Consider the following 261,139-nt stretch of genomic DNA (forward strand, 5'->3'; position numbering starts at 1 on the left):
GATGTAAACGAAAACTTCACCTGCTCTAACTGTTGAGCAAGCTCCCAAAATGTCAAAAATAATGCCCTTCAAGGTGACGTCAAGAGTCATATCCCCGTTAATCATATAATAATAATTTACTCTACGAGATGGATCATCATCTCATGCTACATGTAATAAAACATTGGGCTTCTTGGATGTAGGTCCAAAATGATTAGTTGTCATTGGGTTTAGTCCACTCATTTTTTGTTTGAGGAATGCTAGCAACCTTCTCTCTAACCTGAGTGCTTCTATAGTGAGTGGAAAGTTATAAGGGGTTTTTTTTAGGGGTATGTAAGAGCCGTTGGATGAAAATCCAACGGTGAGTTTTTAAAAGAGGGTGCATATAGAACCGGGTTGAAATCTGACCCGTTTGGAAACCCAACTTCAGCTGAAGATTTTTCCCTCTCTGTGAAAAACTCAAGAACACAAACCTCTTTTTTTTAATGTAATGCAAATCCACAATTAGAAAGATCCAAAGCTCCCAAACTCTATAATCGCTTCATTGTCATCAGCTCCTTGGGAGGCCTGCGATCTATGGTATCCTAGGTATGACGATTAATGGCTTTTACCTAGCTATTGCCCTGTTTTGATTCTATGATTCAAGTGAAAACCCCTTCTCTTTTTCGTTCAGCAGAAGAGATTCCAGATGAAAGCAAAGTAGCATATCTCTTTTTCGTGCTGCTGCAGTTGTTCCTCGATTTTGGTAGAGATTGAGTCTCCACTACGAAAGAATCCTCTCTAATGTCCACCACATTCTCTCAAGCTGACTGACTTCGGAGCTCCCGATTGACTTTGAGAGGTAAGTTCACTCTTGCTGGATTGATTTTGTTGGGTTTGATTTGTTTTTTGTGAGGGTGAGAAATTTTTCATTTGTGGCATCAATAATGCGTCATTTGCTCTGCTATCAATAATGCGTCATTTCCTTATGAATATTCAATATACTTAGTTGATTTTTTTTTGGAGGGGGGTTGGAAAATTATGAAATGTAGGTAAAAGATCCTAAACTTAGGCTTAATGGCATTAGGAGTAAGCATTTGGAGAGGATATTGGGTGAAGTTCTGTAATTGCTGGTTTGAATTACATTTGAGTTCTTAGTTGAACATGTTGGTTCTAATGTTATTTTTTCCAGATTATTTCACAAGAGATGATGTAACTATTATTAAATTTTGCTTGTGTTTTGTGTAATCAGAATCCAACAAGCTAGGCTATGCATGTATTGTGTCAATTTGGGCAATGTTTTGTGTAAGTGGAATGCATTGATAAGTTGTGATGCAGTAATGATTGATTAATGAATTAACATTTGCTATGCAGTAATATAAAGTAGATCAATAATATACTTGGATAAAATGTCTGGGGGCTCAGAGAGTGATGAATCTGTAACAGCTAATGGGAGGGTTTACATTCATGAAGTAAGAAATGAGGAAACACTAGCAGTTGGGATGAAGTTCGACTCGCTTGACCTCGTTTATAATTTCTATAATAGATATGCATTCTTGGCTGGCTTTGGTATTCGACTTCATTCCAGCTTTTGGGGGAAAAATAAGAAAGAGATTCTGAGAAAAGAATTTTTATGTTGCAAACAAGGTGCATACCGGAAGGATGAAACTCGGGAGAGAAAAAGACAGCGGGGAATAAGTAGATGCAATTGCAAAGCTAAGATTGTGGTTGTGAAGACACATGGGAGCAAGAAGTATACCATCTCTCTTTTTGCAGAGGGACGCAATCATAAGATGACACCCTCATGAAGAATGCATTTACTGAGATCAAACCGTCACAAAACAGTTAGGTTCGGTTAATATTCCCATTAATCAAAACGTAAGTATTTTCAAGGTGCAATCCGGAGGAATAGATAAAATCGGTTTTATGAAAAATGATATCTACAATCTTGAATGTAGTGTGAATGGGAAGCTGAGGAACCACGATGTTGAACTAGTGACCGAGTATTTTATGGCTGAACAGAAAAAAAATGAGGCTTTTTATTTCAAGATTGAGGGAGATGGCGATAACAGGTTTAGTCGATGTTTTTGGGCAGATGCAACTTCTAGACGGGCGTACGGGTTTTACGGGGATGTTGTTGTATTCGATACCACATTCAACACGAATAGATACAACTTGACATTTGCACCAATGTTGGGAGTTAATAACCATGGTCAAACAATTGTCCTAGCATGCGTATTTTTGAGCAAGGAAACGACTGAGTCGTTTATTTGGATGTTTGAGGAGTTTAAGAAAGCCATGCCAGGTGGCAAACCTAAAACGATCTTTACAGATCAAGATGCGGCAATGAGCAGAGCGATTTTAATAGCCTTCCCGACTACATTTTATCGACTTTGCATATGACACATCACATCAAAGTTCTCTGTTACGTTACCACATTCTGCTTATAAGGAGTATTGGCGTGAATTCTAGAAAGCCATATGGGGATACTGACAATAAGGATGAGTTTGATGCAAAATGGAATATTGTGGTTACAAAGGCTGGTTTGACTGACCATCCATGGCTAAGTTCAATGTTTGATTTAAGGGAATCTTGGGTTTCAGCCTACGCACGACACTTTTTTGCCGCTGGAATGTCAAGCAGCTAAAGAGCAGAATGTTCTCATGGTTTCTTCAAGCAATACATATCAAGGAGAAATTCATTGATGGATTTCATAATAAGATTTGAGAGGGCACTTTCTCATCAACGTCAAAAACAGTTAGTTGCTGATCACGTAGATGCATTTGAAACGGCTCAATGTATTCTACCGATGCCAATGAACAAACAAATGGCTACCTTGTACACAAGGACAATGTTTCAAAAGTTTGAGCAAGAACTAATACTTCCTAGAGCTGAAAACAGAGGATGCTTCTAAAGTTGTCTTTAATGTGAACGAAAGGAAAAATTGGGAAACAAGAGTGGCAGAAGTTGTATATGTCAAAGATTCTGACCACGCATCGTGTAGCTGCAAAATATTTGAATTTATTGGAATTATTTGCAAGCACATCCTAGCATTGTTCAGAAGGGACCAAATTGAATATATGCCCGATAAATACATTTTGAAGAGGTGGAAGAAAACTGCGAAATCTGGATTGGTGTCAGATGCAAATGGCAACGAAATTAAAGACTCTGCAGATCCTGGTCTTTTAATAAAGCGGAGTACAATGTCCCGACTTGCTTCAGATGTGGTTGAGGATGCATTAATGTGTGAAGAAGGATGTGAGCTACTGTCAGAGACTCTAAAAAGTTTGCGGGTGAAGTTGAAGTTGTTGAAGGATGGACCAAGTAATAACGAAGTTGGAGGGTCCAACTCTCAAACACAATATATGAAAGACCCTAAGAGAGTAAGGTGCAATGGAGGGTCGAAATGAGTAACGGGAGCAAAGGAAAAGGCAATGAAGCGAGGGATTAGACACTGTCGGGAGTGTGGACACATTGGTCATGATAGAAGACAATGCCCAAGAAATTTGAACACACAGTAAGATGTTAACACTATTTATAATAACACCTAAAATTTGAATAGGTAAAGTTCTTATGTACTTCTGTTTGATGTTTATGCAGGACATCACCGTCGAACAATGACGAATCAACTCCAATAGATCTTAGTGACCCATTATTCGACGAATTTTACTAGATGCACGGACCAACTCAATGATTTAGGTTTCTATTATACGAAGCCCGGTTATTATAAAGACTAATGATCAGGTGAAGTTTTCTAGATGCAGTTTTATTATTATTATTTTTTTGTTCATGTCCACCGATGAGCTCTTACTATGTCCATTGATAATTGAAATGAAAATTTGCTTGGTTTCATTCTTGCATGAAATTTGGACACATGTTAATTTTACATCTTCTCCCTAATTAGAAATTTTCATAGACATTAGATAAAGCATCAAATTTTGATTTATGTGAATAAGCAATGACTTTTACCTTGTAAAATGGGTAGTTTATGGTGAATTATGTTTTAACAGAGATTCATTGATTATATGACAGGCTAATGCAGCATTTCCAGCAGCCATTGTTGTTTCCATTACAGAATGATTTCCAGCAACATGTATCATTTCTAGCAGCACCCACTTTGTGAGAATGTTATGTTCTAGTGTTTTACTGGTGATTAAGATCTAAGTTCGACTGGTTATTAAGTGCACGATTTTGCAAACATTCGTAACTGAAGGTTACTTGAAGCTCTTTGTTGGAACAGAAAGATTAGAAAGCAACGTGTAAAAAAGTACATTGCAGCTAATCACATTTCGAATGGTTGGATAATATTAAAGGGTACACTAATATTTGAACTACTCATAATTCCAACACAAAAGAAAATTTGATTGCAAAGCATTTTATGTGCTCCCTCTTAGCAATACCACGATTTCCCCAATCAACTGAACAACGGTAGCCACAATCACTAGGTCGTATTGGTCAGCTTCTTCTTAGCAGGTCTCACGTGCTTATGGTCACTCATGTACCCAGTGATATAGACAAAATAAATATGCAGCAATATTTGGAATTTTATTATATATACATAAACCATAAACCATTCACTAAACAATGTATAGCACATGGTATTTTACTTATGACTCACGTGTCATGATAATGGGGCTTTACTGATTCCCAACGTGCTGTGATATTAACTGCTTATTGAATAATATTTCCATATTTGCAAAATATAATGTTAGACAGAAGGAACACATGACGACTTGCAAGACATAGTCCCAATAATTATATATGAAGCAAATGAAACTGATATTTGTATTATTTTATATTACATAATGACATTAAGGGAATATCCTTCTAATTTGTGCAATACCACGATCACCCCCAACCAACAGAACAGCTGTAGCTGCAATCACTTAGTCGTATCGGTCGGCTTCTTCCGAGCAGCTTTGACGTGCTTATGCTCATTCATGTCACCACCATCGTCTAGTATCTCTCTCACAGCATCAGGGGACACATAGTCCCAATTATAACTTGTACGAGTAGTTGCCGCGAATGCTCGGAATTTTTCGAATCCTTCGTTGAATGCCAACTCCAGTTCACTGTGGTGCTCTTCGCATCGCATATGGTTCATCAAACAACCTTTAATTTCATCATTCATTACTGTATCCAACTCCTCAGCTTTCAGCTTCCTTTTATGACTCAGCTTCAAGTACTTGTTCTTTTGGGAGAACGCTTTGTTCACTTCTAATGTTAAGATCAGCCAAAATGGCCTCGTCTTCAACACATTTCTCGTGCCATGAATTGATCAGTCTGGAATTATAATCCAGCTTGGTACTGACTGCATCTATTGCCTCTAATGGATCATCGGAGTCCCCCTCACTCCCAAATGATGTTGAAAATGGAAGGGGTCGGCGAGTACAACGTGGAAATGGAACCTGCGACTCCAATTTTTCATCTTCGATTGTGTTGTTGGCGCCTGAATAGGTTGACATGCTTGAATAATCCTATTTGTTTTAAAGGATGAGGATTGCATATGCAATTTCGTTTGAGAAATGGAACATAGCTTTATAGACCAACATACCAAAGCTTGCGTGTAGTCAACATATGTACTTTATTTCAATTTTAAAAAAAGAGGTGTTAGGTTTTGCTTTTCAAGCATGTAAACCTCACACTCTCCTTACACCACTGTTAGTGGTTGAAAGAAACTCAATGGAAGTGACATCTAGTTAGTGAACCCAACCAAACTAACCAAACTAGTTAGGATTAAACTTAGATTGTATGATACCTTTTTTAATTTATACATTGTCAACCAAATGTTTTTTTTGGCGGGAACCCTTTTTTATTGGTATTAGTATCACCCCCTTCATAGAAATTCTCCCTCCACAAAAAACTCACTCCTTCACCGAATCTGTCTCCATCTACTGAAACTCTGTCCTCCACAGAAACTCTCTCCCTCCATTGAATGGATTTACTAACGAAGTTTGATGTGAGCATAATAAACACCCCTCCAAACAAAGACCGCCTTCGAAACACAAGTGAGTCACCAGACAAGCAATGTCACATTCCTAGACAGAATGACCATTTTGTTGGATGTTTTGAGTCTGAAAGAGTTCTTGCTTTCTGGAAGGAGAGGCATCTTCAACTTGGTGATGAAATCCAAAGGGCAAGGGCACGTTTGGAATTTGTTGAAGGCCAAATTGAAGATGACAAAAGGCAGGCCAATCTGGATAGGGCGAAGTTGCAGTGCATGAAGCGTAGACACAAACGACTTCAGAGTGTAGCTGTTCAAAAACACAAAAACTCATCTAATGCAATGGAGTCAAAGAAGCGTGTAATGCAAGCTGGATTCGACTACTTCCGGTCTTATGCAAAACTCGTCATACCCGGATTTGATTGGTCATCTATTACCGTTTTCGATGTTAACAAATATACTCAGCAAGGGAAGTAACCATTTTGGTTATCGTGTTTGAGTAGAGGCAAATCAGAGGAATTGGAATTTTCGTTAAACTCTGCTTCAAACCCATTTTGATGCTTACTACTATAGAAGATTTCAACCTTAACATTTTGATGTCTTTAATTACGATAACACGATGCAAAGTGCCCATCTACTTCAGTCATATGTTGCTGCCATGTCCATTTTTTTGTGATCACGTATCAGATTTGGACATGGTTGCATCATATGCAATGTTGCCTTGATGTATTATATGTTAGGGCAAGGTTTATGGAAAAGCATGTGTGAGTGCTTTTGTGACAAGGTTATGGCATTATTTTGTACCAGTTATATATTGTTTTTGTATTATATGTTAGGGCAAAGTTTATGGAAAAGCATGTGTGAGTGCTTTTGTGACAAGGTTATGACATTATTTTGTACAAGTTATATATTGTTTTTTGTACTGGTTCATCTCCTACTATTGCTTTATTTCTTTATATTATATATTTATGGCATTGGACATGATAGAAAATATATTACTGATTCCCAATGCAGCGTCATCTTGACAACTTATTGAATACCGCCGACGTGTTCAAAACTCTAGGTGCAGGTGCATATGGACAACTTATTGAATATCTCTGACGTCTTCAAAGCTCTAGGCACATGCGCAGTTACAATGATGTCTTTGAAGTAGTGGTGCATTTATTATATATGTACATTATTATAACCAAAACAGATAATTTTACATCCTTATATATGAAAGGAAACTAATTCTTGTATTATTACAAATTATATAACGAATATTAAGGAAATATACTTGTTAAAGTGACAAACATATATACTTAGGGTTAAGAGGAAAGTGAATTATGTAAACAATTTTTGAATTTGTAATTGCGAAATGGATGATTTATGGGTTCCATAGTTTTATAACGTCACAAGGAGGCCGGAGTATTTTTCGGGGCATTTTTAGGATTTTTCTACTATTTATTGCATTTTTTCAAAGATTTTGCACTAAAAAAGCCAAAATAATTGTCAAATGGACACCTGGCGTGATCTCAGCCCCTCACCTTTCACCCCTTGACAAGTGTACGTCAGTCAACATGGCCACATCCTTACCTTTTACCCTAAATTATTATTTTATTACTTTTTCTTAGAAAATTCATAACTAAATACACAAAAATCAGAAAAATGATCCGAAAATTGCTACGAGCTCATTGACACTCCATCTCCCTTGCTGAATTCCCCGATTCGTGGTTACGCATTTTAAAAAGCAGTTCCGAACATTAACGGGAGATGCTTGTTGAAGTAGGTTGTTGAAGTTAAAGTTAACAAACATATATACTTAGGGTTAAGAGGAAAGTGAGTTATGTAAACCAATTTGAATGTTTTCATTGCGAAATGGATGATTTATGGGTTTCATAGTTTTATAACGTCACAAGGAGGCGGGGGTATTTTTCGGGGCATTTTTAGGATTTTTCTACTATTTATTACCTTTTTTCAAAGATTTTTGCACTAAAAAAACCAAAATAATTGCCAAATGGACACCTGGCGCGATCTCACCCCCTCACCTTTCACCACTTGACAAGTGTGTGTCAGTCAACATGGCCACATCCTTACCTTTTACCCTAAATTATTATTTTATTACTTTTTTTTAGAAAATTCATAACTAAATACACAAAAATCAGAAAAATGATCCGAAAATTGCTACGAGCTCATTGAGACTCCATCTCCCTTGCTGAATTCCCCGATTCGTGATTACGCATTTTAAAAAGCAGTTCCGAATATTAACGGGAGATGCTTGTTGAAGTAGGTTATTGAAGTTAAAGTTAACAAACATATATAATTAGGGTTAAGAGGAAAGTGAGTTATGTAAACCAATTTCGACGTTTTCATTGAGAAATAGATGATTTATGGATTTCATAGTTTTATAACGTCACAAGGAGGCGATGGTATTTTTCGAGGCATTTTTAGGATTTTTCTACTATTTATTACCTTTTCTCAAAGATTTTTGCACTAAAAAAGCCAAAATAATTGCCAAATGGACACCTGGCGCGATCTCACCCCCTCACCTTTCACCACTTGACAAGTGTGCCAGTCAACATGACCACATCCTTACCTTTTACCCTAAATTATTATTTTATTACTTTTTCTTAGAAAATTCATAACTAAATACACAAAAATCAGAAAAATGATCCGAAAATTACTATGAGCTCATTGAGACTCCATCTCCCTTGCTAAATTCCCCGATTCGTGGTTACGTATTTTAAAAAGCAGTTCCAAACATTAAAGGGAGATGCTTGTTGAAGTAGGTTATTTAAGTTAAAATTAACAAACATATATACTTAGGGTTAAGAGGAAAGTGACTTATGTAAACCAATTTGGATGTTTGTATTGCGAAATGGATGATTTATGGGTCCCCCTAGTTTTATAACGTCACAAGGAGGCCGGAGTATTTGTCGGGGCATTTTTAGGATTTTTCTACTATTTATTGCATTTTTTCAAAGATTTTTGCACTAAAAAAGCCAAAATAATTGCCAAATGGACACCTGGCGCGATCTCAGCCCCTCACCTTTCACCCCTTGACAAGTGTGCGTCAGTGAACATGGCCACATCCTTACCTTTTACCCTAAATTAATATTTTATGACTTTTCCTTAGAAAATTCATAACTAAATACACAAAAATCACAATAATGTTCCGAAAATTGATACGAGCTCATTGAGACTTCATCTTCCTCCTGAATTCCCTATTTCAAGGTTACGCTACATTAGTATTTTATTATTATTTATCCTAAATTATTTGTATTATTATTGTTATATTACTTTTTAGCTTGTACATTTGTTAATTATATTTACTCCAAATTTTTATTTTTATTTTTATTTTCCGTGCTAATAGACCATTTCTGGTGCTATTCAGTTTCTCTCTTCTTCAATTTGTTAATGTTTTTTCTTTTTTTAGGTTTAAGGGATGTTTTCAAACATAAAATGGAAATATACAAGCCATCCATTCTACAACATCAGGAAATAATTATTCAAAGTCTTTCACTATTCAAGTTTTGTTTAAGAAACGTGTAACCAAATCATTTGGGATGTGCTAAGTGGGAAAATGTCAATAACCAAGTGTTATATGTCTTATCTTTCCTTGGACCTTTTCAAATATATATCCAATTGTACATGAACACAATTATTATTATTTTACATAAAAAAAATTACTTATGTGTTTTGTTCAAACTTGCTCACCGCCAAGAAGCAAGACCAAGATCCAACTTGTTCTACTTTGCCTCGTTATGGTAGTAATCAGGGCATTTTTTTCTCTGGTTGTTCTTGCCCAGATTGCACGCACTATATAGTTAATGGCGAATGAGAAAGCATGGGGAGATTCCAAGGACATATTTTTATGTGGATTATGGGAATATCGCACCCTCACCATCTGCTACTCATGGACCCATGTCAACACCAACAACACCTCTATCTCAAGTCCTCCACGTGTCCTAAGCTGCCCTAAATGTGGATATCCCGATTGTCATTTATATGTGTCTTGTCCATATTGTGGCATGACTTTGATATTATTCGTAATTTAATTATTTTCTGGTTTACTATAAGTATAAATACTAAGACTTATTGCTTAATTTATATGGGTTATTCATAGCATGGATGGTACTCTTTCATCCAGGAATGATTTGGTTTAGACTCTATTTTTTCCAACATGTGGAAACGTCGGATAATATATTTGTTCTTATGTTGCTTAACGTTCTATTTTGGAAAGTTTGAGACAATTATAGTAGCCCAATAGTCTCTTTATCTATACCTATATTTTTTTTTTTCCATTTTGAGGCCTCATATAGCTGTGCAATTTTTTTAATGAATTATGTTGGTCTATAGCAACAAAGTTTGGTATATAATTATTGTATCTTAATTCATTCTATGTTGTGCACTATACTTGTTCAAAAGTGAAGCAAAAGCAAAAGAAAATGGATTCGTTCAAGTGGTTCCTTCTGCTAGCTATTGTTGCTCGCACGGTTGAAATAATCGTTGCGCCTGCACTTGTACCACCACTTACCCCTGCTATTGCTAATGTATGTATTTTCTCTTTTGTTTCAATTTTTTTGGGAAATCTCTAATTGTTGCAAGCTCTTCATTATATATTTCTTATTTGTTTCATATAATTGTTGCTCGTTCTCGCTCTCCCCAAAGTTAGACTGTACACGTGGAGCGTTTGGCATTCGGGGTGCTGTTTGGGTAGAGTTGGATCATTGAGTACCATATGGTGCGATATTCCCATACTCAAGAGAGAATGACGTCGTTAGAATCTCCTCATGCCTTATGATTTTCCTTCCATTATAGAATGTCGACGAACAACCATAGAAGTCGTTAGCCGATAGCTACTAGAACAAGGCACAAGATAAAAAGTTGGATCAAACACACATGATCAAACAATAAATTATATAATCAATAAATTAGAAACAAAACATAAAAACCATAAATTATTATGCTAGTTAATTATTGGACACTTCACTATTACAAGAAATTCATAAACTTGAAAATTTGTACATAAAATAAAAAAACTAATAACGTGCCCAACATACCCATATCTACAATTTTTTTATTAGATTTATACCTACTACTCATATCACAATTTGATAAACATACCATAACCATAAAATTATTTTAACTAATTTCACAAATTATTCTAACAACTAGACATGAAATTAAGTGCAATCAAGTGCTTGTTAAAGGTTTTTCATGTTTGTTATTACATTATATGTAGGAACAATGATTCAAAAATAAACATGACCCACTTGGATAGGGAAATGCACCAATGCTTGAATGGGAAGATGGCAAAGAGGAAGAAGGTTAAGATGACGAGCAAGAAGAAGAGGATGAGGAAGATGATGAAGAGGGATAAAAGGAAAAGGGAGAAGACAAAAATGAATAGGATGATAGGCCTTCCAAACTTGGAGAGAATAGTTATGAGGATGGGACAAACACATGGACAGTCGAAGAGCCTACTCTTAAGTAATCGAAATGCATGACAAACGATTTGATTCCTTGCTCAGGAGCTAAGAGGCAGAAGAACAAATAAAATTCATCATTTCTTGTATCTCTTCCGATTATACATTGAGTGGAATTTTTTGGAATTTTTTCTTTTCTTTTTCACATTTCGTACTCCGTTTATATTTTGTTATGGCCAAAATGAAAACTCATTCTCAATTTGGCTTAAATGCGATGTGCTTAAATTCATATATTTCATGTTGATGTTTGAAGTGAGCACAATCACACTTTTGAATTTGACTACAATGGAATTTGCTTAAATTCATCTTTCTAATGTTGATATTTGAATTGAGCACATGCACACGTTTGAATTTGGCTTTCATGATTTTACATTTACTTCATGTGGACCTTTGAATTTGCTTCCATTTTAGTGCACATACCATGTGTATTTGCATAACTTTCCATGTAATTCCATTTTTATTCTTGCAATTTCATATTAATTCATATAACTGGGTGAACAAATACTTTTGCACATAGACCGTTTGTATTTCCATAGGCCAGTCACGCAATTGCATATATGTAATACTACAAATACTTCCAAACAAGTCAATTTATATACTTCGTAGAACTGCAAATACTCATTATTTAAAAATGTTGATACAAAGTCTAAAAAAGATAGATTGTGATCTAGAATTATACACCATCAATGCATCATCTACTTCTAATGTTGATTTTTTCATGTAAACAAAGAACCATAACTTTGAATACTATAGATTGAATCACTAGACAATTGCATCAATTCATGAGTGCCAAATAAGAAACCGTCATCACTGTTGCAGCCAGAGCCACTTGGGCTTAGAGTAGATTCGACATCATTTCTGGCAAAATCACCAAAGCAGTTAGATGTTGATTGTGAAATCGTTTAACTGGTTATATCCTATGATGGCCCAATATACTTACTATACTCATAGCTTTAACTACCATAAAGCAAATTCATGACTTCATTTCCACTCAAATGGATGTTTCTTTGAGAGCAATTACACATTATGTGTCCATTTTCGCAGCACAACATGCATTTTCATTGCTTGAATGTTCTATTGGCTCGTACTTGGGTGCCTTTTGTGCCTGCTAGGGTTGGATCTTTCACAATGTTTGCAGGAAATTGCCCATGACTACTCAATTGAAAGCTCATCTCATCTTCTTTATACCATAAACCTTCTACTATTCCCTCCAATCGAATGAGTTCATTCTTCAAAGCCCATACCTATCTCTACTCTTCGATGCATAAAAATACACTTTGTTGTCCATACAAAACTTATGTATCTCGCGGTTTTTACAACCTCCTTGCTACCACTTTTTAACATAAATGCATGTCCAATGTCTATTTTGACACTCTTTGTCCATCGCTTCATTATGAGTGACGAGAGAATTTCTATAACATGATCCCACTTCATCATATAAAACAAATGGCAACATGGGATATCTTTGTTTTTATATTTGTAACAGTTGCACTCTATTCGAACATATTCTCCACCATGGTACACATAACTCCAATTACTTTGTGGTTCACCATATTTCAATAAAATATACAACCGTCTTTCAAATTATGAATTATTTTTTCATGGATGAGCGCTGCTGAAGCATTGATCTTATTACGTACCAATAAAAATCACCTATCAGTTTAAATTTAGAAAACAGTTGCTTGTTATAAGCACTTTATTTGACTATTTTGTGTTGAAATCATCATTCGCCATAGTATTCCTCATACATGTTATGGTCCTATCAATTGCCCGAATGCATTTAAACAACTTAACTCATTTCCTCAAGTAATCTTTCACAAACTTGTTCATACACTCCACGCGTTCCACCTACGCATCTCGTTTTGCATACATCATTTCTGCATACATCATTTCAAGTCATTCCTTTTGTTTATGTAGTAACTTTTTTTATTCAAAAACTCTCATTTCCTTTCAAACTCATTAAGTGCAATTGGTTCCTAAAGACATGCTTAAATGCTCATACCAATTCTTCATCCTGGAAGTTATTTTGTGCATTGCTTGCCACGTGTCATGCACACAACCTATGATTACACATGGGCAACACATACTCAATTGCTTTGCACCTCGCCTCATCCCCATCCGTTAGTATTGAATTGATATAGACTTCTTGCCTTTTATGAAAGATATGAATGACTCTAACAACCACTTGTACATTTCAAAGGTCTCGTCAAGCAATAGGACACAAGCAAATATTACACTAGCTCAGTGGTTGTTAGAACCAAAAAACAACACTAGATGTTTGTCGTACATATTGATTTTGTATGTTCTATTGAATGTGAGGACATCTCCAAAGGCAACATAATCGAAAAGTGGAGTCTTTCCAAAACAAGTTAACAAGCCTATTCTCCTCATCCACACTGAACTTACAAAAAAGTTCAGGATCCACTAATCCTTTTGCTTTCATGTAGGCTAGTGCAGTGCCAGTGTCACTGTCCAACAAGATTTCCGTATGTGATGCATCTAACTTATTATATAGATCCTTTATTTGGAAACCCACATTCAAATACCCGCCTACTTGGTCTACTATATACTCATAAATATGACATGTCACACCAAAACTCTACGCATTGTCGTTGCTTGGGCTAAATCTGACTTCGCAACATCCCAATTCAATCGAAGATAAGGCAATTCGTATGGCGTAGCTAATTCATGACTGTGATCTGGTCCAAAGTTTTTTACGATGTAAACCTAACGTTTCTTGTCATAATTCACCACTAAAAAATATGGATAATTCTCTCTTGTCAACCACCTAGGTGATTGCACCCTATTTGGTAGGTCATTGTACTTTCACACCTACCTTTGAACAACATCACCATCTCCTTGTTAATTTTCCTTCCTAATTATAAATCAATGTATCTTTCCTTACGTTGAATCCAATAGCCTTTGCATAACTTAAGTAATATTCCTCTGCTAACTCTAACGTTTTAAACTCTAACGCTATAACATCTTCTTTCCTCAATTGCTTCCAATTAAGCCCATTATACTGTCTACTTTGACTCATCGATTGTTCGGTTGACATTTTCCCACTGTCCACTACCCATGCATCGTGACTCGCCTTCATCAATGGAAGCAAGATTTGATGCCTCTAAGCCCTTCGCCGTCTTACCAGTGCATTCCATACCTACATTAAGAGTTTATGCTTAACTCATCTACTAACTACAATTATACCATATGTCCTAACATTACATAATGTAAAGAAGCAATTTCATAGCATCAACAAGCTATTGGGTAATCTAAACATGTAATTGCATTATTGCACATGGGGTGTACGATGTAATTACATAACTCATAACACGATATGCTTACAATTCGTACCTCTTACTTTCGAATGGTTCAACGCCTCCATCCTTCAAACTCCATTATGACGCCTTCATCCTTCGAAGTCAGTACTTCACTGCTTCTACCTTAGGCAAACATTCAAAAAATGTCCAAACTTGAAAGCGGTTAAATGTCTCAAAATGTCTTCTTCGTTTACGTCGTCGATAAATTTAGTTTAGGGTTTATGAGGAGACGAATGAGACCTAGACGAAGGAGGAGATCCAAATGGTGCACACCTGGTTTTTTTCTTCAATACCCTACCTCTCTCTCACATGATTAATATTTACAAGTTCATAACATCCTTACCAAGTTTCCAAGTCATTGATTCCCAACCACAAGATTAAAACATTAAAATCTAACTGTTGAAAACTTTGATGTATTGATACTTCAAAGTACATTAGAATTTTCGCTGTCTGCAGCCCATATTAGGACACACTTCTTTGGAATGAGCTTTTAGTCCTTCTGCAATCAATTCATACAATTTATGATATGCATCTATCTTCTATATATAAACAAAAAGTGGAGAATGGTAAAACATTCAAAATACCATAAAATGCCATTTGTTAATGTAAACATTAAGAATTAAAATTATTAATTAAATGAGGATAATATGGTAAATTCCACTTTTTAATATTTAATAAAAATAAAAAATTAAAAGCAAAATCAGATAATGAGTTCTATTTTTTAAATTCTAAAATAAAATAAAAAATTTAAATAAATAAAAAAAACCAATTGGTGGCTAGTATATATAAAGCAAAAGGCAGAGAATTGTGAAACATTCAAAATACCAGAAAATGACTTTGGTTAATGCAAACATTAAGAATTGAATTTATTATTTAAATGAGAATAATATGGTAAATTCTACTTTTTCATATTCAATAAAAATTAAAAAATTAAAAAATTAATCAAATAATTGGTCCTATTTTTATGAAACACAACTATCCATTACCCTTTTTAATTCTAAAGGAAAAAAAAAACCAATTGTCAACCAAAAGACTAGTACATCATATGAACCAGATAGTCTTTAAGAATTATTATTCCTGCCAGTGCTTTTTTCTCCCAAAGAGAGGTGAAGCTATATCATACGAACCATATACACCAGAGTGTCCAACACTACCTCGCCTCAATTAAGGTTCTTATAAAACTCACTGTTTAATTCCATATAGATATATATGTTTGTCTGTTGTACTTTTTTATATTATTATTATAGCATATCAATTTTCCTACAATTCTTTCTTAGAATATGGGCCTATCTGAGGAAGTTATGCCCCATGTCCTGCCTTTGTTTATTTTAATGGGCACTATGTACCTTTTCTTCAAACACCAAAATACTCATAAAGGCCACTACTATGGCGGATGTTGAGAACACAAATATGAAACATTACAAATCATTGCAAAGCAACATAGGAATCTTAAAAGTTGTTCCCAAATAATGACAATTTCAACATATACTTGAGCTCATAAGGTGTCATTATCCTAAAAAATTTGGCCAACAATTACCATCTTGTCATGATAATTATGTTGTTCTAATCTTGACGGAATCCTTATGTGCAGTGGCAGGCCTTCCCCCTCTTTTACCTCCAATTTTTTTACCTCTCTCATATATTATATTATATTATATTATATTATATTATATATAACAACTTACTAATAGACAACTTGTAATTTACATTAATGGCCCCTTTAAGAATAATTAGACATGACTAATTTTGAAGATTTTAGTTAAAACATGTGTTTTGAACACTTATATGTATTTGATATACTTGTGTTTTCTATCTCAGCCTCCCAACAATCTTACAATTCTAACACCACCCTTGCTTATGTGGTTTTGAGGTAAATATGTATGGTTATAAGGGCTTTTAAGTATTGTATACTCGAGTTGTCCTATAATTCGATATTGCTCTTCATTTATTAATGTAATCGACATCTAGTTCTTAATGATTATTTGACCAAGTGGGAGACTAAGACATTAAGAAATGTAAGAGCTCGGTGTCAATTGAGAGTCAACTGCAGCCAAACCTTGTCGTCTTTGAATAAGTGGTGTTTATCATAATTCAAGGGCTAAATACTGTTCCTTATCGTTATTTTATGTGTTTCTTGACGAGCAAGACAGTTGACAAATGCATATCTATAACTAAAGAGGTCCCTTCACTAGGTGCCACACACAACTCTAAAGCATTCATACCTGATCTAGATTAAGAGAAGAATGAGCCGAAAAATAATGAAAAAGATTTTCTCAACCTTTTCCAATACGAACTAAGAGTAAGGAAATTAAGCAAGCTCGTGAGCTACTCTAGCAATTGTATTATAGTATACTTGGACGACATTGAAACAAAATACAAGAAACTGATCAGCCAGGCGCACTCAGCAACAACAAGGCAATGACTTTGATATAACAAACAAACCACTTTAAAACCCATCACGCTCGATCGGACAACGACTTTGACATGAGCAGGAACAATATGGTATCTAATTTTAATGACCTTAAAAGAAAGCATTTCTCACATTTCTTTTTATTTCTTAGAACACTTCTTCCACCCATCTCCTTTTGTCATAGCAAAAGAGGGTCTAGGCTCCAAAAATACCTCCACAGAGGAAAAGTTGCCATGACAAGAAATGGGCCCGCAAAACCGGGCATGCCCGAAGACAAGGCTTGCCTGGGCATGCTGACATTGAGAGTGACATCATCAACTAATTTACATACCAAAAAAAATCATTTTAAAAAAAATATCTAGTCATGTTCTTCACTTCCCACATCATAATTCATACAAATTCCTCTCTCATATCTCATGTAAATAGTGGTTGCCATGGTAATGAGTGGGAATGCATCAAAAAATGGCGATGACAATCACTATTCACTTGAATAGTGTTTGCCCCTTACTTGTCTTGCTTTATAAAAAAACCAAAACCAAAATGGTAGTTAGTGGGCTACCACTCTGAGTCGGGTCGTTGTTTACGGAAAGCTCTCCCCAAGAGGATCTTTACAAGACTCAAACCCCTGACTTCCCTAAAGATGGTACTCAGAGACATTATCGATACTTTGCTCTTTACCATGGCACAATGGAGTGAAAATGCTCTTATTGAACTTTCAAGTGTTGGTTTTTCCAGCCCATTGTGAAAAAGTGTTGTGGACAGTGGACACTAACACTAACGTGTCTCCTTTTTTATCTGGTTAATATTGGAGGTGTCGAATGTCAAAAAGCATTCCAACCTGTGAAAGATATGTTTTTGTCTTTTTTTTCCGGGCGAACAACAATCATTTAATTGTTCAAACCACTAAAAAAGAAAAACAATGACCAAAGTACTATTAAGAATCATGTAATGGGTTCTTAGCCAAAAGAATCCAACTTCAATGGACCATGCCATTTACAGTTGAAGATATTGGCATATGTTACAATCTTTTAAATCTCTTCCTGTCACATTCAACCAAGAGTACTTGATTGTTGCTTTTAGATTGTGCAACCCAATTCATCCTCTATAGTGGCGGTGCCCCTACTGCCCTACGTATAGAATTAACATAAAGATAACAAGCATTATACACATCACAATCATGAAAAACTCTTCACCACGAACATAAAGTAAGGACCCATAACTGAAACGTGAGAATTCCCAATCTTAAAGTTGAATAGGACATGGAGAGAGAGAGAGAGAGAGAGAGAGAGAGAGAGAGAGAGAGAGAGAGAGAGAGTGAAAGTGAGAGTGAAAGTGAGAGTGAGGGCAAAAGCTTCGTTTGATACTTGATGGTTTCCTTCCTTCTTAATTAAATAAATAATACTGTGTGTTCTCCTAGAGAGGCAAACCTGGCTCATTTTTCTCTCTCCCCCTCGGATGCTTCCATTCTTTTTGGCTTCTTTGAGAGTTGAAGGGAAGCCATGGATGTTCAGAAGAGCAACACAGACCATGTGGTAGTTACCATAGACCAATCAAACCCCAAACTAAAACAATCACCCCAAGCAGATCCTAATACTGCAATCTCACAATCAAGAACGAAAACTTTTAGACGCCTAAACTTCTCCAAGCCCCGCTCACGGTTCGAGGAGATTAAGCAACCTTTGCCAACAAGAACGATTCTCGAATCAGAAGAACTCCAACCCTTCAACCCTTATGAAAACAACAACTCATCTACAGACGACGATGACGATGAAGACTGGTACGAAAATGAAGAAGATGACGAAGAAGAAGATGGAAAACACGGAAAGCGCCGAAAGAAAAGGAAGAGAAAGATAAACAAGCGAGCTGTTATTGAATGGACTTTGTTTCTCATAATCATGACTTGCTTGGTATGCTCCCTAACCCTAGATTTCCTCATAAACAAATTGAAGTGGGGTTTGGAGATATGGAAATGGTGTCTAATGGTCATGGTTATGTTTTGTGGGCGCCTAGTCTCTGGTTGGGTTGTTGGGTTTCTTGTATTTCTCATAGAGAGAAACTTCATGCTTAGAGAAAAGGTACTATACTTTGTGTTTGGTTTGAGGAGGAGTTTCCAAAACTGTGCTTGGTTAGGCCTAGTTTTAGCTGCTTGGATGATCATGTTCCCCAATGTTCACAAGCACAGCAAGGTCCTCAAGAAAGTGTTTCGTGCTCTAATAGCTGTGCTAATTGGAGCCACAATATGGTTGCTAAAGATCTTGTTTGTTAAAGTCTTAGCCTCCTCATTTCATGTATCTACATTCTTTGACCGCATGAAAGAGAGCGTTTTCCACCACTACATTTTGGAAGCCCTCTCCGGGCCACCTCTAGACGAGGACGAGAGGGAGGAGCTTCCACGACGCCCTTTCCAGGCGTCGAAGTCGTTGCCTGCGAGGTTGAGGGACAAGTCTCATGCCATGTCGAGGTCTAGTAGGCAAGGTTACGAATCTAGGAGGATTGACATGAAGAAGCTTAGAAGGTTGAGCATGACGAGGAGGGCAACGGCATGGAGCGTGAAGAAGCTTGTGAATTATGTGAGGTCTTCGGGGCTGTCGACGATTACAAGAACCATAGATGATTTTGGAAACGCAGAGTCGGAGATCACAAGTGAATGGGAGGCCAGGAACAGTGCTCAAAGGATATTCAAGAATGTTGCCAAGCCTGGTGCCAAGTAAGTAATTTTCTCACTTTCACTACTTTTTTTATTAATTTCTATCAATTTCACTAGATGATTTTCAAATAACGAAACCATACTGTATGCATCATCATGATGCCAACCTTCTATTAATTTATGTTAATTAAATTAGTAAGTGCGTAAGACACTTATGGTTCATCATACATTAGCATCCTAAAAGTCGGTTCCATTCTTACTTTTTCTTTTCAAAATTACTTTTTTTTTCTTTAAATTCTTACCATGAGTAGTTGTCATGATTAATATCATGGACTATATTTTCAAATTTGAACCCCCGACCCGTTTAATTTTTACTCCTACTCCATGCCTGACAGGTGTGGGTGCATCATAGTGTCATCTATCCAACGCACCCAAATAATAATATATGTTACTGTGGGCAACAAAAGAAAGAAGAAATTTTTTGTACTAAAAGCTCTCCTAGCTACCATATGATTAGCACGTTTCATTCTATACGAGTGATATTGGGTGTCTTTAACTAGTTGAGTTAGAAGGTGTTTATGTTAGATCTTCAATATGAACAAACAATTCTGTTTATATCGATAAGAAACGAGTAATATCCGAACTTAGGATCTCTTCCAATATGAGAAAGAAATTAAATGAATTCTTATTTTTGTGTCAAAACGTAAGATAGTATATATCATATATGCCAAAAACAATTACCTAAGACATGCTTAATGAGTACATTAATATTATAATAGGAGTAATGATATTGAGCAATCTAAGTGTCTCCTAATTGCGAGCTTCTTTACATATTTCATTAATCAACAATTATGGCTAAAAATCATTTATATATATATATATATAATATAAATAAAAAAGGATTGCAGGATGTAGTGGTACACATAAGAGGGCACTCACTGTATTTCATATGATTCAGTATAACTACCAATGGCTGTCCTTGCATCTGCATATATTCAATCATTCCAACGTATGCATATATGCCCATGAGCATGACCACGATGAAGATAGTGCTTCTATGAGTATGGCCATTGTATTTTGTTTGTGTCGTAATTTTTTTGGCAAGAAACCGACCCCCCTCACACCGACACTACTGGCCTGGACCACCTGCCCACCCTATAGCACTCTTTGCTTAAAACACACATGAAGATTGAGGGTAAAATGCTATTTTTCTTTCATTTCTTGAAATTTTTGTGACAAAAAACAAACATATATATCTGATAAAAATCAGCAAACTTTCTTGTATATACTAAGATTGTTATTTTAATTACCTTTTCTTTCCTTTTTGTCCTCCTGTTCAAATGATGCAATTGATAAACGTATGGTTTACTATATAAGGTTTTAAGTAAATGAAGAAAAGTATCCTCGAGCAACTTTGTTTTCAAGAGATCAAGTGACACTCTTTATCCCACTATAGATCCGCCACTGCACACATATATGTTTTGTTTCGCAACGCTTTTCATATGTGTTCACTTCCATCCTTAGGGAAAAACAATTAAATTTTGGTATGAAAACATAAATGCTATTTGAGAGGTGCTTTAAGGATGGCCCAAGGGTGGTTGGTGGCTTTGGATGGAGAAAAAGGTTTCTAAGACCACTTCCACAATGGTGTCGGGTAGGCACTATTCACATAAATAGTGATTGCCCTACCTTCTTTTATTTTGCTTTTCCACCTCTTGTCATGATAACCCAAGGGCAATTACTATTCATAAGGGACTAATTTTATTTATATGTATGAGATTAATAATAATTAAAAAATTGCTAGGTATGTATAAAAAAATATTTCAGAATTTTTTTCAATTTTTTAACATTTTTTTAAAGTTGACGTCAGCGCAATTTAGATTATATTAAAGTAATATCTTCCTCTTAACATTAATTAAATTGAATGATAAACCTACATTCAATGTTAATATCATAACTATCAACCAAGGATATATGATTCTTTTTCTTTAAAAAAAATATATTTTTTGGCTACTCTCAACTAAATAAATAAATAAAATTTGGTGTTGCAATGGTACTAGTGGTGACTTTTATTTTTAGTTTTTAGTTTTGGTTTTTCAGCATAAAACTATCGACATACATCAAATTAGAACTTGTATTCTTTTTTGGGTACATGCAATTGGAAGTTTTGTTTATATGTAGCAATCAGAGCTGGGACCTATCAGCCGTCAACAATACCATAATCAAGTTTTCTTCTGTATCCTTGTTACAGATATATAGAAGAGGAAGATTTACTACGGTTCTTGAGAAGGGATGCAATTCACACCACATTTCCTCTGTTTGAAGGAGCAATTGAAACTGGAAGAATTACAAAATCTTCCTTCAGAAACTGGGTGGTGAGTCACAATCATTTGACCCTTTAATTTGCATGTCTTAATTCATCGATCATCTTTTGACACAATGGTTTCAAAGGTGCATGCCTATATTGAGCGCAAAGCATTGGCTCACTCCTTGAATGATACCAAGACTGCAGTGCATCAACTCCACAAGTTGGCAAGTGGAATCGTGATTGTGATCATAAGTGTGGTGAGCCTTTTGGTGATGGGTTTGGCCACAACCAAGGTGATCTTTGTGGTGACCTCTCAACTGCTGCTTGTAGGCTTCATGTTCCAAAACATGTGCAAAACTGTGTTCGAGTCCATCATTTTTGTGTTCGTGATGCACCCATTTGATGTCGGTGATCGTTGTGTGGTCGAGGGTGTGCAGGTCAGATATATTATATACTCAATTATTTTCTTCACCAATGATGTGCACTATATATATAGTAACAGTCCCCATCTATTAAGAAACACCTTATAGGATATCCACTACCAATTTTATTTCAATGATGTAAACCGTCTAAGTAATGTTGGGATTATTTTCTTCACCAATATGTCTCACTATATACGTTTCATATTTTACTTTATAAACATGATAAATAAAAAAATTAGATCATTATCCTTAAATAATATGATTTTTTAAAATAAACCATGATTTTAGATTTTAAAAAAACTATTTTATCAAAAGATAAAATCTAAATGCCCCAAATAAGTGAGCCTAAATTTATTTGGATAAAGAAAAATTGTGTGTCACATTTTATTGTTTGTTACTTTCTGATGAAATTAATGTTCTTATTTATATATGTTGCAGATGATTGTAGAAGAGATGAACATTTTATCTACAGTTTTCTTACGATACGATAATGAGAAAATATACTACCCTAATTCTGTGCTACTTACAAAGCCTATCAGTAATTTCAGAAGAAGTCCAGACATGGCTGACACTGTTGATTTCACCATTGATGTTTCTACTCCGGTTGATGATGTTTCTGCACTCAAGAAGTCTATACAATCGTAAGTAACATATCTCCTCATCTACCTTCCATATTATATATAATTCACTTGTTAAATGGCTCGACATAACCTTGGAATATTTAAATAAAATTTACTACTAATAAAAGTTATTCCTAGTCTACACTAGGGCTTATTATATTGTTTTTTATTAGTCTCAACATAATCATCTATAACCCACTAAGGTCTGTTTCAAAGTGCTTCTGAAATGGCTAAAAGCTCTTACTGACAACCAAATACGCTTCTAATAGCGTTTAGGAGAAAAACTTTAAAAAAATGTTTTTGTGCTTTATGGATAAGCATTTGGATTTTTAATAAATTTTTTGACATTATTCTATTAGAAGCACTTCTAAAAAATCGTTTATGAACATAAGTGCTTCCTACAGAAACTTTCACAAACGATTAAATGTTAAATTTAAATTTTGTTAAAGATTTGTTTGTGGTGACAAGTGTTGCATGGAATGTGCGCATGCAGATACATTGAGAGTAAGTCAAAGTATTGGAACCCAAAACACTCGGTGATAGTGAAGGAGATTGAGAATGTGGACAAGATGAAAATGACGCTATGTGTTCAACACACCATGAACCATCAAAACTATGGAGAAAAGAGTGCTCGAAGATCAGAACTTGTGTTTGAATTGAAGAAGATTTTCCAAAACCTTGGCATCGAATATCATCTTCTTCCTCAAGAGGTAAATCTCACACAATTGAACGCAAGCAATGGGAGGCTGACGATACCCTCTTAGGATCATTAGATAAGGGGCTTGGGTTGATTGTACTTTTGATTGATTATTTTTCCTTCTTTTTTTCATTTACCAGTCATTAAAGTACAAGTTATGTACTGCAATTAGCGATGTGATGTGAGGTGGAGTTTTGGTCATTGCTTGAAACCAATTTAACACACCCTGGTAATCTAAAAAATTTGCTCCGATGAATGCAATTGATCGCCTTTCTCTTAAAAAAAATTTGCGTCGAAACTTATGACTATAATTACCATATATTAATAGCCATAAAATATATATGGTGTTCATTGTAGCCAAGGCTTGCACCTTAACTTAATTTTCATATAAAAATCATAGGTGTGAGATAAATAATAAATAAAAATAAATGTAAGGGTTTATAAGAGCAAGAGTACTTGAACTTGTGCTCAATTCACATTTTCGGTCTTGAACTTTAAACATGGATGTTGTAGTCCCTCAATTCTACTTTATTTAAGACAGTTGGTCCTCTGTTACTTTCGTTAAATTTAGGGGTACAATGATCATTTCAAGTTTAGCCCCAAAAGCTTTTACGAATAATGATCCCTGAATTTATTACCGACTTAAATTTTAGTCCTCCAACTCCAATATTATTCCTCAACTTCACTTTATCTCACACCATTGATCCAATGGCATAATCAATTATATTTTTTGTCAAATCTAGGGAAAAACAGTCATTTTATGTATGTCACCAACGTGATTGGGCCTACATGCCTTGCAAAGCGCGATTCGTTGTTGGTCCTATACAAGGGAAGTATCCAACGGTGTTCTCACGTAACGTTCGCACATAAGCGTTCTCACCTGATCCAAATCGCACTTGTAATTGTGTATTGATTAGAAGCATGCAACGTCGTTTGCACTCATCAACCACGTGATTGGGCTTACACACCTTACAAAGCCCAAAAGCAGAGAAAATAGATTATAAGCCCAATAAGGTTATCATCTACCAAATGCTCATAACATAAAATTTTCGTCACTAAGAATTAGTGACCCAATAAATAAGGGTCATTTATTCATATGACGATCCCCTATCCCAAGGCAAACATATAATTTAACCTTATTATTATGCTCTATTTTGTTCTAAGTTGGTAGAATTTTAATCGTAGATGTTCACTAGTAGAAAGATATCCCTTTATTATCCAACAAAGAATCCTAAATTCAACCAGTATCTCATTTGATATGAATCTCAGAACATGTGTACCCAACTAATCGTACATAAGCAGCACTAGTCTAGACAATCCTACTGAAAAATCTAGAAATCAATTGAATCGGAAACTCCAATCGAATTAGGTTTGATTTTCATTAATTTTGTTTTGACAATAGTAATATTCTAAATTACTCTAATGTACAGGGAGAGAAATCGAACTTACAAGCAGAAAGTGGACCTACTATCTTAGCCAACTAGCCGAACCAAATATACTTCAATTTTGACAGAAAGCCAGACCGAAACCATATTAACTCGGTTAAAAATGGGTTTGGTTTTAAAAGTCTTGGACCAGGTTGATAAATTTATAAATAAATAAATAAATAATTCTCGAACCAGTCCAGTGGGAAATCAAACCGGGAAGCCCTGCGACAAATTGTGTTTTAAAAAATTCAGTCTCAGTTCAGCTCTATCCCTCTCTGCCTCCTTCCTCTTCCACTCTTCCACTCTGCCAGTCGCCAATTTCACCCAATTTCGAGTTACATCTCTCTCTCACTCTCTAAATCTTTCAATCTGTCCATCTTCATCTCTTCACAACTAATGGTCGCGGCTTCGGTTTGGTGGCAGGGTTCGGCGAAATAACCGGCCGGACCGAAAGCGCGCATTAGCATTCTTCAGACTACAGCCGTTGTGTATTCCGCACATTTTCTTCTGTTTCTTTTTTGTGTTTTCGTTTTCCATCGGTCCAAACAAACCCTAGGTTTTTTTCGGAGAAACTGCGGGAAAATGCCGAGAGAGATAATCACATTGCAGGTCGGACAATGCGGGAACCAGATCGGCATGGAGTTCTGGAAGCAGCTCTGCCTCGAGCATGGAATCAGCAAAGATGGAATTCTCGAGGACTTTGCCACTCAGGTGGTTCTTCACTCACTTAAGAGCTTGTCTCTATGTTTGGTTACTGAGAAAATTCTTGTTTGGGAAAGGAAATGGAATTTGAAGTTGGGGAAATGGAGCCGAGTAGCGTGCTAGGCTTAGTTTAAGTGTGATTTTGTTCTGTTATGAATTGAAGAATTAATGAATTTAAAGTTGCCCAATTGATGAATTTTGTTCTCAGGTAGTATAATAAACAATTACAATGAATAATTTTGGGTTCAATTGAGGAAATCAATCAGGTGCTGTGCATTATTGATCTGAATTGTGGTTGTAAGGGTCATCAGGCAGTAGGCACCATAGCAATATTATCAAGTGCTGATCAGGAAATATATATTTGAAAATAGTTATTCTTCAGTCCTGCTCTTGACATATATGTATTATCTTTTGATTGATCTACAGGGTGGTGACCGGAAAGATGTGTTTTTCTATCAAGCTGATGATCAGCACTACATACCGCGAGCTTTGCTGATCGACCTGGAGCCTAGAGTAATTAACGGTATTCAAAACAGCGAATATCGAAATCTCTATAATCATGAAAACATCTTTGTTTCAGATCATGGAGGTGGAGCAGGAAATAATTGGGCCAGTGGATATGATCAGGTTTGTATGTAGTCAGGTGTTTAGAGACAATCTCTGTAGATACTGTTAATTTTATGATATCAAAGCTTTGTGCTTAGTTTCCTTGTAAGTGAAATGGGGTTGTTGTAAATTCTGTTCAGGGAAAGGGTGTTGAAGAGGCTATAATGGACATGATTGATAGAGAAGCTGATGGGAGTGATAGTCTAGAAGGATTTGTTCTGTGCCATTCTATTGCTGGAGGAACAGGCTCAGGTTTCTTTTCTTCTGTTTAGTGTTTATATTTTTATATTTTCCAATCATCTTGTAAATAACGAATTTGGTCCAAATACTTCTCTTTTTTATCGGTTGGATTGGTCAAAATACTTCCTTTTGACTACAATGCTGGGTTAAACAAGTAAAATATAACCATTCAATCATTTTAACTTTAGATAGCATATAATTTACGCCAGTGCTATATAAAGCCACCTTCATTTGGAAGTGTGATCATTCATATAGGGAATTAGCTACTACATATGATGTGATGTGCTTCAATGGCAAAATTTGGTCAAATTTGAGGCAAAATCTAGCTTTGATGGCTGCGGTGTGCTTTGTAGTATAATACAAGTTCCCTTCTTTATGATTTCTTAAGTACTTTAAGGACTTTATTGCTTGAATATATTTTGAGTATATTCACAACATATGATGCAGGCATGGGTTCCTATCTGTTGGAGACTTTGAATGATCGATACAGCAAAAAACTGGTTCAGACATACAGTGTATTTCCTAACCAGATGGAAACAAGTGATGTGGTGGTCCAGCCCTATAACTCACTTTTGACGCTTAAACGACTAACGCTTAATGCTGATTGTGTTGTGGTCCTTGATAACACCGCCTTGAATAGAATTGCTGTTGAGCGTCTTCATTTAACAAATCCAACCTTTGCTCAAACAAATTCTTTGGTTTCTACTGTAATGTCTGCCAGCACAACCACTCTGAGATATCCAGGGTACATGAACAATGATTTGGTTGGTCTTCTTGCATCTTTGATTCCAACACCAAGATGCCATTTTCTAATGACAGGGTATACACCCCTCACAGTTGAGCGCCAGGTATGATTCACTCATGTGTGTCAGTTGATAACCTTATATTGTCTATTTGTGTGTTTATTGATACATCCAAGTACTTATGTGTGTGAAGGCACATGCCTTGAGTAAGTGTCTAAATAGAGGGGAATTGATTTGGCATCTAATATTGTTGCAAACATTACATGTTCATTTTATGCTTCTAAACTATAATTTTAGCTTTTTGATTCATGTATATCTCCTCTTGGCAGGCCAATGTGATTCGCAAAACCACTGTACTTGATGTTATGAGAAGACTTCTGCAGGTAAGAAGTTTTGATTAACTTTTTTTTTTATCTTCGACAAAGCAAAATTAAACAATTCCTTGACATTATTCTCATTTTGCAGACAAAAAATATAATGGTTTCCTCATATGCTCGAACAAAAGAAGCTAGTCAAGCGAAGTACATCTCAATATTAAACATCATTCAAGGAGAAGTTGACCCTACTCAGGTTGTAATAATAATATTATTGTAATTTGTAAATCAACAAAATCTATATTGATGAAAATATTGAAATGAAATTGTGTCAATTATCCTATATAGCTGCTAAATGTTGGCTAGATTCTCTTATTATAATAGTAATGTCTTGAATTTTTGTGGAAATGTGACCCAGAATTTCCTTGTTGCAGAATGTTAAGCACCTTAGTTCCTCTTCTACTATTTTCTTTTGTCTTGACAATGGTTTATTGTGCCTTTTTCTATGCAATCAGGTTCATGAAAGTTTGCAGAGGATACGTGAAAGAAAGCTCGTTAACTTTATTGAATGGGGCCCTGCAAGCATTCAGGTGTTTTAACACAATACAAGAAAGTAAATTTGTGATCAATCTAATTTTTTGGACGTTATCTGGATATTTGATCTTTTGCTTTCTGCTTGTTTGCGTAGGTTGCTTTGTCTAGAAAGTCTCCATATGTGCAAACGGCCCATAGGGTAGGGATCCAATTCTTATCTGAGATTCTCTCCTTTGTCAGATTTTTATTTTGATAATCAAGTGTAGAAAGTCTGCACTGTAAACTCTCTTTCATTGTTATACTTGCACTTGAAAGTTAATTTGAGCAAAATTTTGCAGATTTATGTTTTTAGTTAAAATAACACCCTATTTTATAATAATGAATTGTGTATGTTGCTTCTTTTCAGGTCAGTGGTCTTATGCTGGCAAGCCATACTAGTATTCGCCACCTTTTCAGTAAGTGTTTGAGCCAGTATATGATGTTAAGAAAGAAGCAAGCCTTTCTTGACAACTATCGGAAGTTCCCAATGTTTGCTGTAAGTTACCATCCCTACAACTGTTAGTATTTCTTGAGATATGGTTTCTCAATTTCTTGATGCCACTATGCAGTCTTGGAATTTTTTTTAAATAAAAAATAACAATTAAAATGCTGGCGAAATTTTTTTGACTTAATGAGTGCAAATTGATGTGCTTCAGTTGTCATATGCATATTCCATGTAGTTAACTATTTAGCGAAGAAGCATGCCTTTCTTTTTGCCTCCTGTTTTTTCTTTCTTTTCGTTTTAATCAGTTAGCATCTTGGTGATGGATGAGAAATCTTTTAGAGTGTTCCAACTTTATGGGATGTTTGTAATTTTTGTGTCTCATATAAGTATGACATAAAACGTGGACAGGAGAATGACCTTTCGGAATTTGACGAATCAAGAGAGATACTTGAGAGTTTGGTTGAGGAATATAAGGCCTGTGAGTCCCCAGATTACATCAAATGGGGAATGGAGGTAATTTTCACACTTGCCTAATTTTACCCCTCTTTTGCTTTTTGGTTTAACCAGTAAGTGAATTTCTTTTCCAGGATCCAGACCACGTTCTTACAGGAGAAGGCAATGCAGCAGGGACAGTGGACCCAAAATTGGCAGTATGAAGAAATCAGGTAAAGCTACAATTAAGGGCTCCTGTATAAGTTTATATGATTATTTAAGACGTGTTTATCAACTCTCTCCTCTATCCATCGTCGTCGTCTTCCTTGATTTTAAGCCAACTAAAAGCTGTCTCTAATGCTCTCATTTCTTTTCGCGTTCACACAGGATTGGAACAGACTGTTGCAGGTTAAGTGCTGGTGCCAAGAAGTACATTGGCGGAGCATTGTAAAATATGGATTAAACGTTGTGTTTGACGTCTTCCGGAGTGAAACAGTTTGTAATGTAAATTTTTTTATGGGTGTTTTGATTTAGTTAATTATTCGTTTGTTGAAGCAATTTTCATTTTGAGTGGATATCTTTGTGGTTCCAGTTCAGATAGGTTGGTTCATGGATCCTTTAGCAGCTGATATGTCATTTAGTTTGAGTTATGAAAGATCATTGATGATCTTTGAAGTTAGTATAAAACTAAAACGATAAATTAAAGCGTCAAGGTAATCCTCCGAAAAGTTTTTATGTTTGAACCCGGCATTCGTTTGAGTTACCTTGCACCCCACGTTTTAACTTAAGTCATTATTCCTAAGAAAATCTCGAATGTGTTTCAAAATTGTCTATGTAACCACACTAGCAAAAACCCAAAAGCTACCCTAAAAGACCAACGCTGAATCTGTCACAATTTTTCGTTAGTTATCATCACGTGCAAAATACTTGACTAAATTTAGAGGCATTGACCCCAATTTTGGGTTTTGGTGATAGTCGAATGACCCCAAATTAAATGGATGCAAACGACACTCAATTTGACAAAATAATTGGCATAACTAACCATCAAGAGAGCAACAGCATGAACGTGAAAACGTTTTTGAAGACGAGTAATTGATTGGGTGTTTCTAATCTTCAATGTAAAAACGAGTAAGTTGAAAAAGATGAAAATAATGAGGGTGAGAATGGAAAAGACAAACATACCCATGATAATAGTGAAGTAATTATACTATCCGATCCAATAAAATTAAACAAAATAGATTTAAGACTAAGTTTATTTTGAGGGGAAAAAAAGGGCTAAAGAATAAACACACTTAAAAACTCTATTTTTTTTTAGTTAATCTCTCAATTTTTAATTGTCACAACAACGGTATGGAGGAATTGGTTGAAAGGAAAAATTGTTAACTATTCTTCTTTTAAATTGTTTAAGATCATTAAGTAACGGTAGAAATTAAACTAATAGCAAATGCACATATTGAAATATCTTTTCTCTTTTTTTTTTTTTTATCTTTCAATGAACATTAATTAAGTTAAAATGTTACACTCTCATACATAATTTATGATACAGCACGGAAGCATGGGTTTACGGATCGACAAACGTCTGAACCCGAAAAGATAAACTGAAATCCACTAGAAAATAGAGAAAATCTATAAATTTGATTAATAATATGATAAAATTTATTAATACAATGCCATGAGTTGGCTTAAAAAGAAAACCAAAAAAATCCTAAAACCGTAGGAAATCTTAGGTTCTAGAATATTCCTAAAATTTAACTAATAAGAAAACTAATTAAAATAATATCTTGATTGATAAATTATTCTAAAAAATATAAATATAATATAAATCTTCTCAAGAAATCAAGCAACCCGAAAATCCCAACAATACACATTACTTCTTTTCCAAGCGCCATAATTGATGCTTAACCAGAATTTTCCTTTCTTGCATGATTTACTTCCAACTTTGAGCCACTTTATTTTAATTAATATTTCCCACCATAAATGACCCATTTCTCGTCCTACATCAATTTATGATCAATTTTGTTCTCCAATTAAGTGACAGAAGAGTTAGGGGAAACTGTAATTGCAAGTTGCAACACATCGACTCCAAACTTGTGCACTCTTTACCAAAGCGCTAAATTTGGCAACATTGGGTTTAGACGCAAGAACATAGTTGAAGAATCGATCATGACATGTTTTGCCTATAGACACAAGATCATGGCAACAAGCATTAGTTACACTAGTCCCGCCTTCAAAAATACTTGCACCAACTTCCCGAGCGCACCTAATGGAGATATGTTTTATACATTCATACAAGATCTTCAAATTTAATACCTCTGAGGTTGGAATTGTGATAGAATATGTAGGAGAAACTGTAATTGTAACACATGGACTCCAAACTTTTTCGCTCTTTGCCAAGGCTCTAAATTTGTCGACATTGGGTTTAGGCGCAAGAGCAAAGTTGAAGAATAGATCATGGCAAGTTTTGCCTGCAAATGCAAGATCATGACAACAAGCATTAGTTATGCTAGCCTTGCCTTCAAAAATACTTGCACCGACTTCCCGAACACACTTAATGGAGATATGTTTTTTATATTCATCCAAGGTCTTCGAATTTAATGCCTCTAAGGTTGGAATTCCAAAACATGAAAAAATCATTCCGGATGGACTCACCAAAAGCAAAGTGACCAATAATGCATACATATTGAGTGCGGCCACAGTGCTTTGTAGTATCAAATCAGTTTTTATTTTCTATGGGAAATGGAAAGAACTCTTCGATGGAGAAAGTTTTAAGCATTTGTTTATTTTTAAGGTTTCTGTCAAGGGTCCATGTGATTTTGAATATGAAAACGTCATAGCACCTCATAAATACACAACCGATTTAATTCACCTCGATATTAAAGACTTTCTTCAACTTAGTTAAGTTACAAAACATTGCCTACCTAGAATCATTTATGAATGAACCTACTAATTGTACGACATCAATACAGTCTAATGGTTTATACGCAAGTTAAAAACATTTGTTATGAATAACGTTTTTGTACCACAATAAGAAAGGCACTAGTTTAATTAAGTAATTCATTTTTTATTGGACAAACTACAAAAGACCAACCCCCAAATTATAGGGTCATTTTCTAGTTCATGCCTATTTTAGGAGAATTAACACGTATATACAAAGTGCAGAAAACCTACAATTTACCCACTTCATTAGCGAGATCGTCAGGAAAGTCGTTATCTGCCTATGTGTACAATTTTTAGAGGGCATTTTTGGCATCTCATTGGAGGCTCATGTTTGGAGAATTGTCCCTCCTACTATATTACATGTGGCTCTTAATTATTCACCCTAATCGGAAACTAATCCCCAAATCGAAGTTTTATTCCCAAATTGCAAACCAAACAAATGAAACAAAATCGAAAACCTAATCCCCAAATCGAAACATGTTCTCCACATCACATCCATCAAAGACCACAAAGGAGGAAATCGAGTGTGGATTGTCCGTTGAGATGGCTTTGGGTGTTCATCGTTGTGGGAGTCATGGTACTCATTAAAGTAATTTCTTTAGCTTTACACTACAACCCTGTTTATTTTCTAAATAAACTTGGGATTTTGACAAAATTCAGAATTTTTAAATTGACATGAACCGATTCCCGTGTTTGGATAAAAAAAACATAGAAATTTAGAAATTCTGCGTGGGAAAAAACATAGAATTTGGAGATCATAAATCCCAACTTTAAATTCTATCTAAAAGTCGTTATTTTTAAAATCCAAAGAGAGATTGAGTTTTTAAAAAAGATAACTTTACAAATAAAGGTTAAATTCCGTGTTTTAAATCTGTCACCCAAACAAAAAACTTTACAAATTCTAGAACATTAATTTTCATCATTTTAAATTCCATCATTTATGAAATCCTTTGTACTTTTAAATTTCCTCATCCAAACGCACTATTAAGGTTTAGTTGTTGTAACTTTTTATTTGCTCTGAACTGGAGTTGAGCTTATATATTGAAGTTGTTTGTCATTGGGTTTGTGAGAACGTGATATTGATGGTCCATTTGTATCGGTGTGTGAGAGGTGTATGTCCATTTAATATAAAAAATAGGCTAATCTGTGTTTGGTTTTTTTAGGTGTATGTCCATTAAGATATTGTGGAAATGGATTTATGTCTTGTGAGCTACATATATTTGGAAATGGATGAGTATGTATACAACTTGAGACACAAATACAAAATCAGCCTACGCATTTGGAAATTGGCTAACATTTCATACATAAACCACTTTCATATAAGTTGACAGTTCAGATTACACAAATCACTTTCATATAAATAGTCAGACTATATAAACCAATTTGATTCTCCAAAGGACTCCATCAATGCCACTAAAAACATCACCCAAACCTCCTAAAATTCAATCCCTAAAATTAAAGTGCTAGTTTCACGTTCTTGGATGATCCAATCTCTCTCTATTCCAATACTTGCATTCCCAAAAATACAATCACAATAATCTGACTCCTTTGTGCTTTCGAGGCAGCTCTTATCTCCATTTTCAATTTTTAATTTTCCTCTTCCTCTTTGTTTAATCTTTTGAACAGTCCACGTATCACAATCTTCGACCTTTCATATACACGTGGATCATACCAATCAAAGAATGAGCAACATCTTATTATCTCATAATCGATGCAGCCCCAAAATCTTGGCCCAGGGTCATCGTTAGTCCACAACTTTGTCAGATGACATTGATTGCCACATCGACAAATAGGCGGGCCCACTTCGAATTTGCAGACATCATCGTCTTTGCTTTTTGCAATTTGAAACATAGGGCGCGAATTTTGTCGATTTAGGGCTTAAGGTATGAGAATATGTTGATTTGGGATTTGGGAATTAGGAATTATGGTTGGTTTTGGGTGCCACATGTAATGTTATGGGCGTGAAAATTCTAAAAACATGAGCCTGCACTGAGATGCCGAAAATGTCCTCTAAAAATTGTAAACGTAGGTGCCACGTGGGCAAATAACGACTTTCTTGACAATCTCGCTAACAAAGTTGGTAAATTGTAAGTTTTCCACGATTTTGAGTATGTACTTGTAAATGTCTAGCATGGATGAAGCGAAAGTTTATTTATATTGAGTTAAGATTTGAATTTGATTATCTATTTACAATATGTTCATTTATCGTATATGAACAAAATTATGCAAATATAGTCCAACTTTCTTTTGTTCATGATGTATTGGTTGGATGTTTATGATCTTCAATATGAAAACGAGTAAGATGAAAAAGATAAAAATAATGAGAGTGATAACGAAAAAGACAAAAATAGACGTGATAATAGTTGTAGTCATTATACTATATGATCCAATAAAATTAAACAAAAAAAGATTTCCAACAAAAAAAAAGTTCATTTTCAGGGGAAAAAAGGGCTAAGGAATAGACACACTTAATGAGATACGATGTTTTTTTTTACGCGAAAAACAACGGTAGTTGACGTGCAAAAATTTTAACTATTCTTCTTTAAATTGTTCAAGATCATTAAAATGGTAGAAATTATATTAGTAGCAAATGCACATATTGATATATATATTTTTTTTCCGTTTAATGAACAAATTATAATGAAACAAGTCCTTCACCCTAGGGTTGTTGCTCCCTCTTTGGTGAGCCCTTATGTTTTTTTTTTTTTTTTTTTGGCTTTTCGTTTTTTCTTTTGCCCTAGTTCCCCCTCCCCCAATTTCCTCCAACTTCCCCATTTTCTTTCCTTTTCTTTCTCTTCCACATTTTGGGGTGCTGCTCTGTTTTAGAAGAGTCGGTTTCTAAATTTTTTTTTTCTGTTAACTTGGTTGTTTCTTTTTTAGGGGAAATTATTAGTTTTTTCTTCGGTGGTGTGTTTACAAGTATTGGTTATGCTTTTTCTCTCCTCATCGCCGAAGACTGCATGTTATCATTGGGTCTCAACCACTATCATCGTCTCTTTGAATCCATAGATGTCTCTCACGTCGGTTTCCCTCGATGGCACTTACGGAGTTTGAGATGCCCTTAAAGTGCAAATAGCACTTATTGCTTGGATTATGGTAGCATTGCTCGTTGTACTTGTTATAGTCGGGTGCCTTGCCCACCACCATTTTTCTTTGGTTACCGGTTCCTCTTTGGTTGTTGTTGGCTTAGTTTGGTGGTGACTTGTGGCTGCTGGATTGTGTGGGACATATTTATTAAAGATTTTCTATTTAAACCCCACACTTCTCTTAGCTCACCCGATGTTCTAAGTTCACCCCAACTTTAATTTAAATTTTCACAATTTCTAAGAAAACTCCACTATCTTCCAAACTACCCTTAAATACACCCCAAACTGAAAAAAATAAGAACTAAAAGAGATTTTCTATTTAAACCCCACAATTTTCTTTGTTCATAGCAAAAAAAAAAACACAAAAGAATGAAACCCCAAATCCGAAATTTAATACTTTCTAGAGAAAGAGAACAATTTTACCTCTCTCCAAGAACTGTAACTGGAATTCTAACACTTGGGTATTGTTGAGAGAGAGAGAGAGAGAGAGTTTGTAAACAAGAAGTTGGAAGGAGGTTTCTAAAACTTAATATGAAGAGTGGTGGGGTGTGTGGGGTGTGTGTATAAATGTACTATGGTTAATTATTAAGTTGGATGACCTTTGTTGTCTTTTTACACAATAATAAAACTTACAACTTAATGATTTAAGTATTGGGGTGAACAAAGAAAAGTGCGGAGTTTAAATAGAAAATCTCTATTTATTATTGTTCTTGGGGTTTCTTAAGGCAGTGTTGTGTTTTGTGGGCTTTTGTCTATTATGGGCATTTGCTGTTTGGAAGCTTTTTGCCTTTATGTGGACTTTATGTTCTAGGTTAATTACAATTTTGATCACTGAAGTTTGGCTTGAAATCAAAATCAATTTTAGTTACCGTGATTTCAATTTTCCCGATTTCGTCACTGTAGTTGCAGTTGTTAACAAATTAGGTTATATCTCTCAATCCTGTCAGTTTAATTGCATGTACTAAATGTGTGCAAGGGCAAATGTATTTCCACCATTTAAATAATTAATAAAAAAAAGGAAAAAAAATAATAATAACCACCTAGCCGTTTCTCCCACCTCATCCACCATCCCTATCCCCAAATCCTTCCTCCTTCCTCCTTTCTCCTTTCTCCTCTCTCCGCCACTAACCACCCCACCATCATCCATAACCACCCAAACTCACCACCAGTCATACCCACCCACACACACCCTATCCACCATCCAAATCTAAAGCCATCACGGCACCTGCGTTGGAAGGGGCTGATCGACTTGAGAGAGGAGAGAGGAGATCGGAGGAGTGTTGGGGCAGAAGGGAGAGAAGGGCAGAGAGAGCCATCTCGGTGTCTTGGGAGGCATTCTCCGCGTCAATCCCATTACTGCTTCCATTTTTGTTCCTTGGTGTTCTTTGTTTTCGTTTCTCAGGTGAGGGCTGGCTGGCTCTAAAACTCTCTTTGATAATTTTTATTAGGAGTAGTCAAGATTCAAGAAAGGCGTTTTATTATTGTTGACCCATCTTTTTTTCCTGATTTGTTATTGCGTATCATTAGCTTTCTATTAATGAAACTTGATTCGCACGAGAAAATGAATTTGCTTTTTCAAGATATTAACACGACCAATTGAGAGTTGGCATTGCTACATTTTCCACAATATATTTTTCTTTTCCGGGTGATAAAATAGAAGCGTCGAGTTATTTTTTAGGACTAACCAGTGACGGTGAAGACTGAATAAAACCGAAAGAGACTGAAAGATGGCCGGCCTTCCTACGTCGTCGTTTAGGGCAAACACCGGTAGTGCCGCAGCAGAAGACCCCAAACTCGGTCTCACGAAGCAGATACGGAGCCACGAGGTTGCAATTGCAGAGCTCAATGCTCTTTCACCGTCTCGGGTATATTTTATTTATGTCAAAACAAAAACCAAAAAGTTATATTTCATTTTGTTGCAATCAATTGAGTTGAAGAGTACTTGAATCGTGTTCGTGTAGAATTTTCTGAATTGGGTTCTTCGTTTTGAAACAAAAAGTGAAGTTGGTTGTGGTAATTTGGTTGTTTGGGTTCTTCCCATAAGCCTAGATGATTTAGGTTTACATGGTTCAGTTGAGAAATTCATGTTTTTCTTAGCATCCAGTCTTTTAGGGCCCGTTTGATAACTATTTCTATCTTAGTTTTTAGTTTTCATTTTTTGTGCTAGATTATAGAGGAAAATGAGAGTGAGAATGGGTGAGTGTGAGATTGAGAGAGAAGATGAGAGGGGAGGATGGGAGGGAGGCGTAACAAAAATGAAAACAAAAACTAAAAACTGATATCTATTTGAAATCTATTTCAGTTTTTAGTTGTTTGTTTGTGCATTGGAGTAATAAGATGAACATTTGTTGTATCTCTAGCATTGCGTATGTAATTGTTGCAAATTTGATATGGAATACACTTTTGTTAACCTCTTTGCCCTGCCTATCATCAATGCTAAGAATTTATTTTCTTTGAGAGTAAATGTTTGTTAGTTCCACAAATTTTGTTTTACACATTTCAAAGTTGTATGATTCTGTTCGTGGAAAATTCTAGGTAGATATGACAATAATAGTAATAGTCATTAAACTAATACTTTTCGCCTACAGTGTTGTCATTATATTTCAAATTGTAACTCTAAATTCTAGAAAGCCAGCAAGCTCAAATTGTTTTCATTTCATCGTTTCAATGTTCCGAGTATTAGTTTTCTTCCAGGGTCTTTTTATTTTTTTTCATCTTTTTCTTTACAAGTAGAAGCCCAATTACCCTTCTCATCAGCTTATTTGGTTGGAGTGCTTTGTTAGTTTACACAGATGTAAATACAGCTCTTTCTTGATCACAGGCTGTCTATCAGAAGAATGGGAACTTGTTTTTCCTTACAACAATCCAGAAAGCAATGACATCTGAACAAAGTAACAAGTTTTGCATTGAATCTATGGTATTTGTCTCTGGGTTTAAATAGCTGAATTGATGCAATTTTCCTTGTTCACTGTTTATATTGTGCAGAACAAATTGATTTGGCTAAAGCAAGCCTAGGAAAGCTGAATTCTTCTTGATATGACTTGGCTTACGATGATGGTAGTCCTACAGCCTTTTAAGGTAAAAACCCTTGTATTAATAGGCATATACATCCACTAGAGATAAGTCTTATCCAAGTGATGTATTTTAATGGCAAAGATTTGTGATACTTTTACCATCATTATATTTCAACTGGCATCAGATACTCTTGAGTGCTTACTGTGATCCTGCCAACAAAGCAGACTTTCTTTTCTGTTACCTTTCATTGACTTCTGCGTCTGTTTGCCATATGCATGTTGATGCTTTTTATTTTCTTTTATCCATTACTTACATCCAATTACCTTTCACTGACTAAGGGATCTAGGGAGTTATATTGGAGAAAATGCTAAATTATTTTTCATTGTATTGTGTTACAAAGTAGTTTGTATCTTTTTAATAAAGCAGCATTAACTCTCAACTCGTCTTTTTATTTTTTATAGATTTATTAAAAACACAATACAGTACACCCTTTGTAGTGAAGACTAAACAACAAAGCTGATAATACTCTACCTTATAATTAATGTAAACCAATACACATATTAGACTGTCAGAAAACAGCTGCATTAATAGAAGAAAACTGAATGTTCCAAAATTCATAAGACACAGAAACCCAAAGTGAGAACCAAATTTTGACTCTTCCCCCTGAACTTTCATCCCTCCCTACTCAGTTTGACTTCCCTAAACAACCTCAACAACTGTGATACTATAGAGTAATAAATAGATAATTGACCCACACCTTCACCCCCTTTACATATTATGCACCACTACGGAGCAAGATTTCCTAAGAATCAACTTAGTGAAATCCCATACTTCATATATCTGAAAAGGGAATGATCCGTTAAGCTTTGGATCAGATGACACACATGGCCTTACTATGAGCAACTATTCAAGTAAGAATTGTTACTTTAGGAGATGCCTTAGCCTTCTAAGTCACAGAAAAAAGTTGGAAAATTGGAAGAGATGGATAGCCAGATAGGACTACAATATTTGGTTTACATGAAACAAACCCCAGAAGAGTAAAAAATCCACCTCCAAAACAACCAGGACCTAGAAGGAGATTATTGAAGAATCTCTAACAAAGACAGAAGTGACCTCCACAATTTCAGGGTCAGTTAAGTTTCTTTGGAAGCCAACATATCTATCAACTCAAAGAACGAAAAGAATTGACTTAAAATCTAGCAATGGGAACATTATGAAAATTGGACAATCTGCACAACTGAGGAAATGAGCAAAACAAAGGCAATTTTTTCCAACCCAACACTCATCCAAAATCTAATCCTTTCTCCACTTCTCCACTACCCACTGCAAGCTCACACCAAGGAGAAAAGTACCATAACCTTGGAAAGATTTCCAAGGACAGTAACTCAAAACCCTCACTAGAATTCCATCCATTTTCATGTAACCCATGCTTCCTATAACAGCTAATGGAAAGCTCTATAACAACTTCCCCATTAAGGCCTTATGGGAAAGACATACTGGTTAACTACCAATCAAATGATATCTGAGTTCTTCAAACTACTTGGTTATTCTCATCTTCGCTATGGTTCTTGTTTTCCAAATTAAGTAAACATGATCCTAAACTAGCCATTTTGTATATAGCTGATATGACTTGAGGTCGATTCACGAGTAACTGTTTTCATTTGTTTGATTCCATATTAAAGCAGTGTTTTATTACATAAAACTTGAAAGAATGCATGAGGCTGTTGTGCTTACCAATAAGAAATAAATAAAATTGCCGGATACCATAGTTAATATATAAAAAAATAAAAGAGGGAAATTTCAGTTTTTCTTTGCATCTTCAGGCTTTTGGGTGTCTTAAATGATCAAAATATATGGGTGAATCCTCAGACTATTTTGTGATAAGAGTGAAGAGAATAAACTGCTTTGAGCTTTACAAATCAGATTTACCATGAAGATTTGTTGTGCCAAGGTTTTTGTCAGATTGGCCTTTTTGGCATGGACAGCCTGTTTAAGACTTTTTTTGGTAATGTTTTTGGGACAATTATTGATAATGGATGATTTGATACTTTAATTGGTGTTGTGAAACAGGATCTCAGTGAATGAACCGCTTATTGTTGCAGATTCCTGTTGGTTGGGAGGTCGTGGGGATTCTTGTCTCACCCATTTTCTTATTTCTAAAATGGGCTTCTACCGTGGACATAATTTTGTGAACAATACATGTAGAGACTTTTAGACTGAAGCATTATGTTTCAGAATTTTGTACAAATACCTTTTGAAGTATAGGGGTTATGAGGTTATTAATATACGTCTCTCCCTCCTGCCCTCCTTGGTTGTCTCCCTACGCGTACCCTCCCCGATCGCCCCAAAAATTGGTACATTATTATGATTATACACGAAGGTACATACATCATACATGTACATGCAATGCACGTATGAACGTACATTAAATGTACCCAAGTTTCCAACAAGGGACCAAATTGATATTTAATCTAAACATGGAAGTTTAATAAACTATCTTCTTCAAGGGTAATAGTGTAATTATCTTGATATATGTTCCTACAGATTTCATCCATGTAATTGGTTAAATTAATAAACGAACAAATATTGGAGAACCATGACTTATATATAAATTATTTTGATCCTAAATTCATGATTTTATAGAGTTTTTGTCACAAATGATCCTAAATTCATTATTTTGATCCAAATTTTTTTGGCCTTTTTTGCGCGTGATTTTCCTGCTGTCTTGAAGGTGTTTGATGTTCAGCGGCTGATAGTCTTCGTTCTATTTTTTCGATGTCAAAAGCTCGCCTACCAGCTGTTTGATAAAATGACTGTTACTAGGCCCTTATAAAATTGTTCAAGTTCAAACTTTTTCAGATGCTCACAAGGCAAGATAGCATCTGGGTTTATATGCAATGCAATTCAATAACAGTTTTGCTTGGTTCAAAGTGTTGATAGGCTCCATTCAACTTTGTTTCTTTTAGTTCAATAAAACCAACATACATATTCTCCGCTATCTAGTTTTCATCTTCCATATTCATCGCCTTGATTAATGAGAGTATGTATGGCCTTGGCAATGGTATGTCACCATGTTAATATGCCAGTTTTTTAAACAGGAAAGGAGGAGGAAAACAAATGCAGCAGCAGCAATCTAGGAAGTCTATGAAACTTTTCGTACATTGCGAAGAATCAACTATCGTTTGTTTCCCTAGTTGCAGAAGATTATAGATCAGTTCAGTAGCTGATATTGCAACTGGTTTTGACATTAAAATCATTAACTTGTGGAGCTTTTACACATTTTCTGTATGATTTTTTATCATCTACAAGACTACAACCCATGTTTTACATAATATCCTATACTTCGAAACCGTGTTATGATCACGAATATGATGCCTCAAATACTGACACATTACATGGGACTACATCTGTACAATACCTTGAAAAAAATTCTCCAAATCTCAGATCAATGTTAATCAAGAAATCTTAAGATGTTTGGAATGAAAAATTGTGAACCTTTTTACTCATGAATCAATTAAGTGGGGTTATAATTCAATCCACAAAGAAAGGCATAATAATTAAAGAACGTGACCGTGTGTTGGAGATTGGGCTAGGGATCCGATAACAAAAGGTGGGGAAGCAGCTTCGCTATTGAAAAGATAGCACGAGTCCCACATTGCAAAAACCTTCTATGCATCAAAGCTTTATATATGGTCGTTTAACAACAAAGCTTGTCCCTTCGAGGACATCCGATAAAATTGGAACGATACAGAGAAGATTAGCATGGCCCCTGCACAAGGATGACACGCATAAATCGAGAAATTGTCCAATTTTTTTTGCACTTTTTGTGTGATTTTTGATTTTTTTTTGCTCCCCCTTTTTTTTTTTTTTTCCCCGGTTTTCAAGGTCTGAGTGAATCTTTTAGACAGAAGCATTATGTTTCAGAATTTTGTACAAATACCATTTGAATTATAGGGGTTATGAGGTTATTAATATACGTCTCTTCCTCCTGCCTTCCTTGGTTGTCTCCCTAAGCATTCCGTACCCTCCCCGATCGCCCCAACTATCCTCGATCCTCATCTCTGAGCCACACCCCAACCACATCCACCCAAATCCACACCATTTCATGGAATTCAAAAATCAAATCTTGCAGTGTGAAAAACAAAACAAAAAGAACACAGCAGTGGGAGAATCTCATGTTTTCCACCATGTATATAGCCTACATTTGATGATCTAAACACACCCGGGTTAATTTTCATCACATTGTGAACAACTTAAGCACGACCCAATTCAAAATTCTAGAAAAGAAGCCCTACATTGGATGCAAGCGGTCTCTTCGTCACGATCCATGGCGTCCCCTTGAAGACTCTGTTGGGAAAAGGGTGACTTGTCCCCCAACAAGCTGCAATTACACCAAGAACCAGGGCAGTCAAAAATGGGGCATGGACGGAGAATCAGAAAAGTCAAAGAAGTAAACGGCATGTCGTGTACCGGAAGAACAGCCATTCGAGAAGAGCATAGTGTTCCATGCCGGCAAAGAGGAGAGACTTGGCTCTCGATCAATTCAGCATCACCAGCTTCCTCTGTATCTCTTCCATTTGTCTCGCTGCCATTTCTAACTCTAACACTAAACCAAACACAATGTTATTAATACACAATAAACACAATGTTATTATGATAATTGAATGAGACAATGAAGGGTGTTTCTTAAGACTTTTTTTAATTCAATTTCTTTGTATGATTTGAAACTTTCCAAGTCTATAAGAAATGCAGATAAATCTCTTGGAAATTTTACTAATTTTGGCGTTGAAATTTCTTTACAGTGTGTTTGTACAAGGGAGTTTAATTTTTTATAGAATTTGTAAATGACGGAACTTGGAAACCTTAATAATAAAAGTACAAATATGATTTAAAGGAGATGCTAATGATATTTCTCTTTTCAAAGTTGGAAGAGATCCAAGTATTATTTTCTACTTTTTGAATAATCATATGAATAGCTGGAATAATTATATAGCACAAAGAGAACTACGTGAAGCTGATCAAATAGTAGAACAGTTCCAGGATACAAATCTTAAGAAAACTAAGCAATTATTGTCAAATGCAAGAAGATCTAAGTTGAGGAACAGAAACAAACCTTTGATGCCAAATCGTCAACCTTCTGTTGAAGACTTAAGAGTATCTTTGATTGTTCAGAAAGTTTTTTTTCCAATTCAGAAACATCAGGCCTGCAAGTGACCTTTGATTAAACGTACAGAATGTTATTGTATCGAATGAAATTAGTAGTTCAAACATAACTTATGCAATCAACCCGTCTAAGCATTTTATCTAAACTGATTGGGATTCGATTTTATCAGAGGTGGTTTTTTTTCCAAAAGGATAAAAGGTTTGACAATAAACTTTCAATGAAGCAATTATTCTTTTTACTTCAGCAGAGTTGAAACACAAATCGAAAATAGATACTCTTACACTGCATCTATGAGGTCTCTTTTTAGTGGAATAATAAACTTTCAATGAAGCAATTGTTCTTTTACTACAGGGGAGGAACGGAAATTGAACTGGGAAATAGATATTCTTACAATGGATATACGGACTGAATTTATATATCATCAGGGAAAAATTTGCACTCCTCGGAGAATATTTGAGCTTGTCTCTCAGCAATGGAATCAATTAGTTGTATGTCCCTTGCTCCCTGCTCATTGATACTGCAGAAATCACAGTTCATACCAGATCTCAGGCCAACATGGGTGTTTGAAATAAGAAAACAAATCACGTGCATAATATAGAATGAAATTTGAAATGATAGAAGTGCTAGGAGTTCCTTTATTAAAAAATTAAAAAATTCCCAACACAAATGTAATACTTAGTATCATCCTTAACCTCCATTCTTGATTATCAGCATAAATGCTCACCTCCACAAGATCTACAATTAGACGAGATCTTCATAGCTTCCTCGTCCCTGCAACAAAAAGGTATCACATTCAGTAAGAGTGTTGGAAACTCACAGAATAAAGAGTTGCTAGATTTCACGTCGAGTGCAGAAGAATGCATGTGGTCCAATAAAACATTTTTATTCCTAAATATGTTAATCTTGTCTAGAGTGCCAACTAGATGCATAATGTGCATCTTGCAAACAAATCTTTACGTCATCTTTGATTATATTCTGTCTAGTCTACCTTCTATTGCATAAAAAGTTTTTGATGATCTGCCAGTACAACTTTGTTTCAAATTGACTATTTCCATGGAGGTACATCAAGGGAGAATCATATTTGACTACTCTGATCGTATCTGGGGGACTAATCTAGAATTTTTGGATGTAAAGGAAGCTCCAACAAGTGGATAAGATTAAACTTTATCATATAACCAAAAGGATTCAGATAATACAGCAATTTTAAATAGCTTGGCATCCTTTAAGAAAAGAGTACCAGTTACCAAAATTTACTAGATCAACTCATGATACTATCATATCCCAAAAAATTAGTTGCCCAACAGATACGAAAGGTTAATTGAAAACCAATAAACAATAAATTCAAATGTGATAAGTAAAAATGCACTTAATTTGTACAGCTAAACTAGAGGAAAAACCATTTTTCACCCATATCAGCCAGCATAAATACTCCTAAATCAACATAAATCCACAACTAACTTGGATGGCTTCTGCGTCTATAATAGTAGTAATACCCAAAAACTTTGCAATCTCTGCCAAATCTGCAAAACAGAAGGTCATCATTTGTTATAGTAACAATAAAGAGAAACATGGTCAGATTGTCCCATCAAGTGACTAAAACAGTGCAAAATAGCAAGTTCATCATATATAACCGACATACTAAGAACTTTAGAAATTTGGAAATTTAAACAGTCAACGGATATATCAGCTGGGTTTAGAAGAAGAAAAGGTAAACAAAAAGGTAGCAGAATGGAAGGATGCTCCACAAAAGTATCTCGAAAAGTCCATCAAGGATATAACATTTGGGTGCTTATGGTACCAACATAATATATTAAGTTATTCCAAGTACAAGCAATATCATAACTGCGCTTGCTTTCTTTGAAGTAATACTGAGTTAAGATTGTGCACTAATAGCTGTAGCATGCCTCTATCTTTTTTACATTAGGATATGGATATGCAAGTTTTCTTCGTCAAAATTTAATGTTATCAGTTTGTCATCATAAACTGAAGAAATTCTTTACTTTTGCAAGTCTTCACAACAGTTTGTCATCTTAATTATCATCAGGAAAATATCAAGAGTTTGCAAGACTAGTTGAGCTAAAAAATTGCAGCCCACATTTTCATTTAAAATAATATTAGAACAGGAAAAGTATAATTTGGATCCACCATTTCATGGAATTCAAAAATCAGATCTTGCAGTGTCAGTGTGAAAATATCATGTTTTCCACCATGTATCATTTGATTGATCTAAACACACTCAGGTTAATTTTCATCACATTCTGAACAACTTCAGCACGAACGAATTCAACATTCTACAAAAGAAGCCTCACATTGGATGCGAGCAGTCGCGTCACGATCCATGGCGTCCCCTTGAAGACTCTGTTGAGATAAGGGCGACTTGTCCCCCAACAACCTGCAATTACACCAAGAACAGGGCAGTCAAAAGTGGGGCACGGTGGAAAAATCAGAAAAGTCAAAGTAGAAGTAAACGGCATGTCGTGTACCGGAAGAACAGCCATTCGAGAAGAGCATAGCGTTCCATTCCGGCGAAGAGAAAAGACCGAGCAGGCGCATTGGCTTTGGAGTAATTCAGCATCGCCAGCTTCCTCTGTATCTCTTCCATTTGTCTCGCTGCCATTTCCAACTCAAACACTAAACCAAACACTTCAGCTGAGATCCGAAATCATCATAAATTCCCAACACTGCTTTTGGTGAATGGGATGGTGGGTTAGATTTTGGGGTTTTAGTTGGGGTGATGAAGCAATCGACAAATGGAACTGAAAATTTTAATCTTTTTATTTTGAATAGTTTAAACTTTTTCTTTGTCCAAAGTAGCAGACAGCATAACAAAAAAAATCGTGGTGTGTTTGAGATTACTTTTGGAAATGTTAAAAATGCTTCTATAGTGCTTGGGAGGAAAACTTTTTCAAGTGAGCATATTTCCACATAAAAGTACTTTTTATAGAAGCATTTAGGGCCAGTTTGGGATTGCTGTTATTTTTACAAAAAGTTGTAAAGTAAAACAGCTCAATGTTCGGTAAACAATACTTTTAAAGTGCGGTTAGTACAAAAAGCAATGTCAATCGTTTGGTAAAATCACCCTAAATCAAGCTTTAAAGTATCATTATATGCCCTAGATAATCCATCAATAAATAAAATCAAAGTTGAAGAATTGAGAAGTGAAATTTTTGTAACACATTAATTTTTTAAGAAATATTGAACGTCTTTAAAAAATATATATATATAACTAAAAACACAAACAAGAGAGCTCGAAGTCGAATCTACTAAAGTCCCAAAAGACTTGTAGCTTAAGTGGTTAGGAATACTTACCATGCACCGAAGGTCCTGTATTTGAATCTTCTTCCTCCAATATCATTTTTGGAGTAAATTCAAAAGAAATACTTGTTTCATATTAAATAACATAATTATTGCCTATTAACTTTAGGTCAAGTGGGGTGAAATCACGGGCGGATCGCTCGAGCCTAGTTCTGAATTTTTAGAATATACAACCTAGGCTAAGTTGTCCAAGCCCAAATTAGGTCAATCAAATATTTAGCCTACCCATCTATGTAGAAATATGCTCACCTTTGTATAAATCTCAGTCGTTGGATTGATTGGAATCCATGTGATGTAACTTTGAAGACCGTGCGATGCATTTTTATAATAAAGATAAATACTTTTTTTTATATATTAAATGTTGTTGACATGTGGTCATGATGGTCTCACCACCTTCAAAAGTAAAACCCCACGAGCTTTATAATAAAATAAATTTTTTATTATAAAGGTAAATGATAATTTCCTCTATCTTGCTCCATTTTGTGTGTTGCAACTCATTGTTTTCCTTTAAATTGTTTATTGGAGATTAAAGATACAAATATAAGCATGAGGTTTTGGTTTTTTCTCTATAATTCTTTTTATGCTGCAATCTTTCTTCTACTTAATTCATATTGTTATGATGGTATCAAAGTTCATCTCGATACTTCTATAATTTCTCATATATTTCTTTCAATTTCTACTTTCTGAAGCTCTGTTCTGCTTTTTGGGCACGAAAGCCCTTACTAAATTTTTGAACTTTCAATTTCTCTGAGATTATTCTGTGTTCTTTTCATTTATGGTTGTATCAAGTTACTTTTGCTTCCTAAAGCTTGGCTTATTTGATGATGTTATGATGGTTAACCATAACCACCGTTATAATTGATATGACAACCAAAAAAAAAAAAAAAAGCCGACCCCCATAAAAATTCATGGGTCCGTCATTGGAAGAGATCAAAATGATGAGCGTATCCTAAAACCTTCATGCAATAACAATTATAACAATTAAATAACTCTTGATAGTAGTGATACTTTCATATTCTTAATAGAGTTATTCACACAAACACTCCCTAAGGTTTTCAGTGTTTTCACAAACCTAAGGTTTCAAAAATTATATAAACACCCCTAAGATTTTAAATTGTTTTCACAAAACCCCTTTCCGTTGATTTTTTGTCCAAAGATTGATGATTTTATATGAAAATTTTATCCAAATGACAAAGTTAGCCTTTGAGATTAGCTTGCACATACACTTATTGAGGTTAATTTTGCCATTTGCATAAGTTCTTTTTATGTGAAATCATCAATTTTTGGATAAATAATCAATAAAAAAAAGGTTTTGTGAAAACAACCTAAAATCTCAAGGGGTTTTTGTGTAATTTTTGAAACCTCAGAGGATTTTGTGTAAACACCGAAAATCTCGGGAAGTATTGGTGTAAATAACTCTTCTCAATGTTGCACAAAGATTTTAAATTTTAATCCACTAGTCAATCCAAAAAAAAAAAAAATCCCAGTTAATGCAAATATTGTATATACAAATTTTAATTATTTGACATTTTCATAATTCATTAATCGATCAAGAAGCCAAACTCGGCCAATTGAAGGGGTTGATTTCCCGCTAAAGATAAAGAAAAGGGAGTGGCTTTGTAGCCGTAGCCTTAAGTTTTGGCTTGGGTGGGTTGGGGAAAGGTTCAGGGATTTAGGCAAGAACAGAAAAATATCTAAGCAAGTTTTGGCTTGGGTGGGTTGGAGAAAGGTTCAGGGATTTAGGCAAGAATAGAAAAATATCTAAGCAAGTACCTGAAGCTGAAAGGGACGAAAAGGGCACTTTAAACCAGTGGAAAAAAAAAAATATGAAAATGCTCTACCCCAGGTTGTTTGACTAATAATTTCATACCATTCAATTGACTTGTTACTCAAAATGCATCGAATAACCTGAGGAATGATTTATGAATGTCTCATAATCTACTAAAGTAATTGTGCTGTCTGTTTCCTGATGAGTGGGAACGTTTTATGTGGCCGTCACGGTTCATTGCTTGAAAGACTGCATTTTCCCGAATTAAATTCTGATGTAACTGAAAGAGAATGGCACCCATATATTAAAAAGTTAAAACTCTAGGCTCTCTATTTTAGTCTATGCTAAATCTAATTCAGTTGTCTCCCAGCCAACTTTAGACAAGAATGTCTATGTTTTTTTAACATTAGTTAGATGTAATGAGTAGGAGCTCATAGAGAACAAAAAAAAAAAACTCAGTTTGTTTGAACTCTTGTTCATTGTAATAGTTTACATAGTAAAAGTTGAACTGGTTCATAAGGTTTGGGGCTAGCCCAAGTAGTAAGGGAATATGGAAAAGGGTTAGGGTTAGGATTAGGGTAGATGATGAACTAGATCACATGCCAATGTACCAAGAAAAAAAAAAAAGCATGGTTCTTGCATTCCTGTTTCCATTGTTCACATATTTCTGTAAATTTACATTGAAGTATCTATTCTTGTAACCACTTAACTACTTGTACTATTGATTCCATGATGGTCTTGGATACGATAGTAGTCAACATTATTCAGTTTTAGTACGTTGATGGAAAGCAAGCAGAGCTATTTGCTACGCTTGGGTTAGAGTGAGATTGTTGAGAGATCTTGGGTAATTAGGGTTTTATTTTTTTTCCTTTTGTACATATATTGTGTAATTAGGATTTTATCTTGTTTTCTTGTATAACCCTATTAGGATTTACAGCTTTGTATTATAAATACATTTTTTTGTAGAATAAAATATAATATATAAATGATCTACCCCATGTTGTTTGACTAATCTTTTGGTCCATCGTTTCTAATAAAACAAAACTGATTCTAGCATTGATATAATTCTCGAGAAAATAATATAATTAAGTGGCTCTAAATTGTTGCAAATGCCATCAATTTTCAAAGACACTATTTACATCACAAATTTAGTTTGCTTTCTCCTTCTTCTAAAACAAGTAACACCCTACGACATGGAAAAAATCCATTCTTTTGACAAGAGAAAATAATAATTTGGGGTAAACGAAAAAAAAAAATATTTAAGTTGATGTTGAACATTATAGTATAAAAAGAATAGGCACAACCGAAGCCAACTAAGATTTGAAACAATAGATCTTCCAAAAGAAGAGTAGATCGATATAGGTCTACCTAAAGCCAGAGACACCGAAGATCCAACAGGATCCGAGGAAAAAAAACCCTTGAATATGAAGTTTTCTCTCTCTTTTTCTTTCTCCCTCTCTTAGCGGCTAGGGTTTTTCTTTCTCAATTATTTTGTTGTTTGGGGTTACATCCTAGATAATTTGTTTATGTTCTTTTATGGTTTGAAATTTTTTTTCTTAAGAAACTGGTAGATTGAATGATGGATGTGTTTGTTTCACTTGCCATTTGCTAACTGTCTCTTTCTATAGTTGAACTTGTTAGGAGACTAAGGAAACCAATTATTTGCTCGCACAGGTCACAATACAAAAATCAATTTAAATATTCTTGCAATTTTGCAAACCCAATTCTAATTAGTTAAAGCATATGTATACCATTGTAAATGAAAAAAAGCATGTGAATACAATAATTACACATTAATGAGGGGAATTTATGAATACAATAATTAAAATAAATTAACTATAATAAAACAGATAACTAAGGGTATTTGGTCTTTATGCCCAATTATTGAATACAGACAGCAAAAAGTATAGCCCTTCATATGAAACGCAGCAATTAAAAGGTGCACCAAAAACATACATCATGGCCCGGTTATTTGGAAAGTGCATAAAAAAGTGGGAGTTTGAAAACATGGGGTTGCTGCATTTAGGGAAGAGGGTGGATCCTGCCTCTCTCTACAACAAATTAAGCACTGAAGCATGGTGTGAGATCCAATTTCAAACCACGACCTAGCAAATTTAGAGAGTATCATATCCACCAAGTTTGATATCAGCATATGCAGGAATATTGCAATCGGGCCCAATGTAGGTATTTATAATTTACTCTCTTTTCAAATTCAAGATTGAATCAAGAAGCATTTAGTTATGAGTTTTTCTATTTAAACCATACACGTCTCTTTGTTCACCCCATGTTCTAAGTTCACCCCAACTTCTAATTCAAATTTTCACATTTTCTAAGAAACCCCACTATCTTCCCAAACTACCCTCAGATTAAGTATTAATTTACACACACCCCACTTAACCCTCAATTTTCAGTATGCCCAATTCAATTGCAAAAGAACACACCTTTACAAACCCCACAATTTTTGGGAAATTTGGTAAAAGGAATTGGAACCCACTAAACGCTAAACCCCTAAACAGCAAGCTTTCAAGAGTTTCAATTTGACGTTCTTCTTCGAAATCATTTCGAAGAAGAACACAAAACGCCCCGAGCCCGTTGTGGCATCATAGCATTGTTTCTTTATTTGTTGCAGTTGATTATGTGTTTCAATGGTCATTGGCGAATTTGCAGGGAGATTTGAAAGTAAAAGTGAGAAATGGCTTCGAGAGCAATGTTGAGAAGGAAGAGAATCGTCAAGGATGGCATCATCTCGCACAACCCCTGGGTTCTAGTGGCTTGGGCAGCGGCGGACCTAGAAATTTTTCAACGGAGGTGCAATTTTTAAAAGCTAAGTAGGCAGATTATTTGAAGGATGATTTGAACTAGCCAGATTATTTGAAGGAGGGTTGGAACTAGACGGATTATTTGAAGGAGGATTTGAACTACCTGGATTATTTGAAGGAGGATTTAAACTCTTTCTCTGAAAGTACCATTCCATAACTGTACAATTAAAACAAAATAAGGGTTTTATATCTATTACTATGACTAATTGACTATAATTTATCAATTAAATAAATAAATCAATATCAAATTATCAATTAAATAAATGAATAAAAATTAATTATACCTCGAAGTGTCATGTAGTCTCTTCCTCCTCGAGTTTGCTATTGATCTTACTAATACATAGAGAGCTAAATAAGAAAAAAAAATTATTAAAAAAAGAATAAACAAAATTGGCATTTGCTCAAGAAAAAAAAAATGCATTCGACTTACTTTGGATTGGCGTACTCAAGAAGGAAAAAAAAACGCAGGATTCTTGTGATGCCCACACACTTTGATGAAATTGGGTGATGTTAAATTGGTCTTTTATAAAGAGAATTCTCAGTCCTACTTAATTAAGGAATTCCCAAAACCCAATTGAATAATGAGAACTCGCAATTAAAACCCAATTAAGTAATGAATTATAGAAGCCCCTTGAAAAGCCCACGAATTACAGCAGTTTCGTTTTTAAAATTAAAAACCCGGACCAAAACGACGTCGTTTTAGCCAGGTTTATATATATAAACAATGCCTTTTAAAAAGCCTGGTCCAAAACAACGTCATTTTGGCCAGCTTCATTAAAATAAATAAATAAATAAATAAAACGCGCACCAACAAAGCGCATCACCCAGTGGTTTGCACATTTCATCGAACATGTGGTGTGTGTCACTGGTTTGAAGCAGAGGTGCAACTCCAGCAGCTCTAATGGAGTTTTCGGCCGGAGGTGCAGTGCACCTCCTTGCGCCGCAGTCTTCCAGTGGGCTTGGGCACTACCATGGTTCTAAAAATTGGAGTCCAAGGGTTTCAATCGTGCATATGCATAGGGGTAACAATGATGATGACGATGATAAAGTTTCAGTAGCTAAAGACGAATTTAGGCAATTAGAGGGGGTGGTGGTGGTGTGGTACGCGGTGGGATATTGAGCCATGCACTTGAACTTGTTTCTGGAGGGGGGTGTATATAGATGTACTAGAGTTAAATATTACGTTGGTTGATTTTTTTTTATCTTTTTACACAATAATAAAACTTAATATCTTAATGATTTAAGTATTGGGGTGAATAAAGAGAAGTGTGGGGTTTAAATAAAAAAAACTCTTTAGTTATTGAGTTAGTTAGACTTAATAATAGGGTTAAGAAGCATTTAGTTAAGTTGTAATATTATTTATCATTTTTTTAATAGGACATTATTTTGAGATTAGCTTGCACATAATAGGGTGAAAATTTTATCCAAATGACAAAGTTAGCCTTTGAGATTAGCTTGCACATACACTTACTGAGGTTAATTTTGCCATTTGCATAAGTTCTTTTTTTGTGAAATCATCAATTTTTGAATAAATAATCAATAAAAAAAAAAAAGGTTTTGTGAAAACAATCTGAAATCTCAAGGGGTTTTTTTTTTGTAATTTTTGAAACCTCAAAGGATTTTGTGTAAACACTGAAAACCTCTGGAAGTATTGGTGTAAATAACTCTTCTCAATGTTGCACAGAGATTTTAAATTCAAATCCACCAGTCAATCCAAAAAAAAAAAATCCCAGTTAATGCAAATATTGTATATACAAATTTTAATTATTTGTCAAGGAGCCAAACTCGGCCAATCCGGAAGGAGGAGAAAGTGAAGCTGCAGTTTCAAAGCCCAACCCAAGGCCACAACCGCCCAGCTTGCACTTATTTTTGGGCTCTGGTACTTCCAGAACATTGTCTTTAACATTTACAACAAGAAGATATTAAATATTTTCCCATTTCCATGGCTTCTTGCTTCTTTTCAGCCCTTTGCTGGGTCTGTTTGGATGTTGGTTCTCTGGTCTTTGAAGCTCCAACCATGCCCCAAAATATCAAAACCATTCATAGTTGCACTCCTTGGACCTGCATTGTTCCACACAATAGGCCACATCTCAGCATGTGTCTCATTCTCTAAGGTGGCCTGTTTTCTCGGTTGTCTTTTCGTCGTTCCTAGGCGATTCCAACCCTTTACAGGTCTGGCTTTCAATCCTCCCTATTGTCTTGGGTTGTTCTCTAGCTGCAATTACTGAGGTGTCATTCAATTTCCAAGGCCTGTGGGGTGCGTTGATTAGCAATGTTGGGTTTGTGTTGAGGAATATTTACTCAAAACGCAGTTTACAGAACTTCAAGGAGGTAGATGGGTTGAATTTGTATGGTTGGATCACTATACTTTCACTCCTCTATCTGTTTCCTGTGGCTATTTTTGTTGAAGGGTCTCAATGGGTTCAAGGGTATCACAGAGCTATTGCAACTGTAGGAAAACCATCCACATTTTATATATGGGTGTTGTTATCTGGAGTGTTTTACCATCTCTATAACCAGTCATCTTATCAGGCTCTTGATGAAATTAGCCCCTTGACATTTTCAGTTGGAAACACAATGAAGAGAGTGGTGGTAATTGTATCTACTGTGTTGGTGTTCAGAAATCCAGTTAGACCTCTTAATGCCCTTGGATCCGCCCTTGCGATATTTGGGACTTTCCTGTATTCACAGGCAACAGCATCTAAAAAGCAAAAGGGCGGTGAAAAGAAGAATTGAACATAGTTTTTACTTGGTCTGCTTCAAGTGTATTATTCTTTGATCTGGTAAAATTTGTGATTTGCTCTGGTTTATTCCACAGCTAATAGCTATCAAGTTTTACTAATGTCCAAGGTTTTATTTCATGAGATCTTCTCTTTGATATTTATCTTCATTTCTCTGTGTATTAACGGTAAATTTCATTAGGATTGATTAGGCCTTTCTTCTCCCTATTTCACTTGTTATATGCTTGTTGCTTGCTAAGTTTTGTTTGAATTGTTTAGTTTGTGTGTTTATTTGTGCCTACATACCTAAGAAGCTAAGTGCAAAGTTCTTTTTGGTTACACACAAGGTCTTAAATATCGAAAGTTTCGTTAATATCGGTGGTTCGAAAAGACGGAAATATCAGTGGTTCAAAAATATGGAAATATTGAGAAATATCGATATCAATAAAAATTGGATAAAAATCACAAAAATTGTGATAAATACATGGAAATTTGTAATGAAACTTTAGAAGAAGTTTATTTAGTCAATCATCTATTATTTTGACACAAAAAATTGGTAAGAAATGCATTGCATAGTGGGTTTGAGTGATTTAAGTTGATTAAATAGGAAAGAAATAAATTATATTAAGTAATTAAGTAACTGATCAACAATATAAAACAATAAGTAATTATGTTAATTTCTATTTTGAAAAACAGCTCGCAACAGTTATAAATTTGAGATTTCATAAGTAAGAATGACAAGTTGATGACTAGTGTGGTGGTTAAGGGGCAACGTATATTTGGATGGAGAGGAGTTCGAACCCACCCTTGTGCGCGTGACTTTTAAGTGAACTCTTTCATTTTTTATAAATTCAGTTTGTCTTTTTCAATAAATGCAATTGAAAATACTTTAAAAAAATGCATGTTGTCTTGCTTTACTATATTAAAGAGGATTCTTTTTCAACCACCATATTAGCTCATCAGTTACCTATTCTTTTTGCGTGCTTGTTATTTCTTGGTATACGAATTTGGGTACTCTTATCAGATTTTTTATTTATTAGTTAAAGAGTGTGCCACATCTTTAATGACCCTCACAATTCATAAATTCATATTTTTCTTTAACTTGGGGAAAGGTCATCATAGATGTGGCACTATTGGAATTTTTTGATGAATTAAACAAGGAGAGTGGAAGCAAGAGACATGCAGCTCAAGTAGCGAATAGCAGTTTTTCCTACACCAAAGGTCCTGTGTTCGAATTTCACCTTTCCAATATCACTTGTGCCAAACACCAAATAAACAAGAAGAATGAAAAACTAGAAATTGATATCTATATTATAGAACTATAGATATCATAATCCACATGGGATTAGTTTGTCAGACCAGCGGTTACAAAATATGCAAATTAACAACACAGGTCAATAAAGAAAGAAACGAAGACTTCTCAGCAAAAAGGAAGCAAAATTGCCAGAAAGATTTGGAGGCAAAATTAGACTATGCTATTTCAATTTTCAATTTTCAATTTTCAAATTTTAGGAAATACATATATAAATTAGGAATATATGACCCTATTGTCTTACCAAAAACAAATTAGCAAAGTTCTTAAACCGAGCTTAGATTCTTTTTTTTTTCTTTTTTTTCTGGTTGGCTCTCTTCTTCTCACAAATTATACAAATTAGCATAATTCTGAAGTTTTGTGAAATTCTTTGCAACTTTCCATAACCTTTAAAATTCATGATCTCTTCTTCATCATAAGATGTTTTTTGTGTTTTGTTTGTATTGTTGGGTATCTTTTCATCAATATTATAATAGTTTTTGTATATAATTTCTTTATTAATTTCCGGTTGATGAAATGGGAGAACCTCAAATGGGAGACCTACCCACATCAAATCCTGTGATTGAACTGGAAGGGGATGAATTTTGGCCACTTTCTGGGAACCCTTTTTTGATATGGTTCTCACGAAAACAACTATCAAACCCATGTACCAACTGGTAATTATCCTGTAATTTCCAATGTTCAAGCGAAAAATAATATGCCTACTGCTAAAACTTTCTTTTTCTTTGCAATCGTAGGCAATAATGTGCATTGCTAATTCTCTAATTTGGGTTATCATTTTCTTCTCTTTAATTAGTCTAATTCTTTGAAACAATAATTTGTTCGAGCATGTGGTCCCAGGCAAATGTAGGGCAACACTACCTTCCTGTTCAATCCCTACGGTTCTCACATTTCGAGGCAAGAACTGAGAGATGATATATCATGGACCATCCAGTCATAAAAGGCTTGATAACTTGAGAGCATTTGCCATTGACAACAATTTGAAGGTTGGAGATGCAAGTGTGTTTGAGAAACTAGAGTGCAGCAGTACTAGGCTAGTATTCAGGGTCCAAATTCTTAGAGGTGACATCCCATATGAATTTGTAGACAAGCTCGATGGTGATAATATAGATGCACCAATTGTTCTCGAATAGTATATGTCGTATTATCTTTTACTGGATGTCAAATTCCCAAATGAGATTACTTTCGGGAGCTAATATGATTTGAATTTGATAGAACTCTAGCAGAGCCTATTAAGGATGCAATAATTGTATGATTTTGAGTCCATATGTTCCAGTCTAGGAGTTATGGTGTCATTTGACACAATACTTAGTAACATGAGTATCTATTATTGTTTGGATACCTTTAAATAACATAATCAAGTAGCGTACTTTCTAACAATCCTCTTTAATAATTTCATACCATTCAACTGACGTGCTACTCAAAATGCATCGAATAACCTAATGAATGATTTATGAAGGTCTCATAATCTACTAAAGTAATTGTACTGTTTGCTTTCTGATGAGTGGGAACGTTTTATGTAGCCATCATGGTTCATTGTTTGAAGGACTGCATTTTCCCGAATTAAATTCTGATGTAACTGAAAGAGGATGGCACCCATATATTAAAAAGTTAAAACTCTAGGCTCTCTATTTAGTCTATGCTAAATCTAATTCAGTTGTCTCCTAGCCAACTTTAGATAAGAATGTCTATGTTTTTTTAACATTATTTGTTAGATGTAATGAGTAGGAGCTCATAGAGAACCAAAAAAAAAAGCTCAGTTTGTTTGAACTCCTGTTCATTGCAATAGTTTACATAGTAAAAGTTGAACCGGTTCATAAGGTTTGGGGCTAGCCCAGTTAGTAAGGGAATATGGAAAAGGGTTAGGGTTAGGATTAGGCTAGATGATGAACTAGATCACATGCCAATGTTCCAAAAAAAAAAGAAGCCTGGTTCTTGCATTCCTTTTTTCGTTGTTCACATATTTCTGTAAATTTACGTTGAAGTATCTATTCTTGTAACCACTTAACTACTTGTACTATTGACTCCTTGAACCAAACGGGCCCCAATTTCTGATGGTCTTTGATACGATAGTAGTCAAGATTATTCAGTTTTAGTATGTTGATGGAAAGCTGTGCAAGCAGAGCTATTTGCTACGCTTGGATTAGAGGGAGATTGTTGAGAGATCTTGGATAATTAGGATTTTATTTCTTTCCTTTTGTACAGATATTGTGTAATTAAAATTTTATCTTATTTCCTTGTATAACCCTATTAGGATTTACAACCTTGTATTATAAATAAATTCTTTTGCAGAATAAAATATAATAGGGGTGGGCATTATAACCGAAAACCTGACCGAACCGGACCGCTTTTGGTGGTTTGGTTCATTTTATAATAAAAATCCATGAACCAAAAAAACCCGACCGAACCGGCCATGAACCGGTTTAATTTTTGAAAAACCGGTGAAAACCGGACCGGACCGAACATTTTAAATTATATTATTTAAAAATAAATTTTAACATGTGGCTGATTCGTCCATTTTAAGCCAGTGTACGCCTTGACACTCGATCGCTTCGCTCATGAAACCCTAACATTTCATTTCAGCCGCTCCAAATTTTTTTCGCTTTCTCTCGATCGATCTGCCTCTCTCACTCAACCTCCTCTCCCCAAACCAAACCGTCGACTTCTTCTTTCAAGCTCTCATCACTGTTCTCTCTCTCTCTCGGTGACTCTCGCAGCGTGGCTCTCTCTCACATCGCTGCGTTTTCTCCCGGTCAATCTCGCTATCTCTTTCTCAGCCATTCTCTCTGTCACTCTTGCTCTCTCTCACGGTCACTCTCGCTCTCTCTCACGGTCACTCTTGCTCTCTCTCAGCCATTCTCTCTCAGTTTTCCTCACTCGATTTTTCTGTCAATTTGAGCCGCAAATTCTCATGAACGAGTTAGGGCTTTAAGGTACTAATATCTGTAATTTTTCTCTCTTAGTTCTCATGAACGAGTCTGACTATGTTGTGATTTTTTATTTTATATTTATATTTATTTTAGGGTTGGAAATTTATATTTATTTTGGGCATGATTTGTAGGTATTCGTATAAATTCCTTCGTTTATATTTGTATTACCCCAGGTCTGAAGGAAGACAGACTTCTTCTCTGTAAGTCCTCTTTATTTCTTGCGTTTTTATGGATCTTGTTAATAATGACTTAGTTGCTTGGCTAAACGCTTATGTTTGTTATTTCAGCACACTGGATCTTGTGTTTTTATGGATCTTGGTCTTTTGTTGAGTGTCCTGGTCATTACTTGTAGCAGCTTTTGTTATTGCTCGGCTGGTGGGTGAAATATTTGCTTTTTTGCTTGCATCATCTGGTTACTGAGTGTGGGAAATTGTTTTCCCTACTAATGTTATATGCATGTAGTTTCTACTTGCGCTTTCAATTTATTGATTGTTCGCTTGTATCAGGATTAGAGTACTTTTTATTTGTCGATCCTCATCAAGAAGTTTCTATCTACACCAGGCGGCAGGTATAGATCTCTCTCTCTCTCTCTCTCTCTCTCTCGCGTGTTAAACAAGAGATTTGGAATATGTTATGTTAAACATTTTGTCTCTGCATGATATGTAAGAGATGCTTTTATCATAGGCGTTCTTAAATGGTCATTTATTAATTATCAGCATATTTATATATTTATGTATTCTAAATTTGGCGGTGAAGCAAACTTCTACCTTCACTACAACTATCATTTCATGATTTATTGGACATCATAGTTTCATTTTCTCCTGTTGTATGCTTGTATACAACATCATACTTTGATTATTCATATGAATTGTAGTTATTTTTATTGGATGACTCTCTGTGGATTAGTTCTAAGAACACTAGAAGTTGTGCATGTGAGATAAGCCCATTTTCTCTTCTTTATGCCGCGCTTCCTTCCCTAGCAGCAGAAGTTTTAAGTCATACTTTGAGTAATAATTTAAGTTTTATGATTATTTGTATTTTGGTTAATTCTATTTATCTAATCTGACTGTTGTGATTTTTGGTGGACAGAATTGATTTTGGGATCATAGGAAACGATGGTTTTCTTTCTTTTCTATATTAATCATAATTTGTAGTTTCTTTGTGTTATTAATTCATATGTTTACTAACTGTTTTTCTTTCTTTATGCAGAGGTGCAAATCTGATTTGAATATGAAACAACTCATGGAATTGTATGTGTATATGTAATGGAAGTTTATTTGTTTTTATTTGGATTTTCTTTTGAACTTTGCAAATATGCAAATTGTGATTGAGATTACTCTCGCAATTTGCTACGGACTGTAATTATTAATTTCTGTATTTTGAGATGTGTGGTGGATGATGATTTGCTATGGTTTTATGGTTTTTTTAAGTATTCGAATGATGAAAACTTTAGATATGCGGAGAAACTGGAAAAACTCGAAAAACTGTACAGTTTCTGTCAAAACTTGAATTGTTGAAATATGTCCAAAAAACAGAATGGGCCTGGAAAATATAAATAAAAAAAGCCTTCAATTGTTGCTTTTGTTGGGCCTCGGCAAATACCCGAACCGAACCAACCCGGCCCGCCTAACTCGGGTTTCTACTTAATTCGAAAATGGGCCTAAAAGAGAGGTCCACGGTTTAGCATTTGGGCCTACCGACAAGGCCCGGTTCGGCGTGTGGTTTGGGCCCAGAACCGGCCCGACCCGACCCGTGAACAGCCCTAAAATATAATATGAAAATGCTCGACCCCATGTTGTTTGACTAATCTTTTGGTCCATCGTTTCTAATAAAACAAAACTGATTCTAGTATTGATATAATTCTCGAGAAAATAATAGGACTAGCTTGACTCTAACGTTGTCTTTTTGTATATTTTGGATCCTAATATAATATAATTAAGTGACTCTAAATTGTTGCAAATGCCATCAATTTTCAGAGACACTATTTACATCACAAATTTAGCATGTTTTTTCTTTCTTTTAAAACAAATAACACCCTTACAACATTGAAAAAATCCATTCTTTTGACAAGAGAAAATAATACTTTGGGGTAAACAAGAAAGAAAAAAAGAAAATATAAGTTGACGTTGAACATTATAGTATAAAAAGAATAGGCACAACCGAAGCCAACCAGGATTTGAGACAATAAATCTTCCAGAAGAAGAGTAGATCGGTATAGGTCTACCTAAAGCTAGAGACACCGAAGATCCAACGGGATCTGAGGAAAAAAAACCCTTGAATATGAAGTTTTTTCTCTCTTTTTCTTTCTCCCTCTCTTAGGGGCTAGGGTTTTTCTTTCTCAATTATTTTGTTGTTTGGGGTTACATCCTCGATAATTTGTTTCTGTTCTTTTATGGTTTGAAATTTTTTTTCTTAACAAACTGGTAGATTGAATGATGGATGTGTTTGTTTCACTTGCCATTTGCTAATTGTCTCTTTCTATAGTTGAACTTGTTAGGAGACTAAGTAAACCAATTATTTGCTCGCACGGTCATAATGCAAAAATCAATTTAAATCTTCTTGCAATTTTTCAAACCCAATTCTAATTAGTTAAAGCATGTCTATACCATTTGTAAATGAAAAAGGTGTGAGATCCAATTTAAAACCACGACCTAGCAAATATAGAGAGTATATCATATCCACCAAGCTTGATATCAGCATATGCAGGAATATTGCAATCGGGCCCAATGTAGGTATTTATAATTTACTCTCTTTTCAAATTCAAGATTGAATCAAGAAGCATTTAGTTATGAATTTTTCTATTTAAACCCCACACTTCTCTTTGTTCACCTTATGTTCTAAGTTCACTCAAACTTCTAATTCAAATTTTCACATTTTCTAAGAAACCCCACTATCTTCCCAAACTACCCTCAGATTAAGTATTAATTTACACACACCCCACTTAACCCTCAATTTTCAGTTTGCCCAATTCAATTGCAAAAGAACCCACCTTTACAAACCCCACAATTTTTGGGAAATTTGGCAAAAGGAATTGGAACCCACTAAACGCTAAACCCCTAAACAGCAAGCTTTCAAGAGTTTCAATTAGTTAAAGCATGTCTATACCATTGTAAATGAAAAAAAGCATGTGGATTATTAATGAGGGGAAAATATGGAATCACGTGATAAAAACAATTAACTGAATTTAATATGTCTTCAATTAGGAGATAGCCATGCCGTATGATAAGTTTGGTTTTCTTGGGTCCCACGCGGATCATGGAGACTCTCTCTCTCTCTCTCTCTCTCGGCAGCGTGAACGAAAGGATGCAAACCCATGTATGCTGAAACATATTCTAATTAGTTAAAGCATGTCTATACCATTGTAAATGACAAAAAGCATGTGGATTATTAATGAGGGGAAAATATGGAATTACGTGATAAAAACAATTAACTGAATTTAATATGTCTTCAATTAGGAGATAGCCATGCCGTATGATAAGTTTGGTTTTATTATAAGCGTGTGCATGTCTCCAAAAAAGTTAACTACATATAAGGTGCAAACTCTAGTACAATAAATACAATAAGTTAACTATAATAAAACGGGTAACTACGGATATTTGATCTTTATGCCCAATTATTGAATACAATTATCATTAATTGTTTTTAAAATGGGTAACTACATGTATTTGATCTTTATGCCCAATTATTGAATACTATTATCTTTAATTTTCAAAAAAAAGGGTAACTACAGGAATCCTTCTAGGAGTAAGGAATCAATCATATTAAATAGGAATCCTTCTAGGAGTAAGGAATCAATCATATTAAACATATCGCAACAATATAAATTGTGTCTATATAAGCAAATAAAATCCCAGGAGAGACTGCTAAAACATATTGAGTGTGATCAAAAACTTGTAAACCCTATACTTTTCTTTTGTGCTTATTATTTGTAGCTTAGCTTTGGTGCTACATATATTAGTTTTTGAGGTTGATGGGAAATACTGGCTCTTCTCGCGTTCCCAACAAGCCCTCGCCAAGGTTTTTGGGTTATCACAGTGCGCCAAATTTCGAAATATGCCATGTTTGCAATCGAAATATTGAAAGATGGGTATGCAACCCAAATTTTAACTCCATTCTACCTAAATATATTTCTTCAATTCTTTCATACTCTGTTCTGATTTTTTTTCTTTTTCTTTTTCCCATAGGATAATTTGAGGCAACTGACATTCTGGGGTTTAAAATTCTGTAAGATGCATGAAGTTGATGGGACTCCGAGGTGCAGTGGTTGTAACAGATTCCAGGTTGGTAGAAAGACTTTTATTCGGAATGGCAATGGAGAGGAGCTGGGTTCACCATCTCCATGTTGCCTCTAGCTAGGCAGAGTCATAATATATTGTTCGGTTAGCCTTTTGCTTTCTAAGAAGGGTGTCTAATTTCCAAATAATTTTCTTTTTAAATTTTATGATTTTATATTATATTGTGATGATGTGTGTTTACCTATTTTGTGTGTGCTGTGATAGTATATTTTTGTGTATATAGGGTCCACTTTTATTAGAGAGGTGGATAACAACGTGTTTAATAAATGTGGTATAATTAGAGATACTCTTATAGGATACGTGTGTATGTATATCTTATCCAATATGCTAGTTTTCGTTTAACAAATTTGTAGAGAGAGTAATTTAACATGTTTACTTTTGGTTTGGTGTTTTTTTTAATATACCTATTCATGTTTTAGGCATTAAATTTTATTTTATTTTTGTAATGAAGCTAATGACGAAAATTTTCATTTGGTCAGACAGAAGGACAAATGGAATATGTGAACCTTGGAGATGGCCGGAAGCTTTGCTCGGATTGCTATTCTATTGCTATCTTTGATCCAAGTAAATGTAACCGTCTTATTGAAAAGATGCGTGAATTTTATAAAGAGTTAAATCTCGAAGTGGATAAGGACATTCCTATTCTATTGGTCGACAAAAACTACATGGACAAAAGACAAGTAAGTAACATAACTAATAAAATCATATTTGTTCCGAATAGTGTTGTAAATAGATTTTTACGCTTGCTCATATCTATAACATATGATTATAGTTAATGCTTTTGAATTCATTATGCACACACTCAAAACTGGGAGTGAGCATCAATCCAACTGAATTGACCAAATTACTGGTTTGGTTTGTTTTTTATCAGAAAAAGTCAAACATTTTGAAAACCGAACTGGACAATCTCATTTTCATCTCCCATGAATGAGCATGTGAGTTTCATTCTTCAAGAAGTTTATTTAAACAACGAACCAAAGTATCAAATCACAAGATATGTTTAGATTACAATCATAAAGACATAAATTATTATTTTTACTTATATTTGAGTTGTAAACAAAATGCATGATAGCTATTAGTTTAATTGTAGTTTTCTTTCTAATATTAAAAACATCTCATGTTTGATTCCTCTCACTCTCGTTTATAAAAATAAAATGCAGTATATGATGCTAATATACCGAAGGATTTATTTTGTTTTTATTTTTTATTGATAAATTCTTAATGGTATTTCTTTTGGATATATGCAGGGTGCGGTTGGATTGACCACATTCGATCACAGAAAAGTTTGGACGGTAAGAGATATTAAGGCCTAAAATAGTCTATGTTGTTTTGAAAAATCTTATTAAAAAAATTACTATAGGATTCTTTACAATTTAATTATTAACGCCCTAAATAAAAGATTAGCTACCATGTTGCGTTCCTTGTAAATGTCATTGATTGAGACGTGTTAGAGCTTTTCCTAAAGTTGCCAGTTTTAGATTGTAATTTGGTAGCTAATTTGGATTGTATATGTGCCTTTTTTGTGATAATTTGGATTAGTGTCTTTGAATCCCCTTCAATTTATATGTTGGACAGTTTTAGCTGATTAATTAGCCCACATTAAAGATTGTTTAAATGCAAATGCTTTAGCCTGAAGAACGTAGGTACCTGCAATGATTGGTTTAGCTTCCTTATTTCTCGTAATAAAACCTGCAGCTCGCTTTTTTTTTCTTTCTACCATATCAATTAAAATGTGGGATCTTTTTTGTCATAAGGTAATTATTTTGTTTGGTGTTGGTTGTTAAACAAACAAAATAAAAAAGATTTGTTTGGGGTTTGATGATTTTATCCTTTTGATTTGTAACAGATTACAAATTGTTCAAAAAATGGGGATAATATTCAAGTGCAGAAAGCTAAAAAGACGTTGACCAAGGGCAAAGTGACATCAATCTTACTTCTGTTTGGACTACCAGAGTACTTTTTCTCAAATACCTTTCATTATAAATTTTTGTTTATAAACTTTTATTTTAAATTCATTTTCGCACTTCCTCATTCCCAAATTCTCACTGCATTCTTTCTAATTTATTTTCATAGCTATAGCCCATCTTCCTTTATTATTTTCAATTTTAGGAAATTCTGCATCCAACTCCTACATAGATGACTTTAGCACTTTGAATGCAGGATAACTGCTCTTAACTACTTGGGCTAACATACTCTTACCTTGTTGATTTTTAATTAGTATAACGATAAGAGAATAGAGAAATTGAAGAAGCATTTTTGCATTCCATTAAAACTTATCACCTCCTAAAAGTTCCTCTGTAATTTGATGATAATAGAGCATATTATATAACCATCATTATACATTTGTAAATAGTATTGAGACAAAATGACCCTCTCAGTTTCTCAAAATTCTTAAATAATAACAGTTATGAAATCTTTAGGAATAAATATCACAACAAATAAATAGTACCTTCAATTTCGTTTCCTCTCAAAAACATATTTATACAATAAATGTTTTATTGCATGCAGAGTTATAATGGGCGCGATCTTGGCACATGAGATGATGCATGCATGGTTACTTCTTAAAGGTTCGAATAAAATATTTTTTTTTCTTCATCTATTTATCTCGTAATGAAATATCATTTTTTTTTTCTTTGAATGATTAATTTTTTGTTAAGCTATTTAAATGATAGAGCCTATATTTTATTCTGTAAATGATGGTTTATGTACTTGTAAATTGTAATAGGTTGTAAGAAATTGGATAGAAAAGTGTGCGAAGGTATTTGTGAAGTGATGGCACAGCTGTGGTTGGAATGGTTTTGTGATGAGGGGAAGAATCATTTGGACTCTTACACAACCGAGCAGGCTGAGTTTACGAAGAATTTGAAAATATTACATGCATACAAGATAACAACGAGAGATGACAAAATTTATGGAGATGGGTTTAGAGAAGCTCAGCGGGCAGTTAGTACATCTAACCTCCACAAAACCTTGCAACATATCGTTCGACACAAGGCTCTCCCTCCTCGGATCCATAGCAACTCAACTTGTTAATATAGAGGAAATTAATAGAGATGTATTTTTCCAAATGTGACAGGTAAGAGAAAAGTTGTGCGAGAGAACTTTAGTGTTAATTAGTTTTGAATGTTTTTATCACTTATTTCTAGACGGATCCAGGATTTTAAAATAGGGTGGGCTAAATTTACCTTGCATACAAACCTATTAAGTCCATATGTATCGGTAGATAACTCAAACCCAAAATTTTCCCCTCTAAAATAGAACAATTCATGTATATCTCATACTCAAATAATTTTTCAAAATTATTGTTGATGTTAATTTTACAATATTAAAAAAAAAAATTAGAATTTTAAAGCTGAGGAATGGGGTGTGGTTTTAATTTAAACAGAAATTTAACGGGGAAGTGTGGTTTTTAATGTTAATTGTTTCTGTAAATGAAGAGTTTTTGTTTGTTTTTATTTATGTGAAGTGTTAAATGTTAATAAAATTGGGAAAGTGTGGTGGAACATGGGGTGAACTAAAAAGTGAAGGTGCCTCACACGCAACTCCACCAAGTCAATGCACTAAATCTGTCAGTTGGGGTCCATTTACATGAGTTAATTAGAACTTGGTGGAAATCTGTCAGTTGGGGTCCATTTACATGGGTAGATTGGAACTTGGGGGAGGTGTGCTGGGTTTGCTATTTTAGACTAGAAAAAAAAATAAAAAAAATTTGCCACATTTAACTAAAAAACTAATGTGGTCTTGGCTTGGCCCCACATTTCAAGCATGGGAACCTATGACCACTAAACTAAGTCCACAATTCCTATTTACCCAAAACAAACAAAAGTCCACAATTCCTAACAAGCATACATCAAAATTATTCGGATCATGTCGGAATTTGTCACCTCTAACAAGCATACATCAAAATTATTTGAAGACAGTCTTGATCAAGACCCTAACAAAAGCGAATTTTTAAAGGAAAACTTATGAAATTGTCAAATATATCTTCATAATCTTCATTTTTTTAATAATAAAAAATGACATACATATATAGAATAATAATAATAATAAATGATAAATATTAGTAAAAGTTGCTCAATTAATGAAAATAGACTGGCAAATTTATTTATGTGAAAATTTTATTTATTTTGTACAAATTGAATAATAACATTTTTGGGCACTACTAAATTTTTTTTGAATAAAAAATTTAAAAATATTTTCTATTTAATTTATCAAACACTACAATATACTTCAGTTATAGAATAAATTAATCTCCTTTTCAAACATTAATGCGTTCAATTTCAAAACTTGAAATACCAGACAGACGCAATGAGAAGAAAGAGAAAATAAAATAAAAAACAAAATTAAAAGATAAGGAGCAGAGGCAGCGTAGGAGCAACTCCACCCATTTGCCCTTAGTCATGGCAAGGGGGGAGCTAGGGCAGCTACTATTCACGTGAATAGTAGTTGCCCTTGCAAATAATATTTTCCGTTTCCACCCGTTGCCATGGCAAAGGGCAATTACTATTCATTTTTTTTATTTTTTTCACAGCTTTTTTTACCACAATAATTAATTTGGATAATATTTTCGAATAAGATTTTCGGGTGCCTACGTGTCAATACTATTCATATCTCATAATTGGATAAAATTTTCAATTTCAAATTTCAGATAAAAAAAAAAAGGCTGGTATTTATAGAAAAAAATTCATTAATTTTGGGTATTTTTTTAAAAAATTTCTGAATTTTTTCCAATATTTTATTGCAAAAATATTGGCTGCCGTTGGATTGGAGGAAAAAATAAGATCGGAGAGCCCAGACGACGCCATGTGGCAATGAAAAAAATCAAATCGGTGGGGTCTTGTGGTAGCATCAGAACGAGCATCGTAGCGTCGCGACCATCGCTTTGGACCTCGGGCTAAAGTCGCCTTGGGCGGCCACCGAGTTCGTGGGACCCACCTCCCGGGCTGGGCTCACCTCTGAAACGACTTTTTGTTTTTTCCCCCCTTGGGCTCACTCATTCGAACCGCTCTAATAAGAGCAACTCCACCCATTTGCCCTTAGCCATGGCAAGGGAGCTATGGCACCACTTCACGTGAATAGTAGTTGCCCTTGCAAATAGTATTTTCCGTTTCCATTGCCATGGCAAATGGCAATTACTATTCATTTTTTAATTTTTTTCACATTTTTTACCACAATAATTAATTTGGATAATATTTTCGGGTTCTTACGTGTCAATACTATTCATATCTCATAATCGGATAAAATTTTCAATTTCAAATTTCAGATTTAAAAAAAAAAAAAGGCTGGTATTTATAGAAAAAAATTCATTAATTTTGGGTATTTTTAAAAAAATTCGAATTTTTCCAGATTTTATTGCAAAAAAATTGGTGTTGGATTGGAGGAAAAATAAGATCGGAGAGCTAGACGACGCCACGTGGCAACAAAAAAATCAAATCAGATCAGAAGATCGTTTTCGCTGAAGGCTGCCGCCGAGTTCGTGGGACCCACCTCCCGGGCCCAGGCTCACCGCTGGAAACAGCTTTTTGTTTTTTTTCCCCCAGCCTTGGGCTCAGCTCATTGCTAGAACCGCTCCAAGGAGCAGATTGGCTTGGCCCACATTGCAAAAATGGTATTCTATGAATAACTAGGTCACAATTCCTATTTAGCAAAAAACCAAAACATGTTCATAATTCCTCTCTCTCTCTCTCTCTCTCTCTCTGACATTTACCAAGCACTGGCCAGAGTATCCTATTTTTTCCCTCCTCACACGCAGTGGCCAGAGTACTATTTTTTCTTCTTCTTCCTCCTCGCCTCTCCGTTCTCTCTCCGAAAAACCTATCCAAAATGTCTGTAGGCAAAAGAAGAAATGGACAGAAACGGTAATCCATTAATCCCAACTCATTTTGGAATGTTTAGGTGAGATCTCAATGACTTTTTGGTATAAATTTGTATTTGTTTCCATGAATAGGTGTTTCAAGGAAGAGCAATGGCTGCTTCCAAATCCCTTGTTTTGCTGCTGGCTAGTCTGCTCATAGTGGACATCCACCCATCTGCATCTGCACCTCCACCCAACCCCGCCGCCGCCGCCGCTGATGTTCCACCCAACCCCGCCGCCGCCGCTGATGTTCCGCCCAACCCCACCGCCGCTGCTGATGTATGTGTTTCTTTTTCGTTTTTTGAGTTTGTGGTAAATCTGTGGTAGATCTTCATATTTTTTCAAGTTTGTGGTAAATCTGTGGTAAATCTGTGGTATATCTTGCCGGTTCAGTCAGTTCAAACACAAGCGCAACACCATCATCCAACTTGTGTTCCAAAGCAAACCCTCTCCAGCCCCCACTAAGCCCAGCTCTCTTGCCAATGTAGACAGCATCATACTCATTGCCATCTTCATCTTCTAGTACCATTTCCGACCCTGTTTTTGAGAGATGATCCTCGCAAAATTTTGAAGGAAGCCCCTTGAAATCAAAACGAAACCGGTAGACAAATAGATTAATTAATCAAGTAACACAATTATATCTGCTACAACTTGTTTGATGTTGGTGGTATAGATTAAACAAACCACTAATAAGTAATGACGACAGTACTTAAAAACCAAGTTTTTTGTTGCAACTTACCAACCAGAAACAGCTATAAACATGAGACCGAACCATGTTTTTTGACTTCACAACCTTCTAGACTTTCTGTGCTTGCTTCCTGTACTTCACAACCTTCTGGATTTTCTGTGCTACGAACTCTGTTTGCTTTAGCTTTCTTTCTAATTTGTTTAGGAGCAACTTCATTCTTCCTCATCGGGCTGACTTCCTGTTCGATTTCTTGACCTTTGGGGCTATCTGGCAGAGCCTTTGGAGAAGTTTTTGTGTCATCCATTTCGGGCACGATACCTCTCTTTGACCTTTGTTTCTGATTCGATTCTGAGTCTGGGGAAGTTTTTGTGTCATCCATTACAGGCACCATACCTCTCTTTGACCTTCGTCTCTGATTTGGTTCCAAGACGGGGGAAGTTTTTGAGTCTTCCATCACAGGCACAACACCTCTCTCTGACCTTCGTTTCTCAATTGATTCCGAGTCTGGGGAAGTTTTTGTGTCAACCATTGCAGGCAGAGTACCTCTCTTTGACCTTCGTTTCTGATTTGGTTCTGAGTCTGGGGAAGTTTTTGTGTCCTCCATCTCAGGCACCATACCTCTCTTTGACCTTCGTCTCTGATTTGGTTCCAAGACGGGGGAAGTTTTTGAGTCTTCCATCACAGGCACAACACCTCTCTCTGACCTTCGTTTCTGAATCGATTCCGAGTCTGGAGAAGTTTTGGTGTCAACCATTGCAGGCACAGTACCTCTCTTTGACCTTCGTTTCTGATTTGGTTCTGAGTCTGGGGAAGTTTGAGGCTCATCCATCTCAAGCACAATACCTCTCTTTGACCTTCATTTCTGATTTGATTCTGAGTCAGTCTTCATGGCTGCCTTTGATGTCTTTTCAGCACTGGTAATCTCTTCTTTGTCCACATTGTTTTTGAAACATTCTAGACTCGGCATGGGGTATGCCTTAACTATGTAGATCTGCAGTCGTAACAACTACTAGTTCAATATTTGGCCTTTCAAAGATGTCCAGGTAAGTATATCAAAAGCATACATTCTCAAATCAAGCCTAAGCCCCATCAGATAATGATGCATTTGATGACTTAAAACGGGCATAAACTGAAAAAATAAATAAACGATAATCGAATCTCAGAGCTTGAAAGTTAATGATTAAACTGTGATAAGAATTTTGTCCAAAAAAAAGAAAACTGTGATAATAATATGTTTTGAAGTGTCTAATTACTACACAGTTCAAGCCTAAGCCTCAACATATAATGGAATGGTACTATGCATGAACTACCTAAGAACATATTTGTAGTGTCTAATTCCTCAAATGTTTCATTCCTAGATTTAGACTATATGCTTACATCGATCGAGCAGTAGTTTATATGCAGAAATCAGTTGATTTTAATAAGAGGGCAAGCTCTTGCAAGATCAATTTTGTTTAATATATATTTAAGCGTACCTTAAATCTTGCCTGTTCAGTCAGTTCAAACACAAGCGCATCACCATCATCCAACTTGTGTTCCAAAGCAAACCCTCTCCAGCCCCCACCAAGCCCAGCTCTCTTGCCAATGTAGACAGCATCATACTCATTGCCATCTTCATCTTCTAGTACCATTTCCGACCCTGTTTTTGAGAGATGATCCTCGCAAAATTTTGAAGGAAGCCCCTTGAAATCTAAACAAAACCAGTAGACAAATAGATTAATTAATCAAGTAACACAATTATATCTGCTACAACTTGTTTGATGTTGGTGGTATAGATTAAACAAACCACTAATAAGTAATGACTACAGTACTTAAAAACCAAGTTTTTTGTTGCAACTTACCAACCAGAAACAGCTATAAACATGAGACCGAACCATGTTTTGTTGCAACTTACCAACTCAGCCTCCCTCTCCTTCTCCCCTCCCCCAACTTTCCCTTTCGTCTCCCTCACCCTCCCCTTCGACACTTAGACACTTACTGTTATGTGATCAGCCTGGAGTATGAGATATATTTTGTGAATTATTATTGGCTTGTGATTCTAGTTAGGCATCTATTGTATGCTCTGTATGAATGAATGTCATCAAAATACACTTACTGTTATGTGATCAGCCTAGAGTATGACATATATTTTCTCAATTATTGGCTTGTGATTCTAGTTAGGCATCTATTGTGTGCTCTGTATGAATGAATCTCATCAAAATACACTTACTGTTATGTGATCAGCCTAGAGTATGAGATATATTTGGTCAATTATTGGCCTGTGATTCTAGTTAGGCATCTATTGTGTGCTCGGTATGAATGAATGTCATCATATTTTGAGACTTCGACACTTACTGTTATGTGATCAGCCTAGAGTATGAGATATATTTTGTCAATTATTGGCTTGAGATTCTAGTTAGGCATCTATTGTGTGCTCTATATGAATGAATGTCATCATATTTTGAGACTTCGACACTTACTGTTATGTGATCAGCCTAGAGTATGAGATATATTCAAACATAGTTCTATTCTTTTGTTAACATTTCTACTTCTCAGTTGGCAAGACTATCAATCAGGACTGCACATCTTGTTTAGATAATAGTTCAGTGTTTATATTTATGTGCTTCTATTGCTAGAAGATATCACAAGAATTAGAAGAAGACGCTTAGAGTCATCTGCTTGGTTAGTAGCAGTCAGATCTTGTAACTGAAATGTATGTTGTCTTTCTTGCTTTATACTATGTGGTGCAGGGGAATGTGATTTTTGAAGGGGCACCACCACCTAGCTTGCCACCAAGAAGCAACATCAAGTTTAGGATCCAACTTGTTCTCTTTTGCCTGGTCATGGTAGCAATCGTGTCATTTCTTCTCTGGTTGTTCTCACCTAGATTGCGCTCACTCTACTATGAATGGGGAATGAGAAGGAATGGGGACATTCCAACGACGCCGTTTCCTGTGGATTCTGGCCCACCAACAGCACCCTCACCATCTGCTAATGATTGGCCCAGACCAACACCAACAGCACCTCCAAATCCCAAGTCCTCCACACGTCCTCAGTTGCCATGTATGTGGATATCCCAGTTGTTATTTATATGTGGCCTGTCCATATTGTGGCCAGATTTCCACATTATCTGTAATTTAATTAGTTTCTATTTTACTATTAGGTTAAATACTAAGACTTATTGGTACTCTATTCTAGTTTAATTATATGGATTGGTACTCTTTCCTTCTCTGGGTTTTGTCCCAAGGGGTTTTCCCCGAGAAGGTTTTAATGAGGCCGCCATTAACATTCTAGCCTTTACTATGTACGTTGTTATGTGGTTTTTAATGAAGTAACCTATTTGCTCTATTTTGCCAAGTTGTTTGACAACTTCTCCAATCTAATAAAGCCTTATGATAAACTGGAATTAATTCTATTCTTCCATCTGAATGATGTAATACTCAACTTTATTCAACGGTACTCATGGTTTCAAATATCTGTTGTAAAATCTTTTACTTGCCTTAATTCCCAAGATGAATCACCCCTCGAGATCTCAACAAATACTGCATTGACCATTTAATTAGCAGGAAGACTTTTTTACATAATTGGAAGAAGTGAGACAGAGCACTTACTATGAGCAAAAACAAGGGTTGAGAAGTAGAACCAGAATATAGTTCCAATTTGCCGTGAGGGCGAACCCTGGAACTCTTGGTTAATTGGACGCACAATTAGCCACACAACCAAACCAGTTACCATAAAGAAACACAAACTTGTTATCCAGAGATCTGCAGAAAGAGGTTTCAAGAAAATCCACATGTTTTCCTTTTCATTTGGGACTATCATTCCCACATCTAAGTCCGTATATGGTACTGTAAAATCAACATATAAGGACCTGTTCGATGTGATTGTCGTATCTCCAACAACAGCATCGTATTTCTATGTTATTCGCACCCAAATATGTGGCAACGAAAATCAGTAATGAAGTTAGTTAGAAATTTCTGTATATAACAAGAAGTAAAAATCACCAAAAATAATATACTAAGACAGAACAATATTTTTGTCCATTATCAAGATCAAAATTTAGACTTACCTAATAGAAGCACACTACGAACCAGACACATGCCATTTTATTTTTGTGTGTGTTTGTACAAGGTCAGTTTCTTGGATACCATCATGTTAAGTTTTGTCAACTGCCCCTATCAACTTAAGCTACTTAGAATGTAGATTTAATCTACCACGATTTGGGCCATTAATTGTTTGCATTCTACCAGAAACCAACAACCAAGTGTACCTTGAGATAAACCTGGTGCACAAGATCATTGTAAGTTCCAGCAGAATGTCCATTGGCATCCTGAAATGGAATAAACTCGTAATGTACTTCATATAGCAGAGCACCAATTGCAGCTTTGAACACGTCTATACAAAATCCAGTGACATATGTTCTACTGCCCTGAAGATCATAGTCCACGCACACAAGGTCCTTGAATCCTACTTCACTGGCAAGCCAATTCTTAGTTTTACTTCACTCAATTGATTCTTGGAACCTTTCAAGACTGTTGTTGATCCTCCAGGCCATATGATTGTCTCCAGATCACCAGTGGAAATTAACTTTCTTTTGGTATGAAGCAGGTGGGACTCCTTTATGTTTCCTTCTACACAAGGCAAAAGCCCAACTTTACTATCTCAAATGCCCCTGAATTTCGTTTCCCATTTGGATACCGAGTTTCACCACTTAAACCTATAAATCTACCTTCCAATATCTCTCTAAGAAGCAGAACTCCATGTCCGAAGGACCTCGTATTATTTATATCATCTGGTAGTCTAGTTTGGTGTATGGCTGGTTAGTTGTAGAATTTACTATCCTTCCCTCTCAATTGCTTCTGCTAGAGCCCAAGTGGCATCATATGCCCAGATTGCATCTGCACTTAACTCCCTTACTTGTACATTGGCCTCCTCCATGTAAAATTTCCTCCTCAATCTCGAAGTAAGATTTTGGAGGCTCCTTGATGCTGGAATGCAAGACTTCAAACCTACTACTCCTTGCATTGACTCAATTACAGATAAATCCATGGAATGCAGGAAATTCATGCTACTTGATGTCATAATATCCAAGCATAACCTTGACCCATCATTCCTAATCTTTTTGCATTTAAGAAAAGGCAAGGCACAAGTAAATGTGAAATGTGCACGAGAAAAACCTTAGTATTCAGTTGCATTAGCTTTTGGAGGTCTTCAATGATTTGTTCGCTTCTTGAGGAGGTAGCAAATGAAATTTACACATTTTTCTCCTGTAAGGAAATGACCAAAGAAGGAATGATGTCTCTCCCGTATTTCGTGTTCTCATATATAAGGATAACATCCCTCCATTGGAACTTTTCAATCAGGGCACTGATTCCCATAATTTGAGAAGTTTCATCCTGTGTGATCTCAACAAAGAAGGGATATTTGTTAGAGGGAGAGGGAGAAGGACTAGGTTGAGAAAGAGACATCACAGGTACTTTAGCTTCTTCTCCTAACTCTGCCAAAAGGTTTGCTTCCATACTTGTTTGTGCACCAATTATTGCTTGCACTTGGACGTCGTCCAAAAGATTACGAGCTGCGTTGGTTAACAAGTAACTTATATAATGACCATAAGTGTATTTATCATATAGCAAGTGATACCATGCCTATGCATCCCTAAGAGTTAAGGTCGCATGTCAAACCCCAAATAATAATGAAGTAGCTCTGTTGAAATCAGAGTATTGCCTACATGGGAGTTAAGATTATTAACCATAGGTTTCAGAAATCCCTAGAAGAAACTATTCTCTGTTTACCACTGGATCCATCATGTTGTTTCTTCTTTCTGTTCTGTTTCTTTAATTTAGAGACTACTTTGTAATTCCACAATATATTTAATTCAGACGTCAACAGAGAAACTGACAAGTTTAGAGGCTTTGAAATTGTGACCTTGTTTACTAGGCTTCAGAAGAAGATGTAGTAAAAAACACAACTAGTGTGTAGAATGGCTCACCAGCTGATAGAGCATGTAGTCTAGAGGTTTTGCTTTGGAATCTCTAGTGTGTTGAATCACTCTTGTGGTGTAGTTATTATGCATCTGGTAGAAATCAGACAGGACTGTAGTAATGCAACTGTGAACAATCTTCCCTTCCCTTGATTCCATATGAAGAATCACCCCAACGTGAACCTCTTCCACGATTGTGGGTCGACTATCGTAATGCGTGTCTTTAGTTGCAGCACACAAGAAGTATCCGAGGATGGACAAGGAGGTCACAAATGAGAAGCAAAGCATGGTTTGCTTTTTCTTCCCTTGAAACTCCATTTTCTCTTGTTTTTATGTGATTCATAGAGAATATATATATATATATATATATATATATATATATATATCAGAATGGTCAACTTGTTTTTATGTGGCAATCCTTATGTGCATGTTAGGGAATTTGAAGAGGCTATTGGCACTTTTTACAATGGTAATGGTCAACTTGATAGGCTTAATTTCATAAGGTTAAAGTTTTTCCCTTTTTCCTTAAAAGAGAAAGCTAAAAGTTGGTTATATTCATCAAGGGCCAGGTCCATATGTTCTTGGGCAGAGATGACCCAAGCATTTTTTAACAAATATTTTCCTAATCACAAAACAATTGCTCTATCCCCAATCTAGGTGAGACCACTGATCGATCAAAATCTTCTACTAATAAAGGAATTTATCAATTAAAAGAAGATCATTGGAAATTAAAACCGCGCCGACATTTTAGCTTGTTTCTATAACGATGATAACCACAATAACAAGAGCCCAATTTGTTCTTACAGTTATCAATGTTATAGAAACAGGCTAAAATGCTCATGTGCTATTGCGGTCTTAAAGAAAGGTTCTTCGTCCACAGTAGTTCCTTTCATCAACTTAGGCTAACTTCCATGATTCTTGTTCTAAAGCCAAGATAACGAGAAATATAAATTAATCGTTTAATTAATACCAATATTTGTGCCTTAGTGCAAGGAAGGCGCGAAACCTTTGTAAATTAAGCGGTATGCGGGAAACAACAGGATAACATTCACTTGTGCATTGTGAACTGTGAAATGTGAAATGTGGTAAGAGTAAATAGAAGATTATTCATGCATTGTGAACTGTGGTAACAATAAATAGAAGATTATTCATCTTTTCTTCAGAGCCATATGGAATTTCATATACATTTGAACAACATGAATTTGAATAAAGTAAGAGTTGAGCAGGCAAAGCCAACAAGTCAAAATAGCAATTATAATCAATTTTTTTATACAAATATCCCCCACTCCCGTTTAAAACTAGTTATTATAAATTTTCCTTAAGACAGGCATGTATTATTACCTAGGAACAACTGATCCACGCCTCCATTCAGATTCCAGTGAAGGAAGAACTGCTGGTTTCTGCACTGCTGTGCGAATTACATTGAGGGCAATAACACAATTCTCTTCCTGCTTTTCTGGATGTGCAGAAGACAGATCTCCAAAGGCTTATTATTCCCTTCAATCTTCCTACAGCAGGATCAAGGAAAGGCTCTAGTATCTCCACAAAATGAGTATCCTACGCTTAACTTCCCGAAAACAGAAAAAAGTACACAAAAAAATAAGTTCTCTTTTTTTTTACTTTTTTTCTTTTTTAAAAAGAAACATAGCCATTATAGAAAGATTTTTTTAACTCAATAAATAAAAGTAAGCTTATGTGGCGGTTATAAATCTCAAGAATACCAAAGGGGATAATTGACAATGACATTACAAAAAACTAACACTCTAACTATCCAAACAGAAACATTTGAGCCCTCTGGCTATCCAAGACACTAAAATATATACCAAAACAATGAAGCAGATAAACTTTTAAATTACCAATCATGATGACAAGAAAACCAAACAGAATGCAGTACCTTATACTTTCCTAGCATATCATCCATGTGACCAGAGAGAGCCAGAACAATGAATTTTAAGGCAGAACGAGCACGAAGCAGGAGTGGCGAGCACCCTAAAACAAGAGCAATGACAGAGTTTTTACATAATGAAAACAAAAGCTAGCTGTCAGAAAATGCATAACATTCAAAGTTCATGTAAACCTAGTACTCTATCCTCGATAAAGTTTTATTATTTATTAGAACCCAAAAATATCTCGTGTGCAAAAACAAGAAACTTTAACAGCTGACCCAGTTGTCACTTCATCAAAGTTTGATCTTATGCATATATGGCTCAACCTATCTTCCTTACCTTTGACAATCTGAGATGAAACATAAGAGCATTATAACATTAATATTTTTTGTTCAAATAATTGAAAAGCATACCTGAATTACACCCAAAAGATCCTCTAGAAGCTCTACAGCCAGATCAACCTGTGTTCAAACCAAAAAGAAGTTCGAATAGAAGTGTAAACACACGGGAGAACTAAACCACACTATGAGAAAGTTACAGCAAAAGAAATCAGACTCAGACAAACCTTTGCAACCACTTGACTTAGCCAAGGTGCTAGCACGCCACAACAGAGATCAATCAAAACACATGCAGCCTTAGCCTGCAAGACAAAACAGGTAAACACAGTTTGTTCCCAAGTGAGAACAATATATTTCAATAGGGTACGGGTTTGTGCTTATTAGAAGTTATATTTATGGAATATATACTGCTATAAGTATAAGTATCCACGAAAAATATCAAACATTCTCACAAGCAAACAAAACTTATTTCCATTTATACTCCTTGAACCAACCAATGTCATCCTTTTCTACATCAACAGAATATTATTTTTCATCCCATTGGTCATATTCTTAAATGCAAAGAATGTTTCTCTCATTCTCACATATAAAAAATTTTTAAAAAAAGTATTAGAAATAGAGATGAACAGGCGAGGATAGAATTCTAAGCAGGCTAATAATAATAAGCAAAGTCACTAACATGCGATGGTGAATATGATGATAAATAGCCAGCACAAGCATGAAGAAGTGGACGGTATAATGATGAACACGATGTTGCTACAAACTGCAGTAATAACACCATGATCAGAATAATATGATCTACTGGTCAAAATACATATCAAATTTACCAAGCCAATTTTCATTAACATTAAGCACAACCTGGGAGAGGGCTTGTTGAACAATTGGTTGTTTCCATTGAGAGAAACTATCATCAATAATGTCAGATGGACGGCTAACAAAGGGACGAAGTGCTATAAAACCCAAAGAAGAACATGTGAAACAAATTGATCAACCAGAAATCACCCCAGAATTCTCAGTAAAATTCAGAAATCAGATCAATGAAATCCATATTTTGAATTTACTGCAAAAAAAGTATTAGAAAACCATTATGCGTAATACTGGAAAACTTAATCTTTGAAAGCAAACAAAGAAAAAAAGAGTTCCCCAGAAGAAGTGGAAACAAACTAGACCAAGTCAATTGGTCAACGAACCTAAGCTTAAACATAAAAAACAGAAGTAGAAAATAATTACCACTTCAGACCAAGAAGAAAACATTAAAAAATAAACACATATATATGTCTGTATTATTGTCTGATTAAGTATAAAACTACTTATTGCAAAGCAACATTTCAGAAGGCACACATTAGGGTTTAACCAGAAAGACAGAATTCTGGTTTCCAAAACTTTTAAGAATGAGTGTGGAACTTCAAACTATTAGGACATCTATATGACATGACAATTACTAGGAAGAGCGATTAGGTGGGACAATCAACCTGGCAGTAATGCTTGAATTAGCGGTAACGCAGACCAGAAGTCAGAAGTCCTATCTGCTAATTTGCTGCAGAGCTGAGGCTGAGAAACATCACAGGTTAAATTGTAAGTGGATAGATCAGAATAGCAGCGAACAAAAAACAGACATCAGAATAGCAGAGGATGCTTATTGAGTTTAATATCGCTATTGCTGTAATCAACCTGTGACGCACAAGCATAAAGAACATGTAAAATCCCTTCCTCCACTGCTCCTATATCCAAGATGTTAAGATAGCTTGAGTCCCAGTGATCATCAGAACTCTTCTCCAAACAAGTTTGAGTAATCAACTAAAGGAGCCGGATTAGTTATTTCTGATTTTACTGCTTCATCTCCATATGTCACTTCACCAGGAGGTGTTGATCCTTCATGTGCCACAGGCTCTATAAGCTTATGCAGAACTCTAGCAGCCTGAGATCAAAAGCATAAACGTGTCCAACCATGTAGTAAAATTAAAACCATGCCAAACGACCATCAAAAGGAAAAAGTGAGGAGACCCATTAATTACCATTCTACAAACAATTCCTAAATCAGAATCTTCGTATGCCTTTCTCAACAGCACAAAAATTGCATCTGCACGGAATACTATAGAACTGGATGTTGACAGGATGAAAGGTGAAGTGCCGCGTGATCTTCATGGCTGCATACAATAAAAGGAGCAAGCTATAAATCATCTAAGACCATAAATAATGAAAAGTTCATTTAATATCAATCCTCTATACAGGACACCGTTCTACAGTCCAGAGAGGGGAACATTGGAATAAAGTTTTGCATGTGAAGTCAAAGGCAAAAAGAAAAGAAGACAATGATGAAGAAAAAAAAAAAAAGAGCACAAAAGATACCTCAAAGTTAGAAGACACGGTTAAGGCTGATGACAGCTGATTATGTTAAGAAACCAGAGTCTGAGATATTGCCTTAAGACTTTGCAGCTGTCCTGCAGTATCAATACAAGACAACATTATAGTAAGTACATTGGCATAGCTGAGTGACCTAAATGTGTAACAGAGTGCAAAAAGATGAGAGATCTACATGAGCAATGATGACTGAAACGCCAAAAATTATAGAACAAAGTCAAATTTACGGCTAACAGCAAACTTAACAAAATGTTTCAAATGTGTCATTCCCAAAAATGATCGTTGTCATATAGACATCTGATGTGCAAAATGTTTAATGCAGCTTTTAGATGACTTAATTAGTAACGACTTCGATTGTTGAACCACTGGAAATCAATTATTTGATGGGAACATGCTTTACTAAACATTGGAACAGGAAAAAGGAGAAAGTGCTTCGTTATTGCACCTTAACACTGGCCTGTAATTCTTGGGCTTGAAAGAAATATATGAATTTCCAATGATTTTAGCTCATTTTTAGAGTTAAGTTAAATACAGGATAAGGTTTATGACCTCTACATGAACTAATGGACCAAGCAGAAGGCAGGCCCCAATCTCATAAAGCTAGATTGGCATTTAACCTGCCAAAGACCCCCATTCGGGTAATGTAGAGTAGCATTTAGCCTGCCGAACTAATATACGCACAACATATTCGGATGCCAATATGCGCTTTTTCAGGAAACTCTTTCAAATCAGTGTCTGACCTTCAAAGCCAAGACTTCGCACAATTAACAAACTCCAATCCTTTAATTCATTTTATCAACCAAAACTAACCAAACAAAAGAGCTTGAACTACTAGTACCAGACTTGATTTTAGTACAATAACAGCACCCAACAAAATTCCTTTGATTACCAGTCAAACCTCCAAACAACAATCTTCTAATTACATCAGCTGATATCTTTACCCTAAAGGGTCTAAACTTCCTACACTTCTTTCCCATATAATCCCTGGATATTTGACCCCCAAAAATAAAAATATCCCTGTACATCTGTCTAAAATAACCTTTGCACAGATTGCCACTTAAAACCCTACTACCTACAACCAACCCCAAAACGTGTCATCAATTATTTTTCCTTTAAGGACCTTTTAACACCCTCTGTCACCTCGATTTTGCATCAAGGTGAAAGAGGAAATCAAGGTAGATGTATATATTCCATAAAACATGATAAAGGAGCAGTAACAGATAATACAAACAGGATTGTAAGGTTTGAAACTGAAAAAAATTTGTTCTTCAAATCAATTCTCATTCCAAAAGTCAAATATTCAACTCTTATAAGCTCAAAATAAAATAAAACCAAGACACTCCAGAATATTTCTATAGTTATCATTAAATTACGAAAAGGGAATAGTCTAGATAGCAAGCATATAAGAAATTCTTTACCATAGAATACTCTAAATAATCACTTTGTGCTCTCAAAAATTAAGCAATAGAGTTGCAAAGGCATGAAGATAAAGTATATACATCATCTGTAACAACATGCGAGCAAAGACCATTGCAAGCTGGATTTGGGAGATAGCATGCATGAAACATATTAAGCAGGTACATACCTTTCATTCCCAAGATTGTATGGGATAAAAAGGACTGGCAAGCATAGCAAGAAAACGTAAATTAGGTTCAGCAGCATCCAAGAAGCTGTTAAGGTCTGCCTGCACTGTTTGCAAGAAAGGGGTGCATAGAAAATGCCATCAGTGTAATAGAAAATAGAAGAAAATCAGATAAGGGTAAGAGACAATGAAAAATATGGGACTAAAGCAGAAAGAAAAGAAATTATATACAAATCTGAGACAAATGAATATACCTCAAGTTGGGGAAGGAGCACAAGCAACCAACTTGTCATGTCTTTAAGCAACTACAAACTAGTAGGCATCAGAAGCCAGAGAGATATAAAAATACAAAAACAGGGTACACAATAAACATTATAGATAGCACAATTGGATCCACCTGAAGATGCAAATCATGGGCATCTTGTTTGTGAGATATAATGGATGGAAACAAGTGGTTAACAACTGGTTGAAACTCTGGTTCCAGGCCAGTCACTGAAACCCCAATAAGCTGAAATGGTAGAAATATAAGAAACCTTAGTGCCAATAAATCTGAGACCAGATGTGATTCATTAATCACATGATGGGATCGTTATTAGGCAGGACATAATTGAAGAGAAATAATATATTTATATATCTATATACATGTATATATATTCAAAACTGCAGAAAAGTTAGGAGTTTCAAACGATTGGGAATGGACTTGTTATTTCATTGGAGAGGTAGCTATAACAGAAGGACAAATGGTGTGGCATGGGGGGCAAAAAATCAGAGCTTGATAAATGAAATTTATCGCAAGCAAGCACATATGGATTTATTCATATTTCATATGCTAAGGCAGATCAAATCAATAATGTCGCAGATATAATTCCCATATCATACCTGTATGAAGAAAATAGCTATGGGATTTCCCCTCAAACAAGATATTCGCACGTAGTGACAGGGAGTATAGTTCATGGGATAGATCATGTTGCGTCGCGGTGTTTCACAACATGGGCGAACTTTTACAAATGTCTCTGGCTGTTCAAAAACAAAATAAAGTAAAAACCCCAGAGCAAACAACTTGGTAGAAAATTCATCTAAAACATGCAGAACTGAAGCTTGAAGCTATATCAGCAGTTCACATTACCCTTAAATCATATACAATCAATTATGTTAAGATACCACAGATGCTAAAGTGGATTCAAAGCAAACAACTTTCATGAGTCGAGTTAGACAAAGAAATGAAATTTCCCATACTCAAAACAAAAACAAACAAACAAAAAAGCAGTTGACTAACCTTGTAGCGTAAGCCAACTGAAATTTCCCATTCGAGCACAGACTTGTTGTAAATTCGTATGTGCGATAACAAGCAAGGTTCCTACCAAACCCAGAAGACAAAATTTAAACTAAATCAAAATTATGTGAATCATAAAATAGGCTGGATTGGAGTTAGGGTTAGAGTAGGAAGGGAGGAAGGGAGAGGAGGTACGTTGAGCTCGAGAAGAATCCACTCCTTGGTGTTGGTAGCGGTGGACCAGTGGGAGCGGAGGTCAGCGTCGAGCACGTGACCCGCCTTCTGGGACGGCGACTCACGTGACATTGCCTTCACTTTGAATTCCAGAGGTTTCACCCTCGCCTCAAACTCTATATCCATCTTCCCTCTTTCTCTTTCACTGTGTTTCTAGTTTTGAAGAATTGACGAGGGGCTACTGAGTATGAAGGAGCTATAGAGAAGAAGAGTGTTTTCTTTGTTTAAAATCATGGTTGGGAAGCTCCTGCGGATGGTCGTCGTCGTCCGCGTCCTCGTGGAGGAGAAATGAGTTGGTGTTGCTATTTTTCTGTCTTGTTTTCTTTTCTTTTAATATTTTTGTATTAGGAAGAGAAGGGGCTTCTTCTTCAATTCAGATTTCAAAGATTCTGAAGGAAAAGTTCAGCTGTATTCAGATGAGTTGGATTCTAAACCCTCCAATCAGAATTTTTAAGTAATCTAAAACATTCAGGGGCGTATTGAATTAGCATTCAATAATATTTTAACCGACTTAAAAAATTCGGGTGTATTCAATTTAGATTTTAACGAATTTTTAAAAGGTTTATAAAAATTTGGGTGTATTCAATTTAGACTTATTTGAACTTTTAAAATGTCCATATAAATGTAGGTGTATTTAATTAGAACTTGGAAAAAATCCAAATAAATTTACCTGTTTTCAAAATGAGATGGATTTGGAAGGATTTAATTGAGTGTCGGAGTTTGGAGAACTTTTAGGGTTTAGGTATAAATAATAAAGGCCAACATAAGTCCAACCTCTACGGCAAAGATTTTATACAACGTGTTTTTATCTCTCTACAGAAGATGAACCACCCTCCAAAGATAGGCTCTTTCAATTTTCTTATTAGTTTTCCTTCTTCTTCCATTATTTTTTCTTGTTTGGTACTGTTCGTTAAGAACCACAAAGAACATTGACTGACTACAAGGAAAAGATACAAGAGTTAACTATCATCGCAAAAAGAAGCTAAAAGAGAATCTATCCACATGAATAACAAAACCATAGTGTATGCATCATCATGATGCCAACCTTCTATTAATTTAGTGTGTGTTTTTTGGTAAATTATGTTAATTAAGTTAGTAAGTTCTCAAGACATTGGTAAAATGGGACTAAGTTAAAAGAGATTGTGGAGTACAACGGTTAAAAAACCTCCTCACTCGCTCTCCTTATACAGGCTGAAACTGCCTTTGCAAAATAAGTCATTCGCTAAACTGAAACAGCGAGTCCGGCTCTCTCTCCCGTTCGCAACTCCAGCTCTCTCTCTCTCTCTCTCTCTCTCTCTCTCTCTCTCGACTGCTTCTTCGAATCTTGACCAGGTAAGTTTTCTGGTCTCTCTTTCCTTCTTCCCCTTTGGGTCAAGTTGGGACCTTTGGGTCAAGTTGAGACCTTCAGCTCTGGTTATTGTCAAAGCTTTGGTTATTGTTAACATAAACTCTCTCTCTTCACAAATCATGCGATCATAACAGAATTAATGGTTTGAAATTGTTCTGTTCCGACAGGATATTCTGTTCCAGAAGGCTAAAAATGTAAAATGTATAGCTATGTGACTGTTTCAACTATACTCTAAAAACATAGTTTATATAGAAATCCCAACTGAACCCCCCAATACCCAGAAAGGAAAAAGAAGAAAAAAACAAATGAGTAAATTACAAGGCAAAATTAGAACAGGCTTGATTGCATATAGCAGAGAACTACAATGCAACTATATATCTTACCTTGGAAGACGCGGATCAAGCAGACGTTTTTCACGTAATTCTTCCATTGACAGAAGCTGTTATGGATCAAGAGTTCAACATTTACAGCCAACATCAGCTGGAAAATTGTTAATAAATAAGCAAGAAAATGCTACCGTATCGCGATCAGGCACAGATGGCATTTTTGCTTCCTGATGGACAGACCCTTCTTCTTCTTTCTGCAAAATAAAGCTAACCAATCTTAAAACCAACGTGCAACATTGCAGCAGTTCAACCGTAGCTACCACTTTAGCATACATTCAAGATAAGCAAATTTACAATATTTATTAGGACACGAGATTTATTATACAGCATCATTCCGCAGGCATATCGACTCCCTGGATACCATTATAATAACATTTTAGAAGGAAGGGAAAGGTTCAAGAATTTATCCCAGATGTCAAATGATAGTGCGATACTCAGCTCGCCAACCTCCGTTAGGTAGGGGATCTTTATGAATGCCAACTATTTGCTAGTCAGTACAGTTCTGAGGATATATTTCAGTATAATACCAGAAATTGTGTCTTTTAAGAGGTCCTAGACTGGTCCAACAACTGCCCTTGACTATTACTACCTTTAACCCATCGCGACACAACCTCAGTGTCTATACTAGACAAATTAGCCCACAGGGGGGTTAACACAAGCAAATATGAAAACCCAACAAAGAATTAAGTCCCTAAAGTGCCCCAACACTCAACTGCAAAATGTAAAACACTTCAATCAGCCAAATCAATTTTGTACTGTTGGCTAAGGTATCGCAATCATCTCAAGTTTTCTATATTCATATACAGGATACAAGAGCAGCCAAGCCTACATTCTTACATTCAGGAAAAAGAGCCTTGATTTTTCACCTTCTTAGTGAACCAGTTGGCAGTTCTCAACCTCTTTTCCTAATGAAAAGAAAAAGAAAAGTCCTTTTTTCCAAGGAAATAAAAATAAAAATTGGTGATTTGATGTTCTCAGCAATCTTTACCATTGATCCCTTCAAAAATCCAGTAATCAAATGTAAAAACTACATTTTTTCAACTATGGCCCTTATGTTATCTTCAAAATTCTAATTATCATGTTGCATCAACTCAATAGTACAGCAAAAAAAAAAAATTAATATCCCTAAAGACATGGAACTTACTTGTGCATACAGTACTTGAACTCTTGGCCCCTAACTAGATCTTTCCCTCCTTCTTCAAGCTACAACCAGAACACATGCCACATAAAATAATAAGTATAACGGAACCAAGCCAACAAAGGAGAGTATAAAATAGTCCATCTTACCGGATCACTCTCGTAGACAAGCTCATAACAAGTTGAAGAAAGGCATCGCAAAGCACAATTCTCTTTTGCTATCAAAGAAGACTTACATTGCCAACCCCACAATCCGCTATTCCCATAGTGTAAGGAAAAAAAAAAGAGCAATCAGAGCACTATCATATCTATGATTTGCAAGCTGACAATATGCTTACTACTAGGAAAAGCACAAAAAAATAGTAAATGGGAAATCAAAAATAGAGGAGGAGGTTGATACCTCTCCTCGTCTCAATAGCAATGGCATTGGTTCTTCTTCTGCCTCGTCTCAATATCCTGCCAAATACCCACATACAAAAACCCATCAAAATTCAGAATTAATAAAAAGAAACAAAAATCCCACAAGCATAGTATTAGTATCAGATAAGAAATTAATAGAAAGTCAGAAACAGAAGCATTACAGAGATTGGGCGACGAGACTTGGCGAGAACTGTGGGAGATAACAACAACAATAAAAAAAACTAAAAGCACTGGAATTCCGAGCAAGGAAGAACATGACGAATGTTGATTCGCCATTCTCTTTTCCTTCTTCTGCGAGTAGAATTTTGAACAATTATAACTTTCTCTTCTTCAAGTTTGTGAGATGAGCGGCACGGACACCTGACGTGACGTGGGCTCAGCTCAGTTCTCTGCAGACGGTGCTGGATCAAGCTAATGGCCCAATTATCATCCCCATCGTTTGGCCCGTAAATTACTTTTTTTCTGTTTTACGGACGAAAGCCCGTAAATTACTTTGATACAACCAATTTGACTACTTTGCCCAACAAAATATTGTGTTTTTTTTTTTTTCTGTTGGGACCAAAATTTTGTACTTAATGGTCTTGCAGTTGACTCTTTTATAATCTATTCTATGCAATTATTTAAGAAAATTATCTTTTTTGATTTAAAAGGGTAAACTATCAATTTTTCTAACTATAACCAAACCATTCTGATAATTGATTTCAACTAGTATTATAAAAAACCCCACTATCTAAGAAACCCCACTATCTTCCCAAACTACCCTCAGATTAAGTATTAATTTACACACACCCCACTTAACCCTCAATTTTCAGTTTGCCCAATTCAATTGCAAAAGAACCCACCTTTACAAACCCCACAATTTTTGGGAAATTTGGCAAAAGGAATTGGAACCCACTAAACGCTAAACCCCTAAACAGCAAGCTTTCAAGAGTTTCAATTAGTTAAAGCATGTCTATACCATTGTAAATGAAAAAAAGCATGTGGATTATTAATGAGGGGAAAATATGGAATCACGTGATAAAAACAATTAACTGAATTTAATATGTCTTCAATTAGGAGATAGCCATGCCGTATGATAAGTTTGGTTTTCTTGGGTCCCACGCGGATCATGGAGACTCTCTCTCTCTCTCTCTCTCTCGGCAGCGTGAACGAAAGGATGCAAACCCATGTATGCTGAAACATATTCTAATTAGTTAAAGCATGTCTATACCATTGTAAATGACAAAAAGCATGTGGATTATTAATGAGGGGAAAATATGGAATTACGTGATAAAAACAATTAACTGAATTTAATATGTCTTCAATTAGGAGATAGCCATGCCGTATGATAAGTTTGGTTTTATTATAAGCGTGTGCATGTCTCCAAAAAAGTTAACTACATATAAGGTGCAAACTCTAGTACAATAAATACAATAAGTTAACTATAATAAAACGGGTAACTACGGATATTTGATCTTTATGCCCAATTATTGAATACAATTATCATTAATTGTTTTTAAAATGGGTAACTACATGTATTTGATCTTTATGCCCAATTATTGAATACTATTATCTTTAATTTTCAAAAAAAAGGGTAACTACAGGAATCCTTCTAGGAGTAAGGAATCAATCATATTAAATAGGAATCCTTCTAGGAGTAAGGAATCAATCATATTAAACATATCGCAACAATATAAATTGTGTCTATATAAGCAAATAAAATCCCAGGAGAGACTGCTAAAACATATTGAGTGTGATCAAAAACTTGTAAACCCTATACTTTTCTTTTGTGCTTATTATTTGTAGCTTAGCTTTGGTGCTACATATATTAGTTTTTGAGGTTGATGGGAAATACTGGCTCTTCTCGCGTTCCCAACAAGCCCTCGCCAAGGTTTTTGGGTTATCACAGTGCGCCAAATTTCGAAATATGCCATGTTTGCAATCGAAATATTGAAAGATGGGTATGCAACCCAAATTTTAACTCCATTCTACCTAAATATATTTCTTCAATTCTTTCATACTCTGTTCTGATTTTTTTTCTTTTTCTTTTTCCCATAGGATAATTTGAGGCAACTGACATTCTGGGGTTTAAAATTCTGTAAGATGCATGAAGTTGATGGGACTCCGAGGTGCAGTGGTTGTAACAGATTCCAGGTTGGTAGAAAGACTTTTATTCGGAATGGCAATGGAGAGGAGCTGGGTTCACCATCTCCATGTTGCCTCTAGCTAGGCAGAGTCATAATATATTGTTCGGTTAGCCTTTTGCTTTCTAAGAAGGGTGTCTAATTTCCAAATAATTTTCTTTTTAAATTTTATGATTTTATATTATATTGTGATGATGTGTGTTTACCTATTTTGTGTGTGCTGTGATAGTATATTTTTGTGTATATAGGGTCCACTTTTATTAGAGAGGTGGATAACAACGTGTTTAATAAATGTGGTATAATTAGAGATACTCTTATAGGATACGTGTGTATGTATATCTTATCCAATATGCTAGTTTTCGTTTAACAAATTTGTAGAGAGAGTAATTTAACATGTTTACTTTTGGTTTGGTGTTTTTTTTAATATACCTATTCATGTTTTAGGCATTAAATTTTATTTTATTTTTGTAATGAAGCTAATGACGAAAATTTTCATTTGGTCAGACAGAAGGACAAATGGAATATGTGAACCTTGGAGATGGCCGGAAGCTTTGCTCGGATTGCTATTCTATTGCTATCTTTGATCCAAGTAAATGTAACCGTCTTATTGAAAAGATGCGTGAATTTTATAAAGAGTTAAATCTCGAAGTGGATAAGGACATTCCTATTCTATTGGTCGACAAAAACTACATGGACAAAAGACAAGTAAGTAACATAACTAATAAAATCATATTTGTTCCGAATAGTGTTGTAAATAGATTTTTACGCTTGCTCATATCTATAACATATGATTATAGTTAATGCTTTTGAATTCATTATGCACACACTCAAAACTGGGAGTGAGCATCAATCCAACTGAATTGACCAAATTACTGGTTTGGTTTGTTTTTTATCAGAAAAAGTCAAACATTTTGAAAACCGAACTGGACAATCTCATTTTCATCTCCCATGAATGAGCATGTGAGTTTCATTCTTCAAGAAGTTTATTTAAACAACGAACCAAAGTATCAAATCACAAGATATGTTTAGATTACAATCATAAAGACATAAATTATTATTTTTACTTATATTTGAGTTGTAAACAAAATGCATGATAGCTATTAGTTTAATTGTAGTTTTCTTTCTAATATTAAAAGACATCTCATGTTTGATTCCTCTCACTCTCGTTTATAAAAATAAAATGCAGTATATGATGCTAATATACCGAAGGATTTATTTCGTTTTTATTTTTTATTGATAAATTCTTAATGGTATTTCTTTTGGATATATGCAGGGTGCGGTTGGATTGACCACATTCGATCACAGAAAAGTTTGGACGGTAAGAGATATTAAGGCCTAAAATAGTCTATGTTGTTTTGAAAAATCTTATTAAAAAAATTACTATAGGATTCTTTACAATTTAATTATTAACGCCCTAAATAAAAGATTAGCTACCATGTTGCGTTCCTTGTAAATGTCATTGATTGAGACGTGTTAGAGCTTTTCCTAAAGTTGCCAGTTTTAGATTGTAATTTGGTAGCTAATTTGGATTGTATATGTGCCTTTTTTGTGATAATTTGGATTAGTGTCTTTGAATCCCCTTCAATTTATATGTTGGACAGTTTTAGCTGATTAATTAGCCCACATTAAAGATTGTTTAAATGCAAATGCTTTAGCCTGAAGAACGTAGGTACCTGCAATGATTGGTTTAGCTTCCTTATTTCTCGTAATAAAACCTGCAGCTCGCTTTTTTTTTCTTTCTACCATATCAATTAAAATGTGGGATCTTTTTTGTCATAAGGTAATTATTTTGTTTGGTGTTGGTTGTTAAACAAACAAAATAAAAAAGATTTGTTTGGGGTTTGATGATTTTATCCTTTTGATTTGTAACAGATTACAAATTGTTCAAAAAATGGGGATAATATTCAAGTGCAGAAAGCTAAAAAGACGTTGACCAAGGGCAAAGTGACATCAATCTTACTTCTGTTTGGACTACCAGAGTACTTTTTCTCAAATACCTTTCATTATAAATTTTTGTTTATAAACTTTTATTTTAAATTCATTTTCGCACTTCCTCATTCCCAAATTCTCACTGCATTCTTTCTAATTTATTTTCATAGCTATAGCCCATCTTCCTTTATTATTTTCAATTTTAGGAAATTCTGCATCCAACTCCTACATAGATGACTTTAGCACTTTGAATGCAGGATAACTGCTCTTAACTACTTGGGCTAACATACTCTTACCTTGTTGATTTTTAATTAGTATAACGATAAGAGAATAGAGAAATTGAAGAAGCATTTTTGCATTCCATTAAAACTTATCACCTCCTAAAAGTTCCTCTGTAATTTGATGATAATAGAGCATATTATATAACCATCATTATACATTTGTAAATAGTATTGAGACAAAATGACCCTCTCAGTTTCTCAAAATTCTTAAATAATAACAGTTATGAAATCTTTAGGAATAAATATCACAACAAATAAATAGTACCTTCAATTTCGTTTCCTCTCAAAAACATATTTATACAATAAATGTTTTATTGCATGCAGAGTTATAATGGGCGCGATCTTGGCACATGAGATGATGCATGCATGGTTACTTCTTAAAGGTTCGAATAAAATATTTTTTTTTCTTCATCTATTTATCTCGTAATGAAATATCATTTTTTTTTTCTTTGAATGATTAATTTTTTGTTAAGCTATTTAAATGATAGAGCCTATATTTTATTCTGTAAATGATGGTTTATGTACTTGTAAATTGTAATAGGTTGTAAGAAATTGGATAGAAAAGTGTGCGAAGGTATTTGTGAAGTGATGGCACAGCTGTGGTTGGAATGGTTTTGTGATGAGGGGAAGAATCATTTGGACTCTTACACAACCGAGCAGGCTGAGTTTACGAAGAATTTGAAAATATTACATGCATACAAGATAACAACGAGAGATGACAAAATTTATGGAGATGGGTTTAGAGAAGCTCAGCGGGCAGTTAGTACATCTAACCTCCACAAAACCTTGCAACATATCGTTCGACACAAGGCTCTCCCTCCTCGGATCCATAGCAACTCAACTTGTTAATATAGAGGAAATTAATAGAGATGTATTTTTCCAAATGTGACAGGTAAGAGAAAAGTTGTGCGAGAGAACTTTAGTGTTAATTAGTTTTGAATGTTTTTATCACTTATTTCTAGACGGATCCAGGATTTTAAAATAGGGTGGGCTAAATTTACCTTGCATACAAACCTATTAAGTCCATATGTATCGGTAGATAACTCAAACCCAAAATTTTCCCCTCTAAAATAGAACAATTCATGTATATCTCATACTCAAATAATTTTTCAAAATTATTGTTGATGTTAATTTTACAATATTAAAAAAAAAAATTAGAATTTTAAAGCTGAGGAATGGGGTGTGGTTTTAATTTAAACAGAAATTTAACGGGGAAGTGTGGTTTTTAATGTTAATTGTTTCTGTAAATGAAGAGTTTTTGTTTGTTTTTATTTATGTGAAGTGTTAAATGTTAATAAAATTGGGAAAGTGTGGTGGAACATGGGGTGAACTAAAAAGTGAAGGTGCCTCACACGCAACTCCACCAAGTCAATGCACTAAATCTGTCAGTTGGGGTCCATTTACATGAGTTAATTAGAACTTGGTGGAAATCTGTCAGTTGGGGTCCATTTACATGGGTAGATTGGAACTTGGGGGAGGTGTGCTGGGTTTGCTATTTTAGACTAGAAAAAAAAATAAAAAAAATTTGCCACATTTAACTAAAAAACTAATGTGGTCTTGGCTTGGCCCCACATTTCAAGCATGGGAACCTATGACCACTAAACTAAGTCCACAATTCCTATTTACCCAAAACAAACAAAAGTCCACAATTCCTAACAAGCATACATCAAAATTATTCGGATCATGTCGGAATTTGTCACCTCTAACAAGCATACATCAAAATTATTTGAAGACAGTCTTCATCAAGACCCTAACAAAAGCGAATTTTTAAAGGAAAACTTATGAAATTGTCAAATATATCTTCATAATCTTCATTTTTTTAATAATAAAAAATGACATACATATATAGAATAATAATAATAATAAATGATAAATATTAGTAAAAGTTGCTCAATTAATGAAAATAGACTGGCAAATTTATTTATGTGAAAATTTTATTTATTTTGTACAAATTGAATAATAACATTTTTGGGCACTACTAAATTTTTTTTGAATAAAAAATTTAAAAATATTTTCTATTTAATTTATCAAACACTACAATATACTTCAGTTATAGAATAAATTAATCTCCTTTTCAAACATTAATGCGTTCAATTTCAAAACTTGAAATACCAGACAGACGCAATGAGAAGAAAGAGAAAATAAAATAAAAAACAAAATTAAAAGATAAGGAGCAGAGGCAGCGTAGGAGCAACTCCACCCATTTGCCCTTAGTCATGGCAAGGGGGGAGCTAGGGCAGCCACTATTCACGTGAATAGTAGTTGCCCTTGCAAATAATATTTTCCGTTTCCACCCGTTGCCATGGCAAAGGGCAATTACTATTCATTTTTTTTATTTTTTTCACAGCTTTTTTTACCACAATAATTAATTTGGATAATATTTTCGAATAAGATTTTCGGGTGCCTACGTGTCAATACTATTCATATCTCATAATTGGATAAAATTTTCAATTTCAAATTTCAGATAAAAAAAAAAAGGCTGGTATTTATAGAAAAAAATTCATTAATTTTGGGTATTTTTTTAAAAAATTTCTGAATTTTTTCCAATATTTTATTGCAAAAATATTGGCTGCCGTTGGATTGGAGGAAAAAATAAGATCGGAGAGCCCAGACGACGCCATGTGACAAAAAAAAAATCAAATCGGTGGGTCTTGTGGTAGGCATCGCCGACGTCAAGACCATCGTTTTGGACCTCGAGCTAAAGCGCCGGGCGGCCAGAGTTCGTGGGACCCACCTCCCCCTGGGCTCACCTCGAAACGACTTTTTTTTTTCCCCCAACTTTGGGCTCACTCATTCTTTGGAACCGCTCTAATAAGAGCAACTCCACCCATTTGCCCTTAGCCATGGCAAGGGGGAGCTATGGCACCACTTCACGTGAATAGTAGTTGCCTTGCAAATAGTATTTTCCGTTTCCACCTGTTGCCATGGCAAATGGCAATTACTATTCATTTTTTAATTTTTTTCACAGCTTTTTTTACCACAATAATTAATTTGGATAATATTTTCGGGTTCTTACGTGTCAATACTATTCATATCTCATAATCGGATAAAATTTTCAATTTCAAATTTCAGATTTAAAAAAAAAAAAAGGCTGGTATTTATAGAAAAAAATTCATTAATTTTGGGTATTTTTAAAAAATTTCGAATTTTTCCAGTATTTTATTGCAAAAAAATTCTTTGTTGGATTGGAGGAAAAATAAGATCGGAGAGCCTAGACGACGCCACGTGGCAACAGAAAAAAATCAAATCGGGATCAGAAGATCGACATCGCCTCGTTTTGGACTCGGGCTGAAGCTGCCTTCGGCCAGCTCGAGTTCGTGGGACCCACCTCCCCCCCGGGCCCAGGCTCACCGCTGGAAACAGCTTTTTGTTTTTTTTCCCCCAGCCTTGGGCTCAGCTCATTGCTAGAACCGCTCTAAGGAGCAGATTGGCTTGGCCCACATTGCAAAAATGGTATTCTATGAATAACTAGGTCACAATTCCTATTTAGCAAAAAACCAAAACATGTTCATAATTCCTCTCTCTCTCTCTCTCTCTCTCTCTGACATTTACCAAGCACTGGCCAGAGTATCCTATTTTTTCCCTCCTCACACGCAGTGGCCAGAGTACTATTTTTTCTTCTTCTTCCTCCTCGCCTCTCCGTTCTCTCTCCGAAAAACCTATCCAAAATGTCTGTAGGCAAAAGAAGAAATGGACAGAAACGGTAATCCATTAATCCCAACTCATTTTGGAATGTTTAGGTGAGATCTCAATGACTTTTTGGTATAAATTTGTATTTGTTTCCATGAATAGGTGTTTCAAGGAAGAGCAATGGCTGCTTCCAAATCCCTTGTTTTGCTGCTGGCTAGTCTGCTCATAGTGGACATCCACCCATCTGCATCTGCACCTCCACCCAACCCCGCCGCCGCCGCTGATGTTCCACCCAACCCCGCCGCCGCCGCTGATGTTCCGCCCAACCCCACCGCCGCTGCTGATGTATGTGTTTCTTTTTCGTTTTTTGAGTTTGTGGTAAATCTGTGGTAGATCTTCATATTTTTTCAAGTTTGTGGTAAATCTGTGGTAAATCTGTGGTATATCTTGCCGGTTCAGTCAGTTCAAACACAAGCGCAACACCATCATCCAACTTGTGTTCCAAAGCAAACCCTCTCCAGCCCCCACTAAGCCCAGCTCTCTTGCCAATGTAGACAGCATCATACTCATTGCCATCTTCATCTTCTAGTACCATTTCCGACCCTGTTTTTGAGAGATGATCCTCGCAAAATTTTGAAGGAAGCCCCTTGAAATCAAAACGAAACCGGTAGACAAATAGATTAATTAATCAAGTAACACAATTATATCTGCTACAACTTGTTTGATGTTGGTGGTATAGATTAAACAAACCACTAATAAGTAATGACGACAGTACTTAAAAACCAAGTTTTTTGTTGCAACTTACCAACCAGAAACAGCTATAAACATGAGACCGAACCATGTTTTTTGACTTCACAACCTTCTAGACTTTCTGTGCTTGCTTCCTGTACTTCACAACCTTCTGGATTTTCTGTGCTACGAACTCTGTTTGCTTTAGCTTTCTTTCTAATTTGTTTAGGAGCAACTTCATTCTTCCTCATTGGGCTGACTTCCTGTTCGATTTCTTGACCTTTGGGGCTATCTGGCAGAGCCTTTGGAGAAGTTTTTGTGTCATCCATTTCGGGCACGATACCTCTCTTTGACCTTTGTTTCTGATTCGATTCTGAGTCTGGGGAAGTTTTTGTGTCATCCATTACAGGCACCATACCTCTCTTTGACCTTCGTCTCTGATTTGGTTCCAAGACGGGGGAAGTTTTTGAGTCTTCCATCACAGGCACAACACCTCTCTCTGACCTTCGTTTCTCAATTGATTCCGAGTCTGGGGAAGTTTTTGTGTCAACCATTGCAGGCAGAGTACCTCTCTTTGACCTTCGTTTCTGATTTGGTTCTGAGTCTGGGGAAGTTTTTGTGTCCTCCATCTCAGGCACCATACCTCTCTTTGACCTTCGTCTCTGATTTGGTTCCAAGACGGGGGAAGTTTTTGAGTCTTCCATCACAGGCACAACACCTCTCTCTGACCTTCGTTTCTGAATCGATTCCGAGTCTGGAGAAGTTTTGGTGTCAACCATTGCAGGCACAGTACCTCTCTTTGACCTTCGTTTCTGATTTGGTTCTGAGTCTGGGGAAGTTTGAGGCTCATCCATCTCAAGCACAATACCTCTCTTTGACCTTCATTTCTGATTTGATTCTGAGTCAGTCTTCATGGCTGCCTTTGATGTCTTTTCAGCACTGGTAATCTCTTCTTTGTCCACATTGTTTTTGAAACATTCTAGACTCGGCATGGGGTATGCCTTAACTATGTAGATCTGCAGTCGTAACAACTACTAGTTCAATATTTGGCCTTTCAAAGATGTCCAGGTAAGTATATCAAAAGCATACATTCTCAAATCAAGCCTAAGCCCCATCAGATAATGATGCATTTGATGACTTAAAACGGGCATAAACTGAAAAAATAAATAAACGATAATCGAATCTCAGAGCTTGAAAGTTAATGATTAAACTGTGATAAGAATTTTGTCCAAAAAAAAGAAAACTGTGATAATAATATGTTTTGAAGTGTCTAATTACTACACAGTTCAAGCCTAAGCCTCAACATATAATGGAATGGTACTATGCATGAACTACCTAAGAACATATTTGTAGTGTCTAATTCCTCAAATGTTTCATTCCTAGATTTAGACTATATGCTTACATCGATCGAGCAGTAGTTTATATGCAGAAATCAGTTGATTTTAATAAGAGGGCAAGCTCTTGCAAGATCAATTTTGTTTAATATATATTTAAGCGTACCTTAAATCTTGCCTGTTCAGTCAGTTCAAACACAAGCGCATCACCATCATCCAACTTGTGTTCCAAAGCAAACCCTCTCCAGCCCCCACCAAGCCCAGCTCTCTTGCCAATGTAGACAGCATCATACTCATTGCCATCTTCATCTTCTAGTACCATTTCCGACCCTGTTTTTGAGAGATGATCCTCGCAAAATTTTGAAGGAAGCCCCTTGAAATCTAAACAAAACCAGTAGACAAATAGATTAATTAATCAAGTAACACAATTATATCTGCTACAACTTGTTTGATGTTGGTGGTATAGATTAAACAAACCACTAATAAGTAATGACTACAGTACTTAAAAACCAAGTTTTTTGTTGCAACTTACCAACCAGAAACAGCTATAAACATGAGACCGAACCATGTTTTGTTGCAACTTACCAACTCAGCCTCCCTCTCCTTCTCCCCTCCCCCAACTTTCCCTTTCGTCTCCCTCACCCTCCCCTTCGACACTTAGACACTTACTGTTATGTGATCAGCCTGGAGTATGAGATATATTTTGTGAATTATTATTGGCTTGTGATTCTAGTTAGGCATCTATTGTATGCTCTGTATGAATGAATGTCATCAAAATACACTTACTGTTATGTGATCAGCCTAGAGTATGACATATATTTTCTCAATTATTGGCTTGTGATTCTAGTTAGGCATCTATTGTGTGCTCTGTATGAATGAATCTCATCAAAATACACTTACTGTTATGTGATCAGCCTAGAGTATGAGATATATTTGGTCAATTATTGGCCTGTGATTCTAGTTAGGCATCTATTGTGTGCTCGGTATGAATGAATGTCATCATATTTTGAGACTTCGACACTTACTGTTATGTGATCAGCCTAGAGTATGAGATATATTTTGTCAATTATTGGCTTGAGATTCTAGTTAGGCATCTATTGTGTGCTCTATATGAATGAATGTCATCATATTTTGAGACTTCGACACTTACTGTTATGTGATCAGCCTAGAGTATGAGATATATTCAAACATAGTTCTATTCTTTTGTTAACATTTCTACTTCTCAGTTGGCAAGACTATCAATCAGGACTGCACATCTTGTTTAGATAATAGTTCAATGTTTATATTTATGTGCTTCTATTGCTAGAAGATATCACAAGAATTAGAAGAAGACGCTTAGAGTCATCTGCTTGGTTAGTAGCAGTCAGATCTTGTAACTGAAATGTATGTTGTCTTTCTTGCTTTATACTATGTGGTGCAGGGGAATGTGATTTTTGAAGGGGCACCACCACCTAGCTTGCCACCAAGAAGCAACATCAAGTTTAGGATCCAACTTGTTCTCTTTTGCCTGGTCATGGTAGCAATCGTGTCATTTCTTCTCTGGTTGTTCTCACCTAGATTGCGCTCACTCTACTATGAATGGGGAATGAGAAGGAATGGGGACATTCCAACGACGCCGTTTCCTGTGGATTCTGGCCCACCAACAGCACCCTCACCATCTGCTAATGATTGGCCCAGACCAACACCAACAGCACCTCCAAATCCCAAGTCCTCCACACGTCCTCAGTTGCCATGTATGTGGATATCCCAGTTGTTATTTATATGTGGCCTGTCCATATTGTGGCCAGATTTCCACATTATCTGTAATTTAATTAGTTTCTATTTTACTATTAGGTTAAATACTAAGACTTATTGGTACTCTATTCTAGTTTAATTATATGGATTGGTACTCTTTCCTTCTCTGGGTTTTGTCCCAAGGGGTTTTCCCCGAGAAGGTTTTAATGAGGCCGCCATTAACATTCTAGCCTTTACTATGTACGTTGTTATGTGGTTTTTAATGAAGTAACCTATTTGCTCTATTTTGCCAAGTTGTTTGACAACTTCTCCAATCTAATAAAGCCTTATGATAAACTGGAATTAATTCTATTCTTCCATCTGAATGATGTAATACTCAACTTTATTCAACGGTACTCATGGTTTCAAATATCTGTTGTAAAATCTTTTACTTGCCTTAATTCCCAAGATGAATCACCCCTCGAGATCTCAACAAATACTGCATTGACCATTTAATTAGCAGGAAGACTTTTTTACATAATTGGAAGAAGTGAGACAGAGCACTTACTATGAGCAAAAACAAGGGTTGAGAAGTAGAACCAGAATATAGTTCCAATTTGCCGTGAGGGCGAACCCTGGAACTCTTGGTTAATTGGACGCACAATTAGCCACACAACCAAACCAGTTACCATAAAGAAACACAAACTTGTTATCCAGAGATCTGCAGAAAGAGGTTTCAAGAAAATCCACATGTTTTCCTTTTCATTTGGGACTATCATTCCCACATCTAAGTCCGTATATGGTACTGTAAAATCAACATATAAGGACCTGTTCGATGTGATTGTCGTATCTCCAACAACAGCATCGTATTTCTATGTTATTCGCACCCAAATATGTGGCAACGAAAATCAGTAATGAAGTTAGTTAGAAATTTCTGTATATAACAAGAAGTAAAAATCACCAAAAATAATATACTAAGACAGAACAATATTTTTGTCCATTATCAAGATCAAAATTTAGACTTACCTAATAGAAGCACACTACGAACCAGACACATGCCATTTTATTTTTGTGTGTGTTTGTACAAGGTCAGTTTCTTGGATACCATCATGTTAAGTTTTGTCAACTGCCCCTATCAACTTAAGCTACTTAGAATGTAGATTTAATCTACCACGATTTGGGCCATTAATTGTTTGCATTCTACCAGAAACCAACAACCAAGTGTACCTTGAGATAAACCTGGTGCACAAGATCATTGTAAGTTCCAGCAGAATGTCCATTGGCATCCTGAAATGGAATAAACTCGTAATGTACTTCATATAGCAGAGCACCAATTGCAGCTTTGAACACGTCTATACAAAATCCAGTGACATATGTTCTACTGCCCTGAAGATCATAGTCCACGCACACAAGGTCCTTGAATCCTACTTCACTGGCAAGCCAATTCTTAGTTTTACTTCACTCAATTGATTCTTGGAACCTTTCAAGACTGTTGTTGATCCTCCAGGCCATATGATTGTCTCCAGATCACCAGTGGAAATTAACTTTCTTTTGGTATGAAGCAGGTGGGACTCCTTTATGTTTCCTTCTACACAAGGCAAAAGCCCAACTTTACTATCTCAAATGCCCCTGAATTTCGTTTCCCATTTGGATACCGAGTTTCACCACTTAAACCTTTAAATCTACCTTCCAATATCTCTCTAAGAAGCAGAACTCCATGTCCGAAGGACCTCGTATTATTTATATCATCTGGTAGTCTAGTTTGGTGTATGGCTGGTTAGTTGTAGAATTTACTATCCTTCCCTCTCAATTGCTTCTGCTAGAGCCCAAGTGGCATCATATGCCCAGATTGCATCTGCACTTAACTCCCTTACTTGTACATTGGCCTCCTCCATGTAAAATTTCCTCCTCAATCTCGAAGTAAGATTTTGGAGGCTCCTTGATGCTGGAATGCAAGACTTCAAACCTACTACTCCTTGCATTGACTCAATTACAGATAAATCCATGGAATGCAGGAAATTCATGCTACTTGATGTCATAATATCCAAGCATAACCTTGACCCATCATTCCTAATCTTTTTGCATTTAAGAAAAGGCAAGGCACAAGTAAATGTGAAATGTGCACGAGAAAAACCTTAGTATTCAGTTGCATTAGCTTTTGGAGGTCTTCAATGATTTGTTCGCTTCTTGAGGAGGTAGCAAATGAAATTTACACATTTTTCTCCTGTAAGGAAATGACCAAAGAAGGAATGATGTCTCTCCCGTATTTCGTGTTCTCATATATAAGGATAACATCCCTCCATTGGAACTTTTCAATCAGGGCACTGATTCCCATAATTTGAGAAGTTTCATCCTGTGTGATCTCAACAAAGAAGGGATATTTGTTAGAGGGAGAGGGAGAAGGACTAGGTTGAGAAAGAGACATCACAGGTACTTTAGCTTCTTCTCCTAACTCTGCCAAAAGGTTTGCTTCCATACTTGTTTGTGCACCAATTATTGCTTGCACTTGGACGTCGTCCAAAAGATTACGAGCTGCGTTGGTTAACAAGTAACTTATATAATGACCATAAGTGTATTTATCATATAGCAAGTGATACCATGCCTATGCATCCCTAAGAGTTAAGGTCGCATGTCAAACCCCAAATAATAATGAAGTAGCTCTGTTGAAATCAGAGTATTGCCTACATGGGAGTTAAGATTATTAACCATAGGTTTCAGAAATCCCTAGAAGAAACTATTCTCTGTTTACCACTGGATCCATCATGTTGTTTCTTCTTTCTGTTCTGTTTCTTTAATTTAGAGACTACTTTGTAATTCCACAATATATTTAATTCAGACGTCAACAGAGAAACTGACAAGTTTAGAGGCTTTGAAATTGTGACCTTGTTTACTAGGCTTCAGAAGAAGATGTAGTAAAAAACACAACTAGTGTGTAGAATGGCTCACCAGCTGATAGAGCATGTAGTCTAGAGGTTTTGCTTTGGAATCTCTAGTGTGTTGAATCACTCTTGTGGTGTAGTTATTATGCATCTGGTAGAAATCAGACAGGACTGTAGTAATGCAACTGTGAACAATCTTCCCTTCCCTTGATTCCATATGAAGAATCACCCCAACGTGAACCTCTTCCACGATTGTGGGTCGACTATCGTAATGCGTGTCTTTAGTTGCAGCACACAAGAAGTATCCGAGGATGGACAAGGAGGTCACAAATGAGAAGCAAAGCATGGTTTGCTTTTTCTTCCCTTGAAACTCCATTTTCTCTTGTTTTTATGTGATTCATAGAGAATATATATATATATATACATATATATATCAGAATGGTCAACTTGTTTTTATGTGGCAATCCTTATGTGCATGTTAGGGAATTTGAAGAGGCTATTGGCACTTTTTACAATGGTAATGGTCAACTTGATAGGCTTAATTTCATAAGGTTAAAGTTTTTCCCTTTTTCCTTAAAAGAGAAAGCTAAAAGTTGGTTATATTCATCAAGGGCCAGGTCCATATGTTCTTGGGCAGAGATGACCCAAGCATTTTTTAACAAATATTTTCCTAATCACAAAACAATTGCTCTATCCCCAATCTAGGTGAGACCACTGATCGATCAAAATCTTCTACTAATAAAGGAATTTATCAATTAAAAGAAGATCATTGGAAATTAAAACCGCGCCGACATTTTAGCTTGTTTCTATAACGATGATAACCACAATAACAAGAGCCCAATTTGTTCTTACAGTTATCAATGTTATAGAAACAGGCTAAAATGCTCATGTGCTATTGCGGTCTTAAAGAAAGGTTCTTCGTCCACAGTAGTTCCTTTCATCAACTTAGGCTAACTTCCATGATTCTTGTTCTAAAGCCAAGATAACGAGAAATATAAATTAATCGTTTAATTAATACCAATATTTGTGCCTTAGTGCAAGGAAGGCGCGAAACCTTTGTAAATTAAGCGGTATGCGGGAAACAACAGGATAACATTCACTTGTGCATTGTGAACTGTGAAATGTGAAATGTGGTAAGAGTAAATAGAAGATTATTCATGCATTGTGAACTGTGGTAACAATAAATAGAAGATTATTCATCTTTTCTTCAGAGCCATATGGAATTTCATATACATTTGAACAACATGAATTTGAATAAAGTAAGAGTTGAGCAGGCAAAGCCAACAAGTCAAAATAGCAATTATAATCAATTTTTTTATACAAATATCCCCCACTCCCGTTTAAAACTAGTTATTATAAATTTTCCTTAAGACAGGCATGTATTATTACCTAGGAACAACTGATCCACGCCTCCATTCAGATTCCAGTGAAGGAAGAACTGCTGGTTTCTGCACTGCTGTGCGAATTACATTGAGGGCAATAACACAATTCTCTTCCTGCTTTTCTGGATGTGCAGAAGACAGATCTCCAAAGGCTTATTATTCCCTTCAATCTTCCTACAGCAGGATCAAGGAAAGGCTCTAGTATCTCCACAAAATGAGTATCCTACGCTTAACTTCCCGAAAACAGAAAAAAGTACACAAAAAAATAAGTTCTCTTTTTTTTTACTTTTTTTCTTTTTTAAAAAGAAACATAGCCATTATAGAAAGATTTTTTTAACTCAATAAATAAAAGTAAGCTTATGTGGCGGTTATAAATCTCAAGAATACCAAAGGGGATAATTGACAATGACATTACAAAAAACTAACACTCTAACTATCCAAACAGAAACATTTGAGCCCTCTGGCTATCCAAGACACTAAAATATATACCAAAACAATGAAGCAGATAAACTTTTAAATTACCAATCATGATGACAAGAAAACCAAACAGAATGCAGTACCTTATACTTTCCTAGCATATCATCCATGTGACCAGAGAGAGCCAGAACAATGAATTTTAAGGCAGAACGAGCACGAAGCAGGAGTGGCGAGCACCCTAAAACAAGAGCAATGACAGAGTTTTTACATAATGAAAACAAAAGCTAGCTGTCAGAAAATGCATAACATTCAAAGTTCATGTAAACCTAGTACTCTATCCTCGATAAAGTTTTATTATTTATTAGAACCCAAAAATATCTCATGTGCAAAAACAAGAAACTTTAACAGCTGACCCAGTTGTCACTTCATCAAAGTTTGATCTTATGCATATATGGCTCAACCTATCTTCCTTACCTTTGACAATCTGAGATGAAACATAAGAGCATTATAACATTAATATTTTTTGTTCAAATAATTGAAAAGCATACCTGAATTACACCCAAAAGATCCTCTAGAAGCTCTACAGCCAGATCAACCTGTGTTCAAACCAAAAAGAAGTTCGAATAGAAGTGTAAACACACGGGAGAACTAAACCACACTATGAGAAAGTTACAGCAAAAGAAATCAGACTCAGACAAACCTTTGCAACCACTTGACTTAGCCAAGGTGCTAGCACGCCACAACAGAGATCAATCAAAACACATGCAGCCTTAGCCTGCAAGACAAAACAGGTAAACACAGTTTGTTCCCAAGTGAGAACAATATATTTCAATAGGGTACGGGTTTGTGCTTATTAGAAGTTATATTTATGGAATATATACTGCTATAAGTATAAGTATCCACGAAAAATATCAAACATTCTCACAAGCAAACAAAACTTATTTCCATTTATACTCCTTGAACCAACCAATGTCATCCTTTTCTACATCAACAGAATATTATTTTTCATCCCATTGGTCATATTCTTAAATGCAAAGAATGTTTCTCTCATTCTCACATATAAAAAATTTTTAAAAAAAGTATTAGAAATAGAGATGAATAGGCGAGGATAGAATTCTAAGCAGGCTAATAATAATAAGCAAAGTCACTAACATGCGATGGTGAATATGATGATAAATAGCCAGCACAAGCATGAAGAAGTGGACGGTATAATGATGAACACGATGTTGCTACAAACTGCAGTAATAACACCATGATCAGAATAATATGATCTACTGGTCAAAATACATATCAAATTTACCAAGCCAATTTTCATTAACATTAAGCACAACCTGGGAGAGGGCTTGTTGAACAATTGGTTGTTTCCATTGAGAGAAACTATCATCAATAATGTCAGATGGACGGCTAACAAAGGGACGAAGTGCTATAAAACCCAAAGAAGAACATGTGAAACAAATTGATCAACCAGAAATCACCCCAGAATTCTCAGTAAAATTCAGAAATCAGATCAATGAAATCCATATTTTGAATTTACTGCAAAAAAAGTATTAGAAAACCATTATGCGTAATACTGGAAAACTTAATCTTTGAAAGCAAACAAAGAAAAAAAGAGTTCCCCAGAAGAAGTGGAAACAAACTAGACCAAGTCAATTGGTCAACGAACCTAAGCTTAAACATAAAAAACAGAAGTAGAAAATAATTACCACTTCAGACCAAGAAGAAAACATTAAAAAATAAACACATATATATGTCTGTATTATTGTCTGATTAAGTATAAAACTACTTATTGCAAAGCAACATTTCAGAAGGCACACATTAGGGTTTAACCAGAAAGACAGAATTCTGGTTTCCAAAACTTTTAAGAATGAGTGTGGAACTTCAAACTATTAGGACATCTATATGACATGACAATTACTAGGAAGAGCGATTAGGTGGGACAATCAACCTGGCAGTAATGCTTGAATTAGCGGTAACGCAGACCAGAAGTCAGAAGTCCTATCTGCTAATTTGCTGCAGAGCTGAGGCTGAGAAACATCACAGGTTAAATTGTAAGTGGATAGATCAGAATAGCAGCGAACAAAAAACAGACATCAGAATAGCAGAGGATGCTTATTGAGTTTAATATCGCTATTGCTGTAATCAACCTGTGACGCACAAGCATAAAGAACATGTAAAATCCCTTCCTCCACTGCTCCTATATCCAAGATGTTAAGATAGCTTGAGTCCCAGTGATCATCAGAACTCTTCTCCAAACAAGTTTGAGTAATCAACTAAAGGAGCCGGATTAGTTATTTCTGATTTTACTGCTTCATCTCCATATGTCACTTCACCAGGAGGTGTTGATCCTTCATGTGCCACAGGCTCTATAAGCTTATGCAGAACTCTAGCAGCCTGAGATCAAAAGCATAAACGTGTCCAACCATGTAGTAAAATTAAAACCATGCCAAACGACCATCAAAAGGAAAAAGTGAGGAGACCCATTAATTACCATTCTACAAACAATTCCTAAATCAGAATCTTCGTATGCCTTTCTCAACAGCACAAAAATTGCATCTGCACGGAATACTATAGAACTGGATGTTGACAGGATGAAAGGTGAAGTGCCGCGTGATCTTCATGGCTGCATACAATAAAAGGAGCAAGCTATAAATCATCTAAGACCATAAATAATGAAAAGTTCATTTAATATCAATCCTCTATACAGGACACCGTTCTACAGTCCAGAGAGGGGAACATTGGAATAAAGTTTTGCATGTGAAGTCAAAGGCAAAAAGAAAAGAAGACAATGATGAAGAAAAAAAAAAAAAGAGCACAAAAGATACCTCAAAGTTAGAAGACACGGTTAAGGCTGATGACAGCTGATTATGTTAAGAAACCAGAGTCTGAGATATTGCCTTAAGACTTTGCAGCTGTCCTGCAGTATCAATACAAGACAACATTATAGTAAGTACATTGGCATAGCTGAGTGACCTAAATGTGTAACAGAGTGCAAAAAGATGAGAGATCTACATGAGCAATGATGACTGAAACGCCAAAAATTATAGAACAAAGTCAAATTTACGGCTAACAGCAAACTTAACAAAATGTTTCAAATGTGTCATTCCCAAAAATGATCGTTGTCATATAGACATCTGATGTGCAAAATGTTTAATGCAGCTTTTAGATGACTTAATTAGTAACGACTTCGATTGTTGAACCACTGGAAATCAATTATTTGATGGGAACATGCTTTACTAAACATTGGAACAGGAAAAAGGAGAAAGTGCTTCGTTATTGCACCTTAACACTGGCCTGTAATTCTTGGGCTTGAAAGAAATATATGAATTTCCAATGATTTTAGCTCATTTTTAGAGTTAAGTTAAATACAGGATAAGGTTTATGACCTCTACATGAACTAATGGACCAAGCAGAAGGCAGGCCCCAATCTCATAAAGCTAGATTGGCATTTAACCTGCCAAAGACCCCCATTCGGGTAATGTAGAGTAGCATTTAGCCTGCCGAACTAATATACGCACAACATATTCGGATGCCAATATGCGCTTTTTCAGGAAACTCTTTCAAATCAGTGTCTGACCTTCAAAGCCAAGACTTCGCACAATTAACAAACTCCAATCCTTTAATTCATTTTATCAACCAAAACTAACCAAACAAAAGAGCTTGAACTACTAGTACCAGACTTGATTTTAGTACAATAACAGCACCCAACAAAATTCCTTTGATTACCAGTCAAACCTCCAAACAACAATCTTCTAATTACATCAGCTGATATCTTTACCCTAAAGGGTCTAAACTTCCTACACTTCTTTCCCATATAATCCCTGGATATTTGACCCCCAAAAATAAAAATATCCCTGTACATCTGTCTAAAATAACCTTTGCACAGATTGCCACTTAAAACCCTACTACCTACAACCAACCCCAAAACGTGTCATCAATTATTTTTCCTTTAAGGACCTTTTAACACCCTCTGTCACCTCGATTTTGCATCAAGGTGAAAGAGGAAATCAAGGTAGATGTATATATTCCATAAAACATGATAAAGGAGCAGTAACAGATAATACAAACAGGATTGTAAGGTTTGAAACTGAAAAAAATTTGTTCTTCAAATCAATTCTCATTCCAAAAGTCAAATATTCAACTCTTATAAGCTCAAAATAAAATAAAACCAAGACACTCCAGAATATTTCTATAGTTATCATTAAATTACGAAAAGGGAATAGTCTAGATAGCAAGCATATAAGAAATTCTTTACCATAGAATACTCTAAATAATCACTTTGTGCTCTCAAAAATTAAGCAATAGAGTTGCAAAGGCATGAAGATAAAGTATATACATCATCTGTAACAACATGCGAGCAAAGACCATTGCAAGCTGGATTTGGGAGATAGCATGCATGAAACATATTAAGCAGGTACATACCTTTCATTCCCAAGATTGTATGGGATAAAAAGGACTGGCAAGCATAGCAAGAAAACGTAAATTAGGTTCAGCAGCATCCAAGAAGCTGTTAAGGTCTGCCTGCACTGTTTGCAAGAAAGGGGTGCATAGAAAATGCCATCAGTGTAATAGAAAATAGAAGAAAATCAGATAAGGGTAAGAGACAATGAAAAATATGGGACTAAAGCAGAAAGAAAAGAAATTATATACAAATCTGAGACAAATGAATATACCTCAAGTTGGGGAAGGAGCACAAGCAACCAACTTGTCATGTCTTTAAGCAACTACAAACTAGTAGGCATCAGAAGCCAGAGAGATATAAAAATACAAAAACAGGGTACACAATAAACATTATAGATAGCACAATTGGATCCACCTGAAGATGCAAATCATGGGCATCTTGTTTGTGAGATATAATGGATGGAAACAAGTGGTTAACAACTGGTTGAAACTCTGGTTCCAGGCCAGTCACTGAAACCCCAATAAGCTGAAATGGTAGAAATATAAGAAACCTTAGTGCCAATAAATCTGAGACCAGATGTGATTCATTAATCACATGATGGGATCGTTATTAGGCAGGACATAATTGAAGAGAAATAATATATTTATATATCTATATACATGTATATATATTCAAAACTGCAGAAAAGTTAGGAGTTTCAAACGATTGGGAATGGACTTGTTATTTCATTGGAGAGGTAGCTATAACAGAAGGACAAATGGTGTGGCATGGGGCGCAAAAAATCAGAGCTTGATAAATGAAATTTATCGCAAGCAAGCACATATGGATTTATTCATATTTCATATGCTAAGGCAGATCAAATCAATAATGTCGCAGATATAATTCCCATATCATACCTGTATGAAGAAAATAGCTATGGGATTTCCCCTCAAACAAGATATTCGCACGTAGTGACAGGGAGTATAGTTCATGGGATAGATCATGTTGCGTCGCGGTGTTTCACAACATGGGCGAACTTTTACAAATGTCTCTGGCTGTTCAAAAACAAAATAAAGTAAAAACCCCAGAGCAAACAACTTGGTAGAAAATTCATCTAAAACATGCAGAACTGAAGCTTGAAGCTATATCAGCAGTTCACATTACCCTTAAATCATATACAATCAATTATGTTAAGATACCACAGATGCTAAAGTGGATTCAAAGCAAACAACTTTCATGAGTCGAGTTAGACAAAGAAATGAAATTTCCCATACTCAAAACAAAAACAAACAAACAAAAAAGCAGTTGACTAACCTTGTAGCGTAAGCCAACTGAAATTTCCCATTCGAGCACAGACTTGTTGTAAATTCGTATGTGCGATAACAAGCAAGGTTCCTACCAAACCCAGAAGACAAAATTTAAACTAAATCAAAATTATGTGAATCATAAAATAGGCTGGATTGGAGTTAGGGTTAGAGTAGGAAGGGAGGAAGGGAGAGGAGGTACGTTGAGCTCGAGAAGAATCCACTCCTTGGTGTTGGTAGCGGTGGACCAGTGGGAGCGGAGGTCGGCGTCGAGCACGTGACCCGCCTTCTGGGACGGCGACTCACGTGACATTGCCTTCACTTTGAATTCCAGAGGTTTCACCCTCGCCTCAAACTCTATATCCATCTTCCCTCTTTCTCTTTCACTGTGTTTCTAGTTTTGAAGAATTGACGAGGGGCTACTGAGTATGAAGGAGCTATAGAGAAGAAGAGTGTTTTCTTTGTTTAAAATCATGGTTGGGAAGCTCCTGCGGATGGTCGTCGTCGTCCGCGTCCTCGTGGAGGAGAAATGAGTTGGTGTTGCTATTTTTCTGTCTTGTTTTCTTTTCTTTTAATATTTTTGTATTAGGAAGAGAAGGGGCTTCTTCTTCAATTCAGATTTCAAAGATTCTGAAGGAAAAGTTCAGCTGTATTCAGATGAGTTGGATTCTAAACCCTCCAATCAGAATTTTTAAGTAATCTAAAACATTCAGGGGCGTATTGAATTAGCATTCAATAATATTTTAACCGACTTAAAAAATTCGGGTGTATTCAATTTAGATTTTAACGAATTTTTAAAAGGTTTATAAAAATTTGGGTGTATTCAATTTAGACTTATTTGAACTTTTAAAATGTCCATATAAATGTAGGTGTATTTAATTAGAACTTGGAAAAAATCCAAATAAATTTACCTGTTTTCAAAATGAGATGGATTTGGAAGGATTTAATTGAGTGTCGGAGTTTGGAGAACTTTTAGGGTTTAGGTATAAATAATAAAGGCCAACATAAGTCCAACCTCTACGGCAAAGATTTTATACAACGTGTTTTTATCTCTCTACAGAAGATGAACCACCCTCCAAAGATAGGCTCTTTCAATTTTCTTATTAGTTTTCCTTCTTCTTCCATTATTTTTTCTTGTTTGGTACTGTTCGTTAAGAACCACAAAGAACATTGACTGACTACAAGGAAAAGATACAAGAGTTAACTATCATCGCAAAAAGAAGCTAAAAGAGAATCTATCCACATGAATAACAAAACCATAGTGTATGCATCATCATGATGCCAACCTTCTATTAATTTAGTGTGTGTTTTTTGGTAAATTATGTTAATTAAGTTAGTAAGTTCTCAAGACATTGGTAAAATGGGACTAAGTTAAAAGAGATTGTGGAGTACAACGGTTAAAAAACCTCCTCACTCGCTCTCCTTATACAGGCTGAAACTGCCTTTGCAAAATAAGTCATTCGCTAAACTGAAACAGCGAGTCCGGCTCTCTCTCCCGTTCGCAACTCCAGCTCTCTCTCTCTCTCTCTCTCTCTCTCTCTCTCTCTCGACTGCTTCTTCGAATCTTGACCAGGTAAGTTTTCTGGTCTCTCTTTCCTTCTTCCCCTTTGGGTCAAGTTGGGACCTTTGGGTCAAGTTGAGACCTTCAGCTCTGGTTATTGTCAAAGCTTTGGTTATTGTTAACATAAACTCTCTCTCTTCACAAATCATGCGATCATAACAGAATTAATGGTTTGAAATTGTTCTGTTCCGACAGGATATTCTGTTCCAGAAGGCTAAAAATGTAAAATGTATAGCTATGTGACTGTTTCAACTATACTCTAAAAACATAGTTTATATAGAAATCCCAACTGAACCCCCCAATACCCAGAAAGGAAAAAGAAGAAAAAAACAAATGAGTAAATTACAAGGCAAAATTAGAACAGGCTTGATTGCATATAGCAGAGAACTACAATGCAACTATATATCTTACCTTGGAAGACGCGGATCAAGCAGACGTTTTTCACGTAATTCTTCCATTGACAGAAGCTGTTATGGATCAAGAGTTCAACATTTACAGCCAACATCAGCTGGAAAATTGTTAATAAATAAGCAAGAAAATGCTACCGTATCGCGATCAGGCACAGATGGCATTTTTGCTTCCTGATGGACAGACCCTTCTTCTTCTTTCTGCAAAATAAAGCTAACCAATCTTAAAACCAACGTGCAACATTGCAGCAGTTCAACCGTAGCTACCACTTTAGCATACATTCAAGATAAGCAAATTTACAATATTTATTAGGACACGAGATTTATTATACAGCATCATTCCGCAGGCATATCGACTCCCTGGATACCATTATAATAACATTTTAGAAGGAAGGGAAAGGTTCAAGAATTTATCCCAGATGTCAAATGATAGTGCGATACTCAGCTCGCCAACCTCCGTTAGGTAGGGGATCTTTATGAATGCCAACTATTTGCTAGTCAGTACAGTTCTGAGGATATATTTCAGTATAATACCAGAAATTGTGTCTTTTAAGAGGTCCTAGACTGGTCCAACAACTGCCCTTGACTATTACTACCTTTAACCCATCGCGACACAACCTCAGTGTCTATACTAGACAAATTAGCCCACAGGGGGGTTAACACAAGCAAATATGAAAACCCAACAAAGAATTAAGTCCCTAAAGTGCCCCAACACTCAACTGCAAAATGTAAAACACTTCAATCAGCCAAATCAATTTTGTACTGTTGGCTAAGGTATCGCAATCATCTCAAGTTTTCTATATTCATATACAGGATACAAGAGCAGCCAAGCCTACATTCTTACATTCAGGAAAAAGAGCCTTGATTTTTCACCTTCTTAGTGAACCAGTTGGCAGTTCTCAACCTCTTTTCCTAATGAAAAGAAAAAGAAAAGTCCTTTTTTCCAAGGAAATAAAAATAAAAATTGGTGATTTGATGTTCTCAGCAATCTTTACCATTGATCCCTTCAAAAATCCAGTAATCAAATGTAAAAACTACATTTTTTCAACTATGGCCCTTATGTTATCTTCAAAATTCTAATTATCATGTTGCATCAACTCAATAGTACAGCAAAAAAAAAAAATTAATATCCCTAAAGACATGGAACTTACTTGTGCATACAGTACTTGAACTCTTGGCCCCTAACTAGATCTTTCCCTCCTTCTTCAAGCTACAACCAGAACACATGCCACATAAAATAATAAGTATAACGGAACCAAGCCAACAAAGGAGAGTATAAAATAGTCCATCTTACCGGATCACTCTCGTAGACAAGCTCATAACAAGTTGAAGAAAGGCATCGCAAAGCACAATTCTCTTTTGCTATCAAAGAAGACTTACATTGCCAACCCCACAATCCGCTATTCCCATAGTGTAAGGAAAAAAAAAAGAGCAATCAGAGCACTATCATATCTATGATTTGCAAGCTGACAATATGCTTACTACTAGGAAAAGCACAAAAAAATAGTAAATGGGAAATCAAAAATAGAGGAGGAGGTTGATACCTCTCCTCGTCTCAATAGCAATGGCATTGGTTCTTCTTCTGCCTCGTCTCAATATCCTGCCAAATACCCACATACAAAAACCCATCAAAATTCAGAATTAATAAAAAGAAACAAAAATCCCACAAGCATAGTATTAGTATCAGATAAGAAATTAATAGAAAGTCGAAACAGAAGCATTACAGAGATTGGGCGACGAGACTTGGCGAGAACTGTGGGAGATAACAACAACAATAAAAAAACTAAAAGCACTGGAATTCGAGCAAGGAAGAACATGACGAATGTTGATTCGCCATTCTCTTTTCCTTCTTCTGCGAGTAGAATTTTGAACAATTATAACTTTCTCTTCTTCAAGTTTGTGAGATGAGCGGCACGGACACCTGACGTGGACGTGGGCTCATTCTCTGCAGACGGTCTGGATCAAGCTAATGGCCCAATTATCATCCCCATCGTTTGGCCCGTAAATTACTTTTTTTCTGTTTTACGGACGAAAGCCCGTAAATTACTTTGATACAACCAATTTGACTACTTTGCCCAACAAAATATTGTGTTTTTTTTTTTTTCTGTTGGGACCAAAATTTTGTACTTAATGGTCTTGCAGTTGACTCTTTTATAATCTATTCTATGCAATTATTTAAGAAAATTATCTTTTTTGATTTAAAAGGGTAAACTATCAATTTTTCTAACTATAACCAAACCATTCTGATAATTGATTTCAACTAGTATTATAAAAAATAAAATAAAAATGTATTCAAACGGTACTCTAAAATAACTCTAATCGATGTGGAGGGGGACTCGAATGAGGATTTCACTAATAAACCCATTTTATCATGACATGATATACAAAAACTCTTATAGACCCTATTTGGAGTTAAACAACCCAAAACTAGCCACTTGTCATTTTCTAATTGGTTTTTAATGTGTTAAAATTTTATAATAACAAGTGACTAGTTTTGGGGTTTTTCTCTTCAAATAAGATTTATATGAGTTTTTGTACAATATGTCATGCTAAAATAGGTTTTTGAATAAATATCTGGACCTGAATTTAAGTGCAAGTGCAAACTCACTCCATGGCCAACTAACCTAACATAAGCAGTATTAAAACTTAAATATAGAAAAATGTAGTACTTCAAAGTAGGGGTGAGTGCGGTTCAGTCCGTTTCGGTTTCCACCTCACAACAGAATTGCTACTATTTAACCAATGCAATTCAATCCCGTTTTGGTAAAAAAAACAAAAATTATGAAACCAATCGGTCCGGTTTAAACTTGTTCCGGTGCGGTTTCCAGTTTTTTTGATTTTGGACAGTATATTATTTTATTTATTTTCAAATTATTTATTTTATTTATTTTCAAATTATGAAACCAACAGCTATATAAGATAATTCACACAATTTCATTTCAATATTTTCAACAATATAGATTTTGCTGGTTTGCCAAAACTATAGGATTGCAATGCAAGTTACAATACTATTATTGTTACAACCTGAGTAGGGTCAACTTCTCCTTGAATGATGTTTATTATTGAGATGTACTTCGCTCGACTAGCTTCTTTTGTTCTAGCATATGAGGAAACCATAATATTTTTTGTTTGCAAAATGAGAATAATATCAGGGAATTGTTTAATTTTGCTTTGTCGAAGATAAAAAAAGGTAATCAAAGTTCCTTACATGCAGAAGTCTTCTCATAACATCAAGTACAGTGGTTTTGCGAATCACATTGGCCTGCCAAGAGGAAATATACATAAATCAAAAAGCTAAAATTAAAGTTTAGAAGCATAAAATAAGCATATAATGTGTGCAACAATATTAGATGCCAAATCAATTCACCTCTATTTAGATACTTGCTCAAGGCACGTGCCTTCACACACATAAGTACTTCGATGTATCCATAAACACACAAATAGACAAATATAAGGTTATCAATTGACATGCATGAGTGGAGTCATTCAACCGCTTTCAAGTCCGGACATTTTCTGAATGTTTGTCTAGGGTAGAAGCGACGATGTACTGAGTTCAAAGGATGAAGGCATTGAACCATTCGGAAGTGAGAGGTAAGAATTGTAAGCATATCGTGTTATAAGTTATGAAATTGCATGGTTTCATTGTACACCCGATAACGCTATGAAATTGCTTCTTTACATTATGTATATGTTAGGACATATTGTATAATTGTAGTTGGTATAGAATGCACTAGTGAGACGGTGAGGGCCTTAGAGGCATCAAATATTGCTTCCACTGATGAAAGATATCTTGGTGGTTGTGAAGTATCAAGTCACGAAGCACAAGTAGTGAACAGTGAGAAAATGTCAACCGAATAATCGATGGGTCAAAGTAGACAGTATAATGGGCTTAATTAGAAGCATTTGAGGAAAGAAGATGTTATAGGGGTTGGAGTTTAAAACGGTAGAGTTAGCAAAGGAATTTTACTTAAGTTATGCAAAGGCTATTGGATTTAGTGTAAGGAAAGACACATTGATTTATAATAAGGAAGGAAAATTAACAAGGAGACGGTGGTGTTGCTCAAAGACAGGTGTGAGAGAAATGACCTATCGAATAAGGTGCGATCACCTAGGCGGTTGATAAGAGAGAATTGTTCGTCTTTTTTGGTGATGAATTATGACAAGAAACATGAGGTTTACATCATAAAAAACTTTGAACCAAATCACATAAACGAATTAATGATGCCATGTGAATCACCTTATCTCCGATCGAAACGGGATGTTGCGAAGGCAGATTTAGCCTAAGCGATGGCAATTCGTAAAGTTTTGGTGATGACATGTCATATTAATGAGTACATGGTAGACCAATTAGTGTTGTATTTGAACGTGGGCTTCCAAATCAAGGATTTATATAATAAGTTGGATGCATTACATAGGAAAATCTTGTTGGACAGTGAAACTGACGTTGCACTCGTCTACATGAAAGTGAAAGGGTCAGTGGATCTTGAAATTTTTTGTAAGTTCAGTGTGGATGAGGAAAATAGGTTTGCTAACTTATTTTGGAGAGACTCTACTTCACTTTAGATTATGTTGCCTTTGGAGACGTCCTCATATTCAAGAGCACATACAAACTAATATGTACGACAAGCCTCTAGTAGTGTTTGTTGGTTCGAACAACCACCGAGCGAATGTAAAATTTGTTTGTGCCTTATTACTTGACGAGACCTTTGAAACATACAAGTGGTTGTTAGAAACATTCATATCCTCCATGAAAGGTAAGAAGTCTATATCAAAACTTACAAATGGAAAAGAGGTGAGGCGCAAAGTAATTAAGTATGTGTTTCCATGTGCAATCATAGGTTGTGCGCATGACACATGAAAAAGAATGCACAAAATAACTTAAAGGATGAAGAATTTGTATGAGCATTTAAAACATGTCTTTAGGAACCAATTGCACTCAATGAGTTTGAAAATAAATGAGAGTTTTTGAAGGAAAAAGTTACTACACACTAACAAAAGGAATCGCTAGAAATGATGTATGTAAAATGAGATGTGTATGCGAAATCACGCCTTAGGCCCAAGTTTTTCGGTGGTATGTGCAACACATGGAGTGTATGAACAAGTTTAAGAAAGATTACTTGAGGAAATGCGTTAAGTTGTTTAAATGCATTTCGACAATACATAGGGCCATGACACATATAAGGAATACTATGGCGAATGAAGATTTCAAGCCAAAACAGTAAAAGGAAGTGCTTACAACAACATTGAAAATTCTTGAGCAACATGGTTCCCAAATTTACACTCATAGGTTCTTTTTATTGGTACATAATGAGATCAATGCTTAGTCAGGGCTTATTCATGAAAAAAAAACATTAATAATTTTGGAGGACAGTTGTATATTTTACCCAAATACGGAGAACCGCAAAGTAATTGGAGTTGTGTATGCCTTGGTAGGGAAGATGTTCGAATAGAGTGCGTCAAATATAAAAGTGAAGGCATTCCATGTTTCCACTTGTATTATGGGATGAAGTGGGAGCATGTTATGGAAACTCCCTCGTCACTCATAATGAAGCGATGGACAAAGAGTGCCTGAATGGACATTAGATACGCATTTATGTCACAAAGTGGTAGCAAGAAGGTTGTAGAAACTGCAAGATATGGAAGTTTAAGTTGTATGGCTAACAAAATGTGTTTGTATGCATCAAATAGTAGAAATGGGTATGGGATTTTGAAGAATGAACTCATTCAATTGGAGGGAATAGTTGAAGGTTTATGGCAGAAAGAATATGAGATGAGGCTTAAATTGGGTAGTCGTTGGCAATTTCCTACAAATATTATGAAAGATCCAACCCTAGTTAGCACAAAAGACACCCAAAGACAAGCTAGTGGAACACGCAAGTACCACAACGCATGTTGTGTTGCAAAAATAGACACACAAAACGTAATTGCTCTCAAAGAAACATCTATCCAAATGGAAATGAAGTCGTGAATTTGCCTTCTGGTAGTCAAAGCTATGTTCGAATCCCACATTTCCTATATCACTTATGCTAAAAACAAAATAAACAAGAAGGGTGGAGAATTAGAAATTGGTAATGATTAGAGAGCACAATTTTATAACTACAGATATCAGACCAGCCATTACAAATTAGAAATTGTGTTTTGTTTGTACTGTTGGGTATCTTTTCATCAGTATTATGATTATTTTTGTAGATAATTTCTTTGTTAGTTTCCAGTTGATGAAATGGGAGAACCTCAAATAGGCGATCGGGCCATATCAAATCCTGTGATTGAACTGGAATGGGATGAATTTTGGCCACTTTTTGGGAAACCCTCTGTTGATGTGGTTCTCACAAAAACAACTATCAAACCCCTGTACCAACTGGTAAATTATCCCCTAATTTTGCATGTTTAAATGGTGGTGAGACTTCCTCTTATGTCTACTTCTTAAATATTTGGGCCAGTCTACATGATCATAGTTGCCAATTTTGATTACATAAATCAAATAATCTATTTGGCAATTTACACATACTTCTTAGTTTTAAATAAAAGGTTGCCTTGTTGAAGCGAAAAATAATCTGGCTATTCCTTAAATTTTCTTTTTCTTTGCAATTATAGGAAATAATGTTGTGCATTTCTAATTCTCTAATTTGGGTTATCATTTTCTTCGCTTTAATCAGTATAATTCGTTGAAATAATCATTTGTTTGAGCAGGTGGTCCCAGGCAAACTTAATGCAACACTACCTTCTTGTTCAACCCCTACGATTCTCACATTTTCGGGCAATAATTGAGAGATGATATATCATTGATCATCCAGTCATAAAAGGCTTGATAACTGGAGAGCATTTGCCATTGACAACAATTTGAAAGTTGGAGATGCATGTGTGTTTGAACAACTGGAGTGCAACAATACTAGGCTAGTATTCAGAGTCCAAATTCTCAGAGGTGAAATCCCATCTGAATTTCTAGATAAGCTAGATGGTGATAGTATAGATGCACCAGTTGTTCTCGAATAATATATGTCGTATTGCCTTTTACTAGATGTTGTCAATTTCTCAAATGAGATTACTTTCTGGAGCTAATATGATTTGAATTTTATGGTGTCATTTGACACGATACTTTAGTAACATGGGTATCTGTTATTGCTCGGATACCTTTAAAGAACGTAATTTAGTAGCAAACTTTCTAACATTTGTCTTAAATGATTTTGTACCATTCAATTGACATGCTGCTCAAAATGCATCAAATAACCTGATGAAAAATTTATGAAAGTCTCATAATCTACTGTCTGTTTTCTGATGAGTGGGATTTAAAGCAAAAAACCTGAAAAATATAGAGACTTTAGTTACCTGTTTGTCTGTGCTAAGATGTGGGAGCCAATGAGCAAGTGAGTGAGAGAGATAGAGATAGAGGGTTATAGTGGTAAGGATAAGTCAAGTACATTTGCAAAACACAATAAGGAAGGATGATATGGCAGAGTACAATAATATGCAAGATATATGTCATTCAGTCCAATATACATAACTCAAATCCCAAATTTCTTCACAAATGTGTTAGTTTCATAATTCTTGACAAGAGCAAATAAGTATAGTAAAGTTATCTCTTGAGGTTTGAATATGTTATGTTATTCTAGTATCTTCATATCTAAGTAAATTCTATTTAAGCATCCCAATAGCATCAGAAATGCAAAATCATGTCCAAACTCCACTCTATATAAAAGATAGAAATTTAACTGACAATCATTTCACCATACCTTTATTAATAAAAATTCAAATAAACAAAGGAGCCAAATCAAATATACATTACCATGTCCAAATTAATAAATTTCCTAGTGAGCCTGATGATCTGCACCTATTTCACCTGCACATATCTACAAGGAAATAAACTAAATTAATAGGTTTACATTTACCCATTTGCCCATTGTCTACTCTAAGACTTGGAAATCATTAAAGGGGTAGTGCAATAAAATGAAGTTAAACTCCCGATTGAATCTCTTCCTCCACATATCTTAACAACACATCTTCTTTGCAAGTTTCATATTTAAATGATGAACCAAACTTACATGTGATTCAATCAATGACAACATATAAATAATATAAGTATAATATAAGTCATGAAATCAACAAGCTATAAGTTATAACTGTAACTAGTATGGTATAAGGCTTGTTTCAGTAAATCAAAATTGTGAGAGAGGACGCATTTCCAATAAGTAAGTGCACTCAAGTCCTATTTAGTCTTATTCAAGCCTTTGCACTTGAAGTCCTAGTACAAATTTTTTTCTTTTTCTTTTCCTTTTCTAAAAGGATGTTTGTATAGCGGCTTTCACACTATAAGGGCGGTAGCCCTCTCCATTGGAAGTTAAGTGCGCACCTACTCTAATAGTAGCTTTCACATAATACCTAATGGGTAGTCATCTCCATGTTTATTAAAATGGTGTACTAGCTTCACAATGTAGGAAACCGTTAGTGTGGTAACTTTCACTTTATTAGTGTGGTAGCCATCTCTATTGGAAGTGAAGCATATACACCTACCTACCTCAACATTAGCTTTCACTCAACCTTAATAGGTAGCCTTCTAATTTATTGTGCATACCTATTTTCACACCATTAGAGTGGTAGCCCTCTCTATTAGAGATTTAAGTGTGTACCCACCTCCATGGCAGCTTCACATGTCCCTTACATGCATCCATCTCTATACATAAACCTTATTTAAAACGTAACATTAGTGGTCAATCTAGAATCATTATTTTACAAGTGTTGGAAGGGTTTAAAGTCTTTTACAAGTAAGTATAAATAATATACGTATAATATGAGTCATGAAATCAACAAGCTATAAGTTATAACTGTAACTAGTATGGTATAGGGCTTGTTTCAATCAATGAAAATTGTGAGAGGGGACACATTTCCAATAAATAAGTACACTCAAGTCCTATTTAGTCTTATTCAAGCATCTACACTTGAAGTCCCAATATAAAGTTTTTTTTTTTTTTTTCCATTTATGAAAGGATGTTTGTATAGTGGCTTTCACACTATAAGGGCGGTAGCCCTCTCCATTGGAAGTTAAGTGCGCACCTACTCTAATAGTAGCTTTCACACAATCCCCAATGGGTAGCCCTCTCCATGTTTACTAAAATGGTATACTAGCTTCACAATGTAGAAAACCGTTAATGTGGTAGCTTTCACTCAACCTTAATAGGTAGCCTTCTCCTAATTTATTGTGCATACTTATTTTCACACCATTAGGGTGGTAGCCCTTTGTATTAGAGATTAAGTGTGTACCCAGCTCCATGGCAGTTTCACACGTCCCCTACATGCAACCATCTCTATACATAAACCTTATTTAAAACGTAACATTAGTGGTCAATCTAGAGTCATAATTTTGCAAGTGTTGGAAGGGTTTAGAGTCTTTGTTGTTTGGATGCACAAGCTCATTACTAAAGTAGTTCTTAAGCTCGTTGATTCCAAGTGTTTAATGGAATTTTTGTAATGTTGTTAGAGACCTTAAGAAATAAATTTATAAAAAAAACTAACAAACTATGTCCAACCAACCATGAGTAGAAACATCAACACAAAAAAGAAACAAGAAACACATAAAAACTCATATGCCAGTGCTAAACACAGAAAAACAATGCTCAAGAACTGTCCACTTTCCCCCCAAACTGAGCATACGACGAAGTTCCTTCGTCGCACACTTAGTACTGGACTCAATATTGAGCATACGACATAGAGTCTTGGTCACATCACCCTTGGTCCTAAGCCCAGCCGAAGATGTCGACTCCACCGCCACAACATGCATAAGTCTCGCATAAGATCGTGGAGATGACAAGTCTTGATCTTCTTACTCAAACCATGTTTTCCAACTTGAACCATGCACCTCCCCACTAACTCACTTAAGCACATATATGATACAGCTTTCATTACTTCCACTGATGTAGATGATATAAAACCTTCTGCCATCCATAGTTTAGTCAATGTACTCACCGGTTTTTCATAATCTTCCGGAAAATGGGCTAAGTAGAGAAAACATAGTTTTAAGTAATAAGGTAAGTTATCATAACTCAATTCCAATAACCATGATACCCCTTCATATCCTTCACCTTTGTAATCGGGCCCAAGGTCTGTGCCTCTCCTTATATATGCATAAACATTCTTATGCACCGTATTCCACTCATCAACTGTATCTTTTCTAGCTAGAAGTCATGCAAGCACTGTGATGGCTAGTGGCAAACCTTTGCAATGTTGAAGCATCTTTGTTCCTAGCTCTTTCTTATGTTCATAAATTTTATGGTCTGAGAAACAATATTAAGATCAGATACATGTGTTCAGTTGACGAAAAGTATACAAAACAAATTATCCCATAAGTTTATGAAGTGACTTCTTTGTTGCGAGTAGTGAGTAAAGTTCGACTCTCAGTTTCCTCATTCATTGGAAATCCAACTTGCAACGAGCTCCGCGCATGACTGGTCCAAATGTCATCAAGCACCACCAAACATTTCCTCTCTCTTTGCGTATTCCAAAGCCTCTCTGCTATTTGATCAGTCTTTAGTTTTGCAATTTCTTCTCTTTGGTAATTGGTAGGAAAATGAGTTTAGTCAGAATTTCTTTCAAAACTTCCCATGCTTGGCATTGTTGAGAGATACACACCTAAGCAAAACAATCAAAATGACGCTTTTTGGAAAGAGGAGACAAACAATTACTTCTTTTTCCCTTTAAATAATAAAATAAGAAAAGATAAAAACAAAATTTAGCATACCATTTATCCCGGACGGTTTGGTAAAATAGTTGTTATAATAACACACTGCACATGTTGGATTTTGTAAAAATCCTCTCCTCCTTCCCCAGGCCGGCAACATAATTTAGGACGCATCCCTCTGATGGTTAATTTCTTGAGGGTAGTAATATATTGGAGCCCATCTGGAACTGCCTCAAATTCTAAGCAAAACGCAATGTGCAATCTGCAGAGACTAAGCATGGCTCCTTTCTCCACCTTCCATTCTTTTAACTCCCTCAAGGGGGTAAGAGAAAGAAATTCAAGAAATGGAAAGCCACTTTTTCAGCAAATAAGAGGTCCCCGAAAAGTCACAAGCATATTCCAATTATCAAGGAAAAGCATTCTCAAGCTTGACAGCTTCTCTAATACTTTTATGTGGTCGTCCTTGAGATTTCCAAATCCACTCAGTGTAAGCTTTGTGAGGTTTGTAAGTCACAGGAGGTCTTCTCTGGTAACTTTGTGATATGTCCGAATAGTCGTAGCTTGTATATATTAGGACATCTTAATACCATGTTCCATGGTATTGGTACACCCTTAAAACCAGAAACCATCGATAGAGACTTAAGATGCTTAAATATGATGTTTGTCCCTTTCTCCTTTTTTTTCCCCTCCGTCAAATGTGATAACTCCCAATTTTCTAAGGTTGGTTAGTTTAACAAAATCATCTAGATTAGATGATGCCTGAATACCAATATTGACTATCGTATGCAAATTCACTGCCTCAGTTGCAAATAACAAACATTTCTCTCTTGCACTCTGATATTCGGGTAAATATATATGTCTCAATTTTTCCATCTTGGAAAACACATTTCGATTTGGAATTTTCATCCTCAAATTTCTGTTATGTAAATCTTGAGTCTGCAAACATACCAAATTTGCTATAGATGAAGGCACCGCTAGAATATTACTATCCTTTACACTTAAAAAGCTTAAGTGCACTAGATTCCCAATTTCACCCGGTAGCTTTCCAACATCCATACCTTCAAACTTCAAAACTCTAAGCAATCTGAAGTCCCTTAATAGTGACCGTAATACCTTTGAGTTCCAGTAGTAGTATGTTGAGACAAAATATAACAAAGACCTAACATGTCCATAATTTTCATCTCTCCCCGGACAATATACCTCAATCATTTTGATGGAAAGTCTTCAAACTCTATCGTTTGGTGTTTGCTTGATCTCCACAACTGTAGAATAATTAATAATATGGAGAGAGTTCTCCTCTTTTGCCTTTAACATGCATAAGTCTCGCATAAGATCGTGGAGATGACAAGTCTTGATCTTCTTACTCGAACCATGTTTTCCAACTTGAACCATGCACCTCCCTACTAACGCACTTAAGCACATATATGATACATCTTCCATTAATTCCACTGATGTCGATGATATAAAACCTTCTGCCATCCATAGTTTAGTCAATGTACACACCGGTTTTTCATAATCTTTCGGAAAATGGGCTAAGTAGAGAAAACATAGTTTTAAGTAACAAGGTAAGTTATCGTAACTCAATTCCAATAACCATGATACCCCTTCATATCCTCACCTTTGTAATCGAGCCCAAGGTCTATGCCTCTTCTTATATATGCATAAACATTCTTATGCACTGTATTCCACTCATCAACTGTATCTTTTCTAGCTAGAAGTCATGCAAGCACTGTGATGGCTAGTGGCAAACCTTTGCAATGTTGAAGCATCTCTGTTCCTAGCTCTTTCTTATGTTCATAAATTTTATGGTCTAAGAAACAATATTAAGATCAGATACATGTGTTCAATTGATGAAAAGTATACAAAACAAATTATCCCATAAGTTTCTTATTTTTCTTCGGGCTACAACTTTGATTTGTGTTGGTCCGTTATGTGGGCCCTAATTTATTTGGATATTAAGTGAGAGATTTGTTGTTAGGTACACGTTCTTTCTATCAAAGAAAAGTAATTTCTAGAGCATAGGTTTTGATTTGAGTATATTTTCTGAATATAAATATTGTAATAATACATATGTGTTGTGATAATAATACTGATATCTTCATATAGAGGCGTTTTGAATATTCTATAGTAGAATTTTCTTAGAGTGACAAAGAAAAAGTTAGTTGACACACTGAATTGATAAACGAGAAAAGTAGAGATAAAAGGTTTGTGTGAGAACATGCGTGTATCTTCTGTTCTAAATACTGCTATCTTCTCAAATAGTTCCCAGCTTTCATCATCATTCAACGACTGTGGTTCGAAGAGGAAACCATTTTTGTCTCTATACGAAGTGACTTCTTTGTTGCGAGTAGTGAGTAAAGTTCGACTCTCAGTTTCCTCATTCATTGGAAATCCAACTTGAAACGAGCTCCGCGCATGACTAGTCCAAATGTCATCAAGCACCACCAAACATTTCCTCTCTCTTTGCGTATTCCAAAGCCTCTCTGCTATTTGATCAGTCTTTAGTTTTGCAATTTCTTCTCTTTGGTAATTGGTAGGAAAATGAGTTTAGTCAGAATTTCTTTCAAAACTTCCCATGCTTGGCATTGTTGAGAGATACACACCTAAGCAAAACAATCAAAATGACGCTTTTTGGAAAGAGGAGACAAACAATTACTTCTTTTTCCCTTTAAATAATAAAATAAGAAAAGATAAAAACAAAATTTAGCATACCATTTATCCCGGACGGTTTGGTAAAATAGTTGTTATAATAACACACTGCACATGTTGGATTTTGTAAAAATCCTCTCCTCCTTCCCCAGGCCGGCAACATAATTTAGGACGCATCCCTCTGATGGTTAATTTCTTGAGGGTAGTAATATATTGAAGCCCATCTGGAACTGCCTCAAATTCTAAGCAAAATGCAATGTGCAATCTGCAGAGACTAAGCATGGCTCCTTTCTCCACCTTCCATTCTTTTAACTCCCTCAAGGGGGTAAGAGAAAGAAATTCAAGAAATGGAAAGCCACCTTTTCAGCAAATAAGAGGTCCCCGAAAAGTCACAAGCATATTCCAATTATCAAGGAAAAGCATTCTCAAGCTTGACAGCTTCTCTAATACTTTTATGTGGTCGTCCTTGAGATTTCCAAATCCACTCAGTGTAAGCTTTGTGAGGTTTGTAAGTCACAGGAGGTCTTCTCTGGTAACTTTGTGATATGTCCGAATAGTCGTAGCTTGTATATATTAGGACATCTTAATACCATGTTCCATGGTATTGGTACACCCTTAAAACCAGAAACCATCGATAGAGACTTAAGATGCTTAAATATGATGTTTGTCCCTTTCTCCTTTTTTTTCCCCTCCGTCAAATGTGATAACTCCCAATTTTCTAAGGTTGGTTAGTTTAACAAAATCATCTAGATTAGATGATGCCTGAATACCAATATTGACTATCGTATGCAAATTCACTGCCTCAGTTGCAAATAACAAACATTTCTCTCTTGCACTCTGATATTCGGGTAAATATATATGTCTCAATTTTTCCATCTTGGAAAACACATTTCGATTTGGAATTTTCATCCTCAAATTTCTGTTATGTAAATCTTGAGTCTGCAAACATACCAAATTTGCTATAGATGATGGCACCGCTAGAATATTACTATCCTTTACACTTAAAAAGCTTAAGTGCACTAGATTCCCAATTTCACCCGGTAGCTTTCCAACATCCATACCTTCAAACTTCAAAACTCTAAGCAATCTGAAGTCCCTTAATAGTGACCGTAATACCTTTGAGTTCCAGTAGTAGTATGTTGAGACAAAATATAACAAAGACCTAACATGTCCATAATTTTCATCTCTCCCCGGACAATATACCTCAATCATTTTGATGGAAAGTCTTCAAACTCTATCGTTTGGTGTTTGCTTGATCTCCACAACTGCAGAATAATTAATAATATGGAGAGAGTTCTCCTCTTTTGCCTTTAACATGCATAAGTCTCGCATAAGATCGTGGAGATGACAAGTCTTGATCTTCTTACTCGAACCATGTTTTCCAACTTGAACCATGCACCTCCCTACTAACGCACTTAAGCACATATATGATACATCTTCCATTAATTCCACTGATGTCGATGATATAAAACCTTCTGCCATCCATAGTTTAGTCAATGTACACACCGGTTTTTCATAATCTTTCGGAAAATGGGCTAAGTAGAGAAAACATAGTTTTAAGTAACAAGGTAAGTTATCGTAACTCAATTCCAATAACCATGATACCCCTTCATATCCTCACCTTTGTAATCGAGCCCAAGGTCTATGCCTCTTCTTATATATGCATAAACATTCTTATGCACTGTATTCCACTCATCAACTGTATCTTTTCTAGCTAGAAGTCATGCAAGCACTGTGATGGCTAGTGGCAAACCTTTGCAATGTTGAAGCATCTTTGTTCCTAGCTCTTTCTTATGTTCATAAATTTTATGGTCTAAGAAACAATATTAAGATCAGATACATGTGTTCAATTGACGAAAAGTATACAAAACAAATTATCCCATAAGTTTCTTATTTTTCTTCGGGCTACAACTTTGATTTGTGTTGGTCCGTTATGTGGGCCCTGATTTATTTGGATATTAAGTGAGAGATTTGTTGTTAGGTACACATTCTTTCTATCGAAGAAAAATAATTTCTAGAGCATAGGTTTTGATTTGAGTATATTTTCTGAATATAAATATTGTAATAATACATATGTGTTGTGATAATAAAACTAATATCTTCATGTAGAGGCGTTTTGAATATTCTATAGTAGAATTTTCTTAGAGTGACAAAGAAAAAGTTAGTTGACACACTAAATTGATAAACGAGAAAAGTAGAGATAAAAGGTTTGTGTGAGAACATACTTGTATCTTCCGTTCCAAACATTGATGTCTTCTCAAATAGTTCCCAGCTTTCATCATCATTCAATGACTGTGGTTCGAAGAGGAAACCATTTTTTTTTTGCATGCGAAGCGACTTCTTGTTGGGAGTAGTGAGTTAAATTTGACTCTTAGTTTCCTCATTCATTAGAAATCCAGCTTGCAAAAAGCTCCACGTATCACTGATCCAAATGTCATCAAGCACCACCAAACATTTCCTCTTTCTTTGCGTATTCCAAAGCCTCTCTGCTATTGGATTAATCTCCAGTTTTGTAGTTTCTTGTCTTTGCTCATTGGTAGGAGAAATGAGTTTAGTTAGAATTTCTTCCAAAATTTTCCTTGCTTGGCATTGTTGAGAGATACACACCTAGGCAAAGCAATCGAAATGACGCTTAACATCACCATGATGATAAACTTGTTTTGCAAGAGTGGTTTTACCCAACCCGCCCATCCCGCAAATAGAAACAAGTCGGAGGCCTTTTTCTTTGATCAAATGCGTAGCCAATATCTCTGTTCCAAGGGCTAAACCAACCACATGAGGGTCAACAATATGAGGATAAGCTATCCTCCATTCCTGTTGCCTCTTGAAAAAAGTGTCACCTCCACTCTCTCTTGTTTGGTGTAGGTTTAAACTTGGCAAAATCGAACTCAATTGTGAAATTTTGGTTGTAATTTTCTCAATTTCTGAGCCAATCTGATGAAGATTAACTCCTTTTATAAAGATGCCAGTACACCTTGTCAAAACATTTGGTTTCCTCTTGAGAACCACTTTTAAGAAAAAAGTTTCGATGACATCCTCAAGATCATAAGTAGCATCTCTAACACTTGCCACCCAAATATGTATTGCTTCATTTTGTCCTTGTCTTGCGTCTGCGTCTTTCAAGTAGCCTTGCATGATTTGTAGCTGGGTTTGTCCAATCTCAATCTCATAACCCACTCCATCCAAGAATTTCAATTCCTGAATGATAGGGCTGTTGAGCCCTTGAACCACTATTGAAACAACACCCTCGGCCATAGTAGCAGCTTTTCTTTTTTCTTTTGTTTTTTCAGATTGATAAAATAATCTTACCAATAGAGAAGTCTCAATTCCGTTCATATAGGAAGTAGCAGAAGTGCAGAAGTGCAAAAGTCAACCAAGTCTCCGCCTGTTGGTGAGTCCTTACTTAGTTAGGATTTTGGTTCCTTATTTAGTTAGAATTTTAATTACTTACCAATTATTATTTAGTCCTATTGTAATTTAGATATATTTCCTATTTTATTTAGGGTTAACACATCTTTGTACTTGTATAAATACCTTCATATTGGAGAAGAATATGAGCAAATATGAGCATATCTGAATATTTGCCCTACTTTGTTTGACATGGTATCAGAGACAGGTTCCTAACCTGTGATAACCTCTGCCAAATTGAGAGTTGTTGGCCCTCATCATTCCTAACCCATCATGGGTCTTCATCTTGTATAGTCACCATCTTTTGTTCATCCTCTCATATGTGTTTTAACCACACCTAGCCTTCACATGCTTCTTTGCTATTGTAACAAAATTTTTATTTTTCATCTTTGTATGCCAGATGGTCTTTCTTAATGTCTCAGCTTCTTATCTTTGAAACTTCATAACAAGTCTCTTTACTCCGTGAGCCTCGTCACCGCTCAGTGAGCCGTTGCTTTCCTCCATAAGCCTCGTCATTGCTCACGGAGCCATTGCTTTCCTCCACGAGCCTCGTTACGCTCGCCGGGCCTTTCTTTTGACTGTTATGCCGGTCTCTGTCTTCTTCGGCTGCTCTCTTGAGTTGCCTTTCTGCTTCTTAGTTTGAGCACCTTATCTTTGTCTTTGTCTCTATTCATGATTTATTGGGTTTCCTCCCTTACTATTCTCCTTATATGAAGTTTTTTCTTCATGGGACAGCTGTATGCTACCACCTTCCTCTCTTGCATTTGTTTCTGCTACGAGACTGGCATGTTTGAGTCTCTTTACTATTATTTCAATTTCTCTTCTTCCAAATCTCGACCCTTTACCAATGTCGGATTTGATGGGGAGATAGATGCAACTTTATTTGGGTGCTGCAACTTTATTTTTTGGTGTTGCTTTCTCCAACTCTCGACTCTCATACATTGTCGGATTTGAGGGGGAGTGACACCGCTTCTCATCTATTACGCTGCAATTCAGCTACCTATCTGCCATGGCTGATTCTTCTACATCTGAGCATCAGTCAACTTCTGTTTCTTAAGTGCCACTTTTCTTATGGTTCCGACAACCCCTTCTGTTCAAGGAGAGAGGGGGAGTGAAGAGAAGTTGTCTTTGCGATAATGGAAGTATTTGTCATTGTTGTTGCTGCTGACTACTATGTCCTTTGCTGGTGCCAGTATAGTTGCTCATACCTGTTGGGTCTCTTGCTAGGGACAATGTTATTGCTCCTGCCTATTATGACTCTTGCTAGGGACAGTGTTGATTACTATTGATGATGCATGTTATGTCCCTGCCTTGTTGCTCTTACTGGTGCCAATGCCTTGTATTGCTATTGTTGGTACCAGTATTGTTGCTCCTGCCTGTTATGGTGCCAATATTGTTGCTCATGCCTTTGCTAGTGTGTTTTCGTTATGGTCACACTCGTTGACCTTGCCTTTGCTCTTGACTTTCTTTGCCTTACCTTACCTTATTTCTTTAAGGTTTTGCTTTACCTTGCCTTACCCTATTTTTTAAGGTTTGGTTTCTGCCATACCTATTGCCATGCTCACAGGGTTCCTGTGTTCTGCCTTATCTATTGTCGTGCTTACAGGGTTTCAGTATTCGCCTTATCTATCGTGCTCACAAGGTTTCGTATTCTGCCTTACCTACTGTCGTGCACACATGGTGTTTGTGTTCTGTCTTATCTACTGTCGTGCTCACAAGGTTTCTGTGTTCTTCTATGTGCCCTATTTTTTAGGGTTTGCTCTTGTATTTCCACTGCGAACTTTGCTTTAGTTTGTCACCTGTTTCACTCATGATTGACGAAAAGACCTTCTCTATAATTGGTGCTTCTCAAGTATGGTGTTTTGTGACTCGCTTGTCAAGTTGGGTGTGCGAAATATCTTTGCCCCAACTTAAGGGAGAGTGTTGGTGAGTCCTTACTTAGTTAGGATTTTGGTTCCTCATTTAGTTAGAATTTTAGTTACTTACCAATTATTATTTAGTCCTATTGTAATAGAGATTTATTTCCTATTGTAATTTAGATATATTTCCTATTTTATTTAGGGTTAACACATCTTTGTACTTGTATAAATACTTTCATATTGGAGAAGAATATGAGCAAATATAAGTATATATGAATATTTGCCCTACTTCGTTTCACTCGCCCTACCCTGTCCCATAATTATTCTGATATTTCCACAATCAATGCCAGCTTTGAAAAGCATCCTATTCCAGCTTTGAAAAGTAGCAGAAGTGCTCACCTGAGGACCAAATTTTGAGGGACTATGAGTGCCAAACACGTCATCCATTGGATTAACTAAAATGATTCTGAAACAGGAGATAAAAAGGAAGAGGGAAGCAAAATGGGTTTTGTTGGACTTTTAAAGCTACTATATAAACACCGTTGGATTAATCCAACGGGTGAGATGTGTTTGGCTCTCAGAGTCCCTCAAAATTTGGTCCTCGGTCGAGCACTTCCGTTGAAAGTAGAGCTTAATCTCATACAATCACTTTTTGAGACAAAGCGACTATACATTATCTCACCATTCAAGCCTCATGCAAGTTGTACCATTTTATTCTGTAAAAAGAGACTATGCAGTTTGGTCGAAACTCTGTATTTTTTACCATTCGTTGCCCTACACTCCCACACTACACCACCCTGTAAATTTCTTCTTTGTGTCCCATCCTTTTCTATTTATTTGGAGAGATAATAGTTGACATGGTTTTCAATCTCGTTTTTTGTTTTTTTGTTTTTATTTTAATAAGTAGCTCAATAAATGAATGAAAAATAAATAAGTCTAGTCAATAAATTGTTTGGCAACCGTCAATATTGCTTCAGTTGCATGGTTCATGGGGAAGGAGGCTAGGAGATGGAAAATCAATTGCTTTCCCATGTTTGGTAAGTTCAGGCATGGGAAATGGTTGCCTAGAATATGGGGAAATAAGGGAAAAATGTAATCCTCCTCGTTTTCCCTTTTCATGGAAAACTATGGAAAAATGGGCCAACATTAATTGCATGTTTTTCATGACCATTTTGTCCCAATTAAGAATTTAAAATTACAATATATCATTAAAAGCATTCTATTTAATTTAATATAATATATGTATAATTGAAAAATTATACAAAATTTATTTTTCATTCCTACTCAAAACAAACATTAAAAAGTAAATAAAATGATATGTGCCGGTTACTTTCCAAGCATTATCTAACATGGGAAAAGAATCTTCAATTTCTCATTACTTGATAAATGACATGGGAAGTAATTTCCCCTCAAATTCATTCCGTAAACCAAATGAAATCTTGTCTAGTTTTTCTAAGTCACGAGTATGTCATTGATTGACAGTGACATAAAGAAAATAGTGATAGATGCAATATTTTTCCTTTGGGTTGTTTTTCTTGATTCTTGTTTCTTTTGTGGGTTTGATGATTTTCACATTTAAAGGTAAGAAATAGAAAATAAAAGAGAGCTCATTTTCCCACTCTTCTTGAATGTCTAGCTAGAAGTCATGCCAACTTCATCGCAATTCTTACTCGATTATGCTCAATTATTTATTAAATAATAACCTGGTCCCAATTTTTATTTGGGAATGGGAAATTCCAATTCGGGATTCAGCTATTAGCGTAAATGCTCTTAAATGTTCAGAGCTGCAAGACCCAGTAAAAAATAAATAGTTGTTCATTGGAGTAATGCAATTTGTTTTCTTTCAGCTTTGTGTTTTGTGTTGGTAAATTAATTTTGTGCATGTGTACAAAAAAAAAAGATGAAAGGAATTTGTATGAGCATCATGTGTAAATTAGAGAGATTAACTATCATGTTTAAAATATAGGGGAGGTTTATGACAGCATGCAATAGAAATAGTATGTTATTATAAATCAGTAAAGGTTGTAGAAGAAGAGATTTTCTTTATCTCTTCCAGCCGAAAGCAGCCCATATCTCGTTTTTATTTTAAAAGAAGAATAATCATACTCTTACCACATATGTATATCATATTTCCATACTACTTTATGTGGCAGATGAGGTGGACAGCCATATCAATTAAAATTATTTAATATTCTCTTTTATTTTATGATTTATTAACACTTAAAAAAAACTATTAATTAAAATTTCTTTATTAAAATACACTTAATTGATTTAATTGATGTGGCATATGACATGGACATGGCATATCATTTAGTATAGAAATATAGGATAAAAATGTGGTAAATGTAACATTACTATTTTTATGAAATGAAAAGGAGAAAATGAATTTGCTTTTTCAAGATATTAACACGACCAATTGAATTAGCTAAATTTTCCATAATATATTTTTTCTTTTCTGGGTGATAAAATAGAAGCGTTGAGTTATTTTTGAGGACTAACCAGTGACGGTGAAGACTGAATAAAACCGAAAGAGACTGAAAGATGGCAGACCTTTGATAGGATTTTTAGTACCTGCGCAAACAGGGTTAAAATCACTGAAAATACTTGCAATAATACAAGGTAATTGTAGTATAAATGCTCATGCAAGGTCGTTGTCCCCAAAGATTGTTTGACTAATCTGTAATTAAACTAACTCTTAATTAATAACTAAAATAGATTTTATCAAAGATTTGAAGTTTATGAATTTGAAAAGATTAAGCTAACAGTAAAAGAAATCTGAAAGTTGGGAAATAATAATAGCAAAGAAGAAAAACGATTTCTTTTTAAAGACTAATAATTTAGAGAAAACTAGGATTTAGCCAACACCGTCGCAATCCTATGCAATTCTATCAATTACTTATGAATTTCCACATAAATGCTTTGAAGGTTAGGTTTTCCTAATGCATATTTTCCTTGTGATGTTCAAGCGAAAACGTATATCTAACATGCAATCCGTCTGTGATGTTCAGATCAAATATGAACATGCAAGACTCATTAAGCTTTGTGAAAACCCTTTGAAAAACCATGCAACCCTTAAGAGCGTGATGTTCGCCTTAAGTGAACTTACAATTACTAATCACAAGAAGCCCTCTTCAATTTCAGGGTGATGTTCCAACAGAAATTGCATCAAATTACTTGTCTACATATCCTAATGGTGATCAATCATTAAAATAGATAGATAGTTTTAAACACAGTGATTAATAATTCAAAGCAAACATGCATCCATTCATAAGCAAGTTAATAAAACTACATATTCATGCTAAGGCTTACGGCCTCACCCTAGCAAAAGGAATTAATTACACATAATCATAATTGAAAAATAATAAAATATCATTCGAATGAGTAAGAATGAAAACACCTGAAAGTAGCGAAAATTCAAAACCCTAGCAATTGCTCCCAAAGCCAAAAAGAAGTTCTAAAAGGAGATCCCTAAATTGCTGTGAAAAGGAGCTTAAATACCTCCTAAAACCTAGCTACCCAATCCCCACAAGGAAACTAAGTTAAAGTAGAATAAGACTATGAAATAAAGTCCAAATTGGATTAGGAGAATCTGCCCATAATCTGCCCAGCCATGTTTTAGTCTCAAATCTCCCCCAAATCTGGCCCAAGATAGCTCGTTTTAAAGATAAAAATATTCCGAACACTTCTCCAGAAGGCCACGAACCCATCCGAGGTCATCTTGGGCTCCAAAATCGCAATAAAAGCCCAAAACGTCACTATTCCAGCATAGCGCACTGCTCCTTCATTTATTCGCCAGGAAATCATCGCTTGGTGGAAAAGTCTGATATTTTGATACGATCAAGCTAAGTGACTCACGTACGTCCTCCAACTGGAATTACTCCAAAATTCGTCCATTTGATTATGTTTTGCTCCAGAGGAAGTCGAAAGTTCTATATTGGAAATATAATTCAAAGTATCAAAATTCTTCCAATATTAACCAAAATATACTAAGAATGAGGTTAAATATATAATATAAAATCGACTCATCAACCTTCCTACGTCGTTGTTTAAGGCAAACACCGGTAGATGGTTTAGTTGTTTGGGTTCTTCCCATAAGCCTAGATGATTTAGGTTTACATGGTTCAGTTGAGAAATTCATGTTTTTCTTAGCATCCAGTCTTTTAGGGCCCGTTTGATAACTATTTCTATCTTAGTTTTTAGTTTTCATTTTTTGTGCTAGATTATAGAGGAAAATGAGAGCGAGAATGGGTGAGTGTGAGATTGAGAGAGAAGATGAGAGGGGAGGATGGGAGGGAGGCGTAACAAAAATGAAAACAAAAACTAAAAACTGATATCTATTTGAAATCTATTTCAGTTTTTAGTTGTTTGTTTGTGCATTGGAGTAATAAGATGAACATTTGTTGTATCTCTAGCATTGCGTATGTAATTGTTGCAAATTTGATATGGAATACACTTTTGTTAACCTCTTTGCCCTGCCTATCATCAATGCTAAGAATTTATTTTCTTTGAGAGTAAATGTTTGTTAGTTCCACAAATTTTGTTTTACACATTTCAAAGTTGTATGATTCTGTTCGTGGAAAATTCTAGGTAGATATGACAATAATAGTAATAGTCATTAAACTAATACTTTTCGCCTACAGTGTTGTCATTATATTTCAAATTGTAACTCTAAATTCTAGAAAGCCAGCAAGCTCAAATTGTTTTCATTTCATCGTTTCAATGTTCCGAGTATTAGTTTTCTTCCAGGGTCTTTTTATTTTTTTTCATCTTTTTCTTTACAAGTAGAAGCCCAATTACCCTTCTCATCAGCTTATTTGGTTGGAGTGCTTTGTTAGTTTACACAGATGTAAATACAGCTCTTTCTTGATCACAGGCTGTCTATCAGAAGAATGGGAACTTGTTTTTCCTTACAACAATCCAGAAAGCAATGACATCTGAACAAAGTAACAAGTTTTGCATTGAATCTATGGTATTTGTCTCTGGGTTTAAATAGCTGAATTGATGCAATTTTCCTTGTTCACTGTTTATATTGTGCAGAACAAATTGATTTGGCTAAAGCAAGCCTAGGAAAGCTGAATTCTTCTTGATATGACTTGGCTTACGATGATGGTAGTCCTACAGCCTTTTAAGGTAAAAACCCTTGTATTAATAGGCATATACATCCACTAGAGATAAGTCTTATCCAAGTGATGTATTTTAATGGCAAAGATTTGTGATACTTTTACCATCATTATATTTCAACTGGCATCAGATACTCTTGAGTGCTTACTGTGATCCTGCCAACAAAGCAGACTTTCTTTTCTGTTACCTTTCATTGACTTCTGCGTCTGTTTGCCATATGCATGTTGATGCTTTTTATTTTCTTTTATCCATTACTTACATCCAATTACCTTTCACTGACTAAGGGATCTAGGGAGTTATATTGGAGAAAATGCTAAATTATTTTTCATTGTATTGTGTTACAAAGTAGTTTGTATCTTTTTAATAAAGCAGCATTAACTCTCAACTCGTCTTTTTATTTTTTATAGATTTATTAAAAACACAATACAGTACACCCTTTGTAGTGAAGACTAAACAACAAAGCTGATAATACTCTACCTTATAATTAATGTAAACCAATACACATATTAGACTGTCAGAAAACAGCTGCATTAATAGAAGAAAACTGAATGTTCCAAAATTCATAAGACACAGAAACCCAAAGTGAGAACCAAATTTTGACTCTTCCCCCTGAACTTTCATCCCTCCCTACTCAGTTTGACTTCCCTAAACAACCTCAACAACTGTGATACTATAGAGTAATAAATAGATAATTGACCCACACCTTCACCCCCTTTACATATTATGCACCACTACGGAGCAAGATTTCCTAAGAATCAACTTAGTGAAATCCCATACTTCATATATCTGAAAAGGGAATGATCCGTTAAGCTTTGGATCAGATGACACACATGGCCTTACTATGAGCAACTATTCAAGTAAGAATTGTTACTTTAGGAGATGCCTTAGCCTTCTAAGTCACAGAAAAAAGTTGGAAAATTGGAAGAGATGGATAGCCAGATAGGACTACAATATTTGGTTTACATGAAACAAACCCCAGAAGAGTAAAAAATCCACCTCCAAAACAACCAGGACCTAGAAGGAGATTATTGAAGAATCTCTAACAAAGACAGAAGTGACCTCCACAATTTCAGGGTCAGTTAAGTTTCTTTGGAAGCCAACATATCTATCAACTCAAAGAACGAAAAGAATTGACTTAAAATCTAGCAATGGGAACATTATGAAAATTGGACAATCTGCACAACTGAGGAAATGAGCAAAACAAAGGCAATTTTTTCCAACCCAACACTCATCCAAAATCTAATCCTTTCTCCACTTCTCCACTTTTCCCAACTGAGGAAATGACACACATGGTTTTTGTCAGATTGGCCTTTTTGGCATGGACAGCCTGTTTAAGACTTTTTTTGGTAATGTTTTTGGGACAATTATTGATAATGGATGATTTGATACTTTAATTGGTGTTGTGAAACAGGATCTCAGTGAATGAACCGCTTATTGTTGCAGATTCCTGTTGGTTGGGAGGTCGTGGGGATTCTTGTCTCACCCATTTTCTTATTTCTAAAATGGGCTTCTACCGTGGACATAATTTTGTGAACAATACATGTAGAGACTTTTAGACAGAAGCATTATGTTTCAGAATTTTGTACAAATACCTTTTGAAGTATAGGGGTTATGAGGTTATTAATATACGTCTCTCCCTCCTGCCCTCCTTGGTTGTCTCCCTACGCGTACCCTCCCCGATCGCCCCAAAAATTGGTACATTATTATGATTATACACGAAGGTACATACATGTACATGCAATGTACGTATGAACGTACATTAAATGTACCCAAGTTTCCAACAAGGGACAAAAATTGAAATTTAATCTAAACATGGAAGTTTAATAAATTATCTTATTCAAGGGTAACAGTGTAATTATTTTGATATATGTTCCTACAGATTTCATCCATGTAATTGGTTAAATTAATAAACGAACAAATATTGGAGAACCATGACAACTGAGAGTCATATAACCCTCACATGCGGACTTATATATAAATTATTTTGATCCTAGATTCATGATTTTATAGAGTTTTTATCACAAATGGTCTTTGATTCTTGAAAACCCCGAAACTGAAGTTTTTGTCCTCCTCTCAAACTGTGTTTCAAGAATTTATATATATATATATATATATATATATACAGAGAGCTTATTGAGGATCCTCAAATAAGCTTATTTGAGGGACACCCTTTGTAGGCCCCACTCCGGATTGTATTTCACTAATCCAAACCGTCTATTTTGTAGATACTCATTCAAAGATCATCTCTACAAAAAATCACTTGAATCCGATATCATTTGATCATTCATTTGAGTTATTGAAATTTTAATACTTTCTTGAAGCACCGTGTTCATTGATTTTGTAGGACACAATTGGATGTCGAAACGGTTTCCAAATTGTCTAATTTTTTGTAAGGATGATCTATGAATGAAGACCTAAAAAATAGATGGTTTTGATCATTGGAAAAAAAATTGTAGGGTACCTAAAGGCGTCCCTCAAATAAAATTATTTGAGGATCCTCAATAGAAGATGTATATATATATATATGTGTATATATATATTCCTGTGGAACTTGTTTATTGAATATTTGGAACGAAAATTATTTTGGTGGCTTAACTGCTCTATTAACGGCAAATGGGGTTGTTTCTGGGCTTTTAGTTTTTGGATTAAATCAGCAAAGAAAGGCCCAAGTAATAAAGGCGTTAGAGCTTGTTAGACATGGGATACGTCACACGTGAATCCCACATTGGAAAACCTCTCTATGCATGAAAGCTTTATATATGGTCGTTTAACAACAAAGCTTGTCCCTTCGGGGACATCCGATAAAATTGGAACGATACAGAGAAGATTAGCATGGCCCCTGCGCAAGGATGACACGCATAAATCGAGAAATGGTCCAAATTTTTTTGGCCTTTTTTGCGTGTGATTTTCCTGCTGTCTTGAAGGCGTTTGATGTTCAGCGACTGATAGTCTTCATTCTATTTTTTCGATGTCAAAAGATCGCCTACCAGCTGTTTGATAAAATGACTCTGTTACTATGGCCCTTACAAAATTGTTCAAGTTCAAACTTTTTCAAATGCTCACAAGACAAGATAGCATCTGGGTTTATATGCAATGCAATTCAATAACAGTTTTGCTTGGTTCGAAGCGTTGATAGGCTCCATTCAACTTTGTTTCTTTTAGTTCAATAAAACCAACATACATATTCTCCGCTATCTAGTTTTCATCTTCCATATTCATAATGAGAGTATGTATGGCCTTGGCAATGGTATGTCACCATGTTAATATGCCAGTTTTTTAAACAGGAAAGGAGGAGGAAAACAAATGCAGCAGCAGCAATCTAGGAAGTCTATGAAACTTTTCGTACATTGCGAAGAATCAACTATCGTTTGTTTCCCTAGTTGCAGAAGATTATAGATCAGTTCAGTAGCTGATATTGCAACTGGTTTTGACATTAAAATCATTAACTTGTGGAGCTTTTACACATTTTCTGTATGATTTTTTATCATCTACAAGACTACAACCCATGTTTTACATAATATCCTATACTTCGAAACCGTGTTATGATCACCAATATGATGCCTCAAGTACTGACACATTACATGGGGCTACATCTGTACTCCTTGAAAAAAATTCTCCAAATCTCAGATCAATGTTAATCAAGAAATCTTAAGATGTTTGGAATGAAAAATTGTGAACCTTTTTACTCATGAATCAATTAAGTGGGGTTATAATTCAATCCACAAAGAAAGGCACAATAATTAAAGAACTTGACCGTGTGTTGGAGATTGGGCTAGGGATCCGATAACAAAAGGTGGGGAAGCAGCTTCGCTATTAAAAAGATAGCACGAGTCCCACATTGCAAAAACCTTCTATGCATCAAAGCTTTATATATGGTCGTTTAACAACAAAGCTTGTCCCTTCGGGGACATCTGATAAAATTGGAACGATACAGAGAAGATTAGCATGGCCCCTGCGCAAGGATGACACGCATAAATCGAGAAATGGTCCAAATTTTTTTACACTTTTTGCGTGATTTTTGATTTTTTTTTGCTCCCCATTTTTTTTTTCCCAGTTTTCAAGGTCTGAGTGAATCTTTAATCTTCCAGATGTGAATCCAAGTTTGAATTTAGTGTTTGATTATTTGTTCACAAGTGCTGGACTGGATGCATATAGAAAGTTCGTCTACCAGGTGTTTGATAAAATGTCTCTGTTACTATTTGGCCCTAACAAAATTGTTTTTCTTACTTGTTGCCCGCCTAGTACTTGGCACTTGCCACCTCACATTGTTTCGTGATATTTCTTGATACTTCCTAGGAAACTTGAGGAATCCTAGAGACTCGGACACAGCTCTGCCGTTGTATCATCTGACTCAGTTGCTAGTGAGCCTTCTATCTTGAGAACAATCTCGAAATATGAATCTGCATTCACATCCTTATATCGTGACAGCGGGATTCTCTCGGTTTCCTTTTCTTGCAAGCAAAGCGAGGAGATTTAATATGTGCTCAGTTTGGCCTCTCAGGAAAAATTACTACACCTGCACGTATTTGAGACTATTGTGCACTAGAGGTTAATAATCAAAAATACATTTCGATTTTCAGCACAATGAAATCCAAGTTTTCTATATTTATATTGAGATTTGAAAACTGTCATCAAGTTCAAACTAAGTTTGCATGAATGGATTCTTGCTTTATTTGTATACAAACCATTTCATACAAGGAAAAAAAACCAAAAGCATGCCCACATAACGTCCCGACTGACGAGACAAACTTCTTTTACCCACAACGTCTATATGAAGTCTTCCTAAATAGAACATGAATTTAAGAGATTGAGCCTAGAACAAACTTGCGGCACTTAGAACTCTTGGCTCGCCTGCTGAAACAAGACAACAGCAAGAGTCAGAAGGGATGCATAAACTGAATTGGGTAACCTCTGCACCACCTTCCCAATGCCTGGTACACCCTCCGTAGCCCTCTTCGTTGCCATTGCAATTGTTGGTGCTGCAACCAATGTCAGGATCAGTCCCTGACTGACTACAATGAATGTGTCGGCTGTCAGCTGCTTGATGAACTTCGTAAACTCTTCACGGTCAATTTCTCCATCGAGATTGATATCGTTTTCCTGCAAATACAGTGAGTGAACAATCTTCTATGTGGTTCTACTCAGTATGAACTATAGCTTAATAGGATAACAAGTTTTAAAACTTTGCAAGTTACTGAAAGAGAATCCTCAAGAAACAAAAAAGATAGAACAGATGTTATGATTTATCCATGGTCATGGTTACCAAGATTATGGAATCAGCTCGGCATTCAAATGCCAATTAAACAAATCTCCTAAATATTCAACAAGATCCAACCATGTATTGAGAGTAAAGCATTTGTTAACACAGAGCCTACATCTACAACCAAGCACCCCTAGAACACCCAAGACACTAAGTATCAAAGTCAATAAAGGACTTTACAACAGATGCAAAATGTCCAGCTCAAAGAAACGGCTCAGCCAAGGAATTCTCCCTCACATCTCCCAGTTTGATACTGACTTTGGAACATGGAGCTGTAGCAATATCAAAACTGCACTTAACAAGATCTCAGCAAGGAGATGTAAATATCATTGAATTTCCTTTTTCTTCTCATTAAATTTGAGATAACCATGTTGTAGTCTTTCACGTGGAAGTAAGCTGGAAAAGAAAAAAGAACAGCTACTGGCCTCTTTTCCCAGCACACGACCTTTTACTGTTGACAATAGTTAATTGTAGTCTTCTATGTACTTCTATGCAATGCATAACTAAACTCACTACAAAATTCATTGGATTCAACATTGTCTAAAAAAGAATAACAGGCTCAGAATCTCTGTTATGTTTTCTTTAGGTTTCCTGAAAAGAGCACCTTAGACAAACTCTCAACATGAATTCTTACTAGCAAACAATGACGACAATTTTCCATTGCATAACAAACTGCAGAAACAAAAGGTTATTAAACATAGAAAGTCATTTCTTGAAGATACTATTCCTGACAGTCCAATTTTAAAAGGCTATCAATAATTTCAATCACATTGATGCATAATTTCACATAAAGACTAGGATGATATGATGGATTTCTATTAAAAATTGCAGGCCATCACAGTTATCTATCCAGATTATGCAATCAACTTGTCATTCAAATGCCAAATATCAAACAGTTAAACAACCCATTTCTCATCAACGTCCAAACACCACCTATTTTTCTAATGAAATTTCCCAAATTGGGGAACTCAAGAACTTGATTCCCTTTTAGTCAGTCAAAGAGACAGAGGATGATACCCAGCTCACAAAATTTATAACTTCCAACCTAACATCTACATCACAAACACCAATCGCCTTTCTCTAAGGCAATTGTACATACAAGAAGACAGTAGAATCAATTTAAGAGAAAAAGCATGTCTCTGCAGAGAACTAGCCAGGCTAGTACTTCCATTAATGCCTCAACCAATAAACCTATTGAAACAAGTATAGCTGCCTTAGGATGATGAATTTTTTCAGTCAAAATGAGTACTTTTAAATTAGGTAATCAACAGACAAATAAATTTAAAGCAGAAATCATCCGTCATGTCTATAGAACCTCTTTTATTGCAACCCAACCCTCAAACAAACTGGTACTATGTCAAATCATGCTAAACCAGACCAAATAAAGAAAGACAAAGGGCTGTTTCTTTCAGACCATGAAAAATAAATGTTAAACAGGAAGCATAAAGGTCGCAAACAGCAACTTAAAGGTGATTCAGTTCATCTTGATAAATAAGAGTTTTATGGGTCTAACTGACTTTAGTAAGTTTAAAGTTGAAATATAAAATCTTGTGAGAGTAAAAACTAGCAGTTGTGCTCTATTAAATTGAATATGTGCAGATAACTTGTGCGGATAACTAGCTTTCCCTAATCCAAAACTAAAACTGGATCACAAATCTTAGTAAGCGAAAACTTGGTTCTTTGACTTGACCGTTGCAGTAACACCTAAAACTCAAGAAACATAAAATAATGTGATTGAAGCTTATGGAGGATGCAAGAAAGGCCGCACCTGAAAATTAAGTCAAGAATCCATTACTTTGACTTCACAATTTATATGAAATTTCCTACCAAATGGGACATATATCATTGATATGTTCAAAGGAAATTATCTTATGTGTAAATGGTTTGATACTAACAAATTTCATTTCATCAGTTTGTTTGTAACCAACAAAAAATCCGTATAAGAGAAAACTGATGTACTTTTAGGTACTTCCTAGATTTTAACTCATCCTCTATGTTTAAGCTGTTTAAATTCAGCAGCCACTCAAAAACCTATGAAGCAGTAGGAACAAAATGGGTCAACGTTCATCAACGATTAGAGTACCTGAAGCAAAGCTTTGACATGGTCTTTGGAGGGTGGATCAAAATGTGGGCCAGGTAAACGCTTATTGATATCACTACAACAAGAAGATTAAGAAAGAAAGAAAAAAAACCTCAATTAGAATAATGTGGACACCAGCAGAATAATTTTGTAATCAGCTAAACATTTGGAAAAAAAAATAAGCTTCTCACTTGTACACAAGTAGTACACCAATGTACAGATCTTCAAATGTCAAGTTAGCCCTTCCTGAATCATTTTTAAAATGATCAAACACCTTGTCTGTAATCTTTTGTATTTGCTTTCGCCTCCATTGCTTACCTGCAAGGTGGAAAACTATCAGATACAATGAAAACATAATTAAGGGTTCTGATTCATGTCAAGTAATGAAACATGTCAGACTGTCTGTTAGGATGAATATCTACAAATTTCTTTGATGGATGGCCAAAGGTATCATCTTGACCATCACATCTAAAATTCAGTACAGCAAAAAAGATATGAAAACATGGGCATAAATTTGATGTCAAAAAGCAAACTTTCTACTGCATCTGAGGAAACCTATCACTCAAAACAGAGGACCAGTAGGTTTGTGTTTATGTTCGAAGTGAGTTGGCCTTAGAACCCATAAAAGCTAATGCATGACTCTGTGATTCAACATCATTTGCAGATCCCACAAGTGCGGAAGGATGGCATAGCAACACAAACCCATCCAAACTAAAATGAAAAATTAAGAAAAGGAAGAAAAAGAAAGAAAGAAAGCAAAAGCCCAGAGAAAAATTAGTGGGTTCTTTATGATCTACAAAACGAAAGATTCAGAGCTGGGACAGAAACACTATTGGGATCGAAAGAATTACAAACATTTATCTGTTAAAGCTTGTTTCTTTCTTTTGTTTTTACATCAAAATCGATGAAAGCTTTGAAGTGGTACCTTGTAGTCTGTCCAGCACCTGTCCCATGGCGAAGTAGTGAGCTAGTAGACAGAGAGGCCTTTTGCGACTTCGTTTGGATGATAAAGGAAGAAAAGATCCTTTGGTATCGGAGCATTGAATTGACTTTTTCAGGCAACCTACGCATAAAGAAAAGATCCTCTACGGCGACTGTTAAGGGATTGTTTGTTATTTATTTTTGAAGATTCACTGTTATATACCCAATATTGGAATTCAAATTATAAAAAAAGACTCTATATAAAATAAATTTTAAAAACACACCTAAAGCTTACTTATAAAGTAATAAAAAGGCTTTTGATTTCTTATAAATTACAAAACTGTTATCGAAAATCTTAAAACAAGCTCAACCTTAAAACCTCATTAAAAAAAAACTCAAAACACTCAATAGGTCATTAAAGTAATTTAATAATCAAAATTAAATTCAATAAGGCCAGTTGTCATTTTTTGAGTTTTTTATGGGTTTGTTTATAAAAATTAAATGGTGTATGATTTATCTATATCATTAGTGCTCTAAGAATGAATATATGACTAAATATTTATTTATTTTTTAGAGGGAAATTCGAACACATGACCTTTCGAAGGACATTTCTAATAGCAATTCACCACGGTGGTCTCTATTTATGATCTATATCCATTATTTTTAGACACCCTTTTATAGTCCAAGAACAAAGTATCTTTGCTCTAATGGGGCTCTCTAAACTTTTTGTGTGCTAATTTTATTTTGTGTTGGCCTTTTTTATTTAGAAAATTAGTGAAACACCCAATTCTAGACATTAAACTATAATAAAACCCTAGACTATTTAAAACATATAAACACACCCAAAATAAACCCAAAAACCAACAGCTGTCAATTTTTGGATTTATTTTTTATGTTAGATTACGGTTTTGACCTTTTGGTCTGAATTCTTTGAAACAGGCCCAAAATTCGCCAGCTAGGATAGGAATTTCTGAAAATTTACGTTGGTGACCTCATAATGAAACCTGTTTGGCACCTCAGATCAAATATTCCAAGCGAGCTTCGTTGGTTCTTGAACGGCGAGCTTCGTTCACCTCTTCGAACGAAGCTCGGTATGATGTGGTTTCAGATCTTCTTTTTGGATTCTTCTGAGCTCAGTATGGTGTAGATTGGAGTTCTATTGCTTCAATTTTTTTGTTCTTTGTTGTTTGATTTGGTAATTTGTGGATTGATATTGCGCTGCAAGAGACTCGATTGGAGCTTGGTGCGATCTGTGATCTTCTATTTTGAGGTATTTCGATTTTTTCTTGTGAATTCATATTCGTTTTTTGAGGATTCGATTATATTGTAGTCTGATTTTTGGTGATTTCATGTTCGATTAATTAAGTTGCTGATTAGGTTTTCGTTTCTTTTTGTTTATAATTTGGATTGATTTCAGATTCGTTTTGATTGTGGATTTGCTCTTGTGTTTTGATTTGAGGTGTGGTGAAACTTTTGTGATATTCGATTTGGTTTTCATATTAATTGAGGTTTTTTCAGTTGAATCTGAGTATATTCGTGTTTTTTCTGTTTATGCACTATTGGTTTTTGAGTCGACTATAATTCACTGTTAATACTCGGCATCCACTGTTATTGCTAGTAGTCATTTTTGTTTTGTTTGTTGTTTTTTTGTATAGATATGGATGATTCGAGAGTGGCAAAGTGCACCTATGGTGGTGGAACTTTAATGCTTATTTTGTCTTCAACTACTACTTTTGATTGGCTGTCTAACGAGTTGTGTAGTAGGTTCAAGCTGAAGTTAGGTCATTTTGAGTTGAGGTACTCTTATACGGATTTCTCCAATTGTTTATTGGAATTGGATGATGATTTGAAAATCATGTTTATGGTATGTGGACTGACGAAGGATCAATTAATTCACATTGCTGTTAGGGATAAGGCTGTAGTGAATTATGTTCAAGCTGTTAATACGAACATAATTGCTTCTCCTTTTTTGTTGGAGGCTGTTCCTAACAATTACAGTTTTGCACAAGATGAGGATACATGTAAATATTCAATTCAAACTGGTAGTATTGTTGATTCAAGTGCAGCTTCTCCTTGTTTGAGTATGGATTTTGATGGTATTAGCAGTGAGTATGGAAGTGAATATTTAGGCAAATATGGTAGTTGTGGAGGTCGTAAGTATTTGTCTACTGATTGGGAGGGTTATATTACTCATGAGGGTCAGAAGTTTGAGGGTGGAGTTTGTGAATTCCGTGATAAGTTGGCTAAGTACTCGATTGAGAATGGTTTTAAGATGAAATATTTGAAAAATGAGCCTCGTCGTGTTACTGCTGTGTGTGCTAAGAAGGAATCAAATGGCTGTGAGTGGCATGTGCATGCTGTTAAGTCGAATGTAAATGGATTTTTTTATATTAAGAACTTAAATAATGCACACAGTTGCAGTGGTTTGATCCGTGAGAAGAGAAATAAGGCAATGGGTTCTCGTTTGGTGTCTTCAATTGTCAAAGATAAGGTTCGTAGCAATCCTTTGGTAAGGCCTATTGAGCTGATTACTGATTTGAAGGAGAATTATGGATTGGATATCCCTTATCATGTTGCGTGGTATGGGAAGGAGTCGGCTACTAAGGATTTGCATGGTGATGAGGAGTTGTCTTATGCTCACCTGCCTTGGTATGTGAATGTTTTGAAGGCCAGCAATGTCGGATCTCATTGTGTGCTTGACTGTGGCGAGGATGGTTCTCGTTTCCAGCGGATCTTTATATGTTTTAAGGCCTCCATTGATGGTTTTCGGTGGTGTAGGCCTATGCTGTTCATTGATGGTACTTTCGTCACAAACAAGTACAAGGGTACTCTTCTAGGAGCTACTGCAAAGAATGGAAATAAAGGTATGTAATGTAAATGCTGTAGTTGTTGACTTCCATTGAGTGGTATGAACAGTGTAGTTATGCAAATGTAAATGCTGTAGTTGTTGACTTCCATTGAGTGGTATGAACAGTTTCTATACTGTTCATACCCTGCATCTGAGTATTTTTATGCATTGTAGTTTTACTCTGCTTTATGTGGTAACACTGTTACAGTTCAAACTAACTAATATAGTTCTCTGTTTCTTGTAGAAGTATTCCCTTTTGCCTTTGCGATTGTATCCGGTGAAGCTGTGGATAATTGGAGGTGGTTTCTGGAAAGGATATCTGAAGTCTTGGTTGATGAAGGTAGGCAACTTACATTCATTTCTGATAGGCATGGTGCTATTATCGATGCTGTTAGGACTGTTTTTCCTACTTCTCCCCATGGTTTTTGTCTATATCATTTGAAAGAGAACTTGAAAAAGAAGTATCCGCATGCTGTTGGTTCCTCTTTCAAGGATCATATTTTATGGCTTTTTTGTAAGTTGTTGTATGCACCGACTGTTGAGGAATATCAAGATACGTTGAAAAAATTAAGAGATGATGGCGGTTCAAAAATAATTGATAAGTTTTTGGCTGATCTCCCTGTCCAAAATTTTGCTAATGCATTTTTTCCGGGAAAGAGGTATGGGGAGGTTAGTAATGCCTTGTCCGAGTCGTTTAATTCATGGGTTAAGGATGTGCGTAGGCTTCCAATTTATGAGATGATTGACACTGTTAGGATCAAAATGATGGAGATGATTTCTAGGAGGAAGCTTGCATCCGAGAAATGGAGTAGTGTTTTGTGTCCTGTTATTGAGGATGAGTTGAAGACTTTAGCTGCAAAGGGTCGTCATTGGAGGATATGTCGCGCGAGTGAATCTGTTTTTGAAGTTCATGCTGATTTGAGTGTTATGGTCAATTTGGACGAGAGGTTTTGCTCCTGTTATCAGTGGCAATTGCTTGGGTTTCCGTGTCAGCATGCGATTCAAGTTATCCAACATTCCGGGTTATGTTTGTACAACTTTGTGGATGAGTATTACAAGGCAGACTTTTATAAGGCTACTTATGCAACCCCTATATTTCCTCATACCTGATATTGAGAAGCCTCCTCCTGGAGATGTTTTTCTTCTACCTCCTCATACAAGAAAGCCTCCGGGACGACCTCCGACAAAGCGCTTCAAGTCAAGCAGTGAAACTAAAAGGCAGGTGAAGTGCAAGAGATGCGGTTCTTGTGATCGTCATAATAGGAGGACTTGCAAGGTTCCTATTTGATGTAAAGGTTCTGAGTATAAAGACTTGAATGAGAGTAGTTAGTTTTTAACTAGTTAAAGTGCTATGTGATTGATTAATGACAATCATAGTTGAAAGGAATAGAAATTGATATGCAAGTTGTTAATACGGTGAAATAGCAGTCACTGCATATGAATACACTTTGAATTTTTGGTATTAATACATAATATTTACCATTTTTGGTATTTTGCAAATTTCGGTTTTGAAGTTTGATATGAATTAAGCATTACTGCTGTTTGAATAATCTATAAATGAACGAACGCTATTTAATGCTCACTGTTCATGCCATTGTTGAAATTGAAAGATAGTTCTATGACATGGTATTAACAATTTATTTCTATCAAATAGCATTAACATTGTATTGAGAGTGCGTTGTTATTTGTTGCAGTTCACCTTTTTAGTTGTTTTAGTGCTATGGAGACCATTATTTCAGGTTACATACACTGTTAATTCACGTAAATAAACTGGTTTTTGAATAAGTACATAACTTGAATTTGAAAATCACTTTACTTCAATGTTCTAAACCTACACAAGTCCTAAGAAACTACAATATAAGCAAGAATTTTGGCAAAATATTTGATTACAACTTCATTATTTTGCATTTCTCTCTTCTCTTTCTTTGATGGAAATCCAACTTCTTTCATTGCTCATAATTTTCATGAGGACTTCTTTTCTCATTTGCCAGACCTTTTCTTTGTTGAAATCTGATTCTATTTGTTGGTCTTTGGAAAGCTGCTTCATGAAGTGCATGACAAAGACGCCACAATCATTGCTGCATAATAGAGATACGCATGCAGGAGTTATTTCAGAATTTTTTTAGTTGAATAGGATGAAAGTTTCACTGTTATTGCGTAACTTACGAATTGTTTGCTTGTTGGGGACATTCTCTGTTCTCAGTCAGCTTGAAGTTAGTAGTATCATGACAAATCAGATACTTCATTGTCTGAGCATATTCTGGTGTAAGTTCGTTGCTGGCAAGTATTTTTGATATCATTCTAGCTGAAGCTTCATTAAGCCCTCTCGGCATCTTGGCATCAAAATCAGGAATTTGGACGAGTTTTGTTTTCAGTGATACTGCAGCACATTCCTTAAGAAGACAGAGGAATATATTTGCTGTCTCAACCTGCATCATAGTCAAGTATGTGCTTAGTTTCCTTTAAATTTAGTGTCCTATGTATTAACAGTGTTAATCACCAGTCTTACTTACCAAAACAATTGCCTTCTTGTGATAATATTGGAGAGTTCGTTCTGATGTCCCCCTGAATGAGTTGAAGTGTGTCCATTTTGCTGCACCGGTGTCAAAGACAAGCAGCGTATGGTGGTTCTCATCTGTAATTGGTATGAACACTCTATCAACTCTTCCAATATTTTCTAGGAGTGGCATATAGAAAGCATGATATGTCAGCTTGTGTGAGGCACCTCGCAAAAACATCTGCAAAAGTCATGTGTTGGTGATTAGTGAGCATGTTGATGATATAAAATTGATGTATTAGATGTGATCTTACATAGTTATTGGCGGACAAATATGCATTTTTCTGTTTCTGAGGGTTCTGCTTCGCATTATCATTAAGTGCCTCTCCATAAGCATCGATGATTAGTGCAGAAATTGGACCATCTCCCATCAGCTTTTCAATGTTATGTTTGTACAATATTGTCCTATTTTGTACGTAAAAAGCGTCCCTGCGACAATAATGTTGTTTAAAAATGATAATCTCATAATAGTTTAATGACAAGACAGTTCTATGACATAGTATTAACAGTGTAATTCTATGACAGTTCTAAGGCATAGTATTAACAGTGTAATTCTGTGAGATTGGCTTACTCATCAGAATCGATGCGATTTCCAGTAATTTTCCAACTTCTTCTTTGATATTTCATCCAGCCTGTTGTAGACCTCATACATGTGCAACTGAAGGTATGTATCTTTGTCCTCCTTTTTTTTGTTGGCTGCTTCATCTTCGCTTTGGCTTGCTCTTTTTCGGCCTTTCTTATGTGCTTCGGGGTATGTGTAATCTGATTTCTTTGCAGGCTTTCTGTCTTTTCTGTCTTTGATTATTTTGATGCCAGAACGCAACTGCCGTGTTCCTACTTCTTTTGCTTGCATGATAACTAACTTTTCAGGAGTTTTTCCATCGGCGTTCTCATCTTCATCATTAGGAGATTCTTGCATCTCCAATTCACTTTCTTCTGCTATTCTCTCATCTTTTTTCTCCTTATCAGCTTGTTCTTTCATCGGAATTTCTCCTTGTTCACCTTGTTTGATTTTTTTTCCCATCACATGTTGCAAAGAGGCAATAACAGTGTCTTTTTCTTTCATGCTCTCAATGCAGGACAACTTTTCCCCTTCAAGTAGTTCATGTTGTTCCTGTAGCTGTCTCCTATTTGATTTGAGCGCATGAAGTTCCCCTTGTAATTTTGCACCTTCTTTTTTCTCTTGCTCAAGCTGCTTTTTCAGTATTTCAATTTGTTGCTCCAACTCTTCTTTTTCAGTCCATATTTGTTGAATGAATGAATTTTTCTTTATGCAGGATTCTATAGCAGTCTGCATCATATCCCTTCGAGTATCTGCCTTTTCAATCCAATAGTCGACTGCTTCTTTCAGCTGTTGGATTTTCTCATGGGTAGGGGCTATTTCATGCTTGTAGTACTCTGGGATTGACCCCACTATGTCCACAAAAATGGAGTCGAAGTCTTCTTCTTGGCTGTCAAGTTCGGGTTCATTCTTTGGACATTAACAGTGTCCTCCTCCGTCACTGAGTCTGCACTAAGGTCAACTCCTTGTTCTTCAATTTCATCATCTGCTTCGCATTCCAATGATTGTGCTGGTGGTTCTTCAATTTCATCATCTGCTTTGCATCCCAATGATTGTGCATTGTCTTCATTTTGCTCCTGTTGTGGAGTTTTTGTCTGGGTTGCACTTTGGTCCACATTTTCATGGAAGTCAAGTTACATTTCAGGTAATAATCGCTTTTTCCTTTTTGTGTTTGACTCTTTATCTGTCACAAATATTAGAAAGGAAAAAAAAAGTATTAGCAAATTTATATACATGTATATGTGTTTGTACACTATCAATTCAGTTTTGAAATATAAATGTTGGATCATTGTAGGTTATCTTACCCAATCTTTAAGTGTGATAACAAAGTCATCATCCTCTTCATTTTCTTCTTGTTCTTCATGGTCTGCATGATCAGTCTTTGTTGCTTCTTCTTTTTCATTGTCAGCAGCTTTTATCTGTTGAATTATTGGAGTCAGTAGTAATTATGGTGTACTAACATTATATATGTTTATGGAAGTAAGAAAAATGCCTTAATGTTTTCATATGTTGCAATATTCAGCTTGATATTGAGCTCCGGAAGGCTCCATTTGACAGCCGCTGGTTTGTGATCTTCTCTTCCAGGAATTGGACTGATCAGGTTAGTTCTTTCACACAGCCAATACTGCAAACATGTTTTTCAATATAAAGTGTTAATGCACATGAAAACAAATAATATAACAGGATTAACAAATGGATGTAGTTTCTTACCAGGATTAGCACAAGGCAACCACTGACGCTTGGTTGATTTGTCTTGTCCTTTTTATTTTTTATGGCTTGGTCCAGTCCATAATGCATGTAATCTAAGACTCCTTGTGCCCAGTTGTAGCTGTTCATAGCTTCTAATGTGTCGATCATAGTCAAAAAGGTCCAAGCCATTGTCGCCCCAGAGTTGCAAAAGAGATTTGTGATGAAGAGCTCTAGGATTAACAACCTGACAACATCCATTGCATTCTTCTTTCTGTCATCTGCTATTGCTGTGTTCAGACACCTATCAATCTCAGTTTTTGTGATTTTTTTTGACTTCTCGAAGTACTTCTTTTCGAAGGCCAAATTTGTTCTTGTGGAAGTTGTTGTGCTTGGCAACTTGTTTCCTTTGTTTGGCAATCCAAAGATGTCAGACACATCATTGCTTGTAATTTCATGCTCGTTGCCTTCACTGAATTTGAATTTTTTGGTTGCGGGGTTGTAGAGTCTGATTAGTTTAATTATTTGATAATTAGACTTCTGGCATTCTACCTTGGTTAACTGACCTTCCATGTAAGCCTTGATGATGCTCCAGAATGGCGTTTTTTGTAGGATCTTGAGGACGTCCTTTCTTGCTGCAAGCTTGTCTTTTACCGTTTGCAATGTGTTGTCAAATGTGAGCATGTTGCTCTTGATCTGCACATAATCTGGGTTATTGCGTCTGTTTGGTTGAGGTTTTTGTGTTTGGGATTGTGTTTTTTTTGTCTTCGTTGTTTTCTTTGGTTTCAGTGTGTTTGCGGATTTGGGTGTGGATAGTTTGGCTTTTGCTGTTGTTGGTGGTGTGCCTTGTGTGTTTCTTGATGCTGTTTTGTGCTTTTGCTGGCTTGTGATCCTTTTGTATGCTTTTTTTTTGAATTTCAACCCGGTTACCTTTTTCCATATGACCACCTGCAAAGTGAAACAAATAGGTTACTTTAACTAAACAAAAGAAAGATGAAACATAAGTATTAATACTTCTATGACATGGTATTAACCATTTACTTCTATGCATTTGAACCTCATGCTTCTCTTTTTTAGTGCACTACGATTTTTTTTCATATACATTTCTAGTGCATGTTGCACTAGAAGAGCAAGATGCATAGAAGTCCCAGATTTTGATTAACAAAGGATGCTACATATTTTGGTCTTCAAGTGCACTGCTTTGCAGTGCACTAGAAGAGAAAGATACATAGCATGCTATATATTTTTGGTCTTCAAGTGCAGCAAAGCACTAGAAGAGAAAGATGCATAGCAGATCACAGATTTTGATTAATAAAGGATGCTATATATTTTGGTCTTCAAGTGCACTGCTTCGCAGTGCCCTAGAAGAGCAAGATGCATGGTATTAACAGTTCAAGTTCTATGACATGGTATGAACAGTTGTGAAACGTATACATTTGCAGTGAAACATGCGTCTTTTCAAAACATTGCTATTGGACTTTGACGTTAAGAGATTTTGTAATACCTGGGAGTCTGATAGTGATGCTTTGTCAGCCATTTGTGAAGAATCTTGAGTGTTTGTTTCTGTCATTGTTGGACCTTTTCGTTGGTTACCTGTATTAAACGTGGTACTCTTGCATTAGTTAGCAGAATCAAGACGAAAGTGGAAAGTCATTGTGGGTTTTTCAGATTGTACCTTTCTGTCGATGTTTATGGAAGAAATTTTCTTCCCTTTTTCTTGGTTGTCCTTGTGCTCAGTTGCTTTTTGTAGTGTCGATTTTGAAGACTTTTGGCTATGGTAGAATATAACTTCGATTCGCCGGCTTTCTCGTTATGGAGTTTGTCGTTGATTGGTGGTTATGGAGGTTGTCTCCTGCCTGGTGGTTATGGAGGTTTTCGCCTGCTTTTGGAGTGGGTCGCGTCGCAAAGATCGGAGTGAGAGGGTGAGTGGGTTTTTCGCTTTTTGGGTGCGTGCGTGTACTCTGCGTTGAGATATTTTCTTTTTTTTCAATGGGCTTAGTGAAATTGGGCTTTATTGGCTTGTTGAGTTTTCTGGGCTCTTTTTTTGGTTTGTTTGGGCTTTTTTTTGTCAAATTAGACTGGGCCTTTTTTCTGTATTTTTCTATGGCTTGGTTGATTTGTTTTGGGCTTTATTTCGTTTCTGACCTTGATTTTCTCAACTTGGGCTGGGCTTTTTGAAAGTCACTGTTAATACGCATTTTGAACACTGTTAATTCGCAGTTTGAAATATAGAAGAAGCTATAGAGTAACAATTTTTTACATTTGAATCTCACTACACAGTAACTATTTGACATTTGAAAGTTAAGAAGCATCAAAAGATTTTGGTTAGAAGCTACATATTAACAATTTGACATTTGGAAGTTAGAAGCCGAACATTTACTATTTTATAGTTCTAAATTTTGTGAAATCCATGCTTTCATCCTTCATTCTCTTTTGTGAAATACCAACTTTTTTCACTTTCCATTGTCTTCAATAAAACTTCTTTTCTCATTTCCCACACATGCTCTGTACTCAAGCTTTCTTCAATTTGTTTTCCTTGTGACAACTTCTGCATGTAGTACATGACAAATACTCCACAATCGTTTCTGCAAATTCACACACACACATATATATATGCAACATTTAGTGAATCATAGTTTAATTTGAATTGGGGGAAGAAAAGTGTTATTGTGAAACTTACGACTTTTCAGGTTGTTGGGCGCATTCCCTGTCCTCCTTAAAGTTGAATTTGGTGGGATCATGTTTCATCAGATATTGTATTGTTTGAGCAATTGCTGGTGTAACTTTCAGGTTTCGAAGAAGTTTTGCAATCTCGTCGGTCAATTCTTCATTGTAGACGGGCTTCTTGAACTCAAGAAGTGTGAAGCTGTTTTTTTCTAGAATTGTTGGAGCACATTCCTTGACACTATTGAGGAAGACATTTGTTGCGTCTGCCTGCATTGTAGGCAAGTATGTTGTTAGCTTCACTGATTAACTGTTTTGTTCATACCTTGTATTAACAGTTCATAGTAGGAGTCTGTCTTACCAAAATTATTGCTTTTTTGTTGTAGTATTCAACGGTTTGCTCAGTTTCCCCCTCAATGAGTTGTAGTGCGTCCATTGCAATGAATTGGTGTCGAAGACAAGCAGGGTGTGGTGTCCGCCATCCGTTATTGGTATGAACACCTTTGAAGTTTTCCCTATGCATTCAAGGAGTTTGACAAAATATTCATCGAATGTTCTTGGGTGCATTTTATCTGTGAGATACCTCTGCAAAATTAATAGTTTCGGCATTAGAGAGAATGTGAAAAGTATAGGAAGATGAATAATTTGTGATTTTTACTAGAAGTAATGGGATAGCTATGATCTTACGTATGCGTAGCACGTGATGTATGCATTCTGTTGTCTTTTAGGGTCCTTCTTTTCATCATGATGAAGTATCTCGGCATACGCATCTATGATTTGTCCATAAATTTCAGCATCTCTTAATAAGCTTTGTATGTCATCTTTGAACAAAATGCTTGTCCCTTGCCAAAAAGCAGTGCTGTAACAGTATTTGTAGTTAGAAAAAATGGCAATAAAATTGAAAGAACTGTTCAATAAAGTTCCAGTATAGGGTAATAATACTGCTTGTTTCCTAAAAAACCTTTTTCTAACGCATGTCTACCATTGTAAAGTTCCAGTATAGGGTAATAACACTGCTTGTATCCTATGAAATCCTATATCTAATGCATGTCTATCACTGCAAAGTTCCAATATAGGGTAATAACACTGCTAGATTCCTCTGAAATCCTATAACTAATGCATGTCTACCCCCTGTAAAGTTCTAGTATAGGGTAATAACACAATGAAATCCTATTTTCTAATGCATGTTCAATAATAGCATCTTGCATTGAAAATGAATGAAACACATTGCCTTACCCATCAACTGAATTTTTCCAGTAATTTCTCAGCTTTTCTTGTGAGAGTTCATCCAGCATGTTGTAGACCTGATATGTATTCCATTGCAGGAATGAACCTTTGGCCTTCTTCTTTGATTTGGCTGGTTTTTTTTGTGCCTTTCTCTTTTGTGCTCTCGTCTCTGCTTTAGGGAATGAGGAATCTGGTTTTCTTGATTTTATCTTTTCTGCTTCACCTTCTTTCTTTTCTTCTTTATCCTCTTCACTCTGCAGTTCTTGCGCTAATTTTTGATCTCTCAACAAGACAATAACAGCTTCCTTTTCATTAATAATGTCCAAGTAGGAAATCTTCTCTGCAAGAAGTTGATCATTTTCTAGCTGCAGCTTTGTCATGTAGGATTTTTCCTGATGAACATCTAATTGTATGACTTTCTTGTGATGTGCTGCTTCCTTAACCATCTTCTGCAGTTGCTGCTGATGCTTCAATAATTCTTCTTTTTCATTGTACAGCATCTGAATCAATTTATTCTGTTTAATGCAAGATGCTATTGCATCACGGATCTTTTGATGCTCTCCTTTCTTCGTCTAATATTCAGCAGCATTATTGATCGCCATCATATACTCTTTTGTAAGTGTATTTCATCCTCCTTGTATTCTGGTACTGATCTAACAATTTCCTCAAACAACGTTGAATTCCGGTATTCTGGGATTTCATTTTGGAGGTCTTCTTGTACCTGGTGGTGTTGCTGGACTTGATGTTCAGCAGCATCATCATGGTCTCCATTCACTTCAGCATCCTCCTCCTCTTCATTTTCTTCTTCAGCAGCATCACCATGCTCTTCATTCACCTCTTCAGCAGCATCATCCTTGTCTTCACTCACTTCTTCAGCAGCATCATCATCATGCTCTTCATTCACTTCTTCAGCACCATCATCCTCCTCTTCATTCTCTTCTTCAGAATCATCATCATTCTCTTCATTCTCTTCTTCAGAATCATCATCTGGCTCTTGAGCTTTAGTGCTTTTTATCTGTTTGTTGAGTAGAGTTAGTATTAAGAGTGCACTTCTATGACATGGTATTAAGAGTGTAATTCTATGACATGGTTTTAATAGTGTACTTCTATGAAATGGTATTCATAGTTTACCTCTGTGACATGGTATTCATAGTTTACTTCTATGACATGGTATTAACAAGTATGTACATGACATGGTATTAACAATGTTGTCATATCAGCTGCAGATTATTTGAAAGGAAAGAGTACCTTTATCTGGTTGTTGTTTAGATGATGAAGCTTACTGAGTTCTTGAAGACTCCATTTGACAGTGGTGTCATTTGTTCTCTTCCAGGAATTGGAGTGAGCAGGTTAGATCTTTGACACAGCCAATACTGCACAATATTTTTTTGAAATATCACGTGTCAATTCATATCATTAGAATAATGCTACGAATTTGCAGTTTGGAGATTTGTGTTCTTACCAGTATTAGGATTAGGCAGCCACTCACGCTTGGCTGCTTTTTTTTGTCCTTCTTGTTCTTCTTTGCTTGTTCTAATCCAAAATACATGTAGTCCAAAACTCCTCGAGCCCAATTATATTTCCCCATCTCTTCTAAGGTGTCTATTGTGGTTGTATATGTCCAAGCAAGTGTACAACCAGAGTTGCAGAATAGATTGGTCATGAAGAGTTGTAGGATTATCAATCTTGTTACATCCATAGCACCCTCTTCTGTTTCATCTTCAAGTGCTAAATTCAAGCACTTATCAATTGAAGTCTTTGTTATCTTCTTATACCGCGCGAAGTATTTCTCTACAAACTGCAATTTTGGCCTTGTTGAGGTTGTTGTGCTTGGTAACTTCTTGCCACTGTTTGGCAAGCCAAAAATTTCAGCCACATCATTGCTTTTCATCTCGCTGTCAACATCATTAAACTTGAACTTCTTTGTCTTTGTGTCATAAACTTGTATGAGTCTCACAATGTCGTAGTTAGACTTCATGCACTCTGCCTTTGTTAACCTTCTCTGGATATATGCTTCTATTAATGCCCAAAAAGGTGTCTTTGATAGCAGTGTTAAGACATCGTGCCGACGTTCAAGTCTCTGTCTGATGTTGTCAATTATTGTTGCAAAAGAGAGCATGTTGCTCTTGATCTGCACATAATTCGGGTCCTCCCATCTGCTTGGCTTCTTGTTTGTTGTTGTTTTGGATGATGACTGTTGGCCTTTTGTTTTGGAGTTTCTTCTGGCTCTTTCTTTCTTCATCTTTTAATTGGTATACCTGCATTAGAAATAGGAACACGACAGTAAAGTATCGGTGTTAATACCCCATACTGGAACTTGACAGAGGTAGACATGCCTTAGAAATAGTATTTCATAGGGAATAATCAGTGTTATTACCATATACTGGAACTTGACAGTGGTAGACATGCCTCAGAAATAGTATTTCATAGGGAACAATCAGTGTTATTACCATATACTGGAACTTGACAGTGGTAGACATGCCTTAGAAATAGTATTTCATAGGGAACAATCAGTGTTATTACCATATACTGGAACTTTATCTATACTGGAACTTGACAGTGGTAGACATGCCTTAGATATAGTATTTTATAGGGAACAATCAGTGTTATTACCATATACTGGAACTTTATAGCCATTAATCAGCATGCTAGCCGCTAAATTAGTGACTAGAGTAATGGTCCTATGCAGTCAGTCCTATAGTGAAATCCAATATAGTTTCAAGATTTTGTCCTACAGTGAAATCTAAAATACTGTTATTACCCTAGACTGGATCTTTGTAGCAAATAATCAATATTACAGTAAAGGTTTGGTTTGTAAATGTCTTACCTTTGAAGCGTTTTCTTGTTGAAATGGTTCTCTGAAATTTTGTCTAGGTCAGTGTCTGGTGTTTGTTTTTGAAACGAGATCAATCTTGGTGGTGGTTATGGAGTCTCGGTTTCGACGACGATGAAGACGAATTGATGAAGACGATTTGACTTGATGAAGACGATGAGTGAAGTGAAGAGACGTTTTGCAGAGAACGTTTAATGAAAGTGCTGGAAGTTACGGTTTACTTTTTTTTAAGTTACGGTTTACTTTTTTTTTTTTGGACGAAAGTTACGGTTTGGGCTTGTTTATAAGTTTGGGCTGGGTTTGTTTTGGGTGTCTTTTGAGTTTGTTTGGTGTTGGGCTTGATAGTGGCAGACCTGTAATTTATAGGAACTTGAACACTAATTTGTTATATAATAAATGGATTTTGGGTGTGTTTATAAAGTGTATTCTATGTGGGGTTTTTTTATAAATTCAGGTCCCATTTTGGGTATATTACTAAAGCTCCCTTTTTTATTTCACTTTTGTTTAGAGAGCCCATAAAAAATGAAATAAAAAGGGCTAATATAAATAAAAAAATATTTACATAAAAAAAATCCATATTCAAATCAAATAGGATTTTCTCTCATATCAACCGTTGGATCAAATAATGGTGTAGGAGATCAGATTCGCTCTCATCATATCATTTTCAATTCTTAGCATGTTGTGTAGTTGCCCAGCAAATGATTCACGAGAAAAGGTTTGCTCTTTTACTCATACAAGAAATTTTCAATCACATCAATGAATGTGAGCAATAAAATTTGAGTTCACATAAATTACTATGGTAAATGTGCAACTAATCACCAAAATCCAATTTAATAAAACAATACTCATGTTGTTCATTTCACTCCCCCACTCCTGAGTCTCTTATTTTGTTGACATATATATTCGTTGAATTTGGTGTAACATTCGTTAATGGTTATCTATTAAGATTTGAGGCTCTTCATTATTCTCGATTCTTCTTCTTTTTTGAATCAAAGCTAGGAAGGAATAGGGAATTTACTCGCATACATTGCTAGTGCTTAAGAATTTCAAATATGTGACCACTAATTTTAAACTAAGTATGCTTTTTCATTATGATATGACCCCATTGACCTAAGTTCTTATTAGCTGGAGTGAAAATCTTGAAGTTATTGAATACGACTCCGCGTTGTTGGACTTGACAACACATTCTCAATAGTTGCATTCTCCACTTATCGCAACCCAAACTCATGATAGAGCTACGCCTAAATAGAAGAGATGGGGGACATTTTTGGGGACACAAATTTTATGCCCAATAAGATAGTTACACGTTGACTCTAGTGGCTCCAAAATATAGATTTACTATCGATCAAGAAGCGGGAAGAAAAACACAACTAATTGCACATAAATTAGGAGTGAAACTTGGGCCACGAATTGGGTTAAGTTATCCCCTGCAGCGTCCAAAGAAGATCATGGGAGCCAAACCACGTCTGAGTTCAACTCGGCCTCTAAGCGTACACCACGTGGCACCAACAATTGAGAACAGCCAAGACTACTTGAAACAATATAAATATCCAAAGACCTCACATCATCTTAAGTCTAACCTAAACATCGGAGGCTTCCTTATTGATATGTCTCACAAATTTTAATCTAGTCTGTCTTTCCTTCTTAAACTCAATTTGTCTCACATCAACCTCAAATGTCAATCTCATATCTAATTTTGTTTCATTCTATCAACTATTTTAGAGAATACGCTTAAGTCTTTTGATGTTGCACAAGCGGAAACGCTTATTTATTCAAATGTTAGCCATGTTGTTGCCATGCGTGCACAGCATAATATATATTTTCTAATAATATAATAATGCTTTTAAAAGAAAACTCTTTTGTCAAAAAATTTGGTATACCTATTTTTCCTATTAAATTACCACGCTAATGTCAATTTAGTCCTTGGAACTTTTTTTGGGGTTAATTAAGGGCCTAAAATATATAAAAATAGGGAATATGGGAATTGATTTTACTTTTTTCGAATTTTATCCAATTTTCTGGTAATAGTAAGGGAAATTTATAGCTTTAAGCAAAATAACATTTAAACTATTAAAATGCTAAAAATATAAGTAAAAAAATTAAAAACAAAAGAGAACCTCTTAATTTCCAATTCCACAAGAGAGTAACATCAACTTCAGAATCCATCAACATTGATAGGGTGGAAATTCCTTTATCCACAGCTAACTTCAATCAAAGAGAAAACCCTAAAGCTAAGCTTCCAAAGTTTCACAATTCCTTAAATTTACCGCAAAACCACCAAACCAATTTCCAACCGAGTTCCTGATAACACCCTCCAAATCCTATAAAACCAGAATTACTGTTTTGAAAAGCAATCTTATTTTCGAATGGTATAAACACATACTTCACTAAGTACTTTTGAAGCGGTCTAAGCTAGTCCCCACTAGTTCCAGATCATCATGATAACATGTAATGGTTTTGGGTAAGACTTGTCGGAAATGTTTATCATATTACATTTAGTTCACTCCAATATTTCACACAAATCAAACTATTTAAATCAAAAAATATGTTTGAAGAAAAAAAAATTATTTTTTTGATTCAGTACAACAAGCATTATAAGTTCGATCTTATTTTCTAACACATCAATTAATTAAAACTGTGTCTTTTATTGCAAGTTCTAATTTGTTGTTTCATATCATGAAGGCTGTGACTCTTAATAAATCAATTGTTTATTATATATATATATATATATATATATATTTCAAGCTATAAAAGCATGACTTGGACGATCACACTCTTTGTTATTTAAGCTGTACATGTTTTTAGTGTTTCAGAATTAGAAAGTTTTATTGATGTGATATTTTAAAGAGTTTTTTGATTATTGGTACTATTAATTTATTTAAATTAAGCTTAAGTCGGAGTTTCTTCAATGTTGCGTGATCGTTAGTGAAGCCGCACCAGATTGTCTTAATTTTGATGTTAGATTGCTCCGTTATTGTAATGACCATTTGTGGCTAGTTTGTATTGACCTCTTGTAGCAATTGATTTTTTAAGCTAAATTATGAATGCAATCCCTGAATTTCTATAAATAAATAAAAAGTGTTCAACCTAAGATTTTTTTAATTAACATAATATAATTAGTTAACCACCTTTGGATATGATTATTGTTAATTAGTGAATTATATTGTAAAGGAGGAGGGAGTACTTGGTCAAATTACACATTAATCATATACATCCATTCAAGCATTGAGAATTATAAAAATGTAACCCTATACCCATTTAATATAATTTGGTGGGTTGTGGTGCATTTATACAAGTTTTATCATTATTCTTCGTCCTCGTTGATAGCTGAATCCTTACATTTACATCTCTCTTCATCCAAGATCCTTATTCTTGGACAGGTTAGGTGTTTTTCTGCTCATTACAAATACAATCTAACCCACCAATGGCATGCAACTCTCATTCCATATTATTCTTTTGTTTATTTTCTTATTATTCTATACTGTTGATTAATTACTTAAATTCCTAAGATTATTTGGGCTCTTGATTACAAATACAATCTAACCCCACCAACGACATGCTCCTCTCATTCCATATTATTATTTTGTTTATATTCTTAAATACAATCTCTTATTGTTTTTCTCACAAAAATTTCAATTTTACTCTTATTCATTCAATAACAAATTATAAATTTAGTTCTTTATATAACTTAATACTAAATTTGTGTTCATGGGTGCTACTTTATACTTGTTATTTTTCTCCTTAAGCTTTTCTATGTTCATGGGTGCTACTTTATACTTGTTAATTTTAAGCTTTTCTATAACTTCAAATTAAATTTTACTCTTACTCTTATTCATTAAACCACAATTTTAGCTTTTGTTTTGAACTTTAGTGAATGGTCATTCTTGATATTTTTGGGTATATATTGCTAAAAGATGTTTTATTTAAAGATTTAAACTTCATATTGTATTATTGTTTAATATAATGTGTTTTCATTTAACAATTTGCTAAGAAATATATTTTTGAAATAGGTGAAACGGGTCGTGTTGTGTCATTCGTGAATTGTAATTGGTCGTGTTCGTGTTGAGTGTTTTCCACCCTTTAAAAAAAGTGGGTTGACACGAACACGACAAACACGATCTATTTTCCAGGTCTAGTCACAACGACATGGAAGAAATTAGGGCAGCTTTAGGTCATAACAAGAAATATAAAAGCAAAGTTAAAATTTTTTTAAAAAAAAAAAAACATGTAGAAACCAGCTTCAAAGCACGAGAAAAACTTCCATGACACGGGGATGCTAGGATTAGCAATCCACATTATTGACACCATGTTGACCTCACTTTTCCCCTTAAGCAAATCCCACCAATTAAGGGATAACCCTTGCTTGTCATACCTCACATCCCACCAAACAAGGAGTAGCTAGCCATGCCCCCTCCCATGCCTTATCAATGCCCAAGGCCCCATATCAGGGGGAGGCCATGTAGAATCCCCAAATCAAGGAGAGTCATGCATTCTCTACCACTACTTGGACTACAAAAGGGAGCTTACCACCTCCAAGCACTCTCCCAAGCCCTCTATTTCTCTTCTACAAGAGCTCTTAAGCCTCTCTCTCCATATCTCTCTCATGTACAATATAATCTCCATATTCAAATATAAATACAAAGTTATAAATTATAGTAGATGTAGCCCTATTATAGGTGAATCACTCAAACATTTGTGTTATGTGTGTGATTGTATCTTAATCCGTTTGTTACAAATCTCTTGTAATATTGGGCAGATCTTCCAAGGCGTCAATCACGACCTTGTGGGCAAGGCTTTTACACAAAAGGGTAACAATGTCATTTTTAAGCAAAATTAGTCCTTTTCAATATCCTTATTACTAAACTATTTATGACTAATAATTTTTCTTATTTATTTAGGTCACTTACACGCCAATATAAACAATTACAATTTCATATGGATACACGTTCCTCTTAAAAAAAAAAACTAGTATTAAGTAATTTAGCCTTTTAGGTATGATATTAGTATGAATTTTTTTTTTGTTGGTGATGAAAAAGAAGTGTAAATTTAATTAGCCATTTTTGTCAACAAGACCTAGCCTAGTGAAAAATGGTTTAACTTGTAGACGAAAGGTCTCATGTTTGAATTTCTATGACATCTTGATTGTCTGTGAAAAACTCCCCTCCATTCTATATATAGTTTAGACTATAATTTGTACTAAAAATAATAAAAATAAAAGCCCTAATAGAGTTTTTCTTTCCAACTCGAGTCTGACCTGATAGTTGATTTTTCCAAAGCGCACTTGTACATGTCTCCACTTACGAAGTTAGGCCATCTCCAGTCATAGGGCTAAATGTAGTCCATGGCTAAAAATTTAGCCATCCAAAATATTTATTTTTTAAAGAATAGTGTATGGCTAAATTTTTCCATCTCCAGCCATGCGAGGCTATATTTTAGGGTCATTCATATTTTATTATTTTGAGAAACACTATGGTACAACACATACATTCCACAACTATGTATTGTTTAATTTAATTAAACTACTATTTAGAGACAATATTCCATGACCAAGAATTTTTTATAATTTTTTTAAAACAACACTTGAAAACATTTGAAAAGGTGACTACAATTTTTTTTTTAAAGGATGGGTTTCAATGGTTTGACATCCAACAGTCATGACCAATAATTTTTTATGATTTTTTTACGAATTGAAAACATTTATAAAGGCTTTTAAATATATTTATATATATATATATATATATATATCCAACTGACATTATCAATGAAAAGCACATGCATGGAGCCCACAAAAAATTTGGCTTAGGACTAGGCTAAAGTTGGGCTAAATGTGGCCCGGTTGGAGGGCTAAAGGGCCAAATGTGGCCCTCCAAATTTGGCTAAAATTTTATTTAGCCTATGGCTGGAGATGAGTTTTGCATTATTTTAGGGCTATATTTGGGATATAGCCCATGACTGGAGATAGCCTTAGGACCCAAAACAGACGTCTAGACTGATAACCATCATTTCATATCATACATACAGAACCCTCGAAAATTCTGTCATAATAATGGTAATAATAATGGTAATGACTTCTTAAACTTTTTCCTAATGTCATAATAATGGTAATGACTTCTTAAACTTTTTCTTCTCTCAAGTGCTGTAAATAAATTTATAAAAAAAATGAAACTAAATACAATTTTGATTCTTTTGAAAGAAAATTGAAATTCATAATATTGTAAAATAACACAACGACTTGCATTGTGATGGTCAACAGGTTTGGCTCAATAAAAAAGGGCATTGACTTGTAAACGCTTAGTCAATTGTTCGAACCCCATGATAACTTGGTAACTTGCATTGTGATGAGCAAAATATTTGTGGGTAGACCATGTCTTTTTTCTTTCTATAGCAAGCAAGAAGTTAACATGTCATAATTTCTAGGGACCAAGTCATACTTACCAATATAGAAGGTTTCATAAAGAAATACAAGAAAGCTTAGGACACCTTGGCAAAATTCCAAGGTGAAAGTTAAGCATAAAATGCTAGCAGATCATAGCTCAAATTAACAGTAAAAATGGCAGAAGTGAAGCTCTTTAGGACATGGTCAAGTCCTTTTGCTTTGAGAATAGTTTGGGCACTGAAACTCAAAGGTGTCCCATATGAAACAATCTATGAAGATCTTTCAAACAAAGGCCTTTGCTTGTTCAGTATAACCCTATTCATAAAAAGGTTCCAGTGCTTGTGCACAATGGAGAACCAATTATTGAGTCTTTTGTAGTTCTTGAATACATGGATGAAATTTGGAAGGAAAATCCCTTGCTGCCTGAAGATCCTCTTGAGAGAGCCGCTGCACGCTTTTAGGCCAAATTTGGTGATGACAAGGTAACCTAAAATCACTCTTTCATAATCAGATATAAGCATATGCTTGTAAAACTTAAATATGGCACAATAATTTTGTACTACTTACTCTGCAAATTTTCATATGAAGTTTCACACACTTGACTCAGTATTTCTAGGCAAAAAATTAAAATAAATATAATGGAAGCTAATTCAAAAGAAAGTTAGTCAATAAATGCAAATGCTCCTAGTTCCGGTAGCTTATAAACCCTCTGCAACTGCATTGAGCACCCATGGAGCCATGGAGAAGGCAGGATAAAAAAATTCAGAAGGGAAAAAAAAATTTGGACCATTTCTCGATTTATGCGTGTCATCCTTGCGCAGGGGCCATGCTAATCTTCTCTGTATCGTTCCAATTTTATCGGATGTCCCCAAAGGGACAAGCTTTGTTGTTAAACGACCATATATAAAGCTTTCATGCATAGAGGGGTTTTTCAATGTGAGACTTATTATGCAACCTCCTCCTTAATAGCGAAGCCGCTTCTACCTTTTATCGGGCCCCAAGCGCAATCTCCACCACAAAGTGGATTGAATTACGACCCCACGTAACTTAAGAGTAAAGAGGTTCACAATTTTTCATTCTAAACATCTTAAGATTTCTTCATTAACGGCGATATTATCGGCGATATTTCACCGATAATATCGATATTAAAGACTATGGTGGCACCGTGAGGGGGCTAGGTCGGGAAGGAGGTATCGCTATTTGGGAAATTTTAATTTTTTATTTGTTATTTCATAAGTGTTGGCTAAGGTGGAAATGGTGAGTTTTGGGTTCATACAATTATGCTGATGTGGCTTATGAGAATTCATTATATTAATTTAATAGTTAGTATTTGTTTAAATACGTATAATTATAGCGATGCTAAATACAGAAATTCGAACCTTCGCTATTTTTATCAAGTTAGAAAAAGACATCTTGCATATTTGTAATATTTGATTATGGATATATATTGTCTTTGGAATAAAATAGTCCACGGTGTAGCAACAGACCCATTAGTACTGTAGTCGTTTGGAGCAATTGCTGTTATAGAAATTATAGTTTTCCTTTTCCATAAAGTCAAATACAAAAACATTTATATTATAAATAACTTATAAACAAATTGGAAAGCTTTTAAGGTACAATGAAATTGAAGAAAACAAAATAATAGGTAAGTAAAGCAAAATAAATAATAAGTAAGAAGGTGAGTTTGGTACAATGAAACACGTCAAAGACACTGTCCTAAAGCCTTTGTAGCCTCCCTATGTGCAGATACTGACGGTCTACACTCCAAGATACGACCCCTTGTACACAAACTTGAGATCTTCTATGAGCACGTTCATAAAAGGATATAGGTATCCAAGTTACAGAACCATTGCCAAAATAATAATATAAAGTAGATAATATATATAAAAGTAGAAAATGAGAGAATTAGTTTGTAGTGGTGATTGTGGTATGTGATATTCTAATGGTGTATTGTGGGTGTTGCAAATGTGAAGGAGGAATGACCTTTTATAAGCATCCAAGAACATGTAACCTTCACTAACTAGAAAATTAAGGCATTCAATATAGAAATAAAACTTGAATATTAAATATTTATAACCCCCATAATAAATAAAATAAAACAGCCAAAATAATAAATAAATAAAACGGTTAAATTTTTAAAACCTTTTTAAAAATCCAACAATTGCTCCCCTAAGAAAGTTCATGGATTCGAGTCCTAGCATCCAGTGTAGTGTGTGTGTGAGTTTAGAATATTATCATATCGCCCCTTTTAATAGAAAAGGTCCTAAACAAAAAGGCAACGGTTTATGAGTTATTTCCAAAAACAAAAAAACAAAAAAAGGGTATTGTTATAAAACTAAGGGGAATTGTAGACAGCAATAAGAGGAAAAGAAATACAGAGAATTTATTCTATGACCTTGTATCAACATATCATATTCATCTTTGATAAGTGCCTATTTATAGGCTTACAATAGAGGTATTTAACCCACAATTTATAGCTACTAATTACAATAATAAGGGCATAGGTTACAAAGCAATTAAGGGTGGAGGTAATGGATATTATGGTGGTCATACACATTCCATGCATTTACAACACTCCCCCTTGGATGTCCACCATACAATGGCATAGTTCCCTCATTAAAAACCTTGCTTGGAAAACCTAGTGGGACAAAACCAAAGCGAAGGGAAAAAGAGTGAAACTTTCTTTTGGATCATTGATATGGTGTTGGATACACTTATGTTGCCTCGTTAAAACCTTGCTATGAAAAACCCAGTTGGACAAAAACCTAGTCGAAGGGAAAAAGAGTAAAACACGCATATGTCTTGTATGTAGTAGAATTGAGATGCTCCCCCTGATTGATATCTCCCCCTAATTAATATTTCCCCTTCTCTGATTTGAGCAATACAAGCAACATTGTCTTCATACATGATTGTCTATCACACTATTCGACCTGCTTTTCACTTTCAAATGATTGAAATCTTTAGGAGTATCAACAACTAATTTAATAGTTAGAATATGTTACAACAATATCAAATTTGAATTCAAAATACTCAAACTCTTAGTGTTAACTCTTAATTAAGAACATTGTGGTACTTTATATCCTTCAAGGGGTCACTTCATCCGATATATCTCAAATATTTCATGAGCTTTGAGGATTTCCATGTACCATATAGTCTTAATAAATATGCATTTAACACATGCTATAAGTTTCGTGTTAAAATAACAACTGCACTTATAGAAATGTGGATGCATCTACGATGAGATGAGAGACTAAAACCATGTCTCTACCAGGAAACCTTATGTCATATTAATGTTCTTATTTCACTTCACAAACACCAATTCGTAACCTTCATACTTAACATTTGTAATTCGGTGTTTGAGCTATAGGTTCAATATCCCACACTTCATATTTAGTGATAAATGGAATTGCCTATTTCCATTTTTGGCCAATCACTTAATTTGTCGACATTCATAAGGCGATTTAATATAATCATAGCCCTTGATGATTGTAGTAGCTACTAATAAACCAAATGTATCATCAATTCGTGATCCCACAATTCTCATGTGCATGCGCATGCATAATTTATAAGCATCTCATTGCTTTGGGGTATCAATGCCTCTTCAGGGGCTGATGTTGTCACTTATGGGACAAACATTTCTTTTACAATGAATTAATTAGAATATGTGGATCATAATATCATATAGGCGTTATTTTTTATAGGGCTTGAATTGTTCAAATAATCTCCACTTCTAAGGAGTTAAGTTTTTAGAACCTATATTTTTGTCATGCTTACAGTCACTTATTGTCATGTTAATGGATTGTGATATATGAATATCAATCCATGCTTGCATATTCATAACTTTATATATGCATTATCTTGATGAGACAAAAGCGGATCAATTCAACACTATTTCACGACGTTTTTCAGGAACTGTCATTTCTCCCCCTAACGGCGGGAAAATTGTCTCAAAATGTAGGAAGATAAACTCACTGTCATTATCAAATATGTGACCATTTTAGTAGGGACATTCAGTAAAACTGGTGAAATGATTCATAATTAAATGTTGTATAGGCTCACAAATATCCCTTTGAATTAGGGCTCAAAGTCAATTTTTGACTTAGATGATCTTATGACAGCTTTTATTTATGAGCATTCTTTGTAATGATATTTGTTGGACAAGACAATATTTTGAGTCTTTAAATGATGTCCTTACAAATTTATAAAAATCTTATGTATCTTTGTAGGACATGGATTGCCAAGATAGTCATGCCACAACATAAAAGTTATCCGATCAATGAACTTCTGGTTCATGATATTATAATCTTCAACTACTGTAATAGTTGTGTAATATTGGGGCCTCTTGAACTTCTAGTTCATGACATCATAAACTTCATACTCACAAATGAAAGTAAGAAGTTTCTCCAATAGACGCCTCTGGCTATCAATATTGGGGCGGTAATACAAAACATTACCATTGTAAAACGAAATTAACTAATAATCCAACATAAATAAAATAAAATAAAATAAAATGAGTAAAGTGGTATAAATGAGGAATAAAATAAATAAATTAAAAACTATGAAATTCCAAGATAATCCAATATTAATGTGGATTCAATATGTAGATAAAACTATAAGTTTAAGAATTGGATTTCTAACCAATTTAGGTTCATATAGGCACAAATAAGTAATGAACTTTAGGTTCATATATAGTATTAAGATCCATGAAAAACTATGAACTTCAGGTTCATATCAATATATAGTCGAAACTTCAGGTTCAAATATGTAGATCTAAATAAATTGAATTAATAGTTGTGCTTTGAACTTCATACTCAAATCGATGTATATGCACTCGAAACTTCTGGTTCGGGTTCTTGACATATATGGGCCTCATGGAATTCTGATTTTGATTAATACAAAATTGAGGAGTTGCATGTCCTTATGTGCTCTTTAAATTCACGAAACATCATGCCCTCAATTATTTGGAATCAAAGAACTTCAGGTTCTGATTCAATCAAAATAACTCTAGGTCCTAATCTAGTTATATGATGAGGATTGAGGAACTTCGGGCCCTGATCTTTTGTATAATACAAACTCATCATAATAATTAAGATCATATTTAAATTAAAATAAACAAAGAAAAAAAAAAAGGCATTATATTCATGTGTAATAAGAATAAGAATTTCTTTTTCTTAAACGAGCATGATGAAGTCTGCTGGTGAGTATAAAGAAACTCTATACCATGTGATGACTCTAGCTCATATAAGAAGAATGAAAATTCAGAGAAAGAAAACATACCAAGAGCAATGTCGTGCTGATAACGTGTTATAAAACTAAGGGGAATTGTAGACAGCAATAAGAGGAAAAGAAATACAGAGAATTTATTCTATGACCTTGTATCAACATATCATATTCATCTTTGATAAGTGCCTATTTATAGGCTTACAATAGAGGTATTTAACCCACAATTTATAGCTACTAATTACAATAATAAGGGCATAGGTTACAAAGCAATTAAGGGTGGAGGTAATGGATATTATGGTGGTCATCCACATTCCATGCATTTACAACATTTTACTCTTACTCTTATTCATTCAACAACAATTTTAGCTTTTGTTTTGAACTTTAGTGAATGGTCATTCTTGATATTTTTGGGTATATATTGCTTAAAGATGTTTTTTTAAAGATTTAAACTTCATATTGTATTATTGTCTAATATAATGTGTTTTCATTTAACAATTTGCTAAGAAATATATTTTTAAAATGGGTGAAATGGGTCGTGTCATGTCATTCGTGAATTGTAACGGGTTGTGTTCGTGTTGGGTATTTTCCACCCGTTAAGAAAAGCAGGTTGACACGAACACGACAAACACGATCCGTTTGCCAAGTCTAGTCACAACGACATGGAAGAAATTAGGGCAACTTTAGGTCATTACAAGAAATATAAGAGCAAAGTAAAAAAAAAAAAAAAAAAAAACATGTAGAAACCAGCTCCAAAGAACGAGAAAAACTTCCATGACACAGGGATGCTAGGATCAACCACATTGTTGACACCATGTTGACCTCACATTCCCCCTTAATCAAATCCCACCAATTAAGGGATAACCCTTGCTTGTCATATCTCACATCCACCAAACAAGTAGTAGCTAGCCATGCCCCTCCCATGCTTTCTCAATGCCCAAGGCCCTAAATATGGGGAGGCCATGTAGAATCCCCCAATCAAGGAGAGCCATGCATTATCTACCACTACTTGGACTACAAAAAGGAGCTCACCACCTCCAAGCAAAGGGACCAGCAGCTGCCACTTCTCCAAGAGCTCTCCCAAGCCCTCTATTTCTCTTCTACAAGAGCTCTTAAGCCTCTCTCCCCATATCTCTCTCATGTACAATGTAATGTTCATATTCAAATACAAATACAAATACAAAGCTATAAACTATAGTAGATGTAGCCCCATTATGAGTGAACCACTCAAACACTTGTGTTATGTGTGTGATTATATCTTAATCCGTTAGGTACAAATTAACCCGTTAACACCCATAATTATCCCAATGCAATGAAATCCTGCAACCTGCCAATTACTTTTGACTTATCATTTAATATTTTAAGAATATTTTAGTCCGTATCAAATCTCCAAAATAGCCTCCCACTTATTTCCGCTTCCTTCTCTTCCAAGTAAAAGCCATAACGTGTTTTCTCTTCTTTTGTGGGAATATTTCTCATTCCAACTACTGCTTCCATAATCCATTCAATTATCTTCAAAACCCACAAAGTCATAAGCTTTTTATTCACCACTGAAGCAGCCATTGCATCCGACACCATCAAGTTTTTATTTTTTTATAATTTTTTCTGGTTTTAATGGCTTTGTTTATTTATTTTAATGCCGCCTTCCTCCTATGAATGAAATCAACAGTCAGCATCGAGCCATAGGCATTACGAATAAGTAACAAGATAAACACACCTGATCCTCCTATCACTCTTCTATTGCCATCAAATTCATATGTGATATCCATTGGGTTGGGATACTGATGTGAATGGATGACCCTTACATCCCCGTGCCAAGGAAGTTCTTGTTTTTTTTTTGGGACATTTTGGAAAAAGCAAAAGGAGAGAGAAAAATTTTTAAAGAAGCAAAAATGGACAAAAATGCCCTTATTTATTTTTAGATTTCTAAGGAATCAAATACATTTGCATGTCTTTGATTTGAAAGTTGAGCGGTTTTTTTGTCTTTTTTGAAAAAACTTTGGCTTTTTTTAAAAGTGAAATTTTTTTTATGTCCAAAACCTAAAAAACCTTTTTTTTTTTTCCCTGTATCAGAGAAGTTTTCTCCCAAAGTAGTGTGCGGGAGCAGAAAGTAGGGCCCTCGAGTTTGACACTCACGACAGCCACACCCACATTATTAGGACCTAGTCACCCTCTGATTTTCCAAAGTTGCAGCAGTATGGGCTGCTTGATTCGCTCAGCGGCTAATCCACTGCCTTTGGATCGAAGACAAGAAAGCACCTCCAAATCTCTTGTAATATTGGGCAGATCTTCCAAGGCGTCTATCACGACATTGTGGGCAAGGCTTTTATACAAAAGGGTAACAATGTCATTTTAAAGCAAAATTAGCCCTTTTCAATATCCTTATTACTAAACTATTATATGACTAATAATTTTTCTTATTTATTTAGGGAGAATTTCACTTACACGCCAATATAAACAACTACAATTTCATATGGATATAAGTTCCTCTTAAAAAAACCAGTATTAAGTAATTTACCATCTTAGGTATAACATTAGTATGATTTTTTTTTTGGGTGATGAAAAGGAAGTGTAAATTTAATTAGCCATTTTTGCCCACGGGGCTAACCTAGTGAAAAATGGTTTAACTTGTAGACGAAAAGTCTCTGGTTTGAATTCTCATGACATCTTAACTATGTGTGCGAAAAATTCACCTCCCATCACATATAGTTTAGAACATGACTTGTACTAAAAAAAATTAAAACCATAGCTGGGCACTGAAACTCAAAGGTGTCCCATATGAAACAATCTATTAAGATCTTTCAAACAAAACCCCTTCGCTTCTTCAGTATAACCCTATTCATAAAAAGGTTCCAGTGCTTGTGCACAATGGAAAACCAATTGTTGAGTCTTTTGTAGTTCTTGAATACATTGATGAAACTTGGAAGGAAAATCCCTTTCTACCTGAAGATCCTCTTGAGAGAGCCGCTGCACGCTTTTGGGCCAAATTTGGTGATGACAAGGTAACCTAAAATCACTCTTTCATAATCAGATATTTGCATGCTTGTAAAACTTAAATATGGCACAATAATTTTGTACTACTTACTCTGCAAATTTTCATATTAAGTTTCACACACACTTTAAGTTTTTCTAGGCTAAAAATAAAAGTACATATAACGGAACTAATTCAAAAGAAAGTTAGTCAATAAAATATTTTTCATTGTTTGATTGTTTGGTTTGGTTTGTGATTTGCCATGAAGGTTTTGCCATCTATTTGGGAGTCATTTACCAATGAAGGGAAAGACCAAGAGGAAGCTATTGTAAAAGCCAAGGAGAACTTGAAGTATTTGGAAGAAGAGGTAAAGGGAACGAAATTTTTTTGGGGAGAGAAGCTTCGATTTGCAGATATTACGCTTGGATGGATTGCACACAATGAGAGTGTGTTAGAAGACGTAGCCAGAATGAAATTGTTAACAGAAGAAGAATTTCCATTGCTATCAGCATGGAAATTGACTTTTGCAGATGCTCCTATAATCAAAGATAATTGGCCGTCCAGAGACAAACTCGTCGCCAAATTTCAGGCTACCCGTGGGATCAACTTTTGAAAAAAAGCACCAAAATGAGATGGCTTGTGACCATTGCATGAATGGAAACGAGGGGAAGAGTTAGATACCGGTCTTACTATCAAGAATTACAGAAAGGATCATGGATTTTAGTAAAATAAGAAATCTAAATGAGAGTGTGTTTAAGAGTATTTTTTATCATGCCAAAGGCACTTCTTATTGTGTATGGTTTGCTTGAACTATATCAAAGTGTTTTTGTTCTCTCTTTTTTTGGGTTATTGAAGCACTTTTGGTCTTTTCTTGGAGATGCTCAAGTAAATGTTTTATGTGTTTCTACTAATTACGTTATTAGCATAAGTGTTACTGAGTGAAAAGGTACGAGAAAGTCCTAATTAGTCTCTAATAACTTATATGAAGCATTTACCAAACAAGTATAGGAAACAATTCAAGGACAAACAGAACAACCTAGGGTAACTTTGTAGAGAAAATAACAGACGCAAACAGGATCTACTAACTTAAAAGGCTAGAGTGTGGAGAAATAATCATGTGTATTTCCCATGCAGATATGGAAGTTTTAACTCAATGGGATTCATACAACACATAATTCGTCTGCTGCATTCCGTACTGTAAAATTGTAGCTCTGCAGTTTATTTCTATCCTTGCAGTCTACGATCCTAAATCAAAATGTAAATGGCTCCCGTTACAATTTACGAATTTCTCAAACAACCAAGATTGAAAATTCTAAACGAGAATGTCCACAGAGCTCAACTGGAAAAAAAAAACATATGTTGGGGTTTTACATCCTATATTGTGAACCAAAGTGTAAGGGATAAGCTTAAAGTACTGCAAGGTACATAGTTACCAATTTTGTAAGGATCATAGTAACAGAGTCATTTTATCAAACAGGTAGTAGGCAAGATTTTGACATGCATTTGATTCAAAAAAGTACATTGAATTCTAACTTTTACTTACACCTGGAAGATCAATGATTGAGCCGACGAACCGTCAAAGCCTATAAATGCAAATGCTCCTACCTCCGGTAGCTTATAAACCCTCTGCAACTGCATTGAGCACCATGGAGCAATGGAAAAGGCAGGAAAAAAAAAATCTCAGAAAGGGCCAAAAAAAAAAAATTTGGACCATTTCTCGATTTATGCGTGTCATCCTTGCGCAGGGGCCATGCTAATCTTCTCTGTATCGTTCCAATTTTATCGGATGTCCCCGAAGGGACAAGCTTTGTTGTTAAACGACCATATATAAAGCTTTCATGCATAGTGGGGTTTTCCAATGTGGGACATATTATGCAACCTCCGTTTTAATAGTCAAGCCGCTTCTACCTCTTATCGGGCCCCAAGCCCAATCTCCAACACACAGTGGATTGAATTACAACCCCACTTAAACTTGAGTAAAAAGGTTCATAATTTTACATGCTAAACATCTTAAGATTTCTTCATTAACGTTGGCCTCAGATTTGGATAATTTTTCAAGGTACAAAAATCTCCAATCCCTTGGCATGCTAAGTGTCAACACACGGGGTTCAACGTTTCCTTCCTTTCCGAAACAAAATTTAATATAAACACTTTTATGGATACAAATTCCTCTTAAAAAGAGTTAAATATTTTTTTAGTCAATGAGAAAAAAAATTAGTCAAATTGGTCATTGTGTTTTTTTAAGTTGACAATCTATAGACATTTTGTTATCTTTCGTTAGGTGTAGTTTTTATTTTTATTTTTTTAAGAAACACACTTAGTATTCTTCCTCTAACTCAATGAATTAGGGTATATTGTGCTATTAGGGTTTAACAAATTGGGGGAAATCTTGGGTTGCAATCGAAATTGCAAGGTATAAGGAAAAAAAAAAAACCAAATTAAAATGAAATCAACAAGTTACCAATATATTTTGGTGCTCTATCACCTTGATTACGTATCCTTGCCATCCGAAATCACAATACGATACTCACTCAATCGATTCATGCTTCAATATAGCATTCAATCGTTGACCTAATGCCTCACAATTTTGATTTAACCCCAAGATTTTTCCCAATTTGCTAAGCACTAATAGCATAATATACCCTAACTCTTTGAGTTAGAGGAAGAAACTGAACATATTTCCTAAAACAAAAAAAATAAAAATTGCACTTAATTGAAAATAACAGAATTTCTATAAATTGAAAACTTTGTGAAACACAGTGACCAATTTGGGGCTAAATTTTTTTGTCAGTGGCCAAATTGAATTGTCATGTAAAACTCAGTAACCAAAAAGGTATTTAACCCTAAAAAAAAGCTAGCATTAAGTAATTTATCATTTTAGGTATAACATTAGCATGATTTCTTATTTTTATGAAAATGAAGTGTAAATTTAATTAGCCATTTTTGCCAATGTGGCCTAGCAGAAAACGGCATAACTTGTAGAGGAAAATTTTAAGTTCGAACTCTCATGATATGACATTTTTGTTGTGTGTGAGAGAGAGAAACCACCATTCCATTTAGTTTAGACAATCACAACTAGTATATAACAAAATAAAAATAAAAACCATAATAGGGTTTTTTTGTTTTTCTTTTCAACTCATGTCTCACTTGATATTTAATTTTCCAAAGCGCATCTGTACATAGCCGGCACATGGGCCAAAAACAGACGTCCAGACTGGGAAGAGAACAAATAGAAGCCTCTTTTGGTGACGACGACATCGGAGCTTACAACAGAAACCCTTTCTTTTTCTTTACACACACTTTTTCCCCATATTTTTCCTAATTTCACAGCGGTGATGGTTTCTTAAACTATTTCTTCTCTCAAGTGCTATAAATGAATTTATATAAAATGAAACTAATAGAATTTTGATTCTTTTGAAAGAAACTTGAAAACCATAATGTTGCAAAATAACACTACTAAAACTTGTACTGTGATGGCCAACAAGTCTAAGCCAGTGAAAAAGGAGCTTGCTTTGCAAATACCTGGTCTTATGTTTGAACCTCCATGACACCTTCATAGTGTGCCTGTGAAAACTCCTCTCCTACTTGTAGTTTAGACTATCGTTGGTATTATAAAAAAATACTTGCGAGCAAAATATTTCTGAGCAGCCCATGTCTTTTTTCTTTCAAGAGCAAGCAAGAAATTAACATGTCATAATTTCTAGGGACCAAGTCATACTTACCAATATAGAAGGTTTCATAAAGAAATACAAGAAAGCTTAGGGCACCTCGGCAAAATTCCTAGGTGAAAGTTAAGCATAAAAGGCTAGCAGATCATAGCTCAAATTAACAGCAAAAATGGCAGAAGTGAAGCTCTTTAGGACATGGTCAAGTCCTTTTGCTTTGAGAATAGTTTGGGCACTGAAACTCAAAGGTGTCCCATATGAAACAATCTATGAAGATCTTTCAAACAAAAGCCCTTTGCTTCTTCAGTATAACCCTATTCATAAGAAGGTTCCAGTGCTTGTGCACAATGGAAAACCAATTGCTGAGTCACTTGTAATTCTTGAATACATTGATGAAACTTGGAAGGAAAACCCCTTGCTGCCGGAAGATCCTCTTGAGAGAGCTGCCGCACGCTTTTGGGCCAAATTTAGTGATGAGAAGGTAACCTAAAACCACTCTTTCATAATCAGATATTTCCATTCTTGTAAAACTTAAATATGGCACAATAATTTTGTACTAGTTACTCTGCAAATTTTCATATTAAGTTTCACACACTTGACTAAGTTTTTCTAGGAAAAAAAATAAAATTAAATGTAATGGAAGTGTATTATGTAGATGATATATGTGGCATCCCATTTGAAGCTAATTCAAAAGAAAGTTAGTCAATAAAATATTTTGTTTGGTTTGGTTTGTGATTTGCCATGAAGGTTTTGCCATCTATTTGGGAGTCATTTACCAATGATGGGAAAGAGCAAGAGGAAGCTATTGTAAAAGCCAAGGAGAACTTGAAGTACTTGGAAGAAGAGCTGAAGGGAAAGAAATTCTTTGGGGGAGAGAAGCTTGGATTTGTAGATATTGCACTTGGATGGCTTTCACAATATGAGAGTAGTGTGTTTGAAGACGTAACCGGAATGAAATTGTTAACAGAAGAAGAGTTTCCATTGCTATCAGCATGGAAACTGACTTTTGCAGATGCTCCTATAATCAAAGATAATTGGCCATCTAGAGACAAACTTGTCGCCAAATTTCAGGCTATTCGGGAGGATCACCTTTTGAAAAAAGCAAAAAAATGAGATGGCTTGCGACCATTTCATGAATGGAAACGAGGGGAAGAGTTGGATACTGGTCTTACTATCAAGAATTACAGAGAGGATCATGGATTTTAGTAAAATAAGAAATCTAAATGAGAGTGTGTTTTAAGAGTATTTTTTATCATGCCAAAGGCACTTCTTATTGTGTACGGTTTGGTTGAACTCTTTAATAGTGTTTTTCTTCTCTCTCTTTTCGGGCTATTGAAGCACTTCTGGTCTTTTCTTGCAGATGATCAAGTAAATGTTTTATGTGTTTCTACTACTTACGCTATTAGCATAAGTGTTAATGAGTGAAAAGGTACCAAAAATTTCTAATTAAAGTCTATAATAACTTCTATTAAGCATTTACCAAACAAGTACAGGAAGGAGAACAGGACAACCTAGGGTGACTTTGTAAAGAAAATAACAGGCACAAATAGAATCTACTAACTCAAATGGCTAGAGTGTGGAGAAATAATCATGTGCATTCCCAACCATGTAATTGCAAATATGGAAGCAAAAACCCCATGGGATTCAAATAACACATACCTTGGCTGCTTCATTCCATAACTTCTTTGCAGCCACAATACTGTAAAATTGTAGCTCTGCTGTTTGTTCTATCCTTGCAGTCTACAATCCTATATCAAAATGTAAATGCCTACTGTCACAATTTACGAATTTCTCAAACAACCAAGATTGGAACTTGACTGAAAGAAACATATATTGGGTTTTTACATCTTATATTTTGAACATTAACTCGGTTATATAGTAAAAGTGGAGATACCAAAGTGTAAGGGATCATCTAAAGAGCCATTAAAAGTACATACACAACAATTTTATAAGGGTCATAGTAACAGAGGCATTTTATCAAACACCCAGCAGGCAAGATTTTGACATGCATTTGATTCAAAAAAAGTACTCTAAATTCTGACTTTTACTTACACCATGAAGATCAACAATTAAGCCCACGAACCGTCGAAGCCTATAAATGCAAACTGCTCACAAATTGCCCTAGCCCCAGCATTTGAAATGCCCCACCTTCAGACTTGCCCAAGCATCTCAAACTGGCCAAGCTTCAGAAACTCCCAAAAAAAAAATGTTTAAGTCTCCTACAAAGAGGATTAAATTCCCCAAAAAGAAGGATGGTTCTCAAACTCTGCAAGGCTCTCAATCTGTGCAAGGAACTGAATCTGTGCAAGCTTGTCGAGTTTCTCAAACTGGCCAAAGTTCTCAACCTGCCCAAAGTTCTCAATCTGCCCAAACTTCTCAATCTGTGCAAGGATCTCAACCAAGTGCAAGCTCATCACATCCTTTTGCTAGTGGTCCAAGCAAAAAGAGGTTCAAATCTCCTGCCAAGAGGAAGAAATTTACCAATCGAAAGGATTTGTTGGATGGTTTTCAGCCCTGGAGATTCTGATCATGTGCAAGTGTTTTGTGTTTTGTTAAAATGCCTCTTATGAAGACCTTTTCATTCCACTTTTGTTTTGCATGTACAACTGTTAAGGACAAGTGTTAAGGACAACCCTTTCAAATGGGGCTTTTGATTGAACTATTATTTTGCAAGTCCAACTATTAAGAACTTTATTTGTAATGTTATAAACTGTGAGGATTTGATCAGTCTTATAAAACCCATGATTGTCTGTTATAAACTATTGCAGGTGTTTGTGGTACTGTTGATTTGGTAATGCTTTTCATACCATTACATATGAGGTCAAAATCCAATAAGTAACTCCCACATTGTGTTCAACAACCACATGCATTACATAAGTACCAATACATTGTTACATCCAGTTGCAAATTCAAACCATATTCCTCCATCATTACATAGCTACCAAGATATGATATTTTACATACAGTTGCAAAATACAGACTTGTACAATCTGCCTAATTCCTTCATTGCAATGACCACATTTTGTGCCAAGTTGTTACAGACATTGCCAAAACAACACTACCATTACTAAACCCCATGAAAGAATAAGCCAACCCATTAACTTTCTTTCTCTTGCTTGACGATGCCCAACGTCCTTTTCAAGTTCCTTCAATCTTCTAAGTAGCCAACTCACCAGAGCCTTCTCTCTAGGTGGAAATTCAACGTCCACCCAAACAAAAAACACATATCCTTTTTTCCTCCTCTGCATCAATCATTAATACCAATTAATAAAAAAATTTAACCGGATTCACAAACTTTCAACAACATAACTTACCCCTGATGAGTTTGGACAAACATGGAATCTTCGAAGTGGGTTCACCTCAGTCCATGAAGTTTGTAAGCGAGCTATCTTCCCACAAAAGCAACGCGGTGCCGCCACATCCAACTCTTCCCCTCTGTCAACTATTTCAGTTTTCATTTTCAATTTTCGTGGAACCCAACCTCTGATTTCTAGGGTTTTAGAGGAAGCCAATTTGGGGTTTTTCGGTTCGATAGGCAGCTGAGATCAATTAGAACGTTTGAGCTATATCAGATGTTAGAGGTGGGCTCTACATGTACACGTCACACCCTCAGATTGGTGGGAAAAATCCCAGCTCAATTGAATGGACCAAACTACCCCTGCCACGTCATTGGTTTAAAGGAATTTGGAATGGCGTTGACGGAAAGTGGTTAAGTGAAACACGAAACATTGGTCAACAGGGCAAAGTGGGTCACTTTAACTTTGAGGGGGTAAAGTGAGAATTGACCAATGTTCCAGGGGGCACTGTAGCATTTAATCCAAAAAAATATATCGCAAAAGGTGCAAAAAAAATTTGGACCATTTCTAGATTTATGCGTGTCATCCTTGCGCAGGGGCCATACTAATCTTCTCTATATCGTTCCAATTTTATCGGATGTCCCCAAAGGGACAAGCTTTGTTGTTAAACGACCATATATAAAGCTTTCATGCATTGAGGTGTTTTCCAATGTGGGACTTGTTTGAGCCCCTCCATCGATGAGCCCAGCCCAAGGCTAGGGAAAAAGAAAATTTATGCGTTCAGTTGGAGCAGCCCAGCCTGGGGTGTGGGACCCACCAACCCGGCTGGCCGAAGGCAAGTTCCGCCGAGGTCCAAAACGCGGGTGACGTCACCGACGCGTCGACACGTGGTATTCAAATTTTTACGTTGGAGCGCAATGCACGCGCCAACGGTAAAAATTTGAACCGGCGTCGACGCGACGCAAGCCCAACGGCTGGAAGACACGTGGCACGCCCCAGCGCTCCGATTTGATTCCACACTTCATCCAATGGTGGCGATTTTCCAGCAATAAAATTATGAAAAAAAATCGAAATTTTTTAAAAAAAAATACTAAAAAATTCTGATTGTTTTTTTCCTATAAATACCCTTCACTTTCAACACCAATTCTCATACATTTTATTCTACTTCTACAATTACTCAACATTTTTTTCACTCTTCACTCAACATTTTCTTCACTCTTCACTCAACATTTTCATCTCTTTCACATTGTAATTTTATTTCTTATTTTTATGGCTTCTTCTATTGAAACCGGAGGGGCGTGGAGCACCATGGAAGATGTTTCTTTGTGTGAGGCTTGGCTCCGAGTTTGTCATTGTCCCGTGACAGGCAATGAGATGAAATTTTTCTATATGTGGAAAAAAATTCATGCCGAATTTTGCGAAAAAATTCAGACTCGCCTCGTACGGAAATGTCGAGTAGGTGGAAATTTCTCAACAAAGAGATGGCAAAATGGAGAGATGCCTTGGCAAAAGCAATGAACTTGTATAGAAGTGGGGAAAATCGTACTAACGAGGTAAGTATTTTGTAATTTTCGTTTTATTAAGTTTAATGTCCTAATATATATATGTTGTTAATATTTATTGCATTTTCAATATTTTGTTAATATTTCTTGCATTTCAAATATTTTGTTAATATTTCTTGCATTTTCAATATGTTGTTAATATTTCTTGCATTTCCAATTGTTTCTTCATATTTCTTTCATTTTCAATATGTTGTTAATATTTATTGCATTTCCAATTGTTTCTTCATATTTCTTGCATTTCCAATTTATTTGTAAGGTTAATTGCATTTCCATTATTTTTATTTTGTTACTTGCATATCCAATATATTTTAAATATTTATTGCATTTCCATTTTTTTGTTAAATAGCTCATTCAAGCACAGATGTGGTACGGTGCAACCGGGGGTGGCAAAAAAAGTTTCACCCATCATGAATGTTGGGAGGTGGTGAAATATTGTAAACGCTTCATAATTATTCCCACGGGTCCCGACGTTGTGTTAAACGAGACGCCTCTCCGTGACGCAACGACATCGGATTCACCTCTCGATTCCCCTGTGAGTGAAGACTCACCCATCCAAAAGGAACCGAGGCCAATTGGCCGAAAGGCTGCGAAGGTAAAGAAAGCGGGTAATTCAAGCAATCATAATTCAAAGTTTTTGGAGGAAATTGCAAGGCAAAACGCCATAAGAATTGAAATGGAGCAGAAACGCCAAGATATGGAGGTGGCAATTCAAGCCGAGTGTGCACGAGAAAAGGAGTATTTGCGCAAAAAAGATATGGAGAAGACAGATCGGGAAACTATGGCGATGGATACAAGCCATATGTCCCCTGATACAAAACAATATTGGAAGCTAGAACGAAGGGATGTTATGAGAAGAAGACTTTTCCAGGATGATGGGCCTAGCAACACGGATTGGTTAAATGATCAAAACCATTAAATTAGTTGGCATACCTTTTATGTATTTTTATTTTTCATGTTTTCTATTAAAGTTGGTGTACTTCATGTATTTTATTTTAGTAGTAGTAATTCTTAATGACTTGTATTGGATTTCTTTATTTAATAAACAAAGCATTCAATAAAAGACAATTTTATTCAACATATTCCATACATCAAACAAAACATAATTAAAATTAAAACAAAAACTACAAACAAGGCACAATAATAAATAAAAAAACAACACAACCAAACCATAAGCAATAGTAAACAACACAACCAAACCATAAGTAAATAAAACATAACCAAAGCATCTATGCTCCATCATTCATCTTCATTCCCTTTCACCGTCCATATATGTTCTATCAAGTCAAGTTGACGGCTTTCATGAATATACGAAGATTGCATCTCTGTATATCGATCTATCATCCGGGTCATCATACGATCGTCCCTCACCAACGGTTCCAGCTCAAACGGTTCTCCATTTGGCCCTATGGGCCTTTCATAAATCCGGGTCAAGGCCTTGTTTATTGGATCCAGTTCATAGACCTCTCCAGCATCATAATCGTACTCATCCTCCACAATCATATTATGGAGGATGATGCAAGTCATCATAATGCTTCGGAGGATCTCCTCATCAAACATACGGGCCGCACCTCGAACAATCAACCATCGAGCTTGAAGGATGCCAAAACACCTTTCGACATCTTTCCTGTATCCTTCTTGATAAGTAGCAAATAATTTTTGCTTATGGGATCGGGGATTCGGAATGGATTTGACAAATGTGGTCCACCTTGGGTAGATACCGTCAGCTAGATAATACCCCATATGGCAGACTGTATTGTTGACTTGATAGGTAATATTGGGGCCTTGGCCACTCAAAACATCCTTGAAGACCGGAGATTGACCCAGGATGTTGAGGTCATTTTGGGCTCCGGCAACTCCGAAGAAAGCATGCCAAACCCATGTGTCGAAGCCAGCAACGGCTTCCAGGATGATACTTTTGTGCCTTTTCTATTTCCGTAATCACCTTGCCAGGCAGTTGGGCAATTCTTCCATTGCCAATGCATGCAGTCGATTCTACCAATCATTCCTGGAAATCCTCGAGCTTCGGCTTTTTGTAGAAGCCGTTGGAGGTCCCTAGGAGTAGGTCTACGCAGGTAGTCCCTAGCGTACAGATTTTCAACTGCATCACAAAATCTTACCAAAGCCTCCAACGTAGTGAACTTCCCCATTCGAGCAACCTCATCCACCTGATCAGCAGATGCTCCATACGCCAACATTCGTATAATAGCTATAAGCTTTTGCTCTGGAAGAAGGCCCAAAACCCTAGTAGCGTCACACTTTTGAACAAAGTATGCATCATAATTGCAAATATCATGCATGACTTTATTGAACAAATGAGGTTGCATTCTAAATCGCCTTCGAAAATCAACATCAGAGTACAAAGCAGTTGGGATAAAATAATCTTCCAAAAGATTCTTACCCCGAGAATGCCTATGTCTGTCCACATTCCGGCGACGGCCGACTTGTGAACCACGGTGGCGACCTTGGTTCTCTTCCTCTTCCATTGCCACTGCTATGAGAACTTGTTCATCGACTTGCCTATGCAACTCATTGATTTCATCGGCTCTACGGTTTCTCTCCTTTTTTCTATCTCTTGCCTCTCCAAGCATCTCCTATATTCTTCCATTGAGAATGAATGGAGTATGAATTCTAAACTCTAAGAAATGAAAATATTGAAAGATGTGGTGTGAGAGGTATGAGGTGGGCCTCTGATTTTATAGAAAAATTTGGCAAGATAGAGATGCCACGTGGCTTGATTTGATTGGATGAAAATCTTATCTGAAATTTGAAATTCATTCGAAATTTGAACCCAAATTTATCTGAAATTTGAATTTTGAAATTCATTCGAAATTTGAACCCAAAAATTTACCTGAAATTTGAATTTTGAAATTCATCCGAAATTTGAATCCAAAAATCTTATCCCGAAAATTTATCCGATTATGAATAGTCTTGACACGTAGGAACCCGTAAATCTTATCCGAAAATATTATCCAAATTAATTATTGAGGTAAAAAAAGTTGTGAATAAAACAAAAAAATGAATAGTAATGCTTGCCCTTAGCAAGGGCAACGGGTGGAAACACAAAATTCTGATTTGCAAGGATAACTACTATTCACGTGAATAGTAGCTGCCCTAGCTCCCCCCTTGCCATGGCTAAGAGCATCTCCAGCAGCCCGGTCGGGAAAGGCTGCCCGACGCAGCCCGAGACACTACAGGCCCGTGAGCTTTGGTGGCGGGTCCCACGAGCCCGAGGAAGCCCAAGGGCAAGTCTTGCCGGTGAAGCCCGAGTTGGTCGACGCCACCACCGACAGCCTCAACGGCGGGTGCCACGTGGCGTGTGACGGGACTCTCCGATGGATTTTTCCAAATCCGACGGTCCTCGTTTTGGCTAAAAATTGCAAAAAATCGAAAAAATATGAAATTTTTTTTAAAAAATACCCAAAAATTCTGTATTTTTTCTCTATAAATACCTAACCATTTTATTTACTTTCCACACTAAAATCTTCATACAATTTCTTCTCCATCCCATATTTTTTACTCTTTACTCACATTATTCACTTTCCACACAAATTCTTCATACAAACTTTTCTCCTTCCAATTTTTTTGTTCATCTCCACTCACATTTTTCACTTCCACACCAATTCTCCATACAAACTCTTCTCCTTCCAATATTTTTTACTCTCTTTCTACTACTTTCCATTTGTATAAAAAAACCAAATGGCATCTTCTATTGAAGTCGGAGGCTCGTGGTCAACGAATGAAGATATTGCGTTGTGTCAATCTTGGGTGAACATTAGTCATGACCCTATCACGGGTAATGAGATGAAGTTTCATCACATGTGGAGCAAAATTCATGGAGAATTTTGTCAAAGATCGGGTTCTATTCGGACCGAAATGGCGTTGTCTAGTAGATGGAAACTTCTTAATAAAGAGTTAGGGAAATGGAGGAATGCCTTGACAAAAGCAAAGGCGAACATTCAAAGCGGTCAAAATTTGACCGATGAGGTAAAATATTTATAATTGCCATTTTAATCAATTCAATGTCACTTTTTTTATTGCATATTCTATTTGTTTTTCTTGCATAATTTTTTTTTTTCTTGGTGCACCTTTAATTTGTCTATATTTTTACATTTCAAAATAGTTTATATTTTCATGCATAATAATTTTTGTTTCTTGCACTTCCAATTATTTATTTTTAATAGATGGTACAAGCACAAATGTGGTTCGGTGCCATGGGGCAAGGCAAAAAAAGTTTCGTGCATTTCCAATGTTGGGAAATTGTGAAGGATTGTTCGAGATTCAAAATTATTCCCACCGGTCCGCCGATTGTGATGAATGAGATGCCACTCCACGATTCAACATCAACCGATTCTCCATTGGACTCCCCAATGGAAACGGAGTCACCATTTGTGCTACGTCCGCCAAGCCCTATTGGGAGAAAGGCGGCAAAGGCCAAGAGAGGGGCCACTTCGACCAATGATTGTGTACAATTATTGGAGCAAATAGCTAAGAGCGCCTCACTAAGAATCGAGAGAGACTTGAAAAGAGATGAAATGGACATGGCACGAGAGGAAGCATTTGTTCTCCAACAACAAATGGCACAAGAAAAAGACATAGAGGATAGAGAGATGAAAATCATGGCTATGGATACGAGCCATATGTCTCCCGAAACAAAGGCTTATTGGAAGCTACGACGAAGAGATGTGATGAGGAAAAAACTTTTCAATGACGACGGACCTAGCAATACGGATTGGTTAAATGATGAAAACCATTAGGAAGCAATTGAAACACCTTTGCCATATGTTGTATTGTTGTATTGTTGTATTGTTGTATTGTTGTATTATCCTTTAATTTGTTGTATTGTTCCCTTATCCTTTAATTTGTTGTATTGTTCCCTTTTTATTCAATCAAAAAAGCATTAAATTAAATGACTATTTATTAAAAACATTCGAGCATCAAAACAAATAGTAATTAAAAAAAAACTTCATTGATTGCAAACAACACACAAAACAAACCATACATAAAAGCATAATAATAAAAAGCATAATTCCAAAAAAAAAACCACACACAAAATAAAGCATAATTAAAAACCAAGCATCATTCCAAACAAAGCACTAATCTTGACTTCATCCATTGTGATTGCCTTTCATCTCCCACAAGTGCTCGATCAAGTCACGTTGACGTATCTCGTGAACATATGAAGATTGCATTTCTTGATACCGATCAATCATGGGGTTGTTGAATTGACCATCCCGAAGTATGGGTTCGGGCTCCAGTGGTAGTCCATTTGGTCCAATCGGCCTTTCATATATTCTTGTCAACGATGTGTTCATTGGATCGGGTTCAACCACCTCTTGAGCATCATAGTCATACTCATCCTCCACAATCATGTTGTGAAGAATGATGCAAGTCATTATAATACTCCGCAGCACCTCCTCATCTAGCATCCGAGCAGCACCTCTAATAATTGCCCAATGAGCTTGCAAGATACCGAAACACCTCTCCACGTCTTTCCTGTAACCTTCTTGAAAGGAAGCAAAGTTTCTTTCCTTCTCGGATTGGGGATTCGGAATTGTTTTCACGAATGTCGTCCACCTAGGATAAATTCCGTCGGAAAGGTAGTACGCACCAGAGTAAACGGTATTGTTGATTTGGTACGTGACTGGGGGGAATGACCTCGCAATACCTCATCGAACACTGGGGATTGACCAAGGACATTGAGGTCATTCTGAGAACCGGCAACCCCGAAGAAGGCATGCCAAACCCAACAATCGAATGAAGCTACGGCCTCCAAAATTATACTTTTTAGCCCTTCCGATTCCCGTACTCCCCTTGCCAAGCAAGAGGACAGTTCTTCCACCGCCAGTGCATACAATCGATGCTTCCAATCATTCTTGGGAAACCTCGGGCCTCGCCTTTTTGTAGAAGCCGTTGCAGGTCTCTTGGCGTTGGTTTGCGAAGGTACTCCCTCGTGTACAAATTTTCCACTGCATCACAAAATCTCACCAAGCACTCTAGGACAGTAGATTTTCCCATCCTTGCAATCTCATCCACCTGCTCTGCAGATGCCCCATAAGCAAGCATCCGCAGCATTTTGCTCCGGGATAAGACCTAAAGCTCCAACAGCATCATGCTTTTGAATGAAGTATGTGTCGTAATTACAAATATCATGCATGATTTTTTGGAACAAATGTGGTTGCATTCTATATCTTTCTCGAAACTTAGAAGCAGGATATAACGGATTTGGGATAAAATAATCCTCCATGAGATTCTTACCCCGAGACTCCCTACGTCTGTCCACATTCGGGGCACGAGGACGACGGTTTTGCCTTGATTGATCCATCATACACACCGCTGCTGCAAGCAGTAGTTCCTCTTCTTCATCGGCTTCCCGATCTTCTTGAGCACGTCTACGCCTTGTTTCTTCCCTTTGTTTCTGTTGCCTCTCCAACACCCTCAACAAGTTTGACATTGAGAGTAGAATGTGTTTTCTACAATCTGAGAAATGAAGGAATAGATAAGAGATGGTGTGAGAGGTTTGAAAATCAGGTCTAGTTTATAGACGGATTTAGAAGATAGAGATGACACGTGACACAATTTGAGAGGATGAAAATCTTATCAAAAATCTGAGATTAAATTTTTTAAAATATCTGAAAATGTTATCGACATTTGACACGTGGCACAATTGTAGAGGTGAAAATCTAATCAAATCTGAGATTAAATTTTTTTAAAATATCTGAAAATGTTATCTGACATTTGACACGTGGCACAATTATAGAGAGTGAAAATCTTATCTGAAATATGAGATTAAATTTTTTTAAATATCTGAAAATGTTATCGGACATTTGACACGTGGCACAATTATAGATAGTGAAAATCTTATCTGAAATCTGAGATTAAAATTTTTTTAAAATATCTGAAAATGTTATCTAACATTTGACACGTGGCACAATTTTAAAAGGAATTTTCTTTGAATAATTTTTATTAAAATCTAAAATACTGAAAATTAACTACGAAACTTTAAATGCCGTTTTGGAAGGCCAAACGACCTCAAAATGCCAAAATCCATCATAGGGCACAGCAAAGCAGTGAGTTTGACTCGTGGCGTCGTTCCCTTTCCGAATGGTATTTTGCGTCCTAATCGGAGCTCGGACGATAATTCTGCAAATTCCCACTACGTCCTTTTTCTAGCTCAAGCGATAAAATCTGACATTTGTTCTACATCAGACGTGGCACAATTTTAGAAGGTGAAAATCTTATCCGAAAATTTAATTACAAAAGATTATCAAAATTAATGGTTTAAACTATAAAAAAATAGAAAATAAAGTACAATGAATAGTAATTGCCTTAGACTTGCCCTAGACTTTGCTTGTGGGTGGAACCACAAATGCAAAGGCTGACACTATTTACGTGAATAGTGGCAATTGCTTGCCCTTGCCTTAGACTTAGCCCTTGTGGGTGGAGATGCTCTAAGGGCAAATGGGTGGAGTTGCTCTTATGCATTCTCCTTTTTAATAGTCAAGCCGTTTCCCTGTCAACACTCAGGTTTCCCTCCTTTCCATACCAAAATTTAATATAAACAATGAAAAAATATAAAATAATTGTTGCCTTCTCAAATTATTGTGTGGGTGGGATCTTGACTTGGAACAGAGCCCAAAGTCCCCACCACCCATGCCAATTTATTAGATTCTTTATTATTCTCATTTATATTATTTTATTTGTTTTTTGAGGCAGAAATCGGGTCTCACTTGATGTTTGATTTTTCCAAAGCGCATCTGTGCATAGTCTCCACTTGGACCAATAACAGGCGTCTAGACTGGGGAGAGAACAAACAGAAGCCTCTTTTGGTTCCATGACATCAGAGCTTACACAAGAACCCAATCATTATTTCATTTCATACAAGAACCCTCTCTTTTTCTCTGGACACACTCTTTCCCCATATTTTTCCTAGTTTCAAAACGGTGATGGTTTCTTAAAACTTTTCTTCTCTCAAGTGCTATAAAATTTATATAAAATGAAACTAAATAGAATTTTGATTCTTTTGAAAGAAAATTGAAAATCATAATGTTGCCAAATAACACAACTACTTATATTGTGATGGCCAACGAATCTACCCCAGCAAAGAAGGGTATTGACTTGCAAAAACCTAGTCTCATATTCGAACCCCATGATAACTTGGTAACTTGTATTGTGATGAGCAAAATATTTCTGGGCAGCCCATGTCTTTTTTCTTTCCAGAGCAAGAAAGAAGTTAACATGCAATAATACATGTCATAACATCTAGGGACCAAGTCATATTTACCAAAATAGAAGGTTTCATCAATAAATACAAGAAAGTCTAGGAGACCTTCGCAAAATTCCATAGTGAAAGTCAAGCATAAAAGGCTAGGATATCATAGCTCAAATTAACAGCAAAAATGGCAGAAGTGAAGCTCTTTAGGACATGGTCAAGTCGTTTTGCTTTGAGAATAGTTTGGGCACTGAAACTCAAAGGTGTCCCATACGAAACAATCTATGAAGATCTTTCAAACAAAAGCCCTTTGCTTCTTCAGTATAACCCTATTCATAAGAAGGTTCCAGTGCTTGTGCACAATGGAAAACCAATTGCTGAGTCACTTGTAATTCTTGAATACATTGATGAAACTTGGAAGGAAAACCCCTTGCTGCCTGAAGATCCTCTTGAGAGAGCCGCCGCACGCTTTTGGGCCAAATTTGTTGATGAGAAGGTAACCTAAAACCACTCTTCCAAAATCAGATATTTCGATGCTTGTAAAACTTAAATATGGCACAATAATTTTGTACTAGTTACTCTGCAAATTTTCATATTAAGTTTCACACACTTGACTAAGTTTTTCTAGGCAAAAAATACAAGTAAATATAATGGAAGTGTATTATGTAGATGATATATGTGGCATCCCGTTTGAAGCTAATTCAAAAGAAAGTTAGTCAATAAAATATTTTTCACTGTTTGATCGTTTGGTTTGGTTTGTGATTTGCCATGAAGGTTTTGCCATCTATTTGGGAGTCATTTACCAATGAAGGGAAAGAGCAAGAGGAAGCTATTGTAAAAGCCAAGGAAAACTTGAAGTACTTGGAAGAAGAGCTAGAGGGAAAGAAATTCTTTGGGGGAGAGAAGCTTGGATTTGTAGATATTGCACTTGGATGGCTTTCACAATATGAGAGTAGTGTGTTTGAAGACGTAACCGGAATGAAATTGTTAACAGAAGAAGAGTTTCCATTGCTATCAGCATGGAAACTGACTTTTGCAGATGCTCCTATAATCAAAGATAATTGGCCGTCTAGAGACAAACTCGTTGCCAAATTTCAGGCTACCCGTGAGGATCAACTTTTGAAAAAAACACCAAAATGAGATGGCTTGCGACCATTTCATGAATGGAAACGAGGGGAAGAGTTAGATACTGGTCTTACTTACAAGAAGTACAAAGAGGATCATGAATTTTAGTAAAATAAGAAATCTAAATGAGAGTGTGTTTTAAGAGTATTTTTTATCATGCCAAAGGCACTTCTTATTGTGTACGGTTTGGTTGAACTCTTTAATAGTGTTTTTCTTCTCTCTCTTTTCGGGCTATTGAAGCACTTCTGGTCTTTTCTTGCAGATGATCAAGTAAATGTTTTATGTGTTTCTACTACTTACGCTATTAGCATAAGTGTTAATGAGTGAAAAGGTACCAAAAATTCCTAATTAAAGTCTATAATAACTTCTAGTAAGCATTTACCAAACAAGTACAGGAAGGAGAACAGGACAACCTAGGGTGACTTTGTAAAGAAAATAACAGGCACAAATAGAATCTACTAACTCAAATGGCTAGAGTGTGGAGAAATAATCATGTGCATTCCCAACCATGTAATTGCAAATATGGAAGCAAAAACTCCATGGGATTCAAATAACACATACCTTGGCTGCTTCATTCCATAACTTCTTTGCAGCCACAATACTGTAAAATTGTAGCTCTGCTGTTTGTTCTATCCTTGCAGTCTACAATCCTATATCAAAATGTAAATGCCTACTGTCACAATTTACGAATTTCTCAAACAACCAAGATTGAAACTTCTAAACGAATGCCCACGGAACTTGACTGAAAGAAACATATATTGGGTTTTTACATCTTATATTTTGAACATTAACTCGGTTATATAGTAAAAGTGGAGATACCAAAGTGTAAGGGATCATCTAAAGAGCCATTACAAGTACATACACAACAATTTTATAAGGGTCATAGTAACATAAGCATTTTATCAAACACCCAGCAGGCAAGATTTTGGCATGCATTTGATTCAAAAAAAGTACTCTAAATTCTAACTTTTACTTACACCAGGAAGATCAACGATTAAGCCCACGAACCGTCGAAGCCTATAAATGCAAACTGCTCATAAACGCCCCAAAGATCAAACTACCCCACCTTCAGACTTGCCCAAGCATCTCAAACTGGCCAAGCTTCGAAACTCCCAAAAAAAGATGTTTAAGTCTCCTGCAAAGAGGATTAAATTCCCCAAAAAGAAGGATGGTTCTCAAACTCTGCAAGGCTCTCAATCTGTGCAAAGAATCTGAATCTGTGTAAGCTTGTCGAGTTTCTCAAACGCCAAAGTTCTCAACCTGCCCAAAGTTCTCAATCTGCCCAAACTTCTCAATCTGTGCAAGGATCTCAACCAAGTGCAAGCTCATCACACCCTTTTGCTAGTGGTCCAAGCAAAAAGAGGTTCAAATCTCCTGCCAAGAGGAAGAAATTTACCAATCGAAAGGATTTGTTGGATGGTTATCAGTCTTGGAGATTCTGATCATGTGCAAGTGTTTTGTGTTTTGTTAAAATGCCTCTTATGAAGACCTTTTCATTCCACTTTTGTTTTGCATGTACAACTGTTAAGGACAAGTGTTAAGGACAACCCTTTCAAATGGGGCTTTTGATTGAACTATTATTTTGCAAGTCCAACTATTAAGAACTTTATTTGTAATGTTATAAACTGTGAGAATTTGATCAGTGTTATAAAACCCATGATTGTCTGTTATCAACTATTGCAGGTGTTTGTGGTACTGTTGATTTGGTAATACTTTTCATACCATTACATATAAGGTCAAAATCCAATAAGTAACTCCCACATTGTGTTCAACAACCACATGCATTACATAAGTACCAATACATTGTTACATCCAGTTGCAAATTCAAACCATATTCCTCCATCATTACATAGCTACCAAGATATGATATTTTACATACAGTTGCAAAATACAGACTTGTACAATCTACCTAATTCCTTCATTGCAATGGCCACATTTTGTGTCAAGTTGTTACAGACATTGCCAATACAACACTACCATTACTAAACCTCATGAAAGAATAAGCCAACCCATTAACTTACTAAACCCCATGAAAGAATAAGCGAACCCATTAACTTTCTTTCTCTTGCTTGACGATGCCCAACGTCCTTTTCAAGTTCCTTCAATCTTCTAAGTAGCCAACTCACCAGAGCCTTCTCTCTAAGTGGAAATTCAACATCCACCCAAACAAAAAACCCACATCCTTTTTCCTCCTCTGCATCAACCATTAATACCAATTAATAAAAAAATTTAACCGGATTCACAAACTTTCAACAACATAACTTACCCGTGATGAGTTTGGACAAACATGGAATCTTCGAAGTGGGTTCGCCTCAGTCCATGAAGTTTGTAAGTGAGCTATCTTCCCACAAAAGCAACGCGGTGCCGCCACATCCAACTCTTCCCCTCTGTCAACTATTTCAGTCTTCATCTTCAATTTTCGTGGAACCCAACCTCTGATTTCTAGGGTTTTAGAGGAAGCCAATTTGGGGTTTTTTGGTTCGATAGGCAGCTGAGATCAATTGGAACGTTTGAGCTATATCAGATGTTAGAGGTGGGCTCTATATGTACACGTCACACCCTCAGATTGGTGGGGAAAATTCCAGTTCAATTGAATGGACCAAACTACCCCTGCCACGTCATTGGTTTAAAGGAATTTGGAATGGCGTTGACGAAAAGTGGTTAAGTGAAACACGAAACATTGGTCAAGGGGGCAAAGTGGGTCACTTTAACTTTGAGGGGTAAAGTGAGAATTGACCATTGTTTCAGCACTGTAGCATTTAAGCCAAAAAAATATATCGCAAAAGATTTAAAAAAAATTTGGACCATTTCTCGATTTATGCGTGTCATCCTTGCGCAGGGGCCATGCTAATCTTCTCTGTATCGTTCCAATTTTATCAGATGTCCCCGAAGGGACGAGCTTTGTTGTTAAACGCCCATATATAAAGCTTTCATGCATTGAGGTGTTTTCCAATGTGGGACTTGTTATGCATTCTCCTTTTTAATAGTCAAGCCGTTTCCTGTCAACACTCAGGTTTCCTTCCTTTCCATACCAAAATTTAATATAAACAATGAAAAAATATAAAATAATTGTTGCCTTCTCAAATTATTGTGTTGGTGGGATCTTGACTTGGAACAGAGCCCAAAGTCCCCACCACCCATGCCAATTTATTAGATTCTTTATTATTCTCATTTATATTATTTTATTTGTTTTTTGAGGCAGAAATCGGGTCTCACTTGATGTTTGATTTTTCCAAAGCGCATCTGTGCATAAGTCTCCACTTGGACCAAAAACAGGCGTCCAGACTGGGAAGAGAACAAACAGAAGCCTCTTTCGGTTCCATGACATCAGAGCTTACACAAGAACCCAATAATTATTTCATTTCATACAAGAACCCTTTCTTTTTCTCTGGACACACTCTTTCCCCATATTTTTCCTAGTTTCAAAACGGTGATGGTTTCTAAAAACTTTTCTTCTCTCAAGTGCTATAAAATTTATATAAAATGAAACTAAATAGAATTTTGATTCTTTTGAAAGAAAATTGAAAATCATAACTACTTACACTGTGATGGCCAATGAATCTACCCCAGTTAAGAAGGGTATTAACTTGTAAAAACTTAGTCTCATGTTCGAACCCCATATGATAACTTGGTAACTTGTATTGTGATGAGCAAAATATTTCTGGGCAGCCCATGTCTTTTTTCTTTCCAGAGTAAGAAAGAAGTTAGCATGCAATAATACATGTCATAACATCTAGGGACCAAGTCATATTTACCAAAATAGAAGGTTTCATCAATAAATACAAGAAAGCCTAGGAGACCTTCGCAAAATTCCATAGTGAAAGTCAAGCATAAAAGGGTAGGATATCATAGCTCAAATTAACAGCAAAAATGGCAGAAGTGAAGCTCTTTAGGACATGGTCAAGTCCTTTTGCTTTGAGAATAGTTTGGGCACTGAAACTCAAAGGTGTCTCATATGAAACAATCTATGAAGATCTTTCAAACAAAAGCCCTTTACTTCTTCAGTATAACCCTATTCATAAGAAGGTTCCAGTGCTTGTGCACAATGGAAAACCAATTGCTGAGTCACTTGTAATTCTTGAATACATTGATGAAACTTGGAAGGAAAACCCCTTGCTGCCTGAAGATCCTCTTGAGAGAGCCGCAGCACGCTTTTGGGCCAAATTTGGTGATGAGAAGGTAACCTAAAACCACTCTTCCAAAATCAGATATTTCGATGCTTGTAAAACTTAAATATGGCACAATAATTTTGTACTAGTTACTCTGCAAATTTTCATATTAAGTTTCACACACTTGACTAAGTTTTTCTAGGCAAAAAATAGAAGTAAATATAATGGAAGTGTATTATGTAGATGATATATGTGGCATCCTATTTGAAGCTAATTCAAAAGAAAGTTAGTCAATAAAATATTTTTCACTGTTTGATCGTTTGGTTTGGTTTGTGATTTGCCATGAAGGTTTTGCCATCTATTTGGGAGTCATTTACCAATGAAGGGAAAGAGCAAGAGGAAGCTATTGTAAAAGCCAAGGAAAACTTGAAGTACTTGGAAGAAGAGCTAGAGGGAAAGAAATTCTTTGGGGGAGAGAAGCTTGGATTAGCAGATATTGCACTTGGATGGCTTGCACACTATGAGAGTGTGTTTGAAGATGTAGTCGGAATGAAATTGTTAACAGAAGAAGAATTTCCATTGCTATCAGCATGGAAATTGGCTTTTGCAGATGCTCCTATAATCAAAGATAATTTGCCGTCTAGAGACAAACTCGTTGCCAAATTTCAGGCTACCCGTGAGGATCAACTTTTGAAAAAAACACCAAAATGAGATGGCTTGCGACCATTTCATGAATGGAAACGAGGGGAAGAGTTAGATACTGGTCTTACTATCAAGAAGTACAAAGAGGATCATGGATTTTAGTAAAATAAGAAATCTAAATGAGAGTGTGTTTAAGAGTATTTTTTATCATGCCAAAGTCACTTCTTATTGTGTACGCTACGGTTTGGTTGAACTCTTTAATAGTGTTTTTCTTCTCTCTTTTCGGGCTATTGAAGCTCTTCTGGTCTTTTCTTGCAGATGATCAAGTAAATGTTTTTTGTGTTTCTACTACTTACGCTATTAGCATAAGTGTTAATGAGTGAAAAGATACCAAAAATTCCTAATTAAAGTCTATAATAACTTCTAGTAAGCATTTACCAAACAAGTAGAGGAAGGAGAGCAGGACAACCTAGGGTGACTTTGTAAAGAAAATAACAGGCACAAATAGAATCTACTAACTCGAATGGCTAGAGTGTGGAGAAATAATCATGTGCATTCCCAACCATGTAATTGCAAATATGGAAGCAAAAACTCCATGGGATTCAAATAACACATACCTTGGCTGCTTCATTCCATAACTTCTTTGCAGCCACAATACTGTAAAATTGTAGCTCTGCTGTTTGTTCTATCCTTGCAGTCTACAATCCTATATCAAAATGTAAATGCCTACTGTCACAATTTACGAATTTCTCAAACAACCAAGATTGAAACTTCTAAACGAATGCCCACGGAACTTGACTGAAAGAAACATATATTGGGTTTTTACATCTTATATTTTGAACATTAACTCGGTTATATAGTAAAAGTGGAGATACCAAAGTGTAAGGGATCATCTAAAGAGCCATTACAAGTACATACACAACAATTTTATAAGGGTCATAGTAACAGAGGCATTTTATCAAACACCCAGCAGGCAAGATTTTGACATGCATTTGATTCAAAAAAAGTACTCTGAATTCTAACTTTTACACCAGCCAGGAAGATCAACGATTAAGCCCACGAACAGTCGAAGCCTATAAATGCAAATGCCCATTGCCCCGGTAGCTTATAAACCCTCTGCAACTGCATTCAACACCATGGAGAAGGGCAGGAAAAAAACAAATAAATCGCAAAAGGTGCAAAAAAAATTTGGACCATTTCTCGATTTATGCGTGTCATCCTTGCGCAGGGGCCATGCTAATCTTCTCTGTATCGTTCCAATTTTATCGGATGTCCCCGAAGGGACGAGCTTTGTTATTAAACGACCATATATAAAGCGTTCATGCATTGAGGTGTTTTCCAATGTGGGACTTATTATGCTTTCTCCTTTTTAATAGTCAAGCCGTTTCCCTGTCAACACTCAGGTTTCCTTCCTTCCCAAACCAAAATTTAATATAAACAATTATAAAATATAAAATAATTGTTGCCTTCTCAACTATTGTTTTCCAGAAAAAAAAATTTTGAAAACTGAAAAACATTATCAAATTATTGCGTGGGATCTTGACTTGGAACAGAGCCCAAAGTCCCCACCACCCATGCCAATTTATTAGATTCTTTATTATTATCCTCATTTATAATATTTTATTTGTTTTTTGAGGCAGAAATGGGGTCTCACTTGATGTTTGATTTTTCCAAAGCGCATCTGTGCATGGTCTCCACTTGGACGAAAAACAGGCCTCTTTCGGTTCCATGACATCAGAGCTTACACAAGAACCCAATCATTATTTCATTTCATACAAGAACCCTTTCTTTTTCTCTGGACACACTTTTTCCCCATATTTTTCCTAATTTCACAACGGTGATGGTTTCTTAAAACTTTTTCTTCTCTCAAGTGCTGTAAAATTTATATAAAATGAAACTAAATAGAATTTTGATTCTTTTGAAAGAAAATTGAAAATCATAATGTTGCCAAATAACACAACTATTTGCATTGTGATGACCAATGAATCTATCCCAATAAAAAAGAGCATTGATTTGCAAAAACCTTATGTTCGAATTCCATGATAACTTGATAACTTGTATTGCGATGAGCAAAATATTTCTGGCAGCCCATGTCTTTTTTCTTTCTAGAGCAAGAAAGAAGTTAACATGCAATAGTACATGTCATAACATCTAGGGACCAAGTCATATTTACCAAAATAGAAGGTTTCATCAATAAATACAAGAAAGCCTAGGAGACCTTCGCAAAATTCCATAGTGAAAGTCAAGCATAAAAGGGTAGGATATCATAGCTCAAATTAACAGCAAAAATGGCAGAAGTGAAGCTCTTTAGGACATGGTCAAGTCCTTTTGCTTTGAGAATAGTTTGGGCACTGAAACTCAAAGGGAAAACTTGAAGTACTTGGAAGAAGAGCTAAAGGGAAAGAAATTCTTTGGGGGAGAGAAGCTTGGATTACCAGATATCGCACTTGGAATGCTTGCACACTATGGGAGTGTGTTTGAAGACGTAGCCGGAATGACATTATTAACAGAAGAAGAATTTCCATTGCTATCAGCATGGAAATTGACTTTTGCAGATGCTCCTATAATCAAAGATAATTGGCCGTCTAGAGACAAACTCGTTGCCAAATTTCAGGCTACCCGTGAGGATCAACTTTTGAAAAAAGCACCAAAATGAGATGGCTTGTGACCATTTCATGAATGGGAACGAGGGGCAGAGAGAGGATCATGGATCTTAGTAAAATAAGAAATCTAAATGAGAATGTGTTTAGGAGTATTCTTTTATCATGCCAAAGACACTTCTTCTTATTGTGTATGGTTTGTTTGAACTTCTTCTCTCTTTTTTCGGGTTATCGAAGCACTTCTGGTCTTTTCTTGGAGATGCTCAAGTAAATGTTTTATGCGTTTCTACTAATTACGCTATTAGCATAAGTGTTACTGAGTGAAAGGCACCAAACAAGTCCTAATTAAAGTCTATAATAACTTCTATGAAGCATTTACCAAACAAGTACAGGAAACAATTCCAGGAGAAACAGAACAACCTAGGGTGACTTTGTAGAGAAATACAGACGCAAACAAAATCTACTAACTCAAATGGCTTGCAATTTGCAAATATGGAAGTAAAAACTCAATGGAATTCATATAACATATAACTTCTTGGGTTTTTACATCCAACATTCTCAACATTGCCTCGGTTATATAGCAAGATTGGAGATACCAAAGTGTAAGGATAAGCTAAAGATCATTGTAAGCACATACCTAACAGTTTTGTAAGGGTCATAGTAACAGAGGCATTTTATCAAACACCTAGTAGGTGAGCTTTTGACATGCATTTTATTCGAAAAAACACATTGAATTCCAACTTACACTCACACCTCGAAGACCAATGACAAAGCCGCCGAACCATCGAAGAGTATAAATGCAAATGCTCATTGTTCCGGTAGCTTATAAACCCTCTGCAACTACATTGAACACCATGGAGAAGGCATTAAAAAAAATCGCAAAAAGGGCAAAAAATATAAGACCGTTTCTCGATTTATGCTTGTCATCCTCCCCTGGGGCCATGCTGATCTTCTCTTTAGGCATCGTTAGAATTTTATCAGATGTCCCCCGAAGGAGGCGAAATCTATTTGAAGCGGTTGTATATAAAGGTTTCATGAATAGTGGAGTCTTCCGATATGGGACATATGCTGCCTTCTTTTTAATAGTTAAGCCGGTTCTACTTTTACTTATCGGGCCCAATGGTTTAAAACCGGATTCGCAACAGGAAAATTCTAACGGTCAACGAGTTTATTGTCTAGTTTGCCTTACCCTAAAACAACTGCAAAACAAAATCAACGGTGATGGTTTCTTAAAACTTTTTCTTCTCTCAACTCAAGTGCTATCAAATTTTTATAAAATGAAACTAAATAGAATTTTGATTCTTTTGAAAGAAAATTGAAAATCATAATTTTATCAAATAACACAACTACTTGCACTGCGATGGCCAACGGGTCTACTCCAGTAAAAAAGAGCATTGGCTTGCACACACCTAGTCTCATGTTCGAATCCCATAATAACTTGGTAACTTACATTGTGATTTCTGGGCAGCCCATGTCTTTTTTCTTTCTACAGCAAGAAGGAAGTTAACATGCAATAATACATGTCATAATATCTAGGGACCAAGTCATATTTACCAAAATGGAAGGTTTCATCAATAAATACAAGAAAGCCTAGGAGACCTTCGCCAAAGTCCATAGTGAATGTCAAGCATAAAGGGGTAGGATATCATAGCTCAAATTAACAGCAAAAATGGCAGAAGTGAAGGTCTTTAGGACATGGTCAAGCCTTTTTGCTTTGAAAATAGTTTGGGCACTGAAACTAAAAGGTGTCCCATATGAAACAATCTATGAAGATCTTTCAAACAAAAGCCCTTTGCTTCTTCAGTATAACCCTATTCATAAAAAGGTTCCAGTGCTTGTGCACAATGGAAAACCAATTGTTGAGTCACTTATAGTTCTTGAATACATTGATGAAACTTGGAAGGAAAACCCCTTGCTGCCTGAAGATCCTCTCGAGAGAGCAGCCGCACGCTTTTGGGCCAAATTTGGTGATGACAAGGTAACCTAAAACCACTCTTTCATAATCAGATATTTCCATGCTTGTAAAACTTAAATATGGCACAATAATTTTGTACTACTTCGCAAATTTTCATATTAAGTTTCACATACTTGACTAAGTTTTTCTAGGCAAAAAATAAAATATTTTTCTGTTTGATTGTTTTGGTTTGGTTTGGTTTGGTTTGTGATTTGCCATGAAGGTTTTGCCATCTATTGGGGAGTCCGTTACCAATGAAGGGAAAGAGCAAGAGGAAGCTATTGTAAAAGCCAAGGAGAACTTGAAGTACTTGGAAGAAGAGCTAAAGGGAAAGAAATTTTTTGGGGGAGAGAAGCTTGGATTTGCAGATATTGCACTTGGATGGATTGCACACTATGTGAGTGTGTTTGAAGACGTAGCCGGCATGAAATTGATAACAGAAGAAGAATTTCCATTCCTATCAGCATGGAAATTGACTTTTGCAGATGCTCCTATAATCAAAGATAATTGGCCGTCTAGAGAAAAACTCGTCACCAAATTTCAGGCTATCCGTGAGGATGAACTTTTGAAAAAAGCACCAAAATGAGATGTTTTGTGACCATTTCATGAATGGAAACGAGGGGAAGAGAGAGGATCATGGATCTTTGTAAAATAAGAAATCTAAATGAGAGTGTGTTTAGGAGTATTTTTATCATGCCAAAGACACTTCTTATTGTGTATGGTTTGGTTGAACTATGTAAACGTGTTTTTCTTCTCTCTTTTTTCGGGTTATCGTAGCACTTCTGGTCTATTAGCGTAAGTGTTACTGAGTGAAAGGCACCAGACAAGTCCTAATTAAAGTCTATAATAACCTCCATGAAGCATTTACCGAAACAGGAAACAATTCCAGGAGAAACAGAACAACCTAGGGTGACTTTGTAGAGAAAATAACAGACGCAAATAGAATTTACTAACTCAAATGGCTTGCAATTTGCAAATATGGAAGTAAAAACTCAATGGAATTCATACCTTGTCTGCTGCATTCCATAACTTCTTGGGTTTTTACATCTAATAGTGTCAACATTGCCTCGGTTATATAGCAAAATTGGAGATACCAAAGTGTAAGGATAAGCTAAAGATCATTGCAAGCACATACTTTAACAATTTTGTAAGGGTCATAGTAATAGAGGCATTTTATCACACACCTAGCGGGTGAGAGCTTTTGACATGCATTTGATTTGAAAAAGTACTTTGAATCCTAACTTTTACTCACACCTGGAGGATGAACGCTTAGGCCGATGAACCATCAAAGCCTATAAATGCAAATTCTCATTGTTCAGGTAGCTTATAAACCCTCTGCAACTGCATTCAACACCATGGAGAAGGCAGGAAAAGAAATATATCGCAAAAAGTGCCAAAAAAATTTGGACCATTTCTCGATTTATGCGTGTCATCCTTGCGCAGGGGCCATGCTAATCTTCTCTGTATCGTTCCAATTTTATCGGATGTCCCCCGAAGGGGACAAGCTTTATTGTGAATCGGTTATATATAAAGGTTTCACGAATAGCAGAGTCTTCCGATATGGGACTTATGCTGCCTCCTTTTTAATAGTTAAGCCGCTTCTACCTTTAGTTATCGGGCCCAATGGTTAAAAACCCGATTTGCAACAGGATAATTCTAACAGTCAACGAGTTTAATATCTAGTTTGCCTTGCCCTAAAACAACTGCAAAACAAAACCAATACCAACCACAAGAGTGATTCTGCTATCTGGTTGGGAAGGGCACAAACAAAATTTCTCCACTGCATCTTTGAGACTTGCATGGGATCAATCCATGTAATGTGGCAGTACTGGATGCACTCGTTTTTGTAATCATAACACGGTTTCGAAGTATAGGATATTATGTAAAACATGGATTGTAGATGACAAAAAATCTTACAGAAAATGTGTAAAAGCTCCACAAGTTAATGGTTTTAATGTCAAAGCCAGTCACAATGTCAGCAACTGATCTATAATCTTCTGCAACTAGGGAAACAAACGATAGCCGATTCTACGCAATGTACGAAAAGCTTCATGTCTGAATTGCGGCCCTAGTATAGTTGAGTTCTGCAAGACATACAAGTTGTAGTCCATAATTCATGCAAGAAAGAAAGAAATACTTTAGTCATTGAAGTTTGTAGGCCAACTTTTCATACGCATTTCATCAACCCCAAAGACTGAACATTCAGTCTCTAAACAATCAAATACTTGGAAAAAAAAACATCGTTTTAATACAGAAAAGTAATTTGAAGATGAAAACTAGAGAGTGGAGCTCATGTATGTTGGTTTTATTGAACTAAAAGAAATAAAGTTGAATGTAGCCTCTCTCAACACTTTGAACCAAGCAAAACTGATATTGAAATGAATTGCATATAAACCCATATGCTATCTTGCCTTGTGAGCATTGACCAAGCAAGCAACACCAGCAATTCCACAGGAGTGTAAAAGGGATTATGTAAACATCATTGAAGAAGTGCAAACTTGATCAATGTTATAAGGGCCATAGTAGCAGAGTCATTTCATCAAACAGCTGGTAGGCAAGCTTTTGACATGCAGTTCATTATTGAAAAAAAAATATTGAAGACTCTCTTGACTCAAACCTGCAACTGGAATAGGATTGTTGGAAAATCACACGCAAAAAAAGCCAAAAAAATTTGGACCATTTCTCGATTTATGCGTGTCATCCTTGCGCAGGGGCCATGCTAATCTTCTCTGTATCGTTCCAATTTTATCGGATGTCCCCGAAGGGACGAGCTTAATTACGCAACGTATGTATATAAAGGTTTTGCAAATAGCGGAGTTTACCGATGTGGGATTTATGCTACCTTCTATTTAATAGTCAAGCCGCTTCTACCTTTAGTTATCGGGCCCCAAGCCCAATCTCCAACACACACTCCACGTTCTTTAACTATTGGGCCTTACATTGTGAAAAGAATTATAGCCCCAATTTTTCATTGCATACATCCTAAGACTTCTTGATTAACATTGACCTGAGCCTTGGAGAGTTTTTTCCAGGTACAAAAATCCCCAGTGCCTTGTACAGATCTAGTCCCTATATCAAACCGCCCCAGTCATTTCTCCATTCCAGGTATTAATCTTCGGCTTAACTTCTCTTTCATGAGAAACTAAGCTCCAATAGTTTAAAACCAGATTTGTCACAGGATAATTCTAACAGTCAACGGGTTTATTATCTAGTTTGCCTTACCCTAAACAACAACTGCAAAACAAAGCCAGCACCAACCACAAGAGTCATTCTTCTGAGTGGCAGTCCGGCAGCACACTCACAAGGGTGGGATCAAGTCGTATAGCCACATGGTCCAGCTTACCGGATATAAGAATTTCTACAACCACAGCAGCCTTCGCCACCCATGATGGAGCCACAACACAACTGATATTTGAACTAAAATAATGACAATAATAAAAGATTGTTCGCTTCTTGTCATGGCTGTTTTGAGCAAAATGAAATGCATCAAAACTTGTTGTCTACTGAATTATAGGATATTGGTATAGCCATGAAGTGAGAACAAAAAGGCCTGGAGCTTTGGAGTAAAAGACTAGTTGGTACCTCCTAACAATTATATACTGCTACATAACTGCACTAATCATCAAAAACATATATACATCACTTCTCTGATCAACACTCCAGAAATCCGATACAATGGGAAAAGGTAACTAAAAAACTTAACCATGTTGACTTTCTTACGAAAATAAATATTTTGAACACACGCAAAACCCCCTTATATGCAACAATGAACAACACTCAAAGTGTTTGCTTGCCATCTTCATCCATGGTAGAGACTGGCATTTTCCATAACTTGGAGTTCTTCTTTGGGTCATCGGTAAGACTGAGATATGTATCGTCTTCTTTGAATGTTCTAATGAATTTTTTAGCACCCATCATGATAAGCCTTTCAACCATGAACAATTGGTAGTTATTTCCAATCACAGGATCCAAAATGTGGCTAAAATTTGATGAGTAAGCCAATTTGTATCTGCACATAAAATAAGAATCACGGTCAGATGCAATGTTGTATGATAACCTTAATCCTGAGAACAGTTCTTTAGAGCCAGAAAGGACCCTTTTGATTGGCACAGGTATAATGACTGTCAATTCACAAAGCAGTTTACCCCGATTGACATGAAAATATATTAACATACAAATAATACCTCTGCCCCTTCATAAGAAAGAAATGTAAACGCATGAAAATTCAGTTTCCATTGTAAAACTTGAACCAATGTTGGAAGCTCCCAGTTAAGAAATAGTAACAGGAGGAGCATATTACAGTAGTTCAACAATCAATCATAGTGACACGTGAAAGATTCTCTCATCAATATTCAGAACTCCAGCATCAAATAATTTAAGCTCATTAAATTTATCTTTTGTCCTGACTTCTGTAGTCTCAATCAATTGAAAAGTTCTTAGGTGAGAAAAATAATAAGTAATTTGAATCATGGACATTTTCTGTCAACGTTATCCTAGACATTTTCTACTAATGGTAATCCTGAGCTTAAATTTCAGACCCAACCAAGCAGTCCTCAGGGCTTATTAGGTTAAAGTGTAACTGCTAGAAGAAAAAACACGAAAGAATGAGAAAGCAACCTTTAACAAAACATGCACGGAATATTGTTGGTTGTAGCACATAAACACACAGATTTTCATCTTTAAAGTAGATGGTCCAGAGAACATGAGAAGGATGTACCTGACTGTGAGAGGTGAAAAAAATCCTGGCATCCTTTCATTTGAAGCAATAAAAAGAGTTCGTCCAGGTGGGACCCATTTTTCAATTCTGTGGAGAATAAACTCTGGCCGTGTATCCCTGTCCAGATGAGGATGCAGGGTCCTGTCAACACCAAACCTGTCCTTCCTGGTCTTAATTTTATCGCCACGACGAACATGAATTGCATCATAATCACCAAGGAGTGCCTTAATCTGTGGAAATAGTTTGATCAAAGTCTGTAGTGGCACTGACATGTACAGGAAATAATTCGAGGGCAAAATGCAGAAACAGAAGGACCTATGGTAATTTTGCAGAAACAGTTACATACAAACATAAAATTCTTTCTTAAAAATCAAAATGCTATAATGGACTTATTATATACTACATACTACAAACTTAAGCAAAATAGAATCATAAAGTATTAAAATGCAGACCCATATATCAGGAATATTGTGCCTCCTAGCTATTTATAATTTTATTCCATGATGTTGACCACAACCACAACCACCACCTTCACCAACACATGCTGTAAATTATTTTTTATGCAATTGTAATAGGGGGGGTTACATGGTAAATCACATGTCCTGTTCAGCTATTTAGCCATTATCTTATGGGCATCCTGGTCTCTAATTACTCAAAACACGTGTGTCACTCATACCATCATTCACATATGATATACATTGTTACTAAACTTGAAATAATTTCCAACTCTCAATTGTATTACCGTGATCCTTGATAATTTAATGTGGTTTTTAATATTATGAATCATTCGACAACCATACGTGAAACAAATTCTTTGTTTTTTCCTTCCTTCTAACATGCACAGAAAGAGGAATGCTGAGATATTATTATTCATCGAAATTCATTTCACTTTAAAATGTAATAAATTATAATCCATTTCAAGTTCCCAAAATCTTACAAAATAAGATACTCAATATCTGGCGAAGATTAACCTAAATGAATAGAGCAACTAAAGTTGAGGTAAAATTCCACAATGCAAGTTGGTGGGTACAAGTAGTCAGATAAATCAACAATTCAGGCAGCAATCAAACATCTTACAAGTAGCCACTATAAATTGTGAATACTAGTTCACAATCATACTCTAAACAGAACCTACAAACTTAAGTGACTAGAGAGTAATAGATATTGATGTGTTTCCCAGCAACAATTCCAACTTTAGTTCCAATGCTGATTGACAGGCTGAAAAAATTCAGTACCCAATTACTGGAAGCTTTAGTTACAATGAATATAACTCAGAATCATGTTGCAGAATAAGAAAACAGAAGAAAGAGCATTTGTTTGGAAGCTTAATGTAATTGTATCAAATATGGAAATAAAACTTCATGGGATTCATATGACACATACCTTATCAGCTACGTTCCTTAAGTTCTTTGCTGCCATTGAGGGGAGAAAGGAGTATGGCAAAAGTACAGCACTACGGTCGTTCCGATCCTTGCACTCCATAAACCTAAATGGCTATCATTATGAATTCCTCAAACAACCAAGATTGAAGTTTAAGTAATACTCACGTAACATAGCCAAACGAAACAAATTTTAGTTTTCTGAACAAAGTACAACAAACGCAATCCAAATAATGCAGTCTTTCAAGAAATATAAGTGATTATTTAAAAAAAGAAACACATCAAACGTATCAAACATCCTTATCAGGGCCATTGCAACAGGTTCATTTATAGTTTCAGAAAATATTATAAACGTTGAAATAGTCTGCAAACTGTATTTGAAGGTCTGTCTTGCATTAACTAAAAACCACATTTAACTTTTCGTAGTAACAAAATGCAACCACAACTTTGATCTCAAGTCAAGCGACAGCCACATCATTCAAACAAACAAGCAGAGGTTTTGTTCCCTCAAGAAAATCTTAAAGCTCTCAGCAATAAATGAAAAAAGAAGAAGTTACCATGACAGAGGGCTTGCAGTTCTGTTTATCAGCAAAAGATTTGAGAAACGACTGTTCTCTTTGAGATCAACACGACTAACTCGTTCCACATGAGCAACTCCTCTAGCTCCCAACTTCATACTTGTTGTTAGCACCTGATACCACAGTTTTGAATTGTCTAAAATTACTGGTACAGTGTCCGATATGAGGTCCATATCATACAAAGAGTCCATGGAACAAGACTTTGCTGCCCACCTAACAAGTAAAAGGAAGCCAGTTCACATTGTATGCTATGTGCACTGTGATTAATAAAAATGTATTTACAAACACTATGGAGGGAAAGTACACATCTAAACCTATCACGTCTCAATATTATATTTCTGAGGAGATTACAAACTTGAAACAGGAAATTAGCGCCATTTTCGCAAAAAGTAGCAGTAGAATTCTTCCACAGGCCAAAAAAAAAAAAAAAATCTCTTGAAACCCAATAAAGAAGTTCAAAAAAATAAAAAATAAAAAAAAAAAAAAAAACTTACGTTTCTTCTGAATTTGCAGTATTTGAGCGACGAAGGATCCCTTTCTTATTGTGTATTGGGTTGATACACATTCTGGAAGGCATTACCAAGGTTCTGCAAACAACAGCAGTAAAATACTACACGAGATTACAAAGGTACTCAGCAGATATGAACCAGGTGATGAAGTTCATGGACATTGGGTGAGTAGCTCTGTACTAACTATGATGAACTTATTCCAAATTTATGAAGCAAACCAAGACATATGACAATTGGTTCATGCCAAATCCTATTCCTAACCCATTAAACTAATCCTTATCATAATAGAGCCAAATTTCCACAACTCTCGGTTTTCCCATATTTTTCTCAGCGGTCACAGAGCATAAACTCCAAAAACAGAAATAAAAACAAAAAGAAATCTAATAATCCAAGAGATGACATGAAATACCTCTTAAGGAACATGGCCTCTTCAAAAGCACACCGGAGGCTGGACTCCTGGTGGCCCAGACCTTCACAGGATTCACAGTGCTTTCCAGGGCAATCAATTCTGTTACCCCAGTAGAGGAACTTCTCGTGGCCATTCTGGTCATTCTGGTCATTGTTCTCGGACTTGGTCACATTTTCTAGGCCTTCTGGGGAGGATACAGGGTTTGTGGAAATGAGAGAGGCAAGGAAGAAGAGGAGCGCAATCGCAGCTATGCAGAAGGCAGGGAAGATGATTGAGGAACTGGGTCCCGACTTGGACTTTAGGGTTCTGTGAAATGCCATTAGAGTTGGACAGGGGCGGAGCCAGGATTGTTTGTTTGCCTGGACTAAACCTCTAAACAAAATATAATTTGTTCTTTTTCAAGAATAGAGGGGAAAAATAATCTGTGAAATGCAAACTATACAACTATTCCCTGTGAGTTTACGAGTCATCAGCTCCCTTTTCCACACTAGGACAATTGCAAATGTAGCAAGATGAGAGGGGAAAATAATGCACTGATGAATATACAGGTATTTGGAGGTAGATACAGCATAAGTGGAACCATAAATAGAGCACACACTTCTAGAACTCTAAATGAAATGAAAAAAGGGATGCTCACAGAATCTGTGCAAGCAATGTATCCTGGTTTCTCTTGATGGTCTATACTGGCACAAAGTAGAAAATCACCTCAACATACCAGAGGGCAGCAGCAAGGAAGACACCAACAATAAACCTTCAAAAAAGTAGAAATCTTTTTTAAGTTTGCACAATACAAAGACCAATTTGCTCAATTAAAGTAAGAATTTATCTATTCATGTTGTATTAAGCACCTAGTAACCAGATGGGGATTAATTAGTTAGTTTAGAATGGGGATTAGTTGGTTAGCTTAAAAAGTTAGTTCATTTAGTAGGGTGTTGATCAACAAATACATGTCATTCTGTAATATGTTCTTCATTGATTAAATGAATAAAAAATTCGGTTCTTATTTTGTTTCATACTAAACTCTTTGTTACGATCTTGGAAGGTAGAGGTTCAACCATGCTGTCGATTTCAAGTCAGATTTCATGGTGTGCAAATTTTACAACATTATAAAGCCTTGATCAACCTGTACCATGTTTTGACTAAAGATTTCCATTACTAAGTATCATCCTAGCCAAGGGTGGAAGCAGGGCTCGGTTAGGCTGGGCCAGTGCAGGATTATGAAAAATAAAAAATTGAGTGCTAATTTTTAGGAAGCTCGCCCATCCTAGCGATAACAACCCCATCCTCCTGCAACAAAACTTAGCCTACCCTCTCCTTGAGTTCCCTAAGACACAAGTCCCTTGGTTCGACTCCCGGGCAACCCATTACAATTAGCATATGGAAATCGTGTGTACGTAAATCCAAATTTTTTAATTCATTTCCAAGCCACCCACACATAATAGATGAAAAACAGAAAATTATAGCCCATCTCTATGAAAATTCATGTTTCCGCGCTCGATCCTACCATGCTAGATGAATTAGAACCTTCCCTTTTTCCCCCGGACCATTTCGAAATTTTGTATTCAAGGACATAAAAACCAAATGTCCATCAATTTGTGCAAGGAAGGCCACACTTCCCTGCCCGTCTCACAGTAAATTGACGTTTCTGTAATTTGCGTAATGTGAATAAGATTAAATTTGATATTTCAATCCAAAATCTAACAATATCCTGAGCTACATTGTCATCCTAAACAGAAATGAAAATACAAATATGTCCAAACAATTTGAAGAAATAAAAAACAGATTCAAACGGAAATATGGATCTAAACTCATTTCCACCACAAAATTTGATCCAAGCAAATTTTTTTTATTTCTCAACCCTCTGTTCAGGAATTCTGTTGAAATTTAGAACAAGAAAACAAGAAATACCTTTGGAATTGCAGTACTCGGAAGTGTGGCACTGGGGGAGTGAGGGTGAGAGTGACAGAAAGGAAAGATCAAAAAGAAGAAGGGGGAAGGAACCGCTCGTCATGGGTTGGGCTCACCGACCCGCTAGGCGTGGGTGTCTTACCAAAATTCTTAAATTTGAGCATGGGTGTCCATAGTAACAGGCCCAAAGGTTAAAAAGGCACGAGCTTTCGTTCATTCAGTTATGAAAAGGCTCAAGCCTTCATGGCTGATATTTGCTGCTTCTGTAGCCAAGTATTACATCTGCAAGTCAACTCAAAAGTCAAACATTTTTCAGCTTGAAGCCTTCAACTGTTCACTATCTCCTCCTCCTGTAATTTACAAACCCAACCCATCATCCTCAACAGTCAATTAACCCCAAGAAATTTGAAAATCAAGCATGGCGGACGATGTCCGTGAGATCTTTGTGGTTTCAGCAGCTGGGCAGGGCCATCTTCAGCCTTGCAAGCAGCTCTGCAACCACCTGAACTCCCGAAACTACCAAACTACCCTCGTCGTTCCTTCCTCTCCCGCCATCCCCTCCTCCTCTTTCACCCTCCAAAACCCGCTCGTCAAAATCCTCCATCTCACAGCTTCCCCGGGCCTACCCAGACCCCGATCCGATCCGCTCCGCCACAAAGCAGCACAAGAGCTCCACGACCACCTCACCGACCTTTCCAACGTTCCCGATAAGCCCCTCCCTCTCTGCGCCATCGTAGACTTTCAAATGGGCTGGACCAAGGATGTCTTCTGGAAATTCCACGTCCCAGTGATCGGATTCTTCACATTCGGCGCGCACGCCGCCTCCATGGAGTGGGGCGCGTGGAAGGTCCGAGCCGGAGACATCCGACCCGACGAGCTCCGCCTAATTCCCGGCCTACCCGATCACATGGCTCTCACGATTTCCGACATTAAAAGAAGGCCAGCCGGTCCGCCACATGGCGGTGCGAACCGGCCACCCGGCGGAGGAGGAGGGGGTGGTCCGCCTAAACCGGGAGACCGGCCTCCGTGGGTTCCAGAGATAGAAGGCTCCGTCGCTCTGATGTTCAACACGTGTGACTTCCTGGAACGTCCGTTCATTGAGTACATGAAAACCCAGATGGGGATGCCAGTATGGGGCATGGGCCCACTCTTGCCGGAAACGTACTGGAAGCCGTCGTATTCACTGCTCCTCCCTGACCGCCCGCCGAAACCACACCACTGCCGGCAATCAAATTACACTGAAGACGACATCGCACGTTGGCTGGACTCAAAGCCCCGCGGGTCCGTGTTATACGTGGCATTCGGCAGCGAAGTGGGCCCCACAGTAGAAGAGTATCCCCATCTGGCCAGTGCATTGGAGGAGTCGACCCGGCCGTTCATCTGGGTCATCCAATCCGGGTCGGGTGATGGGTACTACCCAGAAAGGTTGAACAGCAAAGCGGGTGAGAGGGGTTTGATAATATGTGGATGGGCACCACAAGTGTTGATACTGAGCCATAAATCAACAGGTGGGTTCTTATCACACTGTGGGTGGAATTCAACTGTGGAAGCCATTGGCCGTGGGGTGCCCATTTTGGGGTGGCCCATTAGGGGTGACCAGTTTTACAATGCCAAGTTGGTGGCAAAGCATCTCAAGGTTGGCTATGGAGTTTGTGAAGATTTTACAGAAATGGTTAAGAAAGAAGACATAGTGGAAGGGATAGAGAGGTTGATGGGTGATGAAGGGGTGAAGAGACAGGCCATGGAGGTAGGGAAGAGGTTGGAGGACGGGTTTCAGGCGAGCTCCGTGGCTGCATTGGATGTTTTTGTGGATTTTATTAGGCCAAAAACCAGCTCAGAAGTTTACAGAATAGTTTGATGGGTCAAGTATGGTTTTTGAAGCCTTGGAAATTTTGATGGGGTCGTGGTATTTACTACTGAATCACTCATCAAAAGCTGGAGCTTGGAGCTTCACAGTCTCAGAAAAAGAATGAAAATTCTTGCACGTATACAACAGTTGGATTGCATGACAATTGTTCTTGCATATACTCTGTTATACACAAGCCCTTGTAGTCATTCTGTCATTTTAATATTAAACATTTGGTTACATTCAAATTGCTACTTTCCATATTTCATCGTACCTCCAGAGTATCATGGTTCAGAGGCAGGTAAGTGTTCAACTTCAAGCATTGAATTCATTTCCCTATGGCTAATGCATGTCGATTGTCGAAAGCCAACTAAGCTTAACCATGGTTCTTACATTCTTCCTTTAATAACGTATGCTTGTGATTTGTGTTTCTGCAGCATCTATTAATGCACCAGCCCATCTGTAAATCCAATTCCCTGCTTCCTTTTCATTGTTATAGGAAATAAATGAATCCAATTCCTTGTTTCACACTTGACATTGGCTTCTCTTGGATTTCAAGTTCAGCAGAAGGAGTTTATTATGGATGGCAATTGGTAAGGAGTTGGTGTGTTAGACTTCTTATATGGCCATATTATTTTAATCCCCATAGTTTGGGTTGTTTTTTTTCTCCACGTTGGTGTTCATAGTTTAGATTTTATCAGTAGTACATCTCTCTAAGCTTGCATTTGGTATACTCTTATTTGTAATAAGTTGGAACTTCTCCAGTGAGCTGTTTCTCTCAAATTTAGAGATGTTGGTATACAGTTTTTCCTTCTTAATGTGTAAGTGTATCTCAGTGATTATGACGACACTACAACGAGACTCGAACACACACAAAATCATTGTGTTGCTTTGACCAACAAGACTATAGTTGAGCTGGTCAGGCCTGTGCTTTTATCCCGCATGGTATTGGGTTCGATTCCGCGGGATACCTATGTAGCTATTTACTAGAGTTTTCTGCCTCCTAAAGATTGCGAGGTTCGACGGAGGTTTCAGTTGCGAATCCGAGTCTGCGAAGCAGGTTTATGGTGAACTTCCGGGTATGCTTCACACAAATATAAATATGAAATATTCGCCGGCAAACATGAAGATGATGATAAATGGATTTGGTTAGGGTTGACTAGTATTAAATAGGAACATGAAATGATATGAACACAACTTATTAACATGAAGTGCCACCTCTACCGTAAATTTTATCAACATTGAGAAATCGTCAATCGGGCGGTAGGGGGGCAGTTGCCCTTCCTTCAGGGCTAAAGAATCTCTAACGATGTATCATGTTAGTTGTGTATGCTGCATTGATAGATGTCATGAAAAGCAAAAGTAAAATGGGATGGTTTTGGTTTGTGATTTGGATATAACGTTACACAATTCGAATACTACCTAAATATTTGGATTTGTTGTAAAATAGGCAGAGTATGAAAGTACCACTGAATATTAGGGTGAAATTGTATTTGCTCTTATGGTTTTACACTAGTATAATTTTCTCTCTCAAATAAAGCCTTTTAACTCTCAAATTTCTCTCTCTTTTCTCGTTGGATTGGTGTGTCTCAAAGCCTAAAGATTGCCTCTATATATAGGCAGATGATATATATTCCAGAATTAGAGCATTCACTCTACAACATTAACTCATAATTGCTTCTTACTATTTGTAAATTGTGACTAAGCCTATAAGTCTTCAACCTTTCGTAAAACATGGAATTCCACTCAATGTTGCTTCTCACTCTCAACATGTGGTTCATCCTTCATTTACAATACTCCCCCTTTAATGAGGCAACCAATCAAGGGAACTTGTGGGGATCCAAGAGCAAATTCTATCAATGTAAAACTACAAGTGCAAATACAACTCTGCCTATTTTACAGCAGGATTGTATTTAAAATCCGATAATTTATTTGGTATTGTATCACCGATTTCAAATTCTAAATTGTTTACTTTGCAGTGAAGACAAAACACGAAAAAAACAGAAGAGATGCAGTAAAAATGTAAAAGTAGACATCAGTCAAGAGAGCAGGTAGGAGACTGAGATGGCAACCAAACAACAACAAAATAATTTTAGAAAAAGCAAAACAGTAGCATTGCGGCTAAAAATCCAATCAAAACTGACCGTATAAAAGTCAAATCAAACGGTGAAAAAAGATTGATGAAAAATAAAAAAAAACCCTTGTACTGCTGCTGACAGCCTACAAGGAGAACAGGAACACCCTCATTATGTGGGAGAAAATAATGCAAGAGTGGAAAGTTTCATTTTACTCTTGCACCCTCATTGTGTTACAAAGTTTTCTCCTGACCTTCTTCTGAACAGAGGGCATTTTGTGGATTTCCAAAAATTTTATGTGAATTCCTCTTCAAAATTGGAATCATAGCACTAGTGTTTAGTGGCTTGGTGGGACAATGAACTTTCTGACCGCTTTGCTCACTGTTCATCCATTCCCGCATTCTTCTTATCTTTACTCTTTTGGGGCATCTCCATTTTCGCATGGTAGCTTGCCTCTCTCACAATTTTGTAAGCTGATCATCTTCATTCCTTCATTGCTGCATCAATGGCTGCTGCATTAAACACCATGCTGCATGATGCTTCTTCTTCGTCCTCTTACCGGTGTAGCTATCATGCATTCTTGAGTTTCAGAGGCGAAGATACTCGCAAGGGCTTCACTGATCACCTTTATAGGGCTTTGGAGCTGGCAGGAATCCACACGTTTAGAGACGATGATGAAATCGAGAGAGGAGCAGATATTGCAGCAGAGTTGAACAAAGCAATAAATGAGTCGAAAGTATCGATAATCGTCTTCTCCCAAAACTATGCTTCCTCAAGGTGGTGCTTGGACGAACTGGTGAAGATAATGGAACGTAGAAAACATGATGATGGCCATATTGTTATGCCGGTTTTCTATCATGTGGATCCATCCCATGTCAGGAACCAGAGAGAGAGCTTTGCAGAAGCATTTTCTAGACATGAAGAGCGCTTCAAGGAGGAGATGAACAAGGTGGAGAAATGGAGAAGAGCGCTTAAAGATGCTGCAGATCTGGCAGGGATGGCTTTAAAAGATAGGTAAAATTTATTCCCAAAAGTTTCTCACTACTGTACATGGACTTTAATTTGAAGGTATTAGCTTTTTCATTAATTTTGACATGTTTTGAAGATTAATTGGGGTAGTGAAGCACTTTTATGAGGAATATTTTTTTAAAAAAAAAATATCCTATACTCAATTGGCATTAGGACGAGGCTTTCGTATGTTCATTTCAGCTAATGATATATTATCAAATTAATGCACTCGATCTATGAGGACAAATTAATGAACATGATCTTATTTTGGTTTCTATACTTTGATATGATCGAAAATTCATAGGTATGAGTCGCAGTTTATCCAAGACATTGTTAAAGAGATTGGAAATAAGCTGGATCCGAAGGTATTGAATGTTGCTCCCTATGCTGTTGGAATAGATGATCGTGTGCAAGGCATAAACATGTGGTTAGAAGATGGATCAAATGCTGTTGGTGTAGCTGTGATCTATGGGATGGGAGGAATTGGAAAGACCACCATTGCCAAAGCCGCTTATAACCGCAACTTTGGAAGATTTCAAGGCAGCAGCTTTCTTGCAGATATTAGAGAAGCTGCAGAACAGCCCAATGGTTTTGTTCGCTTGCAAAGGAAACTTCTTTCGGATATCCAAAAGGGGAAAGCAAAGAAAATAGACAACATAGATGAAGGAATAATCAAGATCAAACACGCTGTATCTAACAAAAGACTTCTTATTGTTCTGGATGATGTGAACGACTTGGATCAATTTAATGCAATTCTTGGAATGAGAGAATGGTTTTATTCAGGAAGTAAAATTATCATAACAACCAGACATGAACACTTGTTAAAAGCTCATGAAGGTTGCACAATGTTTGAGGTTGAAGAATTGAATGAGTATGAATCACTTGAGCTTTTCAGTTGGCATGCCTTCGGACAACCCCAGCCTATCGAAGGCTACATAGAACTTTCGAGACCTGCAGTAGAACATTGTGGAGGGATTCCATTAGCTCTTCAAGTTCTGGGATCTTCTTTATCTGGGAAAGAAGTAGCCGTATGGCGTAGCGCATTACAGAAGTTATGTGAAATTCCTAATGTCAAGATTCAAAAAATTCTTAGAATAAGCTATGATTCTCTGCAAGATGATCATGACCAAAATATATTCCTCCATATAGCCTATTTCTTCATTGGAAAGGAGAAGGATTTTACAATTACAATACTGGACAACCTTAATTTTTACACAAGGATTGGAATTCAAAATCTAGTTGACAGATGTCTAGTAAAAATTAACAATGAAGACAACAGGTTGAACATGCATCACTTACTTAGAGACATGGGGAGGGGAATTGTTCGCGAAGAATCACCTCAAGACCCGGGAAGACGTAGTAGAGTGTGGCATAAAGATGCCTTTAATATTCTGAGAAAAATGACTGTAAGAACAACATTTCCTTTATTTCCTTTATTTTTATGTGTTGTGTGTCTTGTTACTTATTGAATGTTCTGATATTTTTAATAGGGTACAGAAATGATTAAGGGCCTCATGCTCAACCTTCCTAAGTTGATGGAAGATGAGTCTTGCAAGACATTGTTTAGTAGAAGTAACAAAAAAAGATCTCATGTTGAAGATTATGATGGAAGTTTTTCAAGACGTCGTCGACTTGATTTCTTCTCTTGGAAATCCATTGCAAGTAACTTTTCCTCAACAAAATCAGCTCCTGCATCAAATGAGGTGGACTTCAAAACAGAGGCATTTACAAGGATGAACAATCTTGAGCTTCTCCAGCTATATAATGTAAAAACCAGTGGAGGTTTTGAAGATTTTCCCAAAAACTTGGCATGGTTGTCTTGGCGAGGATTTCCTTTGAAATCACTACCATCCAATTTTTGTTTGGAAAATCTAGTTGTTCTTGACTTGCGGAATAGCAATCTGCAACATGTTTGGAAGGGACACAGGGTATTGTATTAATCTCTCTCTCTCTCTCTCTCTCTCTCTCTCTCACACACACACACACACACACACACACACACAAATTTATGGGTCATTACATATTTTAGAAGCTTGGTATATTCATTTGCCTTCTTCTCTTTGAAACAGTTTCTTCCAAGGCTGAAAACACTCAACCTCAGCCATTCACATAGCCTAACGACAACCCCTGACATGTCAGGGCTCCCTAAGCTTGAGAGATTAATTCTTAAAGATTGCATAAACTTGGTTGAGGTTAATGAGTCCATTGGAGACTTAGAGAACCTTGTTCACTTGAACCTAAGAGACTGCAAAAATCTGATGAAGCTTCCAACAAGTATTAGAAGTTTGGGATCTCTTCAGGACCTCATTCTTTCGGGTTGCTCAAAACTTGAGCTTCATTCCAACACAAATGCAACAAATCAGGTAGACTCCACGGTTGGTGCTATGAAGAAATTCAATCTGTTATCAACTAAGTTATGGCAATCGATCGAGTCGTGGATATTGCCAAGAAAAAATCTTGTATCTTTCTCATTGGCAAGTTTACCACATTCATTAGAAAGGCTAAGTCTTGCTCACTGCAATGTAGCAGAGATTCCTGGTGAACTTGGTGCCCTATCGTCATTGAAGCATTTGGATCTATCTGCAACCCCAATTCTGAACCTACCAGGAAACATGAAGGGTCTTACTATGCTCCAGACTCTGCTGGTAGAAGGTTGCGCAAAGCTCCAAACGCTTCCAGAGCTCCCAGCCAGTTTAAACTCACTGGAAGCAGGTCATTGTACATCATTGAAAAAAGTAACAAATTTACCAAACATTTTCACATCAATGAGTAAAAATCTTTGGGATTGCAATGAATTAGTTGAAGTTGAAAGCTTGTTTGAAATGAAACCATTGAGAAATGTTGACATCGAAATGATTAAAAATTTGGGATTGTTCAATTTGGAATCCAACGAAACCTCTGAGGTCGAAATGATCAACTACTTGACAAATACAACCAAGAAGTGCCGCCTTCAGGTCTCTCTCTCTCTCTCTCTCTCTCTCTCTCTCTCTCTCTCTCTCTCTCTCTCTCATTTATAGCTGTTATGGTTATCATTTCTATGGCCCGAGGGTTAGCTGTTCGAATAATTTGGAAACTAATTAGATTGTCATCCTTAGAGAATATGTTTTATGTTCGTAGGTTAGTAATGTAAAAAGATTAAAATTCAATAGAATACACGTTTTTAATGATTGAACAATCTTCTCCAATATTGAAAACACCACTGCTAGCTTGTAATTGTTGTACATATATATATTTACATATGCATATATGATCTGCATGGAACAGGGATTGAACGAATGCGGCATATTTAGCATCTTCCTTCATGGGAACAAGATTCCAGATTGGTTCAGCTACAAGAGCTTGTGTAACTCCGTGTTGTCGATTGTTGTACCTTCACATCTTAATCTCAAGATCCGAGGCTTAAACACATGCGTTTTATACGCACGACGCCCCGATCACAAGGATGGTCCACATGTTTTCAGTGAACACTTCGTTAAAGTGAGCAATGAGACAAAGGGTCTTATGTGGACGTACTCCCCTGTGGCAATGGGCCTTCCCAGAGAAAACCAAGACATGTTATGGCTAAGCCACTGGGTTTTCGGGGACAATGAACTGGAGAGCGGGGATGAAATACGCGTTTCAGTCAAGTCCGGTTTGTGGGCAAAGGAGTTCGGGATCCAACTTGTGCATGAAGAAGAAAATAAGGGTGAGGATGCTGGATCAAAAAGTGAAGATATAATAACACTTCCTTGGAACCAGAATGTTGATGTGCCAGTCTCAGTTTCAGCATCAATGTATGCGATGTGGAGGGGCAAATACTTTCTATGCAACCACAGGTATCGAACTCATCAAGCTCAATTCAGAAGGTGCCAGGAGAATCCAGCTTATGGTGATTTTTCATACAAGCCAGGGGCCTCCTTTCATTTGAACCGTTACTTGTTTAACCACGAGGTTGATATAGAAGAGCACAAAATGCAGTATGTTAGAAAAGCATTGACTAATTAAACCTAGGCCTTTGGCAAATAATTAATAGGCTAGATCAGTTGAATCGATATCAGACACGACAGCAAAAACATTTGCCTCGGAAATGGATAAATAAGTATGTTCTGGACAAGCTTTAGTTCAAGTTATTTGCTGGTCTTAAATCTTCCTCGGAAATGGATCCCGAGCCTCTACATTTAGTTTTCATGTATTTACCCGCATTTTATAATATTTAAATCATTCAAATAATCTAACCGTTATGACACATGACATGTGAGTAAACTTTTAAAATTCAAATTGAAAACCAACTCCCCCTCCCCACCACTACCCACACCAACACTGCCCAAGCCACCATACAAGCTGTCCTTTTTCTGGCCGCCTAACCCTGAGAAACTACAAATCTATCCCCCCTCGAACCATGATATAAGCAGGGTGTCAATACAAATCAAAATACCGTAAGTTATGTTTTTATTGGTCAATTGAGTACACTGAGAAGGGTGGTGAGGGGAGAGGTTGATTACTGAAATAATATACCAATCCATTTCGATCTTTCATATAATACTTAAGGTTAAAAGTGGATCGATTAGTTTTAAGGGAGTTTCACTAAAGCACCTAAAATGGGAGCTGAAATTATAAAAAAAACCCAACACCCAAAACACTTTATAAATACACTCAAAACTCATCATTACACACACTCAAAATCCATTGATAAACACACCCAAAAAATATACAATTGTTGAGTTTGGGGTTGATTTTGGGTGTGTTTCTATGTTTAAATAGTGTTTGGATTTTTTTATAAATATATGTCTAGGATTAGATTTATTTATAAATTTGTATACCTCCTCCCAACCCACACAACACACACAACACCCCCTCCCCCAAAACCAACTTTCGTGGAGAAGGGTGTGGTTTTTTAGTTTTGTTAATTTTAAACACTTACATGGGTGATGTGTCATGTCTTAAATGGTTAGATTATTTAAATGGTCTAAATATTATGAAATGCAGGTAAATGCACGAGAGCTAAATGTAGAGACTCACGATCCATGCTTAAACTAGCTTAACTGATTTGACCCAAAAAAAAAAGCTTAACATGTCAAGGAAAGTATGGGTACAGTACAACACAGACAAATGGAAGTTTATGTCAATTTCAACACGCAATTGTTTTGGGCAGCTTTTTATTTGTTATATTATACTAGCCTCCTCGCACACGCTTCTGTACCTGTGATAGGCTTTTTAAGAAAAAAAAAATTAAATTTATTTTAGAATTAAAAAAGATAATGGGTGGTTGTTTTCCATATAAATATGATTCATTACCTGATTTTTCTTTTAATTTTAATTTTTTTAATATGAAAAAGTTTGAATTTACCATATTATCCTCATTTAATTAATAATTTTAATTCTTAATGTTTGGATTAACCAACTGCATTTTCTGGTATTTTGAATGTTTCACTATTCTCTGCCTTTTGCTTTATATATATAGATTATATGTTTAGTAACTAAAAATAAATACATTATTTATCAAGTCGAGTTCAGGAATGGGGATAACAATATCATCCTCAATCCGTCTCAGATAAGGTATTTTGAAAAGTTGGGGGTCCCCATAACTGTCCTCGTTCTCCCCCAAAATCTCCCGTTAGGGGCGAGGGCCTGATGGGAACCTGACCCGACTTGAATTTTTGTCATTCCTACGATGGGAGGCCAATTGGAATACAAAACTACGGTCAAAGGGGGTTAAGTGGACCACTTTAACTTTGGACAATAAAGTGAGATTTAACTGAAATTTCAAAGGTGCTACAGTAAATAAGCCTATAATAAAAAAGGAAACTTATATAAAGACTTGTAACTCAAATGGTTAAAAGCTTTTATTCTTATATTTGAAGTCTTAGGTTCGATTTCCCCTTCTCATTCTCTTGCTTGTAAAAATTAAAAAAATAAAAATAAAAAAAGAACTGAAATGAGAGGCCCAAAATAACATACCCAGCCCACCGGACGCATAACCCTGCACGCATAACCGCCCCTTCATTCACCCGTGAAAGAAAAAAGAAGAACGAGCTCGCTGCTGCACTCACCTTCAAGGCTTAATTCAAGCGATTCAAGCTCCTATATTCGTGAGGTAATCTTCTTTTCATCTCTCAATTTTTTGATGTTAAAAGTAGGGGATTATTTTTTGGGTTTATGAAGTATCAATTAGGGATTTGCAATTGAGACTTATGAATTCTCAAATAGGATTTGCAATTGATTTTGGTGTTCTTGCTTATATGAATTATCAAATTGGGATTTTGATGAATTGATTAGTTGCCGACATGCTGTTTTGCTGGTTCAAGATGTGATAAAGGCCTAGTTTCTGATTTAAAATTAATGACATTTTCTGGATTTTGAAGTCAGGTTAGTTTTTGTAATGGTTCGAATTTTTTTGGTTCATGTCTCATAATTGTAGCTGGTAATTGGGCTCTTTTGTGTGGGTTTTAATTCTTACTTTTGTTAAACGTTGAAGAATAGGGGAAGAGAGCTGAGTATAAACAATTTTTCTTTCGTTTTTGAAAGAAGCATGCCAGGGAAAGAGGGTGCAAAGAAAACTAATTTTCACGGAGAAAAATGTGGTGGTGGGTGGAAATGTTATACGTTGCTATAATAAATGTCTCACGAAGTCCTTTTGGATGGATTTGTACGCTTGCTTTTCATCAAAGAAAAGGTTCTTGTCTCCTTATGGCTGCAGGAGTTAATTTAATTGTAATAAACTAGTTAATTTTCACTTTACTCTGATTTTTGGGGTATTTATCTTGATTATGGTCTATTATATAAAGTCTTTGTACAATTTATGCACAAAGCGCCCTGTTGCAATTTCCAAGATATGGCCATTTGTAATTATTGTGCATCTACAACAAAAAGTTAACCTAATTCGGGAAGGTATTTATAGTCCTTTCAGGTTCCATGTTTCTTATTTCTTTTGTTATTTGATAGATTGCTGCTGAAGGCGTATCTTATGGCCAGCACTGGTGGAAAAAAGGAGCTTGAATGGATAGAGAGAGTGAAATCAGAGGGAGCTGTTCCACTTCTTGATGCAGAAAATTGCCGAAATGGTTGGTCTTCTCCACCTGGGGACAAGTTTATGGTTAGAGGTCCTGAGTACTTGTCAAACAGGGTTAAAGTTCCTGCTGGTGAATACCTTCTAAAGCCTCTTGGTTTTGATTGGATAAGAGGTTCTACAAAAATTGGGGAGGTCTTAAAACGTCCAAACAGTCGTGTGAGAAAGGCTATTGAGGACGAGTGTCTGACAGGTGATAAGCCTTTTGTTTGGGCTTTCAATCTACAAGTTCCTAGTAAGGATAATTATAGTGCTGTAGCATATTTTACAACCAAGGAGCCTATTCCTGAGGGGTCTTTGATGGACCGGTTCTTAAAAGGTGATGATGGGTTTAGGAATTCAAGGCTTAAATTGATTGCTAACATTGTGAAGGGTCCTTGGATTGTGAGGAAAGCAGTTGGGGAGCAGGCCATATGCATAATTGGGCGTGCCCTTTCTTGTAAATATTGTGTATCAGACAATTTCTTAGAAGTAGATGTGGATATTGGATCTTCCATGGTTGCAAGTGCAATAGTTCATCTGGCATTTGGTTATATAACAACGCTGACTGTTGACCTTGCCTTTCTCATTGAGGGCCAGACTGAATCAGAGCTTCCAGAACAAATCTTAGGTGCTGTAAGATTCTCTGAACTAGACCCTGCTGTGGCTAGGGCAACTGAACCATCTTCTAGTAGGAGTGCTGGCAGTTTGCAGTCTAATCTGCCTACGCGATTATGGAAGTCAATAGGGCAGGGGTTTTCCCACATGCTTCATCCAGGTACCCAAGAAAATGGTTCTAGCTTGGGCTCAGCACATGGTAATGGGATTGGGGATCATGAAGGAAATTCAGAAGAACCTAAGAAATGGTAAGTTCTTCTGTCTAGCGGTCCCATTGAGATTTCTTTTTCCTTTTTCATTGTGAACAGTTGATCTTTGGAAGAAAGGTAGTGGGAATGCTTCCTTATGAAATAATGAACTTGAACTTGTGTCGGATTCAGATATCAAAAACTAAATATTGTATTGTGCAAAACAAAAATACTAATGACATCATTTTATTTGCTTCCATGCATTATATATATATTTTTAAACTCAGATGTATGCTTTTGAATAGATATTCATTTTGTAATTTAGAGAAAAACATGGACATTGGTCCTCTGGATCTACCAGGCTCTCTTGCCAAATTGCAAACTGGGCCTGTCTGTTGAGTAGTTGATGACAGGACGTGAAGAAACTTTCCTTTATTTTATTGTATTCAATTTTTCATGTCCATTATGGTTAATCTTACACATCCTTCTGCCGATCAAAAAATTATTAGCGCTCTTGATTGCTTTTATTTTTATGTACGTTCTGTTTTTTTTTTTCTTTCACATGAGTATATGTATCTGCTTCATTGATTGACCTATAAATTATATGAATACGTTATATCTGCAGAAAATCAAATGAAGTGTGATGACCATGAAACAAAGTGATTCAGAATTTTTTGAAGTGGCAAGAATCCAACTTTCTCTGTATTGACTGCTTCACTGGTGTCATCTGCTTGTCTCTGGGCTCTTGGGTATACCAATGATGCCAAGAGCTAGCTTTGCTACCCTGGTATACTCTATGCCCTTGGGTGGGCACTGATGTCCAATTGGCAAGACATTCAGATTATCGGCCTCTTAATTTATATAGGTAAAACTCTTTTTTCTTTTATTTTATATTTAAACGAGTATATATTAAATAGTGGCCCTGTGTGTAGAAATCTATTGTATAACTTGTTAGATTCCACTTCATTGAATTTCTGTAACGATTGAACGAAAGCAATTGGTGATTATGGACGGTTTCTTCTTTTCTTTTCTTTTCTTTTCTTGTTCGGAATTATCACAAGATGATGTGCCTTCATCTTTCCAATTATTTTGGCTGGAATACAATTTTTGTTAAAATTTCAGTTATTCTCAGCTCCTGTACCGTAGCGGCATCGTACGATTTGCAGCACTTTTTTTCCTGACTCAAATGGTTCTAAGAGTTTTAAGATTTTCTATTTTTAGTTGTGAGCAAAATGGATTCTATACGACAGCAAATGGAGTTCATCTAACAAATTTAGTCTAAATAGTGGTAGGAAAATTAGTTAAGATTAGGTTAAATCAATGTTCAAAATTCGAAATATAATGCATGAACATGAGGTTCTGTGTTGGATTCTTTCATTTCTCAATATCGCTTGTATTAGAAAAAAAAGAAAGAAAAAAGAATAATGAATATGAAAAATAACAAGTAACGCATGCAAACTGCAAATTACATTTTTTTGACTGGCACTCAAACAACGTACGTACCACCTTCTGAGCTGGATGGATATGTATGGAAGCAGGGGCGGAGCCACAGAGGGGCAAGGAGGTGCAGGTGCACCTCCTATCGCAGGAAAATGCGTTGGAGATGCAGGAATTTGCCCCTTTGCTTGTGCCCTCCAAGTGTTCGATTAAAAGCCTTAAAGATGCTGTTTTGTTGCTGCTGTGTGAGACCCTGAATATTTACCTTAGATTGTTGAGCTCGATCTCACGATCACGTAGGAGAAAACGGTTCATCAATTGGACCTCCACAACCAAAGTTATAGATTTTAGAAGATTTTGAAATTTTTTCACTTAAGTTGCAGACACAACCAGCCGAAGAAGAAGATGACTTGTGTTTGTAGTTAGAATCCTGTGCTTCTCAACTTGCATTCCTTTTTAATGTGGTCCACTATCAGGACGCCATGTGTCAAATTTTAATTACACCAAATTTAGAAATTCATTAAAAATTCATATGTTCTCCAAAAAATTCACCGAAAAATACCCCAAACTTATAATCACATCTACTTTTATCTTGTGACCTCCAAATCACATGTACTTTGGGTTAGATTAATTGGTATTGATTTTGGTTAGATTAATGGATGATTTCATATGAATTTTGATAGACTAATTGTGTAATTGACATGCATTTTGTTCATATTTGATATTAATTTTGGTAAATAATTGTTTTACATGAATTTTGTGCATTTAATTTATATAGAAAATAGATTATAGTCAATTAGGCTTAGGCGTAGTCTTATTTATTTTAATTATGGATAATATTAGTGTTGTTTAAATTGTAAGGCTATTTGGTTATTATTATTATTTTTTCGGATGTTTTAGCCTTTTAACATTGTCCATTCCCTGAAAAATTCATAGATCCGCCACTGTATGGAAGGAACGTTTTCATGATTTTTTATTTAAAAAGTTATTTTATTTCTCTTCCGTTGTTGAAGCAAGCACAAATGGCTTCAGTCAAGATTTCCTAATCAAAACTTACTGAAATCTTAGCTTTATCCAATTTCACCACATTGCTCAACTTTCCAAAAAACAAAAAAAGCTTTTAGAATTTTTTAGAATCTATAAAACAGAATTTTCAATGGATGCTTTATTTTATTTTTTTCGAATACAAACGACATTCAACTTTAATATAAGGGTAAGAGATTCGAACTCGGCTGCAGAATCGGCTGTAGAGTGGTATCACTTTCACTTTTGCTCTCATATGCCATGTTGGAATGTTACATTGGAGAATTCCATTGCCAAGTAAGAGGTTGCAAGGTGGTCCATTTTAAGCCAATTTCGCAAATTAAAAAGGGTAAACTACGATAGGTATATAAGCTCCACACCAGTGTAGAAAGTATTCAATCGCTCTCTCCTTCTTTCCCTCTCTGTGATCGCTCGCAATCAGCCAAGAACAAGAACTGAATCGCTTTAAAGTTCAAAGCTCTCAGCCAATCAACTCCCTTCTATCAGGTTTGCTTCTTCTTCTCCGTACGCGTCTTAGGATTTCGTTTCTTTATCCACCATCGATGGATTCCCAAGAAGCTATTTTTTCGACGTTCGCGTGTCTAATGAGGATGATGGTTTCGTCCGGTTTTGATGCTGGTGTAGGGTTTCAATCTTAGGTTTACTTATAGTTTTCTTTAGGAGACGCTGGAGGTTAAATTTGAAAAGAAATAAAATTCGTAATGTATTTAAGGGATTTAACATGGAAGGAAGGTTTCGCAAATCGAATTTGTCTCTTTCCGTGTGCTCGCCCATCTATTGGAATTTTGAAGCTTCTAGGGTTCATATGTGTGTATATATACTTATATATATATATATACATGTATATATATATAGATATATGTATATGAAGATTGGACGAAATGTTGAATTTGAGAATCTGGGGAATCAAATTAAGGGTTCTCTGCAGAAATTAGCATTTCCAGTCATTCAATTTCTTCGTGCTGCCTTAGAAATTCGAATTTTCATGGAATTGCTGATGGGACAGAGTATGGTTGATATAACGTTTCTGCTCGGGGATGTCGGAAGCTGTGTCTCTGTGATTTTTCATTTTCTTCTATATTTGTGTTTATAGTATGGCCACTAAGGAAGTGAGAAGGCCCACAATGAGACCAGAAAGTTCAGTTTATACTCGACCAGTAGGAGTATCTTCAAAAACTGTTTGCGCCTATTGGATTGCTGGAAGGTGCACTAAGAAGTTCTGTAGATTCTTGCACACAAGTGCACCATCTTCACTGGCGAACCCTCACATTTCAAAGCAGAAGGCTATTCAGAAGGGCAATGCATACAATGCTACTCAGAAAAGCAATGTTGTTCAGAAGTCCCCAGAAAAGGTCTGCAAGTTTTGGGTAGTAGGAAACTGTGTTGAAGGTGATCGATGCCCGTATTTGCATACATGGTTTCGTGGAGCTGGCTTCTCAATGTTGGCGAAGCTCCAAGGGCACAAGAAGGTACTTCTGATTTCGAAAATAAATGTCTTTAATTTGTTTTGTTCTCTGTTTTCTTTCCACAAGAAACTAGAAAAGTTGAAGAGGTTAAGAGGAAAGAATCATTTTGGCTATTACTTTCTGTATTTTATCCATGTTACTTTGTAATTTGTATTATTGTTGGTGATTTTGATTTTCAAAATTATAATTCACATGCTGCCAAACTCAGTTGTTTATAGAAGATAAAACTCACATAAAGGCAGTTTGTTTTTTTGTATATCGTGATCTCCTTCAAAATTTATGTTTTCTTTTTTTCACTTTTACAGAGAATAGATAATTCTATGTTGTTTTTGTTTATTTGTGAAGTTGGACTATCATTGTTATGATGAAATGTATTTTAACAGGCCGTCACTGGGATTGCACTTCCTGAAACATCTGACAAGCTTTATTCAGCTGGTACAGATGGAACAGCCAGAGTTTGGGACTGCCGTACTGGTCAATGTGGCAGTGTGATTAATCTTGGTGGTGAAGCAGGTTCTTTAGTTAGTGATGGCCCATGGATTTTTGTTGGTGTACCAAATGTTGTTAAGGTACTTGAGCTTGTTCATTTTTAACTTCATTGTTGTACCAAATGTTGGTTCAATATACATGCTGATTGTTCGTGATGTTGCAGGCGTGGAACATTCAGACAAACGCTGAATTCAACCTGAATGGACCTGTTGGCCAAGTGCACGCCATGGTGGTTGCTAATGAAATGCTTTTTGCCGGGGCACAGGTAATGACCATAACAGTTCTGCAAGTTCCCAATAATTGCATCGCTGGGCTTTTACGATAATCTTCATCCATTTATTAATAGTTCCATATGTCATGAATTATCTGTTGCTTTTGTGCAGGATGGTGTTATATTGGTGTGGAAAGGTTGTTCTGAAAGTAATCCATTTCAGCTGGCTGGAACTCTGAAAGGCCACACTCAAGCTGTGGTATGTTTAACTGTTGGGCGCAGTAGGCTTTACTCAGGTTCTGTGGACCAAACAATCAGGGTAAGTTTGTGGCATCTACAAACAAGTTTATCGACTTCAACAGTATAGTGTTGGCATAGTGTTTGAAACTGAATGTGATGTTTCAGAAAAAAAATAAAATAGAAAAACTTCGATTCTTAAGAACTTCTGCATTTAGTGTGTAATAGGATGATTTATTATGATCTTCCTGTTTCAGGTGTGGGACCTTGATACTTTACAGTGTATTATGACACTAAATGGGCATTCTGATGTGGTGATGTCTCTTATTTGCTGGGATCAATTCCTGCTCTCATGCTCATTGGACTGCACAATAAAGGTGTGGGTTGCCACTGAAGGAGGCAACTTGGAAGTGACCTACACTCACAATGAAGAACATGTATGCTTTCCTTTCACAAAGCCTTTTCCACTTGTTACGTTTTTTAGTTACAGTATTATGGTTAGAATATAAGGCAGTCGGTGATTTCTAGTGGACTGGGAAAACATGTAGAACATCAATTTTGTGCCATTTAATTGCTTCTCAAAATTTTGTATTCTTATATAAGATGATGTTTCAAAATGTTTTTTCTTTAATAGGGGATCTGTAGAATAATTGATTTTCTGATCCGTTTAATCTGTAGAATAATTGATTTTCTGATCCGTTTATGTTTTAGATTTGAATGTACATTGTTTTCGGGGTAAAGGCTAACCTAATTTGATGGTGCTATTGTACATTCTACAGGGTGTTCTTGCACTTAGCGGAATGCCAGATGCAGAAGCTAAGCCAATCTTGTTTTGCTCATGCAATGACGCTTCTGTTCGCCTATATGAACTGCCATCGTGAGTACATGACACTCAGATTCTTTATGCTCTGATTCTTTTTATGATCAATTCCATTCTCACTTTATTGTGTGGTTATAGATTTACTGAGAGGGGCAGACTATTTGGCAAACGAGAAGTTCGGGCAATTCAGATAGGGCCCGGGGGACTATTTTTCAGTGGTGACACAAGTGGTCTCCTGTCTGTTTGGAAGTGGCTGGACCCTGACCTCAAGGAACTGTCTTCATGACTCATTTGTTCAGTTTGTAAGAGCCATTACCGTGATGGCGAGGAGGCATTGATGCTACAATTGTAACCAGTTTGTATGTAAACTTTGACAATCCTTCAGTTATTCAAACTAGTTTTGGTCATTGCGGTGTGGATTGATTTGTTTGTACAGTATAATGTACAGTGAGATTGTTAAATCCAAAAGATGATTAGTTCTTCAGAATTCAATTTCACAGTATAATTCTTTTTTTGGCCTAATCACATCATATTTAGGGAGGCAAAAGGAGACTCAAACTTGGAACTAGTGGGTGTAGGACAATATTGATATGCCTTTGTTTAATTTCTCCTCTAGTTTTAGTCCAAAATGCTATATACTTAACGGTTGATTAGTTTTCGACCAAAAAAAGGGTTGATTAGTTAAATATTAGCTCTTTTCCAATTGGGTGTAAGAGCATCCACAATGGGCTCCCTAAATTACCTCTTTAGACCAATTTTAGGGAGGATTTGAAAAAATACAACTCCAACCATGCTTCATATCCATCTCCTAAAATAAGGAGACTTCTAGGAGCTCCTAAATCTGAGGAGAGAGAAATGACTACTAGTGGCTTCCTAATTTAATGCTGCTTTATTTAATGAGTATTTCAAACTTTTAATTAATGTTGATTATTTTTTATATTATTTTTTAATAGAGATAGACCAATTAAAAAAATTTTATAGCATTTATGACTCTATAAACTCGAGAGCATGATTGGAGTTTAAATTTTATAAAGAGCTCCTAAAATAACTTTATATGTTTTTAGCTAAAATTTAACTAAAAAATAGATAGCATGATTGTGGATGCTCTAACCCAGTGAAAAATGACATTGACTTGCACACCAAAGTTCTCCGGTTCGAATTTCCATAGCATTATAGTTGTGTGTTTGTACTAAAAGAAAAAGAGTTCATTAGTTAATCCAGAAGAAAAAATGGTTAATTAATGTAATTGTGGTTTAAAAGTGAAACTTAATTTAATTGTGGTTTAAAGGTGAAATCAATTTAAATCAGACACACCAACACCAATTATTACCAATGGAGTGTTATGAGGATCAAATCAAATTTTTAATATGCTATTAAGTGGTCCCGAGTTCAAAACTTCATGATACATGCATGTGTGAGTTTCCACCCTCTCTTTCTTTTAAAGGAGTTTCACTAAAACACCCAAAATGGGGGTTAAAATTATAAAAAAACTCAAGCACTATTTAAACATATAAACACACCCAAAACCCATCATTACACACACTCAAAACCCATTTATAAACACACCCAAAAAGTTGACTTTGGGGTTGATTTTGGGTGTGTTTCTATGTTTAAATAGTGCTTGAATTTTTTTATAAATACATGTCTAGAATTGGGTTTATTTATAAATTTGTATTCTTTTAACTTCGGTTAAAGGAAAACACCAATTATTAAAACCCATCCATTGATTTAAAACTTTCGGTGGAGAGTGACGCAAGCAGCTTTTGAAGAGCTCTTGGTTTGTGAACCTTTTAGAAAGTTTGATCAGTTCCTTGCCTTTATTGCTTCCAATACTCTTGGCACAACTCTCTATATATTATGCTCAATTTATGATTTTTGGGAGTTTCACCGTTAGGTCTAATATAAAAGTTCAAATTAAAAATAAAATAAAAAAATCTATATACAATGTATTTTAGAAACATATCCAAAGTTTATTTACAATATAAGGTTTCGAAACTTTCTATAAATTACAAAATTGCCATCAATTTTTTAAAATAAGCCCAATCCCAAAACCTTATAAAAAAAAATCCAAAATACTCAATAGGGCATCAAAGTAATTTAATAATCAAAATTAAATTTAACAGGGCCAGCTGTCATTTTTTATAATTTGTTTATAAAAATTAAAGAGTGCTGTTATTTCCACCCACCTGTCTTATTTTCCCACACACCTTATCTTCAAAATTTTAAAGACAAATTTACCCATTTATAAAATAACTTTTAAGGACTTATGGAAAATGATTAAAAAACAAAACAATTACCTCAAACTTAAAATTAAAAAAAGTTAAAAAATTTCCAAAGCACAAAGATCAAATGTCAAATCCAAAGCACCCCTCAACCTCTTATTTTATCTTCATCCTAAAACCCTAACCCCAAAAGTTTTGAGCCAAAACGATGGATTCTTCATCAGAAACTCCAGTCATCATGTACTCTTCCCATTTGTTGGAGGCCAGCAAATCCCAATGATCGACATGGCAAAAGTCTTCTCCTCCCACGGAACAAATCCCAATGTAATCAGATGCTCTTGTTGAAAATATGTTCCATTAGTTTTGTTTTGGTTGTTAAATCTCTCCAATTAGAGCAAACAATTGCTCTTTTCAATCATTAGATTAAATTTAAATGACTCACAAGTTAACAGAAAAGAGAATTTGCTTGAATTAATAATTAAATGGTATTTTAAGAATAAAGGTGGGTGGAAAAATAAGATTGTGTTTTTTCAAATTTACATGATGAGTGGAAAGATAAGGTGAGTGGAAAAATATGACAGGTGGGTAAAAATAATAGCACTCAAATTAAATGGTATAGGATTTATCTATATAATTAGTGCTAAAAATAGGTATATAATGAAGTACCTCATGATTTTTTTTGGTTTTCAGCTAAAATCCATTCAAACCTTTTTGCTCTTCTCCATAAATTACTTAAAACCAGTATGAGTTTTGGGTGGGGGCAACAAAGTATCTGAAGGCTCATAAATATATATGGTGCGGTCATTCTCTCTCACAAAAGCTGGAACTTGGCCCTTCTGTCTCACAAGAGAGAGTTGCAGTAGAAGCTTATCTCGAAGTCAGGAGACTCAGGGCTTCCTGATTTTGTCTCTATTATAAAAATTCTTTCAAGAATCTTCGATCAAGCTATAAACGCTCCAAAACAGGCCCCTACTTGATCATACATCTCAATTTTCCTTGTCTTTATTTTGTGTCACTTTTTTTTTCTTCTTATCCAACGAATTTAAATACAATATACAGGTGCTTTGATTGCTAATGTCATCTTTGGCCACTGGGGCACCCGAACGGCACCAAAAATCCATATATATATATATATATATATAGGAACAAGAAGCATTCCAAAGAGCCCCCCAAAAAATAATGCTTGAATGAATCTCTATGGATCAAGAAGCCATACCAAAACCAAAACACTGTCGAACTCAAGCCTCTTCCGATGAGACTTTGCTGTTGCCAGGCTTACCAAACCACCTTGCACAGCTCTGCCTTGCAAAAATCAACCCTTCCGTTCTCTTCTCTGTTTGCCGCTCATGGCGGCGCCTTATCTACTCTCCTTCCTTCCCCCCTTTTTTCTCTCTCTACGCCATTCTCTCTCCACCACCACCTCATCACCACCACCACAACCCCAATTCCCCCATTCAGTTCTCCTCACTAGACCCCATATCAAACACATGGACTTCTCTCCCTCCTCCTCCGTCCTCCCCTCCTCTCCAACTCCTCCACTGCCACCCGTCCTTCCTCTCCCGAAAACTACCGATCCAATGGTTGTCCGTCTCAGGCCGCCTTGTCCTCGTTGCTGCCACTACCCACCAGTTCACACCAGCGATGCCTCGTCCTCTTGTGTTCCAACCACTGTCCAACCAGTGGTCCTTCGGCCCCCCGCTGCCCGAGCCGCGTCGCTGGTGTGGGGTCGGGACTGTGGGTGGAAAAGTGTACGTGGCTGGTGGGATTGGAACAACTTATAGAGGAGATGTTGCGAGGTCGATGCAAGAGTGGGACACGAAGAGAAGGGAGGCTTCTTCGTCATGGGTTAAGAAGGCATGCCTTAAAGATGGAAGGTTTAGCAGGGAGGATGTGGAGGCTATTGGGTACAGAGGGAAGCTATGGATGGTGAATTCGAAGGGCAATGCAATCAAAGAAGGGGTTGTCTATGATGTGCAGAAGGACACGTGGCAAGTCATGCCTCAAGGCATGCTCGGTGGATGGAATGGGCCAGCTGCTGCAACCATCAATGATGATGGTCACGATGACCATGACGATGATGTGATGTATGTGGTGGATGAGAGAACAGGAGTATTGAACAAGTATGTTGATGAAAATGACTGCTGGGAAATGGTGATGGAGTCGGTTGTGTTAAGAGAGGCTGAGCAAGTTTGTGCCGGGAGAGGGAGAGTTTGCGTGGTTTGTGCTAACGGAAGAAGGATTGTGGTGGTAGATGTCGTGGCGACACCACCGCGAATTTGGGTGGTGGAGCCGCCGCCGATGTTGGAAGTTGTGGCGGTACACATTTTGCCTAGGATGTGTAGGCCGGATTAATATTTTAATTGCTCTTCATGTTTCATATTAAGAATAGTTTAATATAGCTTAGTTATTAGTAGTATTTATTTGTATACCATGGATATGACGATATATCAATCCTCATAGATCACAATGTGTGTTAGTTTTTTTTTGGGCTAGATAAATATGAAATGGACCTATCAAATGCAATAAAGAAAAGAACGATGAAAAGTACTTATATGTAGACATCAAATGTAGTTTTGGTTCCTTAATTAGGTAATAGATTACTTTTTAGTTAAAAAACGTTTAGGAGGAGGAGAGGCTTCCATCTTAGATCCAGAGCATATCAAGGCATCTTTAAGGACTTACAAAGGGAATCCTAGCCCCTTTTTTAATTTTTACAGACAGATAATAAAGTGTTTTAGAAAAACAATACGACACTACGTTAATTCTAATGTTTGTTTTCGGCAAGTATTTAATAAATGTTCTATTTTCTATATTAATTTTCTCAACTTCAAATTTCTTTTTCTTAAGAAAAAAGCAGTTACCCTATTCGAATAATACACGAAAACAAATAGAACACAAGAGATAAGGTCACAATCGGACCAAACCATAGAGAGATAAGATAAGATCACATCACATGCATTGAAAGCAAGTGAGAGATGCAAAGGCCAAAAACTGAGAAAGTATCTCTTTGTTTTTCCTTGAAATAAACTTGACCCAGGCTTGTAAAGTAAGAAATTCCAAATTACAAGTCTCAAGTTCCAACCACTAAAGGCAACAACATCCACCTTTTCAAATTTAATATTGCCAGCCACTAGCTATAAAGTTTTGTCCTGTGAACCCTATTGACCCAAAAAAAGTTATCTGAAGCCTGGTCAGAAAACTTTTGTCTTTGTTCATGGTATCGGCAACTAGCTTTTATGAAGATCATAAAATAAACAGCAAGCAAGTTATTTATATTCTCAACGGCTCTTTATGCAGGAGGAGGAGGACCACCTTGTGAAGGGCTTCAAAGTTAAAAGCTACCACATATATAATTATATATTATATATGGTGCATTAAATTTTGGGCACTTTTTATTATTATTATAAAAAGTGCTTCGCTTTTGGAACATCTGCATGACGATAACATGTGCTTTAAAGTGGAAAGATAAGCCGTTCAACTCTCACGATAAAAATTCAGGTCATATTCGAATTAATTTGTCAATTTGTTAAAATATCTAGATAATTTGTTTATTGTGGAAATAAATATTTCGGCGACCAATGAACAGGTGACACGTGGAAAAAAGAAATTCCTTAGGTCAAATAATCATCCTAATTAAACCTTATTTAATTAGGGAGATAATATTTGATTTAAGATGAGAATATCTCCCTAAATCAAGGAAGAGATTTCCATCAAATCCCTTTGATTAATTCCAATCTCCTATTTTTTGGTAAGAATAATCCTAATTAAATTGAGACAATTCTTCAAACCTTAGGAGGCAAGAGCTCTATAAATACATGGCTACACAACACACATGAGGTAATTCTAAACTTATACTCAAAACCCTAGTTGAATTCCCTCTCTCTCCTCTCTCCCTCATGGCTCCGGCCACCCGGTTAGCAAAAATAAAATTATCAAATTTGACTCAATAAAAACTAAAATTAGATCAGATTATATAAGATCAAATTTGTTTGACTTGAAAACGTAATAGGAGGAAGAAGCCCAGAGAAAGAAAATAAATAAATAAATAGCCCTAGCCGCTCTCTCTCTCTCTCTCTGTGAGTCCCAAAGGAAAATTTTCATAGAGGGAGAGGAGGAAGAAGTGTCACTGCCCCTCCTCCCTCTTCTCTCTTCTCGTCTTTTCCTTTTGGGTTATTGAATAAGTCCACTAAGACGTTTTGAATAAGAAACCACTACTCCAAAACTGCTCTAAAGACACATTTCAAGGAGTACGGAAGAAGGGTTTATGCCTTTTCAATCTCATTTAGCACAAAAAATACTTAAAGATGTCTTTTACACAAAAGACACAATTAATGTATGTCTAAGAACAAATTTATTTGTGCATATTGAAATTTGGGAACGACCTTTGTGTTTAATGCTAATATCAACTTCCATCTTGTCACCTCATTGTCAGTGAGAGTAATTATTATAGTTTAAAAGCATGATTAATTGTGCTTTTCATAGGACACGAAAAACTTTTGAGGACATTTTGGAAAAAGCCAAAGGAAAGAGAAATATTTTGAAAAGAAGCCAAAATGGACAAAAATGCCCTTGTTTATTTTTGGATTTCCTAATGAATCTTTTACATTTGTATGTCTTTGGTTTGAAAGTTGAGGGGTTTTTCTGTCTTTTTTGAAAAAGTTTTGGTTTTTTCCAAAAGTGTTTTTTGTGGCTAAAGCCTAAATTTACTAAACTTTTTTGTGCCTTCAGGTTTTATATATTTTTAAAAATAATAATTTATTCTATTTATCAACTCCTCGTTTTAGGGGAAAAAAATTTATCATATCCTCCTTTTGCCTTCCTCCATACTCCTCCTCCATCATTTGCTTTCCCGAAGACCATAACTCTTATCTTTAGAAATCCAAAATGAGTCCTCTTTATTCTCCTGCTTCGATTTTACCGATGTCTCCCTTCTCCCCCATCTTCCTCATCCTTCCCACCATCCTTCTCAACCACAGCATCCCTACTATGAAAAGCACTTGGAGTGGTTGAATAATATGACCAAGAATAAGAAAATTCAAAGCGATCAATCAAACGGAGACAACGATCCCAATAATCCCATGAACAATTGTAAATTGAAAGAAGTGATCTCTCTCTCTCTCTCTCTCTCTCTCTCTCTCTCCATAAATTCTTATGGATGACCTATTGCGTTCTTTGTGAAATGAACGAAAATGAAAAGTTTGCGTTTTATAGGACAAACTTAACAAGTTTGTAGTTGTTCACTGTTCCAATTGTAAGACAAAGAGATTTTGCTTTGACTGTATTAAAAGATGGTAAGTAAGAATTTAGATGTTGAGTTTTAATTTGAGTGAGTTAATTGTGTATTTGCATAATTTTCATTTATACCCAATTCTTAAATCTAATCCTGTATTTATTTGTGGCGGCGGATGAGAAAGAGAAGGAGGAAGTGGCGGTGATGGAGAGAGAGAGGGAGAGAGAGAGGCAAAGTGGCGCTGATTTGGATGGTAGAGGGATGTAAGAGGTGGCGGTGCTTGGCAACCCTAATTTTTTTTTTTTTTTTGAAAAAATAAATACAATGGGCACAAATGAATGGTTTGTGTGTATGTACAAAAGTCAAATCAAAAGCAGAAATCGATGTTGTCGGATATATGCCATATATGTGCCCAAAAGTATTGAGTTTAAGACACCAAAAAGTAAAATCGTGCCCTATGAACAATAGAAACTCCTATAGAGGAAACTGATTAAAGTGGCTACATTGTGGCCATTAGTATAGAGCACGAATAATTGTGCTTTTTGCATTAAAGACCACAAATAACAGTTGTGCTTAGTGAACCCCTTGTGGTGATTTCTTCTTAGCCATGCTCAAATTGAGGTCTCCCATCACCCCTTTTAGGCTATTTTCTCAATCAAATCTTTCTCCCCAAACCTATTCTTTAACACTACTCATGTTCTCTATTGGTTCTATATCGTCTTTGACAGAGGTTACTGCAAATCACCCAATTGTTCTTCCTTGGTAAGGTTGTTGTTTTCGTTTATTTTGTTCGCTATTATGCGCAGGTATATTGTTGGAAATCATATTTTCCCCAGATCTGATGCGGTGGGAGGTGTGGCCGGTGGTAGGGTTCATTTAGGCTCATGGGTTGCTTTAGGGTTCGGTCATGTTGGGTTTGTGGGTTTTATTTAGGCTTATGGTTAATTGGGTTGATGTGAGAGTCCATTGTGGATGCTCTAAAAAATAGCAAATTTTACACAATTTTAGGTGACCAAAGATATGTAATTACTATATGCCATCACCACTGCTTTTAACAGACATTTAAACAAGTAAACAAACATAGAGATAGAATTAGTATAATTTCAATATCCGGTACAAGTAAACTAACATGTATTTCTGATTATTGAGTCTCATATGATCCATTATTCACATATATTGTGGTACTGGAATAGGTAGATTATTGGGCTAGCCTGCAAAGTGCTCATTACTATCGAATAATTATGTGGTGGGTTGGATATTATTAATAGTTGGCCGAAGGCCTAGAAAAGAAAAAAAGAGTAATATGCCAAATTTCCCTATGAATTTGTTCCTTATTTTCGATTTATCCTATTGCTTTTTTTTTTATATATATATAAAAGAAAATTAAGTACATGAATTAAATTTTACTGTCAATTTTCCCCTCACCGTCAATTTTGTAGACATTTCATCTATTTTTCCGTCAAATTAGTTACGTGAGAGGCATATGGCAACCTTTGTGAGGTTAAAACTGTTCATTCTGTGGGTAAGATAAAGTTCAAGTTGTTTGTACCATATTTTGTAAATGGACCAAAAATGGTCTATTTCTCAAAATTTTAAGGCCCAAGCCCAATGTCTTTTTCTTTTCTTTAAAAAAACCAAAGGAACCCTTTTGCTTAGTGGGCGGTCAATAGATAAAAATAAGAAGCCCACAAAGACAAAAATCCCAAGCCTTTGAGTCACACTAAAGTTAAAAGATCGGTAACTGTTACACATTGACCCACGTGAGGGTCTGAAGGAGATTGTCTCCATTAATGACGACTTGACTTTCTTCTCGCCGAACAAGGAATCACGTTGGAAAAAGCCATAAGAACCAGAAGGAGATGAATTGCCAACCAGACTTCCGGGTACAAAGGACACAACTTGGGGGAATATCATTAAGGACTACTGGTCTTGTTAGAAACATCTCGTCACCCCCACCCATGAATCGGTCCAGATCAACAGACCAGTAGCTGATTTTAGATAGCAACCAAATATCCTCTTTCAGTATTCATCATTGAAGCTCGCTCCTTGCCTATAAATAAAGAGCATCTGCCACAGAAGAGGAGGACTCTCTCTCCAAAATAGACTTAACGTCTCAAAAACACTTAAAAACATTCAAGATCTTTTCAAACCAACTTGCTTAATTTCTAGATAACCAGTTGATAACTCTTGTGTTCATCTTTTGTTCCTCTGCTATCTTCATGGTATTATTTTCTTTAAATGATCAGTTGAATTCATGTACCCATCTGACTGGATAGAGAAATATCCAGTCCTTCCTTGCTGTGTAATTTATATTTCGAATTAGTTAAATGGATAAGTTAAGAACTCTCATTTTCCTTTTGTTGTCAAGTTAAAATTATATAAAGAGATTTCATAATTTATTTTGACTGTTCCATTAAACATCTGTCATTTGATCGCTTTTATATATTATAAATGTTTCGGTAGATTAATTTAACTTCCCACTCTCGTGCTATTTTAAATTCATCATTCGGACCTAAAGTAAAGGTCCAGGCCCGAATATGGCTATTTTAGTATGAAAATAAAAGGTTGATTCATGCCCAAATTACCTTATTGGCCCTAAATCGACTGGATTATTGACCTAGTCTAAGGGTTGTTTGAATTTGAACCAGGTTTCTCAACCCAAATAGGGTATTATTAACTACGATCTTGGTTTTCTCCTTATTTGATTAGGTATTGCTCATATCTGTCAAACTGATACACACGAATGAAATAATATTGAAGTCCTCTTAGTTGAGGCATAGAAAAGAACTCATCCAGGCCCGTCCCCTCCTTGGAGCATAATGGCTTGAGCAGAGGTCTAGGACAAATGCAAACACGACAAATCAACACAATACACAACTCACAGCAGGTCTATTGGGCTGGTCCCATACCCAATAGTGGCACGACTACGTGATTCTCGAATCAGGATAGAAGGAGCAGATCGAAAGGGCCCAACCAGAGTTCGCCCGCTCCTATCAACCTAATTCAACTTTCAATTTTGTTTAGAAGTCGAGAGAATCCTCCTCGCGAGCCAAGAAAATCCAATCAAGGCATTGGTGTCGATCTGACGACCTCCTCACTCCGCAAAGCAATCTGACCCCACACCTGTCAGAAGGAGTGGGAACGGGAAAAAGGACCAACGCAAGTCTTTGATGAGCTCAAACTGAAAGGTTGTTTTCGCACGACTCTTCAAAGTTTCCTACGGTTGATTCGACGAGTATGGGTTGATTCGATGAACCTCACAGTGAATTGACTCTTCTATAGTCTCTCAATAACTTCTTAATAGTCTTTCAATAAAATAACTTCCACAAGAAAACCAAAATAGAAATATAGAGGAAGAGAAACCTAATTACGTATCAATATTTCCAAAATAGAAATACAGAAGAAGAAAAACCTAATTACATATCAATATTGCCTAAACTATTGTAATAACATAATGAATACCTAAATTAGATAGGTTTAATTAGTGTATGCGTTTGTAACATACCACAATTTCTTCTCACTAATATCAACCTCATGGGTAAATAAGAAACTATTCAAATAAAAGGAGGCCCCTGGCTTGTATGAATAGTCACCATAAGCTGAGTTTGCCTGGCACCTTCTGAATTGAGCTTGATGAATTCGATACCTATGATTGCATAGAAAGTATTTGCCCTTCCACATCTCATATTTTGATGCTGAAACTGATCCTGGCACATCTCCAGCCTTAACAACATTTTGGTTCCAAGGAAGTGTTACTATATCTTCACCATTCGATCCAACACCCTTACCCTTATTTTCTTCTTCATGCACAAGTTGGATCACGAACTCCTTTACCCACAAACCCGACTTCACCGTGTAGTGTTTCCCTGCCTTCCAACTCATCGTCCCCGAAAATCCAGTGGCTCAGCCATAACATGTCTTGGTTTTCTCTTGGCAGATCCATTGCCACAGGGGAATAGGTCCTCATGCGCCCCTTGGTCTCATTGCTCACCTTAACAAAGTGTTCACTGGCAACACGTTCATCAACCTCATGATCAGGGCGTCGTGCATATAAAACGCATGCGTTTAAGCCTCGAATCTTGACGTTAGGATTTGAAGGTACAACAATCGACAACACCGAGTTACCTATGCTTATGTAGCTGAACCAATCTGGAATCTTGCTCCCATGAAGGAAGATGCTAAATATGCCGCATTCGTTCAGTCCATGTTTCATGCAAATCATATATATTGGTCAAGTGGTATCAGATTTAAGTGATTATATATATATATATATATATATATATATATATATATGGACACCCAACAATTACAAGCTAGCAGTTGTGTTTCAATCTTGGAGAAGATCAATATAAAATAATCTTCTCTAAGGATAACAATCCAATTTTCGAATTATTTGAACAGCTAGCCCCTGTGTCATACAAATTAAAATCATAACAATTTTACCACAGAGAGAGAGAGAGAGAGAGAGAGAGAGAGAGAGAGAACCTGAAGGCGACACTTCTTGATTGTATTTGTCAAGTAGTTCATCATTTCGATCTCAGAGCTTTCGTTGGATTCCAAATTGAACAATCCCATATTTTTTATCATTTCTATGTTAACGTTTCTCAATGGTTTCATTTCAAACAAGCTTTCAACTTCAACTAACTCCTTGCAATCCCAAAGATTTTTACTCATTGATGTGAAAATATTTGGTAAATTTGTTACTTTGTTCAATGATGTACAATGATGCTTCCAGTGAGTTTAAACTGGCTGGGAGTTCTGGAAGCTTTTGGAGCTTTACGCAACCTTCTACCAGCAGAGTCTGGAGCATAATAAGACCCTTCATATTTCCTGGTAGGTTCAGAATTGGGGTTGCAGACAGATCCAAATGCTTCAATGACGATAGGGCACCAAGATCACTAGGAATTTCTGCTACACTGCTGTGAGCCAGGCTTAACCTTTCTAATGAACGTGGTAAACTTGCCAATGAGAAAGATATAACATTTTTTCTTGGCAATATCCACGACTCGATCGATTGCCATAACTTAGTTGATAACAGATTGAATTTCTTCATAGCACCAGCCGTGGATATCCATATATATATATTTTTACCTATATAATATAAGTGTAAATAATGTACCTATCTTTTCATTTTAGTTTATGAATTAGGCACCTATCTTTTTATATCTAAATAATGTACTTATTTTTTCTACATAAATATGTATCTATTTACCTATCATTAGATATGTAGGTTTTTTTTAATTTTTTTAATTTTTTTTGCATATATCATCATAATTTTCCAAGGGACAATGACCTAATTAATATTTTTAGGTGAAAAATATTAATTTGTATTAGGTATATTTTCATTGTTGGTTTAGTTATAATGTTATTATTGAACATATGTATTAAGTGTATTAAATTATTATATATGTATATTGGTGTGTTCATTGATTTATTAGGTTGAAACGTTTTATTATTGAATAGGTTCCCAAATGAAAAGGAATCAAATATAAATGCTAAATAAGGGATTTGATAAGTAAGGTAGATGACATAATCACATGCATTTTGGTTTCGAACTCGGATCTCTATCACCATCTTTTTTGCAGTTTATTTACATTTGGATTTAGTCGCAAAGACTCTTTGAATTTTCTGTGTAGTTTTTATCTCTCCTTTTGTGAGAGTTTTTCACCTCTCCTTTTGTGAGAGTTTTCCACCTCTCTTTTGTGAAAGTTTTATTTGTATTTTTATGACTCGATTTTTTCAAGCTTTATCATTTTTTTTTCTTTTTTGTTTTTGTTTTGAGTTTGCAATCTTAGTTGGGATGCCTGTGCCTGAATGTCTTCGATCTTGTGTGATTGTTAGTGGAGGCGTACTAGATTGTACTTAGTTTTGATGTTAGATCGCTCCGTTATTGTAATGATCCTTTGTGACTAGTTTGTATTGACCTTTTGTGGCTAGTGGCTTTTTTAGCTAAATTATGAATGCAATCTCAAAATTTCTATATAAGAAAAAGGGTACATAATCTATAAATTTGAAATTTGAGCTTTTTCGTAAAAGTTAATAATTTAGTGGGTTTATGTCTAAAATAAAAGAGGAACTATTGTTTCCCAAAGACTATAGAAGGCATGAACAAATCCATTTACATACCACACTGCATGCATGATGTTCTATTTCAAAAGGTGACCACATAAAAGTTTCCTTTCATTTTTTTAAGTCTACTTTTGGGGTGGAGGGATTAGACGACTTTCCTCACGTTTACTGCATTTGTTTTGTTGTGTTTTTGTTTTTTTTTTTAGGGACAAACGGGGTCCCATAAATCCCCCATGGAAGCTCTGATATTTACCCCTTAGAATGTTGGTGGGCGACTTCGCTGAAATGCTCCATAGGTCGTTCATTTGTTCTGCTTTTGCCTGCAACTTCCCGTCGTTTGCATTTGTGTTAAAAAAGAAGATGTTGCCGCTTGAAACTGTGCGTTTGTGTGTGAAAAAGAAAAGTTAGCGTTTCTTATTCTTCAACTTAAACAATATTGAAACTGCCTGCAACCTCTCTATCTATTTTATGTTTTCTATGTTTCACCCCAAAGAAGGAATAAGGTACATACCATGGCTGTAGGATGATCAAAATTGTGTGAAATAAAGATAAATCACTACTACAAAAAGCGAAAAAGACGACCAGAAAAAGACGACGGTAGAAGAAAAAACCGTCGTTGTGTTTAAAAAGACGACAATAACAAAAAACCGTCATAGATAAGTGACTTAAACAACTAAAAAACGGAGGTACTGTTGAATATTTTTTTATAACGACGCACACAAATAAAAAAGCGTCGTCTTATTAAAAAGGTTTTATTCAAAGTTAAAATCTGACTAAAAAACAATGACAGCAGGTATGACAAGCGTCGTCTTTTAAAAATCAAGTGTCCTTTTTTTGGTAAAGACATGGTTGTTTTGAAAGAACTGTCGTCTATTATATGTAAAGATGACCGTTTTTTCTTAAAAATGGTCGTCTATTATGAAGTAAAGATGACGGTTGTTTTAAAAAAAAGGTCGTCTATTATGAGGTAAAGATGACGGTTTTTTTTTATAAAAAGGGTCGTCTATTAAATATAAAGATGATGGTTTGTTTAAAAAAGGGTCGTCTATTATGAAGTAAAGATGACGGTTTTTAAAAAAAAATGGTCATCTATTATATGTAAAGATGATGGCTTGTTTAAAAAAGGGTCGTCTATTATGAAGTAAATATGACAGTTTTTTTTTAAAAAAGGGTTGTCTATTATGAAGTAAATATGACGGTTTTTTTATTTTTAAAAAGGGTCGTCTATTAAATGTAAAGATGATGGTTTGTTTAAATAAGGGTCGTCTATTATGAAGTAAAGATGACGATTTTTTTAAAAAAAAATCGTCTATTTTATGTAAAGATGATGGTTTATTTAAAAAAGGGTCGTCTATTATATGTAAAGATGATGGTTTGTTTAAAAAAGGATCGTCTATTATGAAGTAAAGATGACGGTTGTTTAGAAAAAGGGTCATCTATTATGAAGTAAAGATGAGGATAAAAAGAGTCGTCTATTAAATGTAAAGATGATGGTTTGTTTAAAAAAGGGTTGTCTATTATGAAGTAAAGATGACGATTTTTGTTTAAAAAGGGTTGTCTATTATATGTAAAGATGATGGTTTGTTTAAAAAAGGGTCATCTATTATGAAGTAAATATGACGTTTTTTTTTTTTTTCAAAAAAGGGTCGTCTATTTTATGTAAAGATGATAGTTTTTTTTTTTAAAAAGGGTCGTCTATTATATGTAAAGATGACGATCTTTTTTTAAAAAGCGTCGCCTTTTAAAACACGCAAAAAAATGGCCGCTTAAGTGAATTTGCGCTCGACAAATTTTCAAGTTTTCACTTGTCTTTGAAAACCTTATCTCTCATTAACAAGCATCGTATTTTAAAACAGGCTAAAAAAAGGCTACTTAAGTGAATTCGCGCTCTACAAATTTTCAGATTTTCCTCCGTTTCTGAAAACCTTATCTCTCCCTCCTTAAAACCCTCCTGCACTCTCTAAAACACCCTCATGAAACTCTCTACAAAATCATCAAAAAATCGATATCAATGAAGGAGTTGAGAGATTGAGGTCTTCGCAGATCCATAAGATGTAGAGGGAGGTTCTGTATTTGAGAATCAAAGCTGGTTGAAAGGTTTGATTTGAAAGTCACCTAATCTCTCAATACCCTTCTGTATCTTGCTAGTGAATTCTAGATTAGTCTATTTGCGTTTCTGGTATGTTCTTTGTCTCCCTAATTTCAAATTTTGTCTCTCTTGATTTGTCTGGTTTGTTTACATATTTTTTTATATTTCTGGTTTCTTTTTAGATTTTCTGATTTCGTTATCAAGAGATGAGGAGGAAGCTTGCATATTTATAACTTTTTCTTTTGCGGGTTTTCTATGTGAGTCATATGTTTTTTGTTGTTGAAAATTTGTTACCTTCTCTTTTCACAATCATTTTATTTATATATTTTTCCTTTTGCAGGTTCTCGATGGTCTTTTTTATGCTCATTTTACAAGTTTTCTATGGAAATATGGACAAATGGTAAAATTTCTCTTCCACCTAATTTTTTATGTTTATAATCTTAGCTTTTTTTCTCTCTTTGTCATTTTGATTTATTTACAGGGATGATGGAGAAGACTTCAGTTGTGCATCATTTGTATGTTTGGATGAGGAATGCTTGGACTAGGAGTACGTAGGTCTTGTTAGGAATTATGTTTGTTGTAGAATAAAAATTGGTTAACTATGTAATAATTACTGAAATCTTTAAGTTTTATGAAAGAAACTATTTTTGTGTGTATATATTCATTAATAAAGCATTATGGTTGGTTTTCTAGTTAAAATCGTTGTATAGCATCATAGGAAATAAAAAAGAACTAAAAAATGTAGCAATTTGGAAACTTATTAGACGACGGTTTTTATAATAAATCATGGTATTTATAGATAATTAACGACTGTTTTTATATATAAAAAAAGGTCGTATATTATAGGTAAAGATGATGATTTTTATAAAAAATGGTCGTCTATTATATGTAAAGATGACAGTTTTTTAAAAATGGTCATCTATTATATGTAAAGATGATGGTTTTTTAAAAAGGATCGTCTATTGTGAAGTAAAGATGATGGTTTTTTTTATTATAAAACAATCATCGTCTTTATAAACAATCCACGACGGTTTTCATAAAAAAAATCGTCATCTTTACATACAATACATGACGGTTTTATTAAAAACAGTCGTCTTTCCTCCTATAATTAACGATCTTTACCTCTAAACAACGACGATTTTCTTTAAAAACCATCGTCTTTAGGGATAAACAACGACGGTGAAAAGCCGTCGTAGTTTGACACCCAAATAGATGTCGGTCAATTTCACGACGGTTGGAAAACCTTCTACACGGCGGTGGTTTCCCGTCGTCTATTTCGATTTTTGTAGTAATGAATGCACAAGCTCTAAATGTAGAAATTTGGAATCCAGAGTAACAGATATATTAAGAGGGTCAAAAGTTTTATTTCCTCAAATGTAACAAAAGAAAAAATTGATCCAAAATTTATAGTTAAGTAGTTAAAAATATTTATCTCTCAGTTAGAGGTCTCGTATTGAATTTTCTGCTCCCCAATATCATTTGTGTAAATAAATAAACACTTGATCGAAGCTTGTAAAGTAAGAAAACAAGCCACTCATTTAATATTGCCAACCATTAGCTAATTTAGAGGCAACAACAACTACTCCAACAACATCCACACCTTTACAAATTTAATAATGCCAACCAGTAGTTATAAAGTTATGTCATGTGAACCCTATTGTTGACCCAAAAAAGTTCTTTGAAACCTTTGTCAGAAAACTTTGGTCTTTGTTCTTTTTTGAAGATCACATAAAATAAACTGCAAGCAAGTGATTTATATTCTCAACGGCCCTTTATGCAAGAGGAGGACCACCTTTTGAAGGGCTTCAAAGTTGAAACTTGAAAGCTACCACATATATAGAATAATATATTATATATGGCACCTTAAATTTTGGGCACTTTTTATATGTCACCTTTTTTTTTTTTTTTTTTTTGGGTTACAAAATGTTTAGGGAGAAGGGAAGCTAGGATGGGGATACTAAGGTCTCTTTGAGGATTTATAGAGAGATTCTTAGCCTATTTTTTGGTGTTTACAGATTACTCACCAAGATGGATTGTCGACATCAAGAATCGAACTTAGGCCTTATATGTCGCCTTTTTATTATATGCGACGTTGTGCTTTGCTTTTGGAATGTCAACATGAGAATAACAAGTGCTCTAATTTCTAAAGTGGAAGCATTTGTCAGCTAATTTAGCATATTGTGGGCTTTTGTTTTTGGAAAGAAGAAAATCAAAATAATGTAATATGTATGATAAACTAATAAACTTCTTATTTTATTCTTCTTATTTTATTTACACATGTTATAAATTAAGTTAATTTTTTCAATGTTATACACTATATCTTTTAGTGCCCCTTTTTTATCAAATTCAAATTTAATCGTGCAATAAAGAATTTGGAAGATTTTTTGGTACTAATTCTAATGACACAAATTGCGTTAATTTTCATGATGTCAATCCTAATTTGGGATAGAAGTAACACATTTTCATAACCTCCTTCCCCTCCAGCCAAAAGATACCCGCCAAATTTGTCTCCTTTAGCACCTATCGGAAGCCTCCCACCATCATTGCACCAGACCAAGCACCATCACAATTACTTTTCACATAATCCTCTTTGGGCTTTTGCCATCTAGCTGGCCACTACGCTCCATGCTGCCTAGCCTCCCCAAGAGAGCCCTTTTCCATAGGCGAGAGGTACTCCCCTTGTGGTGCTTATAGTCATTGGCCACTAATAATATGTGTTGGTTTTGCAAGGCATTGCAAACATGTTTGAGTTGAAATTAATCCCACATTGAAAAATTAGAGTTCCTTAGAGGTCTTTATAAGACTTAGTCTTGGAAATCCTCTAAACAGACGTGTATAACACATTCAACATTGGAATTAGAGTTTATATCCTTGGATAAAGCAACTGAAGAAGGTGAATGGCTAAGAAACTTCCTTGAGGATATTCCATTATGGTCCAAGCTTGTGATTGCCATTTGTATGCACTATGATAGTATGGCTGCCAAAGCAAGAGCCAAAAACTGTGTCTATAATGGCAAGTCTAGACATATAAGGTGAAGACACAATACGATTAGACAGTTGCTCTCAAATGGAGTAACATCCATTGATTATGTAAAGTCAAAGGAAAATATAGTAGATCCTTCGACAAAAGTCCTACCAAGATAGCAAACACTGTATGCATCGAGGAGAATGGGTCTAAAGACAATTCAATGAATCAATCCGGGTGGAAACCTAACCTAGTTGATTGGAGGTCTAGGTTCAATAGGCAAACTAGTTGGGGATGATTCAAAGTATGAACACACAAAATGCCAATTTATATGATATAAGTGTGTGTTGTCTGTTGATGATTGAGGGTATGCTTATGCATTTAATGACATTAATATCTTGATATCAAGAGGAATATGGCAGACTATTCTTAATTAATGTCACCTATATAGGAGTAAATGTGGGGTCGTATTTTTGAGAGTTGATATGGCTAAAACTCTCTAAAGCTCTTAAGAAAACTGGGATTTGTTCAGGACCAAAATGAACACAAATGTATGAATTGACGTGTGTCAGATTTAATATGTGTGAGATATATTGTCTAGATTTACTAATAGTGGTGAACAATTCAAGTTCATTATATCCATTATGTCATTGAGTGGACCCGATATATTTTCATTAGGGTAAGTTCAAGTCCAAAAGACACTTCTCCTGATGCATATCATTTCTACTATCTCTTAGGTGGTCCAAGCATCATTTGCATTTAAATTTCCATTCAAATGTGGGGTATGTTAGGTGTTTGAATACAAATTTCAACTCGAATGTGGGGTATTGTTGGTTTTGCAAGGAATTGCAAATATGTTTAAGTTGAAATTAGTCCCACATTGGAAAACAGAGTTCCTTGGAGGTCTTTATAAGACTTACTCTTGGAAATATAATAGTTTGGATTGGGCTATGCAAGTGGCCCAATTGAGTGGCTTGTGGGTTTGACCCTTTGGTCAATGCCTAATTAGTTGGGTCAACGGTTAATTACTATATATTTAATTAAACTCGATTAGTTAATTAAATATGAGTTAATTAATTATTTATTTATTTAAATTATTTTTAAAATTCAAATATCAGATAACGTTTTTGTCTGATTGGGTTTGTCCTTATCTGATACATGTTGGAACAAGTATTAGCCACTCTATATAAACACAAGCCCTAATTATGTATTAAATACATCAAATTCATAAAGGACATTCATATCATCATTCATGTATAGCCTGAGAGAAACACCCAGATTTTGCCAGAAATCAAACAAGGACGGACCTAGGATTTCAAATTGGGATGGGCTAGATTTACCTTATTAGACTGTTAGATTTTTGGCTTGGCTAAACTCTTAGGGCTCGTTCATTACGAAGGACTGTATTGACATGGACTATGATCAAGGACTGTCTTTGATTGGCTTGGCTTGGCCTAAGCTAGTTAACACTTGTGCCACATTTGGTGTATGCTTGGACAAGGACAATATTTTTCAATATTTTTTGATTTTTTAATTTTTTTTAAAACATATTAAAGTGAATTTATTATTATTATTTAGACTTTTCTTCTCTCTCTGCATCTAATTCTTTTCTTCTTCCTCCCTCAGCTTACTTCTTTTTATCCAGCCTCTCTCCTTCGCCTCTTCTTCTCAATCTATTTTTCGCTTTCTTTCTTTTTTTCGAAAATTTTTCTCTTTCCTTTTTTTTTTTGAAATTTTTTTGCTTTGCTTCTTCTCAATCTACTCCATCTTCTACTTATCCCTCTGCTTGTGCAGTCGTCGTCGTCTCATAGTTGCCATCGTTGCATAGTCGCCGTCATCCACAACCCATAGTTCAAGCTGTGAAGTTGTTGTCTCCAATCTGTGCTCGCCAAAACTAACTGGAACTGATGGTGATGTTGGATTGGGGTTACTGCATGTGGTTGTGACTGTGGGGGTTTGGATCGGTTGCAAGTGCTTGGGTGGTCGGTGGTTGCGGATGGCGCTTGGGTTGGGTGGTCTATGGTTGTGGCAGGTGCTTGGTTGTTGCAAGCACTTGGGTTGGGACTAGCTTATCCCCCATTTTCATCATATATGCTTAATAGTTAATATTAAAACTAACTATACGAAAAGAAAAAAACTCACTTGGGCTATAGCCCAAGTTGTACATACCATAGGCCCGTCCTTGAAATCAAAGCCCTAGTGCTAGGACTTTGATTTAGATAGTTGTATCTTTGGTGAAGCAGATGTCTGCATAACTATAAGCGCTGAGTAGGGGCGAAATTCTGTTTCAAAGACATTGCAATTCTAAAAAAACCGTCAGTTTTTATTTTATTGCCTTATTTAATTTAATTATTAAATTAAAATATTAATGTAATACTGATTGTTGTTCATCCAACAATATGCACCCGCTATTCCTCTTTCAGTGGTCCAAATGGAGTTTCCATTGAGTTAAAGAAACTTATTAAAGTTTTTAAGTGACCGTGTGAGCCGATCTCAACAACTCCAAACAGCAGTGTAACCATGTATTGTTTTCCAATTATAAAAAGAAATAATTGATGTGTTTGTTTCAACTTTCAAGTATAAAGTGTTCTCATTTCACATGACTGAAAGTGTGTGAAAGCAAGTTCTAGAAATTGAAACTAAAAAATGTTATGACTTCGTATGGTAATTGAGCTAAACCACTAAACACGAATCCCGCTCGCTCCTAAACCATCAGAACCAAACCGCCCAATAGTGATATGCCTTTGTTTAAATTCTCCCCTAGTTTTAATCCAAAATGATATTCTTAATAACGGTTGATTAGTTTTTTTATTCATTGATACGAGCAATTGTTTAAATTATAAATGATGGAATTTCGCACACATACACTACATGAGACCACTGATCTGCAAATCAAAGCTCTTTCCTACTGAGCTAGATTTAATTGTCAACGTTTAATTAGTTAATCCATAAACAAAATAGCTAATTAATCAATCCAAATCGGCCTAGCACAATATCCATCGATTTCATCCTTCTGGTGGAGAGTGACGCAAGTAGCTTTTAGAGGGCTCTTGGTTCGTGAACCTTTTAGAAAGTTTGATTAATGAGCTCCTTGTCTTTATTGTTTCTAGTACTCTCCGCACAATTTTGTATATTTATTATGTTGTGTAAAAACACCCAAGACCTTATCTTTAATAAAATAAACTACGCAATCCGCATACACATAATCCAGATAAGAATAAAGCACACACCAAAGTAAAGCAAATACACGCAAAATTTATAGTTTTGCTACCTTTTTCAGCTAAAATGTATTCAAAACTTTTTGCTCGAAGTCAGGAGACTGAGAGCTTACGTGCATCAAGCTAGTTCATGTTGACTTTGTTTTGTTTCTAGACTTTTAGATGTGATTGTGCTTAATTATCCAGCCGACTATTTAATTTTGGTGGGGAGAATCACCTTCCCCATTGATATAAATAAACACAAAAAGATGGACGCTTTTAAAAATATTCTTTTACTCAAATTGTTAGTTTCTCTATGGGAGCGTATGCGATAGACTTTTATTTATTTATTTATAAACATAAGCGAATATATAAGGTTCATTTGAATGGAGTATTTCCAAATTTAGAGATTTAGATGCCAATATAGCGTTAAATTATTTGTTTAGATTACTATAATTCATGTATACCAAGATTTGAATAAAAAGGAAATGACGAAAATAAATGGATTTCAAATCCATTTCCAATACATTCAATATAATATTTTCTAGTTTTTCTTTAGTAAATTTAGTTTTGTTGTCAAATCCAAATATTTTCTTTTGAATACCCCATCTAAAATGGAACTTAAATGTATTATCATGTGTGTCAAGTCGTAGAGACTCATATTATGATGTTTTATAATGCGAAAATGATCATGTTGGAGAGACTATAATATTATTTGTACCACCGTGGTTAAAACCATTTTTTTTTTCTTATCCAGAAAGTTTAAATACAATATACAGGTGCATTAATTGCTATTGTTATCTTTGGCTACTGGGCAACCAAACGGCACCAAAAGTCCAAGTAGCAATTTGCACACGTGATCCCTATAAAGTGATGAACTCACAAGACGCATTCCAAATACCCATGTCTATATAAACACATACCAGAGAACTAAAAAAAACACCGAAACTTTCTCATCTCACACCAAACAATAATGCTTGAGTGAATCTCAATGGATCAAGAAGCCATACCAAAACCAAAACACGAAAAACACAATCAAACTCAAGCCTCTTCCAATGAGACTTCGCTGTTGCCAGGCTTACCAAACCACCTTTCACAGCTCTGCCTTGCAAATATCAACCCTTCCATTCTCTTCTCTGTTTGCCACTCATGGAGGCGCCTAATCTACTCTCCTTCCTTCACTCCTTTTTTCTCTCTCTACGCTCTTCTCTCTCCTCCACCTGATCACAACCCCAATTCCCCCATTCAGTTCTCCTCACTAGACCCAATATCAAACAAGTGGATATCTCTCCCTTCTCCTCCCTCCGACCCTCCTCTCCACCTCCTCCACCGCCACCCGGCCTTCCTGTCCCGAAAACTTCCCATCCAGACGTTGTCCGTCTCCGGCTGCCTTGTCCTCGTCGCCGCCACCACCCACAAATTCACACCCGCGCTGCCTCGTCCTCTTGTGTTCCAACCACAGTCCAAGCAGTGGTCCTTCGGCCCCCCGCTGCCCAATCCACGCCGTTTTTGTTGTGCCGGAACTGTGGGGGGCAAAGTGTATGTGGCGAGTGGGATGGGGACAACTTACAGCGGGGACGTTGCGAGATCGATGGAAGAGTGGGACATGAAGGGGAAGGAGGTTTCTGCATCATGGGTTAAGAAGGCGGGGCTTAAAGATGGGAGGTTTAGCAGGGAGGCTGTGGAGGCAATTGGGTATAGAGGGAAGCTTTGGATGGTGAATGTGAAGGGCAATGCTATCAAGGAAGGGGCTGTTTATGATGTCGAAAAGGACACGTGGCAAGACATGCCTCAAGGCATGCTTGGTGGATGGAATGGACCAACTGCTACATCCATCAATGATGATGATCATTATCATGACCATGATGCGATGTATGTGGTGGATGAGAGTAAAGGAGTGTTGAGCAAATATGTTGATGAAAATGATTGTTGGGAAGTGGTGATGGACTCGGTTGTGCTGAGAGAGGCTGAGCAAGTTTGTGCCGGGAGAGGGAGAGTTTGTGTGGTTTGTGCTAACGGGACTAGGATTGTGGTGGTGGATGTCGTGGCGCCGCTGCCAAGGATTTGGGTGGTGGAGCCGCCGCCGATGTTGGAAATTGTGGCGGTACACATATTACCTAGGATGTGTAGTCTGGATTAATTTTTTAATTGCTCTTCATGATACATATTATGACTAGGTTTTGTTATAGTTCCTATGAAATGAAATAAAGAAAAGAACAATTACATGTAGAAATCAAATATATTTGATCATCAATCAACTTTCATCAGACAAAGAATTTCAATGTTTGTTTGGCAAGCCAGAATTCCTGTTCTATATTAATCTCTATGAATTTTCTTTTTCTTAAAAAGAAAAAGAGAAGAGAAGAAGCAGTTTTACCCTATTCGTAATACATGTGGAGAACAAACCAATCTACAATTTCGAAACCAGCATTTGAAGAAGACAAGAGATAAGGTCACAATCTGAGAGCAAGTGAAAGCAAGTGAGAGCTGCAAAGGCCTAAAAAAGAAAAATCATCTCTTTGTTTTTCCTCGAAGTAAGCTTGACCAAACCTAAGGGTCTTGTAATCAATTGATTAAGAGTATTTATATTTTTAGTTAAGCGATTAAGAGCATTTATCCCTACACCAATATTACTTGTAGGCTAAATATCACAAAATGTTCCTAAGGTTTATGAAACTAACAAATTGCATTTTAATTTTTTTTCGGTCAATCGTGGTCCTCAAGGTTAGTATGTGTGTTACCAAATGGTTCATATCGTTAGGTTTCATTAAAAACTCTGTTAGTTTGCTGAAGTGACATATATATATATATATATCAAAAACATCTCTGAGGTTCACTCACCTATCACAAATGGTCCCTGCGAAATTTTTTGATTTTTTATTTAAAATTCATAAAATTTTGGTTTTGTGTTTAAAATTTTATGAAGTTCAAATGATTTAAAAACATATATTGTATTTTAAATACACGTGACACTATATTATTGGAGATGTTGGCTCTACATCAACAAATTAATGTAGTTTTTAAAAAATAATTTAAAATTCAAAAAATTTAAAATTTAAAATTATTTTTAAAAATATATATTTTATTTTAAATATACGTGACACTATATTATTGGAAATGTGGGCTCTACATATATGTCACATGAACAAATTGATAGAGTTTTTAAAATTTACTAATGAAAAACCAAAATTTTATGCACAAAGGTTTTTTCATTTTTAAATTTTAAAAAGAAAACAAAAATTTATGAATTTTAAATGAAAAAATTAAAAAAAATTCGCAAGAACCATTTATGAAACGTGCTTGAACCTCATGATGTTTTGTGATATATATATATATATATATATGCCATGTCAACAAACTAATGGAGTTTTTAATGGATGGACTGTTTGTGAGCACACATACTAACCTTGAAGACTACGAATGACAAAAAAAAAAAAAAAACAATAGTAAGGATGCAATTTGATAGTTTCGTAAACCTCATGAAAGTTTTGTGATATTAAGTCTTCCTTGTATAAAAAATAAAAACATTGTAAAGTAAGAAAATACGAATTATAAGTTACAACCACTCCAACAACATCCACCTTTACAAATTCAATAGTGCCAACCATTAGCTATAAAGTTCTGTCCTGTGAACCCTATTGACCCAAAAAAGTTCTTTGAAACCTCGTCAGAAAACTTTGGTCTTTGTTCATGGTATTGGCAACTAGCTTTTTTTTGTTCACATAAAATAAACAGCAAGCGAGGGATTTATATTCTCAATGGCTTTATGCAGGAGGAGGAGGACCACTAGTCTTTATTTTGTTGAAGCTTGAAAGTTGGATTACTCCCCGGAGCCAAACCAAACCAGGTTAGCTCACTATGATGATAATGAAAACTTCGCCTAAGGATCGCCAATCCATCAACACATCCATGGTCCCCCACACCAAGCTTTGTACAGCAATATGACTTCCTCAGTTCACACAAAGATTTTAACAAACCAACCCTCAACAAGTTGTTGCCACAAAGTTTATTAGATTGACTTTGCAATCCACCCAGTTTCCAAGAAATATGAAATACCCATTGTTTATCTATATATCTCCAGAAAATATGAGTATTTATTTCCCCGTCTCCAAAAGTTAATTCCTTAACAACATAGACCACTTCTGTTGAAACCCATCTTGTAATGAGTTTTAAATTAGTTGAATAATGAGTCAAAATCTCCATCATATATTTCAAAAAGAAGAAATTTGTTGAAAATCAACAATTACACCAAAGAAAGAAGGTGTCAGTGGAGCGGCTGGACCCATCAAATTTGTTTTTGTATTTTTTTATATGAGTCTAATTTTTTAGTTTTCAATATGAATACAAATGATTATATTGCAGTCCGTATGATTTATTGTAATATATTTTATTTTTTTGGGTATTTTTTGTTCATCTTAGTTATTTTTTTCTATGGTTGAGGGCGGCTGAACCCATCATAGTTTTCTCTCCTTCTACTGCAAGTCTTAAACAGAGTTTTGCTTTTAAGGTTTAAGTGGGTTTTAATTCTAAGAGCATTTGAATCTTTTTAGGTGACTTTTTGGCTACTTTTGAAAGTTTTCATAAAAACTAACATTTATGAAAATGAAGAGTAAATTTTGGCTATTTTTTTTTATTAAAACTCTTATTACTATGCGGACGCCATTGTAAATATAGAAAAAAGTAGGAAGGGGTAGTAGAAAACACATGGCGTCCGCACAGTAATAAAATCTAGACGTCCTCATATGAGAATATATATATATATATATATATATATACACCCTTCTATTGAGGATCCCTTAAATAATTTTATTTGAGGGACGCCCTTTAGGGTCCACTCCAAATTTTTTTCAACGATCCAAATCATTTATTTTTTTAGGTGTTCATTCATAGATCATCATTGCAAAAAATAGACAAATAAAAAACCATTTCAATATCTAATTGTGTCCTACAAAATCAATGAACTTGGTGCTCCAAAACAGTACTAAAATTTTAGTAATTTAATTGAATAGTAAATGATATCTTATTCAAGTGATTCAAGTGATTTTAGTAATTTAATTGAATAGTCAAATGATACCATGTTCCAATATGGGCCCTTAAAATTACTATATCCTAGACACATACCCACTTACTTTAAAATATTTACTTAAAACCCAAATTTAAAATAGGTTTGTCATGTCAGATAAATTTGTCCTAGTATTATTAACTAAATTACAATACATGTCATTTGCCTTCATATTTATTTTCAATCATACCATTAGCTGGCTTACTTATAATTAATTCTCTATATTAATAGCATATAAAATATCTCATTTCTTTTGGTTCGCACACCCTCTAACCCATGGAAATTTCTAAAAAAAATGTGAACAAAAAAAAAAATTCCCTGAAAAACATATACAATAAATAATGTACCTGTAAAAATAATATATATATATACACACACACATATATATATATCGGTACAGTCTTTATAGAAAAAAATAGGTACATTATTTATAATAAAAAATGTCAGTTAATTTGGTAATTGAAATTTATGTACATTTTTCATAAATTAAAATTAGGTACATAATAATTTATAGGAAATATAGATATATTATTTACAAACAAAACATATAGATACTATTTACAATATAAAAAGGTATTTTTGTCAGAAAATAGGTACGTTGTGCAATTGAAAACTTTGCACAGTTTTCTTTAATTAAAAATAAGTGCATTATTAGAGAAATTTTTCTTTCATGAAAAATGAAATAAGTAGGTACATTATATATACAATCTTTTTATTTATAAGATAAAAAGAAATTTTTCGTTCATGAAAAATTAAATGATTAGGTACATTATATTTTTGAAACCATTATTATGTTTATTTATAAAGGCAAGTAGAAAATTTTCTTAAAATCACATATAATTCACACAAATATAAAAAGTTGACATAGTTTTCATTAAAAAAAAATAGCATTTTAGTTCTTAAATTATGTATAATTGATGCAAGTATAAATATGAAATTTAATGTTTAAATAAATTAAAAAGCATTCCAAATTAATACCTACATCAATTACAACCATAAATGAGAAATGGTTACAATTAACTACTCCAACATCCACCTTTACAAATTTAATATTGCCGACCATTCGCTATAAAGTTCTGTCCGTGAACCATGTTGACCCAAAAAAGTTCTTTGAAAACCTCGTCAGAAAACTTTGGTCTTTGTTCATGGTATTGGCAACTAGCTTTTGTGAAGATTACATAAAATAAACAGCAAGCAATCAATGGCTTTATGCGGGGGAGGACGACCACCGTTTTTTGGGGTCGAATGAGGACCACCATTTAAAGCGCTTCAAAGTTATATATATAAATTCTCTTATACGGATGTCTGAATGTTATTACCGTGCAAGAGTCATGTAAACATAGAAGAAAGTACGAAGGGGTAGTAGAAAATATATGGCATCTGTACAGTAATAACGTCTGAATGTCCTCATAGGAGAAAATTTATATATATAATCCCTTTTTATTTGACCTTGTGGGATTCCCTACGAATTTTTTTTCAACAATCAAACCATCTATTTTCTAAGCCTAAATTCACATATTATCCTTGCAACAAATTAGACAAATTGGAAACCGTTTCAACATCCAATTGTGTCCTACAAAATCAATGAACACATTGCTTCAAGAAAGCACTAAAATTTCAATAACTTAATTGAGTGCTCAAATGATATCGTATTCAAGTGATTTTTTGTAGAGATAATCTTTGAATGATTATCCAAAAAATACATAATTTAGATTAGTGAAATACAATGCAGAGTGGGTCTTACAATGGTGTCCCTCAAACTTATTTGAGGAATCCCTCAATAGAAGCTATATATACAGTTCCTTTTTATTGATAGATCTCTCAAATAACCATTTACGGCCCCTTACCAAAAAAAATTCAACGATCCAAACCATCTATTTTTCACATCTTCATTCAAAGATCATCCTTGCAAAAAATCATGCAAATTGAAAATCATTAAGGCATCTAATTAATACCAACGAAGTCAATTAACACGGTGTTTCAAGAAAGTACTTAAATTTCAATAATTTAATTGAGTAGTCACGTCCTTCATCAAAACTCCAACTGACCACCACCTCCGGCACGTCCTTCATCAAAACTCCAACTGACCACCACATCCGGCAACCAACACTGGCTCCGGGCACTACCTATGTATAGGCCATATTAAATATTATGTGATGATTCATATTATGAATAGTTTATAACTTAGTAAATTTGTTGTATTGATTTGTACATCATGGATATGGCGATATAACAATCCTATAAATCAGACAGAGAGACGAAAAGCAAAGAGTGGGACTTAAAAAGAGTAGTAGCGAATGACTCAAGCCATCATCGTACAAGCTCCAGTCAATGCCATCAAATGGTATCGCCACCCGTTCTCTATGACTCAATGCTGCATTGGAGCAATGCTAGTAGCCATTTCAGCTTATATATTCAACTATTCACCTCAGAATGAGATGGTAAGGCAACCAAACCATATAGGTCCTCTATTTTTTATATGAATTGAAACCCTAAAGCACCTTTGTTATTTGCCATTTCATTTCTTTAGTCATTTTGATAAAGGAGATCTTATGGCATATGTGGGACCCTCCCTTCCTGTGTCGAATTTACGGTAAACTCCTCCTCCCGGAGGATTTTTCAAGTGTTTGGCTCCTCGGTTCCAATGTAAACGTTCAATTCTAGTAGAGTTTTTTAAAACTCTCCATAAAATGAAGAAGGCATGTCTTAAAAGCTGTCACAGATCTTGGTTTGTTAAAGTTGGTAAGCATAGAGATGGATTGCATTATTTTAAAGGTGGTGGTTGGAAAAAATTTGTGAAGCATCATGGCTTAAAAGTTAGAGAACTTCTGGTCATTGAGCACAAATTTTCAATGTGATAGTTTGCACCTCACATGGAATTTTGCTAACAGTAGGATGACACCCTCAACCTCAAGAAATCATTCATCCTTCATGATAGAGCTTACAGAAACTCATGTAATGCACGCCACAAAAAATTGTGAAATCAAATGGCATTGATGAAAAATCCAACATGGTTCTTATAATACCATATGAAAATTCATGACATGTTGAGTTCGGAACTTGAATGGTGCACCAAGAGGTAAACCCTTCCTTCCTCGTACAACTATTAAAACGAAAGGATGAGGTGCATTTTGTAGGGGCAACAAACTGAAGGAGGGAGTTGTTTAGTTCGGTTCTATCGAGGAAGAAGGGAGGAGATTCAGTCTTCTTAGTTTTATATTCTTCAATTCTTCATCGCATTCTTCCTCCCTTGATTTGTCTTGCAATCTTGATTCAAAGTACCTCTTTTTTTAGATACAACTCAACCAATTGCGCTAAAAGCAGATCCAGACGGTATAGTCCAGCTGGAATTGTAAGTATAGCACCAGTCATAATGGAAAGTGTAGGATATATTTGTTCATGTATTTTCAACCATATAACAAAACATTAAAAGTACTATGATTATCAACTTATATTGCTTGTCAATCTAAATAGTATTGCAAATCGAAAGTAAGGGTGGAAGAAGATGTAGGTACCTTAGTTTTTTAACACACGTTTCAGCAAAATCATTATGATCAAGAATCGAAGATCTATAGAACCAAGGCTTGGGCTTATTTATGTAGAGCTTAAACTTGTATGTGCAATCTCTACATTGCTCTTGTAGTGGTTATATAATTCAACCAATGAATCCTTTAAATTTTCAATGTCAAATCAATTGTTGATTCATTATAACCTCTAGCTTGTAACTATGATGCAATTGCAGGTAATTATATGTAGGATCCATAATAGAAGCAAAACAAAATATAGGAGGAAAAGTTTCCCAATATTTATCAAACTTTGTCTTCATTACAACTAAAGGATTTTGAATAATTTGATAATTGTAGCATAATTTAACATCAAGAATATTAATTAAACATGAAATAAGACGGCAAGATGTTGGATAATACACACCACAACATGACCCACCACTTATCGTATATGGTCTATTAAAAAAAAAAGACCATAGTAATGGAGCCATTGGAGAGGAGATGTAGTCATTGCGAGCATTGTAGTCGTTGGAGGTGTATAAGGGAGAATTGGATTACTAAATGGATTGTAGCCATTGGAAACACGTATGAAATAGAGTTATTATAGGTTTTTTTTGCTTAACAGCCTTTAGCATTTCATTAGCCCACTTGTGAATAGTTTTGCTGTATTGAGTTTGTTTCTTAGTTTTTTTTTTTTTTCAATAGGCTATTACTAGACACATTTGAATATTTATATATCTATACTATTATTTTCATTATTTATTTTATTTATACAAATTTATAAATAAACCCAATCCTAGACATGTATTTATAAAAAAACCCAAGCACTATTTAAACATAGAAACACACCCAAAATTAACCCCAAAGTCAACTTTTTGGGTGTGTTTATAAATGGATTTTGAGTGTGTGTAATGATGGGTTTTGGGTGTGTTTATATGTTTAAATAGTGCTTGGGTTTTTTTATAATTTCAACTCCCATTTTGGGTGTTTTAGTGAAACTCCCTTTTAATTACTGGTGGGCCAGGCTTATTAGGGGTGGGCATCAGAACCAAAGAACAGATCATTGAACCAAACCAGACCGGAAAAAACTAAAAAGGGCGTTGACCAAAAAGTCAAACTCAATCCAAAAATCAACCGAATCGTTCCAATCGGTTCCAGTTCCGATTCTATATTCCCAACAAACCGAACCGGGCCGAACCAAACCAGCCAAATTAAAAAATATATAATTTTAATATTTATTTATATCTAATGCTATATTTTTAATCTCATAACTAATAATTACCCAAATTCAATTTCAAAACATCTCTCTTTTCTAACCTTAATATTTCTTTTTGTATGAAATTGAATAATTTGTTAATTTTCAAGCCAAAATAAATAAATTTTAAGTTGAAATTTGTATAAAAAATCATTTGAAAAGATAATAATAATAATCCGGTTCAAAATCGAAGCGGTTCAACCCAAACCGAATGATTTTATAAATTTTTTTGTTAAAACTGAACCGAACCGAACCGAATAAATAGTACCGAATTCGATTCCAATTTGAGGCAAAACCGGTCCAAACCGAACTGTGCCCACTCCTAGGCCTTATACAAGCTTTTTTGGGCCAGGGCGAGATTTGGCCCGTCGTGCCTTGGGTTACCCACTTTGGCATGTTGCAAGCAAAATTCATGGTATGTTGAGCTAGGAACTTGGAATGACACACATAGAAGTAAACCCTTCCTTTCTTGTATGACTATGAGAACAAAAGGTAACAAACTTAATAAGAGAGTTGTTTAGTTCAATTTTATGAGAAGGAAGGGAGGAGATTTGGTTTAAAGTCAATAACATACTTAATAATGTGAAAGATAATAACATAATTTTCTTTATTCTAAATAAGTTCAATCACTAAAATATACTATCTAATTTTACAATAATGTTTTTAAAAAAACCTAAAATTACATAAAATGTCATTTATCCATATTTTAACAAGTTCTTTAGAGTTAATCATTGATGCGAGGTGTTTGACAAACATTTCTAGCCGACCAACCACCTTTAAGGAGGCAAACGTTGCCGGTCACGTTTCCATTTACAAATTTTGGCCGACCATCGCCTCTATCAACAAATTGCACCCAATGACTAACTCTAGCGCCATCCACCACCACCTCTGACCAAACTAAGGTCAGCAAACACCTCCGGCACCTTTTCCGAAATAACTCTAGTTGGCCACCACCTCCACCTCTGTCGACCAACTTTGGTGCCAACCACTACCTCTGTGTAGGCTAGATTAAATATTAAATAATGATTCTTATTATGAATAATTTATATCTTAGTAAATTTTTTGTATTTATTTGTATACTATGAATATGGTGTTATAACAATCTTATAAATTAGACATGAAGACGAAAATGGGAATTTCAGCCTATGTAAGATCCAATCAATGCCATCAAATGGTATCGCCAACCGTTCTTTGTGACCTAATGCTGCCTTGGAGCACTACTATTAGCAATTTCAGCCTATATATTTATCCATTTACCTCTGCTTGTGATAAGAGAACAAAACCATAAAGGTCCTGTGTTTTTTTTTTCCTGAACATTCCCTAAAGCACCATTGTCCTTTGCCATTGTATTGCTTCGCTCATTTGATAAATGAGATCTTATGGAGTCTATGGGATACTCCCCGCATGCGTCGAATTTACGGTTAATTCCATCTCCCTGAGGATTTTTCAAGTGTTTGACTTATGGGTGCCACTGCAGACTTCCAATTCTAGTATAGTTTTCTAGAAGCCTCTATGAAATGAAGAAAGCACGTCTGAAAAGCTGTCATGGATCTTGACAGGTTAAAGTTGGTAAGCATGAGGATGGATTGCATTATTTTGAAAGTGGTGGTTGGAACAAATTTTTAAAGCATCATGGCTTAGAAATTGGAGACAATATTATTTACATACATGTAGAAATCTAAATTGTGTTGTGTTGTTTTGTTTAGCAAGTTTAAGTCACAAAAGATAGATTAATAACATGTTCTATGTGCCAAGTAGTGTGCAAAAAACTATTACAACCTTTCCCGATAAGAGATCATTTCTTAGATGGAGAGATGAACGCACAAACAAATAATAAAGACTTCGACTGGTTCTCACAAACAAGATACCCTAATAAAGAATCATCGCCTCAACTGCGTATGGCTAGTCTATGTAGAATTTGGAAAACAGATCATGAGCTTTGAGTAGTTACTCAAAGATATACAGTACCATGTATTCTATGTTGATGAAATGGTTTTTCATGAGCAACAACTAGGTGGTGAAGCTAAAAATATACATGAATTGACAATACAACTTCTCCCGTCACAGCTTTTTGGTCTATCACTAGTTTTTATGTCATCTGGAAGGGGATTTTTCTTTTCTTAGCCCGGTTGTAGAGGTGGCTTCTCTTCTTTCTTCTCATGTACATGTGTTTTCACTTTGGTTTTACGAATTGGAAAAATGGCACTTGTCAGTGTAGATAACTGACAAAGTTTTAGTAAAAATAACAAAATATATATATATATATGTAGTTTGTAATATGGACTATAATAATGAAAATAAGTTTAGGAGTATTGCCTTATCTAAACAAAAAAGAAAACATAACTTTACACTCTGCACTCACCAAAGAGTATAACATAACATGCACCATAACCAAACAAAAATGGTGAGTATTATAATTCACCTGCCTCAGTTTCTCCAAAAAGTTTTCCTTATTTGATATAACTGATCATATCATCAAACTTCATTTTAAATAATCTAGAAACTAAATCAGGTATATCCTCTGGCTTGTATCAAGGTTTCCTATCAAGCTCTCTTACAGTTTCAGGTCATTTGACATTCTAGGTGAAGGTTATAAACAAATAAGAATGACCATATTGTCTTCAAATTTCCATAGCATATTGATAATTATTAAGCATGTCTTCAAATCACCCTTTGAAAATGCATCATAAATACCTTTACAAACCTCACTTCTAAAAAAAAAATAAAAAAAATTCTAATGTAATCCAATCAATCTTCTTTAAGTGTTGTATAAGAATCTACCAAGAATTGTTAAACAACCTTCCACCTTTTAACAAGAACGGACTGAAAGACCAAGCACTCAAACATAACAACTTAGTGGAAAAATGATCAAATGAAGACTAAAACGACGGTTCAATTCACAGTACACTACCCCAAAACGGATCTTCAACAATGAAGCCGGATCTCCCATTCTTGTCCCCCAACCAGCCCAACCAGCCTGGTTATAAATTATGCATTTCTCTAAGCGAACGAGACAGTCGCAATCAAAAGGATTCGAAGGGGAATGGGCAAAAAAGGAAAGACATAAAAGTTTTAGAGATGGGTAATTTGGTTATTTCTTTGTGCTCTAGGACAAAAAAGCGGTAAAAAGTAGTAAAATGGGGGTAATTAAGTCCTTTCACTGTGCTTAGGAATAGTGGCTGGTTTAATTAGGTTTTAGTGTTAATAAATTTTTAGTGTGAAGTGTGCGGCTCACATGACTATGTGAAGAAGTTTCCACTTATTATGAATCTTGCTAACAATAGGATGACACCTTCAACCTTAAGAAATCATTCATCCTTCATGATAGAGCTTACAGA

General features: G+C 35.8%; 23 protein-coding genes, 5 long non-coding RNA genes, 11 other non-coding genes and 12 pseudogenes across 50 annotated transcripts; 23 read left to right on the top strand and 28 right to left on the bottom strand.

Annotated features, from left to right (window-relative positions):
- Positions 1 to 18,483: 18,483 nt before the first annotated feature.
- LOC103331312 (mechanosensitive ion channel protein 10) lies at positions 18,484 to 24,053 on the top strand. Its single transcript, XM_008233931.3, has 5 exons — positions 18,484 to 19,807; positions 21,999 to 22,122; positions 22,199 to 22,492; positions 22,916 to 23,118; positions 23,591 to 24,053. The coding sequence occupies exons 1-5, from the start codon at positions 18,600 to 18,602 to the stop codon at positions 23,859 to 23,861; spliced, it is 2,100 nt and encodes a 699-aa protein (XP_008232153.2). The 5' UTR covers positions 18,484 to 18,599; the 3' UTR covers positions 23,862 to 24,053.
- Positions 24,054 to 25,414: 1,361 nt separating this feature from the next.
- LOC103331311 (tubulin gamma-1 chain-like) lies at positions 25,415 to 29,936 on the top strand. Its single transcript, XM_008233930.2, has 12 exons — positions 25,415 to 25,932; positions 26,350 to 26,550; positions 26,670 to 26,781; positions 27,217 to 27,617; positions 27,842 to 27,895; positions 27,978 to 28,082; positions 28,342 to 28,416; positions 28,515 to 28,559; positions 28,767 to 28,895; positions 29,253 to 29,357; positions 29,432 to 29,509; positions 29,664 to 29,936. Exons 1-11 carry the CDS (start codon positions 25,804 to 25,806, stop codon positions 29,498 to 29,500), a joined length of 1,425 nt encoding a protein of 474 aa, XP_008232152.1. The 5' UTR covers positions 25,415 to 25,803; the 3' UTR covers positions 29,501 to 29,509; positions 29,664 to 29,936.
- A 5,217-nt stretch (positions 29,937 to 35,153) lies between these two features.
- LOC103331310 (uncharacterized) lies at positions 35,154 to 40,599 on the top strand. 2 transcript variants are annotated; one of them, XM_089053024.1, is made up of 5 exons: positions 35,154 to 36,701; positions 36,957 to 37,164; positions 38,121 to 38,190; positions 38,285 to 38,377; positions 40,385 to 40,599. In XM_089053024.1, the coding sequence occupies exons 2-4, from the start codon at positions 37,027 to 37,029 to the stop codon at positions 38,332 to 38,334; spliced, it is 258 nt and encodes an 85-aa protein (XP_088909150.1). In that variant the 5' UTR covers positions 35,154 to 36,701; positions 36,957 to 37,026; the 3' UTR covers positions 38,335 to 38,377; positions 40,385 to 40,599. The 2 variants fall into 2 exon arrangements, with proteins under 2 accessions (XP_088909150.1, XP_088909149.1); XM_089053023.1 differs by having other exon boundaries at positions 35,830 to 36,701; positions 36,978 to 37,164.
- Positions 40,600 to 42,026: 1,427 nt separating this feature from the next.
- LOC148917050 (U6 spliceosomal RNA) lies at positions 42,027 to 42,129 on the top strand. Its single transcript, XR_016127589.1, has one exon. It is a non-coding gene; the product is annotated as a U6 spliceosomal RNA (small nuclear RNA).
- Positions 42,130 to 42,404: 275 nt separating this feature from the next.
- LOC103331307 (AUGMIN subunit 7-like) lies at positions 42,405 to 46,355 on the bottom strand (annotated as a pseudogene). The gene is made up of 7 exons (XR_016127264.1): positions 45,962 to 46,355; positions 45,788 to 45,870; positions 44,937 to 44,998; positions 44,171 to 44,249; positions 43,870 to 43,995; positions 43,428 to 43,518; positions 42,405 to 42,920 (listed from the first exon to the last, which is right to left on the bottom strand). The product of XR_016127264.1 is annotated as an AUGMIN subunit 7-like (transcript).
- Positions 46,356 to 52,281: 5,926 nt separating this feature from the next.
- LOC103331324 (xylulose 5-phosphate/phosphate translocator, chloroplastic pseudogene) lies at positions 52,282 to 54,244 on the top strand (annotated as a pseudogene).
- Positions 54,245 to 58,216: 3,972 nt separating this feature from the next.
- LOC148917051 (uncharacterized) lies at positions 58,217 to 59,094 on the top strand. The gene is made up of 4 exons (XR_016127195.1): positions 58,217 to 58,345; positions 58,474 to 58,542; positions 58,630 to 58,717; positions 58,849 to 59,094. It is a non-coding gene; the product is annotated as an uncharacterized LOC148917051 (long non-coding RNA).
- A 4,049-nt stretch (positions 59,095 to 63,143) lies between these two features.
- Positions 63,144 to 65,670, top strand: LOC148917052 (protein DA1-like). The gene is made up of 5 exons (XM_089052359.1): positions 63,144 to 63,317; positions 63,885 to 63,929; positions 64,484 to 64,590; positions 65,146 to 65,204; positions 65,363 to 65,670. The coding sequence occupies exons 1-5, from the start codon at positions 63,228 to 63,230 to the stop codon at positions 65,668 to 65,670; spliced, it is 609 nt and encodes a 202-aa protein (XP_088908485.1). The 5' UTR covers positions 63,144 to 63,227.
- Positions 65,671 to 68,281: 2,611 nt separating this feature from the next.
- On the top strand, positions 68,282 to 72,506 carry LOC148917053 (uncharacterized). Its single transcript, XM_089052707.1, has 3 exons — positions 68,282 to 68,495; positions 68,585 to 68,770; positions 71,909 to 72,506. Exons 2-3 carry the CDS (start codon positions 68,603 to 68,605, stop codon positions 72,359 to 72,361), a joined length of 621 nt encoding a protein of 206 aa, XP_088908833.1. The 5' UTR covers positions 68,282 to 68,495; positions 68,585 to 68,602; the 3' UTR covers positions 72,362 to 72,506.
- LOC148917054 (uncharacterized) lies at positions 69,121 to 70,053 on the bottom strand. Its single transcript, XM_089052706.1, has one exon. The coding sequence runs from the start codon at positions 70,006 to 70,008 to the stop codon at positions 69,244 to 69,246; it is 765 nt and encodes a 254-aa protein (XP_088908832.1). The 5' UTR covers positions 70,009 to 70,053; the 3' UTR covers positions 69,121 to 69,243.
- LOC148917055 (glutamate receptor 2.2 pseudogene) lies at positions 72,469 to 74,728 on the bottom strand (annotated as a pseudogene).
- Positions 74,729 to 77,111: 2,383 nt separating this feature from the next.
- On the bottom strand, positions 77,112 to 86,531 carry LOC103343564 (uncharacterized; annotated as a pseudogene). Its single transcript, XR_016127063.1, has 18 exons — positions 86,265 to 86,531; positions 86,084 to 86,139; positions 85,834 to 85,939; positions 85,691 to 85,749; positions 84,678 to 84,740; positions 84,544 to 84,599; positions 82,582 to 82,662; positions 82,185 to 82,318; positions 81,703 to 81,813; positions 81,560 to 81,610; positions 81,309 to 81,412; positions 79,712 to 79,803; positions 79,378 to 79,509; positions 79,034 to 79,280; positions 78,835 to 78,913; positions 77,590 to 77,664; positions 77,438 to 77,485; positions 77,112 to 77,127 (listed from the first exon to the last, which is right to left on the bottom strand). The product of XR_016127063.1 is annotated as an uncharacterized LOC103343564 (transcript).
- Positions 86,532 to 87,926: 1,395 nt separating this feature from the next.
- LOC148917056 (protein DA1-like) lies at positions 87,927 to 91,285 on the top strand. Its single transcript, XM_089052360.1, has 7 exons — positions 87,927 to 88,043; positions 88,141 to 88,236; positions 88,731 to 88,931; positions 89,500 to 89,544; positions 90,099 to 90,205; positions 90,761 to 90,819; positions 90,978 to 91,285. The coding sequence occupies exons 1-7, from the start codon at positions 87,927 to 87,929 to the stop codon at positions 91,283 to 91,285; spliced, it is 933 nt and encodes a 310-aa protein (XP_088908486.1).
- A 2,629-nt stretch (positions 91,286 to 93,914) lies between these two features.
- Positions 93,915 to 135,534, top strand: LOC103331321 (uncharacterized). 2 transcript variants are annotated; one of them, XM_089053064.1, is made up of 5 exons: positions 93,915 to 94,139; positions 94,229 to 94,411; positions 133,629 to 133,698; positions 133,793 to 133,885; positions 135,288 to 135,534. In XM_089053064.1, exons 2-4 carry the CDS (start codon positions 94,247 to 94,249, stop codon positions 133,840 to 133,842), a joined length of 285 nt encoding a protein of 94 aa, XP_088909190.1. In that variant the 5' UTR covers positions 93,915 to 94,139; positions 94,229 to 94,246; the 3' UTR covers positions 133,843 to 133,885; positions 135,288 to 135,534. The 2 variants fall into 2 exon arrangements, with proteins under 2 accessions (XP_088909190.1, XP_088909189.1); XM_089053063.1 differs by lacking the exons at positions 133,629 to 133,698; positions 133,793 to 133,885; positions 135,288 to 135,534 and adding an exon at positions 97,550 to 98,147 and having other exon boundaries at positions 93,924 to 94,139.
- LOC148917057 (uncharacterized) lies at positions 94,762 to 95,691 on the bottom strand. Its single transcript, XM_089053062.1, has one exon. The coding sequence runs from the start codon at positions 95,647 to 95,649 to the stop codon at positions 94,885 to 94,887; it is 765 nt and encodes a 254-aa protein (XP_088909188.1). The 5' UTR covers positions 95,650 to 95,691; the 3' UTR covers positions 94,762 to 94,884.
- Positions 98,110 to 105,256, bottom strand: LOC103331306 (glutamate receptor 2.2-like; annotated as a pseudogene).
- LOC148917058 (uncharacterized) lies at positions 102,743 to 112,007 on the bottom strand (annotated as a pseudogene). Its single transcript, XR_016127322.1, has 18 exons — positions 111,895 to 112,007; positions 111,715 to 111,770; positions 111,465 to 111,570; positions 111,322 to 111,380; positions 110,309 to 110,371; positions 110,175 to 110,230; positions 108,213 to 108,293; positions 107,816 to 107,949; positions 107,334 to 107,444; positions 107,191 to 107,241; positions 106,940 to 107,043; positions 105,343 to 105,434; positions 105,009 to 105,140; positions 104,665 to 104,911; positions 104,466 to 104,544; positions 103,221 to 103,295; positions 103,069 to 103,116; positions 102,743 to 102,758 (listed from the first exon to the last, which is right to left on the bottom strand). The product of XR_016127322.1 is annotated as an uncharacterized LOC148917058 (transcript).
- On the top strand, positions 114,458 to 115,742 carry LOC148917059 (protein FAR-RED IMPAIRED RESPONSE 1-like; annotated as a pseudogene).
- Positions 119,971 to 121,468, bottom strand: LOC103331322 (putative disease resistance RPP8-like protein 2; annotated as a pseudogene). Its single transcript, XR_016126683.1, has 2 exons — positions 120,900 to 121,468; positions 119,971 to 120,790 (listed from the first exon to the last, which is right to left on the bottom strand). The product of XR_016126683.1 is annotated as a putative disease resistance RPP8-like protein 2 (transcript).
- On the bottom strand, positions 121,488 to 124,700 carry LOC148917060 (putative disease resistance protein At1g50180; annotated as a pseudogene).
- A 1,124-nt stretch (positions 135,535 to 136,658) lies between the features above and the next one.
- LOC148917061 (U6 spliceosomal RNA) lies at positions 136,659 to 136,761 on the top strand. The gene has a single exon (XR_016127583.1). It is a non-coding gene; the product is annotated as a U6 spliceosomal RNA (small nuclear RNA).
- A 1,010-nt stretch (positions 136,762 to 137,771) lies between these two features.
- Positions 137,772 to 137,874, top strand: LOC148917062 (U6 spliceosomal RNA). The gene has a single exon (XR_016127552.1). It is a non-coding gene; the product is annotated as a U6 spliceosomal RNA (small nuclear RNA).
- Positions 137,875 to 138,449: 575 nt separating this feature from the next.
- On the bottom strand, positions 138,450 to 142,299 carry LOC103331305 (Calcium-binding EF hand family protein). Of its 2 annotated transcripts, XM_008233926.3 has the most exons (4): positions 142,142 to 142,299; positions 141,408 to 141,534; positions 141,220 to 141,292; positions 138,450 to 138,976 (listed from the first exon to the last, which is right to left on the bottom strand). In XM_008233926.3, the coding sequence occupies exons 1-4, from the start codon at positions 142,167 to 142,169 to the stop codon at positions 138,710 to 138,712; spliced, it is 495 nt and encodes a 164-aa protein (XP_008232148.2). In that variant the 5' UTR covers positions 142,170 to 142,299; the 3' UTR covers positions 138,450 to 138,709. The 2 variants fall into 2 exon arrangements, with proteins under 2 accessions (XP_008232148.2, XP_088909552.1); XM_089053426.1 differs by lacking the exon at positions 142,142 to 142,299 and having other exon boundaries at positions 141,408 to 141,586.
- A 4,523-nt stretch (positions 142,300 to 146,822) lies between these two features.
- LOC107881827 (uncharacterized) lies at positions 146,823 to 147,705 on the bottom strand. Its single transcript, XM_089053689.1, has 3 exons — positions 147,499 to 147,705; positions 147,152 to 147,414; positions 146,823 to 147,063 (listed from the first exon to the last, which is right to left on the bottom strand). Exons 1-3 carry the CDS (start codon positions 147,673 to 147,675, stop codon positions 146,883 to 146,885), a joined length of 621 nt encoding a protein of 206 aa, XP_088909815.1. The 5' UTR covers positions 147,676 to 147,705; the 3' UTR covers positions 146,823 to 146,882.
- Positions 147,706 to 148,116: 411 nt separating this feature from the next.
- Positions 148,117 to 149,654, bottom strand: LOC148917063 (uncharacterized). The gene is made up of 3 exons (XM_089052361.1): positions 149,628 to 149,654; positions 149,409 to 149,522; positions 148,117 to 149,013 (listed from the first exon to the last, which is right to left on the bottom strand). The coding sequence occupies exons 1-3, from the start codon at positions 149,652 to 149,654 to the stop codon at positions 148,117 to 148,119; spliced, it is 1,038 nt and encodes a 345-aa protein (XP_088908487.1).
- Positions 149,655 to 149,699: 45 nt separating this feature from the next.
- LOC148917064 (uncharacterized) lies at positions 149,700 to 150,828 on the bottom strand. Its single transcript, XM_089051554.1, has one exon. It carries the CDS (start codon positions 150,472 to 150,474, stop codon positions 149,701 to 149,703), a length of 774 nt encoding a protein of 257 aa, XP_088907680.1. The 5' UTR covers positions 150,475 to 150,828; the 3' UTR covers position 149,700.
- A 1,992-nt stretch (positions 150,829 to 152,820) lies between these two features.
- Positions 152,821 to 154,886, bottom strand: LOC148917065 (uncharacterized). The gene is made up of 3 exons (XM_089052362.1): positions 153,691 to 154,886; positions 153,142 to 153,313; positions 152,821 to 153,039 (listed from the first exon to the last, which is right to left on the bottom strand). Exons 1-3 carry the CDS (start codon positions 154,179 to 154,181, stop codon positions 152,821 to 152,823), a joined length of 882 nt encoding a protein of 293 aa, XP_088908488.1. The 5' UTR covers positions 154,182 to 154,886.
- Positions 154,887 to 163,665: 8,779 nt separating this feature from the next.
- LOC148917066 (U6 spliceosomal RNA) lies at positions 163,666 to 163,768 on the bottom strand. The gene has a single exon (XR_016127587.1). It is a non-coding gene; the product is annotated as a U6 spliceosomal RNA (small nuclear RNA).
- A 9,012-nt stretch (positions 163,769 to 172,780) lies between these two features.
- On the bottom strand, positions 172,781 to 172,883 carry LOC148917067 (U6 spliceosomal RNA). The gene has a single exon (XR_016127584.1). It is a non-coding gene; the product is annotated as a U6 spliceosomal RNA (small nuclear RNA).
- A 1,945-nt stretch (positions 172,884 to 174,828) lies between these two features.
- LOC148917068 (uncharacterized) lies at positions 174,829 to 197,838 on the bottom strand. 2 transcript variants are annotated; one of them, XR_016126703.1, is made up of 2 exons: positions 197,035 to 197,838; positions 174,829 to 175,232 (listed from the first exon to the last, which is right to left on the bottom strand). It is a non-coding gene; the product is annotated as an uncharacterized LOC148917068 (long non-coding RNA). The 2 variants fall into 2 exon arrangements; XR_016126704.1 differs by lacking the exon at positions 174,829 to 175,232 and adding an exon at positions 192,657 to 193,122.
- On the top strand, positions 174,919 to 176,139 carry LOC103331304 (putative glutathione S-transferase). The gene is made up of 2 exons (XM_089051716.1): positions 174,919 to 175,227; positions 175,494 to 176,139. The coding sequence occupies exons 1-2, from the start codon at positions 174,919 to 174,921 to the stop codon at positions 175,857 to 175,859; spliced, it is 675 nt and encodes a 224-aa protein (XP_088907842.1). The 3' UTR covers positions 175,860 to 176,139.
- Positions 178,593 to 178,695, bottom strand: LOC148917069 (U6 spliceosomal RNA). The gene has a single exon (XR_016127590.1). It is a non-coding gene; the product is annotated as a U6 spliceosomal RNA (small nuclear RNA).
- Positions 187,881 to 189,985, bottom strand: LOC148917070 (uncharacterized). 2 transcript variants are annotated; one of them, XR_016126706.1, is made up of 3 exons: positions 189,916 to 189,985; positions 189,500 to 189,588; positions 187,881 to 188,314 (listed from the first exon to the last, which is right to left on the bottom strand). It is a non-coding gene; the product is annotated as an uncharacterized LOC148917070 (long non-coding RNA). The 2 variants fall into 2 exon arrangements; XR_016126705.1 differs by lacking the exon at positions 189,916 to 189,985 and having other exon boundaries at positions 189,500 to 189,893.
- LOC103331303 (putative glutathione S-transferase) lies at positions 188,001 to 189,233 on the top strand. The gene is made up of 2 exons (XM_089051715.1): positions 188,001 to 188,309; positions 188,588 to 189,233. The coding sequence occupies exons 1-2, from the start codon at positions 188,001 to 188,003 to the stop codon at positions 188,951 to 188,953; spliced, it is 675 nt and encodes a 224-aa protein (XP_088907841.1). The 3' UTR covers positions 188,954 to 189,233.
- Positions 190,675 to 191,417, bottom strand: LOC148917071 (uncharacterized). Its single transcript, XR_016126707.1, has 2 exons — positions 191,205 to 191,417; positions 190,675 to 191,132 (listed from the first exon to the last, which is right to left on the bottom strand). It is a non-coding gene; the product is annotated as an uncharacterized LOC148917071 (long non-coding RNA).
- Positions 191,732 to 191,834, bottom strand: LOC148917072 (U6 spliceosomal RNA). The gene has a single exon (XR_016127563.1). It is a non-coding gene; the product is annotated as a U6 spliceosomal RNA (small nuclear RNA).
- LOC103331300 (glutathione transferase GST 23-like) lies at positions 192,809 to 194,040 on the top strand. The gene is made up of 2 exons (XM_008233922.3): positions 192,809 to 193,117; positions 193,396 to 194,040. The coding sequence occupies exons 1-2, from the start codon at positions 192,809 to 192,811 to the stop codon at positions 193,756 to 193,758; spliced, it is 672 nt and encodes a 223-aa protein (XP_008232144.2). The 3' UTR covers positions 193,759 to 194,040.
- On the bottom strand, positions 194,872 to 194,974 carry LOC148917073 (U6 spliceosomal RNA). Its single transcript, XR_016127585.1, has one exon. It is a non-coding gene; the product is annotated as a U6 spliceosomal RNA (small nuclear RNA).
- On the bottom strand, positions 197,181 to 197,288 carry LOC148917074 (U6 spliceosomal RNA). The gene has a single exon (XR_016127591.1). It is a non-coding gene; the product is annotated as a U6 spliceosomal RNA (small nuclear RNA).
- A 48-nt stretch (positions 197,839 to 197,886) lies between the features above and the next one.
- LOC148917075 (putative glutathione S-transferase) lies at positions 197,887 to 199,002 on the top strand. Its single transcript, XM_089051717.1, has 2 exons — positions 197,887 to 198,267; positions 198,467 to 199,002. The coding sequence occupies exons 1-2, from the start codon at positions 197,959 to 197,961 to the stop codon at positions 198,827 to 198,829; spliced, it is 672 nt and encodes a 223-aa protein (XP_088907843.1). The 5' UTR covers positions 197,887 to 197,958; the 3' UTR covers positions 198,830 to 199,002.
- A 637-nt stretch (positions 199,003 to 199,639) lies between these two features.
- On the bottom strand, positions 199,640 to 201,121 carry LOC107881244 (uncharacterized). The gene is made up of 2 exons (XR_001677910.2): positions 200,861 to 201,121; positions 199,640 to 200,327 (listed from the first exon to the last, which is right to left on the bottom strand). It is a non-coding gene; the product is annotated as an uncharacterized LOC107881244 (long non-coding RNA).
- On the bottom strand, positions 199,641 to 199,745 carry LOC148917076 (U6 spliceosomal RNA). Its single transcript, XR_016127541.1, has one exon. It is a non-coding gene; the product is annotated as a U6 spliceosomal RNA (small nuclear RNA).
- LOC148917077 (U6 spliceosomal RNA) lies at positions 200,909 to 201,011 on the bottom strand. The gene has a single exon (XR_016127586.1). It is a non-coding gene; the product is annotated as a U6 spliceosomal RNA (small nuclear RNA).
- Positions 201,122 to 201,818: 697 nt separating the features above from the next.
- On the bottom strand, positions 201,819 to 207,882 carry LOC103331297 (uncharacterized). The gene is made up of 8 exons (XM_008233919.3): positions 207,744 to 207,882; positions 206,473 to 206,586; positions 205,836 to 206,322; positions 205,412 to 205,504; positions 204,897 to 205,130; positions 204,344 to 204,446; positions 202,961 to 203,190; positions 201,819 to 202,252 (listed from the first exon to the last, which is right to left on the bottom strand). The coding sequence occupies exons 3-8, from the start codon at positions 206,153 to 206,155 to the stop codon at positions 202,021 to 202,023; spliced, it is 1,212 nt and encodes a 403-aa protein (XP_008232141.2). The 5' UTR covers positions 206,156 to 206,322; positions 206,473 to 206,586; positions 207,744 to 207,882; the 3' UTR covers positions 201,819 to 202,020.
- A 279-nt stretch (positions 207,883 to 208,161) lies between these two features.
- LOC103331299 (scopoletin glucosyltransferase-like) lies at positions 208,162 to 210,407 on the top strand. 2 transcript variants are annotated; one of them, XM_089051714.1, is made up of 3 exons: positions 208,162 to 209,380; positions 209,823 to 209,890; positions 210,027 to 210,407. In XM_089051714.1, exons 1-3 carry the CDS (start codon positions 208,162 to 208,164, stop codon positions 210,093 to 210,095), a joined length of 1,356 nt encoding a protein of 451 aa, XP_088907840.1. In that variant the 3' UTR covers positions 210,096 to 210,407. The 2 variants fall into 2 exon arrangements, with proteins under 2 accessions (XP_088907840.1, XP_008232143.2); XM_008233921.3 differs by having other exon boundaries at positions 208,162 to 209,890.
- A 1,597-nt stretch (positions 210,408 to 212,004) lies between these two features.
- LOC103331318 (TMV resistance protein N-like) lies at positions 212,005 to 216,826 on the top strand. Its single transcript, XM_008233936.3, has 5 exons — positions 212,005 to 212,678; positions 212,977 to 214,078; positions 214,163 to 214,600; positions 214,742 to 215,626; positions 215,937 to 216,826. Exons 1-5 carry the CDS (start codon positions 212,170 to 212,172, stop codon positions 216,654 to 216,656), a joined length of 3,654 nt encoding a protein of 1,217 aa, XP_008232158.3. The 5' UTR covers positions 212,005 to 212,169; the 3' UTR covers positions 216,657 to 216,826.
- Positions 216,827 to 218,583: 1,757 nt separating this feature from the next.
- Positions 218,584 to 221,533, top strand: LOC103331295 (ENHANCED DISEASE RESISTANCE-like protein (DUF1336)). 2 transcript variants are annotated; one of them, XM_008233916.3, is made up of 3 exons: positions 218,584 to 218,745; positions 219,594 to 220,562; positions 221,128 to 221,533. In XM_008233916.3, coding segments are annotated over exons 2-3 (948 nt in total). In that variant the 5' UTR covers positions 218,584 to 218,745; positions 219,594 to 219,615; the 3' UTR covers positions 221,129 to 221,533. The 2 variants fall into 2 exon arrangements, with proteins under 2 accessions (XP_008232138.2, XP_088909313.1); XM_089053187.1 differs by lacking the exon at positions 221,128 to 221,533 and having other exon boundaries at positions 219,594 to 220,566.
- A 1,703-nt stretch (positions 221,534 to 223,236) lies between these two features.
- On the top strand, positions 223,237 to 226,693 carry LOC103331294 (zinc finger CCCH domain-containing protein 48-like). Its single transcript, XM_008233913.3, has 8 exons — positions 223,237 to 223,469; positions 224,077 to 224,452; positions 224,833 to 225,018; positions 225,102 to 225,203; positions 225,322 to 225,468; positions 225,644 to 225,823; positions 226,166 to 226,263; positions 226,345 to 226,693. Exons 2-8 carry the CDS (start codon positions 224,078 to 224,080, stop codon positions 226,490 to 226,492), a joined length of 1,236 nt encoding a protein of 411 aa, XP_008232135.2. The 5' UTR covers positions 223,237 to 223,469; position 224,077; the 3' UTR covers positions 226,493 to 226,693.
- Positions 226,694 to 229,167: 2,474 nt separating this feature from the next.
- Positions 229,168 to 230,926, top strand: LOC103331317 (F-box/kelch-repeat protein SKIP25 pseudogene; annotated as a pseudogene).
- Positions 230,927 to 236,678: 5,752 nt separating this feature from the next.
- On the bottom strand, positions 236,679 to 238,877 carry LOC148917078 (disease resistance protein RPS4B-like; annotated as a pseudogene).
- A 10,029-nt stretch (positions 238,878 to 248,906) lies between these two features.
- LOC103331343 (F-box/kelch-repeat protein SKIP25 pseudogene) lies at positions 248,907 to 250,254 on the top strand (annotated as a pseudogene).
- Positions 250,255 to 261,139: the final 10,885 nt, after the last annotated feature.

Source organism: Prunus mume, linkage group LG5 (assembly GCF_029339155.1).
Source record: "Prunus mume cultivar Tortuosa linkage group LG5, ASM2933915v1, whole genome shotgun sequence".
Lineage (NCBI taxonomy): Eukaryota > Viridiplantae > Streptophyta > Magnoliopsida > Rosales > Rosaceae > Prunus > Prunus mume.

Coding starts and splice junctions, on each gene's coding strand:
- LOC103331312 (XM_008233931.3), top strand. CDS start 18,600: ATGGATGTTCAGAAGAGCAACACAGACCATGTGGTAGTTACCATAGAC. Junction 19,808..21,998: donor GTTGCCAAGCCTGGTGCCAA/GTAAGTAATTTT, acceptor TCCTTGTTACAG/ATATATAGAAGAGGAAGATT. Junction 22,123..22,198: donor CTTCCTTCAGAAACTGGGTG/GTGAGTCACAAT, acceptor ATGGTTTCAAAG/GTGCATGCCTATATTGAGCG.
- LOC103331311 (XM_008233930.2), top strand. CDS start 25,804: ATGCCGAGAGAGATAATCACATTGCAGGTCGGACAATGCGGGAACCAG. Junction 27,896..27,977: donor TTATGAGAAGACTTCTGCAG/GTAAGAAGTTTT, acceptor CTCATTTTGCAG/ACAAAAAATATAATGGTTTC. Junction 28,560..28,766: donor ATGTGCAAACGGCCCATAGG/GTAGGGATCCAA, acceptor GCTTCTTTTCAG/GTCAGTGGTCTTATGCTGGC.
- LOC103331310 (XM_089053024.1), top strand. CDS start 37,027: ATGGCCGGCCTTCCTACGTCGTCGTTTAGGGCAAACACCGGTAGTGCC. Junction 37,165..38,120: donor ATGCTCTTTCACCGTCTCGG/GTATATTTTATT, acceptor TCTTGATCACAG/GCTGTCTATCAGAAGAATGG. Junction 38,191..38,284: donor AGCAATGACATCTGAACAAA/GTAACAAGTTTT, acceptor TATATTGTGCAG/AACAAATTGATTTGGCTAAA.
- LOC148917052 (XM_089052359.1), top strand. CDS start 63,228: ATGCGTGAATTTTATAAAGAGTTAAATCTCGAAGTGGATAAGGACATT. Junction 63,318..63,884: donor ACTACATGGACAAAAGACAA/GTAAGTAACATA, acceptor GGATATATGCAG/GGTGCGGTTGGATTGACCAC. Junction 63,930..64,483: donor ATCACAGAAAAGTTTGGACG/GTAAGAGATATT, acceptor GATTTGTAACAG/ATTACAAATTGTTCAAAAAA.
- LOC148917053 (XM_089052707.1), top strand. CDS start 68,603: ATGGCTGCTTCCAAATCCCTTGTTTTGCTGCTGGCTAGTCTGCTCATA. Junction 68,771..71,908: donor ACCCCACCGCCGCTGCTGAT/GTATGTGTTTCT, acceptor TATGTGGTGCAG/GGGAATGTGATTTTTGAAGG.
- LOC148917054 (XM_089052706.1), bottom strand. CDS start 70,008: ATGGATGAGCCTCAAACTTCCCCAGACTCAGAACCAAATCAGAAACGA.
- LOC148917056 (XM_089052360.1), top strand. CDS start 87,927: ATGGGAAATACTGGCTCTTCTCGCGTTCCCAACAAGCCCTCGCCAAGG. Junction 88,044..88,140: donor ATCGAAATATTGAAAGATGG/GTATGCAACCCA, acceptor TTTTTCCCATAG/GATAATTTGAGGCAACTGAC. Junction 89,545..90,098: donor ATCACAGAAAAGTTTGGACG/GTAAGAGATATT, acceptor GATTTGTAACAG/ATTACAAATTGTTCAAAAAA.
- LOC103331321 (XM_089053063.1), top strand. CDS start 94,247: ATGGCTGCTTCCAAATCCCTTGTTTTGCTGCTGGCTAGTCTGCTCATA. Junction 94,412..97,549: donor ACCCCACCGCCGCTGCTGAT/GTATGTGTTTCT, acceptor TATGTGGTGCAG/GGGAATGTGATTTTTGAAGG.
- LOC148917057 (XM_089053062.1), bottom strand. CDS start 95,649: ATGGATGAGCCTCAAACTTCCCCAGACTCAGAACCAAATCAGAAACGA.
- LOC103331305 (XM_089053426.1), bottom strand. CDS start 141,571: ATGTTTTCATTGTATCTGATAGTTTTCCACCTTGCAGGTAAGCAATGG. Junction 141,293..141,407: donor GGTGTACTACTTGTGTACAA/GTGAGAAGCTTA, acceptor TTCTTGTTGTAG/TGATATCAATAAGCGTTTAC. Junction 138,977..141,219: donor ATGTCAAAGCTTTGCTTCAG/GTACTCTAATCG, acceptor CTGTATTTGCAG/GAAAACGATATCAATCTCGA.
- LOC107881827 (XM_089053689.1), bottom strand. CDS start 147,675: ATGCCACTCCTAGAAAATATTGGAAGAGTTGATAGAGTGTTCATACCA. Junction 147,415..147,498: donor ACAAGAAGGCAATTGTTTTG/GTAAGTAAGACT, acceptor ACTATGATGCAG/GTTGAGACAGCAAATATATT. Junction 147,064..147,151: donor CCCCAACAAGCAAACAATTC/GTAAGTTACGCA, acceptor TCTATTATGCAG/CAATGATTGTGGCGTCTTTG.
- LOC148917063 (XM_089052361.1), bottom strand. CDS start 149,654: ATGGAGCCTTCCGGAGCTCAATATCAA. Junction 149,523..149,627: donor CTTCCGGAGCTCAATATCAA/GCTGAATATTGC, acceptor ATAATTCAACAG/ATAAAAGCTGCTGACAATGA. Junction 149,014..149,408: donor TTATCACACTTAAAGATTGG/GTAAGATAACCT, acceptor TAATGTCCAAAG/AATGAACCCGAACTTGACAG.
- LOC148917064 (XM_089051554.1), bottom strand. CDS start 150,474: ATGCTCACATTTGACAACACATTGCAAACGGTAAAAGACAAGCTTGCA.
- LOC148917065 (XM_089052362.1), bottom strand. CDS start 154,181: ATGCTGTACAATGAAAAAGAAGAATTATTGAAGCATCAGCAGCAACTG. Junction 153,314..153,690: donor TGGAAAAATTCAGTTGATGG/GTAAGGCAATGT, acceptor ATACTGTTACAG/CACTGCTTTTTGGCAAGGGA. Junction 153,040..153,141: donor ACATCACGTGCTACGCATAC/GTAAGATCATAG, acceptor TTAATTTTGCAG/AGGTATCTCACAGATAAAAT.
- LOC103331304 (XM_089051716.1), top strand. CDS start 174,919: ATGGCAGAAGTGAAGCTCTTTAGGACATGGTCAAGTCCTTTTGCTTTG. Junction 175,228..175,493: donor CCAAATTTAGTGATGAGAAG/GTAACCTAAAAC, acceptor TTTGCCATGAAG/GTTTTGCCATCTATTTGGGA.
- LOC103331303 (XM_089051715.1), top strand. CDS start 188,001: ATGGCAGAAGTGAAGCTCTTTAGGACATGGTCAAGTCGTTTTGCTTTG. Junction 188,310..188,587: donor CCAAATTTGTTGATGAGAAG/GTAACCTAAAAC, acceptor TTTGCCATGAAG/GTTTTGCCATCTATTTGGGA.
- LOC103331300 (XM_008233922.3), top strand. CDS start 192,809: ATGGCAGAAGTGAAGCTCTTTAGGACATGGTCAAGTCCTTTTGCTTTG. Junction 193,118..193,395: donor CCAAATTTGGTGATGAGAAG/GTAACCTAAAAC, acceptor TTTGCCATGAAG/GTTTTGCCATCTATTTGGGA.
- LOC148917075 (XM_089051717.1), top strand. CDS start 197,959: ATGGCAGAAGTGAAGGTCTTTAGGACATGGTCAAGCCTTTTTGCTTTG. Junction 198,268..198,466: donor CCAAATTTGGTGATGACAAG/GTAACCTAAAAC, acceptor TTTGCCATGAAG/GTTTTGCCATCTATTGGGGA.
- LOC103331297 (XM_008233919.3), bottom strand. CDS start 206,155: ATGGCATTTCACAGAACCCTAAAGTCCAAGTCGGGACCCAGTTCCTCA. Junction 205,131..205,411: donor ACTGCAAATTCAGAAGAAAC/GTAAGTTTTTTT, acceptor TTTACTTGTTAG/GTGGGCAGCAAAGTCTTGTT. Junction 203,191..204,343: donor TAAGGAACGTAGCTGATAAG/GTATGTGTCATA, acceptor CTATTTCCACAG/ATTAAGGCACTCCTTGGTGA.
- LOC103331299 (XM_008233921.3), top strand. CDS start 208,162: ATGGCGGACGATGTCCGTGAGATCTTTGTGGTTTCAGCAGCTGGGCAG.
- LOC103331318 (XM_008233936.3), top strand. CDS start 212,170: ATGGCTGCTGCATTAAACACCATGCTGCATGATGCTTCTTCTTCGTCC. Junction 212,679..212,976: donor GGGATGGCTTTAAAAGATAG/GTAAAATTTATT, acceptor GAAAATTCATAG/GTATGAGTCGCAGTTTATCC. Junction 214,079..214,162: donor ATATTCTGAGAAAAATGACT/GTAAGAACAACA, acceptor TATTTTTAATAG/GGTACAGAAATGATTAAGGG.
- LOC103331295 (XM_089053187.1), top strand. CDS start 219,616: ATGGCCAGCACTGGTGGAAAAAAGGAGCTTGAATGGATAGAGAGAGTG.
- LOC103331294 (XM_008233913.3), top strand. CDS start 224,078: ATGGCCACTAAGGAAGTGAGAAGGCCCACAATGAGACCAGAAAGTTCA. Junction 224,453..224,832: donor AGCTCCAAGGGCACAAGAAG/GTACTTCTGATT, acceptor GTATTTTAACAG/GCCGTCACTGGGATTGCACT. Junction 225,204..225,321: donor TGCTTTTTGCCGGGGCACAG/GTAATGACCATA, acceptor GCTTTTGTGCAG/GATGGTGTTATATTGGTGTG.